Source organism: Pan troglodytes, chromosome 14, assembly GCF_028858775.2.
Source record: "Pan troglodytes isolate AG18354 chromosome 14, NHGRI_mPanTro3-v2.0_pri, whole genome shotgun sequence".
NCBI classification, from domain to species: domain Eukaryota; kingdom Metazoa; phylum Chordata; class Mammalia; order Primates; family Hominidae; genus Pan; species Pan troglodytes.
Window position 1 is genome coordinate 23610995 of NC_072412.2, and position 287135 is coordinate 23898129.

Genomic DNA, 287135 nt, shown 5'->3' on the forward strand with positions numbered 1-287135 from the left:
GACCAGCCTGGGCAACCTGGTGAAATCCCATCTCTACTAGAAATATAAAAAATTAGCAGGGCATGGTGGCAGGTGCCTATAATCCTAGCTACTCGGGAGGCTGAGGCAGGAGAATTGCTTGCACCAAGGAGGCAGAGGTTGCAGTGAGCTGAGATCACGTCATTGCACTCCAGTCTAGGCAACAAGAGCAAAACTTTGTCTCAAAAAATAAAAAAAAAAATACATAAAAAAACAACAAAAAAAATGAGACACAGAAAACTGAAATATTTTAAGTTTCATTTTATTATTGCTTGTTAGTTGATTAAAGTATTTCTTCTTCCACTTAATTTTTAAAGACAGTAATTGCTACACTGAATGAAACCTTAATGAAGTTTCATTATAAGTATCTATTATCATTTTATTATTTTCTACATAGAAGCATGCAAAAAGTTTAAAATTCAGTTTCATTTGACTTAGCCTTGACTGTAATGGAGGACTCTATGAAGAGGGGACACAGTGCTTATGGGCTGGAGTCCCAGCAACTGCTTGGTGGCAGAGTCCCAGTCTTTCCCCAGTTCAAGCCGTGGGCAGATAGATGGGTACTGTCCTTCAGTTCTTCTTACCCATTCACTTGCTTGCTTTATTGCCTCAAAAGCCCAGGGAATATTCCTAGATTAAAAAAAAAAGTTTCAGATTTCAGAATATAACATGTGAAATGTAATGTGGTACTAAACCCATCAAATTATATCAGACAAAATGATTCTGCCAAAAATTAAGATATTTAATAAAAGCAGTTTTCCTTGACATCTTATGGAAGTTCTTCTACCCGTCTGACCTTGAGCTTATGCACTGCATTGTCAAGTGTCCTGTGCCCACCACTTCCTGGCTTCCACGTGCCTCCAGGCATCCCTGCTGCCTATAGCACAGCTCAGGTTCCAGCCTCTCTACAGTTGTTTATGGTTGTCCCCTTTCCACGCTTCTCAGTCTAAATCCTATCCATTCTTCACGCACAAACTCAAGTACTATTTCACAAATGAGGCTTCTGTTTCTCTCTCCTTCCCACTGTACTGACTTGATTAGGTACCTTCAGAATATCTGAGAGTCCCCCATGAAACTGGCATACATTCAGTTGTGTCACGTAAACCAGGAACAACTTGGTAGAATAAGCATATCGAGTCAAGTCTGTGTCCACTAAATGGTGTCAAATATTTGAGACTGTTGAATATTCAAGTCTATTCAACACTCAGAAAAATTCTGAGGTTGTTCATTAATATTAATTAGCTACTTCCTCATTTGTTCTGTCATCTGCTAGAACTTGTTAGTGAACAAGTGGCAACATACACCAAAGTTCTTCAGAAAATTCTATGGGGAAACTTAATATTTTGAAAATTCTCTCCCTGTTCCTGAATTTTCCCTGTGGACTGGGAAAGGGCCGTCAGTATAGCGTGGTGGTTAAGAGCTGGGTTTGAGTCCTGACTCTGCAATCACATGATATTGGCCATGTGATACTGTGTGGCTTTCATTCAACACTGGGAATCTCAGTTTCCTCAATTATGAGAATAACGAGGTCCTATGGGTTTGTGGTGGAAATTAACAAAGCTTACAAATTTAACATGCTTACTAGTCCCTAGTGCACAGTAGGCACTCAATAAATGTTCGCTGAATGTCATGATACTAAATCATGATGAACATACTAAATAAGAAGCATGCCCAAAGTGGTTAAAAGACCAATGTTTCCTAGTAAATATTCATCTACTGATAGTTACTAACTGCTGAAAACAACAAAACTGGCTTTGAATATTTTTACTGATTGGCCTCTACACTTTTTGGTTCACATTCCGCTAGCAAGAAAATCTTGTGCCTACACCCCCATATAATGTGCTCTTGCATCAACGTTACGTACATCCTGAAATAGAAAATATAGAACAAAGTTTCAAATATGCAATAAACAGGAAATAAAAAATATTTAATTTTTTTTTTTTAGATGGAGTCTCACTGTGTCGCCAGGCTGGAGTGCAGGGGCACGATCTCGGTTCACTGCAACCTCTGACTCCTTGGTTCAAGCGATTCTCCTGCCTCAGCCTCCTGTGTAGCTGGGATTACAGACACGTGCCACCACACCCAGCTAGTTTTTGTATTTTTAGTAGAGACGGGGTTTCACCATATTGGCCAGGATGGTCTCAATCTCTTAACCTCGTGATCTGTCCGCCTCAACCTCCCAAAGTGCTGGGATTACAGCTGTGAGTCACCGTGTCTGGCCTAAAATTGTTTGTCTTATGTACTCAAGTGCCAACAAACCATTTTGCTAGCACAGTAGCAGTAATGGAGTAAGAGCAATATGCTGGAATATACTTGATCAATTTTGAAAATCTTTACTTTGTGATATTACAGTTCAAAAGCAGGTTCAAAGTTTATACTTGTTTTAACAGCTATAATATTAATAATTGGCAATGATCTAAATAGAATAAATGCTTCTTTGGATGTGCCTATTAAGTCAAATACTAATTTTTTAGTCCCACCTCCTAGCTGTTCAAAGTTTTTTTTCTTTGATATTTATTTAATTAATCCTCTTGGCAAATGGCACTGGTTTATTTTAAAATAAAATACAAAAAATAGGCTAGTGCAGTGGCTCACTCCTATAATCCCAGAACTTTGAGAGGCCAATGCAGGCAGATCACTTGAGGCCAGAGTTCGAGACCAGCCTGGCCAACATGGAGAAACCTCATCTCTACCACAAATATAAAAATTAGCTGGGCATGGTGGTGCACACCTCTAATTCCAGCTACTCAGGAGGCTGAGGCACGAGAATTGCTTGAAACTGGGAGGTGGAGGTTGCAGTGAGCCGAGATCGTGCCACTGCACGCCAGCCTGGGTGACAGAACGAGATCTGGCCTCAAAAAATAAATAAATAAATAAATAAATAAAAACAACAACAACAAAAAAGAAAACTCCCAAAACAGAAAAACAAATTCTCATCTTTCTTGGCAAACTAATGAGAAGGTATTGCTTTTTAAAAAATGGAAGTATAAATTACATATAGTAAATTATGATTTTCCTTTTTTTTCAGACAGGGTCTCGCTTTGTTGCCCAGGCTGGAGTGCAGTGGCACGATCACAACTCACTGCAGCCTCAACCTCCTGGGCTCAAGCAATCCCCCCAATCTCAGCTTCCTGAGTAGTCACACACTACCACACTCGGGTAATTTTAAATTTTTTTGTGGAGACAGGGTCTTGCTATGTGGTCAAGGCTGATCTTGAACTCCTGGATGCAATCCTCCTGCCTTGGCCTCCCAAAGTGCTGGGATTACAGGTGTGAGCCACCGTGCCCAGCAATGCCTGGGTAATTACAAAAAGTTTTTTGTAGAGATGGCAGTCTCATTGGTTATCTAGGCTGGTCTTAAACTTCTGGGCTTGATCTTGGTGGGCTCAAGTGACCCTCCCGTCTCAGCCTCCTAAAGTGCCTGGATTATAGGCATGAGCCAATTTGCCTAGCCCAGAACTTCCTGAACACCTGTTTTGTGTTTGAGAACTTTTTCTTAATCATGACACTTAAAAAATAGTTATCAATATTTCTTTAATATCATAAAATATCCAGGTAGTGTTTAATTTTTCCTATCTCATTTTTTTAAATGCAGTGGGTTTTGTTTGTATCAGGACCTAAACAAGGTCTACCCTTGCTTTTGGTTGATATGTCTCTAAAGGTTTATTTACAGGTTCTGCTCCTCAACCTTTTTTTTCTATTGCCATTTATTTTTCTCTTGCCATTTATTTCCCCACATTCCAGACTTTGCTGACTGCATTTCCATGGTGTCAAGTAACATGTTCCTCTATTCTCTGATCTAATTCAAGTTTAGAAATCAAGGGGTTTTGTTTAACTTCTTTGATTTTATACCTATTAGTTTCTAACAATATTAATATCTACCTTCCAAAATAACAAATCAAAAGTATTATTAACACCATGACTACTCCCAGTGAGATTTCTTTGTAATATTTTTTAATCCTTAGGTACTATCCCACTAGAGAGATATAGTCAAATTATGTACTTCTTTTTTTTTTTTTTTGAGACGGAGTCTCACTCTGTCACCCAGGCTGGAGTGCAGTGGCACGATCTCGACTCACTGCAAGCTCCGCCTCCCAGGTTCACGCCATTCTCCTGCCTCAGCCTCCCCAGTAGCTGGGACTACAGGCGCCCGCCATCACGCCCGGCTAATTTTTTTTTTTTTTTGTATTTTTTTTAGTAGAGACAGGGTTTCACCGTGTTAGCCAAGATGGTCTCGATCTCCCAACCTCGTGATCTGCCCGCCTCGGCCTCCCAAAGTGCTGGGATTACAGGCGTGAGCCACCGCGCCCGGCCAGTACTATGTTTTAAATTCACCTTAAATTAATTCCCAGGATGGGCACAGTGGTTCATGTCTGTAATCCCAGCACTTCAGGAGGCTGAGGCGGGAGGATTGCTTGAGGTCAGGAGTTCCAGACCAGCCTGGGTAACATGGCAAAGCCCCTTCTTTACAAAAATACAAAAATTAGCAGGGCGTGGTGGTGCACACCTGTAGTCCCAGTTACTCAGGAGGCTGAGGTGGGAGGATGGCTTGAGCCCAGGAGGCGGAGGTTGCAGTGAGCTGAGATTGCACCACTGCACTCCAGCCTGGGCGATAGAGCCAGACTTTGTCTCAATAAATAAATAAATAAGTATCAATCTTATGCATTATTATGTAAAATATTTACACAGTTCCAAAGTCAAAACTGCAAAACAAAGCACACTAGGAGAAACCTAGCTTCTATCTTTGTCCCCTCTATCAAATCCCCGTAGCAATAATATTATTAGTTTGATTAGTTTTCCCCTTATCTTGCCTTTAAAAGAACATAAGCCAATTACATGTGTATGTATATGTGTATATGTGTATGCATGTGTGCATATGTGTGTGTGTGTGTGTGTATATACATATATATATATCTCTCTCTCTCTCTCAGAGGGATCCTACTCTGGTCTTGACCCTCTTGCCATGGGGTGGGGGGTCTGTAGGGACAAGAGAATATGCCCACCCCGGAGCCCATATCTTCCTTTTTAGACCCTGCAACTCCAGCATCCCTGACCACACGGCCCTGAGTCCACTTCCAGGGTCTTCCCTGGTCTGTCATCCTGAGTTTGAACAGCGTTGCCATCTCACTGGTGCTACAAGGTGGCTGGTGTGAGGGGGCACTGGCATGGGGTCTGGATGGCATTTTGATGGGTGGGGTGGGGTATTCACGTGTGCAGGCAAACCCTCTTAGGGTGCTGGGGTCAACCAAGGGCTGAATTTGAACCTGGCCTTCCAGGTGGTTATGAAGTTGTATTTGCCAAGGGAGGAGATTAGAACACATTTAATCTAATAGTTTGCTAGTTTGATTTACAACTTTTAAACACTTGTTATAAACTATAAAGTTATAAACTTTAAATACTGGTATTGTATTCTTGTCCCAGGCCCTGCCATTGTTGGGAACAGGGCTGGGCCCAACAGTCACACTGTGGGTCTTCTGGAGGCACCCAGGATCAGCACACTGCAGTGAAGAGTACCACATCCAGAGCCAGAAGCGCCGGGCTCCAGCGGGAGCTGCACTGAAACTCTTTGAGCCCATTTCCTGTGCAGCCCAAGGCACAAATACCACATCAGCCCTGCCCGCCACAGGGGACTGTGGGCAAGCTGTCGCCTGCAAACAAATTCTCTTGCTACATACTTATAAAGTAGTGTACACATGTAAGATAATTCCCTATAGCTGTTTCTAAGGTTTATTAAATAAATAGTTGAAAATATAAATAAGTTGCATAATACTATAGTTAAAGCCACCTGGAAATAGAAGGGTCATCCATTTTCATCAGTGATTTGAACACTATTCCCTCTTTTTCCAACCTGGTGCGAATAAACTGTAGTACCAGCATTGTGGCAATTATGTCCAGGAGACGTTCTCTTCCTTTTACACCTAAAAGGAAAAAAACTCTGTTAAGTAAACTCTGCATCTCAAACTGTGCCTGTTTATAAAATTCTCATTAAAGAATTACAATACGCCATCTGGCTAACACGATGAAACTCCATCTCTGCTTAAAAAAAAAAATACAAAAAATTAGCTGGGGGTGGCGGGCACCTGTAGTCCCAGCTACTCGGGAGGCTGAGGCAGGAGAATGGCGTGAACCCGGGAGGCGGAGCTTGCAGTGAGCCGCGATCGCGCCACTGCACTCCCGCCTGGGCGACAGAGTGAGACTCTGTCTCAAAAAAAAAAAAAAAAAAAAAAAAAAAAAAAAGAATTATAATACGGTTAAATCACAGTACATGAGCAGATCGTGAAACTCTAATACTCTTCAAGGTCCTTAAATGGCTTGCTGTTTAAATAAAAAATGAGGACAGTTAGACCCGTGTGCCTATGATATTATCCTGATCATTGTCAGGAAACTGAACTGTATCCAGAGCGCCCCTCACTTGCCATCTTCAATAACCAAAGAGCCATGAAGTTCACTAAAAGAAATCCAGTTTTTAGGCTCCTGTTACAAATAGCTTAGAAGAGTAAACCTAAATATTCAACAGATAAACAACAGATATGACTAATTACACTGGTGTATCAAATTATTTCTAGTGGTTAGTTCCTATAGGTATCCAAGATATTTTACTATATTATGAAATATCAAAATTGAAAAATGAACGTTTACATGTGTTGAACTCAATTAACAACCCATTTTCATTTTAAAAATCCAAGCTTCTTTTTTTTTTTTTTTTGGAGAAGACAGGGGCTCACTCTGTCATGCTGGAGTGCAGTGGGTGTGATCAGAGCTCACTGTAGCCCCCAACTCCTGGACTCAAGTGATCCTCCTACTTTGGCTTCCCAAAGTGTTGAGATTATAGGCAAGAGCCACGACACATAGCCAAAAAATGGTTTTAGGGAAGAAAAGAAAAACCCAAATCTTTGTCTTATAATTAAGAATATACAATTACTTTTTTTGAGTAAAGACAAAAGGACTTGGCATAGTATGCACATATCTGCATATACACCATTAATTTTACATCGTTGAGGTAGCCAAAACTGCTCGTAAGTGGGCTTTTATTAAATAATATAATGTTCTTAATAGAGGAAAAAGGAATTGAATACATTTTTAAAAACAAAATAACAAAACCAATCCATTGTCCACAAAAGAAAATCAATGGAGACAAAAGCAGTTTAATTTGCTGGATTCTTTTGTGGCTTATTTTTTGAGTATTATTTACAAAATGTTAGATTAATTTTTAAGCAATATTAATAATAAGCAACATACAACTCCAAGAATAATATAATAAATAATAAACTGATGAAATACCTAATGTGTATCAGCATCATTTAAAAAACAAATTCAGAAGGAGAGGGGATGATAAAAGAGAAATGAAGAAGAGGATAAAAGACAAAGTTGGGTACAGAGATATAAAAACAAATCAGAGAAAAAAGACAGCTTGAGACTCTACGTAGACGAAGAAAGGCAGAAAAGCACATGCTTACAGAAAAATAATGCAGATAATAGGGAGCAATACAGTGAAACATAGGAAAAGCCCATGGATAAGGCACATCCGTGAAATCCCATCCCCTTGCATCTGTGACTCAATTTTCTCCAGTTTTCCTCTTGTTTCTCAGGCCGCTCCTTCTCAGCGTCTTTGCTGTTTCTTGTCCAGTCTGAACACTAAACCCTGCTGTGCAGCAGGCTGGTCCTAGCACCTGCTCTGCTCAGTCCACCTTCTTTCTTTGGGTGATCTCATCCAGAGCCAGGCTTTAAATACTACTAACGTTGAGAATTTTCCCAGTCTTTTCCAATTCTGACCTCTTCCATGAGCTCCAGCCTCACATGACAATATATTTATCTTGAATTTTTATCTCACTTTGTCACCTGGGCTGGAGTGCAGTGGCACAATCACTGCTCACTGCAGCCTCAACATCCCAGGGCTCAGGTGATCCTCCCACCTCAGCCTCCTAAGTAGCTGGGACCACAGGTACACGCCACCATGCCTGGCTAATTTTTGTAGAGATGGCGTTTCACCATGTTGGCCAGGCTGGTCTCGAAATCCTGAGCTCAAATGATCTGCCCCCTTTGGCCTCCCAAAGTGCAGGCATTACTGGTGTGAGCCACCATGCCTGGCTTATCTTTGGTTTTCAACAGTTTGACTCTGGCCTATCTAAATGTGGTCATTTTTGTATTTATAGTGCTTGGAGTTCTGCTGAGTTTGTTGGATCTGGAAGGTGCTGTCTTTGATCAATTTTACAAAAATGTTAAAATATTTTTCTGTCTACCCTTTCACCTTCTGAAACCCTAGTTACACAAATGTTAAACCTTTTGATATCATTCCACAGTCTTGGCTCCTCTGTTCTTTTTTCATTCTATTTTTTTCTTTCTATATTTCAGTTTAGGTAAGTTTATTGAGTGCATTGTCAATTGAATTAAATGATTTTTTTCCTGTTCTGTCCATTCTGTTGTTAAGCTCATTCAATGACCTTTTCATTGCAGATACTATATTTTCCAGTTCTAGGATTTTAATTTGGTTTTTCTTTATAGTTTCCATCTATTTGCTGAGATTCTGCCATTTATTCACCCATTCCATCCTTTTCTGGTAAGTCAATCCTTCACTATATTTTTAATAGCAGTTTTAAAGTCTGTGTCTGCTAATTCTGACATCTGGGTCATCTGTGGGTCAGCATTTATAGCCCATTTTCCCCTTGATCACGATCATATTGTCCTGCTTCTTCGTATGTTATTAAATTTTCATTCCATACTGAACATTAAAAATGACACCTTGTAGAGACTCTCAGCTATGCTATCTTACTCTAAAGAGTGTTCAGTTTTGTTCTGGTGGGTCCTGTGTAGGCTTTGTTTTAGGCTTTATTAGGATGGGTCTATTTTGGCTTATCCCTATGTCCTGGGGTATAGTCCTTGATCATGAGATATGATCCTTATGACCCTTTTATGGTTTCAATGGAAAGATATTCATAAAGTCTCTCTAATTTGGTGCCACTTGAACTCTAAACTCTGGCCAGTACTAGGCAGCAGCTGAAATCTCTGCTTAGCTCTGTAGCTTCCCAGCTGTTGCTTTTTTCTGGATTCCTTGAGGTTGCTCCTGTATATGTAGAGTTTAGGAGACAGCCAAGGATCCGAGGGGTATCTGGATGCAGATTTCAGAGTTCCCTGCTCTGTGGTTCCCTCCTTTATAGGATTTTAATCCTTAACTTCCAGCCACTTTGGCAACCTTAAACTCCAACCCCATGTCCTCATCCCGTTAAGACTTTCTGTTTTAGTTCAAACATCCCACTGTGTCTCATGAGCTGAGAAATGCCTTTACGTGACAAGCTGGATACGTGTGGAGCCCACCTAGTTGGCTTTCTTTCTTTCAAAGATTATGTTCACTCTAGTTTCTGCCTGTTTTTGATTATTCTCCTGGCCTTCAAAGAATGGTTTTAAATATTTTATTCAAAGTTAATAACTGTTATTGGCAGGAGAGTTAGTCAGATAGAGGCTCTTCTATTATTCCAGGAATAAGCACTCACTCCTCACGTAAATTGTCATCACCCCTTTTTGGCCTAGTGCAGGTCAAACAGGCTATGCATTTGCCCACCCACCCAGCCTGGAATATGAAAACTCTGGCATTTTAGAGGTGATGGTGGGGCAGTGAGACGCTGCTGCTCTATCTATCCATGAATATTGGCTAGTTGTTTAATAATGTGTATTTTATTTTAAAAAAAAATCTCCAGGCTGAGCATGGTGGCTCATGCCTGTAATCCCAACACTTTGGGAGGCCAAGGTGGGCAGATTGCTTGAGCTCACAAGTTCGAGACCACACTGGACAACATGGCAAAACCCCATCTCTACCAAAAAATACAAAAATTAGTCAGGCATGGTGGCAGGTGCCTGTAGTCCCAGCTACTCAGGAGGCTTAGGTGGGAGGATCCCTTGAGCCTGGGAGGTAGAAGTTGCAGTCAGCCGAGATAGTACCACTGCACTCCAGCCTGGGCAATGGAGCCAGACCTTGTCTCAAAACAAACAAACAAACAAACAACAGCTCCTGTCCTAGGGCTAGCATTTGACCTTCAAACCACTTGCTGGGTCAAGGATGCTCAGGACTTCCTCATCTATCCCCTTGTTGTCATGATAGGAAACAGGTCCAGAGGTTGAACAACTGCCTCTGGCAGAGGCTGGCTAGGAGCTCATCAGAGCTCTTTTCTCCTCCTGGACATGCAGCTTAACAGTACATTTCTCAGGCCTTCGTACATGGATGGGGCTATGTGACTAGTATTCTTCCTCTTGTCTAGCAGGGGGATGATGCCAGGGTAATCTTTGTTCTTCTCTCTTACCAGGATAATTTTAAAGACATATATTGAAGATGGTGGAGCCACAGTATGGAAGGAGTCAAGGTCTCTAAATGACCACATAAGTGGAACTTTCTTCCTGACCAATACTTGACTGTGATATGGACAAAAAAGTAATCTTTGATTACCATGTTAAGCTTCTGAGATTTTTTTTACAGCACTTGGTGCTATTTATGCTAATAAATTTGCTCAGATAATACCCTAATTAGTGGTAAAAATGACTAGAAACCCATCTCCCATTTCCTTTAATGGTTAAATATAACTCCATTTGAATATAACTTTCATAATTATTACATTAATACACTAGCTTACAAAACAGTTTATAACAATTAGGAGCATGCTTATTAATGAATGAAAATAATGACTTAATAAATGGAAACATAGTGCCTTACCTAGAGATTGAATGCCTTTTTGTTTAAGAAAGCTGTGCAAACCATTTGTATTAAGATTTAATATAAGTCCCAGTTCTGGTGTAAGTTTCCAGAAGCCATCCTACAAAATTAAGGAAACAAATATAAGTTATGTTATTCACATTTTATCACATAAGAAGTTACGTAGTGGGGGAAGGAGTGGGGCAAGGGTTGAAAAATGTATGTTCAGTACTTGGGCAACAAGACAATTAGAAGCCCAAACCTCAGCACCACACGGTATGCCCATGTAATAAACCTGTACATGTACCTCTGCATCTAAAATAAAACTTTAACAAATTAAATGAAAAAAGAAGTTATGTGATAAATGTTTCCATTTATTTCAGTTAATTAAGGCATTTCTAACATTTTTATTACTGTAAAATAAAGTTCTTCATACACTAGTGACATAGTATTGTTTGGAACCTCATAAATGCTATGAACACTACATATCTGGTGGCGCTTATAAAAAGTGTGGAAAGAGGCTCATGGGTAGAGATTTTTTAATTTTTATTTTAGTAGAGACGGGGTTTCACCGTGTCAGCCAGAATGGTCTCAATCTCCTGACCTCATGATCCACCCGCCTCGGCCTCCCAAAGTGCTGGGATTACAGGCGTGAGCCACCATACCTGGCCGAGATTTTTTTAAATGGTACTTTTTTCCTTCTAGCAATGCTTCATTTCATTTTTTATTGATACATAATACTTGTATGTGTTTTGACATACGCATGATATTTTGATACATGCATAGAATGTAAATAATCAGGTCGGGGTGTTTAGGATCTCCATCAGCTTGAACATTTATCATGTCTTTGTGTCAGCAACATTTCAAATATTTTCTTCTAGCTATTTTGACATATACAATGTATTGTTAACGATAGTCACCCTACTGGGTTGCCAACTAGCAATGAGCATTGAACCGGTATTTCTCAAGCTTTTAAAGTATATGTCACGCATGATTCCCTCTTTAAAAAAACCCCACTTTATTGAAATATGATTGACATACAAAAAGTCACCAATATTTAATGTATACAACTTGATGTGTTTGGAGTTAAATATACACCTGTGAAACCATCAAACCATCACTTATCAATGCCATGAACTTAGCCACCACTCCCAGAACTTTCCTTCCACCCCTTTTGCTTTGTTTTGTTCCCTTTTGTGGAAAGAGTACTTAACATAAGATAGACCTCTTAGCAAATGCTTCAGTATACCACATCGGATTGTCAATCATAGGCCCTGTATTGTACAGTAGATCTCCAGCATGATTCCTTTGGTTTAACATAAAAATGTACCCTGATGTAGGCTGAAACATGAAAATGAGTTTTTTCTAAGCATAAAATTGTTATATTAAACATGCACTTTAAAACTACCTTCCCTGCAACCCCCATCATCTGCCTGCCCCATCACATGCACAGGAGAATGTGCTAAGCCTGAGCTTGGGGATATTAACCTCAACGGAGACAGAATCAAGACCCTAGGGAAACCAACACAGGGAGCAGAAAGCAGGGTGTGGCCCTAGGCAGGTGCACAGGTTGAAGAATCTATGGCAATACCTTGAAAAATGACCGCAGTGATAATATGTACCAACCCATAGAGAACTGGTACCAGGTGCTGTTCTTTGATATGTTTAGCCACTTCCTGTGGAGTACTATTGTTGGGAAAAAGCTGAGTGTTGGGAGGGAAACTGAGGCAGGGCTTGCGTAATGTCCTCTGGAATGTGTCTAGACTTGCTGGCTCCTTGCTTCTAGCCTTCCTAGGCTCCTGTTCCCATTATCTCAAGTAGCAGAATATGTTCCATATAAATGCTAAACCATCACAGCTGTAAATCATGTACTTAATGCAACGTGTCCTTTTGACCTCCACATTCTCACCATCTGTTTCTTTGTTGGATTACCAATAAATACCGTGGGCTCCCAGAGCTCGGGGCCTTCGCAGCCTCCACCATAGTGATGGCACGCTGGTGTCCCACCTTTCTCTCTCAAACTGTCTTTTTCTCAATCCTTTGACTCCACTGGACTTTGTCACACCCATGACCTGGTGTTGGGTCTGATCACCCCAACAACTATTATCACACCCACACTGGAGATGAGAACATGGAGGCACAGAAAGGTAAAGCAATTTGTCTAAAGTCTCACAGCTAACAAGCAGCAGAGCCAGGAGTGGCCGTGGGATCCACACTCTTGACCATCTGCAGTATGCTCCTGGCAGGCTTTTGGGTGCACTGTCTCAAGTAGGGAAACTGGGCAGCTGTGATTATCCTGTTTAAACCTCAAACCCACTCTGTGAAGTAGACACTATCATTATCTCCACTATATGGATGAGGAAACTGAGGCTCAGACAGGTTACCTGACTTGCCCCAAATCACAAAGTGGGCTGGGACTCACACTTACTTTTATGCTACATCAAGCCCTTTCCGTTTCACTAAACTACTTTACAACAAAACAAGTAATCACAGATGCAGGACTGGGTCTTAGTACCAGCGATGGGGCCAAATCTACAGGGTGTTTATCAGCTTAACAAATGGAGTGATAAGCTCTAACACAATATACATGTTGAATAATATCTGTATTCCCATGACCTATGTGAAAATATTTAGAGTACAGGTACAAGTGCTTGTGCTCTACTTCACAGTGGGAAATTTATGTGGATTACAATCCATTAGTTCTAGAATCTAGGAAATTAAGATCTCACCCCATCATCTGTTCAGAGATGTTCATTTTCATGTGAGGAATAGTAACATTCACCAGCATGAGGTTCTGGTCTAATGTTTGTAGAGAAACACCAGCCAGCATCAAGCACACTGTTTTGTTCAGCTGTCTGTTTTGTTTTGTAGCAAGAGTTCCTCAATGAAGGAAGCAGTATGATTTATACCCCAGTGTACAACCCCTTCCTTCACTACAGACTGATGATAGACGGTTCCTTGACCAGCTGCTTTGAGGAGCCCCGTTCTAAACTATGAAGCCAGCCAACCACAGATTTAAGGAGAAATAAGACACATACCTCTGTCTGTAGACTGAGGAGTTCTGTCCAAGGCACAGCATCCTGCCAGTGTTGTGTGCACACTATTTCATCCTCTTCTTTTACTTCCAGAAAGCACAGGATACTGTCATCTTTTGTATCACATTTTATTTGTAAAAAGCAGCTGTCTTGAAGTACTTCTGATAGCTCATCACTTTCTGTGTCAGAACTTTGAAAAGCAAAGACAGGACATCGACTTCCTTCGAGACTGCCTACTGATTCTTCTAGAAGACAGAGATCTAGTGGGGTAGTCCGGGACTGACTGCAAAGAGCCTCAGGTAAGGCAGAGGCCATTGGCAGCCTAAGGTTGGCAGTCAAAGAGGCTGCGGAAGGTTGAAAATGAAAAGGAGAAGAAGCAGAGGGATGATAAGACCCAAAACCTCTAATGGGATCAGGGTCTGTAGGAACAGAGAAATGAAGCTGGGGAGAATCCAGCTCAGGGAAGGTGCCAGCAGAAGGCCTGGTCATATGGCCTCCAGCAGGTTGCGGTGGAGCAGACTGTGCAGAGCTTAATGAGCTCCCTGAAAAAACAATGCCACAATAGGGTGCAGAAGGTGGGTTCTGGGGAGGTCCTGTGGGACAAGACGCCGACTGTGGGATCCAGTCAGCACAACTGCCAGGCACAGGGCCTTGGCTGAATTGAGATGCATCAAACTGTCTGGGAGGAGCAGCTGAACCGAAACTAGCTACCTGACGATATGAGGCAAAAGACAAGGAAGCAGGACTGTGAGCGCGGGCAGTCGGGGGAAGATAGGAACCAACGGCCGGAGCCAAAATAGGAAAAAAGCTAGAAGTAGATGTTTCCCATGGACTGACTTTCTTAAATAGTGGTTCAGTTGCTGTTGGTTTACATGACTCTGTCCAACTTAAATCCAATAGCTTTTCCACACCTCCACGTTCCAAATTTGATGTGAAAGCTGGTAGTACACCTAAGGCATCCTCTTCAAAATCTTCAGAAACTTCTGGCTGAGATAATTCCATTTTTCTTTTGGAAAATGGAATTTTCCTACGTTTTCGTTTGGATAAACGTAATTCTGGCCACTCAGAGGATGCTAAAAGAGACTGCCCAGAAGACAGAATTATTAACGTAAGGGGAAAACACAGAATAAAAAGAACAATCAAGCAAACATTCTTCCTAGCACTTGACTTCCCACCCATCAGGCAGTTGCTCATCCAGAATCAGGATCATCAATGTGAGCTGGGATGTTGAAAATAACACCAGTGCTGCGTGCAGCGGCTCACGCCTGTCATCTCAGCACTTTGGGAGGCCGAGGAGGAAGGATCGCTCAAGGCTAGGAGTTTGAGAACAGCTTAGGTGACACAGCGAGGCTCCATCTTTACAAAAAATAAAAAAGTAGACAGGTGTAGTGGCTCATGACTGTAGTCCTAGCCACCTGGGAGGCTGAGGCAGGAGGAGTGCTTGAGCCTGAGAGGCTGAGGCAGCTATGAGAACAGATTTGCACTACTGCTCTCCAGCCTGCGTGAGAGGGCAATATTCTGTCTCAAAAAAAAAAAAAAAAAAAGAAAGAAAATAATGCCACCAGAGACATTCAAGATCATTTCAGTACAAGGCTGTCTATTTCTAGACATGGAAGCTGAGACCTGGAGAGAATATCAGCAATCAATATATTGAAAGACCTTCTCTCTTAGTTCTTAGTTCTTAGAATTGCGGAATTTTAAACACCCCTCATTTTACACATGAGGGAACTGAGGAGCACAGAAGTGACTTGCCCAAGATTTTACAACGAGCAGTATCACAGTGTGTACTTAGGCCTAAAATAAGACAGTCATTTGAAGTCAATTATTGCAGTTTTTATACTGCTTTACAGCAATATTAAGAAAATGAGATCAAAATGGAAAAACAGTCTCAAAAGCTTTATTTATTTTTACTTATTCATTTTTTGAGACAGGGTCTTGCTCTGTTGCCTGGGGCTGGAGTGCAATGGCACAATCACAACTCACTATAGCCTTGAACTCCTGGGCTCAAGCGATCCTCTTGCCTCAGACTCCCCAGTAGCTGGGACTATGAGCATGTGACACCATACCCAGCTAATTTTTAAATTATTCTTTTGTAGAGATGTGGTCTCATTATGTTGACCAGACTGGTTTTGAACTCTTGGGCTCAAGTGATCCTCTCAGCTTGGCCCCTCAAAGTGCTAGGATTACAAGTGTGAGACACTGTGTCCAGCCAAAAGCTTTCAAGTAATTAAATGAACATATAATTATACTAGAACATGAACAATATGTATGTAAAACAAATTTTGAGGGATGCTATATTACTATTATTGTTTCAATCTAAATGCAAAGAGTGTTCCTTAAAAAGTTGCATGTATAAAATCCAGTTTTATATGCATGTCAAGTCCTTGATATTTTCGAAATAATTAGCCTGTAATTTTACCTGTGAATATGAATGATTTAAAAAAGGAGTAGTCCTTTCCCAACTCAGTCAAATTTCAAGTTTATACCTGAATAATTAATATTATAGAACATATGAAAAGACGTATTTTAAAATAATGCTAACCAGAGGTTCAATTTTTAAAAATTAGAGAAGCAAACTGGAAAAAACCAATCAATAGTGATGGACTAGAACTATCAGATCTTAAAGTCTCTTATAAAATTACAATAATTATAGTAGACGAATCAATGGAACAGAGTAGGTAAGTCCAGCAATAGCTCCTAAATCTGAGAATTACTAGATTATGAAGGTGGCATTTCAAGTCAATAAGAGGAAAAAAGGAGGAGCCATCTGGAAAAGAATAAAGTTGGTTCCATATCTCTTATCCTATGCTAGGATAAATTTCAATCAGATGAAAAATTGAATGTAAACATGAAAACATAAAACTATTTAAAAAATAAAGGGAAAAATTTTAAAAGTATAATCTCTGACTAGGAAAGGTATTTCTAAGCATGATGAAAAGCAAAACAACACTAAACAAAAAGAAGAAACACAAAGATTAAAAATTTGACTGCATTAAAAAATCTGCATGACCAAAAGATAATAGGCAACATCAAAATAACACATGGAATACCGGGAAACAAATTTTCACAACTCATATCACAAAGGGCTAATTTCCCTAACATAAAAAGTTTACCTAAGATAAATTAAAAAATGACTAAAATCTCAATAAAAAAATAAAAGATGTGAACAGATAACACACAGGAAGTGATACATAGGGCTGTAAGAATATAAAACATGCTCCTCTTCATTCATAAAGAAACAAAAACTTAAATGTCACCAATACATTTTTCACCTGTAAGATTTGCAAAGATCAAAAAATTGATTAAGTCAGGTATTGTGGAGCATCCCAGCTACTCAGGAGGCTGAGGTGAGAGGATCGCTGGAGGCCAGGAGTTCAAAGCTGTAGTGCTCTGTGATAGAGCCTGTGAACAGTCACTGCACCCCAGCCTGGGTGACAGAGTGAGACTCCATCTCAAAAAAAAAAAAAAAAAAAAAAAAAAGAATCATACTGAGAAACATGGGTTATTTTTGTTTATCTTATAAAACTCCTTCTTGAATACTATTTTTGTATTTTTTAGTAGAGACAGGGTTTCACCATGTTGGCCAGGCTGGTCTTGAACTCCTGATCTCGGGTGATCCACCCACCTTGGCCTCCCAAAGTGTGGGGATTACAGGTATGAGCCACCGTGCCTGGCCTCATTATGATTCTTCTATTTGCCAAAATCACTCACTTGCTTCCTCTTTCCCTTCAAGTTCACAATTGCTTATTTTGCTTAACCACATACCCACATCTTGATCACCTAAGGTGTGGTCCCCAACCTTTATGGCAGCGGGGACTGGTTTCATGGAAGGCAATTTTTCCATGGACAGGGGTGGGGCAGATGGTTTTGGGATGAAAGTATTCCACATGTTCCATATGCACAGTTCACAACAGGTTCGGGGCTCCCATGAGAATCTACTGCCGCTGCTGACGTGACAGGAGGCGAGCTCAGGCGGTAATGCTCGCTCACTGCCCCTCACCTCCTGCTGTGCAGCCTGGTTCCTAACAGGCCAGGGACTGGGGGTTGGGGACCCCTGATTTAAGGAACAGCGTGGGCTCTGGACCCTCAGCTTCAGTGCCCTCAATTTCTTGCTAAGAGTTATAGCACTGAATTTTACAAATGATTTACTTTAAAAACTTGGATTAGGAGGTATGTTTTAAAAATCTCTGCCTCTCGCTTGTTCTCAATGTGCTTTCATGAGAGGGAGGGAACGAAGTGGATTTGGGGTTGGTGCAGAAGACACTGCGCCTAAGCCCAGGCGTGGCTGCGGGAGGACAAGAGCACACAGCACTGAGCGCTGTCCTTCCTGAGCGCGTCCCAGCAGAAAAGGTGTTGCGCTCCCTGGAGGGTCTCATTTCACAATGAAGATGTATCAAATAAGGAAATGCCCCAAGCTTCAGCGAGTCGGGAAGGACCAAACAGACCTGGATGTCCGGGCTCTATTGCGGCTGGCGTGTTACTGAATTCAGTGGAATGACTCCGTGTAGAATGAGGCAGGTGCCACATTTTGGTAAAACAGATATCGAGGAAGAGTAACAGAGGCTTGACATTTTTGCTAAATTACATGGTCTGTTCAAACAACTTATTGCAGCTAACATAAATATAAACTTTCAAGTCATCAAGCTAATGGATAATATTTTTCATCTGATATGTTTGGATCTGGAAGTATTAAGATCCAACGTATTTGCAAATTTAGTATGAAATAATTTATCATCACACTGTATTAAAACCTAAATTAATTTAGAACCAATTTTGAAAATAACTTCAAAAATTTCTATAAACAGGCCAGGCATGGTGGCTCACTCCTGTAATCCCAGCCACTTGGGAGTCTGAGGTAGGAGGATCTCTAGAGCCCAGGAGGTCGAGGCTGTGGTGAACTATGATGGTGCCACTGCACTCCAGCCTGGGCAACAGAGTAAGACCCTGTCTCAAAAAAAAAAAAAAAAAATCTAAAAACAACACATGTGCACTATGAGAAAATTAGAAAATACAAGTAGACACAAGTAGACAGACACAAAGAAGAAAATAAAAGCCATACAGAATGTCTTATCTGATCTATGGCATATATCCCTCCAGACCTTTTCTGTGAACAAAGTACTTACGTGTGTGGCAGAGTGTAGAGGTGTATCTCTTATTTTTGTTAATTTAATTTTTATTGTGGGAAAAATGTATATAACAATGTTTGCTATGTTAGTCATTTTTAGAGTTTAGTGGCACGAGGTACATTCACACTGTTGTGCAACCATGACCATCTCCATTTTCAGAGCTTCTTCTGGGTGTGCCCTTTTGAAGCACATATAAGATAAGTATATATTTTCCAGGGCCCATTTTAACAGTAAGTCTCAAGGACAAACAGTTGATTCTTAATTGTACATCAGAATTTTTTTTCCCCCAAAACAATGCACTCTAAGGGCCCCTGTGCAGTCAGAGAGAGGCCACAGGTCACAGCCCCTCAGCTTAGCCCCTCGCTTTCCTTCAAGCAGCCCTGAGTCCCATTCTTTGGCTGACCTGGAAGTCCGGACCAGCGTGGGAGCCCACGATGTTGCCAACATCTGCCCTGCCTGTGGGTGAGCCTACGGGGCCACCTGAGCCTGGCTGAATGCACCTCCTACTACTCCTGACTCCCCAAACTCTTTGTGTTTGCTTAAAGTATTATTTTTCTTTCATGGGCAATCCATGCCCATGGTTCAAAATTCAAAATATACAAAAGGGTGCACTGTAAGAAAGCAAGGCTGGGGACAGTGGCCCATGCCTGAAATCCCAGCACTTTGGGAGGCCGAGGCGGGTGAATCAGGAGTTCGAGACTAGCCTGGCCAACATGGTGAAACCCCATCTCTACTAAAAATACAAAAATTAGCTGAGTGTGGTGGCGCGTACCTGTAATCTCAGCAACTCAGGAGACTGAGGCACGAGAATTGCTTGAATCCAGGAGGTAGAGGTTGCAGTGAATTGAGATCATGCCACTGCACTCAACCCTGGGCGACAGAGCGAGACTCTATCTCAAAAAAAAAAAAAAATTAAAAAAAAAAAAAAAGAAATCAAGTATCCCTCCAAACCCAAGGCCACTTTTCAGCTTTCTGCCCCATCTGTTTGGGCAACAGTGCCTGTTTCAGACACCTTTGAGAATTAATAACTACACCTAATAATTATCAAATATCCAGGAGCTAGACGTGTTGGAATGGTCTTAGAACTCTTCACAACCACCTGAGGTGGATTTTACTGCTCTCCCCACTAGGGCATTAGGACTGGGGCACTGGGAAGGTCAAGTCCCAGAGAGTGAAGCGCGGGCTGGGGTTCAGACCTGAGCATTCGGCCACAGCACCTGTGATCTTAACCACTGTGTTTACTGACTTTCAATCATCTACCTTTTGTGATCTTTGCCAACCTGACAGAGTTAAAAAATAAAAAGGAATCTCATGGCAGTTTACATTTTAACTTCTTTTAGCAACAAGGTTGCACATCTTTCGTATATTATTTTCTTATTTATGATCAAATCCTCACTCTGTCACTCAGGCTGGAGTGTAGGGGTGCCATTTTGGCTCACTGCAACCTCTGCTTCCTGGGTGCAAGCATCCTCCTGCCACAGCCTCTTGAGTAGCTGGGACTACAGGCAAGCACCACCACGCCCAGCTAATTTTTGTATTTTTTTGTAGCGACAGGGTTTCACCATGTTGCCCAGGCTGGTCTTGAACTTGTGGGCTCAAGCCGTCTGCTGCCTCAGCCTCCCATAGTGCTGGAATTACAAGTATGAGCCACTGTGCCCGCCCTAAAAGACTTTTTGTAGAGATGAGGTCTCGCTTTGTTGCCCAGGCTGGTCTCAAACTCCTGGCTGAAGTGATTTTTCCCACCTCAGCTTCCCAAAGTGCTGGGATTACAGGCGTGAACCACGGTGCCGGATCAGATTTTAAATTTTTAAATTCTGGAAATTTTAGTTTTTTAACCTAGAGACCTAAGAGAGTTGTCAGCACTGTGTTGTTCCTTTGTTTTTGAATTTTTCTTCCAATTTTTATTTAAGCCACATTTTTCCATTTCTATTATGTTTCTGGTTATAAGGGCCATGGTATAAAGCACTATAAACTTTAAGAAATACTGGTGGTAAATTTAGATTATTAGATAGCACTTCTATTGATAATTTCATGACAAACCTATTATACTACCTAAATGACTTTAGCTTCCTGGATGACAATCTATTTGCCCACGATAGAAGCACAGCCAGAGGTGTTCTCTTTTTGTACTATACAGCTCCATTCATACATTGTGAAGTCTCTGTAATGCAACATGATGTAATTCAACATTTTATAAATGCATGAATATTTTCCGTCATCAGGGATACAACTTCTTCATGTACAGGTAAGAAGGGAGCTATTTTAGCAAAGGGTTCCCTTCATCTTCATGAAAAAACGAAAGCTCAATATCAACTTATTTGGTAATCAGCATTTACCTGGTTCCTGACGGCTTCTTGGGGCTCCCCCTGCCAGCTCATGTAGGGCAGGAAGTCTACATCTTCTTTGGCAATAAGTTCAGAAACTTTTGGAATATCAGGGAAAGGCGATTCATTCTCATCCTATATTGAATCACAAATAGATTAAATCAAACAGACGTTATCCAATTAAATGATGATTTTCTAAAGCCTGTGGGTGTTGGTTTGGGATACGCTGGTGTGTGGGACTGGAGCTTGTGCCATGGGCCACAAGCGTGAGGGAAGGTGGGGAGGTGGAGTGACTTTCCTCTTTACGGAGCACTGGCACGTGCTGGCCACTGTGCAGGGCACGTTACGTGAATTTTCCCCTTAAACTTATGAAGGGAAAAGGGGCTCTCAGGGAACCCAGGCCTTTTCTATTTTTTGAGGGTCTTGGATTAATAAAAGACAATAAATGCCAAAACTGTAACAAAATTATAGTATAACTGAAAAATACACATTAGCCAATTATTAATAATAACATTAAAAATGATAACATACTCAACTCATTTAGAAAGATCACCCTAAGTCCCAACACCGAAGCCCCCCATGAATGGGAGGCTGGGACTCGTGGGGCCTGCTGGCCTGTCTGCAACCCACACTTCACAGGCCCAGGGTGTGGGTGTTGTCATTAACCATCAAAGCAAGGGTGACTTTCTTAATGTGGAAATATAAATAAAATAATTTAACCTAAAATTAGCAATAATACATACCCTTTTCTCAACTGCCACAAAGCTTGTAAATTGTGTTATGAGAGAGTTTTCTTTACTGAGTTTAATAATCAGAGATTTCAAGGTTTGTTTTTTCATCTAGGATAGAATAAAACATAAATCATGTCCTGTTTTATTTCTATTTAGCTATGTCAGTAAATCATTTTAAGATTCGTATTTCAGACTAAATATTGAATTGCAGGTCCCATCTAAATCGGTGGCTCAATATTCCCTTTAAAATGAGATGAACTGACTTAGTCATAGAAAATGTCGCTCTTCATTATTCAGCTCCCTGTAGTTCACAGAGAGCTCCCCCGGGCAGTGGGCTTTCTCATTCTTTCACAGTCTGTGGCTCCCAATTTAAAGCTGAGGAATTGGAAAGATGGAATGACTTGTTCAGGATAAAAGGGCCTTAAACAAAACAGCACACAGAGGCTGCCAACCCAGCGGCATCTGAGGAGAATAGGGAGACCACCAGGTGACTATCTGTCTCTAGAACTGTCTGTGGGGGTCTCCAGGGCCTGCTGTCACCTTCTTGTGGGCATGGCATTGAGGACTAACGCTCGCAGCCTTGTTGAAGTTCTCATCCCTCAGAGAACAGCTGGGCAGTCCCGGTGGCCTGGCTGAGGGGCCCCTCTGCTGAGGCCGTGGTCTGCACAGCATGCGGGGAGTCAGGTGGGCTTTGGCAGGTCACTCAGCATTTCGCTCTCAGGCCTCTCATCAGTAAGATGGGAATACTAACGCTACCACACGAGAGATCTGAGGTGACGTCCACTACAGGCACTCAGCGAGTGTTCTCTGAGCCCTCCTCGGGCTTCTTCTGATAAGTAAAACATTACAGAATTTTCTGGAAACCACTGACATCCACTCTTTTGTTAATTCATTCAACAAACATTTACCACACACCCCACATCCCAGGCACAGTGTCACAGATACAGTGATGAATGCCCTGACACCACAGTCTCCTTCTCCACGCAGCTGACCTCACTTTCCATTTCCACAGATAAAATCAATGTAAGAATGCTCAAGAAGAATGTCTAATCATTTTTACAATGAAAAGAACAAACCTCATGACTGGTTTCATTTTCGTGAAGAATGCCATCTTCATAATCTCTGATTAGAGCTCGGGCTGCCAGCTTGTGGATCATCTGTGTTTAAGCAGCAAAGGAAAAAAAATATTCACATGGCTTCTAATACAAGACTTGCAAAGAACATCATTTTAAAAATGGAGGTATAATCTGCATACAGTAAAATGCACTCCTCTTAAATACAGTTTGATGAGTCTTAAGGGATGTATACAGTTGTGTGACCACTGTTGAAGTGAAGACACAGAACATTCTCTTTTCCCTGAAAAGTTCCTGTGTGCCCGTGTAGCTTCCTCAAGCTCTGGCAGCTCCTCATCTGCTTTCTGTCCCTAGAGTTTTGCTTTTTCTATAAAAGGCCATTTTGCTAATTCATTTTATTTAAAAAATTGAAAACTTCTTTTCTACCATGGGAAGAGCCACCTTGGCCCTGGGATGCCCGTCCGTGAACACGGTCTGCACCCTGAAGGGTGAAGACTGCACAATGTGCACCACCAGGTGCTTCCTCTCCAACAACTGAGAGATGGAACTCCCCTTCATTCCAACTCTTGTAATTTTGTCATTGATAAGGCTGCTTCTCACAGAGGAAGTACAACTTGCTGTGACTTTATGGAAAACGACCTCTTCCCAGGTAAAATTATTTTACCTTCTTTCCCCCTTAGATCTAATTTTTAAAAATATACTTTTAATTTATTCTCCCTTATCAGTACCCACAAAGATCTAATTTTTAAAGCAATATTGAGCTTAAGTTCTATACATAAGTCACTGGCAACTAGTAAGTCAATGATACCGGTTTAGTGCTGAAAAGTAAGCTGTGCACTTTTGAGAAAAAAACCCAGCAATGTCTGGGAAATGATTTATCTGGTTATACTGATACTCCTTTGAATAAAAAAACTACATAAATAGCATATATAGGCTAGGAACTTTCAAGGCTAAACTACAGTGGATTCAGTACCAGTGCAAATATTACAAACTTCTTGGTAATAATTTGTGATATTGTGATATGCAAAAAGCTAAAATAGGCCACCCCAAAAGAGACTTCTTTGGCATATTTTGAGATGCTATTCAGAGGGACAGCAGACATAGGAGTAGCTCTGAAAAGCAGTCCTTTTGCAGGGAATATTTGCATCTGCAGAGGAATCGTATGTCAGTGAAGGAAACAGCAGATGCAAACAGGCTTTCTCTGAGACCCCCTTATCTGCCTTATCCAGATTTAGGAAAGATGAACTCCCAGGAAGAGGAGGCTGAAGTCTGATACTTTAAAGGGATGATAGAGAAACCGTTACCAGAGGTGCTTCTATTCTCTCAGGGCTGCTGCCTGCCAGACTTCATCTGCATCACAAGAAAGCCTTTGCTCACCACGTGTTTCCTCCCCTCACCCTCCCACAACCTGTCCCCACCTCCCCCAGGAGCCCCACAATCCTACCCGCCTCTGTATGGTATGAAACTTCACTCATCTGGCCCTTCTTTGAGTCTCACGTGGCTCGTGCACACGTAACGACATCTGCATGTCTTTTCCCCTGTTAATCTATCGTTGGATTATTTTATAGACCAAACATGGAAACTTCAGAGGGAAAATCTGAACTTCCCTACAGACATAAGAAATCTATGTATTTGTTATTCCTAACAGGACCCTTCAACCACGCCTGAGTTTATGTTAATGAGGTGACTTTTAGAAAGTCCCTAGAATGAGGGCTGGTTGCTGGGGAACCAACCATATGATTAGAGGGCTGGGACTTCAACCCCACTCCCCAACCTCCAGGGAGGGGAGAGTTAATCACCAATGGCCAATGATTTAATCAACCAGGCCTTTGTAATGAAACCTGCATTAAAAACCCCACCTAAAGGGGTTCAGGGAGCTTCTGGGTCAGCACTCATGTGCCAGGAGGATGGTGCACCCCAACTGTATGTTAGACAGAAGCTCCTGTGCTTGGGACTATTCTGGGCCTTACCCTGTATACCTCTTCATCTGGCTGTTCATTCATATCCTTTATAATATTCTTTGCAATAAATCAGTAATACTAAGGTAAACTTTTCCTGAGTTCTGTGAGCTGTTACAGCAAATTACTGCAAGAAATTTGAGAAATTTCTGTGAGAAAGGGTTGTGGGAACACTGACTTGGAGCTGACCAGAAGTGTGGGTAACCTGGGGACCTGCTACTTGCTACCGGTGTCTGGAGTTGGAATCAGTCTTGTGGGACTGAGCCCTCAACTCTGTGAGGTCTGTGCCAACCCCAGGCGGCCAGTGTCAGAATTGAATTAAATTGTAGGACATGCAACTGGTGTCAGAGAATTGGTTGGGAAAAACACATATCTGGAAACCAGAAATGGTGTATTTGGGAAACAGGAATTTTTTCTTTCATAATTCATTTGCTTTTAATCAAAAAAGGAAATAAACCCACATCCTCAATATACGATATGATCTACTCTTAGTCCAGTATTATTATAACTAGTATTTCTAAATAGCATCAGTAGGCCAGTGGCATGTACCTTTATTGAGTTATGAACATCTTTGAGAACCTCTCTAGCAAAATTTCCATGCATAAATGCCATACTTAATTGCAGTTATTGCCACCCACTGATGCCCATATAGACATACCTAGACCAAACTACCCCAGATGAAGAAGTGTTGCATTAGAAACTGAAGGAAAGTATACTCATTTGTACATATAGTCCATCTCCATATTGTGTAATGAAATTTCAACACAGGAAAACAACAAAGTACAGACAGCAGGGGTATCCAATCTTTTGGCTTCCCTGGGCCACAGTGGAAGAGGAAGAACTGTTTTGTGTGACACATAAAATACACTAACACTAACGATAGCCGATGAGCTGAAAACAAAAACTTGAAAAAAATTTTCATAATGTTTTAAGAAAGTTTACGAATTTGTATTGGGCTGCATTCAAAGCTGCCCTGGGCCGTGGGTTGGACAAGCTTGACATAGAGCATTATATATGGAAACATAAAATCATAACTTTCAAACAATGGGTTGATAGTTTAGGTTTTGAATCTTACAGTTCCAGTTGTCTTCTGAAGCTCAGTAGTCGACACCATTGTACAAAATTCTTTCTCTTGAATTAGTGCACACAGAGTTGCCTGAAATGGGAAAAAAAATAAATTCCTCATTAGCCTTTCCACTCTGCAGTGTCTTGGTTTAACAGAAATTCTTTTGGTGATTTCCTCTCCCCTTTCAATAAAAACTAGAAGCCTCCCCAAAGCCCTGGCTAACCACCAGCTGTGTTCCCAGAAGAAGAAAATCTGCTGGTGAGAAGGGGAGGGAAGAAGACAGAAAAAAAATTAGCAAAATATATTGGTCTTCCCATAGAATAACAAACTCTGCGCCTTCTTACCTGTGTGCAGTGAGGAATGAATCCATAGACAAGGAGTCGATCATTGCGAAACAAGGACGGCACCTGGGCTGGGGCCTGCAGGGCCTCGGGCGCATCTGGATTGAGTTGCTGCCATTTGACGGAGACAGAGTGGCAACTCGGAGAACATAGCCTGGTCATTTGGTCTTCTATCTATTTATAAAAGAGGAATTATTTCTCTTTCAATGCTCCATCCAGAAAATAGTTACTTCACATTTAAAATAAAGTATACATTCTATCCTTTGGGAATTTTATAACTCTTCGGTATTTTCTCTCCTTCCTGCTACAGGGTACTTTCCCGAAAATAGTTTAAACAGAATTTTATTTTATTTTATTTATTTTATTTTGAGATGGAGTTTTGCTCTGTCGCCCAGGCGGGAGTGCAGTGGCACAATCTTGGCTCACTGCAACTTCCCCCTCCCAGGTTCAAGTGATTTTCCTGCCTCAGCCTCCCAAGTAGCTGGGACTACAGGCGTACACCACCACACCCAGCTAATTTTTGTATTTTTAGTAGAGATGGGGTTTCACCATGTTGCCCAGGCTGGTCTCGAACTCCTGACCTCAGGTGAGCCATCTGCCTCAGCCTCCCAAAGTGCTGGGGTTATAGGCATGAGCCACCACACCCAGCTAGAATTTTAAATAATAGCATGATCATATCCTTTTCATTTACAAAGCATCCTGAAATTATGCCTTTAGCTAATTACTAATATGCAGCCTTGGTATGAGTAGATTCCAGTACTTGAATAGATATTTCTCCAAAGAAGATACACAAAAGCCAGCAAGTGCATGCAAAGATGCTTGATGTCATTAGTCATTAGGGAAGTGCAAATCAGAACCACGGTGAGATCCCATTTCACACCCAGTGGGATGGCTGTTATTAAAAAACAAGTGGTGGCTAGGCAGAGTGGCTCATGCCTGTAATCCCAGCACTTTGGGAGGCCAAGGCAGGCAGATTGCTTGAGCTTGGGATTCGAGACCAGCCTGGGCCCATGGCGAAACACTGTCTCTACAAAAAATTAGCTGGGTGTGGTGGTGTGGGTGTGGTGGTGTGGGCCTGTTGTCCCACCTACTTGGGGGATGAGGGAGGAAGATGGCTTGAGACCAGGATGTCAGGGCTGCAGTGAGCCAAGCTTGCACCACTGAATTCCAGCCTGGGTGAAAAAGTGATACCCTGTCTCAAAAAACACCAACAACAAACCAAAACCAACCAAACAAACAAAAAACAATAAGAAAAAAAGTGGTGGCATACGCCTGTAGTCCCAGCTACTCTGGAGGCTGAGGTGGAAGGATTGCTTGGGTTCAGAAAGTTGAGGCTGTGGTGAGCTATGATTGCACCACTGCACTCCAGCCTAGATGACCGAGCAACACTGTGTCTCAAAAACCAAAACAAACCAAAGAAAAGCTGATTGATTTCAATCAATAAGGAAAAAAAAAAGAATGATGAGTGTTGGTGAGGATGTGGAAAAACTGGAATCCTGGTGCACTGGTGGTGGGAATGTAAAACGATGCAGCTGCTATGGAAGACAGCATGGCAATTCCCAAAAAAACTAAACATAGAATGAGCATATGATCCAGCAATCCCACGCTGCGCATATATCCAGAATTGAAAGCAGACTCAAACAGACACTTGTACACCAATGCTCATAGCAGCATTATTCACAATAGCCAAAGGACAGAAACAACCGAAGTGTCCACCAATAGATGAATGGATAAGCAAAATGTGGTCCATTCGTGCAATGGAATATTATTCAGCTTTAAAAAGAAGGAAAATTCTGACACATGCTTCAACATAGATGGACGTTAAAAACATCATGCTAAGTGAAATAAGCCAGACATAAAGGGACAATGTCCTATGACTCCACTTATATGAGATACTCAGAAAAGGCAAAGTCATAGAGACAGAAAGTAGAGTCATGGTTAGCAGGCGCTGGGTGTAGGAGGGAATGTGGAGTTACTGCTTAATGAGTATGTAGTTTCTGTTTGGGCTGATGAAACAGTTTGAAGATGGTGATGGTTGCACAGCATTGTGAATGTTAGCTAATACCACTAAATTGTACACCTAAAAATGGTTAAAATGGCCGAGCGTGGTGGCTCATGCCTGTAATCCCAGCACTTTGGGAGGCCAAGGTGGGCAGATCATGAGGTCAGGAGATCAAGACCATCCTGGCTAACACAGTGAAATCCCATCTCTACTAAAAATACAAACAATTAGCCAGGCATGGTGGCTGGCGCCTGTAGTCCCAGCTAGTTGGGAGGCTGAAGCAGAAGAATGGCGTGAACCTGGGAGGCAGAGCTTGCAGTGAGCCGAGATGGCGCCACTGCACTCCAGCCTGGGCGACAGAGCAAGACTCTGTCTCAAAAAAAAAAAATTAAAATGCTAAATTTTATCATAATAAGGAAAGAATTTCAGCAAAACATATTTAATAATTCACTTTAAAAACAATCAGTCCATGATTTTTAAGGCAGAAATCAAACCATAAGCTGGGAGAATGACCTGATGAAGAACTCCTGTGTTCCCGCTGGTGCAGTCCTGAGGCAGGGCTCACACCTGCGGCAGTGCTTGCCTCTTTACGGCTCCCCTCTCATTCAAGGAAACACAGATATTCCTATTTCTTAGTCTCGGAAGAATATGAGATTTCCAAACGTAAATATAAAACCAGATGTTTAAAAAACATACCTGTTTTCTCCAACTATGCTTGGATTTTGCATTAAAATATTCAAATACTCCGGCACCACACTGGGACAAAATCCTTAAGATGTGACGATTTGCTGTAGAACTGATCACATTTCACATGTTTTAATTTTGAAGACATTAGAAATATTTTTGAAGTACATGTTAACAGTGTTGAGAAAGCTCGCAACTCAATAGGAGAGACATGACGTGGGGAAGAATGTACTCGTGTGTCGCTAAGGTTAAACAGAGAAAGTGATAACAGAAGGAAACATCTGAAAGTTTGGCTAATTTAAGCTCCCATCTATCAGAGGACTGATTTTATCCTTCAAATAGAAAAAAGTTGAAATTCTCGACTTTCAATTCACTGAGGGAGGGAGTAGATGATTCTAAAAACAACCCTATAAGGTATCAGAATGCTGACAAAGATATCAACTTAATTTCCATAAATAACAATATTACCTGAATCTGATCCCAAAGGCCTAGAGCTGGCAAAGAGTGAATAAAGTCTACCTCTTGAACTCTGATACACATCAACATAGCAAAAGGCATAAAGAAGCAACTCTCACTCTAGCAAAGAGCATCTCTGACATTTAATGACAAGTGCCCTATTACTTTTCTCTCTACAATAATTCTTCAACTATCAAGACCTCCTTGCTTAGAGGAGTTCCTCCTGAAATATTAAAGAAAACATCAATTATTTTTCAGAAAAAGAGCTTATGAAAATAATTTCCAAGATGTTTTTCAACCTATGGATAAAGACTGGATTTGTCTTTACCCTCCATATTAATTGGTGATGATCATAACATTGACTAGAAGATCCCTAACATGGGTTATTGGTAGTTACAGCTTCTGTCTGTTAGCGAGGCAGGCTGGAGTCTTCCTGTGCTCCTTCAGGGCGGCTCTCAGAGGACCAGGACTCACGCCAAGGAGGAGGCCTGATGGTCTCTACCCCTGGGAAGCTCACTTTACTAGAGTTTGTAATTGCAAACACATGCTTGGAAGATGAGGGAGAAACACTTAGAAAGATCCCAAAAACTCGACAGAAAAGCAGAACGGATCCCAGCCCCTCCAGGCATGGGCGGTGCTAACTGGCACAGTCTCCTCTTGGAGCAGGCTCCCCCACTGCACACCCAGACTCCCCGTCACATGCCTTACATTTTTCAATTTTTTTTTTTATTTTTAAAGATGGGGTCTTGCTCAGTCACTCAAGCTGGAGTACAACTGCCTGACCATGGCTCACTACAGCCTTGACCTCCTGGGCTGAAGCAATCCTCCTGCTTTGGCCTCCCAAAGTGCTGGGACCACAGGAGTGAGCCTCTGAGCCTGACCTCATCACACTCCCTTGATTTCCTCCCTGGCACATGGGAAAATGCCATCTCCCAGCCCCAGAGTGGGGGCCCGATGTTTGTCCCAGAATAGGCCCTCACTGAGGAAGGCATGAATAGGTGCCAGTACCTCTGCCCTGTGGTGTCTGAGCCCTGACCTGGGAGCAGGGGGCAGGGAGGGGCTGCTGAGACCAGGAGACGGTGCACAGGCTGCCCTGAGTGCCGCTGTGAGCTCAGCAGGTGAAGTCCCATCAGGAACAACTCCTGGTGGAGCTGCTCAGGCTGGATATATTTCTTCATTGGCCTGTGATGCTGGGCTAGGCCTTAGATTACAGAGAACAGAGCCAGGAGCTGTGACTGTGGAGGACAAAGAGAAGAAAGCCCTCAAGGCAGGCAGAGCTGGCTTGAGTATAGCAGCTAGGGGTGTCGGAGGCCACAGAGGGGCACTGGGGGCCACGGAGGGGCATCGGGGCCACAGAGGGGCATTGGGGGTGCTGGCTCCTGGAGCTCAGGGCGAGTCCAGGTCAAGGCTCAGGGGCAAGGACAGCAAAGAGGCCCCCATTCTGCCCCATGAAGAAGCTGAGGATCTGCTCCATGCACTGCCTCAGAATAGAGATAGCTGGTGACCACTTGCTGAGGTGGTGGCCACAGGTAGGAGTCCAGGGGCCACAGAGGCAGGCAGGATGGGCAAGTCCTATGCAGACACCAAGTGGCCCCCTCTGTTCGATGTTTTCCTTACACATACACCACATACCTTAGTGCCATCCAAAAGAACTAACTTTTAATGGGGAAGGGGCAATTCCAACAATGTAGGGGTGTTAGCCTCCCATGGAAAGCTTCTATGCACACCACAGGGTTTGAAAATGCAAGTGCTCATAATGGCCAGAAAAGAGATGCGAAGGAGCAAAGCAGCCTGGTGGGGTCTGCCTGGAGGTCACATGCCCCCAGCACGAGTCCAGCACAGCCAGTGAGGAGGTTTACCCAGGCCCTTCAGGACAAGCGGAGATTTGGATTCTTATGCTAAATAATAACATCTAACTGATTTGGTGCTTTTGGTTCAGTTCTGTTCTGAGTGCTTTCTATGTATGAGCTCATTTATTCCTCAGCAATCCTAGGACGTAGGTATTTTCATTATCACCTTGGTTTTACAGATGAGAGGTTAAGGAACTTGCTCAAGGTCACGGCTAAGCTAATGAGTGGCCAACCCAGGTTCTGAGACTCAGGCAGTCTGGCTGGGAGCCCGGAGCCCCATCCCTCTATGCTGTAAGGCTTCTGTATTCTAGTGTCAACTTCCAAGCTTGCCAAAGTCCCCTGCAGGGCGACAAGACGACCTCCCCGTGGGTCTGGACTATGTGACCAGCTCTCTGAGACTCACCCGATACCGCAGGCGAATAACCTGGTGTGGGGGCGGCTCCTCTTCACGAGCTGTAATGTCAGGCTCTCATCCTGGAGGTGCCCATCAGACACCAGGAGGATGTTCCGTGACCCTCGAGCAGGGTACAATAAGCTAAGATATCGGAGTGTTTTCCAGAAGTCTGTGTTCCCCATGGTAGGTGTGGCAGACTGGAGGAAATGAAGTGAAAGATTATGTTCTCCTTGTTGGATGCAGTCACCATTTGCTGTCATCATTGACACAACTAAGGACAGTGTAGGGATACAGTGACACCGAAAATATTTTCTTTCCCTAATTATACATTTGTGAAACAACTAAACTTATGTCCTTTTAGTTTATTTCATGTCACACAGTAACTATAACATTATCACCTCACGCTTATTTGATTTTTTACAGTTTCCAGAGAACTATGACATCTACAGGAAGAAATGTCCCATCCAATCAGCCCTGGATTTGCCAGCCTGGCTGAGGCAGCTGGTCAGTCTCAGCTTGCTCAATTTTATTATTATTTTATTTTATTTCTTTTTTTTTTCTTTGAGATGGAGTCTCGCTCCATTGCCCAGGCTGGAGTGCAGTGGCACAATCTTGGCTCACTGCAATTTCTACCTCCTGGGTTCAAGCGATTCTCCTGCCTCAGCCTTCCGAGTGGCTGGGATTACAGGTGTCCGTCACTACGCCTGGCTAATTTTTTGTATTTTAAGTAGAGATGGGGTTTCACCATGTTGGCCAGGTTGGTCTCGAATTCCTGACCTCAGGTGATCCACCCGCCCTGGCCTCCCAAAGTGCTGAGATTACAGGTGTGAGACACCACACCCAGCATTTCTTTTTTCTTTCTTTCTTTTTTTTTTTTAAACCTCAACCCTTTTAGATAAAGCTGGCTGCATTTTAAGAGAAAAAAAACAAAGGACAGAAGAAAACTTCTCAAAGCTGTTAATGCTAGTTGCATTAGGGTGTTGGGACATGGGTGATTTTTTTCTTTCTATTCTTTTTAATTTCCAATTTTTCCTTAATGAGTTCATTATCATTTTAATTAATGAAATAAAGAGCCCACCAATATACAAAAACCACAGGAGTAGGGGTGCTCTGATGGTGGCTTGAGGGGCCTAAGCCCTGGAGGTCCCCTTAAAGCATGGTAGGAAAAGACCCAAGAGATACAGGAAGCCTCTTGCACTCACCATGATGAACTCTGCTGCCGCGGTATTGCTTGTCATATGCTTAGGATACGAAAATAGCTCCTTGTAACCTGTGTAATAAGATCAGCATGAGGTGCTGCTTCCACACGTTCACTTGCTTGAGCACTAACAAACAATAATGTTACTTCATACCATCACGGCTGTTGTAAAGGATGTTATATATTTATGTGTGTATCTTTCTTTTTAGAAAACTGTTTGATAATTTTAACATACAAAAGATTGACCACAGTCCAAGCACGGTGGCTCATGCCTGTAATCCCAGCACTTTGGGAGGCCGAGGTGGGTGTATCACCTGAGGTCAGGAGTTCAAGACCAGCTCTGGTCAACAGGGTGAAACCCTGTCTCTGCTAAAAATACAAAAATTAGCTGGGTGTGGTGGTGGGCACTGTAATCTCAGCCACTGGGGAGGCTAAGGCCGGGAGGCAGAGGTTGCAGTGAGCTGAGATCGCACAACCGCACTCCAGCCTGGGCAACAAAGCGAGACTCTGTCTCAAAAAAAAAAAAAAAAAAAATTCACCACACTATTTTTCTAAATGATACATCATAGAGCATTCAAACCGTGGTGCTTTACTATGCAAAATGTTGAGTCAAATTCCATGTGCACATGCAGATCACTTGTGCAAACGTGCAGGGCATTGCAATGGCCTGAGCAGCTTGGCCCCCGGAAGGCCAGTCTCTGCTCGTGCCCTTTGCACTCCCCATGCTTATCCGACCTCTGTCCCAGCAACAGCAGACTGTACCTCTGGGGAAAAGGGGCTGGGCCTTCTGCTGGGTGGCACAGAGGATGAGAATCAATAGGATAAGACTGTCCCCTCACTCCACTCTACGCACCTCTCATCCCTGAGGTGCTGCCTTCTGGTGGCTGAGACGTCCCTGGGCCCCATCTGGAGGGTGGTACTACCTCCCTTCTAGCAGTGCTGGCCGGATACTTCCTGAGACCATTCCTTATAGATTTTCTATGACTGCGCTGAGGGCAAATGTTTTGTCCTTAGACTTGGGACCTCCTACTCAACAGACCAAGGGTTTTGCATTTGGTTCAGCTGCTAATGACAACAGTAGCATTTATATCTCACTTACTGTGAACAGGCACGGTTTAAAAATCCTTTACATACATTAGCTCAATCCTCCTCACAGCAACACTGTGAGTTAGGGACAATTATCCTCAGATCGCAGATGAGGAAACGGAGGCACCAGAAGTTCAAGTAGTGCGCCCAAGGTGACACACAGAACCTGTGAGTGGTACAGCTGGAATCGGGACCTAGGGGGTCCAGCTCCAGAGCTCTTGTTCTTCAATTTCATACTAGGCTGCCCCTCACCGCACAGGCGGGGTCGGGTACCCACAGTTGTCAGCTCTACAGAATGTGATTCACATGTAGGGGAAGCACACGCAGGACCAGGGCCAAAGCGCACTCACCTGTGCCGAACTGGATAATATTTACTTTCTGCTTCTCACCCACCAAGGACAGCACATGCAAGGCGATTTGCTTGGCTTGCAAGAATGTCACACCCTCCATGGAACTGGAGCAGTCAAGACAAATAATCACTTCGCTCTCATTGGCCAGGTCAGGGAGGTCGACATTGAGATCGGGTTGAAAGACAAGCATGCAAGCCTGAAAGGAGAAAGAAGGTGCTGGACTGGAGCTTCTTGTCACTTCAACTGGAAAAGGTCTACTTAGAAAACTCCAAAACTTTCTAGTGAGGTAAACTAATGCTATAAAAACAGAAAGAATAAGATGTAATTAACAACAAGATGGCCTACTAGGAGTTCCAGTCAAAAGCAGAATGTTAGAACTGGGAGTTTCCAACTTCTGACATAAACTTCTGAGAGGTCAAGAATTAGTATCTGAAAAATCATATAGCATCAACATTATAGAACAAATATATATATATATATCACACACACTATTCTAAGAGGAATATACATGCCATTGTGATTACTAAAATACACACACATACCTTTTGTTCTATTAATTAACCAATATTTAACTACTATCATGTAAGTTTCCTTTTTTTTTTTTTTTTTTTTTTGAGACAGGGTCTCCCTCTGTTGTCCAGGCTGGTATGCAGTGGCACGATCACAGCTCAGTTCAACCTCAACCTCCTGGACTCAAGTGATCGCCCTGTCTTAGCCTCCTGAGAAGCTGAAACCACAGGTGTGTATGACCACACCTGGCTAATTTTTTTTCTTAATTTTTTACAGAGACGAGGTCTCACTATGTTTCCCAGGCTGGTTTCAAACTCCTGAGCTCAAGCAATCCACCTGCCTTGGCCTCTCAAAGTGCTGGGATTACAGGTGTGAGCCACCACACCCAGCCTAAGTTTCTATTTTTATTTTAACTTAAGAAGAGACTCTTTGTCACAGCCACACAAAATGATCTTATTACCAACCACAAATAACTGCTTGTTTTTCCAGTATCAGTATTTTAAAAGTATAACAAGTATAGAGAATACCCAATGTAATGTCTGATGGCACATGTTCTTTTGGTGGAGCTTAAGGTAAAAATGACAGTTTGTACAGGCAAATCATCCACATAAGGGTTTTGGATGAAACGTCAGTTTGGCATGCTTGATATCATAAATATTTTTAGTTGCAGAATCTTGAGATGTGAGAGTTCATTTTGTAATGCTATTTTTTCAGGACAATCAATAATTTGCAAGTTTAACCAGCTTATTCTGAAACATTTTTTCAATAGCGTCTCCTATGTCTAAGTAAAAAGGAGTATACCTCGCTTTCTTTTTCTGGATGTTTTTCAACCCACATTCTTGGGAGATAGGCAGCAGACAAACCGATGTGGAGAGAAAATCCACTGCTGTCTAAGGAGCTGCCTTCCATGGTGCTAATGACAGCTTTGCAGTCTGTGCGCTGCAAAACAAACACCGCGACAACAAGGTGAGTAATGGAGTAACACCATATTAGCAGTCTGCACTTACCTGTCATGGAGCAAACCCTTGCATAGCTTACGTAACTCTATTAAGAATCAACAAAGTAGTGGTAAATTCCAAAATAATGAAATGTAGGCCGGGTGCAGTGGCTCACACCTGTAATCTCGGCACTTTGAGACGCCGAGGTGGGTGGAGTTTGAGGCCAGCCTGGCCAACATGGTGAAACCCTGTCTCTACTAAAAATACAAAAAATTAGCTGGGCGTAATGGTGGGCACCTGTACTCCCAGCTAGTCAGGAGGCTGAGGCAGGAGAATCGCTTGAACCCAGGAGGTAAAGGTTGCAGTGAGCCAAGATCGCGCCACTGCACTCCAGCCTGGGTAACAACAGGGAAACTCTGTCTCAAAACAAAAACAAAACAAAACAAAACAAAACAAAAAAACCAAAATAACAAAATGTAGGTTTTAGAAGACCATGAGCGTATTAGTCACCCTTCTGCAATCCTAAGGTTGATTCACACGGTCAAATTTAGGTAAGTGTGAGACAGTCTCAAACCCTGGATCCAAAGATTATAGATCTACCCATTCAGTTAGACTTATCTGGGTATAGCAGACGGCACATCAGATAATTAAAACCAAGAAGACTAAAATAGAAAGTTCAACAGAAATCTTAGAATTATAACTTATTTGTACATTATATTTTCATGAATATAAAAAAGCTGTTGAAAATGTAAATAAGCTTTACAACAACAAAGGCAAAGGCATGTGCTACAGTGTCACATGACCACAAAGTCTCTCCACTCCTGTCTGCGTGCCCCTTTGCAATGTGACTTTTGAAGTTCCTCCTGCCTCGAGGCAGCAGCTATATTTCCACCCTTGAAACTGGAGTTGGCCATAGGACTTGCTGTGGCCAATGATATGTTGGCAGATGAGATACAAGCAGGGGCGTGAAAAGTGTCCATGCAACGGGCCTGGCACTCTCTTGTTGCTACTGAGGACTCCTCCACCACTATGTAGTGGCTCACACCTGTAATCCCAACACTTTGGGAGGCCAAGGCAGGCAGATCACCTGAGGTCAGGAGTTCGAGACCAGCCTGGCCAACATGGGAAACCCCGTCTCTACTAAAAATAGAAAATTTAGCTGGGCGTGGTGGCAGGCACCTGTAGTTCCAGCTACTCAGGAGGCTGAGGCATGAGAATCGTTTGAACCCAGGAGGTGGAGTTTGCAGTGGGCCATGATCCCACCACTGCACTCCAACCTGGGAAACAGAGGAAGACTCTGTCTCAAAAAAAAAAAAAAAAAACAAAAAGAAAAAAAGAAAGGCACTGCAGAAAGGTACAAGAGAGGAACTTTTTTTTAATACAATAAAATTTCTCAGAACTAAAGACCACCAGTTAAATACAATGAATGAAAATCATACTGTTATGAAATTTCAGAATACCAGAGATAAAGAGAAGGTCTGAAGTTCCTGCAGAATTCTAAAAAGGAAAATAGGCTGGGTGTGGTAGCTCACACCTGTCATTCTAGCACTTCGGGAAGCCAGAGCAAAAAGGATCCCTTGAACCCAGGAGTTTGAGAAAAGCCTGGGCAACATGGTGAGACCCTGTCTCTACAATTTTTTTTTTTGAGACGGAGTCTCGCCCTGTCACCCAGGCTGGAGTGCAGTGGCGCAATCTCAGCTCACTGCAAGCTCTGCCTCCTGGGTTCATGCCATTCTCCTGCCTCAGCCTCCCGAGTAGCTGGGACCACAGGTGCCCACGACCACACCCGGCTAATTTTTTGTATTTTTAGTAGAGACGAGTTTCACCATGTTAGCCAGGATGGTCTCGATCTCCTGACCTCGTGATCCACCCACCTCAGCCTCCCAAAGTGCTGGGATTACAGGCATGAGCCACCGCACCCAGCCAATTTTTTTTTTTTTTTTTGAAATTAGCCAGGTGTGCTGGCACAGGCCTGTAGCCCTAGCTACTCAGGAGCCTGAAGCAGGAGGATTGTTTGATCCAAGGAGGTCAAGGATGAAGTGAGCCATGACTGCACCACTGTACTCTAGTCTGGGTGACAGAGCAAGACCCTGTCTCAAAAAATAAAATAAAATAAACAAAAAAAACTCATCATAATATTATACATTTCTTGGCTCAGTGGTAAACACCATTTACATGATAATCACTGACTATTGTGAAACAGGTCTTTTGGAATGAAGGGGAGAGGAAAAGTAGCGAGTTAGGTGGGTGGAGGGGGCAAGAGCTACAAGTCCAACTTCCAAAACAGGAAGTCAAAAGATAATTTCTGAAACAGGCGAAATCAAGAAAAAGCATTAAAAATTAATATTTAAAAATTGGAGGCAAAATCAAAGAAACAGCTCAAATAGTCCAAATGATTCACTGTCTCTGGAAACTGGTCTGGGGAGAATCAGGGGCAGGAGTAGTGCTTCTTGTTAGAAGTTTTGTCAGCATCATTTCACTTTTCAACGACGTGCATACATTGCTTTGATAAGATAAAAGTAGTGTTAAAATAACAGCTCTTAAGAAATCAAAGATGCACTAACCTTTTGTTTCAGTTCATGTGTATCACTAAAAATGAATTCAATCACGTACGGCATCTCAATAGACATAGTCAAAGAAAAGCTAGCAAAAATGAAGAGAAAGTTGTCTTAGCCTGCGATCTTAAATTTCTATCTGAAATTATTTCAAACAATTCTAAATGGAAATTTAAACCAGAAAACCAATATCCACTGAATTGACAGGTTTTATATTTTAGGTACTAACCTTTGCTTTGTTCCTATTTCTTTTATACAAATCTTCTCTACTGTATCCTGTTAAAAGAAAAATACATTTGTATAACTAAGCATATATTAAGTTTCACAATGAGACTAAACTGAATGTAATCTTGGCAAGGCCACAACTGTCAGCAAGACAGCTGGTTTCACTTTCAAGCAGAGAAACACAGAAAGTTTGCTCATGGAATGACAGGAACTTCTAAAATACAACTCACCATTTTGACAGAGATTTTAAACTTACGTATGTCTGTGTATACACACACACACACACACACACACACACATTTTATACATGTGCTGTACATACAAAGTAGGAAGTTTGGAGGGATATACCAAAGTATTAACCATTAACTCTGGGCAATGGGATAAAGGATGGTTTTAATTTTCTTATTTTGGCATATTTGTATTCTCTATGCTTATCTAGTTGTTCATGATGAACATGCACTACAGATATAACATTTTTGAGTGATTAAGCAGAATAAAAATATGCTTATTGATCATATCTGTAACTTTTATTCTTTTCATTTTATACACATAATGTATCTAAACGCATGTCAGTAAAATTAACTTTATGCCTAAAAGATTATTTTACATGTTTTTCTCCCCAGGCATAAATTCCTCCACAGCCCTCCACCACTCCCTCTCCACTGCTGCCAAAATGCTTCTTCAAATCTTATGCATACAAACCTGAAGGTTTTCATTCAAAGCCTTGTCCTGTTGCCAGGGTGCTACGGTGGCGGGCATGAAAAAGACACCAACAGTGCCCAGGATGCTGAGTTCTGTGATGTAGGTAATTTTTATAAGAACCTTAGCCTTAGGGGGTAAGTTTCCAACACTTACAGTAAAAACGTCCTGAAACAGAAACATATGACTTAGCTTCCAACTTGAAAGCATACCCATTATATGCCAGCTAACTCCATGTACTTCTTAAGCAACTTGAATGACAACCTGCCAAATTCTTCCTCAGAAAACAGTACTAAAACCTAAAAGACACATTGGTGGGGCTAACGGAGAATCCTGGAGCCATTCACCAGTGGTGGGAACAGGGTGATGTCCGTGGCAGGCAGATGGAGAGGGGCCCCCTTGGCAGCGGAACTGGGAAGAGGCACTCATGGACTCTGCCCCAGGGGGCTCTCATGTGTGAGCTCTCTGCACAAGTGGGCTCTGCTGCACGAGTGGGCTCTGCTGCATGGGTGGGCTCTGCTGCATAGGTGGGCTCTGCTGCACAGATGGCCTCCACAAAGCCCTTTCTTGAAGACCCTCCCTGACCTCCATGGCACCCAACACCACTTTTGCCAGCAGCTGTAGAACCAGGGCAGTTTTTTCTAAGCTTGGCCCTTGCTTAATTATTTTACCCTATGGTAATTTCTCATGTTATTTTTATTTTTATTTATTCATTATTTAGAGATAGGATCTTGCTCCGTCATCCAGGCTGGAGGGCAGTGGTGCAGTCACAGCTTAATGTAGCCTTGAAACCCCAGGTCTAAGCCATCCTCTTAAGTAGATGGGACTACAGGCATGCACCACCATGCCTGGCTGATTTTTAAATATTTTTGTACAGATGGGGTTGCCCAGGCTGGTCTCAAACTCCAGGCCTCAAGTGACCCTTCCACCTTCTGCTCCCAAAGTGCTGGGATTACAGGTGTGAGCTACCACACCCAGCCTGTCATGTTATTTTTTCACTAAAAAGTCTTTAGCTTTCTTTTAAAGGGATGTTGATAATGGCTATATAAGGTGGCAACCCCGTGACTAGCTAGGGCAGAAAAAAGAGGCTAGATACATGTTTTTCTGATAACTATGCAGAGATCCTCTCAACATCCGCAACTATGTTCACCATTCTAGTTGACCACCCTATCATGAAAATTTTGTATATTTAGATTAGGATTAATTTAGGCTGAAAGGTTAAATTATTACTTTTGACATCAAAGACATCCATTTACAGGATGGAAACAGACAATAAAGAGATGATTATTAAATACTTAATAGTGCTAGCCCTTAAAAGAAATGTATGTATAAACACCTGGGGTTCATTTGAGACACTGCCACTTAATAGAGTGGGATTGCAGTTCTGTTTCTGGGTAGGATGTAGGTGGACGCAGAAAATGTCACTTCTGTTATAACACACCAGGCAATCTACAAAATCATAACTTGTTTTGAACTCATCAACCAAGCGAACTGAATTCCAAAGAGGGGACAGATGGGACACAGGATCTGTGTGAACTCCTCCCGGCTGAGAGTGGGTAAGCTTACTGGTTTAGAAGAATTGGGAGCTCCTGACCCAAGGGGAGTTTGCATTCTCTCGCAGGCGTTTCCCCATATCCCCACAGCCTTCCACTGGGCCCACTGGAAAGGCTGAGCAGGGCAGGAGACCAAGGGGAGCACCTCTCAGTGGAGCAGGTGTGTGGGAGGTGCTGGGGCCACTTCCCTGGATCCTTTCCCCACATGAAGCAAAAGCCTCCAGCTGCTGGGGGAAGGGCAGCAAACTCTCACTTCCAGAGCTGCGGGGAAGGGGCAGAAGTAAACCAGGGATCAGAAGCCTTCCTTTCTAGCCCTGTGCCCAGGTAAAGCTCCACTGCTTTAGAGAGAAACAGCCACCTCCCCATGGGGCAGGGGATGACACCCTCCTAGGCCCAGGATCCTGCACTAGTACAAAGCAGGGGTTGCTACAACTGGAGGAAAGGCAGGAAACCATCTCCCAAACAACTCTTAACAGACACAAGGCAGAATTTGGCTGCCACTAAGATAGGACAATGAACAGAAGTGCTAATTAGTTCCCATCCTAAGGTCCAGGACTGCAGGCCCTGCCTAAGACTGAGGCTGAACCAGAAGAATGCCCCTGCCCCACCAGGAGCCTAGTACAGCACATCAAGCAACAGCAGCCTAGCACTGCGGGGGGGGGGAAGAGTTGCTGTAATCACCTCTGTCGGACAGTGTGCAGAGTCTGCTGAAAGCTGGGGGCAGAGAATGAACCTCAGTGAGAATTGTTCCGGATCCAGAACCCAAGAGGCACAGGTAGTGGCAGTTCACCACTGGAGGAATTTGAGACTGAGAGTAATAATAACAACAGAGAGTAATGATAACAACAGCAGAACTCAAACTCAACTCTTCAACCCCTACACTAACCTGAAAGAACAGGAGTTGCCACTTCTGGGCATAAATGTCATTTATTTCAGTCTCTCTTCTTCTTTTACACACAATGTCCAACATTCAATCACAAATTCCAAAATATACACATTTTTAAAAAGCAAGGAAAAAATGACCCAATGTCAAGATAAAGCAATTAACAGGCAGATTCAGAGATGACCATGACACTGCAACAGACAGGACTATGATTAATATATGAAAAGACATACAGAAAAGGTGAGAAATACATATGAATAGATGGAACCTTTCATTAGAGAGACTGAATTATATTTTAAGTGTCAAAAATGCTAGAAACAAACACATTATCAAAGTTGAAGAATTTGACAAGCCTATCAGCTGACTGACAATAGCTGAGAGAAGAATGAATGAACTTGAAGCTAGGTCAATAGAAATTATCCAAAATAAAATGCAACAAGAAATGAAAGTGAAAACATAGAGCTCCAAAAGCTGTGGTGCAATATCAAATACGGTCTAACGTATATGTATTGAAGTCTCAGAAGGAGAAAGAGAGAGAATGAGGGAGAAGAAATATTTCAATAGATAAAGGTCAAGACTGTCCCAAAATGAATGTGAGACAATCCAAACTCAGAGAACTCCAAGCAAAATAAGCAATAAATTTAAAAAATAACATAAACACATCATAGTCAAACCACTGAAAACCAAAGATAAAGAGAATCTTGAAGATAGCTTGACAAAAAAAGACACCTTCACGTATAGATGAACAACACAAGAATTAGAGCTGACTTCTGCTCAGAAACCATATAAGCCAGAAGACAATGAAGTTAACATATTTAAAATGCTGAAAGGAAAACAAATAAACTGTCACCTAGAATCCCATACTCAGCAAAAAATATCTTTCAAAAATGAAGGTGAAAGACTTTGTTAGACAAAAGAGGAATGCACTCCTTGCTAGCACACTTGCGCTAGAAAAAGAAAATAAAGAAAACTCTTCAAGCAGAAGGAAGATTTCTTTGTATCTATAGAAAGAAATGAAAAGCACCAGAAATGGTAAAAATGTGAATAAATGTAGAGACATTTCCCCTTATTTTTAATTGCTTTAAAATATAGTTGATCATCACATAAACAGAACTAAAGACAAAAGCCACATGATTATCTCAATAGACACAGAAAAGGCCTTTGATACAATTCAACATCGCTTTATGTTAAAAACTCTCAGTAAACTAGTTATTGATGGAATATAATTCAAAATAATAAGAGCCATTAATGACAAACCCACATCCAATATCATACTGAATGGGCAAAAGCTGGAAGCATTCCCCTTGAAAACCAGCACAAGACAAGGATGCCTTCTCTCACCACTCCTATTCAATATAGTATTGGAAGTTCTGGCCAGGGCACTCAGGCAAGATAAAGAAATAAAGTTTATTCGAATAGGAAGAGAGGAAGTCAAACTACCTCTGTTTGCAGATGACAAGATCCTATATCTAGAAAACCCCATCGTCTCAGCCCAAAAGCCTCTTAAGCTGATAAGCAACTTCAGCAAAATCTCAGGATACAAAATCAATGTGCAGAAGTCACAAGCATTCCTATACACCAACAACAAACAAGCAGAGAGCCAAATCATGAATGAACTCCCATTCACAATTGCTACAAAGAGAATAAAATACATAGGAATACAGCTAACAAGGGAAGTGAAGGACCTCTTCAAGGAAAACTATAAACCACTGCTCAAGGAAATCAGAGAGGACATGAACAAATGGAAAAACATTCCATGCTCATGGATAGGAAGAATCAATATCGTGAAAATGCCCATACTGCCCAAAGTAATGTATAGCTTCAGTGCTACTCCTATTAAACTACCATTGACATTCTTCACAGAATTAGAAAAAACTAGGTTAAAATTCATATGGAACCAAAAAAGAGCCTGTATAACCAAGACAATCCTAAGCAAAAAGAACAAAGCTGGAGGCATCACACTACCAGACTTTACAGTATACTACAAGGCTACAGTAATCAAAACCGCATGGTACTGGTACAAAAATAGACACATAGACCAATGGAACAGAATAGAGATCTCAGAAGTAACACTACACATCTACAACTGTCTGATCTTCAACAAACCTGACAAAAACAAGCAATGGGGAAAAGATTCCCTATTTAATGAATGGTGCTGGGAAAACTGCCTAGCCATATGCAGAAAATTAAAACTGGACCCCTTCCTTAAACTTACACAAAAAATAACTCGATACGGACTAAAGACTTAAATATAAAACCAAAAATTATAAAAACTCTAGAAGAAAATCTAGGCAATACTTTCAGGACATAGGCACGGTCAAAGATTTTATGAGGAAAACATCAAAAATTGCAGCAAAAGCAAAAATTGACAAATGGGATCTAATTAAACTAAAGAGCTTCTGCACAGCAAAAGAAACTATCAGCAGAGCGACCAGACAACCTAGAGAATGAGAGAAAATTTTTGCAATCTATCCATCTGATGAAGGTCTAATATCCAGAATCTACAAGGAACTTAAACAAATTTACAAGAAAAAAAAACCCCATTAAAAAGTGGGCAAAGGACATGAACAGACACTTCTCAAAAGAAGACATTTATGTGGCAAAAAAATATGAAAAAAAGCTAAACATCACCGATCATTAGAGAAATGCAAATCAAAACCACAATGAGACACCATCTCATGCCAGTCAGAATGGCGATGGTTAAAAAATCAAGAAACAACAGATTCTGGCAAGGCTGTGGAGAAATAGGAATGCTTTTACTCTGGTGGTGGGAGTGTAAACTAGTTCAACCATTGTGGAAGACAGTGTGGGTCTTCCTCAAAGACCTAGAACCAGAAATACCATTTGACCCACCAATCCCATTACTGGGTATATACCCAAAGGAATATACATCATTCCATTATAAAGATACATGCATGTGTATGTTCGTTGCAGCACTATTCACAATAGCAAAGACATGGAATCAATCCAAATGCCCATCAATGATAGACTGGATAAAGAAAATGTGGTACATATGTACCATGGAATACCATGCAGCCATAAAAAGGAATGAGACCATGTCCTTTGCAGGGACATGAATGAAGCTGGAAGCCATTATCCTCACAAACTAACACAGGAACAGAAAACTAAACACAGGATGTTCTTACTTACACGTGGGAGCTGAACAATGAGAACACATGGACACAGGGAGGGAAACAACATACACTGGGGCCTGTAGCGGAGGCAGGGAGAGGGAGAGCATCAGGATAAATAGCTAATGCATGTGGGTCTTAATATCTGGGTGATGGGTTGATAGGTGCAGCACCATGGCACACATTTGCCTATGTAACAAACCTGCATGTCTTGCACATGTATCCCAGAACTTTAAAAAAAAAAAGATAGTTGAATATATAACAACACATTGTAGAATTTATAATATATGAAGAAATAAAACACACGACAACATTATCACAAAGGATATGGGAAAAAAGAAACGAACGTATACTGGTTGTAATGTAATGTATTCTGGTTGTAAGGTTCTTACATATGAAGTAGTATAATATTGTAGGCTGTATGTGGTAAGTTACAGATGTATATAGTAGTAAACCCTAAAGCAGTGCTGACCAATGTAACTTTCTATGATGATAAAAATGCTCTACATATGCACTAAGTAATAAGATAGCCACTGGCCACATAAAACATTTTATATTTAAATGTAAATATACACATGTAATTAGTGGCTACCATATTTAACACATATTTAACATGTGGCTTTAGAGCAACAATCAAAACTTAATTTTTTTATTTTTTGAGACAGGGTCTCGCTTTGTTGCCCAGGCTGTGCAGTGGCGCCATTATGGCTCATTGCAGCCTCCACCTCTCAGGCTCAAGAGATCCTCCCAACTCAGCCCCTCAAGTAGCTGGGACTACAGGCATGCATCACCACACCCAGCTAATTTTTGTATTTTTTGTAGATCTGGGGTTTCACCATGTTGCCCAAGGGGTCTTGAACTCCTGGGCTCAGGTGATCCATCTATCTCAGCCTCCCAAAGTGTTAGGATTACAGGCATGAGCTACCACAACTGGCCAACAATCAAAACTTTTTAAGAGAGAGAGAACTGGCTGGGCGCAGTGGCTCACGTCTGTAATCTCAGCACTTTGGGAGGCAGAGGCAGGAGAATCACTTGAGGTTAGGGGTTTGAGACCTGCCTGGCCAATATGGTGAAACCCCATCTCTACTAAAAATACAAAAATTAGCTGGGTGTGGTGGTATGTGCCTTTAGTCCCAGCTACTTGGGAGGCTGGGGCAGGAGAATCGCTCAAACTGGGAGGCAGAGGTTGCAGTGAGCCAAAATCACACCACTGCACTCCAGCCTGGGTGACAGTGAGACTCTGTCTCAAAAAAAAAAAAAAAAAAGAGAGAATTAATAAGCCAATAATGGAGATACAATGGAATCATTTAAAAAACAATATAAGAGAAAGCAGGAAAAGCAAGGGAAAGGAACAAAGAACAAATGGTACAAATAGAAAACAACTAGCAAGATGGTAGATATAAATCCGACCAGATCAGTAATTGTATTAAATAAAAATGACCTAAACAATACAAAGTGCAGAAACTCCCAGGTTGGATAAAGCAGCAAAATTCAACAGTATGCTATCTAAGTAGTATAGGGTTATAGTGACAAGTAAGTCAGTCTAGATGTTTTGAAAAGGAGAAAACCATCAAATGGTCACATAAATTGAAGTCTTGGAAACACTGCCATTTAATCTGGCAATAAGGAGGACATAAGTCATCCTAGGCTGGGCACTGTCTTCATCCTTGGTTTCGGCACCACAATTTTCTCTTTATTGTACCACTAACTATCCTTTTCTGTTACTTCCACACTTAAATATTGGGGATTACGAGCTAGACCTCTATCTTTACAAACAGTATATTAAGAGTTATAAGACAAATATGTCCAGGTTGCCATGGGAAAATGAAGCCATGGGTCTTTCCGGGAGAAGGCAGGAAAAGCTTAGATGGAGGGATTCCTAAGCTAAGACTTGTTTGTTTGTTTAGAGACAGGATCTTGCTCTGTTGCCCAGCTTGGTGTGTAGTGGTATTATCAGAGCTCACTGCAGCCTCGAACTCCTGGGCTCAAGTGATCCTCCCACCTTGGCCTCCAAAAGTGCTGGGATTACAGGTATGAGCCACTGCACCTGGCATATATGGTATTTATATAACAATGCATGAATACCATATACTATGATATGAGAACATTATAGTCACAAGATGTCAAATACATTCTGGGAGACCTGAAGGCTTGGGTTAGCAATAGTTCCGATCAGACTTTACCCATAGGTAATACCTTTTGTGAAGGCTGTTTTCTTGTGGACCATATTCCTAGGGAAATATGTAGGTATTTAGGAGGAAACATTTACCAACACACGTAGGAGGATAACCCGATAATATTAAGTGGCAGCCTCTCAAATGAACCCCAGGCTTCTATACATACAGTTTGGCCATACATAGAGCCAGCATTGTTAACTGTTCAATAATCACCTCTTCATTACTTATTCCCATCCTGCAAGTGGATATCTTAGATGTCAAGAGCAATAATTTACCCCTTAGATCTATACTAATCTTGAATGTGCCCCTAGCCCCAGCAAACATTAAATTTTCAAAACACCATGGCCATGTGTCACCCTCAGAGCCAATACTCAAACATATGGCCCCATCTGCAAAAATAGCTAAAATACCTGCACTAGAGTTAGACGCTGACTACACACAATCTAGCACCTGCCAGAGGCCTCGTGAAAACACCTGGTATTTAAGGAAAGTAGTCTAGTGGACCTGCCAGCTGTTCCCTCTTCCACGCTGTCCACGTCACGTCCCTGCTAAAGCTAACCACCTAAAAGCACAGGAGCTGGCCCAAGGAGGACCCAGCAGAAATGCCTCCCTGCTTTATGACTGGACCATCTGCTAGGTGAGCTTACTTCAGGAAAATTGTAAATATATCACACTCTTTTTTTTTTTTTTTTGAGATGGAGTTTCGCTCTTGTTGCCCAGGCTGCAGTGCAATGGCACAATTTTGGCTCACTGCAACCTCTGCCCCCCGGGTTCAAGCAATTCTCCTGCTGCAGCCTCTCCAGTAGCTGGGATTACAGGTGCCTGCCGCCATGCCCAGCTAATTTTTGTACTTTTAGTAAGCGGGGGTTTCACCATGTTGGCCAGGCTGGTCTCAAATTCCTGACCTCAGGTGATCTGCCCACCTCAGCCTCCCAAAGTGCTGGGATTACAGGCATGAGCCATTGCGCCCAGCCAGTATATCACACTCTTATCAGAAGATGAAAGTTATATACCTCAAATGTCATCTTTTTGTCTGTCATTCCTTCTGGGAAACTCAGTTCCCAATGACAGGCCTAGCTCTTCTTGTTTGTCTGGAACTACTGACGCTGTTTCCTCCTTTGTTAAGTCAAATGAGTCTGACTGGCGTGGCTTCCCCTTACTTAGAGCAAGTGGAACTCTGGGGCCTACAACAGTGCAAATTATCTTAGCCTCTAGCATGAAATTCGTATTTCATATCTTGTTCTAACTCTCTTTCCCTCTCCTGTATGCACGCGGCATGCACACCAAGCCATACCGGAGCATCCTGACTCATCAGGTAAGCGCCATGGCCCTGGGTCACGGCTTCTCGGTACTCTTGCTGGGCTTCTTCCTTCTCTTTAATCTGGAAAAGATGAGTTTTAAATCATTCCTTACATGAAGAGTGACTTTAGGCTTTAATGAAGAAAACAACATCAATGTTTATTAAAACCCAGGCAAAAACTAAAAACTGAGTGAGTCTAAGATGAATGGAAACTTAAATAAAGTGATCATCGAAATGTACTTATCTGATAAGAACTTGAACCAGAAAAGGCCAACTAAAGAGAAGTCTCTTTCAGTTGGGATCAAAATATTTCAGAATCAATAGTGAAAAAAATTTTTCTGGTTGGGAGTTTATGTGGAACAAAACATAATAATTACTTTAAATTTGGGAAATTGTAGTTTCTAATTGTAACTGTGGACTAATCCTTACAACAAACAAAGAATTAATCAACTGTTCTTTTCTTTTTTTTTTAGAAAGTTACAATAGCTTTCATTTCAGCTCGAACCCCTGACCTCAAGTGATCCACCTGCCTCAGCCTCCCGAAGTGCTGGGATTACAGGCATGAGCCACTGCACCCGGCCCTCTTAAACTTTTCATACTGAAATCACTCTTACGGTGCCAAGGCAAAGAATGTGCAAGACACTGAAGATGAAGACTGGACAGATGGGGGTAGAAACCCTTCATCACGGAGGGATGCTTGAGGGAGGCTCACTGTGCAAGAACTGATTCTTCAAAGAATATTCTCGTTTTATGATAAGGCTGCTACTCAACCTTGTAGCCATGGGAACTCCAAAAACAAAGGTTCTGGGAAATGGAAGCTGACTTTGAAAGCCGAGAGCGGGCACGATGCATCTTCTCGCCTTACCTCTCCAACTATGTGCTTCCCATTGATGAAGGCTTCGAAGCCACACACAGCGGCCTTGTCATCCAAAGGAAAGACATATTTTGCCTCAATGGGCATGTGACTTTTATTTGTGTATGTCTGAAAAACAATGACCTGAAGAAGAAAAAAAATCCATACAATTGATGAGACCACATGGACTACATTTGCAGTAACAAGGACGAACGAAAATGATTTTGCATATTTATTTGAATTTCCTTGAATCTGTAGCACGTCCCTCAAATTCCCAACCCTGGCTTCACTTCTGCAATGGAGAGCCCATGTCATGTGATAAAATGCACCAGTCCCACGGTTAGGTGGTTCATTCATGTCTGACTGGAATAGAAGCCACCTGAAGTCTGTCTTACCAACACTGACTTAGCAGACCCAATATAGCTCTTGTTAAGACAGCTGGAAAATTGCCCCTTTCGTTTTGTGGGCTTTGATGCCTCCTTCGTGCCATGTTGGCTGGAAACGATTCCAGAATAGTCCTTCTATCCTATCAGCTCTCAGGACTTGGCCTTTCCTCCTGGGGACCTCTCTGTGGCTTTCCCCCTCTGTACACAGCCCTCATCTAGCTCCTCATCTCTGTGTGCGTTGGTTCTTCCAGAATCAAGTCTTCTCCACTACTCTCTTTTGTCTCTATTATCTAATTAATCTTTCCAACAGACTGTTTTCATCACTCCCTCACTCAGGAAAAGGTGGGAGGCTTTAAATATTTGAAAATTAAGAAAAAACTCCTCAGACATACAATAAACAGTAAGATTTTAAACATGTGACAATAATAAGGCAAAAATATTTAATGATCTGTAATCAATAATCCAGGGAAGACACCAAAATGAAAAATTAAAAAAAAAAAATCTAACTTATTTGAAAACATTGTCCACACCTGGATTTGCTGCAAGCTTGGCTGCCCCTAGGGTGTGTAGGTGCCAGGCAAAATTTTTCAAGGAGTCCTTGTTAATATGAGCAATTTGAGTCTCCCCAAATCAGCAGGTCAGCACCATCCTGGAGACAGAATCTCTTGCCATCCTACAAATGAACACCTTGCTGGCCAGTGGGTAGGATTCCTGGAATCCCGGTCTGGCCAGCCACCCAAGAGGAGGCAAACGTGCGTCCTGGAGTTTCTCAGCGATCTGGGCTATGCTGCCTGCAATGAATGCTTAGAGTGTGCCTGGCTGGGAGACACCAGGACTGGGGCCCACCTAGCACTGACTGGGAGGACGTCAGACACTGTCCCCTTGACTGTGCATGGAACTCCTTCTCATCCTCTCTTGGATTTCCCCAGTTTTACCAAACCCTCAAAGGCATGTATGCTTGCCCTGAGTTTGATGATCAGGATCACCATCTAATTGTACTTGGTGTAGATTAATGTTTCTTCCTACTCAGTAGCCTTCCTGCCTGCTCTAGTTAGCAGGCCCGCCTTTGCGCAGGAGTCCCCAGACATCAGGCCTGTGGTAGCTGCTCTCTCTTTGTATATCACACTGTGTGGCTGGGCACTCACAAAGGTCAATAATTTTAGACTATAATAAAAGTATTTTTACCAGGCCTTAGAACAGAAACTAATATAATGTAACAAATGTTGACATCTTAATTTTCTTCCATTAGATAAAACCATGATGTAACTAAGCTTAACATCATCAATTTATTCCAAGAAGGGTCAAAATGTATCAGCCATGCACATATAAGAATCTACACCCCAGCCTCTGCTTGGATACTCAAGCTCAGTCTACAGTCTGGCTGTTTCATCATAAAATGAGTGAGAAATTCACTGCTAAATCGAAAGTTATTTTGGGGCAAACTTCCCCAGGGAACACGCCTCTTCGGGTTTGAAATATCAAATGGTACAAGTCATCTAATCCCAAGTAAGGCATGGAGGACACACGCCTCTCCCTGTAACCTCGTCATAATTTGTTTTGCACACAAAAACAATGCCCTAAGTCCTTTATATTTATTAGATTGAATAGCCACTACACTGATGGGCAGATATTATTATTTCCATTTTACACACGAGGAAAATGAGGCAAAAGAGTTAAGTAACTTTCCCAAACTCACAGCACTAGAAAGAATAAACAAGAATTCAAAGCTAAGCCTTACAAACTCCGGATCCTTTGCTTTGTATGATCTACCATGCTGCACTATGGTGTACTGGTTAAGAATCTGGACGCTGGAATCAGAATGATCTGAGTTCAAATTTGGGCTTTATCATATTGTTTGTCTCTGGGCCTCAGCTTCCTCATCCAAACACTGGGCATAATTATAGCACTTGGCTTATGGAGTCTGAGAGAATTAAGTACTGCATGTGGAAAACTCGGCTGAGGGCCTGACTATTAAAAAATGGTAACCATTATGTTTACAGATCCTAAGTGGTGCCAAAGGGATTGGTGGAAATGGAACATGTCCCATGAGCCCACAGCTGGGTCTTTTCCAAGTCTATGATGTTGCTCTGAGCTGCCTTGAGGATGTGTGTATGGGTCAGAGTGGGCCCAGGGGTGGAGGTCAGCTATATCCAAACTGCTCTTCTCACCCAACACCCCGTCTCCCCAGATTAAGGTGATCACTGAAATGGAACTAATTTCCCTCTACAGGGATCAGAACATCATGGCACTGTACTTGAACATTCTTAATCTCCTAAAAGGCCTTTATGGTTGTTCAATGCAATCTTCAGAGTCAGAAGCTGATGATGAGGCCAAATCTTAGCAAACCAATTCAATTTTAGAAAACCGAAAACTTTCCAAGCTCTACCACTGCATCTGGCCACTTGGCACCCCTGAAACGCTGCCTTCCATCCTGTGACTGTGGATGATGAACCTGCTGCGAGCTCCTGGCTGCGGCCCCAGCACCCGCATTAGATAACCCTCCTGTGATGCTTGTCTTTTGCTTTGACCAGTTCTTACTCACTTGGTATTTAATGCTCTTTCTGAGCTTCAGTGCAGATAATTTAATAAGGTGGGGTTTGCTCCTTCTCTTTCAACACCCTGGGTTTTTTTGTTTTTGTTTTTGTTTTGAGACAGGGTCTTGCTCTATCACCCAGGTTGGAGTGCAGTGGTGTGACCTTGGCTCATTGCAACCTCTGCCTCCTCCAACCTGCCCTCCTGTGACTTTGCCCATTCTAGTAATGGCAAGCCATCCTCCCATCTCAACCTCCCAAGTAGATGGGACTACAGGTGTACGCCACTGCGCTCAGCCAATTTTTGTAGAGATGGGGTTTCTCTATGTTCCCCAGGCTGGTCTGGAACTCCTGAGCTGAAGCAATCCTCCTGCCTCGGCCTCCCTCCCAACGTCCTGGGATTACAGGCATGAACCACCGCACCCGGCCACCAGCCTGGTATTTATGATAGCAAAATGTGTATATTTTAGTAGCTAACAAAGGTTTGGGAGAACAGTAGAATTCATCTCTCTCTGGGAAGAAAGTGCTTTGAGCACTGCCTGGCACAACATAAGGGCAATATACATGTTTGTTACAAAGAAATGTTAAATAAATAAGGGCATAATAAAGTTCTAAATTGAGTCTTTGGAGATATTTCGATAAACATAAAATTCAGAACGGTTTACCAGCAAAGTCTTTTCAACAATGTTTCCTATTTATGCAATAAAACATAGAGAAGGGTGTAGAGAAGGAAGTAGCTCCAGCAATTCCCCTCTCCCAGGTCACCAGGTTTCCCTCCTGCACTGACTCCCACACATGCTGTTGTTTCTTGCGTGTTAAAAGGAGAAAGAAAATACTCAACCCCACTTCTCTTCAGCTGCTGTCTCATCTTCTCTCCTCTGTCTCCCAATTCTTCCTCCCATTCCCTCTTGAACTCACTCTGATCAGCCTTTCACCCCCACCACACCATCAAAAGGCAAAGGTCACCAACAATCTCATTGCTAAATCCAATGGTCAGGGCTGGGTTGTTATTCATGAGACTCACCAGCAGCCTTTCCTCCCCTCCCTGTTCAGCTGTCCTCATGTGTCTCCACAGCCACTCCCTCCTGGTCTCCGTGGCTGACTCAGCCTCCTCCCCTACGTCTCCATGTTGGCCTCTGTGCTCTACTGATTCTCTGGGTGTTTAATCTGGGCTCATGACTTAAAACACTATGTGAATGCTGCTGACTCCTCACTTATAAGTCCAGCTTGGGTCTCCTCCCTGGTCCTATGTAGTCACAAGACCTACTTGGCCAAAGATAAACTCCTGATGCCCCCCAATCTGCCCTCCTGTGACTTTGCCCATTCTAGTAAATACAAACATGATCCTTCTAGTTATTCAGGGCAAACATCCCGCTGTCATACTGGGCCACTGTCTTTCTCTCGTGTCCCGTCCCCATCAGCAAATCTGATTGGCTCTGCCCTCAGGCCTTGGCAGACTCCATCACTTCCTACACCCCCACTGCAAACATTCTTCTCCACATCACCAGGTCCCTTAACTGAATTCTGTCAATCGTCTCCTCTATGTGATGTGACGTTGGGCCTGCTGTGTCACCTTCAGTACTGAGACTGCTAGGAGTGTCACCTGTGGGGCGCCTCCCCAGGAACCGTCCTCAGCCAAAGACAAACTGCCTTAGCCAAGGTTCTGACCCCTCCCTGGAGCAGCCCACATCCCAGGACTGGCCCCAGTGGGGCTACAAAGCCCGGCCCCCTTGCCTTGATTCAGACCTTCTCTCAAGGACCACTCTGGCCCAGAGCTTCCCCTAAGATCATCTGAGGACTCTGTTGTCTCCTCGGCCACGTCCTGCCTCCCTCACTCCCTCACAGGTGCGGCTCCCGCAGGCACAGTCCCACAGGCTTCCTGAAAACAAATTCCATCCAGAGTCTGCTTTCCAGGGAACTTGACCTAACATTTCTCCCACTGGGCCTCTTCCTACTGTTCCCAACATGGTGGCCAGAGTGAGCTGGTTAAAACAGGTCTGTTCATGTCATTCCTCTGTCAAACATCTAGAAGCTTCCATTTCACTCAGAGTCAAGGACAGCATGACCTGTGTGCTGATGTGAGAGCCCCTCGCCTCTCTGACTCAGTCTCCATGCACTCTCCCCTTTCCACCCCACTGCAGCCACAGTGCATCTCCTTGGCGCGCCTGGGCCAGATCAGCCTCCTTCCTACCTCTGAGCCTTGGCATGTGGTGATGTTCCCACTGCCTGGAATAAGCATCCTCCGATGTCCACACAGTTTAGCCCCCACTTCCTTCAGGTCTGTATGTAGATGTCACCTTCTCAGGGAGGCCTCCATGGCCATTCTGTTTACAGGTTCAAAGCCCCTGTCTTTCACAGCTCCTATCTGTGAAAGCAGCTCCTCCTGCTTTCCTTTTTCTCTTTAGCACCTGTCACCACCTAACAAGTTATGTGTTTCACTCTTTCATCATGTTTATTGCCTATTCCCCCACACAGTGTGTGCTCCACAAGGGCAGAGCTTTTGTATTGTGCACTGCTGGATGCTCAGAGCCTAGCTAGTCCCTGGCATGGAGTGCTCAGTGAATATCTCTTGAATAAATACATTTTAGAAATCTATCTATTCCCTTCAGTTCATGCAACTGCAATCAAATTCTCATGTATGGTTTGCATCCATGTAGTTTAAGTGTCATAAAGCCACAGACAACATACCTGGGCTACAGTGTCTATGATTCTCCCCTTGATGTGGACATCCTCCAGAGGAACCAAGTTCCCAGAGGCATCCTGGAGGCCGGCCTTGGTGCTGCTGGAAGTTTTGGCATCTGGTAACTGGTAATCTAAACGTTAAAAATGTTACCATTAGCTTTCAAAACCCTCCCTGTCTATTTTTGTTATCTTGATCTTTATTCCTTCTCCAAGCCTTCATGCATTTTATTTTAGGGAAAATGGACAAATAGCATTTTATGATTTTCAATAGCCAATTCTGAAAAGCAAGTGAACCCACATGAGAAAAATGAGAGGTGCCTTCTGCCTTTTTTTTTTTTTTTGAGATAGCATGTCACTCTGTCACCCAAGTGGGAGTGCAGCGGCACAATCTCTGCTCACAGTAGACTCCTCCTCTCTGGCTCAGGTGATCCTCCTGTCTCAGCCTCCCGAGTAGCTGGGACTATAGGCATGCACCACGATGCCCAGCTAATTTTTTGGTATTTTTTGTAGAGATGAGGTTTAGCCATGTTGCCCAGGCTGGTCTTGAACTCCTGGACTCAAGGGATCTACCTGCCTTGACCTCCCAAAGTGCTGGGGCTATGGGCGTGAGACACTACACCTGGCCTGCCTTTTTTTTTTTTGTTTTTTAAAGACCCTTCAGCTTAAATTTTTTTTTCTTCTTTCCTTTTTTTTTTCTTTGGTAGAGATGGGAGTTTCACTATGTTGCCCAGGCTGGTTTTGAACTCCTGTGCTCAAGTAATCCTCCTGCCTTAGCCTCTCGAGTAGCTGCGACTACAGACATGTGCTCTTCTGCCTTTTTAATGTAGAGACTGTGGGGTGTCCTCTTGAAAACACAGCATTACTTGACATACATTTAAACATACACACAAATACACAGAGGTCTTCAGACTGTCTGAAGTGTGGCTGAAGCCTGAATCCAGGTGTCTGCATTCCCTGGCTTATAGTGTGGAAGGGCTCGGTCACTATTATTTATGGTGCCACACAAGCATTTTGGGATGGCATCAAACAACGTAGATTTTCAATCCAAGGAAGACTGAATCAACTCCTATGGCAGCATATTGAAAAATGTACACATCCTATTCTAAGTGGCACAAACATACAGATAAGGTTAGGAAATATAAATACATATTGTCTTGCCAGATATTTCACTTAATGACTCCCAGAGAAAAAACTGGAGTCACCCCTGAACACACATGAACTCATGCGTTTCTGACAAAAAATAATTTGAGCATGGTCAAAAATGTTAATGTGTTCTTACAGTCCTACTAATTAATACTGTAATTGTTTGGCCTCATGATACTCTGAGAAGTGAATATCCTCTTGTATGCTCGCACTACTACGGCTAACACACGCACCACACATGGCAATTTACTCAGTGCCTTCAATTTCCCCTTCAGCCCTTACAGCAATTCTGTCATGCGGGTACTGCTCTCATTCCCATCGGAGAGAAGGTGGAGCGCAAAAGGTCATGCAGTTTCAAGACTGCAAGGTGGCAGGGCGACACTCAAACCCTGGGCCTCCTGACTCTACAGCGGCTCTGCTGTCTGTTCTCCCTACCCCATTACACTTTCTGCACCATGACATCTTAGCAAGGTTCCACAGGTTTTAGCCTTGGCTATTCCTGAAGCGAATAAGCTCAACTTCAGTGTGTTAATGAAGTCACATGGAATTTCTCAATCATCCTAGTTGTTATGTATGCAAGATAAAAAAGGAAATGAGGCTGGCCATGGTGGCTCATATCTGTAATCCCAGCATTTTGGGATACCAAGGCAGGAGGATCGCTTAATGCCAGGAATTTCAGGCCAGCCTAGGCAACATAGTGAGAACTTGTCTCTAAAAAAAAAAGTCACGGATGGTAGTCCTAGCTACTCAGGAGGCTGAGTCAGGAGGATCATTTGAACCCAGGAGTTTGAGGCTGCAGTGCACTTTGATCACACACTGTACTCCAGCCTGGGGGACAGAGTGAGACCCTGTCTCAAAAAAAAAAAAGAAATATATATATTTTAAAATTAAGTGCTCTATTTTGATACTAGGCAGACGGGTTTGACTGATGTTAACACTGAGAGAAATTTGTGGGAAACAATTTTGAGATTGAAAGGAAATGAAATACTTATGGATGAGGTCATAGATATAACAAATGCAAATATACATTCCATTGAAAATATAACATTTGAGGTCTATAAATATAATAACATAAAACAGCATTCAAGAAAATTGTCCTACCTTCAACCTTTGAAAAATTTGAAAACTCAGGTCTGTATTCCTCTAATTCAGTATGATCACTAGGATGAAAGTCCTTTATCTGATCTCCAGGCATGGAAAATTTAACAATATATTTCATTTTAACCTGATTGGTTTTATAGACAACAAATTCATCATCCTAGAGCAAATAGAAATCAGTAGGTGATTAACAACAATAGCAACAAAAAACCTGTATTGGCAGATGTTTTCATAAAAGCATGTTTGCTAATTTAGAAAATGTTGAATTCATGCAGTAAATATATAACAATTATTTAAACTTAAGCATATTTAATGAAAATAGGAGCAAAAAACTAAGGCCTTTCTTTGAGCATTCAAGACCCTCTTTGCTTGTTCCTTGAAATAAAAATACCTCAAAGTCTGTGGTGACAGAGGCTGTTTGTGAAACTCCATGCACACTGTCGTAGCCTGGTGGTGCTTCAGTTAAGGAAAAGTTCTTCTCGTGTAAGTCCATACACTTTCCGAGGGCTACGTCACAAATGAGCAGGAGTCTGGTGCCATCTGTCTCTCCCGGGTGTGAGTACTTGATACTTGTACTACATGCAAAAGGAAATAAACACATATTTATAGCTTAGAGTGACTTGTCAATAACATACTATTGAAAAGACTTTCCTGGTAAACTGTTCTAAATTTTCCTATTATTGAAATATCTCCAAAGACTCAATTTAGAACTTTATTATGCACTTATTTATTTAATATTTCTTCTTTTTTTTTAGACAGAATCTTGCTCTGTTACCCAGGCTGGAGTGCAGTGGCATGATCATAGCTCATTGCAGTCTCAAACTCCTGGGCTTAAGTGATCCTCCTGCCTCAGCCTCCTGAGTAGCTGGGACTACAGGTGTGCACCACACCTAGCTAACTTTTAAAATTTTCTGCAAAGATGGGGTCTCACTATGTTTCCCAGGCTGGTCTCGAACTCCTGGGCTCAAGTGATCCTCCCTCCTCAGCCTCCCAAAGTGCTGGGATTACAGGCATGAGCAACCATGCCTGGCCTATTTCGCATTTCTATGTGACAAATATGTATATTGCCCTTATGTTGTGCTAGGCAGTGCTCAAAGCACTTTGTTTCCAGAGAGAAATGAATTCTACTGTTCTCCTAAATCTTTGTTAGCTACTAAAATATACACATTTTACTATCATAAATACCAGGGTGGTAAAGAGAAGGAAAAATCACCACCTTATTAATTAGGAAAAAGTAGATTTAATTCTCTGCACTAAAGCTCGGAAAGGAATAAGAACCGTGGGTACCAAGTGAGTAAGAACTGGTCAAAGGGAAAGACAAGCTCTCACAAAGCCTCCTGAAAGGAAAAACAAACATTTCAAATTATATCCAAATGAGAAATGTTGTTTTATCTTTCTTTGGGAATCAGCAGCTTTAATAAGGCAACTCTTGCTATTAGGAGCACAGACTAGGACACACCTTTGGACACAACATTTTGGAGACGCATCTCTATTTTTTAAAGATTAAGTTCAAAATGCCGAAGTATGGCCAGACGACCCTTGTTTCACCTACTGAAAAAAAAAAATCAGTTCCCCCATTCCTTCTAAAACCCTCTCCCCTTTGGAGGGCTCTTTTCCTGCAACTTACAAGCATGCTTTCTTCCTTCTCATTAAACCCCACTCTGGACTTCTCCCTGGAGCTCTCTCTATTCCTTCCTATCTCACCACGTTCTGGCAAAGGGGGCCAGTGACCGTCTCTTCTGGCTCATTTACTTCTTAATCCACTGCTATTTGGCTCAATTCACATCTAAAAATTTTTACTTTGATACAGTGTGCATAGGAAAAAACATTTATGATATACATATTTAAAGAATAAGAAGATAAATATCCATATAGCTACCACTTAGGTTAAGAACTAGAACATCCCTAAAACTTCTATGCTGCCCCACAGCTCACCTTCTCTCCCACCCAGAGGTAATTTGATCATTGTCTTGATTTTTGTGTGTATTATTTTCTCTTTTTTTCCCATGTGGAATTTATTCCATAAGGAGCCACAGAGGGGACCCTGGGTAGGTTGGGAGAGGTTTTACTGTGTCCCCTTTTTTATAAGTTTTCTCTTTTGTGTTTTTTTTTTGTTTTTTTTTTTGAGACAGAGTCTCGCACTCTTTCATCCAAGCTGGAGTGCAGTGGTGCAATCATAGCTCTCTGCAGCCTCAACCTCCTGGCCTCAAGCAATCCGCCCACCTCAGTCTCCTGAGGCTGGGACTACAGGTGTGCACCACCGCGCCTGGCTAATTTTTAAAAACATTTTGTAGCTATGGGGTCTCACTATGTTGCCCAGACTGGTCTTGAACTCTTGGCCTCAAACAATTCTTCCACCTTGGCCTCCCAAAGGGTTAGAATTACTGGCTTGAGCCCTCAACAATGTAATGTATACTTTTGCTTGTTTTTGAACCTTGCACATACAGGCATACGTCATTTTAGTACACTGTAGAGATACCCTTTTTTTTTTTTTTTTTTTTTTTTTTTTTAACAAATTGAAGGTTTGCGGCAACTCCGTGTTGAGCAGGTCCAGGTCTACTGGTGCCATTTTTTTTTAACAGCATGTGCTTCCTTTGTGTCTCTGTGTCTCATTTTGGTAATTCTCACAATGTTTCAAACTTTTTCATTTTTATTATAGCTGTGATGGCGATGTGTGATCAATGATCTGTGATGTTACCGAGAGGTGACAGCGTGCTGGCAGTCCTCACAGCCCTCGCTCGCTCTCGGCGCCTCCTCTGCCTGGGCTCTCACTTTGGCGGCACTTGAGGAGCCCTTCAGCCCACCGCTGCACTGTGGGAGTCCCTTTCTGGGCTGGCCAAGGCCGGAGCCGGCTCCCTCAGCTTGCAGGGAGGTGTGGAGGGAGAGGTGCAAGCGGGAACCCGGGCAAGCGGGAACTTGCAGGCCAGCTGGAGTTCTGGGTGGGTGTGGGCTTGGTGGGCCCTGCACTCGGAGCGGCGGGCGGGCCCTGCTGGCCCCAGGCAATGAGGGGCTTAGCACCTGGGCCAGCGGCTGCGGAGGGTGTACTGGGTCCCCCAGCAGTGCCAGCCCACTGGCGCTGCACTCAATTTCTCTCTTGTGCTTAGCTGCCTTCCTGCGGGGTAGGGCTCAGGACCTGCAGCCCACCATGCCTGAGCTCCCACCCCATCCGTGGGCTCCTGTGTGGCCAGAGCCTCCCGATAAGCACCGCTCCCTGCTCCACGGCGCCCAGTCCCATCGACCACCCAAGGGCTGAGGAGTGCTGGCACACGGCGCGAGACTAGCAGGCAGCTCCACCTGCAGCCCCAGTGCGGGATCCACTGGGTGAAGCCAGCTGGGCTCCTGAGTCTGGTGGGGACGTGGAGAATCTTTATGTCTAGCTCAGGGATTGTAAATACACCAGTCGGCACTCTGTATCTAGCTCAAGGTTTGTAAACACACCAATCAGCATCCTGTGTCTAGCTCAGGGTTTGTGAGTGCACCAATCAACACTCTGTATCTAGCTACTCTGGTGGGGCCTTGGAGAACCTTTGTGTGGACACTCTGTGTCTAGCTAATCTGGTGGGGAGGTGGAGAACCTTTGTGTCTAGCTCACGGATTGTAAATGCACCAGTCAGCGCCCTGTCAAAACAGACCACCTGACTCTACCAATCAGCAGGATGTGGGTGGGGCCAGATAAGAGAATAAAAGCAGGCTGCCCCAGCCAGCAGTGGCAACCAGCTCTGGTCCCCTTCCGCACTGTGGAAGCTTTGTTCTTTCGCTCTTTGCAATAAATCTTGCTACTGCTCACTCTTTGGGTCCACACTGCCTTTATGAGCTGTAACACTCACCACGAAGGTCTGCAGCTTCACTCCTGAAGCCAGAGAGACCACGAACCCACCGGGAGGAATGAACAACTCCAGATGCACCGCCTAAAGAGCTGTAACACTCACCGCGAAGGTCTGCAGCTTCACTCCTGAGCCAGCGAGACCACGAACCCACCAGAAGGAAGAAACTCCGAACACATCTGAACATCAGAAGGAACAAACTCTGGACACGCCGCCTTTAGGAACTGTAACACTCACCGCGAGCGTCCGCGGCTTCATTCTTGAAGTCAGTGAGACCAAGAACCCACCAATTCTGGATGCATTACTATTGCAATTGTTTTGGGCTGCAACAATCTGTGCCCATACAAGGTGGTGAGCTTGGCAAATGTTTTATGTGTTCTGACTGCTCCACTGACCAGTGGTTCCCTCATCTCTCTCCTTCTTCTCTGGCCTCCCTATTCCCTGAGATACAACAATATTGAAATTAGGCCAATTAATAATAACCCTACAGTGGCCTCTAAGTGTTCAAGTGAAAGAAAGGGTTGTACATCTTTCACTTTAAATTAAAAGCTAGAAATGATTAGGCTTGGTGAGGAAGGCATGTTGAAAACCAAGACAGGCTGAAAGCTAGGCCTTTTGTGGCAGTTACCCAAGTGGTGAATGTAAATAAACAATTTTTGAAGGAAATTAAAAGTGCTGCTCCAGTGAACATAGGAATGATAACAAAGCAAAACAGCCTTATTGCTGATATGAAGAAAATGTTAATGGTCTGGATAGAAGATCAAACCAGCCACAGCATTCTCTTAAGCCAAAGCCTAATCCAGAGCAAGGCCCCAACTCTGTTCAATTCTATGAAGGCTCAGAGAGGTGAGGAAACTGCAGAAAGAAGGCTTGAAGCTAGCAGAGGTTGGCTGAGGTTTAAGGAAAGAAGCCATCTCTATAACATAACAATGGAAGATGAACCAGCCAGTGCTGATGTAGAAGCTGCAGCAAGTTCTCCAGAAGATCTAGCCAAGATCATTGATGCAGGTGGCTTCACTACACAACAGATTTTCCATGTAGACAAAACAGCCTTCTATTGGAAGAAAATGCCATCTAGGACTTCCACAGCTGGAGAGGAGTCAATGGCTGGCTTCAAAGCTTCAGATGACAGGCTGACTCTTGTTAGGGGTTAATGCAGCTGGTGACTATAAGCTGAAGCCAGTGCTCACTTACCATTCCAAAAATCCTAGGGCCCTTAAGAATTGTGCTAAATCTACTCTTTCTGTGCTCTACAAATGGAACGACAAAACCTGGATGACAGCACATCTGTTTACAGAATGGTTTACTGAATTTTAAGCCCAAGGTATAGATCTACTGCTCAACAAAAAAGGTTCTTTTCAAAATATGACTGCTCACTGGCAAAGTGCCTAGCCATCCAGGAGCTCTGATGGAGAGGTACAAGGAATTTGTTGTTTTCATGCCTGCTAACACAACTTACATTCTGCAGCCATGGATCAAGGAGTAATTTCAGCTTTCAAGTCTTATTATTTAAGAAATACATTTTGGGCTGGGCGTGGTGGCTCACGCCTATAATCCCAGCACTTTGGGAGGCCAAGACAGGCAGATCACCTGAGGTCAGGAGTTCGAGACCAGCCTGCCCAATATGATGAAACCCCATCTCTACTAAAAATACAAAAATTAGCCAGGCATGGTGGCATGCACCTGTAATCCCAGCTACTCAGGAGGCTGAGACAGAAGAATCGCTTGAACCCAGGAGGCGGAGGTTGCAGTGAGCCAAGATCACACCATTGCACTCCAGCCTGGGCAACAAGAGCAAACCCCATCTCAAAAAAGAAAAAAAGAAAGAAAGAAATACATTTTGGCCAGGTATGCCTGTAATCCCAGGAGTCTGAGGTGGGATGATCACTTGAGTTTAGCAGTTTGAGGTTCCAGGGAGCTATGGCTATGGTTGCATCTTACTGTACTCTCACCTGAGCAATAATGGAGCAAGACCCCAACTCTAAAATGAAAAAAATACATTTTGTAAGGCTATAGCTGCCATAGACAGTGATTCCTCTGATGGATCTTGACGAAGTAAATTGAAAACCTTCTGGAAAGGATTTGCTATTCTCCTTGCCCTTAAGAGCATTTGATGAATTATGGGAGGAGGTCAGCATATCAGTATTAACAGGGGTTTGGAAGAAGTTCACTCTAACTATCTTGGGTGACTTTGAGGGGTTCAAACTTCAGTGAAGAAAGTCACTGTAGATGTGGCAGAAGCAGCAGGAGAACTAGAATTAGAATTGGAGCCTGAAGATGGGACTGAATTGCTGCAATCTCATGATCAAACTTGAAAGAATGAGGCGTTGCTTCTTAGAGTGAAGAAAGTGGTTTCTTGAGATGGAATCCATTCCTGGTGAAGATGTGAACACTGTTGAACTGACAACAAAGGATTCTGAATATCACATAAACTTAGTGGACAAAGCGGCAGCAGTGTTTGAGATAATTGACTCCAATTTTCAAGGAAGTTCTACTGTAGGTAAATGCTATCAAATAGCATCTCATACTACAGATAACTCTTTCATGAAAGGAAGAGTCAATTGCTGAGGCAAACTTCATTGTTGTCTTATTTTAAGAAATTGCCACAGCCACCTCAACTTTCAGCAACCACCACCCTAATCAGTCAGCAGCCATAGACATTGACACGAGACCTTCCACCGGCAAAAAGACAATGGCTCACTGAAGGCTTAGATGATCGTTAGGATTTTTAGCAATAAAGTAAGTTAAAATTAAGGTTTTGTACTTTGTTTTTTTTTTAAACACAATGCTATTGCACACTTTAATAGACTAGAGTGTAAACCTCTTATACTCATTGGGAAACCAAAAATGTGTGTGACTCACTTTATTGCAGTATTTGCTATATTGCAGTAGTGTGGAACCAAACCCTCAATATCTCCAAGGTATGCCTGTATAAGGAATCATCTAATAACTTTTCATCCACTAAGGTCTTAAGGCTCATCCATTTGACATGTGTAGCCACAGTCCACTTGTTTAAACTGAAGGATAGGACTTCATGTAGGACTCCACCAAAATGTACGGATCCATTCCACTGTCGATGGACATCTGCATGATTTCCAGTGTTCTGTTACTACAGTGCTCTTTTTTTCTTCTTTTCTTTTTTTTTTTTTAAGAGATTGGGTCTCGCTTTGTCTCCCAAGCTGGATGTAGTGGTTCAGTCATACCTCACTGTGGCCTTGGACTGCTGGGCTCAAGCAATCCTCCTGCCTCAGCCTCCTGAGTAGCTTGGATTACAGGTGTGTGACACAATGCCTGGCTAATTTTAAAAAGTTTTTTTTAGAGATGGGGTCTTGTTGTGTTGCCTAGGCTAATCTCAACCTCCTGGACTCAAGCAATCTTTCTGCCTCAAACTCCTGAGTAGCTGGGACTACAGGTTTGCCACTGCACTCAGCTCATTCTTTGAGACAGAATCTTGCTCTTGTCACCCAGGCTGGAGTGCAGTGGCACCATCTCAGCTCACTGCAATCTCTGCCTCTTAGGTTCAAGCCAGTCTCCTGCCTCACCCTCTTGAGTAGCTGGGACTACAGGTGCACACCACCATGCCCAGCTAATTTTTGTATTTTTATTAGAGATGGGGTTTTGCCACATTGGCCAGGCTGGTCTCGAACTCCTGGCCTCAAGTGATCTACCTGCCTTGGCCTCCCAAAGTGCTGGGATTACAGGCATGAGCTACTGCGCCTGGCCCCAGCTCGTTTTCTTTGCTATTAGGTTTCTATTTAAGTCTTTTGCACATCTGCTTGTAGGGTTGTTTATCTTTTCCTTATTGATTTGTAGGAATTCTTTAAATATCTTGGATCATTATCCTTTGTCCTGGGCCTGAACTCAGTCTCCATCCTTTAATTAGCTCTGCAACCTTAGGCAAGTTCCCTGACCTCCCTGAGTCTGTTTCCTTGCATTAAATGATGTCACAATACCAATTATGAGGTTGGCAGATGATGTACATGGGGTTCTTCTCACTGTGTTGCCCACGCTGGACTGCAGTGACATAATCATAGCTCACTCCAGCCTTGAATTCCTGGACTCAAGTGATCCTCCTGCCTCAGCCTCCCCAGTAGCTAGAACTATAGGTTCTATTAGCGCCACCATGCACGGCTAATTTTTTAAATTTTTTTGTAGAGATAGGGTCTTGCTATGTTGCATAGGCTGGTCTTAAACTCCTGGGCTCAAGTGATCCTCCCACCCTGGCCTCCCAAAGAGCTGGGAGTACAGGCACGAGCCACCACGTCTGGCATAAGGGCAGATTTAAACATTATCAAGGATGCTGAAGATGAAATAGTATTCCAGCCACATTGAGGTCATATATAATAGATAAATCTGTGTTTTGGTTGAGAAACTCCCTCACCAAGGAAAGACAGAAGAAAACACATAGCAAGTATTCAGTAACGATTCTGTGATTAAGGATCGAACATACCTGAGTGAATCACTGAAATAAATCCCACTTCCAAGGTTTCCGACGTCTGTTCTTTGCACACCACGATCTTCCACTACTTTGGGTAAAAGCAACCCTCTGAAAAGAGAAGGGCAGGATAAGGTGTAAGCCCAACACTGACTGCATCTCTCCCTCGCTCAGAATTTTGGCAGGTTCCTACTGAACTTCTGGCATTCAGAGAACTCTGCAATCAGGGTGAAGCCATGGTTGTTTCTGGAAACACAAGGGAAATTTCTGCCTTTTATTATATAAACATCTATTGTTTGAATTTCACATTAGGAGATTGAATGAATTTTGTAAAATAGCTTTTGGGTTTTGGTCCTACTTAGAAAGCTCATCCCTACTTAAAGATTATTTTAAGAAGATTCTCCCATTTTTCATTTAGTATACTTTTATGGTTTGATTTTAAATATTTAAATATTTGCTCTGTCTGGAGTTAAAGTATGAGAAACGAGGTAAAGGTCCAACTTTATATTTTTTCCTTGTGGTTACCCATTTATCTCTATAAATAGTATCGAAGAACTTGTCTTTCTTCCACAGAGATAAGATCTACTTGTATCATATCCTAAATCTTCTGTGTTTTTGAGTTCATTTGTGTTTAATATTAATGTCACCCTCATTATGCTTCTTTTCCAGAATTATTCTGGTAATTTCAAAATATAAAAAAAAAATGTTGTAGAATCAGCTTTTCACTTCTTTAAAAAAATCTTATGGGTAATTTTATCATGATTGCACTAAATCTATAGACTAATCCAAGAAAAACTGGCATTCTTCTGATTCATGCAAGTTGTCTTTTGGGTCCCTCAGTAGCAGTTTAATGGTTTTTTTGTTTTTTCTTTCTTTTCCCCAGGTGGATCTTGTATGTTTCTTTTTAAGTTTCTTCTGAGTAATTAATGGATCTACATTTAACAATATTTTCTCCTGCTCCTGTGACTTCAGTTTCAGCCCTAATATTAAGTAGTAATTCAAAGCAAACAGAATCTTAGAGTTATGTTTCAAATAAACAACTCATGTTGTCTGGTGCACACTCTTAATTTCTGGACTCTTCGCCTTAAATATTGGGCTATCCCTAGATTAGATACACATGGAAGACTCATGAATATAGAATCACTTTTCTTCATACGATACAGTCTTCAAGAAGCAATTCATACCTATATACTACACTTTAAAAATAATAAATACATAATTTTTCAAAATAGAGATGAGGTCTTGCTAGGTTTTCCAGGCTGGTCTTGAACCCCTGGCCTCAAGTGATCCTTCTGCCTCAGCCTCCCAAAGTGCTAGGATTACAGGTGTGACCCACCATGCCTGGCCATAAATATGTAATTTAAATTACACACTTAATTATAAAGTGTGTAATTTTCTCCAGAATGCAGTAAGCTAGCTGATTTTAACTGAAAAGACTCATGTAATATAGAAAAAAGTAGGAAAAAAAGAAGTAAAACACTTCACATTTGTGAGCCTGAAATTTTTGAAAAATAAAGATGGCTACTCTTACCGACACAAGATTCCCACGATGTTTCGTACAGGAGAACCATGCAACAAGGGCCTCACATTACCAAGTTTGCTCAAAAACTCTGTGGTTTCATTCACTCTGCCAACTCTAAATATCTGCAAGACATCCACTGGGCTCTTACTGTAAGAATTAGAAGAAAAGCCTTTAGATTACATAATGGGAAACAAAACAAAAAGTCATTATAGCAGAAGAAATCCCAAAAGAGTCCAAATGTCCATTATCAGGAAACTGATTCAATGAGTCACAGCACAGCATATCTTGGAAGTATTATGTAGGTATTAAAATAACCATATTATTTAACAAAAATAAGGATATGTAGTAAAGTATACAGTAAAATATAAAATTTAAAAGATTACAAAACTTTATACATAGTATTATCCCAATTTTGTCAAATAAACAATAGTATATGGAATATATAATTCTTGCTCTGGGCAACAGAGCAAGACCATGTCTTTCAACAACAATAAAGAAGAATGCAACTTCTGGCTGGGCGCAATGGCTCAGGCCTGTAATCCCAGCACTTTGGGAGGCCAAGGCGGTTAGATCACTGGAGCCCAGAAGTTTGAGACCAGACTGGGCAACGTGGTGAAACCCCGTCTCTACTAAAAATACAAAAATTAGCAGGGCATGGTGGTGCACACCTGTAGTCTCAGCTACTCAGGAGGCTGAGGCAGGAGAATCACTTGAACCCGGGGCAGGGGGGTGGTGTAGAGGTTGCAATGAGCCGAGATCGCGCCACTGCACTCCAGCCTGGGCGACAGAACGAGACTCTGTCTCAAAGAAAAGAAAGTTATCGGCCGGGCATGGTGGCTCACCCCTGTAACCCCAGCACTTTGGGAGGCTGTGGTGGGCGGATCATGAGGTCAGGAGATCAAGACCATCCTAGCCAACATGGTGAAACCTCGTCCCTACTAAAAATACAAAAACTAGCAGGGCATGGTGGTGCACACCTGTAGTCCCAGCTACTCGGGAGGCTGAGGCAGGAGAATCGCTTGACGCCGGGAGGCAGAGGTTGCAGTGAGCCAAGATCACGCCATTGCACTCCAGCCTGGCGACAGAGCAAGACTCCATCAAAAAAAAAAAAAAAAAGTTATCAAATACCTTATTTTTAAGTGCTGTTTAGGAAACCAAGCAGGTTTGGAGAGAGGGTTGTCAAGAAAGTACTCTCTTGGGAGGTGACATTTATTGGAATGTGGCACCATAAAATGTGTATTTTAAGACCTCACTGGTTGTGATGGGTTGGATGGGGCAGGAGTAGAGGAGAGCATCTGGAAGGACACTGTAGACGGGATAACAGGATCTGGATTAAAGATGGCAGCAGAGTGAATGGAAGTAGCCAACAGATGAAGGACACTTTGAAGGCAGAATTGACAGAGAGAACATGGTTATGTGGGGATGAGGGACAGAGAGACCCCACACTGGCTCTGAGTGGGTAGCTAAGATGGGGCAGTTGTTGGGGGAGACAAGAGTATGGCTGAGGGCAGCTGTGGTGGGAGGAAGGGCACATCTTCCCAACCCCATGTCCAGTGGCCTCAGGTCAGTACCTTGACATTAGCTATGGTGGGAGTATTTGCTTCCCAGAACTCAGCAAATATTCCAGACCAGGACTTTTCCTTCACAGAGCTGGCTTACCAGCATACCCCCGGGGTGAACAGCATCGGGGTGATTCAGGCTGGATTATGTTCTATACCCAAATGTCAACAGTGGTTATATTATATCTGGGTTGTCTCTGGGTGGTGATATTTTGAGTGATTTTTAATTTTCTTCATATTTTTAGATATTTTCTAAGCTTTTAGCAAAGAACACCAGTTTTATAACTAGAAAAAAGTAATATAAAGAAATCATGATTAGTGAAATGAAGAAAATCTAACTTTTCACAGCAGCAGGATCTTTCCCTAGAAAGAAGCCCACTTTAGCTGTGTGACTGCTTTTGTACGCAGGAGGTGGGGTGGCTCGCCAAGGGCTTGCTCAGGTAGCCCTGGAGGGCTGAACTGCAGCTGCCACTCCCGGGGCTTGACGTGGCTCTTCCTGTCTTCCTGGAGAAAGCTTATTGCCCTCCCGATTCTACCTTCCATGTCACTGGACTCTTACTTAGTACAGATCTCAGCAGACACCTAGGGGAGGGTCAAAAGTCAAACCAAAAGAATTTGATTACATATAAAAACAAAATCTGGAGAAGGCCTGTGGGAATGAATGTTTTTGAGACAGAGTCCTGTTCTGTCTCCCAGGCTGGAGTGCAGTGGTGCAATCCTGGCTCACTGCAACCTCCACCTCCCGGGTTCAAGCGATTCTTGTGCCTCAGCCCCTGGAGTAACTGGGACCACAAATGTGTGCCACCATGCCCGGCTAATTTTTGTATTTTTTAGTCGAGACAGGGTTTCACCATGTTGCCCAGGCTGGTCTCAAACTCCTGACCTCAAGTGATCTGCCCACCTCGGCCTCCCAAAGTGCTGGAATTACAGGCATGAGCCACCATGCCCGGCCCGGACTTTTTAAAAATTAAAGTGAAATTCCAAAAAGATAAAATTAACCATTAAGTGTACAATTTGGTAGTATTTAGTACAGAACATTCAAAATGTCATGTAATCACCACCTCTAGTTCCAAAATTTTTATTTGCCCAAAAGAAAACCCCATACCTTTTGGCTGTCAGTCCCCAACCCTCCCTCTAATGGCACCACACAATTTGCTGTCTCCGTGGATTTATCTATTCTAGATATTTCATATAAACAGAATCGTACAATATGTGGCTTCTTTCACTCAGCATAATATTTTTGAGGTTCACCCATTTGTAGTATGTGTCAGTGCTTCATTACTTTTTCATGGCCGAATAATATTCTATTACATATATTTATCACGTTTTGTTTATCCACTTCCCTGTTGATGAACATTTGGGTTATTTAACCACCTTTTGGCTGTTGTGAATAGTGTTGCTATGAATATTCATGTACAAGTACCTATTTGAGTACTTGCTTTCAAGTCCTTTGAGTATAGAACTAGGAGTGGAATTGCTGGGTCTTATCGTAATCAAGTGGAATTTGTTGAGGAATCATCTAACGGAGGCTGCATCATTTTTCCCTCCCATCAGCAATGTGTGACGCTTTCAGTCTCTCTATATCCTCACCAACACTTATAATTTTCCATTAAAAAGAAATCATATGGCTGGGCGTGGTGGCTCATGCCTGTAATCCCAGCACTTTGGGAGGCCGAGGCTGGCAGATCACAAGGTCAGGAGATCAAGACCATACTGGCTAAAGCAGTGAAACCCCGTCTCTACTAAAAATACAAAAATTAGCCAGGCGTGGTGGCGTGCGTCTATAGTCCCAGCTGCGGGGGAGGCTGAGGCAGGAGAATGGCGTGAACCCGGGAGGCGGAGCTTGCAGTGAGCCGAAATTGCGTCACTGCACTCCAGCCTGGGTGACAGAGCGAGACTCCGTCTCAAAAAAATAAAAAATAAAATAAAAAAACAAAAGAAATCATAGCCATCTTAGTAGATGTGAAGTGGTTTTGGGAATGGATTTTGAGAATGATCAAGGAAAGTAGAACATAATTTTAGATGGGTCTGAGTCAGGCCATAAGGTAAGAGTGGCTGGGTGTGGTTTTAGTGGGGCTCTGGAAAACCAGCTGTCTAAACAACAGCAGCAACGCCCCCGCACAGCCCTGATTTGCAGCATTTGCTGATTTCCATGGTGCAAATCCTCCCCGTGTCCAATTTCAAGCTACCCATGGTTTAACAACCAGCTCACCAAATCTCTTAAATGTTGACAACTGGCTCTCATAAGCTGGTATGTACGGCTACAACTCACCACCATTCGTTCTAAGGGCTGTGCCAAGCTGATGAAGAGGAACTGCTGCAACGGAATGAACCACCAGGTCAAAAGAGTCAGTCCCATGCTCGAGAACAAGCATGCAATGGGGTTTCCAAACTGAGAAGCTGGGCACAGACTCAGCCACGGTGACCCTCAGGGGTGCTGACACCCAGCAAGGGCTCATCTGAGCAGGTGGTCCATCATGTTTGTTGTTACTGGAGAATGCCCCTCAGCGCAGGACCCTGGGTATGCACAGTGAATGAGGGCCCAAGTGTAACTGGTATTTAGGAACGTGTTTTCCAGGTTTTCAGGGGCAGTTTTTCATGCCACAGAGAGGCCACGTTAGAGACGCCATACCCATATTCCTGCACATTTAAATCAGTTTAAGTGGCTTTTTCTCTGTAATAACCTACAAAATACAAACTCAAACACGTTTTAAAATTTTTAAATTTAACCCTCAACAAGATTAGGTAACCTTGAAATCGGAGTGTAATATAGAGGGTGTTTTCAAGCACAGAATACTGCCCCAGGCACCGTTATGAACAGAGAAGAAAGTAATTTGTCATCACACCACCGCTACTGTGGCTTGTTGCTGAAGATTATCTAGGTAATTACTGTAATTAGCTCTTTAACGGAGTCTCAAAGAGCATTATATTATAACAGATCCTGAGATATTTCCTTTATGCTTACCTGTGATGATTCTGCAAAACCTCTTTTCTAACCCTGAGAAATTCTTCAGTATTCTGTTCAACATGCTCAATTTTGCATCTCAAAGCTCGGTATTTGGCCAGGGATGGTGGGTTGGGTTTGGACAAATTAGTTTCACAGACATTAACCATGTCTCTTATTAGCTGTAGGTGGAAATAATACAGAGATGTCAGAATCACCACATATCAAAATTAATATTTATATCACATTAACACTTTCTCAAAAAGATAGGAAAAGTCCATTTTCCCCCAAAGCTTGTTTTACTTTATTTATTTTTGAGATGGGTCTTGCTCTCACCCACGCTGGAGTGTAGTGGCATGACCATAGCTCATTGCAGCCTCAACCTCCTGAGTTCAAGAGATCCTCCTACCTTAGCCTCCAGAATTGTATTTGAATAGGCACTATACGTTCCCTCTTAGCAACACTGATGATTGACATTTTTTTTTTTTTTAGATGGAGTTTTGCTCTTGTTGACCAGGCTGGAGTGCAGTGGCGTGATCTTGACTCACTGCACTCTCTGCCTCCTGGGTTCAAGCGATTCTCCTGCCTCAGCCTCCTGAGTAACTGGGATTACAGGTGCATGCCACCATGCCCAGCTAATTTTTTGTATTTTTAATAGAGATGGGGTTTCACCATGTTAGCCAGGCTGGTCTCGAACTCCTGACTGGTGATCCATCTGCCTTGGCCTCCCAAAGTGCTGGGCTTACAGGCGTGAGCCACCACACCCGACTGACAGACTCTTTATGTTTGATGTTAGGTAAATCATAGAATTTTAAATTTGGAAGGGTCTTATATTTTCTCATTGACCAGTTCTTTCCTTATTTTGGATTACTGATTCCTCTGGGAATCTGTTGAAAGCGATTATTTCCCAAACATGCAAAATTTCACATCTATAAACTCCTCTGAAGTCTAGGACACGAATCTTTGATCTTGGCCAAATCCCTGCATGCACAGATGAGGGAACACGGACCAAGAGAGTGACTTCAGCCTAGTCTAAGGCAGGGTTGGCTGCTGTGGCTGCCTTCCTCTACTCACTAAGCCTGCTTCTCTCCTGGCAGCTCAGAGGAGATGGCCCATTTCTGAGCAGCCACAGTGGCTCCAATCTCCTCACCAGTGACTGGTTTGAGATTGTGCACATGACTTCATTCTGACCAGAGAAATATGAGTCTGCCAGGGGCTTCCTCTATGTGACACAAAAAGAACTATTACAGATGGGATGCCATGAACTACTGCAGCCATCTGCAGATTACGAGGAAGCCAGGCTAAGAGCAGAGCCGTCACTCTACAGGAAGTACAGAGGGACGGAAGGAGGCTGGGACCCTGATAACACTGACACACTGAGTCTCGGGGTGACCTGGGCCAGCAGGCAGCCCACAGCTGGACTTCTTATTGTCTGAGAACGTAAATGTCCTTATCGTTTAAGTCAGTTGCAGTTTCCCCTTTCTCCTGCAGAGGATCCGAACTCATTCCAGAGTCTGAAAAGTTATTTTACAAGATAGCAATTTTAAATCTATTTCTGCACTTATGTCACTGTGCCAACATATTCACATTTGAAAATATGGTTTAACTTTCATAAGGATCCAGGGCTTTCTAAAATGGTTCAACAATTTATTTTCTAGTACAACTCTGGAGACAATTTCATGATTCAGTGTTACCTCATTCATCAGATTTCTAAAGACCCCCACCCTCAACATATTTTATAATAAATAGAATTCTATATTTCAGAGGTTTACCTGGCAGAGGTCTGCTTTCTTAGCCAATAGTCCCAGGTTCACTTCTTCGGGCATTGTGCCTTTGTGAGGTATCAGTCTGTAAAACTCTGTCATCATCTTTTGCAATTGCTCTGCTGTTTCTCCATTTTTCAGTGCTGCCTTTACTAGAAGGAGAATCCCCTCTGCCTTGCTCACCTTTCAACAGATCATATATGCTTATTACAATGAAATCTCAATACAGAAATTAAGGAGCATGCACAAAACTATATAAATAATTGTTAGACATGTCAAGACTATCCATTTTCTACTGGAGAGCCATCACAAAGCAAATGCTGATCTTTATTGGAGACGTATCTCAGTTGTGGCAAAGATGCCATGAGGATTGTTGCAAAACTAGGCTCAGTTTTACTAGAAGAAAGAACCAGAGTCTTATATTTCTATACATATGTGGACACATCTACATACATATACACAGAGAGAGAAACACTAATGCAACTGTGATAGACTTGCTTTTCACATGAGAAATTTAGAAAGCTGTCAGAATCAGACCAGGGATAAAAACCTCCTGAATGTGTTTCTAATTACACAAGTACCTCATGGGCTTTATCCCAGTTAGCCATTTTCTCCTTGAGATAAATTAGTTTAATTCCAGAGGAAAACTGACCATATTATTTCAATACAACAATGCAGTTGCACAAGTTGTACCATTGGGGTATCTTCTTTTGTCTGCTCTTTTCATTGCAATTATGCTTAATCAAGAAGGGAAGAACATTTTCTGGTGGTCTGGAGGCATGCCTGCCTTTCCTAAGACAGAAGGTGCGAGACTGTGGAGTCACTAGGAAATGGACTGCGGTTAGGGGATCTGACTGGGGACCAAGACCACCCATAACCCTCCAGCTCCCTGCAAGCCTCTTGGCACAGAGGATCAGGCCTCCTAATTGGCCAGCACCAGAAGCCTGCCTTCGATCAGCTCTTGAGGCTGACATTTTATAGACAGGGATGTCTAGTTTTCTCAGAAGCTTTTCTCCTTAGTGCTGTTAGTGGTCTCTTTCTTCAGGGTACAAGGAAAGAACATTTAGGAATGAATTCCAGAGCAGTCAGGCCAGCATGCAAACACATGTGTTATTGCTGAAGCCAATCAACCAGGAGGCAGATTTTTCACATTCTGTTTCAGCGACACACCAACTTACATCGTTGAGGCTAATCCTGTTCACTGGCTTGAGAAGCATGTGTTCCAGGTGGCCCAGGGCCTCTGCCCAAATCATCTCTACTAAATCGCTCACCTCTTGGCTCAGAGTGCTTGAATTCATGACTTCCTCCAAAAGCAACTACAACAACAAAATAGAAATGCCACCAAAAAGTCATCATGTGTGAGTTTGTGTAAAACTTACATGGGCCAACGAACAGAGGTGTGAGGAGAAATAATTGATTAGAGCCCAGGAGAGTCATCCCCAGCCAGGTAACTAAATCCTTTCTCTACTGGATCCTCCCTCTGTCTTCCTCCATTCTCTCTTCTCTGATTCCCTCCTACCCCCTTTTCTTCCTGTTCTATTTTTTTCCTTCACCCTGTAAGCTCTAGGCCTGTCAGTAGTAGTCAACACACGAAGTCAGGATTAAGGACCCTTGCCTCATGGCCTAGGTTGTAAAGAGATCTCCCAAAAGCTGGGAGGGTCTGCTGCTGAAATAAGCAATACATCTCCTGGCTTGTTCTAAAACACATTCCCCACTCAACTTCCATGCCTTTTTATGAGTTCAGATTTCCTTTTCTGAACTCCTCCTCTTCCCTCCTGACATTTATTTATTTACTTGAGACAGGGTCTTGCTGTATTGCCCAGGTTGGGGTGCAGTGGCATGATCATAGCTCACTGTAACCTCGAACTGCTGGATTCAAGTGGTCCTCCTGCCTCAGCCTCATGAGTAGCTAAGACTACAGGTACACCACCATTCCTGGCTAATGTTTTTCAGTTTATGTAGAAATGGGTCTCTCTATGTTGCCAAGGCTGGTCTTGAACTCCTGGCCTCAAGTGATCCTCCTGCCTTGGCCTCTCAAACTGCTGGGATACAGGCATGAGCCACCAAGCCTGGCCCAGTCTTTTATTTGTAATAGAGAAAACATTTCTATTAAAAATATTCAATCAACAACAAAAAAATTATAAATCAATCTCACTGCTTGCAATTGTTCAGATGCTAATTGGGTTGCTTCAGGTGTGAAATGTTCTCTTAGTAGAAATCCTTGTTTCTTCAGTTCTTCAATGTAATTTTCGTAGTATTCACTTGCATCTTCAGAGGTTTTCTTTATAGCAAACTGTCTTCTAGTCTGTGAATTATGGTGTATAGCAAAAGTACAGTCATTATTTACATATCTAGCTTTATTGAACATAAATAAAGCATTAGGTCCTTGACATGAAGAAGCTTAGAAATTAGTTTTTTTCAAAGAATTACTTAAATTTTAAATTCTTTTTCTTTTCTTTTTTTTTTTTTTTGAGACAGGGTCTTGCTCTGTCGCCCAGACTGGAGTGCAGTAGCACAATCTCAACTCACTGCAACCTCCACCTCCTGGGTTCAAGCGATTCTTCTGCCTCAGCCTCCTGAGTAGCTGGGACCACAGGCATGCGCCACCACACCTGGCTAATTTTTTTTGTATTTTTTTGGTAGAGATGGGGTTTCAACCATGTTGGCTTGAATAACTCTTGACCTCAAGAAATCCACCCACCTCGGCCTCCCAAAGGGCTAGGATTACAGGCGTAAGCCACCATGCCTGGCCAGAATTACCAAAATTTTAAACTCTTAATAGCCTAAAACCTGGAGGTAGAGGGGAAAAAGCTTGAGAATGCACAGCAGACAGAAAAGATCATTTGTTTCACTGGAGAGTTACTCAAAGCTTCCTTCCAAGTCTACAGACTCCTTACAAACCAGTCTAATTAGCTTGGAAATCTGGTTTTCCAGCTTTTTGGAAATGAGAAAAAAAAAATCTGGAGGGGAAGGGGAAGAAAAGAAAAATACTTCAGAAAAGGAAGAACTGTTAGAGACGGGCACACAGCGAAAATGAAATCACAGCCAGTAGACAGGCAGGAAAGTTATTAGGTCATGCACGTGTTAAAGGCTCCAGCTCCTCCCTCATCCCAAACTGCCTGTGGAGGCGGCACTTTCTGCTCTTCTGGGCAACTCCTGCCCCTGTAGTAGGCAGTGATCCTAACATTAACCCCAGGAAAATCTGGGAGAACCTGCCCCAGCTCAAAGCCCTGGTGTCCTTGTAGGTGTTGGTTGAGCCCCTGGCTTGCGGGTGTGGACCCCTGGGAAGCCACACTACTCAGGATACCCATAAGCCGCCCTCCCAGATAGGGGGGCCGCAGGATGCCTCTGAAACTTGGAAAATAGGAGTGCCTGTTGAAGTCACTCCATTTAAGACAGTAGAGTTTAACATAATTTTGGAAGATTCCCATCAAAATGGTTTTATTAAGCAGAAGGGCAGGCTGGAAAATCCTCTTCAGCAGAACGGTGGACTAAGGCTCACTGCTATCAAGGTGGACAGGCTTCTCTGCTCAGCAAACCAGGCTCACCCAGGGGGTGCTATACACAGACTTGGGCTTGCTAACGGAGGAAGGCACCCTGAGGATGTCCTGGCCTAAACGATGCTATGGTTTTCTTTCTCAATGAAGAAAACAACGACACATTCTATCATGTTTTTCACCTTCGTTTTTACTTACTTCTTACCCAAACAACTATATCCTCCACAAAATCCAGTATGCATTTCAGGGTACAAGGGTAACAAAACCCCTTCTTCTTGGACATATTCGACCATGGATTCGCTTTCTAGCTCTTTTCCCATGGAAATCTGATAAAGATGGCATGTCAGCTGTAATAGTAGGCAAAATTGCTTATGTAATTGTGGCCTCTCATTGATAAATTGCATTGAGACTGGGGGCTCAATGGTGGGAAACCCAAGCTTTGGGCTTGTCAGAGAGCAGTGACTCATATAATTGGGTATGTCCCTTGAGGGCATCTGGAACCCGAGACAATGCTACAAGAGCTATGGGCTCTTGTGGGGTAGGGCTTCCAAGCCAAGTGGATCTCACATCCATCTGATGTGAGTCTCTTTCTCTTGTACCTGAGCTGACACTCAGAGTGGGAACAAAGGGAAAAGCTCCTGGAGCCTGGGTGGGCCTCTGTGAGGGCCACTCTCACAGAGAAGTGACTGTTTCCTGGCCCAAGATAGAGCTATAGGCAGGACGCAGTGGCTCATGCCTGTAATCCCAGCACTTTTGGAGGCCAAGGCAAGCAGATCATGAGGTCAGGAGTTCGAGACCAGCCTGGCCAACATGGTGAAACCCCGTCTCTACTAAAAATACAAAAATTAGCCAGGCGTGGCGGCGCATGCCTGTAATCCCAGCTACTCAGGAGGCTGAGGCACAAGAATCGCTTGAACCTGGGAGGCAGAGGTTGCAGTGAGCCGAGATCGCACCACTGCACTCCAGCATGGGCAACAGAGTGAGACTCTGTCTCGGGGAAAAAGAAGAAAAAAAAAGATAGATCTGTAACTCTGAATGTCTACTTGAGAAGGCATCCTGGTGGGTGCTGCAGCATTTTATTTGAACATCAGGCATTAATTCTACATTTATTTTTGTTTCATGATTGTTTTAGATTGGAACTGTGCTCTTGACCTGATACTGACCTAGGGCAAAGGTATGGCCTCTGCAAAGCCTCCTTTGTTGTTCCCAGGGCTCTGTGACCTTGAGCCCTCAATACCCCATATATATATTCAGGATTGGAAATGTCACAGTGGATTGTAATGATGAGTGTTATTTCTTTCTAGACAGTGATCTCTGGCGCCAGGGTGTGAAGCTATTTTTATCTTTGAGTGTCAGCCCTAGTCGACTGCTTGGTACACAGCAGGTGCTTAATGAAGTATATCAGTGGAATGCTTTCAGAGGTGTAAATATTAGGAAAATATCCCAAAAGTGATGTGGAACAAGGGCAGAAATGCTATACACCCTGCACCCAGTAAACATTCCCTTCTAGCGGGACCCTGTGCTGATCTACTCAGGGGGTGAGGTCCTCACCTCCCACACTCCAAAAGAGAACACATTTCCCCTTTGCAAAATTATTTACCAGGTGTTATGGCTGAACTGTACCCCTACAAAATGCATATGCTGAAGTCCTAACTCCCAGGACCTCAACAACAGGATTGTGTTTGGAGACAGAGCCTTTCAAGAGGTAATTGATTAATTAAGTGAGATCATAAGGGTGGGCCCTGATCCAATATGACTGCTATCCTCATGTGTAGAGATGAGGACACAGATGCCCACAGGTGGAAGACCATGTGAGGACACAGCAAGAAGGCAGCTGTCTGTAAGCCAAAGAGAGAGGCCTCACTTCAGAAGAAATCAACCCTGCTGTACTTTGACCTTGGACTTCCAGCTTTTTGCACTGTGAGAAATAAATGTCTGTTGTTTAAGCTCCCTAGCCTGTTACATTTATTAATAGCAGCCTGAGCTAAGACAACAGGTAAGAAGAAAAAGGTTGGGAGGTCGGCTGATTCATTGAAACGAGTTATGAACAGAGGTCAGTAAACACATAGGAATCAATATAAACAGCATTACCTCCATGCCATCATCCAGGAGGAAGTGTGAGGATATCAGGAAAGGACAGTCCCTGGAGTCCCGCGAACACTGAAGCTCCACCACCACAGCTTCCTGGCCTCCCTCCATTCCCACCTGGAAAACAGGATGTGCTTTCAGAAGCTGCACTCGGGAAACATCAAACTACATGTGCCATTTGAAAATGTTGATTATAATTATAAAATATGTTCATTTAGAGATATAATTTAGAAAATATAGAAAAGTATCAAGAAGAAAATTAAAATCTCCTAAAATCCTGAGAGCAATACGATCACTATTAATATTTTGGTATGTTTCCCTCCTGTATTTTTACCATCCCATAAATAGATCTGTATGTTTATACCATACCACTTTTCATGTTTTCCTTATCAAAAAGGGAAATGTTATTTTCAAGTTACATTTTATTAACTATCTCAAAATACAAATGGAACATCACTTTGAAGGCTAGTGTCGATTTATATCTATATATATTTTTTAGAGACAGGTCTTGCCACATTGCCCAGGGTGGCCTCAAACTCCTGGGCTCAAGAGATCCACCTGCCTTAGCCCCCTAAGTAGCTGGGACTATAGGCAAGTGATGCCACACCAGACACTAGTGTTGATTTTCATTTGTGGGGGGAAAAAAAAGGGTTTTGTTTTTCTTTCTAATGCAAAAGGAATGGAAATGCAACATAGTGTAAATACTTAGTGTCAAACCTTCCTTTTCCAAATACAAGAAACTATTAGTAACAGGGAAGAGCACTTTTATGTTTAATGCCATATTGATATTTTGTACTGTTTAAAATTTTTGCTATGAGCATGCATTACTTTTATAACATAAACACTAAAAATTTAAACTTTAAATTCTAAACATAAACATTTTCTTGACTGTTAAAAATCAGGTCTGGGTGCAGTGGCTCATGCTTGTAATCCTAGCACTTTGGTAGGCTAAGGAGGGAGGATGGCTTGAGCCCAGGAGTTCGAGACCAGCAAAATAGTGAGACTCTGTCTGTCTCCACAAAAATAAATATATAAATAAAATTAACTCATATTTTAAGGACTATATGATATTCAGGATATGCATAATTTTTCAAAACAATGAGAAAATGACCGAATAGGAAAAACACCCAGAAGACATTCAAACAGGTTTTTTTCTTTTTGCTAACTAGAAATCAGATTCTTACTTTCTCCAAGGTGTTATATTTTGCAACTTCAAAATCTTGAGGAAGATGAGGAATTTCAACATTCTGCATACCAAACCTGAAATTTGTAGTGTATAATTAAAATTTTAACATTAAATGGATTTTAGGCTAAACAGAATTTCATAAATTTTTTCTTGTACATCTTTACAAAATACATGATAGATTCCTTACAAAATACATGGTAAGTCCACATGGTAAGTCCCTAAGGCCTCCTTAGCTCTTCCAGAAATTGTTAAAAGATCATTTGAAATGAGCTGGATGCCTCCTCTGCATAATCTCCAGCTCAGATACTCAGTACTGTAGCTAGCGTCTGCACTAGAAGATGGTCTCCACGCGGCAGAGGCTGAGGCAGAAAGAAGTGGGCCGCACACTCTGGGGATGGGCTACTTGTGTTTGCTTTGGATCTGACTCTTAGAAGCTATGTCACTCCTCTCCAGACCACAGTCCATTCCTCTCTAAAATAAAGGAGTCAGACTTCTCATAATCTGTACTTTTCATTTTGGATTTTCCTCTCTTTAAACACTATTATTAACAAATACAACAAGATTGAATGTGATGCCTAATTAACCCGATGTTTTGGGTATGCTTTAAGAAACCATATAGAACTTTAGACTCCCATACTCCATTTGAGGAAGGCTGTTGTTATTTCCGTTTTTGAAAATATCAGGCAAAAGTAACAAACTGTCTTTATTCTAAAGGCTGCTCAGGAAAGTAATAGGATGAAAATAGGTGTTTTTTTTTTTTAAAGAATTAAAAAAACCCCACTGGTTTTCTTTTTAAAAATCAATTTAATAATTGCACCCAATCTCATTTAATACTGAGAATTTAAAATAATGATCACTATACCAGTTGAAGAAAAAGACTCAAATAAAAAATCACTTGAGTTAGATACGCAAAATAAATTAAAATAAGAAAAAGTCTACAAATAGAATTTTAATACTGTGCTTGAGGTTTACACAAGATTTTACAAACTCTGTAGAGTCCCAGGAATCAGAAAGAAGTAAATTACTCAGTGAGTTCCACAGTGTCTTCCTCCTCTGTGGCACTGTCCGGGCATAGACCTTCTGTTTTCACTTCTAGAATTAAAAGCAAACAGCACACTTGTTTACTGCCCAAAGACTTATTATAATTAGTTAACATAAGTGCTGGAATTGTTAAGAATCATAAATATATCCTTAAATTAGTTATAATTTTGGTGATCAAAGGAAAACCCAGTGGGAAAAGAGGAAGGTATAAGAGGAAGGTATAACCTTATAAGATAGGGAGAACATACTCTAATTCTATTTTAATAGGCATATCAGGAGAATTCTCATGTTATTATTTGAAACTCATTGATAGCCATACAATTTTCAATTGGCACTTTCTTCTTGAAGAGTACAAAATGCACAGGATCAGAATGAGTTCCTGAGAGTCGGCATATCACGAGCGAAGGATGTTCTAGCTTAGAGGAGGGAAAGTCAAGGGCTCTGCATGAGCTTTTGCTTCATACTTTCTGTACAGAGAAACAGTAACACTATCTAGAGCACTGTGATATATAGGAATAACTCAATGTGAGGACTTCTTTCCAGTTTTAATTATACTGTCAAGATTCCAAGGATCATCAGTGTATTTGTAGTAATTTGGAATCTGAATAAATTATGCTGGCTGTCATACAGTATATTTTCAATGTGAAATGAGTCTACTATTTTGTCTATTTCTGTTGTAACTATCATTTGCTGGGACATGTGCTGGGACTGCAGCAGCATTTCTGGACTATTGTCTAAGGAGGCTCCACCCTGCCAAGTCATTACGGTATCTAACACATACCATGTGCTTACTGTGAGTTAATATTTATCAGAACTGTGTGATTTTTGATATGACTCAGGAAGAGTGCATTTTTCATGTCCAAAGGCTTTCTTCTTGGCCAGTTTCCAAAATAAAATCTTGGCTTATAAAGAAAATATGTTTCTTTTGGGGAGACAATCTTTTGTTTGGAAAGAATTTCTTCAGCAAAATGCTGGTCATCAAATTTCCAGTCATTAGGTTGTAGTAATCACTGTTTAACACAAAGGCTTTCCCCTCCCCCTAGTTAAAAGCACAATCAGGTTTTCTGAGATGATCAGTGTTTTGTGGCCATTTTGAATCTGACCCTACTAGGCTAGATATCAAGAAATCTGTTTCTATCGCTAAAGTAGTCTTTTGTCCTTTGTTATTTTTCTGTCCATTTTCTGAGGTAGTAAGAAGTCTAATTTTTTTTTTAGTATTTCTGGACAATTCTCTGTCTATGATATCTTTGACAAACCCAAGTGTGTACTATGGCACCTATGATACATTAAATGCTTGCTATGAAATACCTACCAGGACTGCTCGCCTTCTGATCAGGAGGTGGTGTGATGTCCAGGGGCTTATAAGGATCATAATTCTTTACATCCAAGAGTCTCTTTTCTCTGATAGATTTCCATATAAAATCTGGGTTTGCAATATGAACGTGGTTCTTTTGGATAGAATTCAGTTGGTACTGACTCAGAACATCAGCATTATCTAAGATTATATGTGTGCACTAAGGAAAAAAAGAGTCAATCCATTATGCATCAGGAAAAACAACATTTAAATAAGTAATTTGTATCTGTAATTTTCACCCTTAAAAAGTATTAAGGTAGTTTGTGATAATCTTTCTCAAATTTCTAAAAACCTCTATAAATATCACAGTTTCTAGTTACATAAACATTTTAAAAATCAACTGTTTTTAAAGACTATGGATATGAATGCACCATAATTGATTAACCCTAGAGGTTGTTTCTAAATTTTCATTATTGTAAACAATGCTGTGATGACTATCCTCATGTACACATCCTTGTGCACTTGTTCAATTATTTTCTTAGTAGTGGAAAGGGAGGTTCAAAGGTTATTCATTATTTATTTTGATTTGTAATTTTAGAAAATCTTGTTTTTTTGTAGAGATAGGGTCTTGCTATGTTGACCAGGCTGGTCTTGAACTCTCAGCCTCAAGTGATTCTCCCATCTCAGCTGGGTTTACAGGCATGAGCCAACATGCCCGCTTATAATTTTATTTATTTTTTAATAAATAGTAAATTCACATTGTAGAATATCTAAAAAATAAAATAATGATGACGTGTTAACTTCATCCCCACTGTTGTCCCCAGTTCCTCTCTGCAGAGGCATGTGCTGTCACTTGCTCCTCGCGAATCCTGCTAGAGCTACACTATGCGTAGACACATGGCAGCGTGCTCCTCAGCCTCTTCCATGCTGGCTTTTCCACTGAAATTATCTTGGTGATTGTTCCTCATCATTACATATACAGCTGCCTCATTATCTACAGTAGCTGGGATGCACATTTCACATGTTTATGTACATTGACTTCCACAAAGTTGCACTCACAGTATGTGACTTTCTAAAAAGGAGAGACCATGTTGGCAGTTCACACAGAAGACAAACTAAGAAGGGAGAGCGGGCACGAATTACTCATCTGTCCAGAGATGGTGAGACAGCTCAGTGTGGGAAGCTGTATAAGGGAAGTATATACAATTCTACCTGAATTGGAAGTAAACAGGGACATTGCATTTCTGGTATTCAGCTGGAGTTGAACACGCTTCACAGAACAGATGAGGCTCACAATGGCCAAGCCCCAGGGCTGAGGTCCAGGGAGGGGCAGGCTGAGTCAGCTCATCAATTCGTCAACAGAGGGAACAGCAGAGGACAGGGGCAGGCCAGTCTGGCACCTAGAGCCTTTGGATTTCTATTTTTACTTCTTACAGTGAGGTGGTTTAAAAAAGAGGAGGTTAAACTGAATTATTTCTAAGATTTCATCCAGCTGTAAAATCCTATTATTCTGAACTGCCAGGCTTACAAGTTCAAGAGGCAGAAGGTAAATTCCTGCAGCCTTTAAATGAACAAAACAAACAGCACAAGCTACACTGCGAAGATGAGTCTGCACTGCATGTATTTCTTTCTGCCCCCAGGAACCTGGCTTACCAGTATATCACCCCAGCATTGACATACTGGTGAGTGACGACAGTGCGCTTTTTGCAAATCCTGTGCACTATGACTTTTCTCCTTCAAGAATAGATATGGCTGGTCTGAAATTCTATTTTCATATTTGGCTGTGCTCTAGTAATATCCTGCTTCACAGGACATGTAGGATTGTCCTGCAGTTCAGGGAACAGGGAGGGGACAGGGCTGGGCCACCTCTGCCTCTAGGAGCCCAGCCTCCCAATGGGCCATGTCAGTCTCTCCTGATGAACTTCGAGTAGCTCACTCACTCTCTCCTGCTGCTAATCTCTGCTTCCTCTTCTAACCATGGCCCTGTTCCCTGAATGCGCCATGTTTTATCACACTGTAGTTTATGACACTTGGAAATACCTGAGGATTTAACGAAAAGGAAAACTTTCCGCCATTTTCCTTAATGTCAGTTTGTAGCTTTTTCTTCTGCTGCTGAGGTAAGTACTTCACTTTCAAACAGAAGATACAATTTGCAAAGATTCCCATCACCATCCTGTAGGAAAAAAAGTTTTTAAGGACCCTCTCTTAAGTCAATATGACAGTGAATTTAGAATTATTATACAAGCAAACTGTGGGAAAATTGGGCATTATCTTAAGAAAGATATTGTAATCATGTTATCAATAGAACATTGCAAAAATTGAATAATATCCTAGCTTGCAATATGTGTGTTGGTTTAAGAATCGTTTCTAGCTTTTATGGTTGATATTACAACACCAAAAATCCCTTTGTACAGGCTCATAATATACATCTTAATAAAAACATGACAGATTTAAGTTACAGATCAAGTGTGTGACTCCAGAACATGGAACCATTTATTTCTAAATTAGAAATTAACATTATTTGATAGTGAAACCATGGGTTTCTTTAATATATAATTCTATGCATTCAAAAAGACTCTTTATGTGGACTTCTATTAGGCCATTCTGGGGAAAAACTGAACTGATAATAAAAATATACAACTATGTTTAAATGGAATATGTATGTGTGTGTATACACATACATATTCTGCATTTAGGTTTTTTTTTTTTTTTTTTTGGAGACGGAATCTCACTCTGTCACCCAAGCTGGAGTGCAGTGGTGCAATCTCAGCTCAATGCAACCTCCGCCTCCCTGGTTCAAGCGATTCCCCTGCCTCAGCCTCCTCCTGCCTCAGCCTCCCGAGTAGCTGGGACTACATGCGCGCACCACCACACGTGGCTAATTTTTATATTTTTAGTAGAGACAAGGTTTCACCATGTTGACCAGGCTGGGCTCAAACCCAGCCTCCCAAAGTGCTGTGATTACAGGTGTGAGCCACCACACCCAGCCTGGGTTAATTTAATTAATTTACTGTACAACGCATTCTCAATTTTGCATCGAAATGTGTATTTAACAATAAATTAATACATGGTGAAAAATTGTGTTTAATTTCCATTTTGTAAAATTTTTTTTTTGAGACAATCTTGCTCTGTCACCCACGCTGGAGTGCACTAGTGCAATTTTGGCTTACTGCAACCTCCACCTCCTGGATTCAATTGATTCTCCTGCCTCGGTCTCCCAAGTAGCTGAGATTACAGGCGCCCACCACGACACCTGGCTAACTTTTGTATTTTTAGTAGAGTCGGGGGTTTTACCATGTTGGCCAGGCTGGTCTTGAACTCCTGACCTCAAGTGATCTGCCCACCTTGGCCTCCCAAAATTGTGGGATTACAGGCATGAGCCACCGCACCTGGCACACCCCCGCTTTTTTTTTTTTTTTTTTTTGAGTCAGGGTCTCACTCTGTCGCCCAGGCTGGAGTGCAGTAGCAGATCTCAGCTCACTGTAATCTCTGCCCACTGCAATCTCTGCCTTCCGGGAAGGGAAGGTGAGGGTTAAAGACAGACACACACACACACACACACACACACACACACACACACACACACACACAGAGGAGAAAGAGAGAGGAGACAGAGCTAGAGAGAGCGCGAGCTTGACAGCAAATGCGGCTTTATGTGCAGCACAAAACCTACAGAAGTAGGGGACCAGCCTAATGCCACAGCCCACTGCTAAGTCTTACAGGCTAAGGGTACTTATAGGTATGGGCGGGAGGGGTCTGGGCAGTATGGCTTGTTGCCCTGCAAGATATCGATAAGATGTTCCCATGATTTGTATTGATTTGTAACCCCGAATAAGGGTTCTGGTCCTTATTCAGGTGGATGTCATCATGGTGTTCCTTGGACGTTTGCCCAAGAAGACATGAGAGGGAAGTTTCTTCAGATAAGCCTCTGTTGGCCTTGCGGTCAGGTGGTTAGGAAGGATGTTTCTCACCGCCTAAACCCCCCAGAAATGTTTCACTTTGCCCAAAGTCTGCAAAATAGCGGGCAGCTTACAAAATGTTGCAGTTTGTGCTAACGCTGGGTTCAAGCAATTCTCCTGCCTCAGCCTCCCAAGTAGCTGGGATTACAGGCCCGCGCCACCACGCCCGGCTAATTTTTTTCATTTTTAGTAAAGACAGGGTTTCGCTATGTTGCCCAGACTGGTATTTGTCAATTTTTAAAAACAAGGAGTCACGTCTAACAGGCTCCCCCCAAAGTAAGCTGCCATTTGGCGACAGCAGTTCCCAAGTCCTGTATTAGTTTGAGGATCGCGGTTCCAGGTCCTGTTAGTTTGGGCAGGCAGGTCAGGTTCTCTGCCGCGGCCCACGCGTCTTGGGACTAAGCTCAGTTGCTGAAAGCCCACCGCCCTGCACCGCGATTGGGCTCCGCCATTTCTCCTTTACTCTGCCTGCCCTTTTACCTCCCACTCCTACAGGCCAGAGGCCCCGCCCTACCTAGTGCTGTGTCTGTAATTTGTGGGTTCTTGGTCTCACTGACTTCAAAAACGAAGCCGCCTGGACCCTCGTGGTGAGTGCTACAGTTCTTAAAGTCGGCGCGTCCGGAGTTTGTTCCTTCCTTGGTCTCACTGACATCAAGAATGAAGCCGCAGACCCTCGCAGTGAGCGTTACAGTTCTTTAAGGCGGCGCATCCAGAGTTTGTCCGGAGTTGTTTACTCCTACCGGTGGGTTTGTGGTGTCGCTGGCTTCAGGAGTGAAGCTGCAGACCTCCGCGATTTAAAGGCAGTGCGGACCCAAACAGTGAGCAGCAACAAAATTTACTGCAAGGAGTGAAAAACAAAGCTTTCACAGCGTGGAAGAGGACCCGAACAGGTTTCCACTGCTAGCTCGGGCAGCCTGCTTTTATTCCCTTATGTGGCCCCACCCACATCCTGCTGATTGGTTCATTTTACAGAACGCTGATTGGACTGCTTTGACAGGGTGCTGATTGGTGTTCACAATCCCTGAGCTAGACACAAGTTCTCCAGGTCCCCACTAGATTAGCTAGACACAGAGCACTGATTGGTACATTTACAAACCTTGAGCTAGACACAGGGTGTTGATTGGTGTGTTTACAAACCTTGAGCTAGACACAAGTGCTGATTGGTGTATTGACAATCCCTTAGCTAGACATAAAGTTCTCCAAGTCCCCACTAGACTCAGGAGCCCAGCTGGCTTCACCCAGTGGATCCCATGCCAGGGCCGCAGGTGGAGCTGCCTGCCAGTCCCGTGCCTTGCACCTGCACTCCTCAGCCCTTGGGTGGTCGATGGGACCGGGCGCTGGCCGCGCTCCTGGGGGACGCTCGTGCTGCGCAGGAGCCAACTGCGGCGGGAGAGCTCAGACATGGCGGGCTGCAGGTCCCGAGCCCTGCCCCGCGGGGAGGCAGCTAAGGCTCCGCGAGAAATCTAGCACAGCGCTGGTGGGCCGGCACTGCTGGGGTACCCGGCACACCCTCCGCTGCTGCTGGCCCAGGCACTAAGCCCCTCACTGTCCGGGGCCGGTGGGGCCAGCGGGCTGCTCAGAGTGCGGGGACCGCCCAGCCCACGCCCAACCGGAACTTGCGCTGGCCCGCAAGCGCCGCGCACAGCCCCGGTTCCGTCCTGCACCTGCAAGCTGAAGGAGCCGGCTGCGGCCTCGCCAGCTCAGAAAGGGGCTCCCACAGTGCAGCGGCGGGCTGAAGGGCTCCTCAAGCGCAGCCAGAGTGGGCGCCGAGAGCCAGCGAGGGCTGCAAGGGCTGCCAGCACGCTGTCCCCTTTCAGTACCTTTGCCCTGTGTGTGTTGGATGGTGGTACCCATTCCCTGGGCTCTCAGTTGAGGACACAATGCCACTGCCTCCCTGACACCTCACCTCTGGGTCTCCTTGGCACCACAGAGGTGCGACGTCCCCAGCCTAGGCCTCCCTCTCCCTCTTGGCTGGAGACAACCACTGGGTGCTATTCTTGACTCCCTGCACCCCCATCTCCTTCTGCCAGCTGTATCTCTTCCATCACAGCCCCCGATATAGCCCCAATGTATAGAACTTATCCCTCCTGCTGCCACCCTGGCCCATGCCCTCGCATCCTGACTGGCTCCCACTCCTGTTGCGCCTGTGTTCAATCTCCTCTCCACACTGCAGCTTCAGGAAACTTGTTGTTTTTAAATTACATTTCAAATAAAATACAAATTGCTTATCATGGTTCAAGGCCAACATTCCCTCCTGGCCACACTGGCTTTTTCTAAAGGAGGAAGAAACCCACAGCTTGGTCCTCCAAGTCTTGACACATGCTGTTATATATTATAGTTCTTATCTCTGGGACCCCCAGCCCTTCCTCACCCCATGCTGTATCCCCCATCCAGGACACAATGAATGAACACATTAGGGATTCATATTTTTTAATCTTTCTTTTGAGGTCCGGTTAAACTGAAGTCTCTTGATGTAATTCTGCCTTTCCATAACATTAGCATGTAAAAGTTTCATTTGTTGACTGCCTCTCACATTCAATTAGCATCTGTGCATAGATAGGAGGGATGAAATGAGGGGTACCATAAAAGAGATTACACCACACTATTTAGGTTAATCTATGCTAGTCGTAATCTCTGACAATTAAAAACAACACACAAAAAAACACTAAAAGCCTTTAATGACTCTTTAATAATTTCCAGGACAGCCTCTATGTGATAATTGCACCCCCACTTATGCCGACCAAGGTTGGCTGACATGGAGTGGCTGCTCAAGTCCACCTTCAGATGGGTCCTGGATGTGTTAAATCCTCTGACCTGTTTAAAACGTGTTTCCTGGAAAAGTGACTCATGGTCACTGTTGAAAATTTGAAAAATACAGAATTGTATAACAGAAAAAAAAAGAACAAAACAAAAAAATCTCAAAACCTAGGGCTATGTTAGCATCTTGTTTTGCATTTTTCTTCTGGGCTTTTTTCTAGGTCTATTATAACACTTCGTTTTTTGAGACAGTCTCACTTTTGTCACTTAGGCGGAAGTGCAGTGGTGAGACCTCGGCTCACGGCACCCTCCGCCTCCCGGGTTCAAACGATTCTCCTGCATCAGCCTCCCGAGTAGCTGGGATTATAGGTGCCTGCCACCATGCCTGGCTACTTTTTGTATTTTTAGTAGAGATGGGGTTTCACCATGTTGGCCAGGCTGGTCTCGAACTCCCAACCTTAAGTGATCTGCACACCTTGGCCTCCCTAAGTGCTGGGATTACAGGCATGAGTCACCGCACCCAGCCACAGACTGTATTTTTTATCAAAATTGAAATCACACTACCTATCCCGCTGTTATCAGTCAGCATCTTTAGCATTTTGTCATTAAATATTATTCGAAAACATTTTTAATAGAGACTATCAGATATGGACCATAAATGAATTATTGTTGGAAAATTAAATCATTTCTGATTTTTGGTATCATAAAAAGCTATGATGAACATCCTTATGTGCAAATCCTTGTTTCCATCTCCAACAATCATCTTAGAAAATAATACTTAACTAGAATTACTGAATCAAAGTTTGAACAATTTTTTTGTGTTAAAAGTTAATCACTAAGAAGAAAAAATAAAAAGCACCTAAAATGATGGAAATGCTCAAAACTAGACTGCAGTGATGGTGCACAACTTGGTAAATTATTAAAAATTATTGAATTGGGCCAGGCAATGTGGCTCATGCCTGTAACCCTAGCACTTTGGGAGACCAAGTGGAGCAAATCGCTTGAGCCCAGGAGTTTGAGAGCAGCCTGGCCAACATGGCGAAACTTTATCTCTACAAAAAATACAAAACTTAGCTGGGCAAGGTGGTACATGCCTATGGTCCCAGCTACTCAGGAGACTTAGGTGGGAGGATCACTTGAGCCTGGGAGGTCAAGGCTGCAGTGAGCTGTGATCATGCCACTGCACTCCAGCCTGGGTGACAAGAGACCCTATCTCCAAAAAAAAAAAAAAAAAAAAAAAGAGAAAAATTATTAAATTGTACAATTAAAATGAATGAATTTAATGTATGTAAATTGTACCCCAATACATTTTTTAAATAGTATTTTTTGGATACATAATAGTTACATACATATTATGGGTCAATAATTTTTAAAAAAGCACCTGATCCCTCCATCCAGAAATAACCCCACTGTTGATTTTTATTTGTTTGTTTTTTGAGCCAGTCTCGCTCTGTCACCCAGACTGGAGTGCAGTGGCACGATCTCAGCTCACTGCAACCTTCTGCCTCCCAGGTTCAAGTAATTCTCGTGCCTCAGCCTCCAAGTAGCTGGGACTACAGGCACGCACCACCACGCCCAGCTAATTTTTGTATTTTTAGTAGAGACGGGGTTTCACCATGTTGGCCAGGCTGGTCTCGAATTCCTGAGCTCAAGTGATCTGCCCACCTCTGCCTCCCAAAGTGCTAGGATTACAGGCATAAGCCACCACACCTAGCCCCCACTGTTGATATTTGAATTATTTTGGTATTATTCTTTCTTGTATCATTGTATTTTCTAAATTATTAATATTCTGTATTTAATGTTATAGCCAGTTGCTCTTTACTTTTTAAATAGGACTTTCACTTTCACAGCTTATTTAGCTTTTAGTGATATCCTCCCCATGTCACTAAATATTCTTTGAAGGTGTTTTTAGTGGTTACATAAACTTTGCGTTTATTTCATCCTTCCCCAAGTCATCAGATACTTGGTTACTTAAAAGTGTTCACTATTAGAAATACACTTTAATTAAAATGCTCGTACATATATTTTTTTGCCACATCTCTGTCATAGTTTCCCTAGAGTTGATGGCCAGAAATGGAATTACTGAATCAAGGAGTATAAACATTTTTTAGCCTTTTAAACATTGTGGTAAAATATGCAGAAGATAAAATTTACCATCTTAACCATTTTAAGTGTACAGTTCAGTGGCATTAAGTACATACACACAGTTGTGAAATCAAAGTATAAACATTTTATTTTATTTGAGACAGGGTCTGGCTCTGTCTCCCAAGCTGGAGTGCAGTGGTGTGGTCACTGTCACAGCTCACTGCAACCTCGACCTCCCTCCCAGCAATCCTTTCACCCCGGCCTCCTTAGTAGCTGGGACCACAGGCCTGCACCACCATGCCCAGCTAATTTTGGTAGAGACAGGGTCTTACTATGTTGCCAAGGCTGGTCACAAACTCCTGGGCTCAAGCGATCCTCCTGCCTCAGCCTCCCAGAGTGCTGGGGTTACAGGTGTGAGCTGCCACGCCCGGCCCAGAGTAAAAACATTTTAAACATAAATCTGCGGTCTGTTCTTAGCACCTGCGGCTACGTGGGAGGTATGGAAAGGCGCACTTTGGGTTTCGTGAAATCTCAAGTCAGGTCTTGACTTCTCTCTTTCCAGATTCATCTCTAGTCTCTGTAAAATGCCAGCCCTCTTCTGGGTTAACAGCGCCTAACCGACATGCGCCACCAGTTCTTCCTTGTTTCAAAGTGTTCTCTAAACACAGAGTTAGTTCATGTTTTCATCAGCGCTGATTACGTACATATGAGATGTGGCGGACACTGGGCTAGGGGCTGGTTATTCTCTAAGGCAAATCTGCACAGTCACTCCAGCCTGTCCCCCTTCCCAGCTTCTTCCCCAAATAACATTCACAGAGTGTCTTCCACCCAAAGACAGGAGGGAACAGCCCCGATTCCTAAGAAACCCTCAGCGCGCCTCCTCACAAACTCTTGGCTGCTCCATAAACCATTGGTGTAGGTGGAATCAAGTGGCTTCCTGCTTCACAGGTCTTCGTCTTTACCACTGGCATTTCCTCCTCTCGGAAAACCCTGAGGAGTCCCTTTCTGGGCAGTCTTGATTCTACAGCCTCCGCCTTCCGAAGTGTGTGAGTCACCACACGCTAAGATCACTTTTGATATACAGTGGGCATTCAATAAAAGCTTGCTTACTAAAAACTCTCACGTATCCATTAAAGCCCAGGATTACAGAAAAGCCTTCTGACACTATTTGCATTTTGGACTCAAATGGCATCAGTAATGCACCTCTCTAATGGGTTTATTAAACCCTTAAACAACAAAGGTACTACTTTTATTTCACTCCTACATGATATACAGTAGCTCTACGCACACAAACAAGACCTAATGTTTACTTAATAAATGATAAAGTCAGATGTAATGAGTCTGCAACACGCACATCTCAGAGCGAACTTCCCCTTTATCATAGCACTATGCTTGGATATTGTCATATAATTGTCATTCAGCACTCCAGAATTGAAAGTGCTTGGGCTTGAATATTTAGCAGCGCCTTAGTTTTCTAGAACCTGTGATCTACCAACTCCATCCCTGGGTGAACCATTCGGCCCTCCTAGCAGGAATTACTTAACTGAGTTAGAGGTTTTCAACTTTGGACCTCAACAAACACATTGTTTCTATCACGGTGTTCCCAATGACTCACGAGGTCAGATAGTACTTCCTGATTACTCACCAAACCACCTTACTTTTTGCACAATTCGAAACCTAACTTTAGGAAAGAAGGCCGTTTGGCATACTGGAAACAAGAAACAACGCATTCTACTGCGAACCGCACCGCACGGGGTGCGGAGACTTGGTGTGACTGTCGGCTCCGGTGGGCGCCCCCCACCGCACCCGGTTTCTCGTCACCAGGGCTGCGCCGCGGGGCAGAGTGGAACGACCGCAATATCCCTCCCCGAGGGCGCTGGCTGCACTAGCTAGTCCACTCCCGAGCCTAGCAGCGCCGTCAGGCCCACAGCGCCAACGCCGCGCAGGGCAAGGGTGCAGCCACTGGCGGAAAAGTAGTACGCGGGCCACTTCCTGGCTAGGACTACAGGGACCTTTGGCAGCCCCCCACCCCGCAGCGCCCACGCACCTGCCTAGAGGATCCAGCTAGCTCCGGACGCTCCCCGATTCCGCGCTCCTCGCTCGCGGTACTTCCGTAATCTAGGCTCTCCCTGCCCCCGGGGCTGGGCGGGCGCCACTGCGCCGGAACCCCGCCCCGCACCAGGCGGGCGCAGCGTCCCAAGCAGGGACGATAGCCGGAACGCGCCCGGAATCGGGTCCGCCAGGTGGGGAGCGGTCCCCGGCCTCTGGCGGGGTTTCTCTTCCAAGATCAGCCGGAGGGTTCAGGGCTTTCAGTTTCATATTTCAGGAGGGATTTGGTCAATGAGGATTAATACAAAGCTCGGCTTTGAGAGAGGTGGGTGGATGGTGCTGTCCTTTAACTGAGAAATGGAAGGGATTCACAAGGCCGGGAAAGAAGAAAATTTCGGGGAAGTTCGTGGAAACAGGAGAGTGAGATAATACATTTACTTTAAGCCTTCCTGCGTTTGAAATTCGTGACAGTGTTTGTAACTAGTTGGAAATATATTTATCTGCCATTCAAGAGAGGCAGGGGGCTGGAGATACAGATCTGAGATTCACTGAAATGGGAATAAAGCAATGGGGAAGATTCAGATTTTTAGGATACTGAATAAAATGAGAATAGAAAGGATAGAGTAGAGAATACAGTGGAAAGGGTATGGGGTTGAATCCTGACTCCACAATTTATTACCAAGGGGGCTGGGGACAAGGTAATTTACCAAGTTTCATCATTACAACCTACTCTATACGGTTGTCTAAGAAACAACAAGAGATTCTGGGGGAGGAGAGAGACTGATTCCTAGAGTTACCACATCATAATGCTCAAAATGTCCAATCTTCAACAAAAAATTATGAGGCATGCAAAAAAAAAAAAAAAAGGCGAAAAAATGGCCAATTCAAAGGAAAAAAGAAATGAACAGAAATTGTCCCTGAGCTGAGGAAGCACAGACATAGGAATTATTAGACAAATACTTCAAATAAACTGTCTTAAACATGGACAAAAAGTGAAAGGAAACATAGAAAAATAACTGAAAGAAACAACCAGGAGAACAAAGTCTCAATAAATAAAGAATATGCAATAGAAGATGTGCAAATGGTCAACAAGCATGAAAAAAAGCCCAGCATAACTAATTATCAGAAAAGTGCAAATTAAAACTGCAATGAGATACCATCTTACACCGGTCAGAACGGTTATTATTAAAAAGTCAAGGAACAACAGATGCTGGCAAGGCTTTATTGAAAAGGAAATGCTTATACACTGTCAGTAGGAATGTAAATTAGTTGAACCACTGTGGAAAACAGTTTGAAGCTTTCTCAAAGTGCTGAAAACAGAACTGCTATTCAACCCAGCTATCCCATTACTGGGTACACATTCAAAACAAGAGAACTCATTCTACCAAAAAGACACATGCACTAGTATGTTCGTCACAGCACGCTTCACAATAGGAAAGACATGGAATGAACTTAGGTGCTCATCGACAATGGACTGGATAAAGAAAATGTGGTACATTTGCACCATGGAATACTACAAAGCCATAAAAAGAATGAATGGAATCATGTCCTTCACAGCAACGTGAATGCAACTGGAGGCCATTGTCCTAAGTGAATTAATGAAGGAACAGAAAACCAAATACCACATGTTCTAATTTGTAAGTGGGAGCTAAACACTGGGTACTCGTGGATATAAAGATGGCAACAATAGACACTGGGGACTACTAGACAGGGAGGGAGGGGGAGGGGCAAGGGTTGAAAAACTATTGGGTACTATGCTCAGTACCTGGGTGAGGGGCTCAATCATATCCCAAACCTCAGCACCACGAATTATATGTAGGTAACAAACCTGCACATGTACCCTCTGAATCTAAAATAAAAGTTGAAATTATTTAAAAAACAAATAAGGAATATTAATAAAGAGATAGAAATTATAAAAGGAACCAAACAAATTTTGGAACTGAAAAGAACCAAAAAGAAATTGTGTAGTTAAAAAGTACAATAGGACCAGGCATGGTGGTTCATGCCTGTAATCCTAGTGTCTTGGGAGGCAAAGGCGGGAGGATCGCTTGAGGCCAAGAGTTTGCCTTAGCAACATAGGGAGATCCCCTCTCTACAAAAAAATTACAAAATTAACCGGGCAAGGTGGTGCATGCCTGTGGCCCTAGCTACTCAGGAGGCTAAGGCAGGAGGATCACTTGAGCCAAGGAGTTCATGGCTGCAGTGAGCTAAGATCACACTCCTGCACTCCAGCCTGGGTGACAGAGCAATATCTTGTCTCAAAAAAAAAAAAAAAAAAAAAAAAAGAAGAAGAAGAAAAGAAAAGAAAAAGAAAAAAATACAATAAATTAAATGAAAAATTCACAAGTGATGCTCCAGAGTAGATTTGAGCAGGTAAGAGAAGGAATGAGGAAACTCGAAGATAAAACTATTGAAATTATTAAGTCTGAGGAGCAGAAAGTAGAAGAATGAAGATCAAAGTCCAAAAGATTTGTGGACACCATCAAGTGTATCAGCATATGCATAAAGGGGGTCCCAGAAAGAAAGATGAGGGTGAAGGTGGCAGGAAGAGTATCTGAAGAAACAGTGGCTCCAAAGTCCCCAATTTGTTAAAATACATAATGTAACACTTCAGAGAAGCTCCATGAACTTCAAGTATGATAAACTCAAAAAGTCCACAATGGAGTTATATTAATAATCAAACTGTTGAAAGCCAAAGACAGAGAGAAGCTTAAAAGCAGCTAGACAGAAATGATCACTACATACAAAGGAACTTGCATAAGATTAACAGCCAATCTATTACCATGGGAGCCAGAAGGCAGTGGGATGATATAAAGTGCTGAAAGAAAACAAACAAACCGGCAACCATGAATTCTATATCTGTCAAAACTCTCCTCCAAGAAATGATAGGCCGGGCACGGTGACTTATGCCTGTAATCCTGGCACTTTGGGAGGCTGCTTGAGCCCAGGAGTTCAAGACCAGCCTGGGCAACATGGTGAAAACCCATCTCTACAAAAAATGCAAAAATTAGCCAGGTATGGTGGCATGTGCCTGTCATCTCAGCTACCTAGGAGGCTGAGGCAGGAGGAACACTTGAGACCTGGAGGTTGAGGCTACAGTGAGTTGTAATTGTGCCACTGCCCTCCAGCCTGGGTGATAGAGTCATCCCATCTAAAAAAAATGTGTAATAAAAACCTATAGAATGCTTGAAGAACCATCCAACTACTATATAATTATTGCTATTTTTGAAGAAAGCAAAAATACAGGTGTGACAACTATTATGGTATTGTTCTGCTCTTATTACAATAAAGATTCAAGCTAGAAATCCTTTACTATTTATTCAACATCATTCATCATTGGTCAGGCATTCTAGAATGTAGTGGATGTGATAATCCCTTTGCTGTATAGACTCATTAGGTTTCCAGGATGTTTTGTTGTAAGTCCAATGCACCAGCAATAGATTTACCTATATCAAACTGCCAAGATTTAAAAAATGTCTCTCAGCACCCAAGGTTGTTGTTAGAAACTTCTTTACTGAAGTAATTCTGGAAATCTGAGGTTTCAGGCCTTGGTGAAGAACTCCTTCACTCTTCCTGCAGGTGAAGCAGGATGTGGGTTTTCTTGGGTTTGCCTAGAGGCCAGACACATGCATCTCTCAGTGCATCTTCCCAACCTGTTAGAATTCCCCTTTCTGGCCTGGAAGACATGGGCTTGGGGATCATCCCTTGGCCAGGCTAGCACTTATGTTCTCTCTTTTTTCTTTTTAAGAGTTGGGGGTTTCACTCTGTCACCCAGGCTGCAGTCTAGTGGTGTGATCATAACCTTAAACTCCTGGGCTCAAGTGATCCTCCTGCCTCAGCCTCCCAAGTAGCTAGGGCTACAGGTGCATGCCACCATGCCTGGCTAACATTCAAACTTCTGGGCGTGAATGATCCACATCAGTGTTTCAAAGTGCTGGGATTACAGGTGTGAGCCACTGCACCTGACATGTCCTCTCTGGATAGAGTGGACACTTGCTACCATCAGACCAATAATGAAAAGTTGTGAACTCTTGGCCGGGTGTGGTGGCTCATGCTTGTAATCCCAGCACTTTGGGAGGCTGAGGCGGTGGATCACTGGAGGTCAGGAGTTTGACACCAGCCTAGCCAACATGGTAAAACCCCATCTCTACTAAAAATACAAAAATTAGCTGGGCATGGTGGCGCACCTCTGTAGTCCCAGCTACTCAGGTGGCTGAGGCAGGAGAATCACTTGAACTGGGGAGGTGGTGGTTGCAGTGAGCTGAGATCATGCCAGAAGGAAAAGTCAGCCTGTATTCATTCCATCAACCAATGATACCAAAATTTTAAGGATAATCTAAAGGGCGGGTTTTGATAACTAGGGAACAGCTCAGATCACTCGCATCACTGTCTGTGTGGGTGCTCCAGGTCTAATGTGCTGATTGCAGGGCTGCAGAGTTGACTCCTGTATGTTCCCACACGTGGAATAGGAGTTAGGCAGCTGCAGTTCTGCTGTGCCCACACTGTCTGCACAGAAGCAGCATCTAAATATACTGTTACTTAAATCTATGTGAAGGTCACTTTGGAATTTAAAAAATTTCATGATTTTGGCCGGGCATGGTGGCTCATGCCTATAATCCTAACACTTCGGGAGGCCGAGGCGGGCAGATTGCCTGGGCTCAGGAGTTCGAGACCACCCTGGGCAACATGGTGAAACTGCATCTCTACTAAAAATACAAAAAATTACCCGGGCGTGGTGGTGCATGCCTTTAATCCCAGCTACTCAGGAGGCTGAGGCATGAGAATAGCTTGAACCCAAGAGGTGGAGGTTGCAGTGAGCTGAGATTGCACCACTGCACTCCAGCCTCGGCGACAGCAAGACTCTGTCTCAAAAAGATAAATAAATGATAAATAAAGAAATAAATAAATATTTCATGATTTTGTTAAACATCACTTCCTAATAAAGGGAAAAAATACTTTTGTCACTGTGGAGAAGCCTTTGTGGGGTGGAGTCACTACTGGGGATAAAAGAGAAAATGTTGAAGGAAGTCATCAGCTTTGTTGCTTTTCTTAATTGCAAGGTTTGAATTTACTGCCTGATGATCAGAGCCAGAAGCACAGATCTCCAGGAAATGCCACCACTGGATAGAGAGCCACACGCTGCTTCCTATCATACGTCTACCTGGACCTAACTCAGGAAGAAACATACACTTCCTACATTTTATCCCATAAGCAAAGCAACTTCTGTAGAACTGCCCATGGAGATTTTGTCTTAACTTCAAAAAGTGCTTCTCCTAATTTATTTTCTGTTGCACGGTATCAAGAAGCACCTGTGGAAAAAAAGGATTCAAAAGAAGAAAACCATAACCATCTTACAAGTGAGTTAATTGTGTTCCTCTCTTCTGTACTTAACTCACAGTGTTACTAAGTTGTTCTAAGATAAGAGAAGGCCTTTCTATGTTTTTTGTTTAAAATTCTTTTTTCAGAGATGGAGTCTTGCTGTGTTGCTCAGGCTGGACTCAAACTCCTGGGCATAAGCAGTCCTCCCCCCTCAGCCTCCCAAGTAGCTGGACTATAGGCATGTGCTGCCCTGCCAGCTCTCGCTCTCATGCTCTCTCTCTCTCTCTCTGTGTGTGTGTGTGTGTGTGTGTGTGTGTGTTTGTCCCCTGTGGCTTTGTTTTTTTTTTTTTTTTTTTGGAGACAGAGTTTTGCTCTTTGGCCCAGCCTGGAGTGAAGACGCATGATTTCAGATCACTGCAACCTCTGCCTCCAGGGTTCAGGTGATTTCTTGTGTCTCAGCCTCCCATGTAGCTGGGATTACAGGTGTGCGCCATTATGCCCAGATAATTTTTTGTATTTTTAGTAGAGATGGGGTTTTATCATGTTGGCCAGGCTGGTCTTGAACTCCTGGCCTCAAGTGATCTGCCACCTTGGCCTCCCAAAGTGCTGGGATTACAGATCTGAGCTACTGCACCCAGCCATAATTTGTCATTGATCACTTTTCAAAAACACGTTTTATCATGCTATTTTCTGTAACTGAACTCAACATGTTTCTACATTGGTCACTTTTTAAAGACACATTTTCTTTTTTCTTACTTTTCTATTACACTTTAAGTTCTAGGGTACATGTGCACAACGTGCAGGTTTGATACATAGGTATACATGTGCCATGTTTGTTTGCTGCGCCCATCAACTCATTATTTGTTGGGGTGATCAGGCCCAATCCCAGACTGTGGGGGCTACGAAGTCCGGCGGAGTCAAATGAATAAGACAAGATAAGGGTGCATAAAGTGGGTCCAGGGCGCTGACACTAGTATGGAGGCTGTGAAGGCCCCGAGCTCTGGGAGCCCACACTATTTATTGGTGATCAAACAAAGAAGCAGGCGGTGAGGACATGGGGGTCGAAAGGAAGTGGTGCATCAAGTGTTTGATCTATAGCTGTGTCAGTTTAGCATTTTCTTTGAAGCATATGGAACGAGTTCAGTTACAGAAAATAGCACATCATCTAATTTTTTAGCAAAAAGCTAGCATTTACTTTTTAGGGCAAGGTATTTGCATTTTCTGTGTGGGCCTAATATGCTCAAAACTGAGTTTTTTGATATTTGACAGGACGTGTTTTTTTAAACTGCTCTTAGTTAATACATACTAAATTCAGTGAAAGAAAACAGCACATATATTATCTGTGTGCTATATCTTGCTTTTAGCATTTAGGGATGTATATGCATATCTTCCTGAAAGTACAAAGTGGGCTCAGAAATGCTTTTTTTAAAGTTGTCTGAAACATTGTTTTAAAAAAGGATCAATATCTAAACATGTTCTGTTCAGTGAAAGAAAGCAGCACATCATCTAGATTTTTGGCACACAGCTTTCATTTACTTTTCAGAGCTAGATATTTGCATTTTCTCCTCCTGGTTGGAGGCTGCGGCTGACGCGATTTGCTTCCTCATATAGGGTTCCGGAGGCGGCGGAAAGTCCAGCGGGTCTCCGAAGCCGGTAGACGGAGCCATGAAGAAGGCGTCGGGCTTCAGGAGGGGGAAGGGCGAGCTGCCCTGGGGCTCGGTCAGCAGCCCCGGGAAGGTGGGCGCGGGCGCCGGGAGTGAGAGTGCGGACCACGCCTCCTCCCAGCCTAGGCGCCACGACCCGGACAAGGGGTTCGACAGGCTCCGCAGAGCTGCCGGCGGACACCGGACAGAGACAATGCGGCGGATCCTTTCTCTCCCGAAGAGTGGCGTGGATGACAGAGACGAGAAGAACAGGTAATAGGAACTGGAGCCCGGCAGGGGAGGGAGGAGGGCGGGTCGGGGTGAGGCCCCCTTTCCTGCTCCCGGCTCACCCCTGTCCCCGAGAGCGCTGGGCTTTGTTCCCTCTGCAGCCCGCAGCACCCGGTGTGGCAACCTCAAGGTCATCATTATGAGCAGCGCGATGAAAACAAAATTTTAGCTGGTCCGATCCTCTCATAATTCCCGTTACTTTACTGAAAGTTTTAGTGCTTTAACTAAAAAAAATTAAACATACCTAGCTTTTTTTTAATTGTACACATTTTAAACAATGTTATGTATGCTGTGGAAACAAGCATCATGAAAAAAATAATTTCTATATTATATTAACTTCTGGGCTAAAAATTCTTTGGATAAAAATCTAATATCCCTTTTGTATCCACCTACACCTGTGTAATAAGTTATTTCATGAATGACCTCAGAAGGACCCTTTGAAGTGAGAGCGTGGTTCCCCGTTCTTGAATAGGAAGACTAATCTTTCCTTCCTTCTTTCTTTCTTTCTTTCCTTCTTTCTTTCTTTCTTTCTTTCTTTCTTTCTTTCTTTCTTTCTTTCTTTCTTTCCTTCCTTCCTTCCTTCTTTCTTTTCTTTCTTTCCTTCCTTCCTTCCTTCTTTTTTTTAAATTATACCTGAAGTTCTGGGTTACATGTGCAGGACGTGCAGTTTTGTTACATAGCTATACACGTGCCATGGTGGTTTGCTGCACCCCTCAACCCGTCACCTACATTAGGTATTTCTCCTCCCCTAGCACCCCACCGCCCCCGACAGGCCCTGGTGTGTGATGTTCCCCTCCCTGTGTCCATGTGTTCTCATTATTCAACTCCCACTTATGAGTGAGAACATACGGTGTTTGCTTTTCTGATCTCGTGATAGTTTGCTGAGAATGATGGTTTCCAGCTTCATCCACGTCCCTGCAAAGGACATGAACTCATCCTTTTTTATGGCTGCATGGTATTCCATGTGGTGTATAGATGGTGCCACATTTTCTTAATCCAATCTATCATTGATGGACATTTGGGTTGGTTCCAAGTCTTTGCTATTGTGAATAGTGCCGCAGCATACATATGTGTGCATGTGGGAAGACTCATTTTTCTCAAGATGTGAACTCTTCATTTTAGATAAACCAAATAAAAACATCAAGGTTTTAAGATTTTTGGGTTACATATGCTACCTTTTACTGTTATGATGACATTAAGAAAATTTTTGTAACAGAGCGAAGACTTGCCCTTTTATATATCAAAGTGTGATATTAAGTTCCATTTGCTAAAAGATGAGAAGACAGATAAATGTGTGGAACAGAATAAAAAATGCACAAACGCTGAACTATACGTAAAATTTTAGAACCTGATCCTGATGACATTTCATATGTGTATGGAAAGATGAGTTATTTGTAAATGAAATGTCTGTTAACCGGAGAAAACTAGCTAGATTTGTACATTACAAAAACAAGTTATTGATAGAATATGCATAAAAACTTATACAAAATTAGAAAATGCCAGAATAAAACACGAATGCCTATTTATACAGATACATTTTTATGTTGACAAAGACCTTCCTATGAATGCATTCTGCAGGTTGATTTAGAAAACAAAAATTAAAACTCCCCTTACATCAGAAAAAAATTAACAAAAGACAACATACTTGCAAAATATTCACATTATATACATAAATATAGACATATATTATTTGCAATGAAAAATGTATTTTCTTTTTACAGAGAATTTTTTTAAAGAAATAGGAACTATAATTTAAAATTGGTCAAAGTACTTTTTCCAGATCTACTAGTGATCTGGAAAATCAGTAGTACTTATACCAGTGCTTAAAGTTTAAGTTACTGTTAACTTTTTAAATAAACAATTTGGTGGCAAACATCACTCTGAAAAAGGTATGTATTCTTTACTCATGAATTCCATTATACTAAAATATTTTCAGGAAATAATTAGAGATGCATACAATTCATTTTTCTCAGCACTGCTTCCAATAGCAATGTATTAAGGAGAGGGCAAATAAAGGATTTTATAAATAAATTTCAGTGCATCCATAGGATGAAGTTATATGTAACTACTGAATGTAGCAATAGACACGGATGTATGTTGACATGGGAAGATGTACTTTGGTATATGAGGTGAGAAAAAATCGATTTGTTTATACAAACACACAAACAGAATGGTCTTGTGGTAGCCGAAAGTATACACAAAATGTGATAAAATTTTGTTATTTTGGGACATTTGTATTATAGGTGATGTATTTTCCTTTTTCTTATTGTGATATCCACAATGAGCATGTATAACAGGTTTAGTGAAAGTTTATTATTACTGAAATAATCCTAGGTAAGAACAGGAATATGAAACTTGAACAGATAAAAATAAGTTCTTGCTTTCTATTAATTTTTTTTTGTGGATTGGTATCTTCTGCCAAGGTTTAGCCTCTTCAGAAATAGAGGGAATCTTTTAATCTGTGCTGGTAGATTGTATTGTGTATACTCTTTATCATATACATGTCTTTTATTATGGATAGATTTATTACATACATGCAAACAATTATAATTTAATAATTTTATTTTAGTGGTGTCCTTATGAAAATAAAAAATAGCAAATATAAATCATTTCTATTGCACAAATGTTACTTATCTTTACGTGTTTTCTGTAAAAATATTGAACTCCTCAAATATATTTACGTAGTCTTTTAATCCATTTATTCACCAAATGTGACCTGAATACCCACTATGTATTCTACTCTCTCTCAGGACCTTTCCAAGCTTAAAAAATTTATGTTTACCTACCCAGTTTGAGCAAGTTGAGAGAATTAAAATTGGACTATTAGGACTTAATCTAAGTTGAAGCTTTTCCTCCCTCCTTTCAAACAAAAGCATTTCTGAAGGTAGAAAGTTGTAAAAGATAACCTTGAAACTATCCTTTTGAAAATTTATAACAGTGTTTCTCTTTTCTTAATTTCAACTTTTATTTGAGATACAGAGGGCACATAAGCAGATATCATACATGGGAACATTGAGTGATGGTGAAGTTTGGAGGACAGATCGCATCACTCTCGCCATGAGCATAGTACCTGATAGTAGTAATTTAACCCACTCCCTTATAACAGTCTTAAAGACTAATATTAATCATTGATAATATCTGATTTACATATATCATATAAATCAAAATATTGAATAAAATGAGCCATGCTTATTCATTTCAATTTTGATGTTTCTTTGGCCTAAAGTTTTCTGAAATCCAAGTAAGAATAGTTTTTTAGTAAAAATGTGTCATTATTATCTCAGCCGTTTTTTTTTTTCGCTGTTCTTTTTTGGGTTGTCTTCCAATTTTTTATTTCTATGGGTACATAGCAAGTGTACATAATATATTTATGGGTACATGAGGTATTTTGATACAGGTATACAATGCATAATTATCATATCAGGGTAAATGGGTATATCTGTCCCCTCAAGCAGTTACTGTTCTTTGTGTTACAACATTCCAAGTATACTTTTTGGCTATTTTAACATGTACAATAAATTATTATTATTATTATTATTATTATTATTATTATTTTTGAGATGGAGTCTCGCTCTGTCGCCCAGGCTGGAATGCAGTGGCGCCATGTCGGCTCACTGCAAGCTCCGCCTCCCAGGTTCACGCCATTCTCCTGCCTCAGCCTCCCGATTAACTGGGACTACAGGCGCCTGCCACAATGCCCGGCTAATTTTTTGTATTTTTTAGTAGAGACGGGGTTTCACCCTATTAGCCAGGATGGTCTCTATCTCCTGACCTCGTGATCCGCCCACCTTGGCCTCCCAAAGTGCTGGGATTACAGGCCTGAGCCACCACGCCCGGCCAATAAATTATTGTTGACTATAGTTTCCCTGTTGTGCCATCCAGCGCTAAATCATATTAATCCTATCTAAATATTTTTGTACCAGTTAACCATCCCCACTTCCACCCTCCCCCAATCTCAATACCTTTCCCAGCCCCTCCTAAGTATTGTTCTACTGTCTATCTCCCTTAGTTCAATTGTTTCAATTTGTAGCTTCCACAAATGAGTGAGAACATGCAAACTTTGTTCTTCTGTGGCTGGCTTATTTTACTTAACATAATGTCCTTCATTTCCATCCATGTTGTTGTAAATGTCAAGATCTCATTTTTTTATGCCTGAATAGTACTCCATTGTGTCTATGTAACACCTTTTTTTACCCTTTCTTCTATGGATGAACAGTTATTTCCCAAATCTTGGCTATTGGGAATAATGCTTCAATAAATATGAATATGCTCATAGTTCTTCAATATACTGATTGCCTTCCCTTGGGGTTTATACCTAGCAGTGGGATTGCTAGATCATATGGTAATTCTATTCTTAGTCTTTTCAGGAACTTCAAAACTATTCTCCAAGGTGGTTGTACTAATTCACTTGGGTGGTTGGGAATGTGTCTGTACTGGGGACAGATGACTGAGACTACACGTAGCTTGTTTACCAGAAGGAGGGAAATAGCTCCTACTCTTGATCATTTGAACCCATTTTTTGGAATGGGTGCTTTTATACATGGAAGACTTCAATGTTGGAGACTATCATTGAGTCCCAGAGAGATCTGTAAGTAGGAGCCCATAGGAAAGAAGATCTTGAGATAGCAATTGGGAAAAACAGAGATACAGCTTTCAGGACTCTATTTTTCCAGCAGTCTCTCTCCTTGGGTATCAGAGCATCTGTGAAGATTCTCAAGGGCTTGCTAGTTGATGTGGACCTGAACTAGGCAGGACCTACGCAGGGAACATAATTGAAGTTTATCTTTGTTAAGGTTTTGATCTTTCTGCAAAGCATATTTCCAATAATGACATAGACACTTGTTCCTTTAACTTTCGTACATTGAGCTGTCAAGCATTTCAGACATTTCAGTGAACTGCCTACGCTGTTTTAGGGTAAAGGGCAGCAATAGGGCCTACTTAAGTGGTTTCCATGCTGAAGAACCAAGACTGCCATTTTTGAGTGGCACAGATTAGCCTTTGAACCAGAGACAGGTAATGGAGAAGACACAGTGTCTCTTTCTGCCTTGTTTTAAGTGATCAATTGGTTCCAATTCAGGTAACAAAGGTTATGTCACTCATTAATTGGATATTGAATTCAGCCTTCAGGACAGACACTTCTGAAGACAAATTATTCTCAGGCTCTGCCAATATATTGCCGGTCACTATTTGTTAAGGAACTAAGGGTGAGTCTTCATTGAACATTTCATAGGTAGTGAAAGGTGGAGGCAGAAATAGGTAACTAAAATCTTTTTGAAAAAGAGGCCGATTTTAATTATATTAAGAAATATTATCTATTGTATAGATAGCTGACCTTTCCCCAGATTTTGTTTTTGTTTTTGTTTTTTTTGGTGGGGGGTGATACCCAGACACAAAACAAATAATTTTTTTTTTTTTTTAAGAGAAGTGAACTCACTCATTTTTCTTGTATGTTTTTCTCTTTAGGCTGTCCAACGAACAGAGTTCTGGTGACTCATGGCTTTCAATAGATGATGAACTCTTTGATTCTGGTACCAAGGTAAAGTGCTCTTTTGTGAAATAAATTTTCTTGCTCTGAATCTAGTTTTGCACAGTATTTACTCTTCAACTGTGGCAGCGGTCTACCTATAATTGTTTTACGGTCTTGGGGAATAGTTGGTCAGAAAAAAAACATATTATAGAAATATGACTATTTGAATTTCCTTTACTTTTTTCTTTGGAAAATGGGAAAGGGTGCTAAATACTTTGAGGAACTGGGGGCTGAAAAATGGCATGAACTGGGAAATACATAGTGACAGGAAAACTGTATGTGGAAAAGCTTTCCCACAGTAGAGGAAACTTGAAATTTGGTCAGGGTTTATTTGGTGAGTATTCTCGCAGGAACTTTTCAGTCATACTATTGTGATCTTTATAATCCTTGTGCCTGAATACCTTTTAATGGGTTCAATTACTCATTATAGTAACCATAGAATGTCCCCGGTGTCTTTCAGTTCCAAAACTGTAAAGCACATATCATATGGTTTCCTTTTACTTTCTTGGATACTTACTGTGGGATGACACAGTTTTTAGTAGGAAACTTTTTCTCTCTTTGGTCCTTGGTTCTGTAATTAGACTCCAATAACATTGTGGAAATGTAGCTGGGCATGCTGGCACATGCCTGTAGTCCCAGGTCCTTGGAAGGCTGAGGCAGTAGGATCACTTGAGTCCAGGAGTTCCAGACCAGCCTGGGCAACATAAGAAGACCTCACCTCTAGTTTTTTTCTTTTTTTTAAAATTATACTTTAACTTTTAGGGTACATGTGCACAACGTGCAGGTTAGTTACATATGTATACATGTGCCATGTTGGTGTGCTGCACCCAGTAACTCGTCATTTAACATTAGGTATATCTCCAAATGCTATCCCTCCCCCCTCCCCGCACCCACAACAGGCCCCAGGATGTGATGTTCCCCTTCCTGTGTCCAAGTGTTCTCATTGTTCAATTCCAACCTATGAGTGAGAACATGTGGTGTCTGGTTTTTTGTCCTTGTGATAGTTTGCTGAGAATGATGGTTTCCAGCTTCATCCATGTCCCTACAAAGGACATGAACTCATCACGTTTTATGGCTGCATAGTATTCCATGGTGTATATGTGCCACATTTTCTCAATCCAGTCTATCACTGTTGGACATTTGGATTGGTTCCAAGTCTTTGCTATTGTGAATAGTGCCTCAATAAACATACGTGTGCATGTGTCTTTATAGCAGCATGATTTATAATCCTTTGGGTATATACCCAGTAATGGGATTGCTGGGTCAAATGGTATTTCTAGTTCTAGATCCCTAAGGAATCGCCACACTGACTTCCACAATGGTTGAACTAGTTTACACTCCCACCAACAGTGTAAAAGTGTTCCTGTTTCTCCACATCCTCTCCAGCACCTGTTGTTTCCTGACTTTCTAATGATCGCCATTCTAACTGGTGTGAGATGGTATCTCATTGTTGTTTTGATGTGCCTTTCTCTGATGGCCAGTGATGATGAGCATTTTTTCATGTGTCTTTTGGCTGCATAAATGTCTTCTTTTGAGAAGTGTCTGTTCATATCCTTTGCCCACTTTTTGATGGGGTTGTTTTTTTCTTGTAAATTTGTTTGAGTTCATTGTAGATTCTGGATATTAGCCCTTTGTCAGATGAGTAGATGCAAAAATTTTCTCCCATTCTGTAGGTTGCCTGTTCACTCTGATGGTAGTTTCTTTTGCTGTGCAGAAGCTCTTTAGTTTAATTAGATTCCATTTGTCAATTTTGGCTTTTGTTGCCATTGCTTTTGGTGTTTTAGACATGAAGTCCTTGCCCATGCCTATGTCCTGAATGGTATTGCCTAGGTTTTCTTCTAGGGTTTTTATGGTTTTAGGTCTAACATTTAAGTCTTTAATCTATCTTGAATTAATTTTTGTATAAGGTGTAAGGAAGGGATCCAGTTTCAGCTTTCTACATATGGCTAGCCAGTTTTCCCAGCACCATTTATTAAAGAGGGAATCCTTTCCCCATTTCTTGTTTTTCTCAGGTTTGTCAAAGATCAGTTGGTTGTAGATATGTGGCATTATTTCTGAGGGCTCTGTTCTGTTCCATTGGTCTATATCTCTGTTTTGGTACCAGTACCATGCTGTTTTGGTTACCACAGCCTTGTAGTATAGTTTGAAGTCAGGTAGTGTGATGCCTCCAGCTTTGTTCTTTTGGCTTAGGATTGTCTTGGCAATGCGGGCTCTTTTTTGGTTCCATATGAACCTTAAAGTAGTTTTTTCCAATTCTGTGAAGAAAGTCATTGGTAGCTTGATGGGGATGGCATTGAATCTATAAATTACCTTGGCAGTATGGCCATTTTCACGATATTGATTCTTCCTACCCATGAGCATGGAACATTCTTCCATTTGTTTGTATCCTCTTTTATTTCATTGAGCAGTGGTTTGTAGTTCTCCTTGAAGAGGTCCTTCACATCCTTTGTTAGTTGGATTCCTAGGTATTTTATTCTCTTTGAAGCAGTTGTGAATGGGAGTTCACTCATGATTTGGCTCTCTGTTTGTCTGTTGTTGGTGTATAAGAATGCTTGTGATTTTGCACATTGGTTTTGTATCCTGAGACTTTGCTGAGGTTGCCTATCAGCTTAAGGAGATTTTGGGCTGAGACAATGGGGTTTTCTAGATACACAATCATGTCATATGCAAACAGTGACAATTTGACTTCCTCTTTTCCTAATCGAATACCCTTTATTTCCTTCTCCTGCCTGATTGCCCTGGCCAGAACATCCAACACTATGTTGAATAGGAGTGATGAGAGAGGGCATCCCTGTCTTGTGCCAGTTTTCAAAGGGAATGCTTCCAGTTTTTGCCCATTCAGTATGATATTGGCTGTGGGTTTGTCATAGATAGCTCTTATTATTTTGAGATATGTCCCATCAATACCTAATTTATTGAGAGTTTTTAGCATGAAGTGTTGTTGAATTTTGTCAAAGGCCTTTTCTGCATCAATTGAGATAACCATATGGTTTTTGTCGTTGGTTCTGTTTATATGCTGGATTACGTTTATTGATTTGGGTAGGTTGAACCAGCCTTGCATCCCAGAGATGAAGCCCACTTGATCATGGTGGATAAGCTTTTTGATGTGCTGCTGGATTAGGTTTGCCAGGATTTTACTGAGGATTTTTGCATTGATGTTCATCGGGGATATTGGTCTAAAATTCTCTTTTTTTGTTGTGTCTCTGCCAGGCTTTGGTATGAGGATGATGCTGGCCTCATAAAATGAGTTAGGGAGGATTCCCTCTTTTTCTATTGATTGGAATAGTTTCAGAAGGAATGGTACCAGCTCCTCCTTGTACCTCTGGTAGAATTCGGCTGTGAATCCATCTGGTCCTGGACTTTTTTTGGTTGGTAAGCTATTAATTATTGCCTCAATTTCAGAGCCTGCTATTGATCTATTCAGAGATTCAACTTCTTCCTGGTTTAGCCTTGGGAGGGTGTATGTGTCGAATTTATCCATTTCTTCTAGATTTTCTAGTTTGTTTGAGCAGAGGTGTTTATAGCATTCTCTGATGGTAGTTTGTATTTCTGTGGGATCGGTGGTGATATCCCCTTTATCATTTTTTATTGCGTCTGTTTGATTCTTCTCTCTATTCTTCTTTATTAGTCTTGCTAGCGGTCTATCAATTTTGTTGATCGTTTCAAAAAACCAGCTCCTGGATTTATTGATTTTTTGAAGGATTTTTTGTGTCTCTATTTCCTTCAGTTCTGCTCTGATCTTAGTTATTTCTTGCCTTCTGCTAGCTTTTGAATGTGTTTGCTCTTGCTTCTCTAGTTCTTTTAATTGTGATGTTAGGGTGTCAATTTTAGATCTTTCCTGCTTTCTCTTATGGGCATTTAGTGCTATAAATTTCCCTCTACACACTGCTTTGAATGTGTCCCAGAGATTCTGGTATGTTGTGTCTTTGTTCTCCTTGGTTTTAAAGAACATCTTTATCTCTGCCTTCATTTCATTACGTGCCCAGTAGTCATTCAGGAGCAGGTTGTTCAGTTTCCACATAATTGAGCAGTTTTGAGTGAGTTTCTTAATCCTGAGTTCTAGTTTGATTGCACTGTGGTCTGAGAGACAGTTCGTTATAATTTCTGAGGAGTGCATTACTTCCAACTATGTGGTCAATTTTGGAATAAGTGCAGTGTGGTGCTGAGAAGAATGTATATTCTGTTGATTTGGGGTGGAGAGTTCTGTAGATGTCAGATGTCTATTAGGTCTGCTTGGTGCAGAGCTGAGTTCAATTCCTGGATATCCTTGTTAACTTTCTGTCTCGTTGATCTGTCTAATGTTGACAGTGGGGTGTTAAAGTCTCCCATTATTATTGTGTGGGAATCTAAGTCTCTTTGTAGGTCTTTAAGGCTTGCTTTATGAATCTGGGTGCTCCTGTATTGGCTGCATATATATTTAGGATAGTTAGCTCTTCTTGTTGAATTGATCCCTTTACCATCATGTAATGGCCTTCTTTGTCTCTTTGGATCTTTGTTGGTTTAAAGTCTGTTTTATCAGAGACTAGGATGGCAACCCCTGCCTTTTTTTGTTTTCCATTTGCTTGGTAGATCTTCCTCCATCCCTTTATTTTGAGCCTATGTGTGTCTCTGCATGTGAGATGGGTTTCCTGAACACAGCACACTGATGGGTCTTGACTCTTTATCCAATTTGCCAGTCTGTGTCTTTTAATTGGAGCATTTAGCCCATTTACATTAAAGGTTAATATTGTTATGTGTGAATTTGATCCTGTTGTTATGATGTTAGCTGGTTATTTTGCTCATTAGTTGATGCAGTTTCTTCCTAGCCTCGATGGTCTTTACAATTTGGCATGTTTTTGCAGTGGCTGGTACCGGTTGTTCCTTTCCATGTTTAGTGCTTCCTTCAGGAGCTCTTTTAGGGCAGGCCTGGTGGTGACAAAATCTCTCAGCATTTGCTTGTCTGTAAAGTATTTTATTTCTCCTTCACTTCTGAAGCTTAGTTTGGCTGGATATGAAATTCTGGGTTGAATATTCTTTTCTTTCAGAATGTTGAATATTGGCCCCCACTCTCTTCTGGCTTGTAGAGTTTCTGCCTAGAGATCAACTGTTAGTCTGAGGGGCTTCCCTTTGTGGGTAACCCGACCTTTCTCTCTGGCTGCCCTTAACATTTTTTCCTTCATTTCAACTTTGTTGAATCTGACAATTATGTGTCTTGGAGTTGCTCTTCTCGAGGAGCATCTTTGTGGCGTTCTCTGTATTTCCTGAATTTGAATTTTGGCCTGCCTTGCAAGATTGGGGAAGTTCTCCTGGATAATATCCTGCAGAGTGTTTTCCAACTTGGTTTCATTCTCCCCGTCACTTTCAGGTACACCAATTAGATGTAGATTTGGTCTTTTCACATAGTCCCATATTTCATGGAGGCTTTGTTCGTTTCTTTTTATTCTTTTTTCTCTAAACTTCTCTTCTTGCTTCATTTCATTCATTTCATCTTCCATCACTGATACCCTTTCTTCCAGTTGATCGAATCGGCTGCTGAGGCCTGTGCATTCGTCACGTAGTTCTCATGTCTTGGTTTTCAGCTCCATCAGGTCCTTTAAGGACTTCTCTGCATTGGTTATTCTAGTTAGCCATTCGTCTAATTTTTTTTCAACGTTTTTACCTTATTTGCCGTGGATTCGAACTTCCTCCTTTAGCTTGGAGTAGTTTGATCGTCTGAAGCCTTCTTCTCTCAACTCGTCAAAGTCATTCTCCGTCCAGCTTTGTTCCATTGCTGGTGAGGAGCTGTGTTCCTTTGGAGGAGGAGAGGCACTCTGATTTTTAGAGTTTCCAGTTTTTCTGCTCTGTTTTTTCCTCATCTTTGTGGTTTTATCTACCTTTGGTCTTTGATGATGGTGACGTACAGATGGGGTTTTGGTGTGGATGTCCTTTCTGTTTGTTAGTTTTCCTTCTAAGAGTCAGGACCCTCAGCTGCAGGTCTGTTGAAGTTTGCTGGAGGTCCACTCCAGAACCTGTTTGCCTGAGTATCAGCAGCAGAGGCTGCAGAACAGCAGATATTGGTGAACAGCAAATGTTACTGCCTGATCATTCCTCTGGAAGTTTTGTCTCAGAGGAGTACCCGGCTGTGTGAGGTGTCAGTCTGCCCCTACTGGGGGGTGCCTCCCAGTTAGGCTACTCGGGGGTCAGGGACCCACTTGAGGAGGCAGTCTGTCCGTTCTCAGATCTCCAGCTGCATGCTGGGGGAACCACTACTCTCTTCAAAGCTGTCAGAAAGGGACATTTAAGTCTGCAGAGGATTCTGCTGCCTTTTGTTTGGCTATGCCCTGCCCCCAGAGGTGGAGTCTACAGACGCAGGCAGGGAGGCAGGCCTCCCTGAGCTGCAGTGGGTTCCACCCAGTTCGAGCTTCCTGGCTGCTTTGTTTACCTACTCAAGCCTTGGCAGTGGCGGGCACCTCTCCCCCAGCCTCGCTGCCGCCTTGCAGTTTGGTCTCAGACTGCTGTGCTAGCAGTGAGCGAGGCTCCATGGGCATAGGACCCTCCGAGCCAGGTGAAGGATATGATCTCCTGGTGTGCTGTTTGCTAAGACCGTTGGAAAAGTGCAGTATTAGGGTGGGAGTGACACGATTTTCCAGGTGCCGTCTGTTACTCCTTTCTTTGACTAGGAAAGGGAATTCCCTGACCTCTTGTGCTTCCCGGGTGAGGCAATGCCTTGCCCTGCTTTGGCTCACACTTGGTGCGCTGCACCCACTGTCCTGCACCCACTTTCCAACACTCCCCAGTAAGATGAACCCAGTACCTCAGTTGGAAATGCAGAAATCACCCATCTTCTGCATCACTCATGCTGAGAGCTGTAGACTGGAGCTGTTCCTATTTGGCCATCTTGGCTCTGTAGGGTCCAGCCCCACAGAGTCAGTGGGTTTCTCCCCGTGTGTGGAGATGAGAGAGTGTAGAAATAAAGACACAAGACAAAGAGATAAAAGAAAAGACAGCTGGGCCTGGGGGACCACTAACACCAAGACGCAGAGACCGGTAGTGGCCCCGAATGCCAGGCTACATTGATATTTATTGGATACAAGACAAAGGGGCAGTGTAAGGAATGTGAGCCATCTCCAATGATAGGTAAGGCCACATGGGTCACATGTCCACTGGACGGGGGCCCTTCCCTGCCTGGCAGCCAAGGCAGAGAGAGAAAGAATGAGAGAAACAGCTTACATTATTATTTCTGCTTATCAGAGACTTTTAGTACTTTCACTAATTTGCTACTGCTAACTAAATGGCAGAGCCAGGTGTACAAGATGGAACATGAAGGCAGACTAGGAGTGTGACCACTGAAGCACAGCATCACAGGGAGATGGTTAGGCCTCCAGATAACTGTGGGTGGGCCTGACTAATGTTAGGCCCTCCACAAGAGGTGGAGGAGTAGAGTCTTCTGTAAACTCGCCCGGGGAAAGGGAGACTCCCTTTCCCGGTCTGCTAAGTAGCGGGTGTTTTTCCTTGACACTAATGCTACCGCTAGACCACGGTCCACTTGGCAACGGGCGTCTTCCCAGATGCTGGCATCACCGCTAGACCAAGGAGCCCTCTGGTGGCCCTGTCTGGGCATAACAGAAGGCTCGCACTCTTGTCTTCTGGTCACTTCTCACTATGTCTCCTCATCTCCTATCTCTGTATGGCCTGGCTTTTCCTAGGTTATGATTATAGAGCAAGGATTATTATAATATTGGAATAAAGAGTAACTGCTACCAACTAATGATTAATGATATTCATATATAATCATATCTAAGATCTATATCTGGTATAGCTCTTCTTGTTTTATATTTTATTATACTGGAACAGCTCGTGTCCTTGGTCTTTTGCCTCAGCACCTGGGTGGCTTGTCGCCCACAGGCTCCACCCCCCTAGTTTTTCTTTTAACATGGAAATTCAGAAATTTAAAATTTCTGTCTCAAAATCTGTATTACAAAGAGATTCCCATGTGTTTCCTAAGCCATTCTATGAAGAATATATTTAAAACTCTTCATCTAATTGAGCATACATGTTTTTCCACAAGTAACAACCAGCTCCAGAAGCAGAGACTGTTAATAACCATGTGGTAAGACTTTAATTTCAAACACTTTTTGCCCTGTAGTTGTAAAAAATATTCACAGAGCATCTTTGTATCGTAGTTTAAAGTTTCAAATTTCAGAAGTTTTTGTATTTCATTGTTTACATAATCATTTTAAAGATCCTGCACTACTGTGAGCTACTGAATGTTACGAAACATATTCTTGTGTATCCTAACGTACCTAAGGCCTTGCATGTAAGAAGTGTTTTAATCCTTTTTGAACATGAAGAAATGAGCAGACAAGTAAATTTCTATATAATAGAATGTTATAGGTAGTATAACATGCACAAGATATCTAATAATAAGATCTATTGCATTTCCAAAATGTGGCTTAAATTAATGTTTAGGATATAAGTTCACATGAATTATGCAAATATGTTATAAATAAGAAGGAAATAAATTAGAAATATGTCATCAGTAGGAAAGCAGATTACAGTATATTTTCTAATATCCTCTAACTGTAAGCTCAGATTTGGATTTTAGATGAAAATTTCTTAAGCTTTCTTTTAGCCCCAACCTACGCTCTATTAAATATATCTTTTCAGGTTGTATGTTACTCTTTATAATTTTGATTTCCTATGCTTTCTCCTGGTGGAATATTGATGAAACATTTCTTTTCTCTTTTATCTCTCTGTAGTAATAATGTTCCAGCTTTCACATAGTGGTAGATGACCATGTTTACCTGAATGAATGTCTTATTTTGTAGAAAGAAAATTGAAGTCTTTATTACAGAAATACTTACAAAAAATTGTAAATTCTAGTCAGTATTTTTAGGGCTATCCTGTGACCAAAAGTCTCCATATAGATCTGCACTTCTCCATGTAGCTTACTGTAGTTAACATCATAAGAATGACACTCATAAATATTATCTCCTAAGTATGTCTAATGAAAAAATTTGGGAAGAAATGTGAAATCCTTTTGTAAACTGTGAAGTGTGTATACAAGCGTAGGACAAAATGATCACGGTGGGATTCAGCGATTTAGTAAATATTGAAGATTCTTTTTGTAAACCTGAACAATGAAATGGCAGTAGTGTCGAAAAAAAATAGCAATTTAGAACAGGCATGTCGATTTCTACTTTGGTTTATGTTTCAGCAGACTATGACTGGGAATATCCTAAGGGAATCTAGTGATTTGGCACTTGAGACCTTTCCTATGAGATTGTAAGTGTTTTTGACCTTGGAGGAATTTCTGTTCTTGACTCCTGACTGTGTGCTAGGCAGTGAGACACTGAATGTACAAGATGAGGCTTATGATAGAGTAGTAAGAGCAGAAAATCAAGTAAAGAACAAACACTTCTAAGTCACTATAAATGCTTCCTATAAAGAAAACAGAGAATGTTAGGTTAGGGCACATTGAAGAAGTGCGTAGTTAGGATGGGGGCCGGAATGGGAGTAGAACTGTGTTCTCAGAGAAGATCTTTCTGAGTGTGACATTTAAGCTGCCAACTAGAGGACAAGAAGCAGCGAGCCATGTGAAAGTCTAGAAGGAGGATATTCTGGACAGAGAGAACAATGGGTCACATCTGTTTTTCATTTTGTTCTCAACATCCAAAAAGCAGGAAGTATGGTAAACATCCTCGTCCTCATGTGTATTATTAGAATGTGTAGAAAAGAGAATGTGTAAATAAGGACCTGGGACTGTTTAGATGCTTCATAATAAATGTTCTTCTCCTTCCCTTTTTACTAACTCTTGCTATACTGTCTTGAAGTTATTTCTTAATTGGGAAAGAATGGCATACTATATCTAATATTTGCTTGCTTTTATTTAAACAAGGCATAAAGAAAAGGCGTCTTACTATTTTGCTATTTTTCCTGTCAGTAAAAATTTTACCAAAAATATTTTGATTTTTCCAAGCCCTTCCTTACCTAAATAAAGCAGCTTTGACAATGTTCTGCTTACACTCAACGTAACATACCCTGAAGTTACCTATCATGCCGAGTATCTTATTTTAACACTAAGATCATTTATGTAATTAGAAATATTTTAAATATGAATGTTGTAAGTATTATACCAATTGTGTGTTTTTTTTAAATGCCCTCTTATTGTTGGTAGTGAACGCAAAGTTGAGTTAGGTATTTGAAGTTAGTTCCTCGCTGAAATATACACAAGAGCTAATATTGTATCTGTGACTATGTTTCCTTTGGCTTTCTATGTTCAGTTTACAGAGTCAGTAGCCATATGGAGCTAAAATATTTGCTTGATCTGGAGAGCATATATGAGTTTCTCTGTTGAAATATTTTGGTTTTCAATACATGCTTTCCTTACTTCTAGGTCTCATTGCTTTTAAATCAGGAAATTCAGAACATGTTTAGGAAATATTGAGAAATTCATTGTTTTTTCACTGAAACTCATTATTCATTATAATTTCAACAGACTACCTTTGAGAATGTTCCACAGAAATATGATAGTCGCTTAACTGGAGCTGATGGTCAAAGAGGAAAAATTACAATAAAGAACAAGAAGGTAAGAACTGTATTTTATTTAAAAATTTGACAGAATGTTTAAAAAAATGAGCTCTGTTATGTTCTAGTAGCCAAGGAAAATAAGGTATTAAGTGCATAGTCAAAAAAAGAGAAGTGAAATAGTGATATGTTGTATATTTTGTAAGGCATTAGCAACCAATTTAATTGAGAGTGCCACTAAAGGAGCTGAATCATTAGCTCCAATTCAAGATACTCTAAGACCTGAGGAAAGTCAGAAAATAAGGAAGAAGAAAAGAGTAAATGAAGGAATGAAGAGTGAAAAGGCGGAGAGTACAGGAGTAAATGAGGGAAAAAGAAACAGATATATGCAATGAAGGCCGATAGAGTAAGATAATTATTTGAGGAGAATATAAAGTGAGCTTCCAGTACCGAAACTTGTCAGAGAATTCAAGCAAAATGTTGCCACTCTTGCTGTTTTCCTTACTTTTGGGAATGCATTAAGGATGGAGGTACCTGACCACGCAGAGCTATGTTTCATCTGCAATAGAGGAATGTAATGTATGGTCAGCCATGCATAAATTACATGTCTATAATTTAATGTGCTATAAAATCTTGTTACTTCATGGGACAGTATCTTAGGGGCCAAAAGAAGAGCATTGGAAAGAAGAGGGTAGGATTAGTTATGGAAAGATCAAGGAAGCTATAGCCTGATAAAAAGTTCATTAGTAACTTTACGACTTGTAATGCAGCTTAGATTTGGAGGACGTGATAGGGTGGAGCTTGAGGCTGGATTCCAAAAGGGCAGGTTGAGGTTAACTGTGGAAGCACACTCAGTATAGACCAGAGCTTCCCAAATTTTAACAAATCAGCTGAGGACCTTGTTAGTGCAGATTCTGATTCCACAAGTCTGCGATTCTGCATTTCTAATAAGATCTCAGGTGATGCCAACCCTTCTTGTCCTAGGACCACACTCTGACTAGCAAGGGTATAGCTGTGCCTTTAGAGGAATCTGGAAGAAGAGCCCTTGGATCACCACTCAAGACATAACAGGATCGAGAGAAAGCATGATTTTCCTTTTATTTCTGAGCGTGTTTCTAGCCACAGGGGAAGGAGAAAGAGATGAAGAAATAGAAATCATCGCTGGAAGATCCCACTGCTAAATGAAGAGAAGAGAAGTCATGGGAATAGTCCATCAAAAGAAGGCAGAAGGGTCAGAACCAGGACAACAGATGTAGAGATTACTTTTGCAAAGGAAGAGGGATTGTGAGTGGAGGAGGAGGGAGGAAAGAAAGAAGTTGGCTACTTAATTTTGGAGTTGATAATAGGGAAACTTGAGAGCTGTCACTTCTGGTGACTGCAGTATAGTGGCACTCAAACAGAAGATTAGGTGATTGCTGTTCCAGGAATTACTGGAAGGAGGGAGTGCTAGAATGGGGGTAAACCACAGGAACTAATTTCTTCTCTCTGTAACTGTCAGACATCAAAGATGCATGTTTTATTGATATTGTGTCCGGAATTGGTGGGTTCTTGGTCTCACTGACTTCAAGAATGAAGCTGCGGACCCTCGCGGTGAGTGCTACAGCTCTTAAGGTGGCGCATCTGGAGTTTGTTCCTTCTGATGTTCGGATGTGTTCGGCGTTTCTTCCTTCTGGTGGGTTCGTGGTTTCGCTGGCTCAGGAGTGAAGCTGCAGACCTTCGCGGTGAGTGTTACAGCTCTTAAAGCAGCACGTCTGGAGTTGTTCGTTACTCCCGGTGGGCTCGTGGTCTCGCTGGTTTCAGGAGTGAAGCTGCAGATCTTCGCGGTGAGTGTTACAGCTCATAAAAGCAACGTGGACCCAAAGAGTGAGCAGTAGCAAGATTTATTGCAAAGAGTGAAAGAACAAAGCTTCCAGTGTGGAAGCTGACCTGAGCAGGTTGCCACTGTTGGCTGGGGCAGCCTTTTATTCTCTTATCTGGCCCCACCCACACCCTGCTGATTGGTAGAGCCGAGTGGCCTGTTTTGACAGGGCGCTGATTGGTGCCTTTACAATCCCTGAGCTAGATACAAAGGTTCTCCACCTCCCCATCAGATTAGTTAGATGCAGAGTTTCAACACACAGGTTCTCCAAGGCCCCACCAGAGCAGCTAGATACAGAGTGCCGATTGGTGTATTCACAAACCTTGAGCTAAACACAGGGTGCTGATTGGTGTGTTTAGAAACCTTGAGCTAGATACAGAGTGCTGACTGGTGTATTTACAGTCCCTGAGCTAGACATAAAGGTTCTCCAAGGCCCCACCAGAGCAGCTAGATACAGAGTGTCGATTGGTGCACTCACAAACCCTGAGCTAGACACAGGGTGCTGATTGGTGTGTTTACAATCCCTGAGCTAGACATGAAGACTCTCCACGTCCCCACCAGACTCAGGAGCCCAGCTGGCTTCAACCAGTGGATACCGCACCGGGGCTGCAGGTGGAGCTGCCTGCCAGTCCCGCGCCATGCGCTGGCACTCCTCAGCCCTTGGGCGGTGGATGGGACTGGGCGCCCTGGAGCAGGGGGCGGCATTCGTCCGGGATGCTGGGGCTGCACAGGAACCCACGGAGGCGGCGGGAGGCTCAGGCATGGCGGGCTGCAGTCCCGAGCCCTGCCCCATGGGAAGGCAGCTAAGGCCCGGCGAGGAATCGAGCGCAGCGCCGGTGGGCCGGCACTGCTGGGGGACCCAGTACACCCTCCGCAGCCGCTGGCCCAGGTGCTAAGCCCCTCACTGCCCGGGGCCGGTAGGGCCCGCCGGCCGCTCCGAGTGCGGGCCCGCCAAGCCCACGCCCACCCAGAACTCCAGCTGGCCCGCAAGCGCCGCGCGCAGCCCCGGTTCCCGCTCGCGCCTCTCCCTCCACACCTCCCTGCAAGCTGAGGGAGCCGGCTCTGGCCTTGGCCAGCCCAGAAAGGAGCTCCCACAGTGCAGCGGCGGGCCGAAGGGCCCCTCAAGTGCTTCCAAAGTGGGAACCCAGGCAGAGGAGGCGCCGAGAGCAAGCGAGAGCTATGAGGACTGCCAGCATGCTGTCACCTCTCAATATGAGTTAATCAACTGAGCTAAAGTTAAATGCAGGAGCTTTGGCTGCTTTTTCTTTAAGGTAGCCGGTTTTTTAAATAGGATGCCTGTTTTGTAAAAGTTTATCATGGATGACATGATATGCCAACACAAACTAAGTTTGGAAACAAAAAAAATTACAAAGTTTATTCCTCAAATACAAAAGGCATTACTTTACATAAATATTACACCCATTTTGGTATATAAAAGCTCAGTAGTAACTAATAATTGTGTAGCAATGCATTTTTTATTAACATTTCAATGTTGAAAGCTTCTTATACATTATTTTTAGACATGTTTTATATAGCTTCTTGCATGAGTGGATCAAAAAATTTAAGATGGCTAAACTACGGGATATAAGAAATGTAGGCCTATCAGTAAGCCCAAGTAGGTATGAAAAAAATGAAGATTTTTATGAACTATTTTGTGTAAGTGTGGATCCAAAGCAATCCACACTTGTGAAAGTGTGGATCCGAACACTTTCTCTGATGAGAAATGAATTAAACATTCAAATGAACTGTCATGACAACTGTGCGCTTCCTACATTCTAGGACCAATTGAAGGACATAGTAGGTACTTGTAGTAGAATGGTGTAAATGATTCTGATGTGTCACATTAAAGACACACTATAGCATTCTACCATCAGCTTTGACATTTATCTGCCCAGGGTCATGACTTGCTCCTCTGGTTAAAGATTATTTTTCTCCTTCTCAGCATGTACACATGGTTGCGTGCATACTTTTCTCTCAGTTACAGATATTCGAATCAGAATCTTGCCTTTGAAATGTTAACTGCATGTTTTATTCAACCTATCTTCTTAGTTTTCTTCAGGATATTTCTGTCATGTTGTTGTCCTGACAAAAGAAATGCACCCCTAAATCTAAACTCATTATTTTTAAAGCAAAGCACTAAGATTCAGCTTGATACTAACTCTGAGTGTATGGTTAGATTTATCATATTTATATATAATTGATTTTATGTCCCTTTTGCCTTCCAGATTCTCTTCAGCAATATCATCACTTGAAGGTAATAACTTTTCTATATTTATCTTTAATTATTAACCACATAGTATATGAAATATATATTACTTATTAATCATTTTGTCTCAAAACCCTTTCAGCCTAAGGTTGAAATGAAAAAGTGTGTTTCGAACCAGGCAGTCGGAATGAAAGATGTACAAGCATGCACATCAGGTAAAAATTTTTGCAATACAAATTTAACTCTGGAAAGAAGCACATTAAAATATTTTAAATGCTAGCAGTCTTCATATTCCTGTCTTTTTTTTTTCAAATTTGATGGATAGATTTGATATATATAATGCAGATATTAGCATTGGTATCTATGTTTGAAAAACATTATATTTAGAAGCATAAGATAGATTTTTAAAACGTAAGCTCTAACTTAGATGTATCTTGTATTACGTATTGCTACGCTGAAGTTCTCAGTTGGGAATACCTATACTCATTTGGGTTTCACAGAAGTGAATTATGAGACTACAATTTTTTCCCGTGTTTGAAATGCTTGTTGGAATTCTGATCTTTACCTAGAGGAAAGCTTTCCTTGCTAACATGTCAATTTTGTATGAAGTTTAATTACTTCATCCTAGTGTTAGACTGATTATCTGAAGCAAATTGGATGTTTTGATTAGTGTGTGTGTGTGTGTGTGTGTGTGTGTGCAGGGAATATCTTGGAGTACAAAAATGAGGAAAGTAATCTTTTTTTCATGGCTATTTGGCAGACACACTCATTTCAAAGAGTGATTCTGAAACTTTATAGGCTTAGGGTTTTTTGTGCAATTAATAATTATTGCATAGAAGTAACCAACACCCTGAATTAGGTGTTTGTCATTGTCATGCACTTTTCATACATTTTACCATATATGTGTATGGCCATAAATCATATGTAGAATTGGTGTTTCTGTCCTAAAATTTCAATCATATAACTGATTGTACATTATAAACATATTATTCAGCAGCTTTCTTTTGCTTACTCAGCGTTATAGTTTTGAGATCAGTCGATATGTTTTGTTCACACCCATTGATTTGTCCAAAGAGATCCATTGCTATTTTCAGAAGTAGTTCTAGTTGAGTTTACATCTCCTATAGTATTTCATGCTATGACAGTACCACATTTAATTCAACTCTCTTTTGTGGTGAGAAAAAGATAAAAACGTTAAAAAATGATGGCATATCCCAAAGAGCTTTTGTTTAAGTGGATTGTATCTATTGATATTTACTATATCAGAAACTGAAGCTGAATAATTTAAAATATAAGCATGCACCGCCATGCATTCCAATAGTCATTGTAACTCTGGCCCATTAAGCACCCATGATCTTATGACACATCACGTGTCTAATGGTTAAACATAAGTCTTGTTATTAAAAGAAAGTTGATATTAATGAAGAATCTTTATTATTAATAAACAAAGCTCTCATGGAAAACAAAATATATAATATTGCTGAGTGAATCAAAGAAGTAACACTAAAAAATAAAAATGTCAAAGATGATCGTCAATAAAACCTATGTGAGTGAATGGCAAGTACAGGACATGTAGAATACAATAAGCCATGCAGGAGTGGTGTGTTTCTGGGGGAGTGGAGGACATGGGACTGCTTCTGTTTTAGAAGGAATTTCTCCACGTCAGTCAAATTGTATTATGATTTACATTCTAATAATGAAAACTTTACTTTCAGCTTTTTCAGCTTTGGATTTTAATAGTTTGACCTTCAGTAATGAGCTTCATGAAAGATCTGAGAATTTGAAAGTTGGTGATCTATGTCCATTTGTGTCTCCACCAATGACCAACACTGTGTTGGGATCCACAGACTTGGGGAAGATGAACTTAATAGATCAAGAAAAGATGACCACTGCAGCTGCATTTCTATTTTGGAATCACACTCTCCGTGACCTGTGTGAGTCACAGCTACCAGAAAACAAAGACAGCAAAAAAGGTAATAAAGAAGCATAGAGAATTCAATCCCAGTGTAGCTGTACTTGGCTTCATAATACCATAGTTGTAACTTTTAAAGAATCATTTTGTGGCAAAGTGTGTATTGTGTTTACACCCCCTTTATACAAGCTACAACCAAACAGAGAACCTATCAGCAGGGCATTTATGTTCTTTCTTTAACCAAAGCAACATCAAAATAAGAAAGAGAATGAGAAGGACGAGTAATTTTGTTTAGGCTAGTATTTAACATAAACTTGAATGTGAGTCCAAGGATTACATGCAGAACTTTGGGACTTGGGGGGAGATGTTTGATTGCCTGCTCAAACACAATGTGGTTTCTTTGCTTTATTTCCATAGCTCTGAATTTGTATCAGTTGTAACTATATAAAATGTTGCCCCTAAAGCACCTTCCAAACCCCAAAATTAAGTTATTTTTAATAACTTCTGTGACTTTATGTAGTATAGAATTGTCTTTCCCAGTATGAATGGGTATCCTTGAGAATTTGCTAGATGGTGTCTTTTCGGCTGTGTTCACACAGTTTATCACCTTGTTTTAATGAATAACAATTTACTAGGAATACTAGTTTGAAGGAAGGTGGTGTCATTAAAAATAACATGAAAATACATTTTAATTTTACTAGGACACATAATCTGTTGAATAACTGCATCTAATATGTGTTCTACTTTATGTCCCAGTTAAATTCATTGTCTTTAATAAGGTATACGATCAGATCTATATAGTAATAAATCATAAAATATTTTTGCACCCCAATAGTTTCATTTCCTTTTTTACACGGCAAAACCCAGTCTCTGGAAAAAATACAAAATTAGTTGAGCATGGCAGCACGTGCTTGTGGTCCCAGATACTCAGAGGCTGAGGTGGGAGAATCTCTAGAGTCTGGGAGGCAGAGATTGTAGTTAGCTGAGATCGCACCACTGTGCTCCAGCCTGGGCTACTGAGCAAGACCTTGTCTCAAAAAAATGACACAAAAGAAAAGATGATTTGAAAGATTGTCCCATACAGTTTAGGACAAAGGGGATAATAGACATGCATAGAAAGAATGTACATTTCAGGTGGTAAATATACACTAGGAAAATCAATGCAGCACTAAGGCAGCCCCAAGGAAAGAGATGCCTGTTTTTCTGAGGAAAGATAGCAAGAATCAAGGAATACTTCACACAGCAATGTGAGTGATGAAAAAGAAATGGTTAGAATAGTAGAGGAAAACATTTCTGATATCGAGAACAGGATGTACACTGGTAAAGTATAAACAGTTACAGTAATTCTGGAAATCATTGATTATAGGCATAATGTGTTGTTAAGAATGGCACTACTGGACCGGGAGCGGTGGCTCATGCCTGTAATCCCAGCATTTTGGGATGCTGAGGCAGGCAGATCACCTGAGGTCAGGAGTTCAAGATCAGCCTGGTTAACATGGTGAAACTCCATCTCTACTAAAAATACAAAATTTAGCGGCTTGAGCCACCTCACCCGGCTGAAAATTTTTTTAAGACAGGCTCTCACTGTCACCCACACTGGATTTTGAGTGAATGCAATCTTAATGGCCACAATCAATATTCTTTTTTAGGTCACAGTCAAAATTCTTTATTGATAAAGACCTCTCATGTTTATCTCAAAAGAAGCTTTAAGGATTGTCTAGGAATCACCACATGCTATTTAGGTTCTATGTCTCAAAAAAAGAAAATGCTAAAATAATGTAGAACATTTAAATTCACTATTACTAATTACACAGTTTTCTGTGATTGGAAATGCTCATCAAGCCAAAGGGAAAATTGCAATTTTCATGTTATCTTGAGTAATTTCACTTAGAGATTTCATTGAAGTTAATTCTTCGTCACTATTGTTGGTAAATTAAGAGTTTTTAGGAAGCAGTTTCTGTAATGAAATTTCAGATGTTTTGAATATTTCTGTTTTATAGTTAACTGTGTAATACTTTTATTGAGGTTTTCAAATACAGTTACTGTGCAGTTAAAGAAAGCAATGTTATGTCCAGCTTTCAGTAATTGCTTGTATGGGCTATCTATAGTCCCTGGATGAAATAATGCTTGAGTAGTTGAATAAAAATACATGAATGAATTATAATATTTAGACAATGAAGATTGCCTATAACCTTATTTTTAGCATAATTCCCTAAAGCTATTTGTGTTATGTGTTTGCATGCATTTCAATATGAACTTGGTAACAGTCATTTCTATTTTAAGACTTCAGTGACCTGGGAGGAGAAAATAATTGGGCCCGGTGGTTATTATTACTAGATTTTCCTTTGCTTGAATCTAGGCATGTGTCTTTCATCTATTGGAATAAAAGCATTAAAAATAATCTGTGGTATATTTTATATAATCTGATTCATTGGTAATCTAATCTTGCAATATAAACTGGGTGCATTAAGCACTTGTAGTATATTAAGCCTGGGAGACTGAAGTTTCTTTTCAGCATTCCTATTAAGTATATGATGATGGAAAATTTTCAAAATTTTTAATGGAAAATGATGTCCCAATTCACTCTTTTCTTTTTGATTTTAGATGGGAAATGTAAAGTCATAAGATCAATAGGTTGACTGTGACAACTATATTTACTTACAGAGAGAACAGGAAATGAGAATGGGTGATATGGGTCCCCATGAAGCAATAAACATAGGAGGTAGGGATTTGAAGCAAAAGGCTTTTGTAATTTATCATTTTTGGGGGGACTGTTTATGCTGTTTGTGGTATCTACATATCAGTAAGAAACTAAAATACGGAACCAACATTTCTAAAGGTGAAATCTCTTACATCCATTAAACTGGAATGCAATACTATTATATTAAAAAATATGCCTGGGAAGAAAATTCTCATTTTGCTTTTGTTTGAAGGCTAAAAGATTTGTTATACATTCATAAGCTTAATGAAAGAAACATATAAACCAGGTTGTAACACAGCCTGAAAGGAGTGTAGTCATTGCATGGTGTAATACAGCTCTGTTTTTGCAGTTTTAAAATCAAATTTATGCCTTCTAATTGGCTTTTTTTGTTGTTGTTGTTGGCAGGACCTCACTCTGTTGTGCATGCTGGAGTACAGTGGTGCAATCTCTGCTCCCTGAAACCTCGACTTCCAGGGCTCAAGAGATCCTTCCATCTTACCAAGTAGCTGGGAATACAGGCACGCGCCACCATACCTGGCTTATTTTTTGTATTTTTAGTAGAGACAGGATTTCACTATGTTGCCCAGGCTGGTCTTGAGCTCCTGGGCTCAAGCAGTTTGCTGGCGTTAGCTTCCCAAAGTGCTGATATTACAGGTGTGAGCCACCTTGCCTGTCCTAATTGAACACTGGAAATTGATAGTTTCCAAGTTGGAAATTGATAGTTTCTGAGTTGTGTTTTTAGGATTTTAGAGAGCATTTTATACATTTCTATCTTAAACTAGCTTTTTGTGTAACTTTGAAGCTGTTTTCCTTCACTTTAATGAATATTGAACTTTTTTCCTTTAACCTGCAGTATTGTGCACAGAAGTGCACTGAGTTTTGTAGACTATGACTCGTCAAGGGAATTACATGTGTGTTGCCAATGCATGTTTTAGAGTTAACTAAGCTTTTAAGAAAGTATATTAGCAACTTTAGTTTGGATTTGCTCGTATAGCCAAGTTGCAAGGGAAATAATGCCAAGTAAATAACCTGAAGGAAAAACAAGTGTGGCATATCGTAGGCCTTACTAAATTTGAAATTTGAAATGTCATACATTTAAAAGTTGGATACGGAATTAAATTTTATTAAATTAATTGTCCCACAAAAGCTGTCCCACATTAAATTGTCCTACGAAAGGTGTTATGAAGCTAAAAATCTTTATATAACTTAAATGTACATATTATTTTAAAGATTACACTACCATGGCAAACAATATTCTTAACATGCACACCCATTTACAAAATCAAGTATGTTCTTAGCATGTATAGTCTATCAAATGAAACTTAAAAGAAGTCATGTGTGGAATGAACATTTTCCATGATCAGCTTTTTTTCTTAAACTTCTGTTGCCAGTTTTTCAATACTACTAATCAGATGATGTAGAGTCATATATTGCTGTTTACTTGATCACTTTTTACCAAGTAGTTAGTGAATACTTCTGGTATATGCAGGAAGCAAGAAACATGGCCCTTGCCCATAAAGAACTTAATTGTGAAATTACTACAGTGGATACGTGAAATAATTAATGAACCAAGAGTGTCTACATTCCAAACTATGAAGCATAATTGAGTATAATGATGTCCAAGTGGTCCAATATTTATGTCTTTTTTAGAGTAAATTTTGGGATGGTATTTAATATAATCCATGTAATTTTAAGGATTTTAGGAATAAGATTATTATAGATTATAGGCAGTTTAAAAGGCCATTATCATTATTAGAGTGACACTAACATCAAAACTAAACTTTAAAATAGTGTAAAACTTAAAACCGTTTCTGATGGTATAGAGATACTCTGCAATTTTATGAGAAGAAATATAAGAATATGCCTTTAGAGTCCTTATTTAGTTAGGAATTGAGGAGAATTAAAAATTTTTGTGACATTTTATTCACCAGAGGACGTATTTACATTTTAGCACTTACTCTCCTAAAGTCCAGTTTATCTAATTTTATCTTCAGTCTTCATTCAATGTGAGACTTCATCATACTTGTTTTGTAGAGCTATTAATCATTATCACGCAGTTGGGTTGTTGGGAAGTTAAAACTGTCATAACTAATCAAGTTACATTGATGGAAAGTGGCAGCAGATTTTCTGGTGTATCACTAGTGTGTATAACCAAGTGAAACCTACATTATAATGCTACCTTTCTAGTAGCCAGATAATGCTAACATTTCCTAGATCTTTAAATTTATTTATAGCTATGTGGTGAAAGATATGAGTACTAAAAGTAAAGCTCTAAGTTAACTGCTGTTAGTTGGAAATGTTATTTCTGATTTTTTTATACCCACAGATGTATAGTTATTTTCCAAACCCACCATTGTAAAATTACATTCTATTAAAGAGAAAGAGAAGAAAAAGAAACTTAATTTGTTTTTTGGGGGATAGTTGAGGTAAGACCCCTCTTAGATATTGTTCTTGTACTCTCTTCATTTCTAGATTGTAGAAATTATTAAAATAGCTATTTAGGGCTATACTGAGGGAGTGAAAATATTCTTGGATAAAGTATATTTATTGGCAAGAGCATTTGGGTTGAAGGAAACAATTCCTTCCCACGAAGTTGCTAGGTTCCTGGGGATTGGATTCGAAGAGCAGAAGTATGATACAGGGGCTGGTAGGGACTCAGCCATGTAGAGAGTATAATGTATAATTTCAGCTGCATTATAATGTATCTTTGAGAAATTGAGTTCTTATTGTCAGAAAATTGATCTATGTAATGAAATACTAGAAGAAAACCCTAAATTAGAATGGCTTTGTTACGAATTTTTAATGATAAACAAGTGCTACCACTTAAAAGGGAAAAAAATTTTCAAAGAAAATACCTAAAAATGTGTTGTATTTGAGATCATCATATATGTAGTATTAGAGCACAGACACTATTAAAATTAATACGAGGTAGGTGGATTTTTTTAATGAAAAAACTTGAAATATATCAGATTGTCCCCATTTATGGAATTTAAGCTTGTCAGAAAGATCCAGATAGCTATATATTTTATCTGCATTTGGTTGCGGTTGCTTTTAAAAATAAGTTTTGTTATAAGTCATTTCAATTTTTTGGTTTACATTCCATATTTCAATATAAAAAGTTAAAAGAGAGTACCTCCTGTAATTTAGCAAGGTATTCCATAAACTCAAGGAAGAAAAAAAACTAAGATGAGAGGCTAGTTATAATCATCTTTATGTATATATTGCAGGAAATTATTTCCTCTCTGGCAACTTAGCATAATTTACATGCTAATATTTTTAGCCACGGCTTAAAAAAATTAAGTGGTTTTGTAAGTGCTAATCCTTTGTTACTCATTTAAACTGGTAAAATGTAGTCCCCATTGTTAGGGATTATTTGGTTTAAAAGCCAACTATAACAAATAATAGTGATGTCCCAGCTTGCAAACTGTTACGGTCTTAAATGCCCTAAAATAACTGATAGTTTCCTCATTGATTTTATGTACTTTTGGCTTGGGGATGAAAATTCTAATTCGAGTGTAGGTAATGCCCTATTACAGATTAGATAATGCATATCACATTCTCAAGGAACGAAATAATTTTAATAACGGTCTTGGTATATAGATTGCATAAATATTGTTAAATTTTAAATGTTTACTAAACTAAGATAGGACAGCTCTAAGTATAGATTGTTCTACATAGATGTGTTTAACCCAGCACCTGCTGGTAACCAAGGTCCTCCTCCAATGATGGGTATGAATATGAACAACAGAGCAATTATACCTGGCCCACCAATGGGTCCTGGTCCTGCCATGGGACCAGAAGGAGCCGCAAATATGGGAACTCCCATGATGCCAGATAATGGAGCAGTGGTAATGTATCATAAACATTATTTTGATTATATTCAGTAATGTACACTTCTGCATCAAGGATAACTTCACACTTAATATAATTTGGTATCATTTGTTTTGGCAGCCAATGAAGAAGAAAATTTTGTGACATCATATGTTGATTTATTAGAGATAGTTTTTAAGTAGTCCAAGAATTAGGATTACTGTCCATGGCATGCTGTGGTACCTCAGTATTTAGCAAATACATATGCTAATTACATTATTTTTCTGTGCTTTTAATTTGTATCCATCGTTTACCAGCATTCTAATGTTCAAGAATTTTATGATGGTGTTCTTTTCCTGTGTGGACTCCTTATGTTTGATGGGGACAAAAGTCCAATATGTATGAACACTGAGTTTTCAGTAAATTTTTTTTTTTTTTTTTTTTGAGAGAGAGTCTCGCTCTGTCACCCAGGCTGGAGTGCAGTGGCGCGATCTCAGCTCACTGCAACCTCCGCCTCCCGGGTTCAAGCAATTCTCTGCCTCAGCCTCCTGAGTAGCTGGGATTACAGGCGCCCACCACCACGCCCAGCTAATTTTTTTGTATTTTTAGTAGAGATGGGGTTTCATCATTTGGCCAGACTGGTCTTGAACTCCTGACCTCATGATCCACCTTCCTCAGCCTCCCAAAGTGTCAGTAAATGTTTTTATTTTTTTATTATTATTTTTATTTATTTATTTATTTTGAGACGGTGTCTCTCTCTGTTGCCCAGGCTGGAGTGCAGTGGCACACTCTTGGCTCACTGCAAGCTCTGCTTCCCGGGTTCACACTATTCTCCTGCCCCAGCCTCCTGGGTAGCTGGGACTACAGCTATCTAGTCCCAGGACATAATTGCTGTGGAATCATAAAGATGTCAGTTCTCCCAAAATTAATCCATAAACTTGATGCAATTCCAATAAAAATTCAAGAGGATTTTTTACAATACTGAACAAGCTAATCTTACAATTCATGAGGAAGAGCATATGTTTAAAAACAAAGCATCGAAGTGGTAAACTTATTCTACCAGATTTAAATAATTATTAAAAAGTTAAGTTAAACAGTGTGGTATTGGTGCAGAGATAGATGTATAAGCTAATGAAATGAAAGAGAGCCTAGAAAGTGCACAAATAATATATGGAAATATAAATGACAGACATGGCATCAGAACTCAGTGGTAAAAGATGAGAGTATTCAATAAAGGGTGATGAAATTTTTGGCTATTAATATTATGATATAATAAAAAATAAATATTTGGTCCTTGTCCTTAGTTCCTGACACACAGTTCCTGAAGTCCTTGGAATCTCCAGAGTGATGACTGAATTAATCACCAATGGTGAATGGCAGTGATTATCAGTGAGAACCAAACCTAAGTCTGCAGGCTTAGGGCAGGGGCCCAGACAATTAGAGGGGCTCTTCTCTTTGAGACTTGTCATCTAGAACTCATTGTCACTGGAGGCCAAAGCATAAATGAGCCTATCGGTTGCCTTGGGTTACAAGAACAAGTTTTAATTAATTAATTAATTATTTTGAGACAGACTCTTGCTGTGTCGCCCAGGGGCTGGAGTACAGTGGCACGATCTCGGCTCACTGCAACCTCTGCCTCCCTGGTTCAAGCAATTCTCCTGCCTCAGCTTCCCGAGTAGCTGGGACTATACGCACATGCCACCACACCAGGCTAATTTTTTTTATTTTTAGTAGAGACGGGGTTTCGCCATGTTGGCCAGGCTGGTCTTGAATTCCTGACCTCAGGTGCTCCACCCACCTCGGCCTCCCAAAGTGCTGGGGTTACAGGCGTGAGCCACCATGCCCGGCCAAGTCTGAGTTTTTGTTGAGAAAGCCAAGTAGCAGTTCAGGGACTTGTGGCCACCAATTGTCTCTGAGATTCAAAGTCTGTTCTTTCTATTGGGGTCTGAGATGGACAGATAATCATGCAGACTTAAGGAGGAGCCATAGCAATGATTTGGCATGGGAGGAAGTCTGAGCTAGCAAGAACTGGAGGAATAATTTCCCTCTGTAGGAATTCCTGCTCTACCTACTTGCTATAGGAGTAAAGCGGTCATGATTTAAACAGTCTTGTCTGTACCTGTTATGTTATAAGGATGTGTTCATGGCCCTATCTGCTAAGAGTGAGTTGTTCTTATAAATAAAATAAAAATTAGTAAATTTATACACAATTTGTTATGCAAATCCTAAGAGTGATATTCCAAAAAGCCAAATTTTAGAAGTAAATAAGTACATAAATTGGCCTTTTTTGTTGAGACAGAGTTTTGCTCTTGTTGCCCAGGCTGGAATGCAGTGACACAATCTCGCCACACTGCAACCTCCACCTCCTGGGTTCAAGCGATTCTCTTGCCTCAGCCTCCCCAGTAGCTGGGATTACAGGTGTCCACCACCATGCCCAGCTAATTTTTTGTTTTTTTGTTTTTTTTTTTTTTAGTAGAGAAGGGGTTTCACCAAGCCTACTTGGTGAATTAGCTAGGCTAATTTCAAACTCCTGACCTCAGGTAATCCACCCGCCTTGACCTCCCAAAGTGCTGGGATTACAGGGATGAGCCACCGCACCTGGCCAAGAAAGACACTTTAGATGGTGCCAGAGTTGAGGATTTGGCCTGTGACTTACTGCAGTTTCCACACTGTGGCCTTAGAAGAGTCTTATCCAGCCCTGAAATCCCAGTGCCTTGGAAACATCAGGACTGGTCAGAAGGACAGTAAGTCCTCAAGGCACCAGCCCCTGCTTCTCCACACAGATTGAGAGGTAAGTATTCTAAGCTCTCTGCAGGACCCATATCCTGGATGTGGACACCCAGTCCTGCTAGGACCTGCTTCCAGAAGAGTTGATCCCAGCCATGAAACTGCCCTGATATCTTTATCCTGTATCAGCCTTGTGAGTAGTCAGTAACTGGGACCACAGGCGCGCGCCAACAAGCCTGCTTAATTTTTTTTGTAGAGACGGGTTTCGTCATGTTGCCCAGGCTGGTCTGGAACTCCTGAGCTCAAGTGATGCACCTGCCTCGGTTTCCCAAAGTGCTGGGATTACAGGCGTGAGCCACCACACGCAGCCCAATTTGTGATCTTTTATGCATTGTTTCTTTCATGTAGCATATTTTCAACGTTTATCCAACTTGCAGTGTATTAATGCTGAATAATATTTCATTGTGTAGACATACTGTATTTTTATTTTTTAAATTTTATTTTTCATTGGTACACAATAAATATTTGTACATATTTATGGGGAACAGACATGTTGTTACATGCATAGAATGTGTGATGATCAATCAGGGTGTTAAAGGTATCTGTCACTTTGAGTATTTGCCATTTCTATATGTTAGGAACATTTCAAGTCCTCTCTTATAGCTATTTTGAAATACACAATACATTGTTGTTAACTGTAGTCACCCTACTCTGCTATAGAACATTCAAACTTATTCCTTCTGTCTAACTGTATTAACCAACCACCACTTTTCCCTGCCAACCCTCACATGCTTCCCAGCCTCTGGTATCTATCTATCCACCATCAACTTTCTTAGCTCCTACATATGTGATAACATGCAATATTTGTCTCTCTGTGCCTGGCTTACTTCACATAACAATGACTTCCAGTTCCATCCATGTTGCTGCACACGACATGATTTTATTCTTTTTTATGGCTGAATAGTACTTGAAAAAAATATATATATATCACATTTTCTTTCCTTCTTTCTTTCTTTCTTTCTTTCTTTCTTTCTTTCTTTCTTTCTTTCTTTCTTTCTTTCTTTCTTTCTTTCCTTTTTTTCTTTTTTGAGACAGAGTCTTGCCCTATTGGCCAGGCTGGAGTGCAGTGGTGCAATCTCAGCTCACTGCAACCTCCACCTCCCGGGTGCAAGCAATTCTCTGCCTCAGCCTCCTGAGTAATCCCGAGTAGCTGGGATTACAGGCACCCGCCACCAAGCCTGGCTAATTTTTGTATTTTTAGTAGAGACAGGGTTTCACCATCTTGGGCAGGCTGCTCTTGAACTCCTGACCTCGTGATCCACCTGCCTTGGCCTCCCAAAGTGCTGGGATTACAGGCCTGAGCCACCGTGCCCAGTCCACATTTTCTTTATTCATTTGTTTGTTGATGGACACTTAGGTTTATTCTATATTTTTGCTATTGTGAATGGTGCTGCAGTAAACATGGAAGTACAGGTATCATCTCTTTGATGTACTGGTTTTGTTTCGTTTGTATAAACACCCAGTAGTGGCATTGCTGGATTGTGTGGTAGTTCTATTTTCAGTTTCCTGAGAAATCTCCATACTGTTTTCCATAGTGATTATACTAATTTACATTCTTACTCAGCAGTGTAAAAGAGTTCCCCTTTCTCCACATCCTCACCCACATCCATTATTATTTTGTCTTTTTAATCATAGCCATTCTCACTGGATGAAAATGATAGCTCATTGTGGTTTTAATTTGCATTTCCTTTATGATTAGTGAGATTGAGCATTTTTTATATACCTGTATGTCTTCTTTGGAGAAATATCTGTTTATGTCCTTTGCCCACTATTTATGTATGATGTATGTATGTATGTATGTATGTTTTGGAGTCTGGGTTTTGCTCTGTTGCTCAGGCTGGAGTGTAGTGGCATGGTCTCGGCTCACTGCAACCTCCACCTCCTGGGTTCAAGTGATTTTCCTGCCTCAGCCTCCGGAGTAGCTGGGATTATAGGTACCTGCTACCACGCCCAGCTAATTGTTTGTATTTTTAGTAGAAATGGGGTTTCACCATATTAGCCAGACTGGTCTCAAGCTCCTGACCTTGTGATCTGCCCGCCACGGCCTCCCAAAGTGCGGAATTACAGGTGTGAGCCACTGTGCCCAGCCTCTTTTTACTGTTTTTGACTTAAAGTCTGTTTTATCTGATATAAGTATAGCTACTCCTGATCACTTTTGGTTTCCCTTTGCACAGAATATCTTTTTCCACTCCTTTCCTTTCAGTCTATATGTCTCCACAGGTGAGGTGAGTTTCTCGTAGGCAGCATATATTTGGGTCATTTTTATTTTTAAAATCCATTCAGCCTGTCTATATCTTTTCAGTGGAAAGTTTAATCCATTTACATTGAAGACTATTTTTGATATGTGAGGGTTATTCCTGTCATTTTATTAATTGATTTCTGTTGCTTTATTTGTCCTTTGTCTCTTTCTTTCTCTCATTGTTTATCACTGTGGATTGGTGGTTTTCTTTAGTGATAACCTTTGAATTGTTTTTCTTATTTGTGTGCTTGCTCTACCAGTGGGTTTTATACTTTCCTGTGTTTCCATGATGGTAGATACCATCCTTTTGCTTCTGGGTATAAGACTCCCTTACATATTTCTTATATAGCTGGTCTAGTGGTGATGAATTCCCTCAGCTTTTGCTTGTCTGGGCAAGACATTATTTCACCTTCATTTATGAAAGATAACTTTTCTGGATGTAGTTTCCTTGGCTGATGGTTTTTTTCTTTCTGAACTTAGAATATATCACGCCATTCTTTCTTGGCCTGTAAGGCTTATGCTGAGAAATCAACTGTTAGTCTGATAGGAGTTCCCTTATTTTCTCCTGCTGTTTTTAGAATTTTCTCTGTCTTCAATTTTTGACAATTTGATGATAATGGGCCATGGAGAAGATCTTTTTGAATTATATCTGTTTGGGGATCTGTGCGCTTTCTGTATCTGCATGTCTAAATCTCTTGCTATACTTGGAAAGTTTTGTTACTTTGTTAAATAGCTTTTCTATCCCCTTGGTTTGTTCTTTGCCTTCTGAGACACTGAAAATTCAAATGTTTGGTTGCTTTGTGGTGTCCCATGTGTCATGTAGGCTTTGTTCATTGCTTTTTTCTTTTTTTTTAATTTTTGTATGATGGGGTTATTTTAAAAGATCTGTCTTCAAGTTCTGAAATTTGTTATACTGCTTGACCTAGTCTGTTGTTGAATTTTTCTTTTTTTTTTTTTTTTTGAGACAGAGTCTGTCTCTGTTGCCCAGGCTGGAGTGCAGTGGTGCCATCTTGGCTCACTGCAACCTCTGCCTCCTGGGTTCAAGCAATTCTCATCCCTCAGCGTCCTGATTGGCTGGGATTATAGGCACACACTACCATACCCAGCTAATTTTTGTGTTTTTGTAGAGATGGGGTTTTGCCATGTTGGCCAGGCTAGTTTCGAACTCCTGACCTCAGACAATCCGCCTGCCTAAGCCTCCCAAAGTGCTGAGATTACAGGCATGAGACACCATGCCTGGCCTTTTTTTAATGTTTATTCCACATTGTGTCAGTCCTCACATGTCTCCTGGGATCCATCTGATATGTAATCTGTTGGTTTCCCAGCAGTGATAATTTCATGTAAAATCCCAAATCTGACCTGAAATATTTTCTCTTCTCATTATCTTTACATAAATATTAACCATTTTGACATACTGAGATATAATTCAGTTGGTTCATGACTATGCTAGTAGCTCCATTTTTATATACAAATAGACATGCCTAAATCCCATTTATTTTTTGTATACACATTTATTTAATTTTTAACTTTTATTTTAGGTTCAAGGGTACATGTGCAGGTTTGTTATATATGTAAATTTTGTGTCATGGGAGTTTGATGCACAGATTATTTTGTCACTCAGGTGATAAGCATAGTACCTGATAGGTAGCTTTTTGATATTCACCATCCTCCAGCCTCCAACCCTCAAGTAGGACCCAATGTCTGTTGTTCCCATATTTGTGTTCATGTGTACTCAATGTTTAACTCCCACTTATAAGTGAGAACATGTGGTATTTGGTATCCTGTTCCTGTGTTAGTTTGCTTAGAATAATTTTTAAGCTGGAGCTGGATGGCCTCCAGCTCCATTCATATTACTGCAAAGTGCATGATCTTGTTTTTATTTTATGGCTGCATGGTATTCCATGGTATATGTGTGCCACATTTTTTTTATTCAGTTCACCATTGATGGGCACCTAGGTCAATTCTGTGTCTTCGCTATTGTGAATAGTGCTGCGATGAACATATGCATGCATGTGTCTTCATGGTAGAATGATATTTATATTCCTGTGGGTATATACTCAGTAATAGGATTGCTGGGTTACAGGGTAATTCTCAAGTTCTTTGAGAAATCACCAAACTGCTTTCCATAATGGCTGAACTAATTTACATATCCACCAGTAGTGTATAAGCATTCCCTTTCCTCTGCAACTTTGCCAGCATCTATTTTTTGGCTTTTTAATAATAGCCATTCTGACTGGTATGAGATGGTATCACATTGTAGTTTTGATTTGCATTTCTCTAGGATCAGTGATGTTGAGCACTTTTTCATGTTTGTTAGCTGTGTGTATGTCTTCTTTTGAGAAGTGTCTGTTCATGTCCTTTGCCCTTTTTTTTAAATGACGTTGTTTTTTGCTTGTACATTTCTTTAAGTTCCTTATAGATTCTGGATATTAGACCTTTGTCAGACTCCACCTCCTGGGTTCAAGCAATTCTCCTGCCTCAGCCTCCCGAGTAGCTAGGATTACAGGCACCTGCCACCACACCTGGCTAATTTTTGTATTTTTAGTAGCAACGGGTTTTCACCATATTGGCCAGACTGGTCTCAAACTCCTGACCTCGTGATCCACCCACCCGCCTCAGCTTCCCAAAATGCTGGGAGTTCTTTAGGTTTCTATTAGGTCCAATTGGTCAAGTGTTGAATTTAAGTCCAGAATTTCTGTGTTAGTTTTCCATCTTTATGATCTGTGTAATGTTATCAGTGGGGTGTTGAAGTCCCCTGACTATTGTTGTGTGGCTAAGTCTTTTCATAGGTCTAGAAGTATCTGTTTTATTAACCTGGGTGAGCCAATGTTGGGTGCATATATATTTACGATAGTTAAGGCTTCTTGTTGAATTGAACTCCGTATCATTATGTAATGCTCTTCTTTGTCTTTTTTTACTATTGTTGGTTTAAAGCCTGTTTTATCTGTTTTAGGAATAGTGACCCCTGCTCTTTTTTGTGTTTTGTTTGTGTGATAGATCTTTCTCCAGCCCTTTACTTTGAACCTATTGGTGTTGTTACATGTGAGATGGGTCTCTTAAAGACAGCAGACAGATGGGTTTTGTTTTTTTAATCCAATTTCCACTCTGTGACCTTTCTTTCTTTCTTTTTCAGAATCTCTCTCTGTCATCAGGCTAGAGTGCAGTGGCATGATATTGGCTCACAGCAACCTCTGACTCCTGAGTTCAAGTGATTCTCCTGCCTCAGCCTCCTGAGTAGCTGGGATTATAGGCATGTGCCATCATGCTTGGCTAATTTTTATATTTTTAGTAGAGACAGGGTTTCTCTACATTGGCCAGGATGGTCTCGATCTCCTGACCTCGTGATCTGCCCACCTTGGCCTCCCAAAATGCTGGGATTACAGGAATAGCCACCGCACCCAGCCCACTCTGTGACTTTTAAGTGGTGTGTTTACGTTCAAGGTTACTATTGACATGTGAGCTTTTCACCCTATCATGAAATTGTTAGCTGGTTTTTTTGTAATTTCTATTGTGTGGTTGTTTTATAGGGTCTGTGAGCTATGTACTTAAGTGTGTTTTTATGATAGCAGGTATCATTCTTTCATTTCCATGTTTAGAACTCCCTTAGGCATCTCTTGTAAGACTGGTCTAGTGGTAATGAACTCTCTTGGCATTTGCTTCTCTAGAAAAATGTTTTTATTTCTCCTTCACTCATGAAGCTTAGTTCGGCAGGATATGAATCTTTTGATTATAATTTATTTTCTTCAAGAATTCTGAAAATAGATACCTCAATCTCTGCTGGCTTGTAAGGTTTCTGCTGAGAAGTCTGCTGTTATCCTGATGGGGCTACCTTTGTATGTGATCTGGCCTTTTTCTCCAGTGCCTTTAGGGCTTTTTCTTTGACAGTGACCTTGGACAGTCTGGTGAGTATATGCCTTGGTAATGTTCATTTTTTATAGTATCTCACAGGTGCTGTCTGGCTTTATTGTACTTAGATGTCTATCTAGCAAGATTCAAGAAATTTTCTTGAATTATTCCATCAAATATGTTTTCCAGGCTGTTTTCTTTTTCTGTTTCTCTCTAGGGCATGCCAGTAATTCATAGGTTTGATCACTTTACATAATCTCATATTTCTGACTTTCTTCACTTTTAAAAAATCTTTTTCTTTATTTTTGTCTGACTGGATTAGTTCAAAAGACCAGTCTTCAAGCTCTGAAATTATGTTTTCTACTTTGTCCAGTCTATTGATAAAGCTTTCAGTTGTATTTTGAAATTCCTTAAGTGAGTTTTTTTAGTTCCAGAAGTTCTGATTGATTTCTTATTAAGATGTTTATCTCTTCCTTCATTTCCCGGATTGATGTAGAAGTTTCTTTTTGTTGATTTCAACCTTGAATCTCATTGAGCTTCCTTGCAACCCAAGCTTTGAATTGTTTATTGTCATCTCTGAGTTTTCATTTTGGTAGGAAGCATTGCCAGAGAGCTAGTGTGATCCTTTGGTAGTGTCACTACATTCAGATTTCTCATGGTGCCACAGTTCTTGCGTGGGTCCCTCTCATCTGGAGATGCTAGCACTTCTAATTTGTGTAATTATTTTTGTTTGGGTAGGATTTTTCTTTTTCTTTCCTTTTCTATAATATTATTGTTATTTTTTTCTTCTTTCCCTTTCCCTCCTCCCTAGGGGTGTGGCTGTAGAGCATGCTGGGTAGGGTCTTTTGGCTTTGCTTCTGCAGCCCTATGCACTTCTGCCAGCAGGTTTTATATTGGGTGTGTGGTTTGACCTGCAAGCCAGTAGATGGCGCCATGGGTAAGAGCTGGCTGTTGCCAGTGCTGCTGGCTGTGTACTTGATCCTTGTTGATTGGGAGGAGCTCTCTGCTGCCCCAGGCAAAGGGCTGATTTCCTGAGTACACATTAATCTGAGCTCCCTCAGCCCTAGGGGTAGGGGGATTGGGGGCACAAGATGGGTGGAGCCAGATAGGGAAGATTCCCCCAGTGTTGTCCTGCTCCCAGTCCAGGTTTGGGACAATGCCGGCAGCGTTTCCCTGTGTCTTTCCCCCACAAAGTCTCCAAGTCTCTCCTCAAATGAGCTCCAAGGCTTGGGAGAAACAATCTCTTCCTCTGCCCGGGTTGCGTGGATCTCCAGTGGAAAGGTGAGACAGAGGGATGCTGTCTGCCTCTCTCACACCCTGAGGCTTCACTCACTTTTATCAGTCGAATGCTGTCCTGAGGGCTGCTTACCTGCATTGTCCTCCGCAGGATCTGGGATGTCCTTCATAATTCCGGGGAATTGCCATTTTCTTTCTTGAATTAAAGCTCACGGAGTTGGTCTTTATGTACTTGCTTGCTATTTCCAAATGACTGAGGCATGCTAAAAGCCTGTAATCTGCCATCTTGGAAAAAACATCCTTGCATCCTTAAGAGAAATGGCACTTGGTGTTGATACATGGTGTTTCTACATTGCTGAATTCACTTTGAAAATATATGTATATTTTAAAATCTACATTTATATGTGAGACTGGTATAAAAATATCTTTTATTCTACTGTATTTGTGCAATTTTGGAATCAGTTATATTAATGTACTAAATGAGTTGGCAATTTTTCTTTTTTACTATTATCCAAAAAAATTATAAAAGACATAATTGTTGCTTCCTTATAGATTTAGTAAAAACCTCATCGTGTCCTTTTGTGGAGAAATGGTGAGAGATATTTTTACTGTAAATGTAATTTGCGTATTTTTCACCTGTGAGGCAGAGGTTGCAATGAGCCAAGATTGTGCCACTGCACTCCAGCCTGCGTGACACAGCAAGACCCTGTCTCAAAAAAAAGAAAGAAAATCAACTTTTAAAATGCACTCCTTGAATATTTCTGAGTGTATTTTTATACCACGTATGTTCCTTGAACTAACTTCTTTTCTTCTCTAGGAAGAACCGGAACTATGATTTGTGCCTTCCTTATTGCCTCCGAAATATTTTTAACTGCAGAGGTATGAAAGATGTTCTACAAACTTTGTCTTATGATGATTGAGTTTGCTAGTTCTGAAACATCACTGGTAGGACGTTAAGGTGGTTATTTGAGTCATGGTGCTTAGTAAAATTGTAATTAGAGAAGCAGTTTTTAGAAAGTCTGTTTTTGATACTTTCTTGTTTAACGTGCACTAGTTAGTAGCTGACTTCAGAATCTCTTTGGGCCAGGACTAGAGTGAGGTCAATGAGGTGCAACATTTAAGGGAATGCTAAAAATTGTAATAATTAAAATAAATAATTTTAACACAATATTTTAATAAAAATTAATGTAAAAAAATCTATGATGTATACAATATCAACATTTTAAATAAAGACAAGACCTGATGGGGCAGGATTAAGGTGAGGGGTGTAAAGCCATGTTACACAGAAAAAAACATTCAGTAATCAACATGCTTCCCTCACTTCACCTGGCCCTGCTCTTACTCCTGCCAGTACCATGTCTTCTTCCTTCCTCGTGAGAATAGTATCAAGCTTAATTAGATAAATTCTCCAAAGAGCCTTGCCCATCCTCACAACTCTTAGGTAGATAAAAAGCAACATTTCACAACTGAAAACAAAGCCTCTCCTGAATGTAAGTATTTTTGCTTAGTCAATACATGTGGAGTCTGTGACCTCTAGAAATTTCTGATAAGACAAGGTGGGCTGTTTCCACTTAAAGCAGAGTTCTCAGTCATTTTTCTTTCTGCCATTTTCTTGCTGAGATGCTACCATTTCCAGCAGCTCTGCTCGAGTTGTTTGGCCTCAGTCTAGGGAAGAGGTGGTGGTTGTGCACAATGCCCAGCACTCCCATTCCACCACCTTTGCTTTCTCTGATTTGAGATACACAGATTTTGAAAATGGGTGTTCTAGGATGGTGTTTTTCAAGCTATGGATCATGATTTATCAGTGAGTTGTAAAATAAAGTTACTGGGTTGTAACTGACATCTTTTAAAAATAAAATGGAATAGAGCAGAATAGAAAATATCAAAAGGCTTAAATACTGGTGTGTGTGTGTGTGTGTCTCCTAGGTTTATTAATGTGGATTGCAGCTTAAAAAACAAAAGGTTTGAAAGTCATTGACAGCCATTGATCCGGAGCCCTAGACTGAGATCCAGGGACCTGTATTCCAGACCTGTGCTGCTTCTAACTGGCTGCAGCATCTCCTTGGCAGGTTGCTTGGTTTTCTTTTGGTTTCAGTGTTGTCATTTGTAATATGGAAAGGGTTGGACCAGATGCTTTCTAAGGTCTTTCCAGCTGTAAAATTTTATGAATGTATGAATCCTTGAATGAGAGAAGTCCTAATTTTGTTATTTTCGGTAGCTTCTGCCCAAAGATCACTCGGCCAGGCACGGGTGGCTCACGCCTGTAATCCCAGCACTTTGGGAGGCTGAGGCAGGTGGATCTCTTGAGATCAGGAGTTTGAGAGCAGCCTGGCCAACATGGTGAAACCCCTATCTCTACTAAAAATACAAAAAATTAGCTGGGCATGGTGGTACACACCTGTAGTCTCAGCTACTCAGAAGGCTGAGGCAGTAGAATCACTTGAACCCAGGAGGCAGAGGTTGCAGTGAGCTTAGATCCTGCCACTGTACTCCAGTCTGGGTTACAGAGCAAGACTCTACCAAAAAACAAACAAACAAAATCACTGACTTTAGGAAAGAAGGTGGGCGTAGAAACCCTAAGGGTACCTAATATAGGAAAGGAAAGAGTGCAGATGAACCATGGTTGGATTGTACCCTTTTTTGTAGGAAAGCCTGTATTATTTTGGAGAAAGGCAAACAGATAAAACCCACAGCAGTAAATTTCAGGGACTAGAAACTCCTTCTCAGGTAAGTTTTCTTTTTAAAAATGGGAGTTTTTTTAGGGGAGTGGGTTAAGATTGCCACCTGTTATTTGGTTTCATTTTAGACTCTTCTCCTTTGGTGATCAGGCAGCAGCAGTTGGGTGTCCTGCAACAGGCCTTGGTCCCTCCCTGAGTCTGAGGGTCACGCTTTAGGTGCTGCCCACATGCTGGGGACTCTGGCTTCTCCTCAGAGAATCCTGCTTTCTATTCTATACTGGTTATTGTTTACGGAGCTCAGGAGTTGATTATTTTCCCAAAGTAGGAAGGTCCAGTACCCAAGGCTCCAGGACCCTGAAGTGTGTCTAAAATCACCAGCATTTGATTTCAATGTAAAAAAGATCCAAGTCTTTCAGAAACCCTTACTAGGGCAATTCAACCCTTGCAGAACATCACAAAGACTGTTTTTGGATGACTCCTGGTGTGTGTGTGTGTGTGTGTGTGTGTGTGTATTTTCTGTGTGTTGTGGGGGAGGTGTATTTTAAAAGAGAAAATAAAAGGGGAAATAAACTTTTCAAAACCCCTTCTGTATACTAGACAGTATTGCACTTTTACATATCTCATTTAATACCCATAACACCTATATGAAATATACACTGTTACTCTGTTTTTTCTTTTAGAAACATTTTGTTATGGAAAATTTTAATCATATACAAAAGTCCAGAGAATCATACAATATATCCACATATAGTCATCACATTGCTGCAACAGTCATTTCAGCCGGCGCCAGCCACGTTTCATCCATTCTTTCCCACTCCACTCACACCCTCCAACCCCACTCTCCACTCTTGCTTTCCCTAAATCTGAGTTATTTTAAAGGAAATTTCAGTCATCAGATCATTTTATCCCACAGCATTTTAGTAGGACATTTAAGTACTCTTAAAACAACAACAAAAAACCTTAACACTTTTTATCATATCTAAAAATATTGTACCTTAAAAATCCTTCATATCGAATTTGTTCTCCATGTTTGTTTCCAAAATTGTCTTAAAATCTTTGAAAATTTAGTTTGTTTAATCAGAATTCAAACAAAGTCCACACATTTCATTTGGTTGCTGTGTCTCCTAAGTCTCTTTTAAGAATCTGAGTTTATAGATTTCTCACCATTTTTTATTACTTGTAATTTGTTTATTGCAGAAACCAGGATGTTTATCCTATAGCATTTACAACATTCTAGACTTTGCTGAACTATTCTAAGAGTTCTATATTCACTATCTCATTTAATATTCTCAGTAACTCTATGAGTAGGCACTACTATGACTCTCATCTTATAAATTAGAAAATTGAGGTTCATAGAAAGTAACTTTTGAACCAAAGACTGAAATCTAGATGTCAGTCTCTGAAGCCCTTGTTGTGCACAGCTTCTCATTTATATTGCCTTTTCTATATTGCCCCTGAAACTGAAGTGAGAGCGGGTTGGGCATTCCGAAATGGATTTGGATGTGGCTGTAAATGAGTTTTTCTTTAAGTGGTGGGAGCTGAGTAAGTACTCTTGGCCCCGTTAGAAGAACACGCTAACTACTGGCCCTAAACCTTTAGTTTGGGCCAGAAGAACTCAGCCTTATCCACTGATACTTTTCTCCCACACCGAAGCCCAAAACAAAACAAAACAAAATAAAACAAAACAAAGATAGTCATAGACCCTAAGCTAAAAGTGATAGGTGAATTTACTGAAGTGCAGCCCTAATCATGCCATTTCCATGCTCAAAATCCATACTATGTCCCCACTGCCAATGGCAATAAACTAAACGTTTCAACCTGGCACTCAAGAGCCACAGTTTGACTTTTCCAACCTTCTGTTCCACTATGTGCATGCACACATCCCATACTCCAACACATTTAGACTGTGTGCTCTTTCCCAGCCTATGGACACTTGATACCCTCATGCCATTGCTCATGCCCCTTTTCCTAGAGTCCCTTTCCCTTCTCAGCCTGAAGTAGTCTCTTGCTTTTTCAATTCTTAGAGCCCTTTGTGTTTCTTTTAGGGACTACGTCACTTTGCATCATTCTCTAGTTATTTGAAGTGGTGACTTCTGTATCCCCTTTAAAGGCAAAGCCCATGGCTTACCCATCTTTCCATCCTTTTCTCATAATATCTTGTTGTTTGTAGTGAGTGCCTCCTATGTGTTGGTTGTATTAATTTCTACTACAAGTCCATGTTGTTTTAAGTTGTAGGAGAAGGAAGCGTGGGAGCACAAGCAGCTTGAGGGCCCTGGTGTTTTACAGCCCTTAGGGAAAGGTGGAGAATCTAGTGGCAGAAGCTAAGGGGATGCTAGGTGGAGCTCCTTCAACAACTCTCCCCACACATCTCCTCATCCCCATTTCTTCTGCAGTCATGCATAGTTTCCCTAACTTTAGTCTAGAACTAGCACACCAAAGCTGCAACTGAATCTCTTCTGATTCACTGAAAAAGCAACACAGGGACTCAGCTGCATGTTTGAGAGCTGTGTTGGCAAGACCTCAGGACAGAGTGCCCTCTGTATCTGGTGGTGACCATCACATTCTGATCCTGCATTGTGGGCCATTCTACTGACTACATCTACTCCTAAGTGGAGGACTTTCATGAGCCTATCTCATGACTGGCCCTTTCTAAAGGGAAGTATGGCAGTTAGTTACTTTAATGAGCATTTCCCAATGGGTAAGGAACAGTCTGTGAACCTATGAGTTTTGTTTTGTTTTGTTTTTAATTTTTGAGACAGAGTCCCGCTCTGTCGCCCAGACTAGAGTGCAGTGGTGCAATCTCAGCTCACTGCAACCTCGACCTCTTGGGTTCAAGCGATTCTCCTGCCTCAGCCTCCCAAGTGGCTGGGATTATAGGTGCCCATCACCGCGCATGGCCTATTTTTGTATTTTTAGTAGAGACAGGGTTTCACCCTGTTGGCAAGGCTGGTCTCAAACTCCTGACGCCCAGTGATCTGCCCACCTCGGCCTCCCAAAGTGCTGGGATTACAGGCGGGAGCCACCATGATGGCCAACTTTTGAATTCTGAACCAGTTGATTGAGTACCAGAGCTCTTCAATACCTTGAAGAAAGATTCAGGGGAGAGCCGTTGTGAACAGCTTGCCCCAGGGAAAGGACAAGGCTGAGAGAATTCCAGGGCTTCCTGGAGAAAACAGAATTGAGGAAATGCAAAGTGAAGAAATTCTAGCATCAGGAACAGGAGAAGAATGATGGGAAACCTGCTACTGAGATATGGAGGTATTCCTCTGGAGTTTTCACTTATACCATTCTCTCATGTCCAGGAAGCTGCTCTTCACCAAACCACAAGCCTTCCTCTAACTCAGTCACAACTAAGCTTCTATCTGGACACTGATGATGCTGTAACTGTTTTGTTGTGCTTCTGATTAGTTGCCCTCTCAACCATAAGCAGCCTATAAACAGGGCCTGGCTCCATCCTTGTTACTTCCCCCATTGCACTGAATTCAGTATTTTTCCCTCAAGGTAGATAGTTGTGGGGCAGCATCCCTAAAAATGTCCAGTTATATAATGGCATCCAGTAAATATTTTCTTAATTACTTACCTCCATTAACAAGCTTTATGCAAAAAAAAAAAAAAAAAAAAAAGGAATGCTGACTTTAGACTTCATCTCCACTTAAAGGAAGATTTCTGTTGCTTTTCACAATAGATATGTTGGATATTTTGCACAAGTGAAACATCTCTACAACTGGAATCTCCCTCTAAGATGGATACTCTTTATAAAAAGATTCATTATTTATTCGATTCGTGGTAAGTGCTTTATGTATAATTGAAGAATTGGGCAGGAGGGCCAGAGTCCCCACTCTGGGAGAGTTTTGCTCATAGTTATATATACAAGTGAGCCTAACTCATACCTGTCTTTTTACATATTGTCACACAGGAACTCCTCCTTTTGTATGCCCCTCCTCCTGCAATTGCCCATTGATTGCCAGCCCTTAGATGTTCTTCACTTTTTCTTTTCCATCACCAATTTGGGGGACTTCATCCCCTACCCATCTCTCCTGTTCTCATTGCTCCTCTGGTCTCAACCCAGGTGGACTTTTCCGGGCAGAGGGAGCCTCTGATGAGGGAGGAGGAGGACCCATGTGCCCTTAAGCCTGCTTATTTCTCAGAACCACCTCTAGTTCAGAGGTTGCCTTGGTGGAGGTGTCTCAGTATCATATCATTTTCTCACCTTCTTTTAGAGGCATATTTTTTTCTCATCACCCTGGGCTCTCCCTTTCCCCTCTGTCCTCCATCTGTAACCCTCTCACTCCCAGCTTACACTCAGGGGAGGTGGGAAAGCAGGATGTGTCTGTGTGGAAGGGATGGGGCCTCACCACTCCCACTGCCGGAGAGGTAGCAAGGAGGCGATGCTCGGAACCCCTAAAGCAAACCTCTTCTAGCAGCCAGCTTGTGGACCTGAGATGGTGCCAGTGCTGGGTGCTATAGGTGCCATGGGGCCAGGATGCTGGTGTCCACACAGACAGCCTAGTATTTTTAGCCTTCTGAGTTTAGTTCTACATTTCACTGATTTCTGGTAGACATCAATAGAAAGAAATTCTGCACCTGGAATGGGAAAGAGGGAACTGAGGCAAGAAACTGTGATTTCTAATGACAAATGAATATCATGGTGTTAGTGAAAACAAAATTAAATGAAAAGAAAACAAACAGCATATGAGATGAGCAATCAAAGATAATACACTTGTTTATAAAATATTTGTTTTAATTTTCTACCTTTAGTTTTGTACATATTTGAATTAAAATTAATGTAGAGTTGAGAGAAAAGCGATAAAAAAATTAATTGGCTGAGAAACCAAGTCTTTGAGGAAATGCTGAGGGAAGTGGGTCATTTGAATTGAAAAAAAGGAACAATAGAGCCTTTGTCTATAAATATATACTGAACACCACGGGAATTTTTGGATATAACTATCCTATATTTTTATCGAGATTGCATCAGGAACTGGCCTTAAAGTAGGGCCAAAGTAGTTAAACTACAGTATTTATTGTTAAGAATCATTATGATTAGAAGTCTGAAGACAGCAACATATTAGCAAGAAAGGTTGCAAGTCACCTTCCCAGAATTGTCTTTTTCTTTTTCTTTTTTTTTTTTTGGAGACAGAGTCTTGTTCTGTCACCCAGGCTGGAGTGCAGTAGTGTGATCTCGGCTCACTGCAACTTCCGCCTCCCGGGTTCAAGCAATTCTCCTGTCTCAGCCTCCTGAGTAGCTAGGATTACAGGCATGTGCCACCACGTCTGGCTGATTTTTGTATTTTTAGTAGAGATGTGGTTTCACCGTCTTGGCCAGGCTGGTTTAGAATTCCTGACCTCAAGTAATCCTCCACCCACCTCAGCCTCCCAAAGTGCTAGGCGTGAGCCACCATGCCCGGCCTACCTTCCCTAAATACTTTTTCTGGAAAGATAAAGTGATGGGATTCTAAGTCTTTGAAGCTGAACTATATATATATATGTTTTTTCTCTTCTCTAGTCTTATAAAATCTGCTTTAGGAGACAGAACTAGGCTCGAAGCCTTGTCTTTCAAAGACGAAATTCATGCAAGACCAAATAAGTAACTAGTGATATATTGTTAGCTTGGATAATTTTTTCTCTTTTTAATCCATGATGTTAATTGGTGAGACATATTGATGTTCACGCTAACCAACCTAACTTTTTAATTTCATTTAGGTGTTGGAACAGGCGATGTATGTGATCTAAAATTCCAAATAGTAATGGAGAAAAAGGTTGTCTTTTCCAGTACTTCATTAGGAAATTGTTCGGTAAGAGAAAACATGTGAATTGAAAAACTCTGATGTTTGTTTTAAGGCTGAATGTCGAACGAGCAATGTTCACCTCCCTAAACTATCACTGACCATAAAGAGATTCCGTAACGCTTTCTGGTTACCATACAACTTGGTGTCACTGGGTTTGGATGCAAACCAGAGATACATTAACCTGTTTGTTCAAAACAGTTTTTTCAGGGTGCTTTCCAGAATTTATTTCTGGTCAGTGTTGCTTTGCCTTTGACACTTCCACAAATGCTGAGCATGTTCCCAGGAATGTATTAAGGATTTTAATTTACATATCTGGTCATTTTTAACCATATTCTCTTCTTCTCAGTCATTTGATCTTTTATTATATAGCACTGATTCTAAAAGTTTAGTGTGCATGAAAACCACTGAGGAGCTTGTAAAGATTTACATTCCTAGGTTGTACCCCCAAAGTATGATTCGGGAAATCTGGAATGGGGCCCAGGAATCTATAGACTTAGCAATGTCCCAAGTGATTCTAAGTCAGACGTTCTGTGGGAAGACCCTGTGAGAAACAATGCAAGGGTGAATGAACTGGGGAGGAGCCTCTTTATCCAAAGCAAAGGGGACCTGGTAGTCAATGTTTTGCTACAATGAAGAAATGCCTAAAACTATATACCTTTTCTGAAACAGTAAGAAAGCATCCTTCATGGTCTAATAACCATAAACTTTTAGAATTCCTACCCAGGCCTTTGTCTCAAATTCTCCTGTTACTAACCCTATTCCCTGCCACCCCCTCCTCACTCCGCCCCCGGCTTTTTTGACCTCTCCCGACTGAGGGTATTCACCCAGGCCTGACCCTTGGCTTTCTGTTCTTAGCAAATGCTTTATTCTTAAAGGATGACCCATTCCCCTTACTTCAACAATTATTTGTTCATTTACTGAACAGCTGATGCAGGAGCTACAACATGAACAGTTTCCACTCCAACTCAAATGCATTCGCCAGTCTGAATTATCAAGGAGCTTTCTCTCTGCTTCTGCAAATGGCACCAGCATTCTTCCACTCATGCCTTGGGCTCTGATTCTCTTTGCCTCGGCCCTCTGAATCCAGTTAGTCATCCATCTCTGTTGATTATGCCTTTGACAGTTTTCTATGTTCTCCTTCCTTTCTGTTCTCACTGCCACTAATTGGCCAGAATCTCCTTTGCTCAGCATAGATTTCTGCAGTGGTCTCCTTACCCTTTCTTTCTCCTTCTATAATGCAATGTATAGAATCCTGAAATATGCATCCTGAAATATTCCTCTCATTGTGAAAAATTGTAGGTAGAGCAGAAGACACACTGTGTGCCCGTGGTCAGAGCCAGTTAACACCTTTGGCTCAACATCCTTATCTGTAAAATAAATATAACATCCAAGTGTAATGGGAATTCAATTAGATAATATATATAAAGTTTCTCTGTGAACTATAAATCACTAAATAAGTGTTATATGTGATAATTATCAGGCCTCTTTGTCACATAGGAAATGCCCCACCATATTTTTCAACAACTTCTCTCTTATTTCCTTGGCTCTTGAGGTCTGAAGATATAATAGCCCTAACAAAATACCTGAGCTTTTTTCCATCAGTAGCTTGACCAGCAGACTTCATTCCGAATAAACTGGGTCATCCCTTTTGGCTCTTGGAACACAATTCTAATTTAGTTATTTGGTTATAACTAACCAAATAACTTATTTCTTTCTTTCCTTCCTTTCTTCCTTTCCTTTTTTTTTTCTTGAGCCAGGGTCTTATTCTGTCACCCAGGCTGTAGCACAGTGGCATGATCATGGCTCACTGTAGCCTCAACCTCTTGAGCTCAAGCAATCCCCCAGTTTTTTTTTTTTTTATGTTTTGAAGAGGCTGGGACTTGCTGTGTTGCCCAGGCTGGTCTCAGACTCCTGGACTCAAGCAACCCATCCACCTCAGCCTCACAATGTGCTGGGACTATAAACATGAGCCACACTGCCTGACATTGTTTGTTGTTGTTTTTCCAATTTCTTTTCTTTTCTTTTTTTTTTTTTTTGAGACAGAGTTTTGCTCTTGTTGCCCAGGCTGGAGTGCATTGGCACAATCTCGGCTCACCACAACCTCTGCCTCCTGGGTTCAAGCGATTCTCCTGCCTTAGCCTCCCAAGTAGCTGGGATTACAGGCATGCACTACCACACCTGGCTAATTTTGTATTTTTAGTGGAGATGGGGTTTCTCCGTGTTGGTCAGGCTTGTGGGGAAAAGAAAGAGAGATCAGACTGTTACTGTGTCTACGTAGAAAGAAGTAGACATAAGAGATTCCATTTTGTTCTGTACTAAGAAAAATTTTTCTGCCTTGAGATGCTGTGCTGGCAGAAACATGTGCTGTGTTGACTCAAGGTTTAATGGATTTAGGGCTATGCAGGATGTGCTTTGTTAAACAAATGCTTGAAGGCAGCATGCTTGTTAAAAGTCGTCACCACTCCCTAATCTCAAGTACCCAGGGACACAAAACACTGAGGAAGGCTGCAGGAACCTCTGCCTAGGAAAGCCAGGTATTGTCCAAGGTTTCTCCCCAGGTGATACTCTGAAATATGGCCTCGTGGGAAGGGAAAGATCTGACCGTCCCCAGCCCGACACCCATAAACGGTCTGTGCTGAGGAGGATTAGTGAAAGAGGAAGGCCTCTTTGCAGTTGAGATAAGAGGAAGGCATCTGTCTCCTGCTCGTCCCTGGGCAATGGAATGTCTCCCTGTAAAACCCGATCGTATATTCCATCTACTGAGATAGGAGAAAACTGCCTTAGCGCTGGAGGTGAGACCTGCTGATGGCAATACTGCTCTTTAATGCACCGAGATGTTTATGTATGTGCACATCAAAGCACAACACCTTTTTCTTAACCTTGTTTATGATACAGAGACATTTGTTCACATGTTTTCCTGCTGACCCTCTCCCACTATTACCTTATTGTCCTGCCACATCCCCCTCTCTGAGATGGTAGAGATAATGATCAAATAAATACTGAGGGAACTCAGAAACTGGTGCCAGCGTGGGTCCTCCCTTTGCTGAGCGCTGGTCCCCTGGGCCCACTTTTCTTTCTCTATACTTTGTCTCTGTGTCTCTTTCTTTTCTCAGTCTCTCATCCCACTCAACGAGAAACACCCACAGGTGTGGAGGGGCAGGCCACCCCTTCAAGGCTGGTCTCAAACTCCCGACTTCAGGTGATCTGCCCACCTCAGCCTCCCAAAGTGCTAGGATTATAGGTGTGAGCCACCGTGCCTGGACCATTTTTCTAATTTCTACTTTGTGTTATTGCTGGTCTTTTTCCCTCCATTTGGACTAGAGTCTATTTTCAGAGCTCTTCTTCCTTTATCTAAATTGCTTCATGCCCAATTCAATTTCTACCTCCTTAATGAAATTTTTGCATTCTGTACCTTCTGTTAATTAGCCCCCAATAGTGCATAACAGCACACCCAGTCTTTATCATACAGATTGAGTTATGTACCATTCTACTATTGTTTCTTATGTGTACAGCTCCCAAAAGGGGCCAACTGAGTCTGCACCTCCTTTTGTGTTTTCCACAGGGCCTAGCATAGACCTTTCTTATTGTGAGTGCCTTTATTTATATGAGAGTGAGTCAAAGAAATAGTATAGCCTCAAAGTCATTCATACCATAACTTGAGCTATCTTTGGTCACTCCATCCAGCAGCCTGCATTGGTCAAGTTCAAAGATCCCATTGACAAACACAAGAGTTCTGATAAAACAGGATGAGCAGGGGGACCCCCACTCTCCCTCTCCCTTGGGAGGGGCATGCAGGCCTAACCCCCAAGTGTTGCAGACCCCCATTGTTATTTTTTAAATTTAGGAAATAAAAAACCATGATGAGTTACGCATTGCTTTTTGAATGTCAATGCTAGCTTTAAAATTGAGCTTCTTAATATATTCTCAAAAAAGGCCCTAACACATGAACATCAAATGACACACATTAAATGATAATATTTAATTGATTAAAGTCTAATAGAAAATTCAATACTTTTTAAAAGTGTGGCACTTTTGAAAAGTGCCTCATGGCCAGGCACGGTGGCTCATGCCTGTAATCCCAGCACTTTGGGAGGCCAGGGTGGGTGGATCACGAGGTCAAGAGATCGAGACCATCCTGGTCAACATGGTGAAACCCCGTCTCTACTAAAAATACAAAAATTAGTTGGGCGTGGTGGCACATGCCTGTAGTCCCAGCTACTTGGGAGGCTGAGGCTGGAGAATCAATTGAAGCCGGGAGGCGGAAGTTGTAGCGAGCCGAGATCATGCCACTGCACTCCAGCCTGGTGACAGAGTGAGACTCTGTCTCAAAAAAAAAAAAAAGAAAAATGGTTCATGATAACCCTCAAACATGTTGGCCTTTAAAAGACATAAGCAACAGGCTGGGTGCAGTGGCTCATGCCTGTAATCCAGCACTTTGGGAGGCCCAGGCAGGCAGATCACTTGAAGCCAGGAGTTTGAGACCAGCCTGGCTAATATAGTGAAACCCCATCTCTACTAAAAATTCAAAAATTAGCTGGGTATGATGGCATGTGCCTATAGTCCCAGCTACTCGGGAGGCTGAGGCACAAGAATCACTTGAACCTGGGAGGCAGAGGTTGCCGTGAGCCGAGATCACGCCACTGCACTCCAGCCTGGGGGACAGAGAGACTCTGTCTCAAAAAACAAAAAACAAACGAAAACACACACACACACAAACAACAGTATTGCAACTAGAAAAGATTATTAATAATTATTTATGCATGTAGTGATTGGTCTGTGAGACCAAATTACTTGATAAATATAGGAAGTCATGATAAGTGAAAAGGACTTTTTGTTATCGTTATCTAGGTTTATAGTTCTCAATTCCATGTGTTCATTCACAGATACTGCATGACATTGAAACAGCCAGCATATTAATTAATGTATATGACAGTCCATCTCTGTATGATGATGTGAAAGTGCAATTTTTCTCTTTGGTGAGTAATCACAAAATAGCCTCTGCCATTGTTCTTGTCTGGTCTAATGATTTTATTTAAGATTTGCTTTACTACAATTCCCAACAAGGAAGGGGGAGGGGGAGGAAAACAATAAATCTGATCTATAACAAATTTTTTAAAAGAAAATATGTAATTTGAATAATTTTTGTTCATTTGTTTTTTTCTAAATTGTAAATTTTCTAAACTTTTCTAAATTTACATGTATTCTCAAATACAAAAAAATACAAAATAAACACAAAAAAAGTAAAAGCCAAGATGCTAAAAAAAAAAAAAACCCAAAGGTACATTTTACTGCATAGCAATGATTACATTTTGTTTTGCATCTTTTTTAAAAAATTAAGAATTGAGACAGGGTCTCACTCTGTCACCCAGGCTGGAGTGCAGTGGCGTGATCATAGCTAACTGTAGCTTCAACCTCCTGGGCTCAAGCAATCCTCCCACCTCAGCCTCCTGAGTAGCTGGGAGCACTGACTGGAAAGAGAGTTAGGTTTGGGTGACTCAGTTGGGTGAAACACAGAGAAGGTAGCACAATACAACACATGAAATAACCAAAGCAGTTTTTTATTAATTCCAGAGAGAAGAGGGTAGCACACTTCGCAGGGCCAACTGGAAGGGGGAGCCATCCAGGAGACCTGTGCTTGACTGATGGGTGGGAGCAATAGCGAGAGAGAGGGAGGGACCTGAGAGTGGAAGGCTTTATTGGGATGTAAGGTGCTACCTGAGCAGGTTTCCTGTGGGGAGGTCTAATTTGGTTTAACACAAGCAGCCATGAGTCTCTGCTGTGACTGAGAGGTGGTCACTGATATATCCACGTGGTCCCTGCAGAGTATGGGGGTCTGTAGGGTGAGTCAAGTAGGTTATATCTAGCTGCCCCATAATGAAGTGGTCACCAGGAGAAGATTGTATAAGGCAGATATCGGGATCAGTCACATGGAGAAACTGGGAGGAGGTGAACTAGAAACTGCTGAGAGTGACTGAACCCCGCTTCTGATATCAGAAAGTCCAATTTATATTTAAAAGGGATGCTGAGGCAACAAAAAAATTATAAGAATTCACTACAATCTAGTTGGGTGTATATAGGCATAGGTCCTTAGTAGAGTCTGTTTGGCACTATCTAAACCAGATTCAAATAGCAGCATTTAAATTAAATACCTATCATGGAAAAAATACTATTCCTTGAAAATTTTGATAGAAACAGCAAGAGAATGCAATAGCATTTTCTTAAAGCCTCCTCCTTTGTGTCTTGAGTGTATTGTTATAGATTGCAGAGTGCTACCTATTTAATGGTTATAATTGTTTGATAAATATAAAAAGGAATAAAGGAAGGAACTTTAATTTCTTTGGAATGATTAGTTCTTGGTATCAGTTTTACTTTGAATTTTTTTTCTTTTTAGAATCTTCCTAAATACTATGACAATTGTTCATTTTTCTTCTGGTTCAACACATCTTTTATTCAAAATAACAGGTATGAATATAATATAAATGCATAGAAACAGCCTAATCTTCAATGTCTATATATAAGGCGTAATGGCAAGTCTTTCGCTGGTTGTCATAAACTTAATTTATAGAAAGCAAAAAATCCTTGAGCCACCATTGTTCATTGCCTTACTCCTCTTACTTTGGTTATTTTAAAAATACATTTGTTCTTGAGACCCACTGTTGCAGTATCCTCAAGGTCCATGCCATAGAACTGTGTTATGAGTTCAAAAGTATTATAATCGGATCTTAAGTGTGGTAGTAAATTCCTCCTGGAGAAGTTCAATATGAGTCTGCTCAGCACCTTCAGTATGTCAGGTCCCTGTCAGTAGGTGCTGATTTACCAACGACGAACCACCACCAAATTTTGTGCTAAAGTAAGGCAGGACCTAGGGAGGCTTCAGCTAGCTGAAAAGCTGACGGACACACTTAAATCTGGGAGAAGTTACAAGACACAGTATTAAAGAATACAGCTAAGAAATATCATTAAGTAATGATCTATTTAAATAGCCATTTAAATGTGGCTTTCTAATAACTGAATTGGGAAACCTTTCTGAAAAATTATTAATTGGGTTTGGAGATTACTGTTCCAAAAAAACCTTCTACCATATTTGGAACCACATTTCTCAGTCTAAGTAGCATTTGTTTTGTGATGGTGAAAAATTGGGATTTTTTTTTTGTATCAACCATACTCTTCAATACAAAAGGACAAAATATTTTTTAAATGATTTAGATCAGAGTTGAAGAAGTGGCTGTGATTATATGTGGCATGAATTGATAGTTATTGTTACATTCAGTCCTAGTCTTTTCTTCAAATGTGAACTGGATCGAATAACTCCTTAAGTCCAGCAAGGCAAAAGGAGATTAAACCTCTGGTCTACACACTTGCAATGCAAAACATTTAATGGATTTTGATAGAGTGAACTTTGGATTTGACAGAAATTTTTACAAGTTTTTTTTTTGGATGCATACAAACAATAAGCTTTTTCTTCTAACATGAGCAAAGTCCCTCAAAAAGTGAGACCTGGGTGTAGCTTCATTTGATGCTGCTCCTCAAAAGTGGTTCTTGCTAAAGGATACAGTCTTTTTCCTTTAAAACACTATGTTCATTTTGGAGAAGTGATAAGCTACATCACTTTTATTCTTACTTTTATATAAATTTCTAAAGATTTCTGTAACATTTAAATTTACATATTACTTGGTAAAGCTGTTTTTGTTAGTTATGAGATTGTTGTTTAGCCAAAAATGCTAACTTCCATCATTTAGAACACCAGGCATAAATGGGTTAACCAATTTATTGGAACGCTCAGCATGTGGGAGTTATGTCCTACTGCTCAAGGTCATTTCCAAGGTCTGATTGTAAAAATTCAAAAAATTGCAACCTCACACGTAAATTAAAAGAGATATAGTATTTTATTCCTGGGTTTTCATTCATGTCTATCCTGACTGATTTCTGTCACAGAGAGAAATTTAGATATTTTATTAAACTTGGATGTCATTAATTCCATATAAAGCAATGCTAAGACAGTCAGCATGTGTTACTGATGTGTTGCTGAAGATTAAAGTATTTTTAAGTCTCACCAAAAAGGTGGAAGGAGCCAACTGAGACACAAAAAAGGGGCTGAGGTTCTATTCACGGTGAGGTTCTTTTTTTGTTTCTTCCAGCTCTAACGTGGGTACCCAACTGCGTGGCTTTTCGTTGAGCCCCAATATAAAATGTAATAATTTTTTTTCTATTCTCAGGCTTTATCTACCAAGAAATGAATTGGATAATCCACATCAACAAAAAGCATGGAAAATTTATCCACCAGAATTTGCCGTGGAGATACTTTTTGGCGAGAAATGACTTCCAATGACGTTGTAGCTGGATCCGATTAAGTATAGTTTCCCCTTCCCCTTCTGGGAAAGAATTATGTTCTTTCCAACCCCTGCCATGTACATGTTCATATGTCCTAAGTCTTCCTTGGTGATGTATCTATATTTATATATGCTTATATATGTTCTTCATAAATCTATTAAATATATATGGATAAAATGTCAGTGTTTTTCTTGTTTTTTGAAGGCACATACTTCACAGTTTTCATCTTGTATTTACATAAATTTGGAACACAGTATGCAGGAACATCAGGCATCATTTTGAAGAACTTTGAAATAGAACTTTCATAGCAAAAACTTGAGATATTTAAAAATTGTGATTCCCCAACCCCCACTTACATATTTTTGGTCAAGTATTTATTCCCTGCTTTGGTTCACATTTGTAATTTCAGATTTATTAGAAAGCTAATTTATATTTTTTCTTCCACTTCATTTACAAACTGTCTGTTAACAGACAGGCAACAAAGACTAAGTTTTAAATCCAGAAGAGAGAAGTGTTTCACACAAGCAGTCCGCCAACTCCCAACACACAGTCTCTCATTCCGAGCACTAAATAGGTAGCTTACTTGACAAGCTTCCTTTAATCACACACAGACATGGGGGTTGGCGTAAGAAGATTGTGGTAAATATGAAGATAAGTAATCTTTGGTAACTTCTGCTTTTGTTTAAAATTGTAAGTGAAGTCAAAAGAAATATTTGTCCTTAGAGTAATCTAGGTGTATTATTTTGAAATTCACTACTCCTGCTCACAATTCACCTAAGCTTGGGGGGACTCTGAAGGGAGGTTATCTTTGCGTTATAAACACTGGTTAGCCTTACGTCTTCAGGAAATCATTATTATTTCCTCTTTGGTGCTGGGTGCTACTTTTTTTTTTAACAAATTTTTTATTTGTATTTTTTATTTCTTGAGACAGCATCTCACTCTGGTTGTCGAGACTGGAGTGCAGTGGTGTGATCTTGGTTCACTGCAGCCTCAACCTCCCAGGCTCAGGTGATTCTCCCACCTCAGCCTACCGAGTAGCTGGGACTATAGGCGCATGCCAGCACACCCGGCTAATTTTTTGTATTTTTAGTAGACACGAGGTTTCGCCGTTGTTGCCCAGGCTGAGCTCAAATTCCTGAACTCAAGCAATCTGCCTGCCTCAGTCTCCCAAATTGCTGGTATTGAGGCATGAGCCACCACGCCCAGTCTGTGGGTGTTACTTTATTCAAAACACCTTTATTGCCGCTGTATCTTCAGGCCATGATTGTCCTTGAAAACGTTCTATCTTGGCCTTATTGAAATTACTCTTATTTGAATGATTTTCCTTTTATTGGCAAGGCCCTCAACAATCTAGACCAAGATGAGTTAATCAGGAAATGAAAGGTAGCAACTAATAAGACAAGTGTCACTGCTAAAACACGGTATACTCATACCTGAAAAACCTGGCACTCTACAGAAAGGACTAAAAAAAGAAGCAGTCCATGAAAATACAGAGTTTGAGAGTCCAGGGCAATCCTGTCCGGCATAGCAACTTTCTAACCAACACACTAACGGCTCGGGCCACCCACATCAGCAGCTCAATGTCGGGAGTTTGCCATAGAGCTTTTTAATTTTTGAGTGGAAATAGAAAAATACTTGCTATAAGGGCTGTGGGTACCAGAGCGGCACAGATGAGAGTAGAGCCCTGAGCCATGGTGGGCACGGAAGGCAGCAACCTATCAGGAGCCAAGAGCCCCACTAGGCTGGTGAGCCACCTCACTGCAGGTGACTTTTTCTCCTCTAAATATTCCAAAAAACGTTCCAACTGCCCATGCAGCAGCCCAGCTAAGGCCTTTTTCCTTTACTCCGCCTGACCTGGCTCCCCCTTTGAGGAAAAGATCATAGAACGTGCTTTCAAATTCCTTTCATGTTAATATTACGCCCTGCCATTCATATGACAGAAACGTGTAGGCACAACATAGGTTACACTGTTTCCTTTAAAATTCACACAGCAATAATCTACAGAGGGCAGATTGTGTCCTGGGTTTAGGTGAATAGGGAGGAAAATACTTAGCTGGCTTAGTGAAGATTAAGATCTGTCTTTTTCAGTACTAGAAATACAGGAAGGAAGGAAACCCCCTTTTTTATTTTAAGAATGTCCCTTTTTGAAATAAGGAGATTACCATGAAGGGTTCTCTTCCCCAGACCTCCAAGACCCACCAAAATTTCTGGAAATTATGAGTTGTCACACTATTCTGCTTTCGCTTATTCAAAGAAAACTCATTTACGGCCTCTTTGGGTGTTGCTTTCTTAGAATGCAAAATGAATGATTCTTTGAACAACTCAAGAAACTTAGATCAGAGTGATACTCATGTCTTAAAATTTTAACTTTAATTTTAAATATAGGGGGAATGTGTGCAAGTTTGTTACATCAGTATATTGCACCCCGGTAGAGAGCATAGTACCCAATAGGTAGTTTTTCAACCCGCACCCCTCTCCCTCCATCCCCCTCTAGTAGTCCACAGTGTCTATTGTTCCCAACCTTATGTCCAAGGGTACCTGTTGTTTAGCTGTCATAAGTGAGAATATGTGGTATTTGGTTTTCTGTTCCTGCATTAATTTTGTTAGGGTAATGGCCTCCAGCTCCATCTATGTTGCTGCAAAAGACATGATTTCATTCATTTTTATGGCTGTGTAGAATTCCATCGTGTATATGTACCACATTTTCTTTATCCAATCCACCACTGATGGGCACCTAGGTTGATTCCATATCTTTACTATTGTGAATAGCACAGCAATGAACATATCAGTGTGTGTGTCTTTTGGTAGAATGGTCTTCTTTCCATTGGGTATATATCCAATAATGGGGTTGCTGGGTCAAATGGTAGCTCGTTTTAAGTTCTTTGAGAAATCTCCAGACTGCTTTCCACAGTGGCTGAACTAATTTACACTCCCACCAACAATGTATAAACGTTCCCTTTTCTCTGCAGCCTTGCCAGCATCTGTTGTTTTTGACTTTTTATTAATCTCCATTCTGACTAGTGTGAGAGGGTATCTCACTGTGGTTTTGATTTGCACTTCTCTGACAATTGGTGATGTGAAGCATTTTTTCAGATGCTCATTGGTCACTTGTATGTCTTCTTTTGAGAAGTATGTGTCATGTTCTTTCCACATTTTTAATGGGGTTATTTGGTTTCTGCGTGTGGATTTGTGTAAGTTCCTTATAGATTCTGGATATTAGACCTTTGTTGGATGCATAGTTTGCAAATGTTTCCTCCTGTTCTGTGGGTTATCTGTTTGCTCTGTCGATCATTTCTCTTGCTGTGCCAAAGCACTTTAGTTTTATTAGGTCCGACTTGTCAATCTTTGTTGTTATTGCAATTGCTTTTGGGGACTTAGTTAAAAATTCTTTCCCAACCAGGCGCAGTGACTCACACTTGTAATCCCAGCACTTTGGGAGGCTGACGCGGGTGGATCATGAGGTCAGGAGATCGAGACCATCCTGGCTAACAGGGCGAAACCCTGTCTCTACTAAAAATACAAAAAATTAGCTGGGCGTGGTGGCGGCACCTGTAGTCCCAGCTACTCAGGAGGCTGAGGCAGGAGAATGGTGTGAATCCAGGAGGTGGAGCTTGCAGTGAGCTGAGATCACCCCAGTACACTCCAGCCTGGGAGACAGAGCGAGACTCCATCTCAAAAAAAAAAAAAAAAAATCTTTCCCAAGGCCAATGTTAAGAAGGGCATTTCTGAGGTTTTCTTCTAGGATTTTTATCACTTGAGGTCTTACATTTAAATCTTTAATCTATCTCCAGTTAATTTTTATATATGATGAAAGGTATGGGTCCAGTATCATTATTCTGCATATTGCTAGCCAGTTACCCCAACACCATTTATTGAATAGGGAGTCCTTCCCCTATTGCTTGTTTTTGTCAGCCTTGCAATATCAGGTGGTTATAAGTGTAAGGCTTTATTCTGGGTTTTCTATTCTGTTCCATTGGTCTATATGTCTGCCTTTGTACCAGTACCATGCTGTTTTGGGTACTATAGCCTTAGAGTTTGAAGCCTCTAGCTTTGCCCATTTGCTTAGATTTGTTTGGCTATTGAGGCTTTTGGTTTCATATGAATTTTAGAATACTTTTTTTCTAATTCTGTGAAGAATGACATTGGTAGTTTGATAGAAATAGCACTGAACCTGTCAATTGCTTTGGGCAGTATGGTCATTTGAATGATACTGATTCTTCCAATCCATGAGCATGGAAAGTTTTTCCATTTAATTGTGTTATCTCTGATTTCTTTCCGCAGTGTTTTATAGTTCTTGTAGAGATCTTTCACATCCTTTGTTAGCTGTATTCCTAGGTATTTCATTTTCTTTGTGGCTACTGTAAATGAGATTCTGTTCTTGATTTAACTCTCAGCCTGGACATTATTGGTGTATAGAAATGATGTTGATTTTTATACAGTGATTTTTTTATCCTGAAACTTTGCTAAAGTTGTTTATCAGTTCTAGTAGCCTTTTGGCAGAGTCTTTGGTTTTCTGGGTATAGAATCATATCATCAGCAAAGAGAGATAGTTTGACTTCTTTTCCTATTTGGATGCCTATTCTGTCTTTCTCCTGCCTGAGTTCTCTAGGTAGGACTTCCAGTGCTATGTTGAATAGGAGTGGTGAGAGTGGGCATCATTGTCTTCCTCCATTTCTCAGGGGATTGGTTCCAGCTTTTGCCCATTCAGTAGGTTGGTGGCTGTGAATTTGTCATAGATGGCTCTTATTATTTTGAGGTATGTTCCCTTGATGCCTATTCTGTTGAGGTTTTTAATGTGAAGGGATGTTGGATTTTATCAAAATCTGTTTCTGCATCTATTGAGATGATGATATGGTTTTTGCTTTCAGTTCTGTTTATGTGGTGAATCACATTTATTGATTTGTGTATGTTGAACCAGCCTTGCATCCCTGGACTGAAGCCTTCTTGATTGTGGTGTATTAACTTACTGATGCACTGCTGGATTCTGTTTCCTAGTATTTGGTTAAGAATTTTTGTGTCTATGTTGATCAGAGTAATTGGCCTGAAGTTTTCTTTTTGTGTGTTTCTCTGCCAGATTTTGGTATTAGGCTGATGCTGGCTTCATAGACTGAGTTAGGGAGGAGCCCCTCATCCTCAGTTCTTTGGAATAGTTTCAACAGAACTAGTACCAGTTCTTTGTACATCTGGTAGAATTCAGCTGTTGCTTCATCTGGTCCAGGGCTTTTCCTTGTTGGTAGATTTTATATTAATGATTTGATTTTGGAACTCAGTATTTGTCTATTTAAGGTTTCAATCTCTTTCTAATTCAATCTTGGGAGATTATATGTTTCCAAGAATTTATCCATTTCCTCTAGATTATCTAATTTGTGTGCATAGAGTTGTTTATAGTATTCTCTGAGGATCTTTTGTATTTCTGTGGGATTGGTTGTAATGTCATCTTTGTCATTTATGATTGTACTTATTTGGCTCTTCTCTTTTTTTCTTTGTTTAGCTATCACACTATCCATCTGGCATATTTTTTGAAAAACTAATTATTGGTTTCATTGATCTTTTGTGTGGATTTTTGCATCTAGTCTCAAAAAAAAACAGCACTTCAAAAAGCACTTCATTTAGTGCTTTTCTAATTTTAGTTATTTCTCTTCTGCCAGCTTTGGGGTCAGTTTATTCTTTTTTTCTAGTTCCCTTAAGTGCAAAGTAGGAATGTTAATTTGAGATATTTCTAACTTCTTGATGAAGGCATTTAGTGCTATAAACTTTCCTCTTAACACTGCTTTAGCTGCACCCCAGAGATTCTGGTATGTTGTGTCCCTATTTTCATTAATTGCAAAGATTTTTTTAATTTCCGCCTTAATTAAGATTTTCACCCAGGAGTTATTCAGGAGCAAATTATATAATTTCCATGTATTTATGTAGTTCTGAGAGATCTTCTTGATACTGATTTCTATTTTTGTCTCACTGTGGTCAGAGTGTGTGCTTAGTATGATTTCAAACTTTTTGAATTTATTGAGGTTTGCTTTGTGGCCAACCATGTGGCTGATCTTAGAATATGTTCTCTGTGCACATGAGAATGTATCTTCTGTGTTTGTTGGGCAAAGCGTTCTGTAGATGTCTATCAGGTCCAATTGGTCAACTGTCAAGTGCAAGTACGGAGTTTGTTAGTTTTCTGCCTCAATGATCTGTCTATTGCTGTCAGTGGGTTGTTGAAGTCTCCTGCTGTTATTGTGTGTCTAAATCTTTTTGTAGGCCAAGAAAAACTTGTTTTATGAATTTGGGTGCTCCAATGTTGGGTGTGTACATATTTAGGCCAAGTCTTCTGGTTGGATTGTGCCCTTTATCATTCTATAATGATTGCCCTTCTTTGTCCTTAATTTTTATTGGTGAAAAATATGTTTTATTTGTCCAGGAGTGGTGGCTCACACCTCTACTGCCAGCACTTTAGTAGGCTGAGGTGGGCAGATCACGAGGTCAGGAGATCGAGACCATCCTGGCTAACATGGTGAAACCCCGTCTCTACTAAAAATACAAAAAAATTAGCTGGGCATGGTGGTGGGCACCTGTAGTCCCAGCTACTCAGGAGGCTGAGGCAGGAGAATGGCATGAACCCAGGAGGCAGAGCTTGCAGTAAGCCAAGATCGCACCACTGAACTCCAGCCTGGGTGACAGAGCGAGACTCCATCTCAAAAAAAATTAATTAATTAATTTTTTAAAAAAAATATATATATAAAGTTATGTTTTATTTAACATAAGAATAGCAACTCCTTGTCTTTTTTGTTTTCTATTTGCATGACAGATCTTTCTTTATCCCTTTACTTTCAGCCTGTGGATGTCATTAGGAGTCAGATGGGTTTCTTGAAGACAGCAGATGGTTGAGTCTTGTCTTTTGATCCAGGCTGTCATTTTTTGCATTTTAAGTGGGGTGTTTAGCCCATTTACATTCAGGGTTAGTATTGATATGTGAGATTTTCATCCTGTCATCATGTTGTTAGCTGGTTGTTGTATAGACTTGTTTGTGTGGTTGCTCTGTTTTGCCTATGGGCTATGTGTTTAAATGTGTTTTTGTGGTAGCAGATTCTTTCAATTCCATGTTTAACACTTTTTAAAGGATCTCTTATAAGGCTGGTTTAGTTGAAATGAATTCCCTCAGTATTTGTTTCTCTGAGGATTTTATTTCTCCATCACTTATGAAGCTTTTTGGTGAGATATAAAATTCTTAATTGGAATTCATTTTCTTTAAGGACACTGAAAACAGATCCCCAATCTCTTCTGGCTTGTAAGGTTTCTGCTGAAAGTTCTGCTGCTAGCCTGATGGGCTTCCCCATGTACATAACCTGGCCCTTCTCTTCTTTTTCCTTCAAGATTTTTTCCTTTTGCATTGAGCTTGGTGAATCTGCTGACTATGTGCCTTGAGGATGATCATCTTATATAGTATCTAGCCTGGGTTCTCTTTATTTCTTGGATTTGCATGTCAACCTTTCTAGCAAAATTAAGGAAAGTTACGTGAATAGTATTCTCAAATATATTTTCCAAATTGTTTATTCTCTCTCTTTTTCTCTCAGGAATGCCAATGAGTCATAGCCTTGGTCTCTTTACATAATCCCATATTTCCAGCAAGTTTTGCTCATTTTTAAAAATTCTTTATTTTTGTCTGTGTTGGTTAGAAAAGCTCTGAGATTCTTTCCTCAGCTTGGCCTGTTCTGTAGTTAATACTTTCAATTTTATTATAAAATTCTTATAGTGAATTTTTCAGCTATAGAAGTTCAGTTTGGTTCTTTCTTAAAATGGCTATTTCATCTTTCCGCTCTTGGATCCCTTTATCTTTATCTAGGACCACTAATCTTTGAATTAGTTTTCAACTTTCTTCCGAATCTTGATGAGCTCCCTTGCCACCCAGATTCTGTATTCTACATCTGTCATTTCAGTCATTTCCAACTGGTTAAGAACCATTGCTAGGGAGCTAGTGGACTCATTTGGAGGTAAGGGGACACTGGCTCTTTGAACTGCCAGAGTTATTGTGCGGATTCTTTCTCATCTGAGAGAGTTGGTATTCCTTTAACTGTGACGTAAGTTGAGTATAGTCAGTTGGCTACATTTTTCTGAGGGCCAAGGTTCTGTGCACGGTCTTTATTTGTGGCTGAATTCTCACCTTGGTTTTATAGGAAAGTATATTAGCAAACTATTTTTGTAGTTTAGGCTGAGTTCCAGTAGATGGCACTTAAGAGTAATGGTTGGTAGATAGAGCTTAGCCACAAAGCTTCTTTGTATTTCCCGGTGTTTCCGGCTGTGCTCTGCAGTACAGTGGGAAGAGAGGTGACCACCTCATCAGGTCCGCTCCTGGGCATGGGGGAAGCCCCTTCCAACCAATGGCAGTGTGCCCGTGTTTCTTTTGGCAGGTGCACTCTCTCACACAGAGGCTGTGGTAGGGAGATAGGCCACCCCTTTCCCAGTCACCTGGCCCTGCAGAGGGAGACATGCCCACTGCTGTGGTAGCCCACAGGTTCATGTAACTCAGCCCTCTCAGTACTCTGAGAGTGTGGGCTCCTCTCCTTCTCTTATGCCTGCTACAGATCTCGCCTTGGCGCTCCCAGGCTTCAACACTGCAGCCCCAGGGAAAGCTCAGGCTTTTTGTTCCCTCCTCAGCTTAGAGACAGCAGGGATAGGGACCCCGGCAGTGGTAATGACAAAGGGCCTATCAGTTGCCTCTGGGGACTCTACCCCAGACAAATGCAAAACCACAGCCAATTGGAGTGATCAGCCAGGGTTGGAACAGCTGTGCTGCTGGGCCCAAGCTGGGGGCCCTGCCTGAAGAGCAGGGAGGTCAGGCAACCCAACCCTGAAGATAGCCTGGCCTCCTCTCTGTAGGATGCTGTGAGAAAGTAATCAGGCTCTTTGTTCCCTCGCTAGCCTGGGGGAAGCAAGGGCGGGTACTGTGGTGGCAGCAATGGCAGAGGCCTGTCAGTTGTCTCTGGGAGCTCCATCCCAGAGAAATACAGAGCCATCACCAACTGAAGTGATCAGGCAGGAGCTGTGCTGGGGGCCCAAGCCAGGAGGCACCCTGCACAGTGAGGAGCAGCAGGGCCAAGGACCCGTGTGGAAAACTGTCTGGCTGCCTTTCCATATGGCAGCTGTGGCATGCTGGAGGCCCATGACAGCTGTGGGGGCTTTTTACTCCCTCTCCAGCCTGAGGGCAGTAGGGGCACAGGCTGCAGCAGTGCAGAGGGCCTGTTGGTTACCTCTGGGAGCTCCATCCCAGAGAAATGAGGGCTGTGACCAGCCGGAGTGCTCAGGTGGGGGGTGGATGGCTGCGATGGGCCCAGGCCAGTGGGCCTTGCCTGGCAAGGTGCAGTGGAGGCGAGGCCTGCAGTCTGTCTGCTCCCCAGCATCATGGATATGGCCCCTATCCTAGGGGCACATGAGAGAGCCTGGCCTACCTTGTTGGCCGGGCTGTGGCAGCTGGTGCTGGGGTGCTCAGAGATCCACATTGGCTTGAGCAGTGGCTCTGCCCAGACTCCAAGCAGCTCTTCATGTCAGTCTAGAGCCCCAGGGTGTGTGTGTGGGGCGGGTGGAGTCATGGAGGATCTCCTGTGCCTGGGAATTGCAAAGGTCCATGGCAGAAGTATGGGTCCCCAGGAGCTTTCACTCAATCATCCTTTCCCTGCTGTAGGGAGCTTCCTCTTGCTCTGCACCCAGGTGGGCAACTGTCCTGCTTTACTCCCCTCTGCTCTCAGTTAGTCACCACTGCTTCCTTGATGAATCCCAACACAGCCTGCTGGACGATCAACCTGAAGAGCTCATGTTCACTCACCACTCTCATCTCCTCTTGTGAGAGCTGCACACACTAGCTGCTTCTAGTCAGCCATCTTGGCGCTTCAGATACTAGTTTTCTTAAGTAGAATTTACTAACTTGGAATAGAATCATCCAAAACTTAAGAGCAGACAGTTTAACTATTTTTAAAAACAGAAGGATAGAAAGAGATGGAGGGAGAAAGTAATTCTAGTGGGCCGAGTTCCATAACTGCAGTGCCTAGAAATGTTTTTGTCACCAGGCGCGGTGGCTCACGCCTGTGATCACAGCACTTTGGGAGGCTGAGGTGGGCAGATCATGAGGTCAGGAGATCGAGACCATCCTGGCCAACACGGTGAAACCCCGTCTCTACTAAAAATACAAAAAAAATAGCCGGGCATGGTGGCAGGCGCTTGTAGTCCCAGCTACTTGGGAGGCTGAGGCAGGAGAATGGCGTGAGTGAACCCAGGAGGTGGAACTTGCAGTGAGCCGAGATCGTGCCACTGCACTCCAGCCTGGGCGACAAAGCGAGACACCATCTCAAAAAAAAAAAAAAAAAATATTTTTGTCACCTTACCTACAGTGAAATTATTTTACATCACTTGTCTTGCTGATGGAAAACAATGCTTGTTGCAATAAAACCACTGCCTTGAAACACTACTATACATAACTCTTTAACATTCCTGACAGTTGCTTCCCAGCATGGATGTAAAGAACTTCAACAAAATTCATCAGACTCAAATATTACCATGTTAGTCAGGCTGGTCTCAAACTCCTGACCTCAAATGATCTGCCTGCCTTGGCCTCCCAAAGTGCTGAGATTACCGGTGTGAGCCCACCTTGGCTGGCCAGTGGTTGAATTTTTTAAAAAGTATTAATGGGGTGCTTGAAAACTAGAATATCTATCTAGATTTGTAAGACAGTATACCTGCATACTGGTGTGGCTTCCACACTTGAGTAAAAGCTTCAGAGTAGGCCTCCTAGATTTCCCCAAGATACTCTACTCTTCTTTTTCTTTTTCTTTTTTTTTTTTTTTGAGATGGAGTCTCGCTCTGTTGCCCAGGCTGGAGTGCAGTGGTACAATCTCAGCTCAGTGCAACCTCCACCTCCCGGGTTCCAGCAATTATCCTTCCTCAGCCTCCTGAGTAACCGGGATTACAGGCACGCACTACCACACCTGGCTAATTTTTGTATTTTTAGTAGAGACGGGGTTTCACCACGTTGGTCAGGCTGGCCTCGAACTCCTGACCTCATGATCTGCCGGCCTTGGCCTCCCAAAGTGCTGGGATTACAGGTGCGAGCCACCATGCCCAGCCGATGCCCTACTCTTAAAATAGTGCCATTCATTTTCTAGGTAGGATCATATTCCACACTGACCGTATTGCTAGGGGTGGCCTAGAGGGTCAGGCCTTTGGGAAATGGCACAGCCTTTACCAGCTTCCCTTCTCTCCCGAAGAACTTCCCCTCTTGGACTTTAGATTGAGGAAGGGGGCAGAGTAGTAGGCGGTGCCGCCGTGCTTTCATGAAGGCCCATGTGGCTGGCAACAGCTCTTACCTTTTGTCTCTGGGTCCTGGCGTGGGTGGAATTCCTGGGTGTTCTGTTGGCTCATCTGGGGCCATCAGTCCACTTTGAACTACTCACTGTCTCCTCTGCCTCCACCAATTAGAAACCCTTCCAAGGGACAGTGAGAGCCAAAGCCAAGAAAAGCCTTGTTCCCTATTTGGTGATTGAGTGACAGTGGGTGAAATCCTCTCTCAGAAAGAACTAGAAAGAACTCAGTGCTTGTACTCCACAGTGAGTAATGTCAGGGCTGACCCATCCTGACACCGATCTTGCCATGCTTTTACCGTGTTGGAGGCTTCTACATTTGGTACTGGCAGTCAGTAAGTCTTAATGATGACTGTATATGGAATGTGAGTTTATAAAGCAATGGAACGTAATTGTACTTAACTATGCCATAAGTACGTATTCACTGATCAAAACTTCACTGACCAACCAAACAAACCCCACACTTCATCCGATCCCCCATAGACTTGGGGATGGGCAGGTATTCTTTGGCCATATGGTATAAGAGGGTCATTCTTGTCACTACTAAAGTTAGCCTCATCATTTTGTGCTGCCCCGAGACCAACAGGGCCTCTCCTGTAAACTGAGTGCAAGCAGGCTGACAATTTTAATAATAGTCCATACCATGTATGTGCTTCTGTCAGCAGAATGTATATGTTATGCAAAACCTCCAGGCTCCTTAAGCTTTTTGCTGTCCATGAATCCTCTGTGGCAACTGTAGTCACAGAGCCAGAAGCCAGAGGGTCAGGGATATGAGAGGCTGACAAATAGCTGGGGACATCTGGGGAGGAGATCCCTGTCATGTCTCTTGTGCCACAGAGCTATTATGGCTGGTCTTCCATTTGCTATTTCTTTCTTTAAGAGAAAACCATTTTTCTACTTCGCTTTTCTCTCCATACTTAAATGGTCAGTAGCTACTGAGTGGTGCTTTATCTGAACAGGCCTGGGTTGAAGCAAAATAGAAACGGGACTGGCTTTCCACAGGAAGTAAACTGCTCCAGAGCCCACAGTCCCCTGCTCAGTGCCCGGAAACTAGTCAGTCATCCCTGTTGGCAGTAAGTGTTCCCATAGCCGTTCCATTAGAGGTTTAACTAGATATCTTCAATAGAAGTCTGAGACAAGTGGGAGTGAGAAATGGAGGACTAGATTGGGAGAATTTTTTTTTTTCATTCTGTTTGCTTAATTCATGGTACAGTTTGTGCTATTTCATATTTGTACTCCAGGAAAAAATATAACTTGAAAATACCGTGTCTAAAGAAATTTCAGTGCTCTATCATCATTAAATTATTTACTTACATGCTTATATGACAGTCATGCTCAGATGTCACTGTCGCTGGTTTCTTGGGTGTATTTTCAATGTGTCTGCTGCTGACTCTCACATCACTGGCTTTCCTTGCAGGTTTTGTATTTCAGCTCTGAGCTTGGCTTCAGTGGGATTGTTCTCTGTGCAGACCTCCCTGTCTTGCCACGGTGTTTGTCTCTACTCACACTCCGTGGGGTTGGCTGTCCCATAGCACAGTCCTGTTTGTAGGTCCTGGCCTCCCGTGGTGTGCTGCCAAGTGCTACCAGTTCCTCACACTGATACTGTTCCAACCACAGCCTTGAGAAAGAAGCCTACTCAGCTACAGAGCCATGTCCACAGGCTGGATGGAGGCTTTTCATCCGAGTTCAGAGAGGCAGCCACTTCCTGGGTCTGGGTTTTTCTCAGGCAGCCTGAGTTCAGTTCCCCCATATAAAGGTTGCTCATGGCCTCAACACCTGCCCAGGGTGGGAATTCACAACTCAGCCTCTGAGGGAGGAAGACCCACATGCCTTCACCTCCTCCTCCACCCAGCTCATCTCTTCAGCTGTGGCATCAGGTGAGTTCTCCTTCAAACATGGCTGTGTGTTTGTATTTTTGTTTTCTCTGCCATTTCATATTTGGAGCAAGAAGTGGGCTTTTCATGGCGGCTGACCTCACTGTGCAATCATTAGCTTATGGGAGGCTCCACAGATAGCCAAAAGTTAACATATTCAAAAGAAAAGCCATCAGCACCCACGGTCCTTCTTTCTGTTTCACAAACCCTGGCACACACCTTCTTCCATCTTTACAGTCACTTGTTACAAGACAGCTGCTTGAAAGGCAGGAAGGTAAACTGGGAACTTAATCAGGTTCCCTTTTTAAAGAGGTTTTCCAGAATTCACCTCCTCAACAATATTCTTTTATGTCTGATCTACCTTTCTTGACAGACTGTAAACTCCATGGAAGTTGGAGTCTCAGAAATGATCACTGGCTTGACACCTGCTGGGTGCCTAATAAGTCTTTCTTTAATTATGGATGGATGGGTGAAGAGATGGGTGGACAGTTGGGTATATGGATGGATGGATGGACAGGTGAATGAATGGATGGATAGACAGATAGATGAATGAACGTTCCCTATGCTCTCATATCTCTGTTTTCCCACAGGATGTTCCTTTTGCCTGGAACATGCTTCTTCCATTCACCACTCAGCTGAATCCTGGGCATCCTTCAAGATTCAGCTGAGATGTGCCCTCTTCCAGAAAGCTCTCCCTGATGACTGTATGTGGGCAAGGTGTCCTAGGTGTCCTGCTGTTTGCTGATGTTGTGCCGGGTGTCTCTCTCCACAATAAGTTTTCCTGTTTTCCTGGGCGGGACTATCTGGCTCAATTTGCCTGCGGGCTCTGAGGCCCCTGAGAGCAGCCCCCAGCTTTGACTCTGTGTATCTAGCACTGGCCCCACTGCCTGTCATGGAGTGGGAGCACAAGAAATGTTTCATGAAATTTGAATAAAAGTAAAAGTAATGAAGACCATCTGTGCCTCATTTACAGAGAAAGACATGGCAGATAGAAGACACTGTGGATGAGCTGAGTGAGGAGTTCTCATCGACTGCTCAGGCCCTGGAGCTCCAGAAAGAGAAAGACAAGACAGACCCACAGGCCCCTGATGAAGGCTGCACATTTGCTGTAAGCCCAGCAAATGTGCTTAGGTCTCAGCTCCTAAGGTGTTCACAGAGGTGGGGCCCACAGGGTCACAGCCCCTTCCACAGCGAGGGGGTTGGGATCAGAACAGCCAGCTCAGAACAGACTATCGACCCAAGTCAGGTTCTGCACGTTTGGTTTGGCAAGTGGAAGACTACACCAGGAAGCCTTAGACCTGGGGCTGGACATAGGGAAGCCCACACCATCAGCTTGGGGCTGCAGCTCTCTAAGTAAATCCACAGCCTGGAAAGATTGAGGAAGGGCATGGAAAGGGAATAATGAAAATAGCTGTTAGTGATGTAGCTTGATGGACAGGGCATGCCTCTGGAAGCAGGAGCTTTTCATGAGCTGCATCTCCAGCCCACTGCCCTCCATCCTAGCTCCAGTCCCCAGCTGTGCAGATACAGAGGAGGCTGGAAGGGAGAAAGACAAGAGATAGAGGTGATCACACAGCTGTGTCTCCACTGAGCTCAAGACACCTTTATTTACTAAAGCTTGCAGCTGGCCTGTGGGCCTTAGGTTGCCAGTGTGATTAACATGGCATAAAATACAATTTGTCTTGACTTGAAGTTCCCCTCACATCACGTTTTCTCCAGAGTGTCTGGTTTCCACTTTGGTCATCGTGTCATGTTTAACCTTCCCTTCTAGTCTGTAAGTCCCCCTGGACTTTTGCACGCAAGTCCAGGGCCTCCCTCGCCCCATCCTAGTTCCTGAGTTGCTAAAAATGGGTGACACCCTGGGTGGTGGAAGGGTGTGGGTCAACACTAGCCTTCTCAGAGTAGGTATCTGGACTGGGATACCCTGAGACTCCATGGAATCCTTTGTGTCCAGCCCGAGCAGACCCCCTGCCACAATGACCAAAAGAGCAGGCCAAGGAGGGTCAACAGGGTGTGTCCTTCTCATTGTACACACATCAGGGAGAGCCAGGATATGCCCTGAATATGAAGGATTCCATGAGAACATCGCATTGGCTTGGGCCTTGATGTCGGGAGGTCTGGAATATCAAGTTTTCTTCATCAGACTGGACTCTCTTTTGAGACAAAAGTGACAAGAAAGGGCACTGTGGTCTCAAACAGTTAAGGGAAAACATAGCCTCTGAGCCAGCAAGGCAGTGTGGGGCCCCAGTATTGCCCATAAAATGCACAGATGCCTTCCCAGCAGGGATGCCAGAAGCACACATTCCATGGCCCTACAGGGGCCCCCAGAGGTGGACTCTCCAAAGGCAGATGCCAGCCTCCCGCCATGTTCTCAACGCACTCATCATTCTCACCCTGAGCTTTGTACAGACTCCTTCCAAAGAGTTCGTGCTCAGCTATGGGGCCAGTTCCTCTCTTATCCCTGGTACTAAGGAAGGAAGGAAAAAACAGGATGAGGTGAAGGTCTATAACATGTGGTGAAGTTTGATTATTCAATAATGGTTCCAATTATTAAACATGACTATTGCATAGTGACATAATTGGCTATGGATGTGCTTTTGTGTGGCCACATAAACTCCAGGAAACTGTGTCTTCATTAGTTTCATTAGTCTTCATGAGGTCAGGCCTGGGGGCAGCTCATTTGACTCTTCCCAAGTGTGGGGTGGGTGTTGATGCCTCGAGAGTGCCAGAGTGACACAGGTCATGACCCACGCCAGGGTGAAGTGAGAACTCTCAGGGGTCACCTCTCCTTGTTCCACATCTGTCCTTTTCAGGTGGCTCCCAGTGTCTTCCCTTGTGAGTAGCAGGAAGACAGACCTAACCCACGGGAGGCAGGCGACCCAGCCAGAGAGAAATGGGAACCTGGGTCCTGAAGAGACCCCACACACTGGAGCTGGTGGTGACGAGAGTCCACCTGGCCCAGAGGATCAAGGACCTGGAATGGGAGCTGTCCCTGGCTGAAGGCAGCCTGAGTGTGGGAGGGAGCAGGCCCAGCAGACATGCCAGCTCAGGGGCCACTGAGTCACACCGGATGCTGCTGTGGTGGCCACCTGCTGGAGGTGCCTTCTCCACGAAGAACATGGCCAGGTTCCCCTGGTAGGAAGGAGTGGGTGTCTGAGGCCTGGGGTGTGTGCTGGGTTTATGATGTGCTCCTTTTACAGGGGAACAAACACCTGGATTTCTTTCAGAGCCTGGACCTTGACTTATGCTGAATTTTGCCTTGGTTCTTTGGAGTGGGAGAAAATAGAGCTACAGGCATTGAGAAAATCAATGTGCTCTCCCATCACTGAGTCTGTCCTTCAGTACCTCACTCAGGCATGGACTCTCAGTGCCCCCAAAAGCTTTACTTGGGGCCGCTGGTTTGAGTGGTGAGAAGTGCTTGGAGTGAGGGCCATAAGAATGTCAGTGCAGCCGCAGCACTTTCATGTCCCATCTTCCATCACGCCCCATCTTCCATCACACCTCTCAGCCGAGTCTCCAAGGCCCCGACGTGGCTCCACCTGACCTCCTGGACAGAGAGAGGCAGGTGGTGTCTGTGGGCCAGGCCTCCGAGCCACATTGAGGACCCCCAACACCTGAGAGGACTCCCTGAGCATAGCCAGAACCAGCCCCCAGTCAAATTGGAGCTCTCCACACCCGCCCCCCCGACACACACCTGCACTCCCTCCTCGGAAGGGAAGGGACCTCTCTCAATCCTCCTTCTTTCTGCTGAGGCCCCAAGTGGAACTCACTTCACTTCTCAGACCCACTCCAGAGGCCACTCACTCCTCGAAGGTCTTTCCCAGCCCTTCTCTGTTGTCTTCCTCCTTTGCCTCCCATCTTAGTCATTTGTGCCACGGTTTACCCTCCCTTCTAGACTGAGCTCCTCAGAGCAGGATGTGTGGGTCATTAACCTCGATGTGTCTCACACACACAGATGCACACGCTTTGCATTTACAGGTATTAGATGCACACGTTTTGCTTCACACACACACACCCAAGCACACCGCTTTGCAGACACAGGTATTAGATGACCCATAAATGCTTTGTGCATGTAATTGACTATAGAGACATGGCCTCTAACCCAGAGATCACACAGGCATGTGGGGAGGCCACATTGGCACACGGGAAGCTGCACAGAAGACAGTGCAGAACCGAGTGCCAAACACTCTGGACAAACTAGAACAGAGGGAGGACCCCCAGGCCAGTGAGATGGTGCTCAGGCCAGAGCCCTTAGGGATACCTTCAAGGCGGGGCTGGGACTGACCTAGCCCTTGGGGTGTGGAATGTGGATGAGGGAGAGAGGCAGGAAGAGGGAGTTTTTCAGGTGTTTAGAATGAGAGCAAGGCCAGAGAACAACATGCAAAGTATTGGCCACGCGAGCAAGGCCAGAGACACAACATGCAAAGTATTGGCCACGCGGAATTTGAGAGGCATCAGTTTAGGAAGAAGAACCCATGGGTGGAAGTGGAGTGGAGAGGGTGTCCTGGGCATTACCTGCTGCTCCAGGGGTTTGTCTGAGAGACAAAAACACCGCAGGAGTCCCAGCAGCTCTGCTAACCTCAAGTGGCTTCTGCTCTTCAGCCTGCTAAAACCTTTTCAGAAATGTTCCTCACTAGACAGAGGTCAGTGACCCAGTCCCTTTTAGTAGCAGCAAGTCTCTGGGCCAAGATAGAAGGAAGTCACATCCTACTTAAAAAAAAAAAAAAAAAAAAGCCTGAGCATGCAGTTCCTGCTGCCTGGGGCCTCCAGGCAGCAATCTATGCATTCACACTGCTGCTTTGTGGCCTCTGGGTTGACGCTGCTGACCCTGAGTGTCTAGAAGTCCCATCCCCACCACCAACAGATGCCAAAACACAGCCCAATATGTATCCATCTGTCCTCACTCACTGATGGACACACAGTGCAGGGTGGGCCAAGGCCCAGAAGGGAGGTGTGAGGGGAGGAGGCCCTGGTTCCTGGAGCAGCTTCTCATGCAGGGCTGGGGGTGAGAGGCCTTGGGGCCCCCGGGACCCCTGGTAGTCATGCCTTTACTGGGGGCCTAGGCCTGTAGGTCTGTGGGGTCATTCTGGAAAGGGCCAACATGGGGCTTACTCGCTGGAGTAGGAGACACGCCCACCCAGGCCTGAGCCCAGGGCTGTCTCTCATGGTTCCCAAATCCACCATCTGCCCAGTCACACCTGGCAAACCCAGAGACCACTGTGCATGTCCCAGAAAGGGACCAAGCATGGGAAGCAGCTGGTCCAGGCTCCATAACCACTCACTGCCAAGCCCCCACTGGACCCCACGCCTCCTGGCTCATGGCTGGTGACATGACAGCAAGGCTTCCAGGTGCAAAGGCTCCCAGGGGAAGCTTGAGGGCTCCAAGACTGAGGCCCTTGCCCCAGGGGTACAGTGACCCTGAGAAGTTTAGAGCTGGAAGAGGGTTGTCGAGTCTCAAACTCCTTGTGCAGAACAGCCAGCATCTTGTTCAAATGCAGCCTTGATCCTGGGGGCCTGAGCATCTGCTCCACCAAGCCCAGGGGGTGCTCAGACTGTGGACCTCACTTTGATGCCCAGGTCATAGGCCTTGGTAAGAAAGGTGGATTTCATTTTAAGGTTAATGAATAGTGATTGGAGGGTTTCACCAGGAGAATAATTTGGTCTGGGGGTACACCAGTTTGGGGGAGCCGGGGGAAGATCACAGATTCTGTTTGTTCCTGAGCTTGAGCCTCCTACTAGACACCCAAATCTGGTGAAAGGTGGGCAGCTGTATCAATGAACCCAGAGCTCAGGGTGATGTAGGAGGTAGATAGGAGAGAGCCTACAGGGAGCCCTTCATTTCCGAATCTACCCAGTGCCAGCCTCGGGCACAGTGTCAGTCCACACAGCTGCCAGTTGCTCCCACTCCTTCTTAGTACAGATGGTCCTGGACTTACTTTCTTTTGGTTTTACAGTGGGCTTATTGTGATATTAAATGCATTTTTGAGCCTGTAATCCCAGCATTTTGGGAGACCGAGGCGGGCAGATCACCTGAGGTCAGGAGTTCAAGACCAGCCTGGCCAACAGGGTGAAACCACATCTCTACCAAAAATACAAAAATTAGCCAGGCGTGGTGGCGGGCACCTGTAATCCCAGCTACTTGGGAGGCTGAGGCAGGAGAATTCCTGGAACTCGCGAGGTGGAACTTGCAGTGAATCGAAATCGCACCACCGTACTCCAGCCTGGGCAACAGAGTGAGACTTCATCTCAAAAAAAAAAAAAAAAGAAAAGAAAGAAAGAAAAAAGAAAGAAAAGAAAACACATTTGAAGACATAGCAGCAGCCAACATATAAATACACTGGAGATGACTGAAAATTTAACTTCGGTTGTTAAGTTAATGTGTTCTTACTTAGACTTAAAAATAAATCTGTCCTGGTTAAGTTTAAAATATCCCGAGGCAGGAAATCAAGACATTTTTTAATTTCTGGCATTTTTAAATTTCTGGCAGTTGATCTACAGGAATCTGGATTTTTGTCAATCTCGTACTGCCAAGTAACAAAGCGCCTCAGGATGCAGATGCACCTGCGTCTGGGAGGCTGCCTGGCTTCCATTTCACATGTTAGTATTTCCCAGAGGAGCCTGCTGCTCCCACTGACTCCTACATTATAGGTTAAAAGGTGGCTTATTGCCTGTTTCACACACTTCTAAAAGGATCATGCTGGCACTAATATTTCCCTACTGACAAGAACCTCTGGGAGCCTCTGTGCCTGAAGAGTAGGGGGCAGGGCCCTGCCTGCTCCTCACAGGGAAGCCCTGGCCTCCACATATCTGTGGGCCTATGACCCACCTTGTGTGGGCAGCGGCTCTGGGACAAATGCCTCAGCATTTCCGTGTTTGGGGCCCTCCCTACCCTGATCCTTCCTATTCTTCCCCAGCATGGAAGAATAGGCAGACAGCGGAATTCAGTAGAGCCTCGGGCCATTGCCCCGCCGACATTCCTTCCTTCCAGTCTCTTGACATACACCGCATTGTAGTTCCCTGACAGTCAACCAGGACAGCAGCACCCACTTGCCAAGAACAGTGCAACCTCTGTGAACACCCTCCCCTATCACACACTGACAACTAAGGACGGCCCAGTCTCCACAAGGAAACCCTCCACCACCACACACCCAACACCAAGGATGGCCCAGCCCCCACAGGACACCCTTCACCACCACACACCCACCACCCAAGCCCCTAGAACTTCCCAAGCACATATGATGCAGGAGGAAGGTGAGACAATAGACGCAAAGATGTCTCCACCATGGTTTTGATGATTGCTGGGCCTTCTCACCTAGGAAAGAGTCATACACTCATGTCACTCCTGCAGAGGGCTTCAACCTGCCATAGAAAGGGACGTAATGGGACTGTGCTTTGAAGGACACTTATGCCCCAACCCGGACAGTGGTGAAATACACGAGGTGTTTCCATTACACACACAGGGAAGGCCAGGGCCTAATGAAAACTCCCCGCCAAGGAGAAGCTCTGTGGGGTCCCGGCTGCCTCTTTCATGACAAAGACAGCCTGAGAAGCACAGAGGGCTCACCACTGGCTCTGCCACTTCCTGGCTGAGGGGCCCTGACCAAGTCTTTGAAGTCTCTGCACCTCAGTTTCTGTGTTAGTACAAGCAGCGTGATTCATGCACGTGCTTGGAGGCCTGCAGTTAGAATAAGAAATCCCACACAGGAAGCTCTGCTGTGTGGCTGGGATCCCGGAAGTAACAGGCTTGTTAGTTGATTATTTGCATTTTGAGGTAGTTCTCAGGTCACAGGCAGTGAGGGATCCCACCCTTAATATGAAAGGTGTGGACAATACAGCCAGCAGCAGCAGCTGCAGAACGCCGCTGAGGTGACACCTGAGTCCTCTGTGAAGTCCCCTTTTCTCCCCAGGCGTGCGCAGAGGCCTGGGGGTGTCTGTTGTTGATCTGGGGCCTGAGGAAGCCTCATCCAGACACAGGCCTGGCCCCACACCCCAGCTCCACACACGTGAGCTGTCCCGCCAGAGAGCAGGAGGACTAGAACAAGGCCACCTCCGTTCTCCTGGGAGCTAAAAATGAAAAGAGGCACTGGGCAAAACCACTTGTTTTTGTCGATAGCAACACTTGTGCACGATTTTGAATCAATAACAAACATGTTCACAGCCAAAAACGTGCCAGAATGCATCAACCCTTCATTATCTATGTGTGGATTGCCTATTTTGTTAAGTAGCATGTGTTTTTAACTTTAAAATTATGTTCAAATTTTACTGTATAGTATTCTCTACCTAAACTTCTTTACATAGCATTAAAGTTTCATAACTTCAAAATGCCCACCATTCATATCTTAGTATGTTCTTTCGTTTCTCTTTAGCGACCAAAGGTAAATACTAAATCCTGTGGTCAGCATGAGCATATCTTGTGTTCTGATGTTCTGTTCTTCTTTTTTTTTTTTTTTCTTTACTTTTTGAGACAAAGTCTCACTCCGTTGCTCAGGCTGGAGTGAAGTTGCACAATCATAGCTTACTACAGCCTCTATCTCCTGCACTCAAGCAATCCTTCTGCCTCAGCTTCAGGAGTAACTGAGACTACAGGCAGGTGCCACCACACCTAGCTAATTGTTTTCTTTTTCTTCCTTTTTTTTTTTTTTTTGAGAACGAGTTCTCGCAATGTTGCCTAGTTCTCGAGCTCCTGGCCTCCAGAAATCCCCCTGCCTTGGTCTCCCTAAGTTCTGGGATTACAGGCGTGAACCACCATACCCGGCCTGTTCTGTTTTGTTTTGTTTTTACATTTTTTCCTTATAATAACTTTCCCCATATCTAAACAGGAGAATATTAGTTTTTACTTGGACTTTTTAACTATATATTATTGGATTACAGGGAAATGTTTTTTCTTGTCAGTTATTTCATTGTAATTTTTTTTTATAGGTGTGTTATTATGTTATAGGGTTTGAGTGAATTGTGGGTTTTGGTTATATTTTCAGGTTGCTTTCCAAAATTATCATGCCAGATGTGTCTAACCCTGGAGCCTAGATTGGGTTCCCCACCCCAAGGCCACACACAGCTGAGAGGGCCTCAGCCTCCCAAGTAGCTGGGACTACAGGCACCCACCACCATGCCTGGTAAATTTTTTATATTTTTTAGTAGAGATGGGGTTTTACCGTGTTAGCCAGAATGGTCTCCATCTCCTGAACGCATGATCCGCCCGCCTCAACCTCCCAAAGTGCTGGGATTACAGGCGTGGGCAACCGTGCCCAGCCTATTTATCTATATTCTTATACCCATTTACCAACCTCTCTTCATCTCCCTACTTTGCTACCCTTTCCCAGGCTCTAGTAACCACCAATCTACTCTCACCCTCTATGAGATGAACTTTTTAGTTCCCACAAATGAGTGAGAATGTGTGATATTTGTCTTTCTGTGCCTGGCTTGTTTCACCTGAGATAATGACCTCCAGTTCCATCCATGTGGCTGCAAATGACAGGATCTCTTTCTTTCTTCTGGCTGAATAGTTATTGCATTGCATATATGTACCAAATTCTCTTTATTAATTCATCCATTGATGAACACCGAGGTTGATTCCATGTCTTGCCTATTGTGAATAGTGCTGCATTGAACATGGGGGTGCAGATATCTCAGGGAGAGAATTTTGATCATTCCAGGAAGCAGGCAGGAGGCAAATAATTGAAGGAATTTGGATCATAATCCAAAAGACACAAAAATCCCAAATGCCATAATCCAGAATTTTAAAATCTGGAAGGACCAAAATTCCTAAAGATCAAAATCCTTAACTTCTAAGTCCCTAAAGTCTAAAATCCCTAACATCTAAAATTCTAATCATGGGATAGCCGCACCACAGTACCTTGTGCAGGCTGTGCAGGAGGCGTGTATGAGCGCCAAATTGACAAGGGGCGACCATTTTAGGCATCAATGTGACTGAATTAAGGAATATCTAGAAACCCGGTAAAGCATTATTTTGGGTGCATCTGTGACAGTGTTTCCAGAGGGGATTAGGGTGTGAGCATGAGTGGACTAGGTAGGAAAGATCCACTCTCAATGTTGGCGGGCACTATCCCGTCAGTTGGGGCCCAGAGAGAACAAATTCGGAAGGAGAATTGGTCTCACCCTGAGAGCTGGGAAAGGATTTTCTTCTATTGCCTGGGACACTGGAACTCCAGGCTTGCCAGCCTTTGGACTTCAAGACTCAAACACTAGCCACCCCTTGGGTCCTGAGGCTTTCAGCCTGAGCCAGGCTACCAGCACCCCAGGTTGACTCTGTATTGCATATGTACACAAAAACTTTGAAACTTCCTCAATAAATGAAGAGATTTTGTTTTTGTACATCTGCATTTGGGAAAAGGTGAAATTTCTCAAGATCTCAGCTCTTTGGGGGACTGCAGTGGTGACCTATTATATTTTTAATTGATTTCATCATAAAATTTCTCAAGATTTCAACTCTGCGCAGGACTGTGGCAATGACCTATTGTGGTTCTTGATTAAACTCATCAAGGCTTAGATTGTCCGTCACAGTTGTTTGTTTGTTGTTTTTTGAGACAGAGTTGCGCTCTTGTCGCACAGGCTGGAGTGCAATGGTGTGATCTCGGCTCACTGCAACCTTCACCTTCTGGGTTCAAGCAATTCTCCTGCCTCAGCCTCCCGAGTTGCTGGGATTATGGGTGCCCACCACCAGACCCGGCTGGTTTTTTGTATTTTTAGTAGAGATGGGGTTTCATCATGTTGGCCAGGCTGGTCAACTCCTGACCTCAGGTGATCTACCCGCCTCGGCCTCCAAAAGTGCTGGGACAGGCATGAGCCACCGTTCCTGGCCTGTCACAGTATTTCACTTACAAACCTGGGTGCACACAGTTAGCAACCATAGTGATAAATGTTTGTAAATTTCCCTTTTTGACTTTTTTTTTTTTTTTTTTTTTTGAGATGCAGTCTCGCTCTGTCCCCCAGGCTGGAGTGCAGTGGCACGATCTTGGCTCACTGGAAGCTCCGCCTCCTGGGTTCACGCCATTCTCCTGCCTCAGCCTCCCGAGTAGCTGGGACTACAGGGGCCCACCACGACGCCCAGCCAATTTTTTGTATTTTTTAGTAGAGACGGGGTTTCACCGTGTTAGCCAGGATGGACTCGGATCTTCTGACCTCGTGATCCACCTGCCTCGGCCTCCCAAAGTGCAGGGATTACAGGCGTGAGCCACTGCGCCCGGCCTGACCTATTTCTTTATGAACACAGTTCATCTGTTAACAACTGTTACACCTGTAAGACTGTCATTACTATGCCTGATACTTGCAAAAATATGCATATTATTGTCTATTTTATTGTGTAAAGTGGCCTATGACATGTTCTGTCATGTCTTTATATGATTCTCAGATAAATTCCCTTTTAAAAAATGTAAATAAGCTGGGTGAAGTGGCATGTGCTTGTGGTCCTGTGTCTGGAATTGGTGGGTTCTTGGTCTCACTGACTTTAAGAATTAAGCCGCAGACCCTCACAGTGAGTGTTAGAGTTCTTAAAGGCAGTGCATCTGAAGTTGTTCATTCCTTCCAGTGGGTTCGTGTTCTCGCTGGCCACAGGAGTGAATCTGCAGACCTTCGAGGTGAATGTTACAGCTCATAAAGGTGGCCCACCTGGAGTTGTTCGTTCCTCCCATCCGGAGTTGTTCTCATCCCTCCCAGTGGGTTTGTGGTCTCACTGGCCTCAGGAGTGAAACAGCAGACCTTCACAGGGAGTGTTACAGCTCATAAAGGTGGCGCCAACCCAAAGAATGAGCAGCAGCAAGATTTATTGTGAAAGAACAAAGCTTCCACAGTGTGGAAGGGGACCCCACTGGGTTGCCACTGCTGCCTCAGGCAGCCTGCTTTTATTCCCTTATCTGATTCCACCCACATCCTGCTGATTGGTCCATTTTACAGAGAGCTGATTGGCCCGTTTTACAGAGAGATGAATGGTCCATTTACAATCCTTTAGCTAGATACAAAACTTGTCCAAGTCCCCACTAGATTAGCTAGACACAGAGCACTGATTGGTGTGTTTACAAACCTTGAGCTGGACACAGGGTGCTGATTGGTGTGTTTACAAACCTTGAGCTAGACACAGAGTGCTGATTGGTGCATTTACAATCCTCCAGCTAGACATAAAAGTTCTCCAAGTCCCCACCCGACTCAGGAGCCCAGCTGGTTTTGCCTAGTGGATCCGTAGCCAGGGCCGCAGCATGCTCTGGCCTTGGAGTCTGCTCTGGCCATGCTTGAGGAGCCCTTCAACTCACTGCTGCACTGTGGGATCCCCTCTCTGGCCTGGCCTAGGCTGGAGCTGGCTCCCTCTGCTTGCAGGGAGATGCGGAGGGAGAGGCGCGGGCGGGAACCGGGGCTGCATGTGGCACTCTGGGGCCATTGTGAGTACCGGGTGGGCATGGGCTCAGCACACCCACACTCAGAGCGGCCTGCTGGCGCAGCCAACGCCAGGCAGTGAGGGGCTTAGCACCCGGGCCAGCAGCTGTGGAGGGGGCACCTGGTCCCCCAGCACTGCTGGCCCCCCTGTGTCATGCTCAAATTCTTGCTGGGCTTCAGCTGCCTCCCCATGGGGCAGGGCTCAGTACCTGCAGCCCACCATGCCTGAGGCCCCCACACCCCCTCCCCCGTGGTGGGCTCCTGCGCAGCATGGGATGGCCCCAGCACAGGATCCATTAGGCGAAGCCAGCTGGGCTCCTGAGTCAGGTAGGGACTTGCAGAACTTTTATGTCTAGCTGGAGGATTGTATATGCACCAATCAGCACTCTGTGTCTAGCTCCGGGTTCGTGGATGCACCAATCAGCACTCTGTATCTAGCTAATCTGGTGGGGACTTGGAGAACTTTTATGTCTAGCTAAAGGATTGTAAATACACCAGTCAGCACTCTGCGTCTAGCTAAAGGTTTGTAAACGTACAAATCAGTGCTCTGTGTCTAGCTAATCTGGTGGGGACTTGGAGAACTTTTATGTCTAGCTAGAGGATTGTAAATGCACCAATCAGCATTCTGTGTCTAGCTCAAGGTTTGTAAATGCACCAATCAGCACCCTGTCAAAATGGACCAATCAGCTCTCTGTAAAATGGACCAATCAGCAGGATGTAGGTGGGGTCAGATAAGGGAATAAAAGCAGGCTGCCTGAGCCAGCAGTGGCAACCCACTCGGGTCCCCTTCCACAGTGTGGAAGGTTTGTTATTTTGCTCTTTGCAATAAATGTTGCTGCTGCTCACTCTTTGCATCTGCACTGCCTTTATGAGCTGTAAACACTCACTGCGAAAATCTGCAGCTTCACTCCTGAGGCCAGCAAGACCATGAACCCACCGGGAAGAATGAACAACTCCAGATGCGCTGCCTTAAGAGCTATAACACTTACCGTGAAAGTCTGTGGCTTCACTCCTGAGCCAGCGAGACCACGAACCCACCAGAATGGAAGGAACTCCGAACACGTCCGAACATTAGAAGGAACAAACTCTGGTCACACCGTCTTTAAGAACTATAACACTCACCGCGAGGGTCCGCGGCTTCATTCTTGAAGTCAGTGAGACCAAGAACCCACCAATTCCGGACACACAGTGGCCTCTGGGGGGATTCCACCAGCGTTCAGGCCCTGGACTGGGGCTGGATGAATAGATCCCATCAGGTCCCACCCTGGGGGCCAGCATCCGGAGAGAGAGAATCATTAACCAACCACACCAAGGAGGGTGAATTTGCCACTGTGATCAGGGCTGTGAAAGAAAAAGGAACATGGGGTCTGAAATCGGGGCAGTGGGGCAGTGGGGAGGGCTGGCTGCCATCTCCCAAGGAAGGGCGTTGAGCCGAGCTCCCACAGCTGAGCAGCTGAACGGGTGGAGGGAAGCCCTGCGTTGGGGGCAGAGCACCAGGCCTGGCCCAGCCAGGGAGTGGCAAGTAAGTCCTTGGGGAAGGAGTGGGGTCCAGGTTGGACCAGGTCAGGTCAGTGAGCGGGACCTCAGGGGGCCTGAGAGTGAGGAAGGCTGGAGAGGCTGAGGAGCCTGGAAGCTGTTCAGCCCAGGAGGGGTGACGGGGGTGGGGAGGCTCTCCAGAGCCACAGGAAGCGGGGAAGAGAGCTTGTGTTTGGTGGGGAGAACAGACAGGATCAGATCCAAGCTTCTGAAAAGATCCCTCTGGCTTCATATAAACAAAGATTGCACAGGCTTTCCACATCTCACTTGGTTCTTTCCTTCTTAAATGAACCAGCTTGTGTGAGAGAAGATGACAGCATATTTAATTTCCTAGCACTTACCACCAACAGCCAAATAATTTATTTTCTATCTTCTTCCTCTAGAAAATAAGTTCCAAGATTTATGTAAGCTTTGTTCACTGTTATATCTCCAGCACCTAGGACAAAGTCTGAGATTTGTTAAATGAACTTATAGGAAGCCATTGCTTTGGGCTGAGCTCCTGCAATAGACCCAACAGAGCAAACCAAAATGGAGTTACTCCTGCCAAACTTTCATGACACCAAACTGAAACTAAGTTGTTTATTTGACCTTCCAAGAGATCAGGAGAGAGAGATAATAGCTAAATCCCCAAACAGGCCGGTTTTAACAAGCAGGAAGAAGTCCCCTCTTCTTTAACCTTTATGAGAAAAGCTACTTTCTAATAACCAACCCGCCTTCTGCTTCCTGTTTCTGTTTTCCTCAGCCTTTTTCTGTTTAAAAAGTCAACCCCCTCTGCTGGCCTTATCAAAACACTCCTATTTTATGGAATGGAGTGTTGCTCAATTCTAGAATCACAAATAAAGGCCAATTAGGATCTTCAAACTGCATTTGTTGTAATTTTTGTCTTTTCACAAATGTAATAAGCACTCAATAAACGTGAAAAGAGGGAGAGCAAGAGATAGAGAAAGAGAGAGGGAGCGAGGAAGAGAGAGGCCTCATGGAGGAAGGAGGGTGACTTCTCTGCACCTTCAGAGGCAGGCGCCCCCACAGTGCCAGTGCAAGCACTGAGCAGATTTTGTGGGGTACGTGTTGGTGTAGCAAGAAAGACAAGGCCTGTATCCAAAGAGCTGGGTTTGAGAATGAGTGTTGCCACTTACTAGAATGAAACCTTTGTCAAGTTACTGAACATCTGAACTTCCAACTCCTCAAATGTAAAATGGGTGTGACAACACCCACCTCACCGGGTTATTGCAGAGGCTGAATGTGTAGCTGTGATTAAGAAGGGCTGTGTACACTGCAGAGAACTATGCAAATACTGGTAGTCTCTACTTTGTGGGCCCTCCCAGGAGTCAGAAAAAGACAGGACCAGGTGGCTTTTTGGGTGTCCATTGCAACATCAGGGAGAGGAGTGAAGCCACAAGGATGACATAGTCTATGGCACGTCCGGCTGCTACTGCTGCTGCCCATGACACACTCCTGGAGCCCAGGCAGAGTCTGTGTTTGTCATCTGAATTTCCCAGCTAGTTTAGAGTTTATGACATCAGGAAAGACAGCAAAATCCCAGAAAAAACTTGGGTCAAGTGCACTACAGACAAATGGATTTCAAATTTGGTTTCTCCTTGCCCTTAGAATACATTTATTTAAAAAAACCTTTCTAGCAAAAGATATTACTACAGAGGAGAGAAACCTTTCTTCCACAGCACCCTTGCATATTTGATCTGGTTTGCCCAGTGCGGGGTGGGGACAGGAAACTGACACCCTAGAAGGTTAATGGCTTCCAGGAAGTCCATTACAGATTCTGAATTTAAACCTGGATCTACTAATGATTGTTCTCCAATCACTTAGCTGCCACTTGTGAGTTTCCACTATGGAAACCAGTGATTTTTCACAGAAAATTAGTGAAGCAAATGGAATGATTTTTAAAAGCATAGGGTTTGAAGTCGGAAGGCTGGAGTCCAGAGCCCTGGTTCTGACACCTACTGGCCTGTCATTTTCACCTCCTAACGTCTGAGGAGCCCAGGTTCTCCTTAGCAAAGTGGGGATGATAATTCCTAGGGCACCGGGCTGTTGAAGGTTTAACTGGGATAATGGAAACTCACAGGCCATAAAACGCCCAGCCAGTGATGAGTACTCACTACACTTTGGCCGCAGCTGGTTTTGATTTTAAATAAGTAACCTGCAAGTCTGTATCCATCGCTAGGCACTCCGGGGAAAAGGGGTGCGTACAAAGGAGGGATGGACCCCCAGCTGTGGCTGCAATGGAGCCAGCATCCCATCAGAAAAGGGGAGCCCTGACCTTCCTCCCCTTCCCCTGGGACTGTTCTCAGGCAACGTGGGCTCCAGCCTGCAGGTGCCCGGCTCCACCGCCAGACGGCGCCATGGCAAGGGACACCGCACAGGGCGCTGGGCTCCTGGAAGAGGGGAGGAGGCTGGCAGAGGTTTCAGAGGCAAAGTTGTCGATTACAGGCCAGCCGCGGGAGCAGGGCGCGGAGCAGGGAATAAGCAGGAGCACTCTGTGTCAGCCTGGTTCTCTAAAGAGCGGGTAGTGCAAGGAAAGACACCGAATCAGGCATCCAACAACTGGGGAGCAGGACGGCGCCAGCCAAAAGAAGTTCTAGTTGGCCCAAGCCCGGGAGGCCTCACCCTTGCAGGTGGAGCTGGACCGGCTTCAAAAATGTGAGGTCCAGAGGTTGGGTAGATCATGGTGGTGCAGACACCCCACTAGGGCAGGATCGATTCCCTGTGGGGGAGCAAAGGGACATGAGAGATAAGCTCGGCCCAGGAGTAGGGGCCACATTACCCTTGGTATTAAGCAAAAGGCAAAAGAGGGTGTCGGTGGTGCAGCAAGGAGTCCCCAGGAGTTCCCAGCAAGGCAGGGACTGATGAAAACAGCGTTTGAGAAAAACAGGCCGAAGCCTGAACCAATAGCCTTTAGGCTGCCAGACTGGTTTAGGGGAGAGACGCAAAACAGATTTCCTTTTAGCAAAGCGCACGTCCTCACTGGCTACACTGTTAGCTCTCTGGGAGCTGATGCCATGCGCATAGTAGGTGTGTGGCAGAGACAGCTAGACATAGCCACCAAAGAGCCTGCTCGCCCGTAGAATGCAGGGCTATTGCAGGAAAGCATCTGCCCGGAGGCTCTGCTTCCCCATTTCCTCACACATTGAGCTAGCCAGAACCATGTGAGTGAGTCTGCACCAGCAACAGCAGGCACCATGACTGCCCCGTGGCTCTCTCCTAAAAGATAGGTCCCACTCTCTCTCCCTCCTCCTTCCCCAGGCTGGGTGTTGACACACAGGGCGAGGCCACATGGCAGAGCCTCCCCTGGGCCCCATTCCGGAACAGCTGTGAGGAAACCCCTCCTCTCCCACTCTACTGCGCCTCCCCTGGACCTCACATGAGAAAGCAACTTCCATTGTGTTGAGCCACTGACATTAAGGACATTAGCAAATATAGTAACCAGTTTTACCTGCCATAATGCAAGTTTTGCTATACATCTGTTGAATTGATGTGAATTTAACTGAACTCCTTAGGCCTGGGAGTTTTATACGATTTTAGGTTTAGCTGGAGGAAGAGGCTGGAGGGCCAGTCCTGCGTGTCAGGCCTCCGGGCCCAAGTTAAGCCATCATATCCCCTGTGACCTGCACGTATACATCCAGATGGCTTGAAGCAACTGAAGATCCACAAAAGAAGTGAAAATAGCCTTAACTGATGACGTTCCACCATTGTGATTTGTTTCTGCCCCACCCTAACAATCAATGTACTTTGTAATCTCCCCCACCCTTAAGAAGGTTCTTTGTAGTTCTCCTCACCCTTGAGAATGTACTTTGTGAGATCCACCTGCTGCCCACAAAACATTGCTCCTAACTCCACTGCCTATCCCAAAACCTATAAGAACTAATGATAATCCCACCACCCTTGGCTGACTCTCTTTTCGGACTCAGCCTGCGTACACCCAGGTGAAATACAGCCTTGTTGCTCACACAAAGCCTGTTTGGTGGTCTCTTCACACGGACATGCATGACACTAAGAGCTCTTCAGTCTCTGCATTTCCATAAAGTGTGAACTTGGAAGGTTCCAGGGTCCCCACTGCTGCCATGGGGATTGCCAAGACTGGGTGGTTTGGGCCTCTTCAAACAATTTCTTGTAATTTTCTTTTTTTTCTTTTCTTTTTTTTTTGAGACTGAGTTTAGCTCTTGCTGCCCAGGCTGGAGTGCAATGGCACGATCTCTGCTAACTGCAACCTCTGCCCCCTGGGTTCAAACGATTCTCCTGCCTCAGCCTCCCAAGTAGCTGGGATTACAGGTGCCTGCCACCACACCTGGCTAATTTTTTCTATTTTTAGTAGAGACAGGGTTTCACCATGTTGGCTAGTCTGGTCTCGAACTCCTGACCTTAGGTGATCCACCTTCCTAGGCCTCCCAAAGTGCTGGAATTACAGGAGTGAGCCACCGTGCCCGGCCCCATAATTTTCTTAAAGTCTTGTATCTAAGACTTCAAAACAAGATTTAAGCCAGTAAAATCAAGTGGGCAAGGTTTTGAATTGCCAGTGGTGCTTTAAAGCATTTACAGGCCAAGGGCATCCTTCTGGACCTGACATTCTTCTAGAGACAATGAGTCATCCATAGAGCTCTGACCCTGAATTAAGCATTAAAAGTGATTGTTGAGCAGGACAGTCCTGCACAGCCAAAAGTTTCCTGTAAAGTCACAGAAAGTAGCAGGAAAGATGTTTTTATCCTGTCCAGAAAAAAGAGTTAAGGTTTCACAGCGCTGGAGGTCCCCAGAATGGTCCAAATTAATAAACAGTCAGAAACAATCTCCAAACCTTTTGAGAGAAAATCATCCAAGGTCATTCTTTTTAAGCTGACCTTCCTACCCTGCCTTCTTCTCTGCAGCTTCTTAACAAAAACTCAGCACAGTAGGGCATTCCTATGGGGGCCACTGAAGGTAAGTCATTCTTACTCGAGTTCTCCGGGGGGAAAGAAAAGCATTCTAGACATAAGGAGTGGACAGATAGTAATCCTAGAATAAAGAAGGGTTTATAAATACCAAGAATTCAAAGCAAATTAGTATCAGGCCTAATGAAGATCAGGAACTCTGATGAACAGCTCCCAGCTGGGGCAAATTAGGTTTTAATAAATATAAGGTCCCTATGTCATCTTTCCATCTGCTCCTTTTCCTGAGACTTTCAGGAGGGGCATGTGAGGTGATGAGACATGGAAGATGGGCCCTCAGAGATCTGTATTCCCTTAAGTCCCGGAGCATCATAGAAGCTTGGGTCTCAAAGCAAATCTGATTAACTCCCCCAGCTTAATAGAAGAAGAAGCCAAGCCCCAAGGGAGGAACTGACTTCCTGAGCCCCTACAGTTTGTTAGTGAGAGATGGAAGAGAGCCTGGAGCACAGATCTCCTGAGTGGGCTCTGCCTGAGCAGCACGCTGTGAATAGGAACCCACACGCAGGAGATGATGGACAGAGCTTCACACCAATCACCCCCATGTGTCGATGTCTCCTCCTCCTCCTTGGGCAAACCCCTTAGTTTCTCCAACCTCAGCTTTCCATTTATAAAAATGGGCACAGTAGTGCCTCTGGTGCAGAGAAGCTGGGGGTAAGAGGGGGCTTTCAGCACAGCGCAGGTGCACAGGGCTGTTAGAAGTAGAGAGGAAATGCTGAATGGGTGGCTGATGGACAAAGCAAGAGAAACTGACCGACCAAAAGACCTTGCCCACTGTTTATACGCCTTCGATCAATGTCCAAGTGAGTTTGTCCTGGCTTTATGTGAACAGTTTTGTCCACTGTCCAAGTGAAACTTGAGCCACTTGAGGAGGAAGAACTGCTTTACCTCTCATTATACTGTATTTTCCCCTCCTATTGAAATGGAAATGTCAAGTTCAAAATTCTTATGCAAGGTAGGAAGAGAATCAAGTCAGTTCTTTCAAGAGCTCCACACCCTTCACCCGAAACACAGCCCAGGAGTCTTTCCCCTATCAGCCCAGCAGTGACTCAGCTTGCCTCTGAACCTTTCCACCCACCTCTGGGCGGTCCTTGAGTCAGGAATTCAGCATCAGTGACAGGTCCTTTGTCCAGGGCCTGCTTTGCACACTTTGGAAATACAAAGAAGTTGAAGACAATGTCCCTATTCTGAGACACACAAACACACAGCAAAACCATGACCACTAAAACGTAAACACTCAAGTTCTCACTTCCTGTTGCCACACTGTTAGAGGCGTGTGAACCAGAGCAACTCCATCTTGAATAGGAGATGGGTAAAATGAGGCCAAGACCTACTGGGCTGCATTCCCAAATGGTTAAAGCATTCTAAGACACAGAATGGGATAGGAGTTCAGCGCAAGATACAGGCCATAAAAACCTTGCTGATAAAACAAGCTGCAGTCAAGAATCCGGCCCAAACCCACCAAAACCAAGATGGCCACAAGAGTGATCTCTGGTCATCGTCACTGCTACACTCCCACCAGTGCCATAAGAGTTTACAAATGCTATAGTAACGTCAGGAAGTTACCCTATATGGTCTAAAAAGGGGAAGCAGCCAGGGGCAATGGCTCACGCCTGTAATCCCAGCACTTTGGAAGGCTGAGACAGGCAGATCACAAGGTTAGAAATTCAAGACCAGCCTGACCAACATGGTGAAACCCCGTCTCTACTAAAAATACAAAAATTAGCCAGGCATGGTGGCACGTGCCTGTAATTGCAACTACTTGGGAGGCTGAGGCAGGAGAATCACTTGAACCTGGGAGGTGGAGGTTGCAGTGAGCCAAGATGGCGCCACTGCACTGCAGCCTGGGCAACAAAGCAAGACTCCATCTCAAAAAAAAAAAAAAAAAAATGGTGGTGGGGAGGCGTTCCCTTGTTTAGCATATCATCAAGAAATAACCATAAAAATCGGCACCAGCAGCCCTTGGGGCTGCTCTGTCTATGGAGTAGCCATCCTTTATTCCTTTACTTTCCTAATAAACTTGCTTTCACTTTACTCTATGGATGCACCCTGAATTCTTTCTTGCACGAAATCCAAGGACCCTCCCTTCGGGTCTGGATCAGGGCCTCTTTCCTGTAACAACATGGAGTCATGTCCTTCAGGCTGGGCCACTGTTACCTACCCTACTATATTCAAGTCTCATTCCTCCTTCGTCTACATCTGGGCTTTCGTCCCAGCTCTGTAACTAATCTAGTGGTGAGATCATAGGCCAATTATTCTATGAACCTCAGTCCTCCCAGATATAAAGTTGGGACAGTAATACCTGCTTTGCCTGATCAGAGTAAGGATTAAATGAGATATTTCATATACAGTGTTTAGTGTATATACAGTCCCTGGCACAGAGTAACAGCTGCCAGTAAACAGTCACTGTTCCACGGGCATTTCATTTGTTCCACAAGCCTTTGCTGAGCAGGCACCGCGAGTGCCTGAAGGATGCACAGGCCCTGCTTGCAGAGGGCTCCCTGTCCTTCTGTGCTTTGATTCAGACTTCCTGAAAATCAAGTGGTTGCTGTGTGCCACGCTTTCATTTATCCTTCACAATTGCCCCATGGGTAGGGGGTATCCCACCTCACAGCAGAGGAAAATGAGTCTCAGAGAGGCTGTCACGTGCCCACAGCCAGCAGGACACAGCTGATCTGGACCCAGGGCTCTGCACCAAAAACCTGGGCCACCTCATCCTCCCCCATGACTCACACCACAGGGAGCAAGAGGAGAGTCAGGAAGTTGGGTTCTAGAACAAAGGAGTTGGGTTGCTGAGCTTAGAAATGCTTCCTCGCTCTTCTTAGTCTCAAGGGAGGTGATGGAATAATGACAGAAACACTTGCCATTTATTGGAAGCTGTTACTCAGTGCCAGGCACTGTATATACACTAAGCACTTTATATGCAGTATCTCATTTAATTCTCACTCTAATCAATCAAGGCAGGCATTATTGTCTCAACTTTGTATCTGGGAATTCCAAAGTTCATAAAATAACTGGCCCATGATCTCACTACTAGTCAGTGACAGAACTGGGACAGAAGTCCAGATGCAGATGAGGCCAAAGCTCGGGCTCTGAATGGCTAGAATATACTGTTACCTTCTATGGGAACAGCAGAGGCTGAAGGGAGGTCACCCTCACACTTCCAAAGAGCTTGCTATGGATTGGCATCTAGACCTGACTACACGGTGCACATATACAGTCTATATAGCATAGAGTGCTGCAAAACGTGTTGTTAAAACACCAGCAGCCTCTGCTTGTTATTCAGTCAACACTGATAAGCAGAAACAACCAAAGAAGGACCATAGTCAGTTTATCCTCTTTTATTAGTGATGATTTCTCTTTCTGGCAATATGGCTGATTAGCATGGCCTGAAGTCCCTAGAATTGTTAAAATAGAATATCTTTTTTATGCAAGGCTGATCTTTAAAGAGAAGGGAGGACGGGAGCAGTAATTCTCAGGTGTCAAAAACTAGGAGGGAGGTGAAAATGGTGCCATATGTGTGTGAGCTGATGCTGTGGCTGCCCTCGTCCCCTGGGAGCTTGCACAGAAGATAAGATGAAGCTTCATGGGGAGGACAATTGGAACTGAAAACACACTTAGTTCCAAAACCCCTCCTCATGTGAGAGAATGTACTAGGAAGAACTTCCCCACTGGAACAAGCTGCTGAAAGGAAGTTTACCTGCTCTAGGCACTGGGTGACAATTCAGAACCCCAGGCCTGCTCTTCAAGCAGGGATGGAGGTTGAATTTCCATTACCCAACTATCCCCAAGCCAAAAAAATTTTTAAAAAAAAATTTTTGTTTTTGTAGAGACAGGGTCTTGCTATGTTTCTCAGCTTGGTCTCAATCTCCTAAACTCAAGCAATCCTCCCACTTCAGCCTCCCAGAAGGCTGGGATTATAGACGTGAGCCACCATGCCCAGCCCCCAAGCCAACAAATCATAAAATTGACTGCAAAACTGATGTGAAAGGACTTTCACAAGGAAGCCACAAGAGATCCTTGAGGAGGAAGCAAGCCCAACTAAACACGAGCTCATAATAAAAAATGACAAAACCTAAAGGAGACTGTCAACAATGAGTGGAAGTCAGCAAACACAGTCAACAGCAAAATTACAGCCTCAAACATTTGCGATAATAGAGGTATGTTAAATCAGTTAAAATATGCAAGAGAAGTTAGACACACAAACTAGAATAAGAAAGTCTCTCACACTAAGAGATGTTTCTGAAAGAGATGGGTGAGGGACAATAGTCAAAGAGTTACTGCCTAAGAATTTTCAAAAACCTTCAGATTCAAGATGTTTAAGTTCCAAACAGTATAAACAAATAGAAATCTAAGTTTTTTTGTTTTGTTTTGTTTTTTGTTTTTTGAGACTAGAGTCTCGCTCTGTCGCCCAGGCTGGAGTGCAGTGGTGCGATCTTGATTCACTGCAAGCTCTGCCTCCCAGGTTCACGCCATTCTCCTGCCTCACCCTCCTGAGTAGCTGGGACTACAGGCGCCCACCACCATGCCTGACTAATTTTTTTTTTTTTTTTTTTTTTTGTATTTTAGTAGAGACAGGGTTTCACCGTGTTAGCCAGGATGGCCTCGATCTCCTGACCTTGTGATCTGCCGGCCTTGGCCTCCCAAAGTGCTGGGATTACAGGCGTGAGCCACCACGCCCGGCCCAGATTTTTTAAAAGACTGAAAAGTGAAGAAAAGTGGAGGGGACATCTTAAATTGCAGTCAATTTTATTGTTGCAAAGATGTGTCTCTGTTTCCATGCACTAGGGATGAATTCCCTTTTCGTCATCAGCAGCACACAATTAAGAAATAGTGAGACTCTTAAAAAGGCGGTGGCTCACAGCTGTAATCCCAGCACTTTGGGAGGCCGAATCAGGTGGATCACTTGAGGTCAGGAGTTTGAGGGCAGCCTGGCCAACATGGCGAAACCCTATCTCTACTAAAAATACCAAAATTAACCAGGTATGGTGTCAGGCACCTGTAATCCCAGCTACTTGAGAGGCTGAGTAAGGGGAACCACTTGAACCTGAGAGGCGGAAGTTGCAGTGAGCCAAGATTGTGCCATTGCACTCCAGCCTGAGACAGACTCTGTCTAAAAAAAAAAAAAAAAAAAAAAAAAAAGAAGGAAAAAATAGTAGTGGAACTGAGCAGAGTTCAGTGGCTCAAGCCTGTAATCCCAGCACTTTGGGTGACCAGGGTAGGAGGATTGCTTGAGGCCAGGAGTATGAGACCAGCCTGGGCAACATAAAGAGACCTTGTCTCTAGAAAAAATAAAATAGTGAATATGGCAAGGAGTACAGAATGTAAAGGGAAGCTTTGTAAAGGCAGATGGGGATAGAAAAAGAGGGAGAGAAAAGAAGGTGGGAAAAGGGAGGCCTTACTGAGGGGAAGGAATTAGAAGAAGTGCGAGGCTTTATGAACAGAAGGAGCGGCTTTCTCTGAATTTGCTGCTGAAACTGGGTGCAAGGGGAGGATACGGCAAAGTAGCATAGTTTAACTGGGGGCAAAAAAATTGCATGTTGCATTAGCATTTACCAAATCTTTATTACTAGGAAGGTGACTTTCCTCTTTGACAATACTTCCTGCATCCCTGTTATGATCACTAAAGGCCTTTAATGCCTACGTGTCTGCAGGGAGAGGCTGGAAACATTGCCCCATCCACCCTTTACACCACCATTTCATATAGAAGAAAGTGTGTTTTCTTCACTCAAGCTTTAGCAAAATTCACAAGTACAATTTCCCACAGAATGGGTATATGGGCACAACTATTTGTCATCATTCTGCCACTACTCCTGTTTGGGCTATGAACACAGGGCAGTTCTCACATTCAAAATTATCCTCACATTCCCTCGCAAAATTTTTTTTGATCTTTTCAATACAATGAATCAAAGAAATATTTTTCTCACTGACTTCATGTGTTCTATTGATTTTTGCTTACTTAAAAGTAATAAGCATATATTTCTTTTTTGTTTGTTTGTTTTGAGACAGGGTCTCTCTCTGCCGCCCAGACTGGAGTGCAGTGGCAAAATTACTGCCCCCTGCAAACTCAGCCTCCCAGGCTCAAGCAATCTTCCTGCCTCAGCTTCCCAAGTAGCTAGGACTACAGACACATGCCACCACACCCAGCAAATGTTTGTACTTTTTGTAGAGATGGGGTTTCAGTATGCCACCCAGGCTGGTCTCAAACTCCTGGGCACAAGAGATCCACCTGCCTTGGCCTCCCAAAATGCTAGGATTACAGGCATGTGCCATTAAGCCCGGCCTAAGCATATATTTTAAACACATCTAGCTTTTGTCTTGCTATTTTTAAAAAGGGTGTAAATATATAATCACCCTCGTCCCGAAAATGGCCTGAATAGATTTTGTTGTTTTTTTTTAGATGAGGGCTCACTATGTCGTCCAGGCTGTTCTCCAACTCCTGGGCTCAAGCGATCCTCCCACCTTGGCCTACCAAAGTGCTGGGATTACAGGCATCCGCCACACTGGGTTCTAGAATTCTTAAATTATTTTTCAATGACTACACATAAATGTTTTCCATTTATACACAGGGTTTCAGTAAGAGAAAGCATTTCTTTCTGAAATCAGTTCATAAACTGACATCACTTTCTTATATAAAGTAATTGCTACCCTCTTGACACACCCCTTTGGAGATGTACATATTTTCATCAATGCCTCTCCTGCAGCATATATTAAGGTATGTTCAATAGAGGCATCTATTCCATAAACGACATAAGAATAGCTACATTGCCTGAGTGTTCAGTGTCTCCCAGCCCCCGTGTTGAGAGCTTCCTCCCAGGTGAATCTGTTGTCCCCCACCCTCCAGGTGAAGAAATTAAGGCTGTGAAAGGGCTGGGAACCCTCACTCCATGCTGCCTCTTCATGGAGCTGAGCCAATAGCGGTCCAATTTCTGCATCTGAATCATTTGGGGCCAGAAAGAATTTTTATAGGATAAAATGCACAGAATCCAGAAGAGTACTGAAGACTCTTCCCCACCTCACCGCAGCTGGAGGATTTGACTGAGATGAGGGTCACATGCATACGGTAAGTCAAGGTCTGGAGAGCTGAGCTGAAGGGGCACCCTGGAGCCTGGCAGAGCGCCTGCATGGCAGCTGAGGGAAGAGGATGCTGAATGGGAGGTCTATGTTGCTCCAGCAAAGCTCCAGACAAATGAGGAGGAAGTCACTGAGGCACCGTGGGAAAGCCCACCCTGGAGTCTTTTCACCCACGGAAACTCATTACGCAGTCCCCAACCCACTAGAAGGCCCAGTAGCCCAGGTCAGGGTTTCCACATCCTCCCCTCCCCTGCAGGGGTATTGCATGACAATCGGGGCCAACTCTGATATCCCGAGGCTGAACCACACATTAGCCTTCTATGCACTGACCATTCGTAGGGTCAAAGTTATTTTTGTAAAAGCTGAGATTAGGCCGGGCGCTGTGGCTCACGCCTGTAATCCCAGCACTTTGGGAGGCCGAGGCGGGCGGATCACGAGGTCAGGAGATCGAGACCATCCTGGCTAACACGGGGAAAACCCGTCTCTACTAAAAATACAAAAAATTAGGCGGGCGCCTGTAGTCCCAGCTACTCGGGAGGCTGAGGCAGGAGAATGGCGTGAACCCCGGGGGGCGGAGTCTGCAGTGAGCGGAGATCGCGCCACTGCACTCCAACCTGGGCGACATCGAGACTCCGTCTCAAAAAAACAAAACAAACAAACAACAAAAACAAACAAACAAACAAAAACACTGAGAGTAGAGCAATGCACAAGAGTATTTAATTCTGTGAATTTAACGGATGAGAACTGGGGAGGAAAACCGGTGTCGGTAAATAGTCCTTCTTGACCACTACGCAAATATTTCATCTCCCAAGCCGGGAAGTGGGGTAGAGCGCGGGAAGCACCGTGTGTCAGCTGAGGTGAGGGCTGAGGGACGAGGGGGAAACCACAAAGACCCCTGCAGCTTAGGTTCGCGCGTGCCTGGGGCTGGCAGGTGTGCCAGACACTGGCTCTGGAGGCGCAGCTCCACCGTGTCTGTGGAGTGGACTCTCTCTAAACCAGTGAGTTCCTGTAAAAGCGGCTTTTATTAACTTAACAGGTAGATCCAGCAGGCTCCAGTCCTCTTTGCAATCGTTCGCCTCTGGCCCCCGGCGGGAGGAAAGAGGAGGGTGAAAGGAGAAGCCCCCGGGCTGTCCCCAAGGGAGTGCTCCCTGGCAGAGTGCGCTGGGCCCTGCCCTCCTGACGAGGGAGCGCCCCTACACTAGTGCATATTTTCCATATAGACACTGGATAGGATCCACCGTCCAGAGAGGGGAGGGTGGCCCCCAGCTTCATCCCCAACTGACAGGAGACCCCGGCTTAGCGAGCGCTGTCCCCAGCCCGCCAGCCTCGCCTTTCTCTCTGCACAGTGCAGCCCTGACCACCTGGCGTGAGCCTCCTTCCCGAGCGCCATCTGCCTGCGCCCCTGGAAAGCCATTGGGCCTGCGACAGCCAGGGAGCCCCTCAGCTCGCTGGTATCCTTCGGGGGCGCAGGGGGCACACAGAGCGGACTTCCCTCAGCCACACGCCCAGGGCTGCACGCACCCAGGACAGCTGCGGACACCCCCTCCCCACCCTCCCCAGACCATCAGGACGCACAAGGTGCCTGCTTTTCAAAAACTCCCATGTGTCCTTCAGTGTTCCCCCAACTCTGCGGAGGGGACAGGGGCTGATTCTGATGCAACTTTCCCAAACAATTGTCAATGAAAAGGGACAAACTCTGTAAAATATTTGAAGAGATTTATTCTGAGCCAAATGTGAGTGACTGTGGCCGGTGACACAGCCCTCAGGAGATCCTGAGACATGTGCCCAAGGTGGTCCGGGTGCAGCTTGTTTTTATACATTTTAGGGAGGCATGAGCCATCAATCAAATACAGTTGAGAAATACATTGGTTTGGTCCAGAAATGAGGAATTTAGGCACGATAAAAAAAAAAAAAAAAAAAAAAATCAGAGCTTAGTCCTCATTCCCCTCTCTTGGCCAAAAGCATTCCATAGAATGTATGTGCAGCAGCAGGTCCCACTGAGCTAAAAAGGCTCATTCCTAGAACTGTCTGACTTGATGGTAATAGTTTTAAATATTAGCGATTTGGATCATGGCGGGAGGACATGGTCTGGCCTGATATAATAGCCAATAGTTTAAGAAGTGAGACGGAGTCAGGCCTAGAGTTTAGTCTTTAAAAAATCCCAGGTCAGGTCTATTTTGCGAGCTGTCATGGTCCAGGTCTTCAGTTGTGCCTTTTTCCTTTGCTGTGTCTGGCATAACATTTACAAGTGATGTAGTAAAAAACATCAAAAAGACAGTAAAGATTAAGCATCCAAGAAGGTTATAGGCAGAATCAGAGGGCAGTAAACTCAACCAGCAAAAAAGAAAAAAAAAAACAAAACCCTGCATGCATCATCATACTTTTTTAGTAGACTTACAGTGCATTTACCCTTCTTATCAAGGGTTATTTGAACTTTATGATAAACCTTATTTGAGGAATGTAAGACTGACATTAAATCAAAGTCCCATAAATTTAATCCCTCTTCTGGCTAATTTATCTCCATAATGTTTTAGGCCTTTCTCCTTAGGGTTCTTGTCACACAACCAGGAAAGATTAGGGTTGCAGACACATAGAAGGATGAGAAAAATGGAATTTATTGGGTAAAAAGGGAAAAAATCAAACAAGGACTCTCAGCAAAGGGAGAGTCCTGCTAGCAGGGTTCCCACCTCACAGATTGAATCCCAGGACACCACCCAGGAACAGAAGAGGCCAGGGTCCTCCCCACTGCAAACTTGCAAACTTCCCGAGGCTCCAACCCCGTGCGCCCTCCTCCCAGTGTGTAGGCCATTTAGAGGTTCTCCAGGGAGCCCTTTTTACTTGGCTGTCTCAATAGGTATGACATCCTGAGGAGGGTATAAATCAAATGCAAGAAACGCCTGGGCCTCTGTGTCTAAATTGTCATAGAACATAGGACCTGTTGGCTGGGCGCAGTGGCTCACGCCTGTAATCCCAACACTTTGGGAGGCTGAGGCAGGTGGATCACGAAGTCAGGAGATCGAGACCATCCTGGCTAACACGGTGAAACCCTGTCTCTACTAAAAATACAAAAAAAAAATTAGCTGGGCGTGGTGGTGGGTGCCTGTAGTCCCAGCTACTCGGGAGGCTGAGGTAGGAGAATGGCGCGAACCCAGGAGGCGGAGCTTGCAGTGAGCCGAGATCACACCACTGCACTCCAGCCTGGGCGACAGAGCGAGACTCCGTCTCAAAAAAAAGAGGAAAAAAAAAAAAAGAACATAGGACCTGTTAACAGTAGGCAAATCTATTTTTCCCACCGCTTTTGTATTGCACCATCTACTGATGGTATTTGGGAAAGAAAAGGAAATTTTGTCACAGAAGTCATATAATTCTATGGTGTCATTTTCTTGTCCCTCAGCGGGACTCTCTGTGACTGAGGGCCTAAGAGGCAAAAGACTTATAGCCAATTAATTGTTCTAGGCCAGATAGGAGTGGATGTGGACAGGCATTCATTACGTCTAAAAATTATTATTTTAAGTTAAAAAAAAAAGCTGACAAACAAAACCAAAAGGCAAAGTTACAAGACTGACTTATTTTTAACTTCTATGTGTTGAGTTACTGTAAGCTTGGTTTTTGTTACAGACTTATAGCAATCAGCTATACAAAACCTAAGCCTTGTTCTGAAAAATAATTGAAAATATGTATATATATAGATATAGATATATTTATCTTTACAACTCATAATTTGAAGTATTATACCCAGTAGGCTTTGTTCCGAGGTATTTTTATCCTGCTAGTAAATATTTTTCTTTAATTCTATCGTAAGCAGAAAATTTTTATGGTAGGGGTGGATGCAAAAGTAGCACATCATACTTTGGGAGGCAACTAAACTTGTTTTACCAGCTGTTTAGGCATTTTTGTACCCCTTCTTGGTTTGGAGGGTTTGACCTTGACCTAATTTTATCCCTCAAAACCAGCCCTTACAGTCTAATGCACCCATCTCCTCCACGATAGTACCTGGGCCTAAAAAGGGAGGCTGCTTGTCTATAGTCTTAGCAGCAGAGTATCAGCAGTGAAACAGATTCCGGCCCAGGGGGGTGCCACATGAGGGAGATTCATATCTCTGGTCTTCAGAATACCATGATTTTGGTCTCTGCGGAAGTAAAACAAGGAGAGATAAATAACACTTCTAGTTTGACAATTATAAGAGTGATTTGTGGCCGGATGCAGTGGCTCACGCCTGTAATCCCAACACTTTGGGAGGCTGAGGCGGGTGGATCACCTGAGGTCGGAGTTCAAGACCAGCTTGGCCAACATGGTGAAATTCCATCTCTACAAAAATACAAAAATTAGGTGAGCATGATGGCGAGTGACTGTAGTCCCAGCTACTCAGAAGGCTGAGGTAGGAGACTCGCTTGAACCCAGGAGGCAAATGTTGTGGTGAGCTGAGATCACACCATTGCACTTCAGCCTGGGTGACAGAGCGAGACTCCATCTTAAAAAACAACAACAACAAAAAGTATTTGTATGTCAGAAGAGAAAAAAGAAACCTCTTCTATTAGGGTACCAACTAAAGATATGAAGAAAAATTATAATCTGGTACTCTCTATAGGATTATTGTGGCCAAGAAATGACTTAATCTGCATTCAAAAAAAGTTAGGGCTGAAATCTAGTATTAAGTGTTACACTTTTCCCTTGAAACAAGCTTCTCTAGCTGCTTTTTTTTTTTAATTAAAGAGAAATTATAGCAACACCAATTTGTGTGCCAGGCAAGTTTTAGGTTTATTATGCTTACATGGTTATTTGCATAAAATGCAGCAAGAATTCATTGGCCATATATACTCCTTTTAAACTGGCTTTGTTGGAACTATACCTAACAATAGGCTATTTTAGTTTAAGTCTTGGAAAAATAACCGGTGCCTCCAATTTTTTTTTTTTAAACTCTTATTGAACTTATGCGGACAACTATATCGTCACAAAATTACAATCTGAATTTTGGTGAACCCAAAAGGTAAATTTGCTTACAAAAACACAATTTACTCCTTCCCCAAAAAAGACAAAATAAAAAATAAACATACTTTAGCCAAATAGCTTAAAACAAAAAGACTTTCTTAACCAGAGCAGCAGCTTTAAAACCAGATGCTTGTTTACCTTGGAAATGCCAATTACAAACAAAACAGCTCACGAGAGCTGTCTATCAGGCACTGTAGCATTTAGTAGCTCCTCACAATTAATTCTAGGAAAGAGGCTCTCTTCTTATTAGGTAGCAAGATTTTATGTAAACCATTTTTATTTTATCACAGAACTCTGTGGGGAAATATTATTTCTATTAGCATAGGGGTAGCTTCAGTTAATATTTCATGGCAAGGCAATAAATGCCCCAACAAGTGGAAACTCTCTAATTCAGTCATTGTCATTGAAAAGTACTCATGATCTTTGTCATTGGCCCCGATAAATGTTCCACTCAAAGGGCTACGCAGTGGAGGATTTGTCCCGATTAGCACTCCAGCTCCTACCCTATACTTTGTGGGCTTAGACGATTTTACTAGTTCCTATTTAGTGTGTTCAAATAACATTTCCTAGAAGAGCAGATTTACATGCCCTCAGTTTTATAGTACTAGGAAAAGGAAAACGTCCCCCAGTTAGACATAGTACCCATTTTCATAAGACATTTAGGTAAAAGGGGTTACAACTACCTTACATAAAGCTTGTTTAAACATCATAAATTGTATAATTCTATTAAACTCTATGTTTTTATGTTCGGGTCCCAGGAACCCTTTTACACCCCCAGTCTATTTTACCTTTTCTGGTGAAAAGCGTTTGGGTTCCCAGCAGGGAGTTGTGTCTGTAAGACCTATGAGGGACAGCAAATTGGATAAGCCTTCTTAAACAGTCCTATGATTCTGTGCAAGGGGCACTCATGTAAAAGGCGGCCCCTTAACCCCCAAATTTACCATGACCTTGAGTAGTAGGCATATTTGGTGGGAAGATACCTCAGTTATCATAAAGCCAGTCCAACATGGCTTGCATATGAAGCATGTTAATGCTTCACCTGGGGTGCTTCACTTGGTATTTTATAGAGAGAGTTGGGCAGTCCCCTTCTCAGGGCAAACAGACCTTACTGGATTTATCCAGTCCACTAGGCTGATTCTTTTCTCAGGAATAACCTTCTGTTCATTTGGATCACATATACTCATCAGTGATTGTTCAGTAGTGAGCTGTGGTTCCTGTATTAATCCAAACACGCTCTTAAATTCTGTAGCATTTAAAATGAAGAATTTTGTCCTTAAAAGTGGTGGCTTTTACAATCCACTAAAGATTTTTTAAAGAAGCCAAATGATACCAGTCTACAAAATGGAACAATTTACATTATGCCCTCTGGTTTTTAATGATTAGTTGGCTTTACCACAGGGTTCAGAGTTAACTTTTGTTGCCCTGGCTTGCTTTCTTTTTTAATCCATTTAGTTTTATCTGTATAATTCTCTTTCATTATAAAGCTACTCTTAGTTTTTTAACCAAAAAACTTACATTTTTTTGAAAATTGACATCCTTGTGTTTTATAAAATTTTGCCAAAAGCATATTTTACGCTCCAACTATTTTAAATTTTAGTAACCCAAATTTCCAGTGGGGGGAAAAAACAGGTTTTTAACATGCTTTAAAATTTTAAATTACTGGGGAGAGTTTTAAGATTAAATTTACCAAGTTTATTTTACCGAAGATTACCAAGTCATGTGAATTAAAAGGCATCTGAGCTGGCTTCTACCAATCTGTTAAGCACTTAACATTTTTTAAGTTACTTGATTAGAGCTCTTTCATGTAATTTGGTAGTAAAATATCACTTCCCCATGACACAAATAAAGATAGAGATATAAAAAGCATGCAGAATAAAAAGGCAGTTTCAAAAGATATTTTATTTGCCTATTTTCAAGAAAATTATCTCACTTATTTTAGACAATTAATAAAAGTAACAGGAGACAACAAAAGGTAAAGAAGAAAGCTACCATTCAAGGCCTTGCCTTTTCACAAGAGAAAGAGTTGAACTTCTGAGCTATCAATCTGAAGAATGTTAAAGACAGATGATAGAATGTTAAAGTTTAACAACTTCATGCATTAAAAGTCAAATATTTGTAATAAAATCTTGATTTGACTATTTAGTTTTGTATTAGTGTACTTTTAAGTATCAAAGACACATCTCTGCAAAGACTATTATAATTTCCTCTTCATTATAACCAACTGAATTACACAACTGTCAGAGGCATGTGAACCAGAGCAACTCTATCTTGAATAAGGGCTGGGTAAAATGAGGCCAAGACCTACTTGGCTGGGTTCCCAGACAGTTAAGGCATTCTAAGTCACAGGATGAAATAGGAGATCAGTATAAGATACAGGTTATAAAGACCCTGCTGATAAAACAGTTTGCAGTAAAGAAGCCAGCTAAAACCCATCAAAACCAAGATGGCCATGAGAGTGACCTCTGGCCATCCTCACTGCTACACTCCCCCCAGCGCCATGACAGTTTACAAATGCCATGGCAATGTCAGGAAGTTACCCCATATGGTCTAAAAGGGGAAGGCATGAATAATCTACCCCTTATTTAGCATATAACCAAGAAATAACTGTAAAAATGGGTAACCAGCAGCCCTTGGGGCTGCTCTGCCTTATGGAGTAGCCATTCTTTATTCCTTTACTTTTCCAATAAATTGCTTTCGCTTTACTCTATGGGCTCGCTCTGAATTCTTTCTTGCATGAGATTCAAGAACCCTTTCTGGAGTATAGTGCTGCAAACACAGCTCACTGTAGCCTCAACCTCCCAGGCTTAAGCAATCCTCCTGCCTCAGCCTCCCGAGTGGCTGGGACTACAGGTGCATGCCACCATGCCCAGCTAAGCTAATTTTTTCTATTTTTTGTAGAGACAAGGTGTCACTATGTTGCGCAGGCTGGTCTCAAACTCCTGGACTCAAACAATCCTCCTGACTTGGACTCCCAAAGTGTTGGGATTTCAGGCATGAGCCACCACACTGAGCCAGGTGAGTTTTGACAAATATATACACCCATATGGCCCAGCACCTCAGTCACAATACAGAATGTCTCCATCACCGCACATGGTTCCCAACTCGACCTCAAACCCAAGTGCTATGGAGTCACTGATTCTGATTTTAATATGCTGTATTATTTGCTATAATACAGCATATACATTTCATGTACATTTTTGTGACAAATGATATGTTTTTATTTTCATTTTTATTGGTACAAAATACTTTCTAATTTCTCTTGTGATGTCTTCTTTTACCCATGGTTATATAAGAAATGTGTTACTTAATTTTAAAACATTTGGGGATTTTCCAAATATCTTTTATTGTTGAATTTGTAAAGGATCTATCCAACAAACTGTTGAGCTCACTTAATAGTAGTTACAGTTCATAATGAGATTCTCTTGGATTTTCCTTATAGATATTTCATCTGACGGTATAAATTTTACATCGGCCAGAATCCCCAGTGTAATGTTAAACTGTGGAGGTGATAACAGGGATGTTTGTGTCTGATTTTAATGAGCCTCTTTTAAGATTTCACTATTCAGTGTGAAGTTTGCTATAGGTTTTGAGGCAATACACTTTTAATAAATTAAAGATTATTTATCATAAGCAGAGTTGGGATATTTGAATGAATTTTCTAAATCTACTGATATAACAATATGATTTTTTCTTTTAATTTGCCAGTGTGATGGATTACATTGAATAATTTTTTTGCACTCCTCAGATACATTCTATTGCTCTTTTTATTTTGAATAAAATTCTGGATTTATTTTGCTTGCTATGTTGTATTTTGATAGTGATTTTAACATATCTGAAATATGTTTGAGCAGAAGTGAGGTGAGAATCAAAATATAGCTTATTCTACAGCTATTTTTTCTTATACCATTTATTGAATGATTCATGTTTCCCATACAGTATGTTCTAAATAATTTTTGATCTTTCTTTTATTATTGTTATTTAATTTTTATTTTTTGAGACAAAGTCTCATTCTGTCACCCAGACTGGAGTGCAGTGGCATGATCTTGGCTCACTGAAACCTCTGCCTCCTGGGCTCAAGTGATCCTCCCACCTCAGCCTCCTGAGTAGCTGGGACTCAGGTCCAGCTCAGTAACTGGGACAGGCATGCACCACCATGCCCAGCTAATTTTTTTTTTTTGTAGGGATGGGGTTTTTCCATGTTGCCCAGGCTGGTCTTGAACTCCTGGGCTCAAGCCATCCTCCCATCTCAGCCTTCCAAAGTGCTGGGATTACAGGCATGAACCACTGCGCCCAGCATGGTCTTTTTTTTTTTTTTCAATATTTTCATTGTCCTGTTGTAGGGAGACCCCCTGAAACTATTGCTACGGAATAAAAGATGAAATGCCCCTGATTATCGTAAATACAAAATTGCCTGCAGGACTGTGTAAAGACAATGCCAGTTTGGGCTGCCAGAACGAGCCAACAGCGCGATGTGCTTCCCCTGTAGAGAGCCTATGAATGGACGTGCAGTCAGGGAGGTTTCACATCACCAAGATTCCTATCCCAGAAAAGCAGATGTTCATAGCTCTGGGAATGGAATGCAACCCTTGTGGAGAGCCTATAAACAGACACATGAGGGGCGCCGGTTCATATGGATAAGATAGGGCTATAAATGCCCTCATCTTGCCACAGCTCTTCCAGGTCTCTTTAGGGTTAAGGCATACTCCCTTCTGAGAATTTTTGGTCTAACTGGTTGTCTAGCTTCACGTCCTGTTTCTATGGATTGTTTGCAACCAGCTTTTGCTGCAACTGTTACTGCTGATTAATATTGGCTAATCATAGGTTATGGATAGACTGTGTTTCTATGGATTGTTTGCAACCAGCTTTTGCTGCAACTGTTACTGCTGATTAATATGGGCTAATCATAGGTTATGGATAGACTGTGTTTCTGTTTTAAGGCTCTGTTAGAAATTGCTGACGCACACACTATATTGTAAATTCTCATCTCTGTATACTGTACTTCTGCATACCAATGTTATGTTAAAGAATTGCTTCATCCCCATGTGACCATTTCACCTCATAATCAAATGACCCTAAATCCCTCACTAACTGACCCCCACCCTCACTTAACTTAGTAATAAATGCTGGTATATCCAGTGCATTGGCGGCATTGCAGGACCAGAAGGCGGTGACCCCCCCTGGACCCAGCTTTCACTATCTTGTGTGTGTCTTTTATTTCTCAACCTGCCGATCCGCCTGGGAACAAAGAAAAAGCCCCGTTGCACTGTGGGCTGCTGGCCAGATCCTGCAATATCCTGTAGTTTTAATAAATGTATTTTAATGTTACTGGCCACTTCAGATTTTTCTTGATTGCTTAATCCAATGAAGCTTTCAAAGATTTTCTCATACGGGGAAATGTTAAAATATCTCTCTCAAAAGGATATCTATGTCTTGGCTGGAAATATTACTCAGTGAGAAATAATTTTAGGCCATAGGGAGATCTCTTTATCTTTGCAAGGGCATTTACTGCCTTAAATGCATTTTAATTGATAGGGAAGAGAGAAAGTCCAATGTAGGTCCACCTACTTGATAACTAAGGCTGAAATCCAGTTCAAGCTGGGCCTGGGGACAGCAGCAGGCTCAGGTGACCAGGGAGGAACCTGGTTCAGCTTCATTCCCTTCAGAATTCTCCAAGGACAAGGCTCCCACCCTTCCGAGCAGGCAGGACTGTGGTCAAGCGCATGCCTTTGCCCACACATTAACAACTGTCATGAGTTTATGTGTTTTATTTTCGAAGGAGGATGCATTCAGACACATCTGTGTGTGTTTCTACAGACGTACATTCAGGAATATGGAGCATCGCAGCTGGGAGTGTGCACCTGCTCCTCACAGTGATGTGACCTATCCTGATGTGTTTTCCCTTGACAATGTCTTGGAGAGCTTTCCATGTGAGTGCATGTAGATCCAACTTGGTCTTCATAACTGTTGCATGGTGTGTCATGGTATGCAAGCACCACAACATATTTAGCCAGTCCCTGACTGATGGGCATCTAGGTTGTTGCCACTTATCCACTATTCCATTGACATAGGAATCTTGCAAGATAAAGTTGAAAGGTAATTCAGTGGCATTTGAGGCTCTCTGTAGTGTTCTGAAGTCTTACCTTCAGGTAACATGCCTTTTCCCAAAGAGTACACTCCAGTCAAACTAGTCTAACACGATTTTCTAGCTCAAAATCTGCACAGGTCAATCCTTCCACCCAGAAGGCCCACTTCTCTTCTTTTCCTCTTTCTAAATTTGGCCTGTCTTAGAAGGCTGTCTCCTATTCCCACTCTTCTGTGAAAACTTTCCTCTTCTCTGGGCTCCCAGCCTATGGTAGTCTTTCTTTCACCAAATGTCTATTGTATTCTGTATGGCTCACTCAATATTTGTACATTTTTTTGTATTTTAATATTTCATTATATTAACAATCCTCATGTCTTCACCTAGAAGCTAATTTATTGAAGTAAGATAAATTTTCTTGCCTTTTAGCTAAAGTCTCAGCTCTATTTTCTTTCTTCTCTCTAGGCATCCCTTGCCCCAAAGCTGAATAAGTCTGTCCACATTATTTCTCTGCTCACAAACCAATATGATGATGATGATGATGATGATGATGTCATCCTCAACAGCTCCCTCATGAGTGGCATCACCAGCCTTCCTCAGGTTAAGTATCACAACAAGGAGAGCATCTTCAAAGGTGACTCCTGCCTTAGGCCTACAAAAGCCCTCTCTTTTCCATTCCTCCACTCCAGTCAGGGCCCCTCCCCATTCCATGAGCCTGTTAGTTGGGAGAAGCTAGACTACATGGTCACAGGTAAATCCCAAAGTGTTAGAAGTGCAACCCAGGCCGGGCGCAGTGGCTCACACCTGTCATCCCAGCACTTTGGGAGGCCAAGGCGGGTGGAACATTTGAGGTCAGGAGTTTGAGACCAGCCTGGCCAACATGGTGAAACCCTGTCTCTACTAGAAAAAATACAAGAAGTAGCCGGGCATGGTGGTACACGCCTGTAATCTCATCAGGAGGCTGAGGCAGGAGAATTGCTTGAACCCGGGAGGCAGAGGTCGCAGTGAGCCGAGATCGTGCCTCTGCACTCCAGCCCAGGTGACAGAGCGAGACTCCATCTCTAAAAAAAAAAGAAGAAGAAGAGCAACCCAAATTCGGGTCTTCCTCACTCACCTCACACCTGGCCGTGGGTCAGAACGGCCTCCTTGGCAGCTCCTGCTCCTCCAGCAGCCCTGCCAGCCCCAATCTTCACTTGTAGCCGCACAGCTGGAAGGAAGCTTGTGCCCAGGACTCACACTTCCTCCTGACAGCCTCCAGCCAGGCGAGCACCGCACTTCCGCTCACCGCCTACAGCCTCTACTTGTCCCACGGCTTCGCATAACTGGAAGAGAGACTGGGAAGCGCAGGGCACACGGAACACCTGAAGAGCACTCCTGTCTGTGCCCCGGAGCTGCTGGGATCAACTGGGGGCTCTAAGAAATGGAGGCAGCAGGAAGCTAGGAAAGGCAGGGAGTGCCTGGAGGTATTGATCCAGGTATGGGGCCTCAACCAAAAACATCTGCCCCAGTACCCTCTGAGAATGCCGACTCGGTCACCCTGCCTCCAGTTCTACCAATGACAGAGGCATCTGGCTTACTAATTTTTCTTTTTGAAAATCGCAGGTCTTCTGAGAAGTCTAAGTGGCCTCCTCTCTCTCTCTCTGAATAATTTAAAGAGGGTTTTCCCCACAACCCCTAGGTGAGGTCAGTGAAAGAAGAGGCACTTTGTTTGGAGAAAATAAGCAGGAGTCTTGGAGGATGGAAAACTGTAGAAAGTGGGCATGCCTGGGCAAGGTACAGCCACTCTGAGGGCACTTCAGGTGACATAAAGTGGACAGCAGCAACTTGGGAGGAGCAGGAAGCCCCTCTGCATAGGGCATCCTCAGCCAGCCCTGGAGAGGAGTAAACCCTTCTCCCCTCCTCCCCCCTTCTCCCTCCTCCTCTCTTCCCCCTCCTCCCCTCCACCCTTCCTCCCCACTTCCTCCCTTCTCCCTCACCTCCTTGCCCCTGCCTCATCGCCCTGCTGCTGGAGCACAGGTTTCAGGTTGGCTTCATATTTAGCTGTAAATCCCAAGAGAAACATGGCAGAGTTAAAAATTAATTCGATTGGCACATTTCAACTACTTTGTGGATTATATAGGCTTTTCTAACTCTGCCTGGGGATTCAAACAGCAACTTCAACTCTTTCTATGGAAAAAAATAATAATGTTCTAAGTTCCAAAGTCCAGGATTATGTTTTTTTAAATAAAGCCTATTTTCTTTTTTCCGATTATAAAAATAATACATGTAATAATGGACTTTGAAAAATACGGGTAAATATACAGAAACCAATATAAATCATCCATAGTTTCACTTTAGAACCACAACTCATTCCTTAACTGGGACAGGGCACACTGCCAGTTACCAGACGAAATTCATGTTTTCAGCTCCCTGGGTCCACAGCTGGAACTGATTTCCAGCATCTATTGCCATCAGATCCAGCTAAGGACTACCTCCTAGCCAGTGAATTTGAATAGTGGTTGTACAGGCCCCTTCTAGGCCTGGCCTGAGGAGAGCCTCCATGCCTGCCCTTCACAGGCCCTTCTCCTCCAGCCAGCTGGGTGGAAGGTGCTCTCTGAGGCAACCTTGGAAGCCAGATATTGAAGATGGAAGTGCCCTTCAGCCTGGGTCCTGCCATAGGTCTGTGGAGGAGGCCCCGTGCTGAGCCTCATCCACCCTTAGTGCGGAGTAAGACAATGCTCTTCTGGCTGGGCATGGTGGCTCATGCCTGTAATCCCAGCACTTTGGGAGGCCGAAGCAGGTGGATCACTTGAGGCCAGGAGTTCAAGACCAGCCTGACCAACATGGTGAAACCCCACCTCTACTAAAAATAAATAAATAAAATAACTGGCCGTGGTGGTGTGCGTCTGTAGTCCCAGCTACTCAGGAGGGTGAAGCAGGGGAATCACTTGAACCAGAGAGGTGGAGGCTGCAGTGAGTGGAGATCGTGCCACTGTACTCCAGCCTGGTGACAGAGCGAGGCTCCATCTCAAAAAAAAAAAAAAAGAAAAAAAAAGAAAAGCAAAGAAAAGTGCTCTTCTCCCGCATGACAGTTGTCCTGCATTTGGGGTCTGCTCCTTTCTACATTACTCTGTCCTGCCAACATGGCTAAGGACTGCCTCAATTTCTCTCCTAAACTGCACACTGTCTACTGCAGGCCTAGCATGCACAGCAAGCCCTCAGCAAACTCAGTTTTTCACAGTGAAATGATTCCTGTGGGATCCTTTCCCTTTGACAGCTGCAGAAGCGTCAGTGCTAGAGCAGAGGCCTTGCTGTCCAAGAGCCCTAATGCCAGCCTCACTGGGAAGCCTTTGGTGGCTTCTGGAGTTTTCCCTTTCCTCCTTTCCTCCGCTAAGAACAAGACCATAAACGTTTCAAAAACACAGTGAGGTCTAACAGAAAAGGAGTTTAATACTTCTTTCACAATTCCAGAGCCTCTGGGGAAATGTCCCATCAGCATATCTAAATCCTAACCAGTATCTTCTAGCAGAAGTTTCGGTGCCACAAGCAGACATTGATGGGTTGATTGAGACACAACATCCCTGTCTACAGCACACACTAGTTCCAAGCATGCGGACAGGGGGCTTGGAACATGCGCAAAAGCAAATGCTCCACAAGAAAAAGAACAGCAGGAAAGTGAACCTAGAGGATTGAGAATGAAGAGTGAGACAATACAAGAAAGAAAATGTTTCCACCATTAGGAAAAAAAAAAAAAAAAAAAACAGAAACATTGACTTTGATCTCCATTGTTAGAAAGAAAAAAAAAATCAGAAACAAATATATATTAAGGCAACAGTAAAAAGATGAGACCAAAAACATGAAAGGAAAGCTGAAGATCCAGGTAGAAACTCAAAGGTTTTGCAGCCTTCCCATCGCCACTGGCTGGGAGGGCCGGGCAAGGCTGGATTCTCCACAGTTGCTGGAGGTAATGAGCCCCTGGGACCTTTCACCCACTTTCTCATCAGTGAACATACCTGGGCCTGGGATTATGCTAACTATTCTGGAATTGCCTCTTCAAACCAGTCTAACAGCTTGCTCAAGGCACAGTGATGCAGGACCAAGATGAAAGGAAACGGAAGCATGTTAGGATCATTGCTAGGGTCAAATACACCCTGAAACTGCAACTTCCGCCACCAAATAGACCAACAGATCGAGGGTTGCCTGCCAAGGGGACTTACGGCCTGAGGCCCCAGCCCTCCCGCTGCAAGTCAGACCCTGACAAGGGCGGTGTGAGGCCAGGTGGGATCCCATCAACCATATTAATATGAGAGGCAGGAGCTGGTTTGGGACAGGTCCTAAGCCCTCACCACTGCACACCAGTTTCCTAGAACCACAGGGCTCTGTCAATGTCAAAGCAAACAGTAGGACCAGACAGGGCTGTGAGAAGGGTCTAGAATCAAGCCCATCACCCTGCACATCTTGTAGGAGAGCTACTGTTCACTGTAGAAGACACCCCTCCTTGGGCATGATCAGCGTCTACTTGGGCAATGCTGTGCTGTCCCAGAGTCTTGCCCTGCAAAGCACACTTCAGGGCAGGGCAGGGCCCCTTCCTGGTAAGTCTCATGCCTGCCAGGCCACCAAGAATCTGCCAGCCCCCATCGGGCTGGCTCCTGCACTTACTCCCCCGGCTATGTGTCTCAGAACTGCTTTGTGTTGACACAGTGGGAAGTACCTTACATGATGTAAAATAACACCAGGACCAGCCTTCAACAAAACTGTGAGGTAGGCACAGTTTACCTCGCCCACTCTCCCACTTCTGTGTCTCCATCATCCAGCCTTCCATTCCCATCATGGCCCTGCCTTCGGCCACTGGCATCCCTCTAAAATGACCAGCTGCTGCAGGCTGAGGATGTGTATGTCCTAAATGAGTCCCTTAGAAATCAAAAATCTATAAGGAGGAAACAAGAATAATAGGATTTTAGGCCTTTGAAAGATATTGAAGACATACAGACAGGTACCTGCTAGATCCTTCCCAAACTAAGTTGTATGAACAACTTAGTACATGTTTTAGACTTTTTGTGCCCAAGGACATGAGTCTTCAAAGCTGACACACTTTCCTGGGTCTGGAAAGTCTTGACAGTCCAGCTGTGGAAGTAGTTGTGGTGCATCACCCTGGAAGTGCAAACCGTTAACTCTATCTGCTCCTGCAGCCCGCATCGGTCCAAGCCTGACAGCTGACCTGGACACTCCATGCAAAAAGCTGCTAATGCAACCATAAAGAAACCAAATTTGAAGAAAACCCAGGTGATTTTCAACAATTTTTTTTGTAGACAAGATCTTGCTATGATCTCCAGGCTGGTCTTGAACTCCTGGCTTCAAGCGATCCGCCTGCCTCAGCCTCCCAAAGTGCTGGAATTACAGGTATGAGCCACCGAGCCCGGACAAACCAAGTGATTTTTATGAAAGGCTTCCACTTCCTTCTTCGCCTGCTTAGCCCATTCCCAGCATTATGCCAGCCTAGCAAAGCCAACAGATCTGTGTTGCCCTCCACCTTCTGGCCCCTTCCACATTCTGCAGGAGACCCTATCAAAAGAAACAGCAGGAATCAAGGAGGAAAACCAGGAGGGAAACAAGGGCTGGATGGTCTGTGTGCTGGCAGGTCAGCCCTAATGACCAGGAAGCCACCACAGGCAAACCCCTGGATGGAGCGCCTCTCCCCACAGCCTGCCCACCAACCAGGCGAGGGGGCCTGACTCCATGAGGAAACCAGGCGGGATTCACAGCTGCCATTTGGCAGCTTTCCGGTTCTTTATCCAGAGTTCTTTTCCCTATGCTGGACCACCCCTTGGGCAAGCATGCCTGATTCCAGGCAACTATTTTCCTGACTGAGCAGTATAAAGATGCCTACTGAGAGAGAGAGAGAGATATTCCTCAGTCCCCTTTCAACCACTGACACCAAGGCCATTGGAGGAAGTCACCATCCTACATTGTCCTTCTCATTGCCTATTTCTTGGGTGAAATGGGTCTCCATGAGCACGGATCCCAGGAGTCTGGGTCTCAGACGATACAGGATGAGGTGCACCACCAAAATAAGAAGTTGGACAAAACACAGATCATTATAAATGGACTAAATCCACCTATTAAAACACTGAAACACCTGTAATCCCAGTGCTTTGGGAGGCCGAGGAGAGAGGATCATTTGAAGCCAAGAGTTTGAGACAAGCCTAGGCAGCATAGCAAGACCCCATCTCAAAAAAAAAAAAAAAAATTAGCTGCGGGTGGTGGCACACTCCTGTAGTCCCAGTTACTTGGAAGGATGGCTTGAGCCCAGGAGTTGGAGGCTGCAATGAGCTATGATCACACTACTGCAATCTAGCCTGGATGACAGAGACTCTCACAAAACAGCAGCAACAACAAAAACCCTTCGGTTTGTGTTGTTTTTCAAATCCACCTGTAAATTACTTACAAAAGGCAAGCCTTAAAAGAAACCACCATGGAAAGATTGAAAATAAATTAATGGAAAGCTGTCTATCACATACGAATCAAAAGAAAGTATGTGTCACTATACCAATACCAGAAAAATAGAAGATAGGACAAAAAAAATTATTAAGAGAGTTAGAGGGACACTACCTAATAATAACAGAAGAAACTCATCAGGGTTACCTAATGACATAATATATCAAATTATAGATCCTCGAAATCATAAAGCAAAAGCTAACATAAATTACAAGAAGAAATTCACAAATCCTCAACTATAACGGGAGATTTTAAGACGCCCTAAATGAGAAACTAAAAGATCAAATGTATAATTAATTAAATTATAGAATGATGGAACAATGGCATTCAGAGCCAATCCGAAGGTTCCCAGACTCCACACTGAGGCACCCCAGAGTGCCGAGCTGGAGTCATGGGAAGCTGCCGGAGACTTCAGCTGCAGAAGACTTTAAGTTTCCAGGGAAAGAGCTGCACAAAACATCTGGTCAGGAACCACACAAGCTTTGAGTTTGAGAGCTCATAGGTTCAACATCAGATCACACTACATTCTTTACATAATTTCATATTTTTGTGAAGCTGGGTTTTCAGCCATTGCTGTGATAAACAGTAAGTAGCCTGGGAAAATCACGATGGAACAAGAAACGAGCGTGGCAGGAGCCTCCAATCTGCTTCCAAGAGTTGAGAAGTGGTACAGTACCCAACACACACATACATCTCATGAAGAGGCAATTGTAGTTATGTAAGAAGCTGAAAATATTTTTTCTTTCAATTACTGTACATGTATTATTTTTTCAAACAGCTACAAGTTGTTAGGATGCAAATACTAATGAAGTCACTTGGATCTAACTACTTAATAAACAAAACTATTAGGTATTTCTTTTGGTCTAGGGGTACCACACAAATAATTAATGAGTCACTAAGGGTGATGTGAGCAGAGAAAGTCTGGGAATATCTGGCCTAATCGAATAATGTATATAGAAACATATACTCCAAAACTGAAAATACCTAGCACTTTGGGAGGCCAAGAGCAGGGGATTGCTTCAGCCCAGGAGTTTGAGAACAGCCTGAGCAACATAGCAAGACCTTGCCTCTACCAAGAATTAAAAAAAAAAAAAAAAAAAAAACACACACACACACAGAAAAAAACGGGGCAGACATGATGGTGCACCTATAGACCCAGCTACTTGGGAAGGATGGGGCTGAAGTGGGAGGATTGCTTGAGCCCAGGAGGTCGAGGCTGCAGTGAGCCATGACCACGCCACTGCACTCCAGCCTGGGTGACAGAGTTAGAACCTGGCTCAAAAAAAAAAAAAAAAAAAAAAAAAAAAATGGAAATATACATTATTTTCAAGCATACAGGAAACTTTTTAGAAAATTTTAGAAAAGGCCGGGCGTGGTGGCTCACGCCTGTAATCCCAGCACTTTGGGAGGCCGAGGCAGGTGGATCACGAGGTCAGGAGATCGAGACCATCTTGGCTAACACAGTGAAACCCCATCTCTACTAAAAATACAAAAAATTAGCTGGGTGTGGTGGTGGGCACCTGTAGTCCCAGCTACTCAGGAGGCTGAGGCAGGAGAATGGCGTGAACCCGGGAGGCAGAGCTTGCAGTGAGCCGAGATCGCGCCACTGCACTCCAGCGTGGGCAACAGAGCCAGACTCCATCTCAGAAAAAAAAAAAAAAAAGAAAAAGAAAATTTTAGAATATTTGATGCCTAATAAGGTCACAAAGTCCTCACCTAGTTCAAAAAAAAATACAAACCATGACATCTGATCATATTTTAAAATTAGAAATCAATAATAAAGATCTGTTTTTGAAACACATGTCTAGAAACGTAAACTCATACTGCTAAATATTATTGACTCAACAGAGACACACAATGAAAGCTTTGAAATATTTCTAACTTAACAACAAAAACTGCATCTTTTTTCTTTTTCAGCTTTTAGAATCAAGGGTTTGTTACAAAGGTGCATTGTGTGATGCTGAGGCTTGGCTTATGCTTGATCATCATCCCCGAAATAAGCATGGTACCCAGTAGTAGTTTTCAGCCCTTGCCCTCCTTCCTCTCTCTCCCCTCTAGTAGTCCCTAGTGTCTGTGGTTCCCATCTTTATGGCCAACAGTACCCAAAGTTTAGCTACCACTTGTAAATGAAAACATGCAGTATTTGGTTTTCTGTTTCTGCATTAGTTCACTTAGGATAATGGCCTCCAACTGCATCCGTGTTGCTCCAAAGGACATAGTTCCATTCTTTTATGGCTGCATAGTATTCCATGGTGTATATGTACCACATTTTCCTTATCCAGTGTGGTAAAGGATGGTGGGTTTGATAAAGAAAATGTGGTACACTTACACCATGGAATGGGCTGAGTTCATGAAAAACTGCATTTTTTAAAACCTGTGGAAAACACTAATGGGATATAGAGGGAATTTATACTTTATGGAATTTATGTAAAAATATGAAAGAGTACAAGTAAACCCTATAAATTAGGGAGAGGACAACACAACAGAACAAACCCCAAAGAAAGTAGGAGGAATAAAATTAGACAGATTAGAGCAAACAGTAATGAATAAACAAACAACAGAGACAATCAACCAAACCAAAGCTAGTTCTTCACAGGAACTATTAAAATAGGCTAATCAGGCTGGCTGTAGTGGCTCATGCCTGTAATCTCAGCACTGTGGGAAGCTGAGGCAGGCAGATCACCTGAGGTCAGGAGTTCCAGGGTAGCATGGCCAACATGGCGAAACCCTGTCTCTACCAAAAATTAAAAAATTAGCCAGGAGTGGTGGCGGGCACCTGTAGTCCTAGCTACTCTGGAGGCTGAGGCAGGAGAATCGCTTGAACCCAGGAGACTGAGGTTGCAGTGAGCTGAGATCACACCACTGCACTCCAGCCTGGGCGACAGGGTAAGATTCTGTCATAAATAAATAAATAAACAATAAAATAAAATAGACTAACCCCACCCCACCCTCCTGCAAGATTGAGCAGCAAAAGAGAAAAACAAGTTACAAATAAGCAAACAAGCAAATTTAGAATGAGAAGGAGGCATGTTTACATACTCAGTAGAGATTTTTAGATTGGTAAGGGAATGCTACAAACAAGTTTTATGTCAATAAATTTGGAATCTTTAATGAAATAGAAAAATTCCTAGTAAAATATAACTTGCCAAATTTGGTCAACGAATGAATAGAAAGAGTAGAAGAATAGAAAGAAATGGATTCCGCACTCACAAATATCCCACCTTAAAAAAAAATCAGGGAATAACAAATAAATTAGGAAAATACATGAATCTCCCATGCAAAAATTCCAGATAATTTATGTAGGCACTTTGCCCTCAGGAAAATGAAGCATAACGTCCCACTCCATAGATGTGGCTTTTTTTCAAAGAGTGCAGTACAGATTAGGGTGTGAGGAGGAGAGCCACCTCACAGTGGAGAAACCGACAAACACTACCGCAGCCAGATGCTCAAGGCCAGTATTGATGGTGATAAGTCATATGGATACTACCTGCCCTGATATAGTGTGATGAGAACAGCACCTCACCTCTGTGGCCTTCTTCCCCCAAACCCATAAACCTAGTCTAATAATGAGGGAAGAAAATACCAATCCCAATTGAGGGGCGTTCTACAAAATACCTGATCAGTACTCCTCACAACTGCAGAGGTCATCAAAAACAAAGTCGGACAAGCTGTCACAGCCAAGAGGAGCCAAAGGGGACGTGACAATTAAAGGTGATGTGGCATTTTGTAGAACACTCTGGGACAGAAAAAGGGCATTAGGGAAAAACAAAGTAAATTCAATAAAGTATGGACTTTAGTGAATAATAATGTCTCAATACTCATTCATTAATTGTAACAAATGTACCCATGCTAATATAAAGTGTTAATAATAGGGGAAAGTGTATGTTGGGGGGGAGAAGAAGATGGAAATGCTCTGTATTCTCTATCTGCTCACTTTCTCTGTAAATCTAAAACTTCTAAAAAATATTCTAGTAATTAAAAAGCCGTGATTGCTTCATACAGATGCAAAAACTAATTAAAATCCAGCAATTGTTCATTATTTGTAAAATAGTAGGTTCTATTGATTGACTTTATTATTGAATAAATACATTAATTATTTTAAAAAAGCTCTTGGCAGGCCAAGCACAGTGGCTCATGCCTGTAATCCCAGCACTTTGGAAGGCCAAGGCAGAAGGGTTGCTTGAGCCCAGGAGTTCAAGACCAGCCTGGGCAAGAGAGTAAAACCCCACCTCTACAAAAAAATACAAAAATTGGCCAGGTGTGGTGGTGCGTGACTGTAGTTGCAGCTGCTGTGTAGGCTGAGGCCGGAGGATCACTGGAGCCCAGGAGGTCAAGGCTGCAGTGAGCTGAGATCACACCACTGCACCCCAGCCTGGGTGACAGAGTGAGACCCTGTCTTAAAAAATAAATAAATAGGCCGGGCGCGGTGGCTCATGCCTGTAATCCCAGCACTTTGGGAGGCTGAGGCAGGGGCATCATGAGGTCAGGAGATTGAGACCATCCTGGCTAACACGGTGAAACCCCGTCTCAACTAAAAAATACAAAAAATTAGCTGGGTGTGGTGGTGAGCGCCTGTAGTCCCAGCTACTTGGGAGGCTGAGGCAGGAGAATGGCATGAACCCAGGAGGCAGAGCTTGCAGTGAGCCGAGATTGCACCACTGCACTCCAGCCTCGGCGACAGAGCGAGACTCCAACTCAAAAAAAACAAATAAAAATAAAAATAAATAAATAAATAAATAAATAAATAAAATAAAATAAATAATAAAAGCTCTTAGCAAATGTGGAATTAAAAAGAATTGCCCTAACCTGATAAAGGATATCTACCAAAACCATCAAACTTAATTGTGAAACATTAGAAGTATTCCATTTAAAGTCAGCAGCAAGACACGGGTGCCTGCTCTCATCACCTGATTCAACATTATACTGAAGGTTAACTCAGTGCAATAAGATAAAGAAGCAAAATATGTTAGGATTGGAGACAAGTGGGGAAAAGTCATTATTTACAAATGACACGCTTGTTTACCAACTAAATCAAAGCAAACCCACAGAGTAGCTATGGACTGCAACTCCACTGCCTGCCTCTGGCCTCAAAAGAACAGAGGCTGTGGCTCAGGTCCTTCTTTACAGTTTCTCAAGCCATCTCCTTCTACTGCTTTTCCTTCTTTCTACTAAGGGGATCCTCCGTTTGCCTCTCCACTGTAGAGGAGAAGGGAAGTGGAGAATTCGGCAGGTCCTTCTGCATGTTCCTTAGGATGCACTGGCTCTGCAGTTTGGAGAAAAGAACTAAAAGGTTTGTGTCATTCAGAACCCAAACCAAACTTCATGACATACAGTACCAAACAATCCAGCTGTGCAATTGTGCCCGTCAGCTCTGCATTCCCCAAACACCTCCCCCAAACCCCCAATGCCCCATGTCCTATAGTTAGGGCTTCCTTCCCCCACATCACACCCACAGCAGCTTTGTCCCTCTAGGGGACAGAAAATTCTGGAAACAGGTCTCTCCCAAGACACCTTGAACCCCATAACTCCCTCTGTACCACCCAGTCCCAATACTAGGGAAAGCTGGGGTGACACCCAATATACCAACCAATACTGACTTTCTACCATCTGGCAAATGGATTTTGAAACAGAAATTAAACATAGTTATTCAGAAAATAAAGAAAGTTCTACTTCTCACACACCCAAGCTTGTGGTCTGAGTCTCATCCTTGCTACTTGAACACTATAAACATTCAGGATTCATGACCCTTAACTTAAGCCCCGGGCTCCACAGCCTGGACGATCTCCATAAGTGATAACCCTCCCCAGCAAGCTGACGGTTTCTCAGAACAAGGATGGTGGGAGGGGAGGTAGAAACTTTCATGTTTACATTATACAGTACTAGATTGCTTTTGTAATTTAAATTTTTATTAAAAAAAAAAAACTCTTATCATCCCTGGCTTTTGCCCCCAGATGAAAAGATTACATAAGGAAACCAAATCTTGTGTGCAACACACACACTTTACACATCTGGCCTTGAAGATGTAAAAATTTACAACCTATATTAGAATCCATATTTATGCAGACTTTATGAGAAGACAAATAAAAATCTATTTTAAGGATATGGTAAACTCATAAAGAAAATACAAAGTTCAAATCTCAGTGGATATATTTCTGAGAAACTTTCTCTTCCTCCTTATACCCAGGAGTTTTATCTGGTTTGGGAGGAGCCATGCCTCTGACCTAGAAAGGTTTTTTAAATTGATACAGAATACTCATACATACTTATGGGATGTATGTGATATTTTGATACGTGCATACAATGTGTAATGATCAAATCAAAGTAATTAGGGTCTCCCTATCACCACAAACTTTTATTTCTTTGTGTTAGAAATATTTCAAATCTTCTCTTGTAGCTATTTAAAAATATACAATAAACTGTGGATAACTATAGTCACCCTACTATGCTACCAAACACTAGAACTTATTCTTTCTGTCCGTTTGTTTGTACCAATTAATCAACCTCTCTCCATCCCCTACACCCTTCCCAGCCCCTAGTTACCGCTAATCTACTCTCTACCTCCATGAGGTGAAATTTTTTAGCTTCCACATATGAGTCAGAATATGTGAGATTTGTCTTTCTGTGCCTGGCTTATTTTACTTAACATACTGTCCTCTAAGCTCATCCACATTGCCACAAATGACAGGATTTCATTCTTTTTTATGGCTGAGTAATATTCCTTTGTGTATATATATATTATATATATATAAAAAACACACATATATATATACACACACACATATATATAACACACATATATACACACACACACATATATATACATATATATATATATATCATATTTTCTTTTATTTTTTTTGAGACGGAGTCTTGCTCTGTCGCCCAGGCTGGAGTGCAGTGGCCCGATCTCGGCTCACTGCAAGCTCCGCCTCCCGAGTTCACGCCATTCTCCTGCCTCAGCCTCCGGAGTAGCTGGGACTACAGGCGCCCGCCACCACACCCGGCTAATTTTTTGAATTTTTTTAGTAGAGACGGGGTTTCACCATGTTAGCCAGAATGCTCTCGATCTCCTGACCTCGTGATCCGCCCACCTTGGCCTCCCAAACTGCTGGGATTACAGGCGTGAGCCACCGCGCCCGGCCATATATCACATTTTCTTTATCCATTCATCCCTTGATGGGCACTTAGGTTGATTCCATACCTTGGCTATTGTGAATAGTGCTGGGATAAACATGGAAGTGCAGAGACTTCCTCAATATACTAGCTTCCTTTCTTTTGGATACATACTCAGTCATGCGATTGCTGGGTCATATGGTAGTTCTATTTTTCGTTTTTTGAGAAATATTCCTAGTGTTTTCCATAATGGCTGTACTACTTTGTATTCCCACCAACAGTGTATGAGAGTTCCTTTTTCTCTGCAATCTTGCCAGCATATGTTACTTTTTGTCTTTTTGAAAGCAGCCTGGGGTGAGATATCTCATTGTGGTTCTGATTTGCATTTCCCCGATGATGATTGATGTTGAGCATTTTTTCATACACCTGTTGGCCATTTGTATGTCTTCTTTTGAGAAATATCTATTCAGATCATTTGCCATTTTTAACTCAGATTATTTAGGTTCATTTGCTGTTGAGTTGTTTGAGTTCTGGTTATTAACTGTTTGTTGGATGAATCGTTTATGAATGATTTCTTCTGTTCTGTAGGTTGTCTCTCACTCTGCCGACTGTTTCCTCTGCTGTGCAGAAACTTTTTAGCTTGATGTGATCCCATTTGTCTATTTTTTAGAATGATGAATTTTGTACTTCATTACTTACTAACTCATTTTTCCTGGAAGGAGCTTTCCAGGACCTTCTAATTCATCTCCCTATCTCCAGAGTTGATTAACTGAGTTTTCCAGGCTTCCAAGAAAAGCATGTTGCATATCACCTGTCTGAAAGTGTTCTACCATCCACCTTCACTTTGTCTGCTTTGTTATCTCCAGCCCAGTCATACACTTGGACTGTGGGACTGAAATTTCCCCCTAACTAGGAGATGGGAATTACGTTCACTCAGCTATAATTGCCACTTCCTGGGAAACCCTTTCTCTCTCCTGTTCTTGGGGCACTGCCAGCCAAGTTTCCCATCCCTGAGCCCTCAGTGGGGCTACTTGCCATCTATCTTCAGCTCCAGGTCACCAACACCAGCACTTTATCTGTGAGCAGCAATAAAATGAATTCATCTCCTATAATGATTTTAAAGGGCCTGTGCTATTCTTGGAGTGTGGAGAAGGGAGAGGCTGGGCAAATAGTTCTTTAGGATCTCAAACAAAGGCTTCTTGCTTCTATTAGTTCTCATAAAATTTTTCATGGAACTTTATAAAGAATATTGAACAAATCCTCCCTTCCCTTTTGCCCAGAGTCAGGCTATGGAGCAGACTGAACTCCAGGTTGCAGGCCTGGAATTGGTCCTTGTGTTGTCACTCACTTGCTCTGAGATATTGTGAAAGCCACTCCACCCCACTGAATTTCCATTTTCCCATCTGTAGAGCACTTAGAGCCAATTGTATCTGTCAGAGTGCAACCAGAGAAACAGAACCAAGGGAGGTATACAGTTAGGGACTGACTGCAAGGAACTGGCTGATACAGTTATAGGGGCTGCTACGGGCAGGCTGGAGCTCAGGGCATGAGCCCAGGCTGCCATAACAGTGGCAGTTGTGCCATCTTCTTCAGGAAGCCTCAGCTCTGCTCTTACAGGTTTTCACCTGTTTGGATCAGGCCCACCCACGTCAGCCAGGACAATCTCCTTTGACTAAGGTCAACTGATTATGGACATTAGTCACATTTTCAAAATACCTCACAGCAACCTCTATGACTGTTTGGTTGAATAACCTGGGACTGTAGCCTCACCAGGTGGATGCATCAAGGTGACCCTCACAGCAATGTTTGTTCCTGCCAACCCCGAATAATGGGAAGTAATACTTAGGAGGTTTTAAACTTGCTCTTTTAGAAGCTTCAGAAATTGATGAAAAGAACCTAAGAATATTAATTTCTAAACTGTGAACATTCAATGCTCCCATATTAGTTAGCATACATACATATAATTCCACATAGTTGTAATCAGTGTACATAGCAACATAACTTTCTGCTCTTTTCCTCTAACTTTATTTGGTGTAAGCATGTCCTGGCATTGATATTTTCTACATATTGAGGTCACTTTTCCCAATTATTTTATAGCATTTATTCATGTTAATGTACTATAGTTTTAAGCACTAGCCCCTCTTTTGGCCATTTGAACAGTTCTAAATGTCTGCAATTTAAAAAGCACTATTGTGAACATATTTACACAAATCAGTGTTTAACTTTTGAGTCATTTCACTAAAGTATAATTGGTTCCAAATGTAGAATTACTGGGCCAAAAGATGTAAAGAAGCTTGTAGCCACCATTATGTACAGCTGGATTGCTTTACAGAAGGACAGGACTGATTCATAATGCATCTAAAAATGTATAAGAACATTTGTTATCCTAAAGCTCTGCTATCATTTCAATGGCTCTTTTCCTAAAATTTATTTAATTTCAAAAAGCACATGTTGATCTTAAAAGATGCAGCCCCTTAACCATCAGAAAGCATCTTTTCCCAAATACAGTCATATGCCACATAATGTTTCAGTCAATGACGGTGGTCCCATGAGATTTTAATGGAGCTGAAAAATTCCTATCATCTAGTGAGGTCGCTCTCATAACACCACAGCATTAAAACACATCGCTCGTGTCGGGCGCGGTGGCTCACGCTGTAATCCCAGCACTTTGGGAGGCCAAGGCAGGCGATCACAAGGTCAGGAGATCGAGACCATCCTGGCTAACATGGTGAAACCCCGTCTCTACTAAAAATACAAAAAATTAGCCAGGCGCAGTGGCGGGCGCCTGTAGTCCCAGCTACTCAGGAGGCTAAGGCAGGAGAATGGCGTGAACCTGGGAGGTGAAGCTTGCAGTGAGCAGAGATTGCGCCACTGCACTCCAGCCTGGGCGACAGAGCGAGACTCCATCTCAAAAAAAAAAAAAAATCACTCGTATGTTTGTGGTGATGCTATTGTGAATAAACCTACTTTGCTGCCAGTCATTTAAAAAGCAAAATAAATAAAATTTTAAAATAAGAAAAATCTTATAGATTATGGATATAAAGAAAGAAAATATTTTTGTACTGCTGTACAGTGTGTGTTTTAAGTGTTATTGCAAAAGAATCAAAAAGTTTTAAAAAGAGCCTGGCATGGTGGGCTTATGACTGTAATTCCAGCTACTGGGGAGGCTGAGGCTGGGGGATTGCTTGAGATGAGGAATTCAAGACCAGCCCAGGCAACATATGGAGACTTTATCTCTTAAAAAATATAGCTAAGGTTAATTTATTGAAGAAAGAAAAATATTTTGTATCAATTTAGTGTAGCCGAAGTGTACAGCTTTATTGTGTCTACAGGAGTGTATAGTAATGTCCTAGGCCTTCACATCCACCCACCACTTACTCACTGACTCACCCAAAGCAACTTCCAGTCCTGCAAACTGCATTCATAGTAAGTGTGCTATGCAGGCATGCCACTTTTTATCTTTTACCCTCTATTTTTACTCTACCTTTTCTACCTTTAGATATGTTTAGATACAGAAATACTTATCATTGTGTAGTGATTACCTACAATATTTAGTACAGTAACATGTGGTACAGGTTTGTAGCCTAGGAGCAACAGGCTATACAATACAGCCTGGTATGTAGTAGGCTATAGCACCTGGGTTTGTGTGAGTACATGCTATGGTATTCGCAGGATGACAAAATTGCCCAACGATGCATTTCTCAGACTGTATCCCCGCCCTTAAGCAAGGCATGACTGCAGTGATGTTCTGTCCTGGTTTCCTCCTGTGTAAACCCCCACAGCATGTCCCGCACTCACTATACGCTGCCTCCTAACTAGCATCTCTTCAGCTACATCAGAAGCTACTTGAGAATAAAAGCCATTCTTACCACTCCTTCAGAGCCTCCAAAGTATCAAGGCCTTTGCAGGCACTGCAATTACAGTGGACCCTTGAAGAACACAGGGATCAGGGTGCCGATCCCCTGCACAGTTAAAAACCTATGTATAACTTTTGACTCTTCTAAAACTTAACTGCTAATAGCCTACGGTTGACTGGAAGCCTTAATGATAACATAAACAGTCCATTCACATATATTGTGTATGTTATACGTATTATCTGCTGTATTCTCTTACAATATAGCAAGCTAGAGAAAAGAAAATGTTATTAAGAAAAATTATAAGGAAGAGAAAATACATTTATAGTACTATACTGTATTTATCAATATTGTGAATTTGCATGGTCTGTTTACAAGATGAGTTGTCTGAAATGATGGCAACTGCAGCTGCAGACCTCAGTCTATGGTACATAGCAAGCAATTCAACTGTTTCTTGTAATGTCATTATTTTTCTCTGCTTTTCAGGAGTACTTCCAGCATCACTAGTCACACTTTGTATGGGTCCCATGGTGTTAATCAAGGTATTGCACTCAACACGATGAAAAATACACAGGAATCCTGAGAGATCACCTTTTACCAATGGAAATTTGCAATTTACTAGAGAGATGAACTGCTCATGTGGAGACGATGAGCGTCACACAGCGTTTTTTTTTTTTTTTGAGATGGAGTCTCGCTCTGTCGACTAGGCTGGAGTAGTGCAGTGGCGTGATCTCAGTTCACTGCAAGCTCCGCCTCCCAGGTTCACACCATTCTCCTGCCTCAGCCTCCCCAGCAGCTGGGACTACAGGCGCCCGCCACCACGCCCGGCTAATTTTTTGTATTTTTAGTAGAGACGGGGTTTCACCGTGTTAGCCAGGATGGTCTCGATCTCCTGACCTAGTGATCTGCCCGCCTCGGCCTCCCAAAGTGCTGGGATTACAGGCGTGAGCCACCGCGACTGGCCCCACACAGCGTTTTAAGCAGATACACACTTGAGCTCACACTTGAGCTCACCGCTAGCAATGAAATGATTACAGCATTACAGTAAGCACTGCAGCTGATTTTATGCAGTTATGATTTAACTGCATCTTTATGTTTGTTTACATTCTCCTGACTGCAAATGGTCCCATATATTCTAAGTTTTGATAAATTTTAACTTCTTATTATAGATTTCTATATATTGTATGGGAGTAAAAGATAAAATAAACTAGTATCTACATATATTTTATGCATCAATGACATATCTAACTTTTTCTTAATTTTTTTGATATTTCTAGGCTATGCAATTCATTAGTGAGCTTTTTCTAATTGTCACAAATCTCAAAAAAATTTTCCAATATATTTATTGGAAAAAAATTCTGTATAAATGGACCCAGGCAGTTCAAACTGATGTTGTTCAAGGGCCAACTGCATACCTGCCTGAGGGGCATGTGGCAAGGGTGAGATGAAGGTCCTCCGCGGCTTCCTGGCGTGTGTGTAATACTGGGTCTCCACCGAGTTCCCAAAGCAGGCCATCTATGAAAGAACCTTCAGGCTTGAAAAGACAGAAAACGTTTTCATAATTTATTGGTTAGATTCTGTACATGCTAATGATATACTTACTGTTATTAATTATAGCTGGACTAATCAACATCTTCTTTCAGATTTAACATGAACTTACCAAAGCCAAGCTTGATTTTCCAAATCAAAAACAAAGTGGTCTTCTAGAGTGGGCACTTCTGTTTGAGAAAATGCTCTTTTGAGGGAGAGTAGGGGGCCCTAGAAGGGCTAACAATAGCAGGCAACTCTCCAAGTAGGAGGAGAAGACCATCATATACAACTTTGTGGAATGTTTCTGTCTTTATGACAACGTTGCAGGACTAAGAATTCATGGCACACAGTTGCAGAATCATTGACAAGGTAAGCTGAAACCTCAAGAAATCACCTTTTTGTGTTTCTCCCTTCTTATACATTAATAGTCCTAGTCAAATAATCTGATTCCATGTGGCTGAGACCAAAGAGGCCAAGAAAACAAGGGTGTTTAGACCTTCCCTGTTCCCCAACCTCCAAATCTAGGTGATCCCATCAGCTGCAGATGTCTTGTCTTTGCTGATCACATCCAGTAAAGAATTGCTGAATATCCTACTTCCTTTTATTTTACAGAAGGAGTTTACATGCTGCATTTTCAAACAGAGTTCATAACCAATGTGAAATTTAGCGGAAGTAACTTGACCTCATGGAGTTTGTGGGAAAACTCAGAATTCAAATCACTTCCTTGCAGCCTCTCAAGTGAGTCGAAAGCAGAGCCCCTACTCCATGCTTCTCTCGCCTGGAACTCACTGTCACTGTCTGCTGGTCCACTGCTCCCAGTCACTCCAACGTGAGGAAGCCGGCTTCAGAGCAAACCACAAGGAAATCTGGTTTATGAAAATGGAGCAGTCTCCTGATAACATCTGGCCGTTCATCACTAGCTTCTTCAGGTAAACCCCACTCTAAAAAGAAATGGATCCTACAGGTCTCCTACTGGATGCACACAAATGGCTGAAAACTGCCATTTGATTTGATTTATTCTCTATACACTAGAAGTTCTCTATGTGGTTTGTTGGGCTAATGAGCCTAAGGAGATTGTATTAGGGTTCTCCAGAGACAAAACAAATAGGATGTTGAGAGAGAGAGAGAAAAAAGAGAGAAAGATTTGAAGGAATTGGCTCACATGATTGTGAGACTGGCAAATCCAGTCTGCAGGAGAGGCTGGAGACCCAGGCACAGTTGATGTAGCTAAAGGCCAAGGGCAGTCTGAAGGCAGAATTCCCTCCTCCTTGGGGGACCCAAATGTTTTAACTTCTTTAACTGATTGGGTAAAGCCCACCCCCGTTATGGAGCAGACTCTGCTTTACTCACATCTACTGATCCAACTGCTAATCACATCTGAAAAACACCTTCACAGAGACTTCCAGATTGGTGTTTGGACAACTGGGTACCGTGAATTAGCCACATTGACACGTAAAATAAATCTTCCCAGAGATTCATGTAGAATTCCCAGAGAAGGGAAAGGTTGCATCAAAAGTGAGTGGAGTGGCTGAGCCGAGACAAGTGTGTTCACTTCTGCAGGGCATGCCTTTTTCACTGCTTGCTGAGGCTGAGGGGATGATGCTCTCGGCAGAGGAGCCGGTATCCAGTCCCTCGGAAGGGGAAGGCTCAGGGCATAGCCCCCAGCCTGACTCCTCCTGACTAGCCTAAACCCTACCCACACTAGTCTTTCCTAGGTATGGAGGCAGGTAAAGGAGAAGAAAGATGCTCCTATGTTGCCACTCAGGTGCTGGTAAGCTTCACAGGCATTTTGTGAGAAAATGTGTGTGATCTTGGAGATCTGAGCAACTGCGATTGTCTAGACTGGGACCAACGCTGGCCCTGCAGCTGAGCAGAGCAGCCCTCCCACATGTTGATGACAGCCTCAGGCCAAACAACCTGCCACAGAGGGTAGAGAGCAATGGACAAAGCCCAGGATTCAGTGAACTGAACTGGAAAATCTTTCATAGAGATGACAGGTGCCCAGACCCGAGATGGGGGTCTATGGAATTGGAAACTGACAAAGTGGATGTAAACTGTGTCCTGCTGGCCTCATTGTCCTCTGCTAATTCAGAATCCTGATGCCTACAAGGCCCCCAGCAGCCTCCAGACACCAGGAGAGGTGGAGTCTTTCTCTTTCCTCTCCTGGGATCCAGCCCTGGCCACACCCCACAGCTCACTCCACATCACCAGACACAAGGGTTTGCGGCCACTCCCTGCAGGTTCCTGCTGAACAGCTCACTCTTCCAGGCACCACCCAGAGCTTGCAGGTGCCAAAACCTCAGCACTGACAGAGGTCTGTGAAACAGGCATTGAAGCTTTCCTGTCAGCATCCCCGGGCCAGGGACATGTTCATGAGCTAGGCTGTGAGACCATACACATTACAACACACTCTCCTGTCCTCCCAGGGACTAAGGATTTGGCCTGGACCAACCTTTGTGTGCCTGGCACCTTCTTCTCTGTGAGGGGGCACCTCCACCGGCTGCTTTCCTTTTGGTTCACTCTGGTAGTTAACCAGACATGCCTGGACAGCGCTTAATCCCGGTGCTGGACACAGTTAGGCTCAAGCTGGAAACAGTGCCATGCTGATAATGTGTTCCTCTGCCCTTGTGTAAAACACACACATGCTAGTTACATTTAAGAATGTAGAAATGGCCAGGCATGGTGGCTCACACCTGTAATCCCAGCACTCCGGGAGGCCGAGGTGGGCGGATTATGAGGTCAGGAGTTCGAGACCAGCCTGGCCAATGTGGTGAAACCCTGTCTCTACTAAAAATACAAAAATTAGCCGGGTGTGGTGGCGCGAGCCTGCAGTCCCAGCTACTAGGGAGGCTGAGGCAGAAGAATTGCTTGAATCCGGGAGGTGGAGGTTGCAGTGAGCCAAGATGGTGTCACTGCATTCTAGCCTGGGTGACAGGGCAAGACTCCTTCTCAAAAAAAAAAAAAAAAAAAAAAAGTAGAAATAATTGGAACTGTGATGACTGTGGGGTCATCCTAATTCGATATATTGCTTATAGAATGAAATCTACATCTTTATTTATGAAAAGTTTTCTGTGGATGCCAACAATACACAAGAACCAGAAGCCAGCACTTGCTAGGATGCTTCAACTTGCCCTTGGTGAGCCGTGCACCTCATCTCGGGCTGCCGCTGCTGGTGTAACTGGCTGTGCAGGCTCACCCACACTCCCACACCCCCCTTTTTCTTTAACAAGTGAAATCCTTTCTCAGGGGGTGGCTATGAGATGTTTGCCCCTTAGTCCACAGGTAGGAGCTATAAGAGCACAGCACCCCATTTTAATTAAATGCAATAAAACTACCACATAAGTACATAAAGGCAAGGCAAAGTGACAGTGTCCAGACCAGCAAGTGCTAGAGTCAACAGAGATCTTAAACGGCATCTAATCCAGGGCCCTTGACCTTAGAACACACCTCCAGGGAGCGGCCTCAGCTCCCTCTAACCACTGCAGTTAGATTCTCGGGGCTGCCCCAGCCTCCATACAGGCAGGCTGAGGACCAGTGACGTGATGTGGTCCGGGGGTTCTCAAGCCCACTGGTTCATAAGAAGCACCTGGGGAGCTTTATGAAGAAAAACCTCGAGGGCTTGTCTCAGAATTACTTGGACGTGGGGTCTGGAAATCTGTATTTTTAAAGCTCCCCAGGAGATTGTTTCAGGTTTGGGACCCATTGATCTTCTCAGCTCCAACACTGTCTGAGGCCACAGAAAGGCGAAATGTTCATTCCGTTCCCAGCAAATTCAGTGAGCAAACAAGAAAGCAGGACTAGAATTCAGGTCTACAGAACTCGCAGTTCAGCATCATTTATGAAAAATTATTATATCTCTCTCTCAAGCTAGGAAGAAACATATGCTAGTGGTCACAAAAAACTAAAACTTGTTGTTTCTACTTCATCAAGGAACACCCCCTCATCTAGAAATAAACTCCAGCCCCAAATTGAGTGTTTTCAGTTGCTTATAAGGAAGACCTTCCTAACTGCAAAAGTCAATTACTGGAATCAAGGGTGACGTGGGAGGGCTCCTTGTAAAATGATATTTGTAAAACATTCTTTCACTTCTCCAAGAGAATTGAGATGCAGAAGCCACTTTGACACGCCTGTCACTGTGGCGGTGCCTTTGAAAGACCTGAAGGAAGTACAAGACGTGGCCTCCAGGGGCACACCTCCTTCCCAGGAAGACAAACAAATGATATGGAGCCCCCAGAGGGTGGCAGGGCAAACACGATGATGCCTCAGCCCTTGGGAGAGTGGGCAGAGCGTTGCTCAGACAATGCTCCTTTAGCAAAACAAGCCTGAAAGGCAGAATACGGCTCCAAGCCCCATCCAACCCTAGAAGAAGGGAAACAGTCACCGTTTGATTTTTCTTTTAGATTTTCTAGTTCCTCGTTCCTTGGTGCTGTCGTTGGAGTGTTTTGTTGTTTCTTTTAATTTTTGTTAGTTTGCTTGGGGTTGTCTTTCACCCAAGCAATCCTTTGCTCAGTCAGAAATGAAGTATTTGACACATGGTTGCGAAGCCTGGGGCTGTTCTATAAATTCCTGGTGCTTGAGTGATTCCAGGTGTCCTGCATGAATGAGAATCTCATCCCTGTGTCTGGAGCCCCAAGCGTTGTAGAATGTGCTCCCTCTGCTGGTTCCCTCTAAACATGAAAACTTGGTTTTGAAACGGACTTGAATTACCACAGTGCTCTCTCCTCAGATCCAAGGATCTGACCTCTGCAGAGTGATTAGAATTTTCTGGCTAAAGTGATTTTTTGTTTAAAACAACAACAACCTGACTCCTAGACTCATTCAGGTTGACCACCTTAGACAAATCCGGCTCACATGGGCCCTTGGAAGAGAATGCTATGGTGAAAAGAGAAAATCAGAATATGTTTATTTTCATAGTTGGCCCAGCAACGAGCAGAGCAGGGCAGCTTGTGCAATGTCCTCAGATGTGCCCACGGACAAGCTGTAAAGGACTCACACCTAAGGTATCTAGGAGGACGAGGGCCACCGGAGTCAGCAAATAAAAACACCAGAGGGCCAGTTAAATATGCATTTCAGTGTAGTCCTGGTTACTCATGAGGATGAGGCGGGAGGATCGCTTGAGCCCACGAATTTGATGATTGCACCACCACACTCCAGCCTGGGCTGCAGAGCAAGACTGTCTCAAAAAAAAAAAAAAAAAAAAAAAGTGCATTTCAGTTAAACAACAAACAGTGTGTAAAGTATAAGTATGTCCCATTTAATACTTGAGACATAGTAATAAATCTCACAAGGCTCCCTGTGTTTCATCAGGCAACCCTAAAGGTGAGGAAAGAGGAACTAGGAGGAGGAGAAAGCTCAGTCTAGAGGCTTAAAAGGCTTTTGGATGCCAACTGCTCAAATGTGCTGGTGCCTGGAAGCTGGTGACAGCTGAGCCACTAGACCAGAGATGATAGACTGCCCCACGGAGACCCCGGCATAAGTCTTCTGTGTGGGGTGCTATTGCAAGAGCTCAGACTGGGAAGAATCTGTTCTCTGCCATCTCTGCAGGGCTGATTTAAATCTCACCATCTTGTCTTTTTTACACAACCTATTTATTATGAGACACTTTAAAGAACCTTAGTAAAATACTTTGGTCTTATCATCTTCAAAGCCTTGGTTTCAATCCCAGTGTTATGGAGCTCTTCCCTGCAGTTTTACCTCCTCCAGCCAGGCCCTGCTCCTCCATTTATCAACTGATTAATCAAATGCCGCTGGTCCTGCTTGTCTGACTTCGCCTGTTTCCCAGGCTATACTCATGCTGGTTGCATATTAACACATACTGTGCTTCAGCAGCCAGTGGCTTTATTTCCTAAGGAGACATTTCACAGGCACAAAAAGATCACCCATAAATTTACCTTTTTTCCCCTCACATGAACCAGGAGAGGGTGTCCTGAGTTTAAGCTGGGCCTTTCCCACTTCCATCTCCCTGCACCCAAGTCCACTTTAGGAGCTGGCCTGGCACCACCCAACCTACGTGAGTGGTGGATGAGACCTCAGGGCCTCAGCCACCGCCACCTCTCAGGCAGACTTTCCAAGAGAACCTGCAGCCAAGCAGCTACCAGTTTTCTCCTGGTCATCCCATGACAGCACAGTTGTTTTTTCATTCTCTTTACTTGTTTTTTTCTTGCCTAAAATCCCCAGGTGTGTTTTTAAACCCTTCACTGGCAGTGGACAGCCCACTCTGTGTGCCTTTCTGGGTTAGCAAGGACTAAGTCAGGGCCTGGCGTGTGTGAGACTGGGATGTGGGCTGTGCTCCTTCTCTTTTTTTCCCACTTCTCCCAAGAGTAAATGTCCTGTCTTTGTGAAGAGCTGATCCCAAGATCGATGTGTTCACAGAGCTAGACCAGCTTGTTTCATGCTGACTTAGATGTTGGGTTACCATAGACAGTTATTTAAAGCACCTCAGAGAGAAAGAAAGGCAGCCAAGATAATGAAGTAATCATTATCATCTGCGCCTGCCCTGGAGGGACATTGGCCCCAAAAGGACAAGGTCATTCTAATGCACCCCAAAACCCAGCCTGGCATCTCACAAGGGACAGATCTGGCATGAAAATGTGGGGGGATGAACACAGCTCTATTAACTAGAAAAAGAACCATGCCGGGCGCAGCAGCTTACACCTGTAATCCCAGGACTTTGGGAGGCCAAGGCGGGTGGATCACCTGAAGTCACGAGTTCGAGACCAGCCTGACCAACATGGGGTGAAACCCCATCTCTACTAAATACCAAAAATTAGCCGGGCGTAGTGGCAGGTGCTTGTAATCCCAGCTACTTGGGAGGCTGAGGTAGGAGAATCACTTGAACCAGGGAGGTGGAGGTTGCAGTGAGCTGAGATTGCACCACTGAACTCCAGCCTGGGCAACAAGAGCGAAAAAACTCCGTCTCAAAAAAAAAAAAAAAAAAAAAAGCGATGATCTCAAATCCTACTTTTTAAAAAATTAATTTAGATCATCGTTTAAGAATGACAGCCCCATCATTATTAGATTGAAGCTAATCTTTATGACCAAGGCAGCCAGGTCCTTTGTGACATTCTCTCATTCCCCAGCTCCCGCTTCCCTACGCAACTCTTAGAGCAGCTTGGTTCACCCTGGAAACATGGATAAATATCCATGTATCAGGGGCATGGAGAGGGGAGGAGACATAGAAATTTCTCTAACTTAGATTGGGTGACTGGCATTTGCCCTTTTCCTGGTTTCATCTCAAAGACTCTTGATAGGGCAAATAAATAGTGTCTGAAATGGTCTCAGGGAAATTGGCAGGGTGGGGGGCTCAACTGCATCTGCCAGAAGCAGTAGCCTGCTGGTACAGATCTGCTCCTGGCGGGAGCCAGCACAGGGGAACCCAGGCCGGAGTCTCAGGCTGGAACAGTTGCAGGCCAAGCAACTTCACAAAGTCAGGAGGGCTCTTGTTTTTTGTGACAGAACCTCTCATCTTCTCCTAAATGTTGTTTCCATCATGCTGCTTTCATTCTCAAGGGCCTCAAAGCACAAGGATAAAGCCCAGTGTCTGCAAAGCCCACCTGGCTTGACAGCCAGACTCCTGCTGTGCTCTGATGGGACTGTCTGCTGGGCCACCATGCACCTACCCTGGACTCTGCAGGAGCCAGTCTCCTCCTGCTTCCTTTTCTCCCACATTACACACTGCCCTCCTCCTCAGCTTACCCAGCCTTCAGAATCCACTTGAACTTGAGCCCCTTCCAGAATCGCTCCTCTTTCCTTGCCTAGAGCTCATCCCTTCCTTGCTGCTCTGAACAAAAGGTCTGACCTGTTGAGCCAGCACTGCCCTTGGGCTGGCTTCGGACTCCTCTTACGTCAATATTCTCATCTAAGGGTGATGTCTTATCTCCCCAGACAGGTTGAAAGCTCTTTCAGGGGATGGGCCTGGTATGATGCTGCACACATGTCACAAACCTCCAATCAATAGTTCAGGAATAAATAAATGTTTGTGTGTCTGTGTTTGTCCCCCCAGCTCTGGAAAGCGTGGGAGCCAATGACCAAGAGGGCAGCCTCTCACTTATCAAAGAGCCACATTCCTCCCGAGTTAACGAGCATATTTGTGTGAATAATGTTTTTTTTGTTATATACAGTTTACATACATATATGTGTTGTGTATATGTTATATGTGTTATAACTTTTTTTTTTTTTTTTTTTGAGATGGAGTTTCGCTCTGTCCCCATGCTGGAGTGCAGTGGCACGATCTTGGCTCACTGCAACCTCTGCCTCCTGGGTTCAAGTGATTCTCCTGCCTCAGCCTCCTGAATAGCTGGGACTACAGGTGTCCGCCACCATGCCCGGCTAATTTTTGTATTTTTAGTAGAGACGGGGTTTCACAATGTTGGCCAGGATGGTCTCCATCTCTTGTCCTCATGATCCACCTGCCTCGGCCTCCCAAAGTGCTGGGATTACAAGCGTGAGCCACCTCGCCCGGGCTTATATGTGTTACAACTTTCTATGATAAAAGTGGAGATGATTCACATGGGGTGAACCTGTTTTCATTCTAAGATTGAAAAACAAAAATCAAAAAACTCAGAATGAAGTTTGTTTTTCAATCACCTATTAAATGGAAAATGGTAATTTTCTGAAAAAGCATCTCATTATGGGGGACTTGGGGGAATGGAGAGATGTAGGGCAAAGGACCCAAAGCCGCAGATATGCGGGGTGAGAAGTCTAGAGATCCGAGGCCCAGCATGAGCCCTATAGTGACAACATTGTATTAGATCCAGGAAATGTGCACAGAGTAGATTTTCCATGCTCCTATCACACAGGCCCTCTCCCCGCCACCCCACACACAGAGGGTAACTGTCGGAGGGGATGGATATGTGAATTTGCTTGATAATCATAACTATCTCACTGTGCATAAGTATATCAAAATATCATGTTGTACACTTTAAATATAATAAAAAGCATCTTATTACACAACATAAGTCACAGGGAATGAAAACTGTGGGAACCTAAAGTACCCCAGCCATTGTGACATTTCGGGGGAGCTGTACCCACAGAAGGAGAAGGTGTGCCTGTCTGAGCCACTCACAGGCCCGCACCTGCTTCTGGAAACGCCACTGCTGATTCCCATCAGTCATGGTGTTTACAGCTCCAGGCAGGATCATCACTGGAGCTGACTTGCTAATTTCTGAAAAGCCAGTATTTCTTTTCTGGAGGATGTTCATATGCCAATCTCAGGATTTCCTGTGCATGAAGAAATGAGGACACAGTGTGGAAGCGTGCTTGCCTGAAGCTTTGTTTTGTTTTTTCATCCTGGCTCCAACCCCAGGCAGCCCTGCTCTCGTCGGGAGAGGAACACTGGCCGAGTCACAGCCAGGCATGCTGACTGGATACAGGTGCGTAGGGAGGGCTCCAGGTGGGGACTGTCCCATGTGTAGGAGAGGAATCCAGGGACAGGGAGAGGCCGAGTGGGCAGCAGAGGGACAGGCCAGTCGGACGCAAAGCAGGAAGTGAAGCTTCCTCTTCCCATTGTCATCTGGATCCTCCCGCTCCGTGTGGGGATCCTCACAGTCACACCTCTTTGAGCCAGCTGGTGGCCAGCCTGCGCACAGGAGGGACCTCCTGGGGCCCCCAAGGGAAGCCACACACACAAGGCCCCAACTCAGCTGCTCTCCCAGACTCTCTCCCCACTTTCTTGGCGGGTGCAAAGGGATGGAAAAAAATCTGAATAACTAATCCTAAGTAGTACAAGTTATGCCATTTCCCCCAGAGAAACCTCTTTCCTCTAAACTCTGAAGGCACTTAGAGCCCATACCAGTTAGTGCTAAATTATTTTCCCTTTTGGCCCGTTTACTATTGGTTCTTCACTAATTTGGTCTCTCCAACTCAAGTCCAACTTCCTAGAGGGCAGAGGATGGCATGATTTTAGTACCATATCTCCCCACCACCCCTATACCTAGTACAGCTTAAATACATGAAGTATATAATTTAATTAAAACAGGCTGAAAATACATATATCATGACATCCTATCCCAAATATATAATGTTCGTCAATATGAGCAGGTATAATAGAGAACCTTGGCGTGGATAGGCTTGTTTTGAAAAGCAGCAAAACCTCAAGCAGAAGCTGCTACTAGCACATGTGGGCTGAGGAAGTCTCCCGGCTGCAGCCTGGCCTCTATGGCCAACCCTCTAGGAGTCATTTGCACTGGGTGGGATCAGGGTACATTGCTCAGAACATTGTGGGTGATGGCCCTGGGACCGAACGTGTCTCAGGAGAAATCCAATTCCTGATTCTACAGGTAAGTGCCTCCAGATGCCTGCATCACAGTTACCCAGGGCCTACCCACCTCAAGGCAGAGTCGGGTATCCATATGACTAGAGGCAGCAAAGGACACGATTCTGGAGTTAGGGTTGGGGAACGGCCCCATTTTCCTTCTTTGGTAGAAGTCAACACTCCAGGACACCTGAATGGCACCAGAGGCTGCCACAAGGGCCATAGCAGTGACAGCTGAGACTAGTCCCTGGCAGAAGCCAAGAACTCTGCAGGATCAGAGAGGTGCCAGAGAACCTGACCATGGAAATGTTTTTGTCCTGCTTGTAGTAATAAACCCTCTTCCACCCTTGATACCAAAAGGAATAAGCAGCAATCTTGGGCTCAATGGCTCACACCTGTAATCCCAGTATTTCTGGGGCAGAGGTGAGCGGATCGCTTGAGCCCAGGAGTTGGAGGCCCGCCTGGGCAACATGGTGAAATCCCTTCTGTACCAAAAAAAACCCACAAAAATTAGCTGTGCCTGTAGTCCCAGCTACTCAGGAGGCTGAGGTGGGAGAATGGCTTGAGCCCAGGAGGTGGAAGTTGCAGTGAGCTGTAATCACACTGCACTCCATCCTGGGCAACAGAGCAAGACCGTCTTAAGAAAAAAATAAAGCGGCAATCTTCTCCAAGGATCAAGGGAGGGTGCCATCAGTTAGTACTTTCTAAAGCTGTGTCATCATCTCTTTTTAGCCCACTTCCCCTCCCCGCTCCCCATCCCTCAGTCAAGTCCCTAGGATCTGAGTTTGCTTTTGGAGCTTGAACTGGCCTTGAGCTCAGAGACATCTCTCTGCGGACCCTGCTTCTCTATTCTACATCTGTCCCAATAGTTGGAGCAGGGGCTGGAACAGCTTAAGGTGAGCAGCAGCCACCTGTTCCCAAAAAACCCTTAGCTTGGATTATCAGCAGACAGTGGAACATCAGTTTCGTACACATTTTGTATTTCTCACCCCATCTGCAAACCTTTCCTTTGAAGAGTATTCCAAAAATGGAACCCAGAGCTCCCCAGAAGCACACTGTTGCTTGGGTTTGGACTAGAATTTAATGTTCCCTCCAACTCTAGAGAATCCATGATGTGTATCTTTACACCAGATGCCACTAGGAGTCTTCCTGTCCCTTATCATTTTAGTTAAGAAGTGACTCATTGCTGTCATCCTTGCTTCACAGAGGGAGGAACCCAGGCTTCAGATTCTGCCCTTTTGGAACGGAAGAAGGAGGGAGAGTGGGGAAAGACCTGTGTGTGCAGCACTATGGAGACAGTTCACTATGTCGAGTACAACACATTCCCTTAGTCTCATTTGAAAGCCATGATGAACAGAGAGGTGTGGAAAATCTAAGATCACAAATATGCCATGAGAAAGTATCTTTGTTTCTACTGCTACTTTACAAAACCACGTCTCTAACTGCTAACACTTCAAATTCCCTCAAAATAAGCTTCTTTTCCCAATTGTCCCTCACCACCAACTATAGTCATGCTCTGAAATTATTATGGAAATTTAGCATCTGAAAGAAACAGGAAGTTATAATTAATTCCTAATTAGAATTGGGCACAAGCTTTTTTTTTTTTTTTTTGTGACGGAGTCTCGCTCTGTCGCCCAGGCTGGAGTGCAGTGGCGAGATCTCCGCTCACTGCAAGCTCCACCGTCTCCCGGGTTCACGCCATTCTCCTGCCTCAGCCTCCGGAACAGCTGGGACTACAGGCGCCCACCACCAGGCCCGGCTAATTTTTTTTGTATATTTAGTAGAGACGGGGTTTCACCGTGTTAGCCAGGATGGTCTCAATCTCCTGACTTCGTGATCCGCCCGCCTCGGCCTCCCAAAGCGTTGGGATTACAGGCGTGAGCCACCGCGCCCGGCCGGGCACAAGCTTATTGTTTTTCTTCTACCTTTTCTAAATGTACCCAATGCTCTTCATGTTTTCTGCCAGATGTTCTAGTCACTGCATGATGGGATTGTTACTTTTGCTGCTTCTCTGGACTCCTCACTCTTAGTCATTTTAAATATGGTCAAAATGACAATCTTTCTTACCATATTTGATATATAACTTTCAAAAAGAATAAAACTTAGCACCCTCCTATTAGTCCTTATCTAAATGGAAACTTACTAGCAGAGCATCAAGGGCCCAATAAAGTGCCCCCTCTTTTGAAACTTATCTCTACTCCCTTTCATATATTTCAATCATGTCAATTTCTTATTGTTCTTCTAAATAGGTGCTGATTACTAAACTCTATTCGTGGGTTTTATTTTTTATGTTCCTCTCCATTAATTAATATTCTTCACTGACTTTAAGACTTCACGATTCATTCTTTTAAAAGAACGTGTTTGATTTCCTCCACTGTTAACTGCTAAATATCTTTCTGATAATATTGTTTTCAGGCTATCTTTCTCATCTGGAGTAATTATGTTTCAAGTGTCAGGGGGAAATTACCTTTTCTATCCTGTGCAAAAACTCATGCTGGGCACTAAGAGCATGGAGCATGTCCCAGTTATCTATTGCTGCATAACAAACCAACCCAAACTTGGCAGTATAAAACAACCACTGCTTTAGTATGCACATCAACTTTCAGGGTCAGAAATTCTTTTCTCCTTCATGTATAGAGTCTCAGCTGGGAGTGACATAAATAGGTGGAGACAGACCTCTCCAGCCCAGTCCAGCCAACAGCCTCCGCTCCTGCGCACCCGCAGCCTGGGGCCCCAGGTTCCTGTGGTCTCACCGGCCCTAATCCTCTCATCTCTCCTCCCCACTCCCTCTCCAAATTGTTTCAGAATTCCGAATCCTTATCTGGATCCGGCAAATTAATTCAGCTACTCTTCAGAGTCTCTCAGTTATTCCCAAATTCTCTCGGAAGCTTGAATTTACCTATCTAAATCCATTCTCAAAAACACATTGGCCTTTTCTAGCCGGGACATCTCCAACAGTAGTTGCTGTTAGAAACTGCAATTTCCCCTTCTCTGCATACACATTTTTATAAATTGATTTATTGGTAGGCAAATTACATTTTTAAAAAAAGGCATGTGTGGGTTTTCAGGGAAGCCTGGACAGGACGTGGGCGCGCCGGGAGCTCGCCGGAGCAGCTGGTCCGGCTCTGGGCGCCCAGCGGGCACCAGGGCTGCACTCACCTGGATGCCGGACCCGCCCCCTAGAGACCCCGCCCCCTGGCGTTCGGCTACTAAAGGGAAGGGGATTCCCAGGGGGTCCCCAATCCCGGACTCTCCCGACCCCTAGCTGTCGGTCCCCCTCCCTGCGCGCGCGCCGGCGGGTTTCCTACCCTCCGAGGCGTCCGCTGGCCTGCGCCCTGGCGGGGACGTGGGCGGGGCGGGCGGCATTTAAGGCTGGTGCCACCTCCCCGGTGCAGCGGCTGGCGATCGGCCGCGGAGGTGCGTGCAGGGCCCGCGCCGCCGCCGGTATCTCCACCGCCAACACCTCAGCCACTGCCACTGCCACAGCCACACGAGGTCCCCCACCGTGCGCTCCGCCGCTGCAGTCCCGGATCCGCGCTCCACGCCCGCAGCCCGCGGAGCCACCAGCCCAGCATGCACCAGGTGCGTGCAGCCCCCGCGCCGGCCGAGGATGCGAGACGCTGGGCCAAGGCCCCGGGGACCGGAGCAGGCTGACGGGAAGCGAGGAAAAGGCGAAGAGGAGAAACGCCCCGTCCCGGGGCAAGGGGAGGCCGCCTTTCCTCTGAGCGTCCCCCGGCCTGGGCACCGCTTCTCTGACTCCCCGCCACGGCTCCGTGCGGCCGCCGGGGCTGGCTGGGGAAAGAAGCCAGTCCAGAGGAGCGAGAAGGGGCCAAGGGGTCCTAGGCCAGCTCCATGGCACCTGCGGGCTCCGACTCGGAGGATGGGGTGACATGGATTCGTTGCGGTCTGAAAAGACTTCCGGTTAGGGCCCCCTGATCAGGACTGAGGGTCGTAAGCTTAGTGGGTGCCTCCTCCCCAAGAAACAGGACGCGCAGCTGTTGTGTCCCCTGGGAAGGACACCTCAGAGGAAACCTCGAGGTGCCTAAGGAACCTCGAGGTTCTAAGGAAACCTCACAGCTCCTTGGAGGCATCAGTCAGGAGTTGGGGGGGTAACTTCCCACCTGCTCCACCCAGAGAAGGGTCACCCTGAGGAGCTGCTGGCTGGCCTGTGCCCACCCCGCCTCCCCTCTACACGGACGGAGAGGAAGCCAAGGTCGGCGGGAGGTGGGGGAGAGACTCCACTGTCCGACTCCCTCCGGCCTCCCCAGAGGAGGGAAGGAAAGGGAGAAGGGGCTCCTGACTCCTGCAGGTCCTGACCCCGCAGAGGGGCGCTCAGCACCTCTTCGGAAACCCCATTTGGGGCCAATATTGCACCTGGGCTTCTCTTTCAGAAAACCCCAGAAATTTACTCCGTGGAGCTCAGCGGAACTAAGGACATCGTGAAAACAGACAAGGGGGATGGCAAGGAGAAGTACAGGGGTCTGAAGAACAACTGCCTGGAACTCAAAAAGAAAAATCACAAAGAGGAGTTTCAGAAAGAACTCCATCTGGTCAGTAGCCTTAAGCCACGGGGTCCTGCCGGCTATGGCCCTTCCCCGCAAGAGCTTGCCCCTAGAACCCACCTCTTACCACAGACATTTAGTCTGAGGGATTTGAAATCCCCTTGAGATTGGTCTCCTTGTGTGTGGTGTGTGGTGTCTGCGTGGTGTGTCTGTGTGGTGTGTGTGTGGTGTATGTGTGGTGTGTATGTGTGGTGTGTGGTGTATGGTGTGTGGTGTGTGTGTATGGTGTGTGGTGTGTGTATATGGTGTGTGTAGTGTGTGGTGTGTGTATGTGTGTGGTGTGTGTGTATGGTGTGTGTGTGTGGTGTGTGTGTGATGTGTGTGTGTGGTGTGTGTATGTGTGTGGTGTGTGTGTATGGTGTGTGTGTGTGGTGTGTATATGTGTGTGGTGTGTGTGTATGTGTGTGGTGTGTGTATGTGTGTGGTATATATGTGTGTGGTGTGTGTGTCTGGTGTGTGTATGTGCATGGTATGTGTGGTGTGTGTATAGCGTGTGGTGTGTGTGTAGTGTGTGGTGTGTATGTGTGGTGTGTGGTGTGTGGTGTGTGTGGTGTGTGGTGTGTGTGTTGTGTGTGTGTGTTGTGTGGTGTATGTATGTGTGTGGTGTGTGTGTGCGCGCACGTGTGTGTGTGTGTGTGTGTGTGTGTGTTTTGAATGGTGTGATAGTATCCACCCAGAGGTCAGGGCCTCTGCAGGATTCCTGCATTCTGGTTGGAGGCAGTCCCTGTAGAACTCAGAAGGAAGAGCCTCTGATTCCAAGCCCCACAGGCATGGCCAGACCTCTCTCCCTCCAGCTGCTTCAGTGAGAGTTAAGTAACCACTTGCCAGTTTTCAACTGATTAGTAAAACTATTTGAGCTGGAACTTCTGAGGAGGAAAACCAAAGCCCCTAGGCCATGTTAGATTGCAGGTGTGAAACCGCATGGAAAAGCAGTTTCAGTGTTAAAAATGTGGAGCTTGGATTGGGAGGACCTCAGGCCCCATCAGAGTCCCACTTCTCCACTGAGCTGAAACTGGCAACAAATGACTGACCCTCACTGAAGGTCCATTTCCTTTATGTAAAATGGGAAATAAATAATTTGCTGGGGTCTATGAGGGGAAAAAATGAGACGAGGATTTTGTAATTCATGTGCTTTAGGGGATTACAATATTATTACTATTAACGAAGAGCTCTGGAGTTATTAAAACTAGTCTTTTTTTTTTTTTTTTTTTTTTGGAGACAGAGTTTCGCTCTTGTTGCCCAGGCTGGAGTGCAATGGCGCTATCTCGGCTCACTGCAACCTCCACCTCCTGGGTTCAAGCGATTCTCTTGCCTCGGCCTCCCGAGTCACTGGGATTACAGGCGCCAGCCATCACACCCAGCTAATTTTTGTTGTTTTTAGTAGAGACGGGGATTCCCCATGTTGGCCAGGCTGCTCTCGAACTCCTGACCTCTGATGATCCACCCGCCTCAGCTTCCCAAAGTGCTGGGATTACAGGCGTGAGCCACTGTGTCCGGCCCAAACTGGCCACTTTAATAATAAAACTGCCTTGGGTCTGAAATGTGACAGATTTTATCTTGGGAACACCGAAGGGGAAACTTCTACACGGAGCTTGAGATGGGCTGGATTGTCCCCACCGTCCTTGGCAGATCTTAAAGCTCTGTGACTCCTGAGGGGAGTCTCTTTTGTGCTAGAGAGCCATTTGTTAAGTATTCAGAAACTTGGCAGGCTGACTGACATCCGGTTAGCAGCTTCAAACTTGGTTCTAGTGAGAAATCAGCAAACTCTACAAATCCGAGCTTCGTATTTATCGTTCCTGGAGAGTTTGTTAAACATTGAACAGCACACCACTGGGCATTTGTCCGTATGTATCATGAGAGACATTTAAGAACACGTCCCTGAAACTGGACTGACCTCAATTCAAATCCCAGTGTAACTGAAGTTCAGTTTCCTATTTTGAAAAATATAAGGTTTTTTTTCTACCTCTTAGGGTTACTAGGAAGATTAAATGAGATAAAACAGGGAAAAGACAGCACAGCACCAGACGATAGATAGTTCTTATTATTTCCCATTATCTCTAGCATTTAAGATTGAAGACATATCTGTTTTTCCCTTGACATTACAAGGGTCCTGTGATTTTCAGCAGCATATTGAATGCTTTTGCCTCCCAACCTTTCTTGGCAAATTAGTGCCTAATGACAACTGAAGTATCCCGGCCTTTGAATGAAAGGGCCAGGCAATGACCCGAGGGGTGGGTGGGGTGCTGCCCTGTGCTAGTCCAGTGCTGGCCAGCAGAGGGCACCCCAGATAACCACCACCACCTCGCCCCACCCCTCCCCCATGCTCTCATCCCCAAGCCCAGGGTGAAGGGACCTTAAAGTCTGAGGTCCATGCATGCAAACAATGGCTCAGATCATCCACTACTTGTATCTGCCCAAAACTTAGTGGGTTGTGCTGTGCTCTGTGCAGAACACAGCCTTAATCTTCTGAATCCCCAGCAATATCATATTCAATCAGTATTAGTAGAAGGGATGAAGGAGCAAAACAGAATCTGGCTGAGAAGAGGGCTAGAAGCAAGATAATAATGATAATAATGACTTCTGCTTTATTGGAAGGCCTAGTCTCTTACTGCAACATGGAACTATTTTTTGCATATACTTAAGAAAAGAGATGATGTGAGCGCCAGTCAACAGTATCAATCTTTGTTTCAGACAATCAGGGTTTAAAAAATCCTGAGTGCTGGACTTCCTAGGGGGAGTGAGGAAGACTTACCCTAGGTTTTCTGCTACAGGAAGAGACTTCTTGTCCTTTAGCCCAGTGGTTCTCAAAGGGAGAGGAGAAGAGGATCCCCCCACCCCTCTCCCAGGGGAAAAATGGAAACATTTTTGGTTACCACAACTGAGGGGAGGATGTTAGTGGGTGGAGCCCACAACAAAGAATTATTCGCCCAAAATGGCAGCAGGGCCACGGGTGAGAAACCCTGCTGTAGTCTAATGATTCTGTAGCAGAATTCACAAGTGGCAGCCACAATGGTGTGGGTTTATGCAGCAGAACTTTTACCTGCAGGGTTTCTCTGCCCAGTGAGCTCCCTGAGCGTCACAGCTTGAGTGAGGGAAGCTGCTTTTCCCTGCCAGAGCCCACACAGCGAAGGAGGAGGAGTTGTGCCAGCCCAGGAAGCGGTTCTAGTGTGGTTTTGCCATCAGCCCCAGCCAATCCCAGGGTTCAGGCCTGAGGGAAGCCTCCAGCTCACTGGCAGCTGGAAGACGAGGGTGCCAGAACCTGTATGCCCTGGAGTTCAGATTGAAGCGAGGTGCATGGCTTTGTTCAGAAAAGCTGCAGGCAACTTCTGGGTAGTAACAGCAAGTGCAGGATTGTGCCAACTCAGGGACAGTCACTCCTGAGGCAGTGCCATCCTTCGCTGGGCAGCTGCCTGGCACAGGGGTTCTTTCTCTCCTGTCCCCCACACTCCTCGATCCCCTCCCATCCTCAGGGCTGCTACTCCCAGCTTCCATGGCTGGTCAAAGCTTGGGGCTTGAGTCTTTTGGAATTATCTAATTCACTCTGTTCTTCCTTTCATGGACTCAGGATGACCACAAACTCAGCCATAGGGAATTGGAAGAGAAATATGGCACAGACATCATTATGGTGAGTCGTGGGAACCAGGGATTTGGAAGAGAAGCCTCCCAACTCTACAGAGGGAAGGCTGTGTGTGGCGGGGGGTGTGTGGAAGAGTAGCGGCACCTTTAGGAGGAGGGGCCCCTGCAGCGCCTTTGAGACTGCAGTTATTTGCATCTGGACACAGTTCAAGTCAACAGAAAAACCTACTGTGGGGCTCACACTGGCCTGGCAGTGAGGGGGACCAAGAGGGACAGATGACCCCTGGCCTCAAGGAGAAAGTGGCCGGGTAGGGGAGGCAAATGTGTATGGAAGTGTCCTGAGATTCACTCTATCCCCCTGGGATGGCTACAAGAAGTAGAAACGCTATGGTGGGAGAAAGGTGGATTCTGACGGAAGGGGCCAGAGCCAGCTCTCGGGCTGCTGCCATGTTTGCGCTGGGACTCAAAATGCTTCGGATTTAAGCTGGTGGGGGACCCCAGGGCCAGTAAGCACAGAGCCTGCTTGGAGAGAATCTGGGCTTGCCGGAAGCTAGTATGTGTGGAGAGGGGACAGGTGCAGCAGGAATGAAGCCAGGAAGGTCATCTGGGTGAAGCTGTCAAAGTATTCACATTAAACTAATGAGTAGGAGCTGTCTTAGAGGCAGAAGGGACATGGTTTCCACACATGGAGGTGCTTTCATTGGTTTTCAAAAGGCAGTTCTCATAGAAGATTCTTTTTTTAAAGTGAGAAATGGAAGGGTCTAGAAGAATGGAACAACAGCCCAGGACTGTGAAATGAGGATCTGAAATAATGTCGAAAGACATTATAGGGGCCAGACGTGGTGGCTCAGGCCTGTAATCCCAGCACTTTGGGAGACTGAGGTGGGCAGATCACCTGAGGTCGGGAGTTTGAGACCAGCCTGACCTACATAGTGAAACCCCGTTTCTACTAAAAATACAAACAATTGGCAGGGTGTGGTGGCACATGCCTGTAATCTCAGCTACTCAGGAGGCTGAGGCAGGAGAATCTCTGAAACCCAGGAGGCAGAGGTTGCGGTGAGCCGAGATCATGCCCTTGCACTCCAGCCTGGGCAACAAGAGCAAAACTCCATTTCAAAAAAAAAAAAAAAAAAAAGGGGCCGGGCGTGGTGGCTCACGCCTGTAATCCCAGCACTTTGGGAGACTGAGGTGGGCAGATCACCTGAGGTCGGGAGTTTGAGACCAGCCTGACCAACATAGTGAAACCCCATTTCTACTAAAAATACAAACAATTGGCAGGGTGTGGTGGCACATGCCTGTAATCTCAGCTACTCAGGAGGCTGAGGCAGGAGAATCTCTGAAACCCAGGAGGCAGAGGTTGCGGTGAGCCGAGATCATGCCCTTGCACTCCAGCCTGGGCAACAAGAGCAAAACTCCATTTCAAAAAAAAAGGGGCCGGGCGTGGTGGCTCACGCCTGTAATCCCAGCACTTTGGGAGGCCGAGACGGGCGGATCACGAGGTCAGGAGATCGAGACCATCCTGGCTAACACGGTGAAACCCTGTCTCTACTAAAAATACAAAAATTAGTCGGGCGCGGTGGTGGGCGCCTGTAGTCCCAGCTACTCGGGAGGCTGAGGCAGGAGAATGGTGTGAACCTGGGAGGCGGAGCTTGCAGTGAGCGGAGATCGAGCCACTGCACTCCAGCCTGGGCGACAGAGCGAGACTCTGTCGAAAGAAAAGAAAGAAAGAAAGAAGGGAGGAAGGAAGGAAGGAAAGAAAGAAAGAAATTGCAGAGAGACACAACCAGCAGGACTTGCGGGGATTTTTATTAAGCCCCTCATCTCGCTAGTCATGTCACAGCAGCAGGAGGAGGAGAGCCGTTGGGTGATGGGCTGGGGTGGGGGCAGGGAGGTGAGAGCCAGGAAGGCAGGAGGGTGGAGACAATGATGAACTTATTGTGAGTTATACCAGGAGAAGTCTCTCCGGAACACCCCGGCGGAAATGTTCCACAGTTATTCAGAAAGATGAGTCTGGGGTTCTGGAAAAGGAATTGGAGTGGAGGGAGATGGGATCGAGGTGGTGAGCCTGAATCTAGCCATTCAACAGATATTTGAATCACTACCACAGAAAAAGCATGAGACCCAGGAGAGAACACAAAAACGACCAAGACTGGCCTGTCATGGTGGCTCAGGCCTATAATCATAGCACTTTGGGAGGCCAAGGTGGGCAGATCACTTGAGGTCAGGAGTTTGAAACCAGCCTGGCCAACGTGGTGAAACCCTGTCTCTACTAAAAATATTTTAAAAATTAGCCAAGTGTGGTGGCCGCTGCCTGTAATCCCAGCTATTTGGGAGGCTGAGGCAGGAGAATTGCTTGAACCCAGGAGGCAGAGGTTGCAGTGAGCCGAGATCCTACCAGTGCACTCCAGCTTGGGCAACAGAGCGAGACTCTGTCTCAAAAAAAAAAAAAAGACCAAGACAGAGTCCTGCCCTTTAAGTAGCTTATAACATAATTAGGGAGAAGAGGTATCTACAGACTTGTCCACCAAAGATCGTTTGTGGGGGAAATTCCTGCGAACATGTAGGGTTTCAAAGGTGAGGGTGCCTCATGGATGGCAGGCCCCCCAGGGCAGGGGCTGCTCACATGGGCTCAGGGCTTGGGTAGGATTTATGCCTGTCAAGATGAATGAGAACTCAGGCTGGATGTGTAGAAAGGTAGAAAAGGAGCAGGCGTAAGGATGGAAACTAAAGCCACGTGCTCTCTATGCAGGATTCCAGAAGCTTCCCTATTTCCTGGGGAGTTACTGCATTGCCCTTAGCCCTGGTGAGCAGCTTCTTCATTCCAAGTCCTCCTTTATCAAATTAGTCCTCTCGCCGGATAAACCTCTAAGAAACTAAAACCCCTTAGCAGAGCAGAGTGCAGTGGCTCTGGACCCAGTCACCACGTTGAACCTGGTCGCTACCATTGACAGGCCAGGTCCCTTCGACAGGTTACGTAATTTCTCTGTGCCTCAAATTCCACCTCTGCGAATGACGAGAGGGAGGAATAATGGCCCCTGCCTCAAGGGTTATTTTAAAGACTAAATGAGTGAATATACAGAGCACAGTGCCTGGCTGGTATTAAGCATTACATAGTCTTTCAAAAAAGCTGGGCAGCTGGAGAAGTGAAGCACGGTCTGCTTTTCTCGGGACCTTCTTTGGGCACGTTAATGCCTCACCCCAAGCTGCAAAAATATGCAGCCCAACCCCTGAGGGAGGAGGAATGTCTAATTCGTATTTGTTTTGGTTGTGCATGTGCTTTGTTTGGCTTTTCCAGGGTCTCTCCAGCACCAGAGCTGCCGAGCTCCTGGCCCGGGATGGGCCCAACTCCCTCACCCCTCCCAAGCAGACGCCTGAGATCGTCAAGTTCCTCAAGCAGATGGTGGGGGGGTTCTCTATCCTCCTGTGGGTGGGCGCCTTTCTCTGTTGGATTGCGTATGGGATTCAGTACTCCAGCGACAAGTCTGCATCCCTGAACAACGTAAGGCTCTGGGGTGTCCCCTCCTGGTTTTGCTGGCAGAGCCATCCAGTGAGGCCTTGGGGGCACAGCTGGGGGCTGAATGCCACTGCCTAGGTGTGGGAAAGTCAGGCATTTTCCCAGCTGTAAAACAGAAATTCTGTCTGGCTTTCTGATCTTCTAGAGGCAGTGTGGGCATGAAGAGGGATACACAAAACACCTTGAATTTTTAAGGGGGAGAAAATCTGCATCCATGTGAAGTAGTTTGGGGTTCTGTCTCCCCCAAGCTAACCTCTTCCTTTAACACGGAGAGCAGCTGTGCCTGCCGAGACATGAGTACCAAATCCACAAAACTGAATTGGCCAACGTGATGCCAAGAGACAGAAGCCAGAGGCAACAAGCTACATGTCATAGGATTGGATTGACATGAAATGTGCAGAACAGGCACATCCTTGGAAGCAGGAACCAGATCGGTGATGCCAGGGCACGGGACAGGAGCAGGGAGTGACGGCAGAGAGGCCGGGGGGGATCTCCAGGCAGGATGGAGATGCTCTGAGGCTGCGGTGGAGGGTGGTTTCATGGCTCTGTAAACTTAAAAAAAAAAATCAATAAGTTGCGCACTTAACATGGGCGAATTCCATGGTCTGTAAATTATACTAGGGCATAACTGCCAGCATTGCATCCTCCCGTGGAGAGCTCTAGCCCCAGGGCCTGGCTGCTTCCCACTGCTGGTTTCTCTGACTGACACCCTCCTTCTCACCCAGGTGTACTTGGGCTGTGTGCTTGGTCTGGTGGTCATTTTAACGGGGATCTTTGCTTATTACCAAGAGGCAAAAAGCACCAACATCATGTCCAGCTTCAATAAGATGATCCCTCAGGTGAGTGGCAGCCACCTATCCTCTGGCCTCTGGTGACTCCCGGGTGAGGAAGCCTCAGCTGGGAGGGGCACAGGGCCCTGAGGGCTACGGGTTTCCACTTCCTTCCCTGTCGGAGCAATAGTGGGCGAATTAACCCATTTGTCAGAACCCCAGTTCCTCACAGGATTTTGATGGTCAAATGAGGCACCACCCAGGGCAGTGCTGGTTAGCACAAGGCATCTTCTGTTCCTGCTCCTCAGTGTTTGTGGATAGTCCTTCTGGGTTCTGGAAGGGACCTGTGGAAGGTCAGGGAGTGTTCTTTCACTGGCAGCCAAGGAGACCAGCCTGCAATTGTTTATCTGTGACCATTTTTGCTCCTGAGCCCCAGAATGCATTTGGCAGGGAAGCCCAGTGCTCCCTTCTTCCCCAAAAACCCTTGTCAGGTGTCCACACTGTCTCTGGCCCAGAGAACTGTGGGCTGGAGGAGAGATTCTGGGTGGAAAAGACACCTCCTGCCAAGCTTGAAGCAGGAGATCACCTTGTTAAAGTTTCCCTGACACTCGCAAGATTATCAGCCTCCCCAGCCCCACCTTCAGTGTTCTGCCCAGACGCCCAGCCAGGATTGCTCACCCTTAGTGGTCTCCTTTTCTAGGAGGCCCAGGGCTCTGGCTTGGCCAGATCTGGCCAACAGCGACTCTTCTGTTCCAAGAACTCTCCATAAGCTCAAGAAAAAGTAGTTCTTAGAGTCTTCAGGCCTCAGGTGAAGCAGTCTTCTGTTTCATTCTTGCTATTCTGATAGCCTCACGCTCCAGCAGCAATGCTGTGTCCACAGGGCCAGGTGCCGGCTGCATAACAGCATGGACTCAACAGTGAGAGTGACCAGGAAGTTCCAAGGCCTCTGTCCTGGGGTTCGGTGCGGCACAGACTTGGGAGGAGGGCCGGTGTCCTTCCAGGGTCTGAGGCATCTGTCATGGTTTTTTTCTGCAGCAAGCTCTCGTCATCCGAGATTCCGAGAAGAAGACCATCCCTTCAGAGCAGCTGGTGGTGGGGGACATTGTGGAGGTCAAAGGAGGAGACCAGATCCCTGCAGACATCAGGGTGCTGTCTTCTCAGGGGTGTCGGGTAAGCGGCAGGGGGCATCCACCCCAAGGACCATGTTCCAAACCTGCTGGCTCTGTGGTCTTTCCCAGCATCAGTATAAGAGGCGGGGAATGAGGTACCCAGCTGTGAACTGTTTTCAACACTTCTTCTAGGTGGATAACTCATCTCTCACGGGGGAGTCTGAGCCCCAGCCCCGCTCCTCTGAGTTTACCCATGAAAACCCACTGGAAACAAAGAACATCTGCTTCTATTCCACAACGTGTCTGGAAGGTAAAAGGCCTCTGGCTCTCAGCCCACATGTCCACCTGTGTCCTTTCTCCCTCCTGGGCTCTCAGGTCTGTCCTTTGCCACACCCTGTTACAAAGCTCATCCCAGAGGAAGCATGGAACTGAAGGGCCTAGAGGACGATGCTTGGCCTCTGGAATGTGGTGTGCCTATTGATTGTGCCAGCCCCCAGAGAGGGCTGCAAGCTGGCTGCACACCCCTCCTGGCTGAGGACCCCTGGAATAAAGCATCTACTTCCCCTGTAGGCACTGTCACCGGCATGGTCATCAACACGGGTGACCGCACCATCATTGGCCATATTGCCTCCTTGGCCTCAGGAGTTGGAAATGAGAAGACGCCCATTGCCATTGAGATCGAGCACTTTGTTCACATTGTGGCAGGAGTGGCTGTCTCCATCGGCATCCTTTTCTTCATCATCGCTGTGTCCCTGAAGTATAAAGTCCTGGACTCCATCATCTTCCTCATTGGCATCATTGTGGCCAATGTGCCCGAGGGCCTCCTGGCCACTGTCACTGTGAGTCCATGCTGTTAGACAGCCTGCACCTGGCCCTGTGGACACAGCACTGGTGCTGGGGAGGTGCCCACACAAACTGCAATCTCCCCCAAGTCCAGAGCACCACGCCCTCCCCGCCAGCGACAACCATGGAACATTCTGCATAGACTGTTCCTTACAGAGACAAAAAATTTGTCATATTTTTAATGTTTGACTGCGTTTTCCTTGAAAACGTTATGCTTTCAATCTGCAATTCACACAGCTTACTCTGCCCCATAAGATCTAGATAAGACAGACTCCACCATTCACAGGTTTTCTAGAAGCCCGATGCCTTCCGCACATTTCTTTGGCAGTTTCTACAACTTAGGCATTTAGGCACATTGCCACACTCCACTTACCTCTCTTAGGAAAAAAAAAAAATTCCTCCCATTTTTCCTGCCGAGGACTCCAGCCCTTTCCTGGCCAACCCTAGACCCAGCTGTTTGTACGGGCCCATGTCATTCAGTCCCTAGAGAAGAGCTCCCTCCTCCTCAGTCTCTCCTGTGGGGGTCTCAAGGGGTAGGAGAGGAGGGGGTTTATGTTTCCAGTTTTGTGACTACATGATCATTGGCCTGCTATTGTCCTGACCAAAGAAAAGAGAAGAAGTTTTTGAAGTCCAGGTCTCCTCTGACTCCAGGAGATAGTAATTTGGGGAAATTGGAGCCAAAAGAACCCTTTGAGATCTGGGGGTTTAAAAGAATCTTTAAAATATGGAGCTTTTAAAATGAAACAACATAAAGGCTGCTGAATTCCCCAAAGCAACAAATGTGTCCTTTGGGACAACTCTTTGGCATGCACTGGTCAGTCTCTCTTACACACTCCTGCTTAGGGATCACAGGAGGTGTCGTGATTGTACGTGAACACCAGCCACAGCAGCGTGTCCATGTTTGCTGCCCGTGGGTACCTTGTTTTCTTCAAGTCATGAAGGAACAAGAAAAGTGTCTCATATTTAATCTTTAAAAAAGGATTGTGGCATAGAGGGCTCTTGGTGGCATATAAGCCACCAGGTCAGCTTAGCTGCGCTGACAACCACACCTCTCCCCTAAAACTAGTCCAGCTGTCTCCTAAAATTCAATCACAGCTCACATTGGCTATTTCTGTATTATTGGACCTGAGTTCAAATGAGGATTTTTCCCAAAGCGTCCTTCCCTCTCCTGCTAGGTGACCCTGTCGCTGACAGCAAAACGGATGGCCAAGAAGAACTGCCTGGTGAAGAACCTGGAGGCTGTGGAGACCCTCGGCTCCACCTCCATCATCTGCTCGGACAAGACTGGGACACTGACCCAGAACAGGATGACAGTGGCCCATCTGTGGTTCGACAATCAGATCTTTGTGGCTGACACCAGTGAAGACCATTCAAGTAAGTCTTATGGAGAGCTCGGTCTGGCCAAAGCTGTGGACTCCATCCTGGGGCTGAGCTGAGCACACAGCAGGGTCTGCAGCCGGAGGATTGCTGGACAGTGACTCATGGATGGCCAGCCCAACCCACAGCAGCCACTGTTCTTTCTCTGTCTTCCAGACCAAGTCTTTGACCAAAGCTCTAGGACTTGGGCCTCCTTATCCAAGATAATAACATTGTGTAACCGAGCAGAGTTCAAGCCAGGACAGGAAAATGTCCCCATCATGAAGGTAATGCTTCTGCAGCACTCGGTCTTAAATCACAGCCAGTTTGTAGTCACTTGCTGAGGTCTGATTGGGTGCTTGATTTCATCTCTCCAGTTGCTTAACGTTTGTTCAGTGCTTGCAAGAGCAAGTCGGACTCACAAGACATCCAGAAATTTTTCTTTATGCACACTAGCTTCGAGAATACAAAGATGCTTAAAAGGTTTCAGAATATTGCTTTAGCGTCTTTAGAAAATTCTGGAAATGAATGCACTTCTAAGTTACTTTCCTGACTTTTCTGCCAGCTAAGTGGATATAATCAAAGTTCCTTTTAATATACATGCCATTCATGGAAATTTAAAGTGTGATTGGATAAAAATAAAAGGACACCTGTTAACTAGAATATGGCTGCAGACAAAGCTCTAAGGGGTCCTGGAATATCGGAACATACAATAAACTCTCCCCCTCCCTCCCTCTCCTCCTTCCCTTCCTCCCTTTTCCTCTCCATCTCAATGAGTCACTGAATCTCTGTTCTCCTGGCTTTTCTATTTGCCATCTGTTTCCTTCCCTGACTCTCTTTCTTTCTTATTTTTTTGTTTGTTTGTTTGCTTTTCTCTCCATCAGACAGCTCATGAATGCTCTTTTTGGCCAATTGCTTCTTTGTCAATATCTTCCAAATCTTTATGTCCAGTTCTAATTTCTTACCTCAACTCCAACCTGAATCTCCGGCTGGCTGTGTGCTTCCACTAGGAAGTTGCACAAATCATGCTTGTTAACTTCCACCCGTACCCAGCCTGGCTGCACATCAGTGCCTTGCACCAATTTTCTAATTTTCTACGATATAACCATTCTATTTGTTATTGGAACAGAATATTTGGAAGTCATCTTTGACTTTATCCTTTCCTTATATCCAGTAAGTCACCAAGTTCTATCATTCTTGCTTCAAAATATACATAACTTTAGTATTTATCAGCAGTACCTTGCGTCTAAATAGCCGATTACCGGTTGATTGGAATTAAACCTCTTTGATTCCAGTTTATCCCTCCTGGAGTCTTTCTCGAATGCCACTAATTTCCCTTAATGGTGCTTTTATAGTCACTTAACTTGGCTCAAAATCTTTCTGTACTTCCCTGTTTTCTGCTTCTCAAGTCTAGACCTCAGGCTACCTTTCAGGGCCCTCCAGGTCTTGCCACACCCTCCACGTCCGCTTGTACCTTGAACGCTCACGGACGAGCCTGCCCCTCATGCCCCTGCACCCGCATCCTGGTTTCTGGAAGGCTTTCTTCTCTGTGTATTGGTAACCCACCTATCTATCAAGATCTAGTTCGTAGCTGCTTTTTTCCACGAAATCTTCAGTCCTCACAGAGGTCCAGCTTCTCCAAACATCCCTAATGCCAGTAGGTGGCACTATTATTTACACGCTTACTACGGTCTTGCGGCCCTCCTTGATCACGTGATAATGTCTCTCCAGCTAGGTGTTAATGGGATAAGGAGGTGTGTTTTGGGTCCTATGCTGAGGGCATGTTGGTTCATTAAATATGTGCTGCAAATATTTTTCTTCTTTGATTCCCAGAAAGCTGTGATTGGAGATGCCTCAGAAACTGCTCTTTTAAAATTCTCAGAGGTCATTTTGGGTGATGTGATGGAAATTAGAAAAAGAAACCGCAAAGTAGCTGAAATCCCTTTTAACTCTACTAATAAATTTCAGGTGAGTTTTTCCTCACAACCGGTAATCTCTGTCATCGGCAGCATGACCTTTCTACTTGCATGCATCCTTTGCTTACCTCATATTTTGAAGGATACCTGACTTCAAAGACAGTCGTCAGGGATACAGCACCCGGGCATCTGGTCCCCTAGGTCAAGCTCCCTTGCTGGCCTCCTTCCTAGCCCTGAAGCAGGGCAGAGAAAGAAAGAAAGGCAAGGACCTCATCAGGGCCTGGCTGCTCCTATGAATGAGCCATCTCTGTCACAGGCACACACTCTCTCTCACACACACACACACACACACTCACACCACCACTATCAGGTACCTTCTGCCGTGAGGAGCAGCAGCCATACTCCAAAGCATAAATGCCAGGTGGGCAGCAGGGAGGCCAAACACCTGCTCCTCTCACCTCTAGTGCATCAGGCCCTTGACCTACGTGGCCTCGTTCCATGTTCGCATCCGGCCTGTGAGGTAGGACTGACGAATCCTGACTCAGAGGAGGAAGCAGGCCCTTAGAAAGTGTTGAGAGACCAGAGTCACACAGCACCCAGTGTTCCCAAGCCTGACACCAGGTCCACGATTCTTCCACCATCACACAGAGGGAGTGCGGCACAGTCCAGGCCATGGGAGCAAGCCCTGCCGTTTGGGGAGACCGGTGAGCGGCCCCTGGGGTGACAGCCCCGTCGTTTTCTGGGGCCAGCCCCTGTGCTGTGGGTGGGGGTCTCCTTTCCATCCCCTGCTCAGGTAGAAGACGGCCCTCCTTGCCTGGTTATCTCAGCAAGCAGGGCTGGCTGACAGTCAGCCATCACAGCCTCCCCATGTTAAGACAAATGACAGTTGGGAGCCCCAGGTCCCCATGCAGATGGGATTTTCCACAGAGCCCACACTGGATCTGGACTTGGGCTTTGCACAACAGTAAAGTATAGAAATAGAATAACCACAACTGTACGTGTGATTTCTGGTGATTATCCACCCATCTTAGTTCAGATGGAATTTAGGGTTAGGGAAGAACTCTTTTTTTTTTTTTTTTTTTTTTTGAGAAGGAGTTTCACTCTTGTCACCCAGGCTGGAGTGCAGTGGCACGATCTCGGCTCACTGCAACCTCCGCCTCCCAGGTATAAGCAATTCTCTTGCCTCAGCCTCCTGAATAGCTGGGACTACAGGAATGCACCCCCTGCCCAGCTAATTTTTTTGTATTTTTAGTAGAGACAGGGTTTCACCTTGTTGGCCGGGCTGGCCTCGAACTCCTGACCTCCGGTGATCTATCCGCCTTGGCCTCCCAAAGTGCTGGGATTACAGGCGTGAGCCACCAAGCCCAGCCTAGAGAAGAACTCTTGTGTTGCAAATGTCTTCTTTGTGGAGCCAACAGAGAATCACAGTTAGCTAAATAGACAACTAACCAGAAACATATGATGTAAAATACTCAAGCCAAGAAATCACATCTCTTACGTAAAACCAAAGTGAAAATAGAGTGCGCAACAGTCCTAAAAGACTGTTTTAGGATGAGTATTATTATACTAATAATACTAGTGATAATAGGAGCTATTCTGTGCTAATTTCCACAAGTATTAAATTATTCATTCGCACGACAACGCTGTGGGGTGGCTAGAGGATGAGGAGGTTGAGGTGCCGCGCATCAGTGCACAGTGTGAAGTTGGGGTTAGATGATGCCTCCATCAGCAGCAGGACTTGGAGCCCTGCTGAAGCTCCATCTCCCATGGTAAAGGCATGCCCTGTTGCAAAAGGGAGAAAAAGCAGGTTCCATGAGGCCTCATGTACAAGTTGGAGGAGAAAGTGGCTACACCGAGTGGGACTAGAAAGGGGAGAGGGGCCTGTGTGAGTTCCTGCTGAAGAGGTCGGAGGTGCTGTCTGGATGCTGTTAGGGTCATTTTATATCTACACATGAGCGGTGTTCAGCCTCACCAGGGCTTTAGATGTCATGGCCTTGGAAGGAGACGTCTCTGCGGGAAGGAAATAAAATGGAAAGCCTGTGTCTTATTGATTAGAATGGTGATGCCCCAAACACACTGGTCTGTTAAGACATTTGAAACAGTTTACGGCAAATTGGAAAATGTTTTATAAAGTTTTATATAAAGATGAATGTATTTAATTTGAAAGATTATCCTTTGTAGCCACCATGATTAAGGGCAGGGACTCTGGAGCCTGCTAGCCTGGGCTCAAATCCCAACTCAGCCACCAGATAGCCACCTATTGCTCAGTGACCCTGAGTGAAGCATTGAACCTCTGTGCCTCAGTTTCCTCCTTTGTAAAAGGGAATAATAATAGTACCCATGGCCTTAAAGTTGTTTTGAGAATAAATAAGTCGATGTGGACAGCACTTAGAACAGTGCCTGGCACGTGGTACACACCATAAAAGTGTTTCATATTATCCCTATGTTTTAAATGTAAAAAGCCTTATCTTGGCCAGGTACAGTGGCTCACACCTGTAATCACAGCACTTTGGGAGACCGAAGAAGGCAGATTGCTTGAGCCCAGGAGTTCAAGACCAGCCTGGGCAATATACCAAGACCTTATCTCTACAAAAAAAAACAAAAAACGAAATTAGCTGGGCATGGTGGCACATACCTGTAGTCCCAGCTACTTGGGAGGCTGAGGTGGGAGGATTGCTTGAGCCTGGGAGGTCGAGGCTGCAGTGAGCTGTGATCGTGCCACTGCACTCCAGCCTGGGGCACAGAGTGGGACCCCGTCTCAAAAAAAAAAAAAAAAAAAAGTTAAGAGAGAAAGAGAGAAAGAAAAAGAAAAGGCCTATGTTTTAGAAAGTGATAGTGATAATTAGCTGGGAGGCTTTTTGTTTGGTTTGATTTTTGTTGGTTGGTTGGTTTTCTCAATGTCTTTACTTGATCATTAAAAAAAAGCAGCAGCAGCAGCTGGTAACCCTATTTGCCCTATACTTCTTTTTGTACTCATCTTTGATACCCAGAAGTCTAAGAAATACTGATTTGTAAAGAACTGTTATACCCAAAATTGTAGCACTTTTCTTTGCAACTTATTTTCTCCCAAACACTCCAGCTTCCTGAGATTCCTCTTGAGTGCTTAGAAGAGTACCTGGCTTATCAGAAGGGCTAGATAAGAGTTAGTCCTTTTATTCTTGTATATCGATTTTTTTTGCATATCTTATTAGGATGGATCTAGAAGTAGAATTGCTGGGTCAAGAGCATTCCTATTAAAATGGAGACTCCTGTGACTCGGCTGTCTTCCTGAAACATTATACGTGGAAGTGTCCACTTCCTCACACCCCGCCATTTTCTATGACATCCAAGCAGGAAAACTGAGTGGACAATGAGGTGAGGAGGTGCAGAAATTCCTGTCGCCTCCTCCCCTCCTGAGCTCAGAATAGTTTGGGTCTGAAAGACGGCTGCTCCCCACACGGAGGTAGAGGAGGTGAGATGCAGAGGCTCGCAGCCCCCTAACTCTCACGGGCACCCTGGGAGATCTTGTTCAAGGCACAAGATTTCACACGCTGACGGCCACATCTAGCCTGCCTAAAGCAGCCAGTTTTGCTTGAAAGATGAGCTCCACTTATCCAGAGTGGGTGCCCCACTCTGGGCTGGGGCCAAGTCTAGAGCTCTTCGTCTTACTTGGCCACAGAAAGAAAAAGGGCGGAACATGCTGAGGATGCCATTGTGCCTCTTCCTCCTTTATATTTAATGGACCAGTAGAGAAGAAGGAATGCGTTTCACCTTTCTGTAAGTAACACGCTCGGTTCATTCCTTCCCAGCTCTCCATCCACGAGATGGATGACCCCCACGGCAAGCGCTTCCTCATGGTGATGAAGGGGGCCCCTGAGCGCATCCTAGAGAAATGCAGCACCATCATGATCAACGGCGAGGAGCACCCACTGGACAAGAGCACCGCCAAGACCTTCCACACAGCCTACATGGAGCTGGGCGGGTTGGGCGAGCGTGTGCTGGGTGAGTGCGGCGGCAGGGCCCTGCCCATCACCTGGTGGGCACAGAGATGAGGCAGGCGCCTTGAGGACCTGTGACCTAGCCCAGTGGCCATGGCATCCACGTGAAGCATGTAAAGGAGAACATGATAAGCAGGATGGGAACAAGGAGAGGACGCTGTGTGACAGCACCAAGCAGGGTGGGATGGCCTCCAGAGAGGCAAGCTCAGGGAAGACTTTATGGAAGGAGTTAAATTTCAAACTGGGCCTTAAGTGACTGCATTTGAGGGGAGATAGGGGAAAGTATCCAGGGCCCAGGGAACAGCACAGGCCAATCACAGAGGCAGAACAGCGTGGGACACATTGGGTGCTGCCAGCAGGTGAGATGGCACCATCACAGAAACAGGGTTCAAGGGCTGGACTGGAGTCATGAGATGGAGGTCTTGAACATCTGGGTGAGGAGCCAGGTTTCATCCTGCAGTCAGTAGAGAGCACTGAGGGCTGTGCCACTAGAGTGAGCTGGGCAGTCGCAGGGCTGGGGAAGACTTTATGGAAGGAGTTAAATTTCTTTAACTTCTTTAAATTTCTTTGGTGGCAGCAGGGAGAGGAGAGATGCACATCTCCATAGGAAGCAGCTGCCCTTGCTCAGGCAAAAGGGATGGGAATTTTTTCAGGGTGATGGGAATGGGAAGGAGAGATCAGGGCAAGAGACTTCATAGAGGTAGAGTTGGTAAGATTTAGAACCTATCAGAGGAGGATAGTCAGTTTAAAAATGATTAAGCTTCCCATTTAACGACTAGGAAGAGAGTGATGCCAGTGATGCAGACGAAGTGTCAGGAAGGAAGGAACCTTAGAAATGCAACAGGAGGAGGACCCAATGGGGGTGCCTGCGGTGTTGTCAAAGGGGACAATGTGTCCTGTTGTCAGCACCAGGGCTGGCGGAATGGTGCCCCATCAGGACCACAGAATGACAAATTCAAGGAAACAGAAGTGTATGGTTGACGATCCGGCTCATTAAACACCATGGAAGTCCTCACCAATACAGATGCAGTCTGTGGAATGTGTGTTTCTAAAGACTACTGGAGTTGGCAAAGCAGATAAAGCATATAAATGAGATGGTGATGCTTTAGGCATCCAATAACGCACAGTACCGGGTATTCTACACGGGATCGATGCCCACTTGCGTTTGATTTCTCAAAGCCTGCTCCACTGACATTTGCAAAGCAGTGGGCCAGGCTGAAAATAAGTTGGATGTGAAAGCTGATGACACAATCTTGGAGGTCCCACCAGACACAAGAGTCTCTTCCACCTCAGCCTATGAGAGGCTGATGCCTTCTGAGAAAAGGATGGCTCGTCCCCATTCCTGCTGGCCTTTCTCTTGGGCTTGTCTTGATCTAACACTGAACTTTGTGCCCCTCCACTCAACCCCCTTGTTCCTTCACACGCTGTTTTCTCTGCTGAAAATGGCCTTCCCACCTCCACCCTCCCTTTTTTCCCTAGAAATCATCTTTGCCTCTCTCAAGCTTCACCTCACATGTGACCTCCTTGGGGAAGTCTCTCCTGATCCTCCAGGCAGCTGAAGTGTGTCTCTGCCCTGAGATGTACCCTGTGCTTGATCCCTTTAAATCTGTGCCCCGCTAAGCTTCAGAAGTCGAGACTGTGTATTGCCCTAGAACTTGGCAATATAGCAAGATATATTTCTAGAACACAGAGCCTAATGAGCACACAGTGAATTATATTTGGATGAAATATGTCTTTCCTAAAAAAATGCATTATGGAGTTGAAGAAATTAAACAATTCTGGCTTATTCTGATGTATTGGTAAAACAGCAGAGGACCAAGGTGTATCAGCATGTTCTCCTCTTATTTTTTTTTGTTTCCTATTCTAGTTTCACTGACTCACTAATTCATCTGTATTACAGGTTTCTGTCATCTCTACCTGCCAGCAGACGAGTTTCCAGAAACCTACTCATTTGACATAGACGCTATGAACTTTCCGACCTCCAACCTCTGTTTTGTGGGACTCTTGTCAATGATCGATCCCCCTCGGTCCACCGTGCCAGATGCAGTCACCAAATGCCGGAGTGCAGGGATCAAGGTGGGAGTTATTTTCCTGACTCAAGAAGTTCTCTCTTTATGTCGTGTTCCTTTCTAATAATGGTTTTCATAGCAGATGGTCAGTATTTAGGTGTCTTCAAGTAAATATCATAATTCCTATTTTATTTCTAGTTTCACTGTGCTAAGGTTACTGAAACTGTCCCACAAAAAGAAAATGATTGTGTCTATGTGGAATGAACCACATAAACAGTAAATGCAATGAGAAGAATCTCCTAGTGCCTTGAAGTGACCATATCTCGCCCTAGTCCATGGTAGATACTAAAAGGCTTTATTGGCTGGGCACAGTGGCTCATGCCTGAAATCCCAGCACTTTGGGAAGCTGAGGCAGGTGGATCATCTGAGGTCAGGAGTTCCAGACCAGCCATGGCCAACATGGTGAAACCCCATTTCTACTAAAAATACAAAAAAATTAGCCAGATGTGGTGGCACACACCTGTAATCCCAGCTACTCGGGAGGCTGAGGCAGGAGAATCTCTTGAATCCAGGAGGCGGAGGTTGCAGTGAGCCGAGATCACACCATTGCACTCCAGCTTGGGCAACAAGAGTGAAACTCTGTCTCAAAAAAAAAAAAAAGGAAAGAAAGAAAGAAAAGAAAAGAAGAAAAGAAAGAAAAAAGGCTTTATTACTCAGTCTTGAGGCTCAGCCCCCATAATCCATGTTCATCATTACTAGGTCAATATTAAGACTGTTGAAGTAACATGGGGCTACCCCCAAGTAGACACTCACCAGCCCTTTCACAAATAAAGTGGCATCAAAGGGGAAGGGCTTCCTTTCATGTCAGAGGAGGAAGCGTATGAAGCTTAGGAGCAAGGGTAGACCCAATGGGATTAGTGTTTCCTCCAAAGACAGTTGTCTCGTAGATCCAGAGCTGCCACTGTAATCACCAACCACGTTCTCCCAGGGCACTACAGAGTAGGTAATACTGAACCATCCCCACTTTGGCCAACCGAGTTCTTCATTACCCATGGGCCTTCTCGTTTTCTGTGCTCTAGGTTATTATGGTTACTGGTGATCATCCCATCACAGCCAAAGCTATCGCCAAGAGTGTGGGGATCATTTCAGCCAACAGTGAAACAGTGGAAGACATTGCACATCGCCTCAACATTGCTGTGGAGCAAGTTAACAAACGGTAAGCACAGGAGCAGCATCGCAAAAATTCCAGTTCATACCCATGGGGCCCCACTGGCTCTAAAGAGCTGCACTACTTGGAACGAATCAGCTTTTTGCTCTCAGAGTGATGCTAGGCTGGTTTGAGCTATTATTTGCATATCCATGTATTCACTCTAATTTCACTGAGCAGCTAATATGTGCCAGGCACAGTACTGATACCATGAAATGACCCTTTATGTGTTCCTTGTTTGAAATTTCAAAATCCAGTGTGCCCTGGGAACAAAACCTATGTGCCCAATTTAGAATAAGAAAAACTGAAACAAAGGGTTTATGTGAAATTACTTGCCATAGATGCAGTTGCATAATTTGGAATCATAAGAACCCTGTGGGTTGTTTCATGCACCCTCCTTGGTAAGCATCTTGGGTATTTATCCACCCGGTTTCATAACGTGTAGCTATGTAAACACACCCTTCTTTTTTATTTGGTGATAGATAGAATGGAAGTTTCCTAAGGAAAGTTTTTTTCCTTGTTTCTCCTAATTCTTTTAATCATGTTTATCCTTATTCTTTTAATCATGTTCATCCAACTGTACATTCACTCATGTATTTGTTCTTTCAACAAGTATTTACTGCATGCCAACTATATACCAGGCAAGACCTGGAACTACAGTAGCAAACTGAACAATACTATCCACACCGTTGGGGATCTTTCCATCGAGCCAAGGAGACACAAACAAAGCTAACAATGCTGTGGTCAGTGTAATGAGGGAGCCACACAAGGCTAGGGAGCTGGGCATGCAGGAGAGTGGCCTGGACTGTGCCTGGTCTCCATGAGTCAAAGACTCCGAATTCTCAGGTTGAGAAGTAATGTTCATTAGCTGGGTTATGCTTTCACGCATGCGGGAGATGAGGGAAAGACCAATGCGCCTCTTCAGTTTCCCCAAGCACTTAGGTCTTTTAGGGACACACAGCTGTCAGGTCATAACAAATTACCAAGTTAGACAACCAACCAGGGTTCCCGCCTCTGGGCACAGCAGCAGTACCTGAAGTCTAAGTGTCTTGCAGTGCCCTTTAGTATACATAACATCCCTCTATGAAAACAACTTTGGGGCTTGTTTATTTGTTTGGTTTTGTAAGATAATCGGATTATACTTTTTTTCATTTTAGAATTTTAAACAAATTTTGTTTGTTTGTTTGTTTGTTTTTTTAGACAGAGTCTCTCTCTGTCACCCAGGCTGGAGTGCAGTGGTGTGATCTCAGCTCACTGCAATCTCCACCTCCTGGGTTCAAGCGATTCTCCTGCCTCAGCCTCCTGAATAGCTGGGATTACAGGCGCCCACCACCATGCCTGGCTAATTTTGTATTTTTAGTAGAGACGGGGCTTTGCCATGTTGGCCAGGCTGGTCTCAAACTCCTGACCTCAAGTGATCCACCCACCTTAGTCTCCCAAAGTGCTGGGCTTACAGGCATGAGCCACCACACCTGGCCTAAAAGAAATTTTTTTAAGAGTAGTCAAGTGCAGTAGTGAGAAGAGGGGAAAGAGTAGAAGTTTGATCTGTAACTGACTGTGAACAATCAGTTGAGCTAATTCACTACTACCTTCAGACCAGCCAGATCACCCAGGCTGGAGTGCAATGGTGTGATCATAGCTCACTGCAGCCTCAACCTCCTGGGTTCAAGGGATCCTCCCCTCTCAGCCTCCCAAGTAGCTGGGACTACAGGCTTGTGTCACTGCACCCAGCTTCATTTTAGCAGATTTTTTTTTTTTTTTTTGAGATGGAGTCTTTCTCTGTTGCCTAGGCTGGAGTGTGGAGTGCAGTGGTGAAATCTCATTGCAGCCTCAACCTCCTGGGTTCAAGGGATCCTCCCCTCTCAGCCTCCCAAGTAGCTGGGACTTTAATTTAAAATTTTAGCTTTTTTTTTTGAGATGGAGTCTTTCTCTGTTGCCTAGGCTGGAGTGTGGAGTGCAGTGGTGAAATCTCATTGCAGCCTCCACCTCCTGGGTTCAAGCAATTCTCCTGCCTCAGCCTCCTGAGTAGCTGGGATTACAGGCATGTGCCACCACACCCGGCTAGTTTTTGTACTTTTAGTAGAGACGGGGTTTCACGATGTTGGCCAGGCTGGTCTTTAACTCCTGACTGCAAGGGTTCTGCTCGCCTTGGCTTCCCAGAGTGTAGGGATTACAGGCGTAAGCCACTGCGCCTGGCCCATTTTAGCAATTTTTAATGAAAGTTGTATATAAGATACCTTAATCCTGCATCTTCTCAATTGCTTCTTTTTTATATTTGCCCTTCCTTCCCTACTTAGGAAGATTTGTTTGGCCTTCCATTCAAGGATCTTTTGTGGTCTTTGTCTAGTTTTAGCCTGGTGATGGCCATGTGCTGGGTGATGTGCACACGACGGTCCTGCCCTTAGCCTCCTCCTGTGCTCCTGTTCAGTATAGGTAGCACATTTCTTCCTATAAACCTGGACTGCTTTGCCAATTTGCTGGCCCATATAGTGTCTTTGTGCAACCTCAACTTCCTCATCCTTTCGGATGGGCATGGATGGAACTGTGCTTGTAGCAGACTCCAGAATGTGCTTCTGTCTCAGCTCTGTGGAACGAGAGAAAGACATAATCTTCCTACGAATGTGGGAAGGTGCATTGAAATGACTTTTATGATTCTTGCCTCAGTCAAAAGTCACAAAGGGACTGAACTTCCTCTTGGTCACTGCCAGTCTGCTCATGGCCACAAAAGGGAAGAGTGGATTACACATTTGTATACAAATCACCACACTGAGTGAAGTGGATGCTTTTGTGAATGTTTTCAGTTATTCACTTCATCAGCTCTGGTTTCATGACCATATAAAAATTGCATCTTAGCAGGTGTAAGGGGAAAGGAAACACCCCTTCTTTCTTCTCTTACTTTCTTTTGTTTTGTTTTGTTTTGTTTTTTTGCCGGCAGTTAAGGAGACCTGTAGTTTGAGTCAAGTGCTAGAATTCCAATATTTAGCACCAAGAGGTAAAACAGACCTAGAAAGCTCAAAACTTGCAAATTGTAAAGAAAAAGACCTGCAGCAGTTTGTACCTACATTGTTTAAGCTGAGATTTGAAGGCTGAAATGTAGTGTTAGCCACGAGAAGCTGAGGTGAGAGATGCCCATTCCTGGTCAGGGAGCGAGACCCGTGAAGGCCTTAGGGTACGGGGGATGGAGGATGTCAGAACTGAGAGCATCCAGCGGGCAGGAGGGAGAGCCCAAGGTGAGGCGAAGCTTGACAACGCAGGCCCCACCTGGGCTCGCTGGCTAAAGTTAGGGATTCCGGGGTCTGCTCCAAGCACGGTGGAAAGCCCCTGAAGAGTTTTAGCAGGGGACTGGCTCAGGCAGCTCTGCATAATCAATAGGCCCTAGAACCTTACTTTTATAGTCAGCAGGCAATAGCGCTGCTCAAAGACTTCAGTAAATTTCTGCCTACGTAGCACATTGCACAAAGATGACACTCTAAATCTGAAATACCCAACAGCAAGTAATTATTACCTTGTTTGGGCATAAAAGAATTCTAGGACCCAAAACATATGAACAGGCAGTTTGGGGGTTTTATTTTTATTTTTGTTTTTGAGACAGAGTCTCACTTTGTCACCCAGGCTTGAGTGTAGTGGCATGATCATGGCTCACTGCAGCCTCAACCCCCCAGGCTCAAGCAATCCTCCTGCCTCAGCCTGCTGAGTAGCTGGGACCACAGGCACATGCCACCATACCTGGCTAATTTTTAAAAATTTTTTGTAGAGACAGGGGCTCTCACTATGTTGCCCAGGCTGGTCTTGAACTCTTGGCCTCAAGTGATCCTCCTACTCAGCCTCCCACAGTGCTGGGATTACAGGCATGAGCCACTGCGTTTGGCCATGAATGGGCAGTTTTTTTAACTTCCTTTTACTTCTGAAGTAAAGCGTTGCTCTAGGAAGTACCACTCTCACCTGTTCTAGTAGGGATAAGGCTACCTGGTTTTTTATTCCTATTGTTATATGGTACCAAGAAATGGTGTTATATTTTAGCCTCAGTTTGCCCTCTTGAAATGGAGACTAAAGTGTTCCCAGGACTCCTGTTACCTCACTAGAGCATTAGGTATCAAGGACACTGGGTTCCAGGTCAAGTCAGAGAGGCTTCAGCCAGCATCCTGCCTGGAACAGTGTTTCAACCTAAGATCTGCCCTTGGGCCTCACCCAGTTTCTTCTGACCCTTCTAGGGATGCCAAGGCCGCTGTGGTGACTGGCATGGAGCTGAAGGACATGAGCTCAGAACAGCTGGATGAGATCTTAGCCAACTACCAAGAGATTGTCTTTGCCCGGACATCCCCGCAGCAGAAGCTGATCATTGTGGAGGGCTGTCAGAGGCAGGTGGGTGGACAGCAGTGTCCAGAGGACTGACAGGCCCATCACTGCCCATGGGCAAGTGCAGAGGTCTGGATCTCACTTCAGGCTGTGGTGCCTTTGAAACTTCAAGAGAGAGTTCTTGGCTCATCCCCATCACCTGACCTCTCCACCCTCTCAGGTGGGCTGGCCCCTGTCCTCCTTTGAGACCCCCACCACATGTTCCCCGAAAGGCTCACCCCAGCTCTCTGCATTTTGTCATGAGAGCCCGGTGAAGCATTTGCCACTGTGGTAGTTGTGAGTAAAGAGAGATTTAAAATGCAAAGACTTAAAACAAAAAATGTGAAGACATAAGATACAAAACACCTGCGCATTAGGTTTTCCTCATTTGCACATATCTTGTTTGGAGACCCTTGTTCCTGCTTCTAAGATTTCTCATCTTTATCTTTTCCCCTAAATGGGCCTTTCCGTTCAACCATAATCATCCTCGCAACCTCAAGAGAAAGGGAGGTCTCGTTGCTCTTGCCAGGTGTGCAACCCATTGGGCCTGCTCACTCCCACTTTCTCCCTGGGTCCCCCGCCATAGGATGCTGTTGTTGCTGTGACCGGGGATGGAGTTAATGACTCTCCGGCTCTAAAGAAGGCAGACATTGGGATTGCCATGGGGATAGCAGGTTCTGATGCAGCCAAAAATGCAGCCGACATGGTCTTGCTGGACGACAACTTCGCATCCATCGTCACAGGGGTGGAGGAAGGTGAGTGAGTCTCAGGGGGTCTTCCCAAGGGCCAGGGTGGTCTGGGGGACTAGAAGTAAGTTCTGAAGGAGAAACCTCTCTGCCTAGGTCGCCTGATCTTTGACAACCTCAAGAAGACGATTGCTTATACCCTGACCAAGAACATTGCCGAGCTGTGCCCCTTTCTGATCTACATCATTGTCGGGCTCCCCCTGCCCATTGGCACCATCACCATTCTGTTCATTGACTTGGGGACAGACATTGTAAGTGACACTGAAGGGAACAGGCTGTGATGCCTGCCCCAGGGGAGGTCAAGTTCAGGGTCGCTACCTTCAAGGGCCGGGGATGGACTAACTCAAGGCTTCTCAGCTTCCATGTGATGGGGCCTGTAGCTCTGCATTTCTCACAGGTTCTCAGGTGGTGCCCATTCTACCAGTCCACATGCCACACCTCAAAGCAAGGGACCAGAGGCATCTGCCAAATGTTTGGAAATTAAAAACACTCTATAGTGAGCTTTTTTTTCTTGAGACAGAGTTTCACTCTCATCACCTAGGCTAGAGTGCAGTGGTGCTATCTTGCCTCACTGCAACCTCCGCCTCCCAGGCTCAAGTGATTCTTCCACCTCAGCCTCCCAAGTAGTTGGGACTACAGGCTTGTGCCACCACACCTGGTTAATTTTTGTATTTTTAGTAGAGATGGGGTTTCCTGGCCTCAAGTGATCCACCTGCCTCGGCCTCCCAAAGTGCTGGGATTACAGGCATGAGTCACTGCACCTGAGCTATAGCAAGCTTTTCAAGACATGAGTCTTCATCCTCAAAAAAAAAGAAATGCCATTGGTCAGTTTCAGCCTATGGGCTTCCCTTTTCTTTTGGGAAGATGAAGCTGTCACTCAAATTAATCATCCAAATAACCACTGGGGGCCCAGTGACTAAAGTGATAATCTCACAGCCACCTCTTGTTAAGTAAGAGAGTCTGACAAGGAAGACCTTAACCTAAACACAGTAAGAAGTAGCAGTTATGAAGACTTTATAAAGCCTTGCCCTACAGTAATGTCACCTAAACCTTCCCCTTTTCCAGTATCCATTTAAAGAAAGCCCCGTCTAAGCTGCCCATGTGGCTGTGGCTTACGTGGGCAAGCAGGGAAAGCAACAGACAGCAAGCTGAATTCTTAGCAGGAAACTGGCCCTTCGAAGTGCCCCCTTCCCCTTCAAATTGCCCCCTTCCCCTCTCTTGTTTCTACAACACCCAGGTAATCCCTAATTCCTAGAGAGACTGGAGATGTCTTTCCCTTTGAGGGGTATTGAGGTCCCCAAAGTTGATGGATCATTTTCCAAGCCCTTCACATTTGCCTGCTTTGCTCTGCTGCAGTGCTTCTCCAGGCCTGGTGCGGGCATCACCTGGGAACTTGTTAGACATGCACAATCTGGGCACTGGTGGACACCTGTAGCCTAGCTACTCAGGAGGCCAATGCAGGAGGATTGCTTCAGCTCAGGAGTTTGAGTCCAGCCTGGTCAACACAGAGAGACCTAGTCTCTTAAAAAATAAAAATTAAGAACAAATAAAATAAAAATGGTATTCCAGATAACTGGGCTAGGAATGGAAATAGGTTGTACACCCATTGTCTTTTAAAAAAGAGAAAGAAAGAAAGAAAGAGAAAGAGAGAGAGAGAAAGAGAGAAAGAGAGAGAAAGAGAAAGAAAGAAAGAGAAACAGAGAGAAAGAGAGAGAAAGAGAAAGAAAGAAAGAGAAAGAAAGAAAGAAAGAAAGAAAGAAAGAAGAAAGAAAGAAAAGAAAGAAAGAGAAATGAATGCAAATTCTCTGGCCCCAGCCCAGTCCTCCTGAATTGGGAAGTCTGGAGGTGGGGCGCAATGATCTGTCTCTTAGCAGGTCCTCCCACCTGGAGGGAGAGGACGGCACAAGAAATTCTCCCTGTAGGGAAGAGTGTTTTATAACCAGCATCCTTCAGAACTGCCAGCACAGGGTGATAAAAAGCAGCTGATTTCTAAAGGCACTATTCTTAAATTCCCATACAGACAACACGCCCTCCTACTGCCTATAGCCTGGATGGGCCAGCTCCATGCCCCCCACCCCATCCAGCCAGTGCCCCACCCACCCCAGCCCCCGTCCCCTACTCTGGGTAGAGCAGAACATCCTGGGGTTAGACCTCACCAGCCTCTTCACCTCTAGATCCCCTCCATTGCCTTGGCATACGAGAAAGCTGAAAGTGACATCATGAACAGGAAGCCTCGCCACAAGAATAAGGACAGGCTGGTGAACCAGCCGCTCGCTGTGTACTCATACCTGCACATTGGTACGATGAGGGCGCGTCTTCCCCATCACACCAGGGCCTGCCCCGAGAATTGAATTCACTGGAGTCGGGGGCACAGCCAGAAAGTGTGGTTTTCCTGTGGGGCCTGGGTTGGGGAGGGAGGGGGAACCGAGAGTAGACAGGATGAGGCAGTTTCCTGAGGCCATCATAGAACCTATGTCCTATCTCTCTTGTTCTTTCAGGCCTCATGCAAGCCCTGGGAGCTTTCCTTGTGTATTTCACCGTCTATGCACAAGAGGGCTTTCTGCCCCGCACTCTCATTAACCTGCGGGTAGAATGGGAGAAGGACTACGTGAATGACTTGGAAGACAGCTATGGGCAGGAATGGGTGAGTGGCGGGAGCCCTGCTGCAGAGTCCACCTGATTCTCTCCATGCTCATTGCCCTGCGCAGACTTACATAGAACCTCCATGTCCCTGAACAGCCTGGGAAAGCTTCAATTAATAGGGCTCAGGGCCCCCTTGCTGACACGTGTTTGGCCTTTGCCAGGTCTCATGGCACAGCCTCCTGTCTTGGGCTAGATGCCAAGAGGTCCCTTTTTTTACTTTAGCTTTGCCATTGGTATAGAAGAGTGACCAGCCCAGCCACACCCACAGTGGGGCCAAATAAATTTACATCTTTCAGGCCGGGTGCAGTGGCTAATGCCTGTAATCCCAGCACTTTGGGAGGCTGAGGAGGGAGAATCACTTGAGCCCAGGAGTTTGAGACCAGCCTGGCCAACACAGTGAGACCTTGCCTGTGTTAGAAATAATAGTAATGATAATTTTTTTAAAAATTAACATTTTTCTCTACTCAGCTGGTTCAAGAAAGAAAAATGTTTCTTTCCAAACACTAGAAGGTGATCCATTCTCAGTCCGGGTGAGGTGTGGAAAGAACATGAAGCTTTAGAGAACTGCATTGGAATTTCCTAGAAGTTTTCCTTTAGGCCTCAAGGTCTCTTCCTTCTCTGCCCATTAACAGACAAGGTACCAGAGGGAATACCTAGAATGGACGGGCTACACGGCTTTCTTTGTTGGCATCCTAGTCCAGCAAATAGCAGATCTGATCATCAGGAAAACCCGGAGGAATTCCATCTTCCAGCAGGGTCTCTTCAGGTACTGCCTGTGCCCGGCCTCCTGGGGCAGCCCTGGGCCTGCCGTGCAAGGATGATGATGATTTGTTTTTCACAAGACTGAGTTCTGGCCACACTTGTAACCCCAGAGGCATTGACTTTTCTGGTGGCATGGTCTGCTGGGTGTATGATCATGAAGCCACAAGAATCCCAAGTCTGTCTGCTTTTGTGTGTCTTGCAGAAATAAAGTCATCTGGGTGGGGATCACCTCACAGATCCTCATTGGTCTGATCCTCTCCTATGGCCTCGGAAGTGTCACAGCCTTGAGTTTCACCATGCTTAGGTGAGTTCACCCTCAACAGCACGGAGGAAAGAGCCAGCCTCTGCTTTGAGCTGTCGCAGCCTAAATAAACCTGAGGATTCCCAGGGTTCTTCCCCAAGTCTTTCAAAAGACGTCAAACTGATCCCATGCTCTATGAGCCCAAAGCGTTGATCTGCATTTTCCAGAAGTGGAAATGGGTTTTCTAGACCTCACCAACCCGCCTTCATCCTCATCCAACAGGTTGCTTCAAAGGCAGACATTGCTTCTAGCAGTCACAGTGCAGGTTAAACAAGGAGCTTTCCACCTTTATTTTGTGGGACCTCGTGGATTTGTCGTTCTTTGCAGTAAAGCAAGACAAATGAACGAGAAGCCCCATTCCCATTGGGCAGGGTTGGGCTATCCCTGTGGATGAGTCAGGGTTCACTTTCCATCCCTTTGCTTCCAGGGCTCAGTACTGGTTTGTGGCTGTGCCGCACGCCATCCTGATCTGGGTGTATGATGAGGTGCGGAAGCTCTTCATCAGGCTCTACCCTGGAAGTGAGTAGCCTATGATTTTAGAGGCTCTGTTTACCCACTTCAACAGACTCTCCATTTCTGATGTACTTTTTTCTACCTCTACAGGCTGGTGGGATAAGAACATGTATTATTAAGACCACCTCACTTCCTATGTCTCTCAGCAGCACGTTGGGGCACACTTGTTCATCTTCTGACCGTTTGCTGGGCTATTCCCCTGCAGTGCAGACATCGTCAAAATTCATACAAGAGGAAATTTTCATGCAGAAAGCTGTATGCAGGATGCTCACTGATGTTTTGCACTTTAAAACTGAAATTCAACTCTTTAAATAGGATTTTCTTTTCTATCTCCATCTCCTCATTAAAAAAATACGTACATTTCGAGGTAATGGTATAGGGAAGAATGTGTTTATATGTATTTGAAACTCCTTGATGTTAATAGTCTTGTGTAACCCAGGCATCTACTGGGGCCTGCCTTAAGCTCTAGCTAGGATTGCTCAGAACTCCTTTCCACACCCTATTAAAGGCCCCATGACCTCCCTAAGATTTCTGCAGATCCCCTGAGAAGGTATGTTTTCATGGTCTCCTTGCTCGAAAAAGGCCAACTCACCCGAGGGTCTGCAGGAGATGGAAGTGGCGGCAGGTTTACATCACAGCAGCACGCATGACCTCAGCTTTGACTTGTTTAACTCTGAGACGTCCTTCTTGAAGGCCCTTGCCACAGTTTCCCTGGCCACGCCACCCCATCCCACCTCTGGTCATCTCCCCAGCCCTTTATGCCCCGTCGCCCTCCACCCCTACATCAGCTCCTCCAAAACTGAGCTCCCAGTTCATTTTGCATATCCTAACTCAAAATGCTCAGCTAATCCAAGGGGGCTTTCTTTACCAGGATTCAACCCTAGTAGAGAGCTGTTATGGTTTCAATAGTCATATTTATTTCTTGTAAAACAGTTGCCAGGTGCTCTCCAGCAATAACGTTTTGTCAGTCATGTTTCATGTTTTAACTTAGGTGTATTCATGTGTGACACTTCCATGTTGACAGGCCCGGAAAGGCCTCATTTTTAACTAAAAGATGTTTTATAAACCCAGGTTTAATTGTGGTGTTCTAATTGGTTCACATTTTTCTAGAATGAAGAGCATGGGACAAAAAAATAAGATATGATTTCCTATTTTCTTTTCGTTGCTCCTTCTGGTCATTTTACTTATCTGTGGAAGATCTGGAAATGTAGGATTTTTCTTTCAAACTCTTCCTCATGACCCCAGGGCTCCAGCCGGGGCCTCTGATGTGCCCTCGATTCTTGGTCGGACGCCTGTGGGAGGGCCCGCTCCAGCCGGGGCCTCTGATGTGCCCTCGATTCTTGGTCGGACGCCTGTGGGAGGGCCCGTCTTTCTGCAGCAGCACTCGAGAGAAGGGTTCTACAGCCTTTCCATCAACTGCACACCTCGCACTAACTCATTTGACAGAACCTGAGAATTATGTTTGGTTAAGCTTTCCTCATCTAGTGGCCTGCCCCGTCACCTCTCTCCATTACAGTCTCACTCGGGGGCATCTGGGGCTGATGGCTCTAGGTTGGCATCTCCTGGACAGGAAAAGGCAGCCTTAGAGTCACCATGCTCTTGGGGTCACATGTAGGAGCAGGAAAGAGGGAAGGAGACTATCCTTGTAACTCTATGTATATAGATTCCAGTGCATATTGTGTGCAGCCATTGTAAGCTAAAATAATGTTGCTGTCCTCAGGAGATTTGTAATCTATGTTCGGCCACAATTATCATTGGACTAATCTATCAGTAGTTCCAGTGAACTGCAAACACTTCCCAGAGTGGTTTGGGCAGTGTGGTCATGGCTTTCTCGTTCCAGTCTCGACAAGGCAGCTAATGCTTTCTAGACTTCAGCTAAGAATAACTTGACCTTACTTACTCTTTCCTGACAGGCTGCCTGAGTGCTCATGGCTGCAATGCTTGGCAGCTCTTGGTCCTGCCAATGCCAGCAGAACAAGGCCATCAATTTAGCACAAAGCTGCAAGGTTTAACTTGGGGTTGGATTAGGGTTGAAAGAAGTTAACTTGGAATTAGAAGCCTCTTCATAGCAGGAACTATGTATGAAATAACGTTCCTATTTGTGCTTATTTACTCTTGCAAAAAGTTGACACTCAAATATTTATAAAATTAACAAATAACTAACTTAAGAAATCCCAGAAAAGACACTAGCATTATTGAGTAGCTTTATTAAGTTGTAGACAGAAAAAGGCAATAAAATCCATTTCAGAGGGTGTTTTTGGAAGGACTATTTAATTGACCCTCTGAAGCCTAGATGTCTTTTATTATAGGAAAAAAAATGTCAATTTAAATCTAATTGATTGTGGTAGAGTATCTCAGAGACATAAACATGAGGCTGAATTCCTAGAGTCTTTGCTTTTTAAAACAATCTAATTTATTCTGATTATAAAATTGCAGCTCTAAATGAGCTATTTTCTTAAATAGAAAATTTAGAATAAATGAGATTAAAAAGTAAATTAAAATCACCCTGAATCTCACTATGTAGTCATATACCTAAATGAAAGAGTAATCATTTCTTTGGAGTTTTTCCACACATATATTTATTTTTAGGTAAAATTAAATAAAGTTTTCAATTCTGCCTTTTTTATTTAACATCAAAAACATGGTGTTAATGACTGCACAGTATTGTAGATTGAGAGTGCTTTCGCTAACTATATCTGCACGGTGAGATAGCTCATTAATTTCCTACTAGGCATCTTTCTCAAAAAGGCTGCATCTTATCCTCAATATTGTACCACACATCTCCATTTTATAGAAGATTCCTCAAATTGGAATCAAGGCATTCAGAGCATTCCTAAGGCTCTGGCCACACATTGCCTAATTTATCTTTAGATAAGCTGTATCAGTTTACACCCCCACCAGCAATAGAAAAAGAATATTTATCTTGCCTATCATTAAGATGTGAATGCTCAGTCAACCAAAGAGCTTTCCATAATTCGACAAAGATGTAGGAAGTGCTCCTGCATGGCTTGAGAACACAGCCCAGAACAAGATAGAGCATGGAGCCAGTACACCAGTAGAGGGGTGAAAGGAAAATACAAATTGTGATAAGGTCTTGAAAAGGCATAATGGGGCTTAGATAATCAGGTGGCAGGATCGAGGGCGGTCAGCTAAGTCCTTTTAAATAGGGTAGTCAGAAAAGTCCTTTTTGTTGTTGTTGTTGAGAGGAAGTCTCACACTCTCGCCCAGGCTGGAGTGCAGTGGCACAATCTCGGCTCACTGCAACCTCCGCCTTCTGGATTCAAGTGATTCTTCAGCCTCGGCCTCCCCAGTAGCTGGGACTACAGGCACCCACCACCACACTGGGCTAATTTTTGTATTTTTAGTAGAGATGGGGTTTCACCATGTTAGCCAGGCTGCTCTTGAACTCCTGACCTCAGGTGATCCATCTACCTCGGCCTCTCAAAGTGCTGAGATTATAGGCGTGAGCCACCATGCCCGGCCTAGCAAAGTCCTTTTTGAGGAGATGAATGCAAAGAAGCAGACAGAATGACAGGAAGATGGAACAGCATGAGCAAAAGCTCTGAGAGGTCAGAGGGGCCTAGCAGGAACACACAGCCAGGGAAGACCTTGAACAGGGAACTGGAGGGACAGGCAAGAATCTCACCCTAGAGGGGTTCAGAGACCAAATGAAGGAGGTTGCATTTAATTTCAAAACAAGCTATTAGGCCCAGTGCAGTGGCTCACACCTTTAATCTCAGCACTTTGGGAGGCTGAGGCAGGAGAATCACTTGAGACCAGGAGTTTGAGACCAGCCTGGGCAACGTAGGGAGACCCCATCTCTACAAAAACGAATAAACAAGCTATTGAAGACAATTAATAAAAGAGGTGACCTGATCCAGTTGACATGTTCAGATCACTTTGGCTTCTGTGTAGAGGATGGGAGGCAGACCAGGCTGTGGTAACTGGTGTGAGTGTATCTTCAACGGAATACACAGACTCAATGGAGGAGTTTCTTAAGGGGGGTTGCCTCTAGGTGACTCGAGACATAAATGTTCAACTCAGGCTCCTAGAAAGGCTCACAACTGCCCTGACTGCCCACCTCACAATCAAGATAGAGACAGGAGATGCTCAAGCAGGTGTCATCTCGCCAGGAGTCTAGAACAAGATACATGTCTCAAAGTACATGGCTGCACTCCTTAAGAGCCTGGACAGGTGCATCTGACTCTACAAAGATCATGAGTTCTCCACATTTGTTCATTCTGCTATCATCATTCCACTGGTGGCATCTAATGTCTCTTAAAAAGACAGTGGCTGGCTGGGCGTTGTGACTCATGCCTGTAATCCCAACACTGGGAGGCCGAGGTGGTCGGATCACAAGGTCAGGAGATAGAGACCATCCCAGCTAACACAATGATACCCTATAACTACTAAAAATACAAAAAATTAGCCGGGCGCGGTGGCGGACACCTGTAGTCCCAGCTACTCAGGAGGCTGAGGCAGGAGAATGGCATGAACCCAGGAGGCGGAGGTTGCAGTGAGCCGAGATCGCGCCACTGCACTCCAGCCTGGGTGAAAGAGCAAGACTCCATCTCAAAAAAAAAAAAAAAAAAAAGACAGTGGCAATCACTGATATTTGTTAAGTATGTATTATGTTCTGGGTTCCTAACAGCATGATCTTATTAACGCTCACAACGGCCCTGTCAGCTGTGGCATCAGCTGTGCTTTACACTCAGGAAGTTAAGCCTAGAGGCCCAGTGACTTCTTGGCACTGTAACCTCTCCTGACCACTAAGAGGCTCCACTGTAGAATCTGGAAAGTGGTTTAGGGAGAGTTTGCCCTTCGATGGAATATAGATGCCTCTAGAGCATAGCCTGCAGGTGTTGAGTTCTGTCTTACAGCTCTGCAGGTTACTGATAACTGAGAGCAACACAAAGTATTTCTATAGATATGCAAATGAATCCTACTCAGTGGGTGAAGATCTTTCCTCCTTGGAAAAGCCAGTTTTGCTCCCTTTGCACAATCAGCCAACATTCCTGATTCCAGATAAAAGTGTGCCTCTTTGCTCCTCTCAGTAGATTTTAACAACTGCCTAGTTTCCTATTTAAGTGGCGAGCTTTAAAAAAAAATCTTTAATATGTGTTCACTGTTATATCTGTATGAAAAAATTATCCTTACACCATGAACAGAGGAAGAAGAACACAATTCCCTCCTCATTTAGGGTCCTTCTCAGCCCCTCCGTGGAGCCAGGCACCCAGCCAGTCGGAGATCCTGAACCCCGCACGCTCCAGGGCCATTCTGCTATTGGGCAGGGATGCCGTTTTTTTCTGCTTCAGACCAGTTCTCTCAGCAAGCTCCTTCTTCCCCGTCCCCATTCCTACTTTCCCACCCTCCCCTCTGACATACCAGAACCAAGCTTGGGGGATTTCATCTTCTTGGTCCAGAGGTTCTAAGATAAAGTTAACTGGAAATTTAAGGTAAAAACCTGATTAATTTTCAAGGGATAGAAGCTGCCCTCCTCAGACTTGCTGTGCAGGTAGATAGAGATTCGTTGGAGTGAAGCATTTCAATGCAAGAGTTTATTTGCGGTTTGGGGGATTTCTTTTTTTCTAATTTTTTTTTTTTTTTTTACATTTTCTATTTACACAAAGGGATTTCTTCCACTCCACCCGCCCCCGCCGCCTCTGCTTTCAATCTTTTTTCTTTTCTTTTTTTTTTTTTTTGAGACAGGTTCTCACTCAGTCACCCAGGCTGCGGTGCTAGAGTGAGTGCAATGGTGTGATCTCAGCTGCAACCTCTGCCTCCCGGGCTCAACCCTCAGCCTCTTGAGTAGCTGGGACTACAGGTGCACTCCATCACGCCCAGCTAATTTTTGTATTTTTTGTAAAAAAGGGGGTTTGGCTATAGGGCCCAAGCTGGTCTTGAACTCCTGGGCTCAAGTGATCCACCCACCTTGGCCTCCCAAAGTGCTGGGACTACAGGTGTGAACCACCACACCCAACCACTTTTGTTGTTTCAAATTAAGCACCTGCTAGGTACACAGCACAGTGCAGAACAATGCTGTGCTGGTCTGAGAGGACAAAATGACGCAATAGGGAAGACCAGGCATGTTTGCAAATGAACTGTCAATCGGGGCAGGATTTGGCCGAGGCCTTGAGAGGTATACAGTGCTGTGGGTGTCCAGGGAGACCATCTTTGGTGGGCAACAGTGGAGGGTGCCAGGAGGCAAGGCTTCCAACTCAGCCTTGAGGAGTAGGGTTCCAATTGCAGAGGTGAAGCAGAGGAAGGGGCAGGGGCCAAAGATGTGCCCAGGTGGGTCACAGCCATGTCCGTGTGAGCCAGCTCCCTCCAGGACAAAGTCAATGTGGGGCAGAGACCCCATGACCTGGGTCTAGCATTCCACTTGGTATTCCTAGGGGGGCTGCAGTATCCATTGACCAAATCCCTATAGACAGAAATAAGATTGCCTGTGGGAGGAGAACTCTAATCAGCCCAGCAAGGGCTACATTAGAGATCTGCAGAAAGCCACCTTACACAGGAGCCAGGATGCTAAAGGCTGTCCATCAGAAAGGGGCTTATGTAGCCATAGAAAAAGATGTCCTTCCCAGCAACACGGATGCAGCTGAAACTATCACCTTAAGCAAATTAATGCAAAAACAGAAAATCAAATACCGCACGCTCTCACAAGTAGCAGCTAAACACTGGGTACCCACGAACACAAAGATGAGAGCAACAGACACTGGAGACTCCAAAAGGGGGGTGGAGGGAGGGAGGAAGGGAGGCAGGTATTGAACAACTACCTACTGAGCAGTATGTTTACCCCTTGGGGGACAGGATCATTAGAAACCCAAACTTCAGCACCACGAAATAGATCCAAGTAACAAACCTGCACATCTGAACCTAAAATAAAAATAAAAAATAAATTTAAAAAAAGAAGAAAAAGGCCCATCTGTAGCAGAGACCAAGAAAAGGGTCAGGCCCTGAGGCCCGTTGGTGTGTCCCCAAACCCTTGGCACGGGAGGGGCCTGGTCATGCTGAGGCATGAGGATGGCATCCCAGGCAGGCCTCGGCTTAATTTGGGAACCGGGTGTCAGGACGCAAAGCCACATCTGCTGACTCTTAACTCCGCACTGGCCTGCCAACCTTCTGACTTGTGACCCAACCCGGGGAAGAGGCCGGCTGGGGGATGTGAAGACCCCTAGCCCTGGGCAATGTCACCGAGACTGTATGAATGCACCTAGTCGTGGTGGAATCAGCCTCTGTGAGCCATCAACGCCCCGGAGGCCACGGCCCCGGCAGACCCCGGCATGGGAAGGCAGGGCTGGTGCGGGCCTGCAGCGCGGCTGTGAGGACACGAGGGCGCAGGGGGTGAGTCAGGACCACGTTCCCGGGCAGCGGAGGACACAGAGCGCCAGCTCCTGGGGGCTTGTGAGGATTGAACAAGCGTGAACGCGTTGAGTGCCTTGGAAGAGTCCCGGGGCCCCCCAAGAGGCTCGGAAGGTGTTCGCAGCGTCCTCACATTGGCGCTCCCCGCCGCATCGCGCGCCTCTGACCCTGCACGCGGGCTTGGAGCCTGCCCCTAGGACCTCAGCAGCCTCTGCAACGGCCTCCGCATGCTGCTTGCTTGCTGGGAATGCTTCTGCCAACGTCCTCAGCTCTTCCCCCACCTTCCCAGACCTGCCCACCCTACTAACACCCTGGTACCCTCCCCCCACACTCCCTGCCCCCTCCACCTTCGCTTTTCAGCACAATTTTCTCAGCCTCTGACACCCCATATTTTCACGGCTTTCTTATTGCCACCTCCCGACCTACAAGCCCTGGACGCTAGCTCCAGGAGGATGGGACCTCACCTCCTGGAGTCCCCACTGGAGCCACAGGAGTGCCTGGCACTCAGGATCGCTCAGTGAATGTTTGATGAAGGATCCTGGGGGAGTGGAACATATTGTCAACAAGGGAACGAGTCAAGAAAAGAGGCTTAGAACCGTGGAAAGACCTGCACTCAGAAGGCAGGAGGAGCCCTGGGGTGATGGCCCATGCCTATAATTCCAGCAATTTGGGAGGCCAAGGCGGGAGGATTGCATGAGCTCAGGAGTTTGAGATGGACTCTGGCAACATCGCGAGATTCCATCTCTACAAAAAATTTAAAAATTAGCTGAGTGTGGTGGCCCACACCTGTACTCCCAGCTACCTGGGAGACTGAGGCAGAGGGATTGCTTGAGCCCAGGAGTTCAAGGAGGCAGTGAGCTATGATTGTGCCACTGTACTCCAGCCTGAGTGACAGAGCAAGACCCTGTCTACAAAATAAGAAAAGAGGAAGAAGAAGAAGGAGGAGGAGGAGGAGGAGGAGGAAAAGAAAAAGAAAGAAAAAAGAAAGAAAGAGAAAGAAAGAAAGAAGAAAGAAAGAAAAAACAGATTTATTCAACTGCTAGACTAGGGATAGTGTCCTCTAGTTCTTTTATATTCTTCATGGAACTGAGTCTAGTTTTAGACAAATAAAAAGCTCTCAATACTCATCCAAAAAACAAATTAGCAAGCAAGCTGAGCTTAGGCTGGGGGCAGGTTATGTCCAACGGGTACATTAGTAAAAGGTCGCTAATGGCCATTATAGTTTGTAGTTTGAGCTCAGAGAGAAGTGATCTCTGTCCCCTGCATTCTCAAACTTCATTGGCAAAGTAGGGTCCCCAGCTGCACCTGCTCCCCTGTCCTTGGGATCTGACTTCTTTCTTCACTGTGGCTACTCTCACTAGGTCCAGCGGCCCTTCTTCAGTCCTCGTGGTGCTTGGCCTCTCAGCAGCATTTTACACCATGTCCTAGAAATTCCTCTCTCTATGGTTTCCCAGGTTCTGCACCCTCACTGGGTAGGCAGAGAGTGGGCCATGTTGATATGACATTGCCAAACACCTGTGACACTTCACTGGAAGTCAGAGTAGCATCAGGAAAAGCTAGCCCTGGAGTGAGACCACTTGGGTTTTGTCAGAGTCACCAACCAAGACTACCGGGAACACACCTGTGGTCAGAGTTAGGTTTAATTAACTTGTGCTTCAACGGAGAGAGTGCACCAAGAAAACCATGGGGTTCTGGGTAAGATGGCATTGTGAGGGACGTACGATAGGATTGGTTTGTGCTGCGAGATCCTGAGGAGGGTCTCAGCAAGCAAGAGCCAGGGATGGATTGGGTGCCATCAGGAAGTGAGGGCAAACTGGGGGTCGGGCGAAGGAGGACAGAGCTGTCATGTTTTCTCAGGGGAAACTTGCCTCCTCTAACCACCACCCATTGAACCTGCTTCTACAAAGGCAGGTCTAGCAAATTGCTTTAATCTTCAGACACTAAAACCCAATGCTCGGGCTATCTTAAGGATGGCTGCATCCCAGTATGTGTCCCGTTTGTCTCTAAAAAGCTGTATTTTACCACCAAAAATGGAAGATTTAGGGCAACAGGACAAATTTGTGTCATCTTTCCCTTGTGATTAGACTAGAGTCTCCAGAAGCTAGCAGCCATTCCATTTATATTATACATTAGTTCATCTAGCTCCTTCATAAGCAGTAATTGGCCTTTTCACATATTGCATTATTAGAGAGAAACCATTGTAGCCACTCTGTAGAAACAGAATAGACTCCACCCAAAATTTGGTTCAGATGCCAAGACTGTTGATGCCACACACACACACCAAGAAGGTGTTAAAAGGTTTATTACTCACATAATGAAACTTTCTCCCAAGGTGGTTCCCAAGCAACTCCAAAAATGGCTTGGCCAAGCGCGGTGGCTCACGCCTGTAATCCCAGCACTTTGGGAGGCCAAGGCGGGTGGATCACGAGGTCAGGAGATTGAGACCATCCTGGCTAACACAGTGAAACCCTGTCTCTACTAAAAAAATACAAAAAAATTAGCCAGGTGTGGTGGTGGGTGCCTGTAGTCCCAGCTACCTGGGAGGCTGAGGCAGGAGAATGGTGTGAACCCGGGAGGTGGAGCTTGCAGTGAGCCAAGATCTTGCCACTGCACTCCAGCCTGGGTGACAGAGCAAGACTCCATCTAAAAAAATGGCTTGAGAGAGCAGGGAGAGAAGACTGGCATGCAGTTTTTAAAGAGGTGTCTGAAAGAGAGAACATCCAGGCTTTCTGATCAGCTTGCCAAGATGTGGGGCAATTCACAGGTGAGGAGAATGAATCTCAGAAAGGGAAAGGAAGGAGTGATGCTTAAAAGCTATTAGCAGCAGACATCAAAAAAATGGAGTCAGGCTGGGCATGGTGGCTCTCACCTGTAATCCTAGCACTTTGGGAGGCTGAGGCAGGTAGATCACTGGAGGCCAGGAGTTCGAGACCAGCCTGGACAACATAGTGAAACCCCATCTCTAATAAAAATAGCAAAAAATTAGCCTGGCCTGGTGGCATGCGTGTGTAATCCCAGCTACTCAGGTGGCTAAGGCACAAGAATTGCTTGAACTTGAGAGGCGGAAGTTGCAGTAAGCTGAGATCACGCCACTGCACTCCAGCCTAGGCAATGGAGTCAGACTCTGTCTAAAAAAAGAAAAAAAAAAAATTGGGTCAGAATCTATTACATAGGGCATGTCTGAGTTCAGTCTGCTCAGTGGGAGAAGAGAACAAGTGTAAAGAAACTACGGTACAGGTTATAGAGCCCCTGTGGCATGCCCAGAATCATGCTAGGCACCCACTGCAGGGCCTTCCATGGTGCTTATTATTTGCCAGACACTCTTCAAAGCACTTTGATACAGGTTAACTCATTGAATTCTCATAATAACCTTAAGAGGTGGGTACTATACAGTCAGCCCTCCGAATCCATGGATTAAACCAACTGGGGATTGAAAGTATTTGGAAAAAAATATGGATGGCCGGTGGCAGTGGCTCATGCCTGTAATCCCAGCACTTTGGGAGGCCCAGACGGGCCTTGAGGTCAGGAGTTTGAGACCAGCCTGGCCAACATGGTGAAACCCTGTCTCTATTAAAACTCAAAAATTAGCTGGGCATGCTGGCAGGCACCTATAATGCCAGCTACTTGGGAAGCCGAGGCAGGAGAATCACTTGAACTCAGGAGGCGGAGACTGCGGTGAGCCGAGATAATGCCACTGCACTCCAGCCTGCGACAGAGTGAGACTCCATCTCAGGAAAAAAAAAATGGATGGTTTGCTTCTGTACTGAATATATATAGACTATTTTTCCTTGTCATTATTCCTTAAACAATACAGTACAACAACAATTTACATAGCATTTACATTGTATGAGTTATGAGTAATCTAGAGGTTATTTAACATATATGGGAGGATGTGTGTAGGTTATATACAAATACACCATTTTACATCAGGGACTTAAGCATCAGTGGATTTTGGTATCCAAGGGGAATACTAGAACCAATTCCCCACGAATACTGAGGGACAACTATATTATCAACCCATCTTGAAGATTAGAAAACTGCAACACAGAGAGGCTAAGTTGCCCAGGCATGCAAAATTAGCTTTAAGCAGCAAAGTCAGGAATCAAGCCTGATCAGCCTGACTCCAAAGTCTGTGCTTTTAGCCATTGTGTGACACCATTTCTCATAAACAGGGGCTTAACTAATGCTTGGGAAATCCAAAAATATTTAGTTGAGTCTCTTCTACTTGAAGAGCTCGCATTCCCCAAGAATACTTTCCATAGTGAAAGTATTGCATTATTATATTGTATTATATTAATACAGCTATATATTAACATAAAAAATAAAACCTCAAAAGCGTTTGAATGGTCTTATACAATTTTCAAAATTTCATTTAGTTTTACAGCATCATTGGAAATTAAATGAGGTGGCAGGTTTATGACTACAACTCCATTTGTAAAATGCAGGAAAACCAAGGCTCCAAGCAGTCAGCCCTGGATCCCTCCACGGCCCCTCTTTGCTTCATCTGCAAGCTCTGGCGGGAAGTAGTGGTTCTACCCAAGAGCAGAGCTGGTGAAATTGTGGCTTGATGGCAGCTCGCTTCCCGCGGCTCCCTGTCCACTGTGGACGCTGCTGCAGCCTGGCACATGCTTCAGGACGCAGAGTCCAGGGAGCAGGCTGCCACTGTCACCGTGGCTCTGGTCATCATTGCCAGTGTGTGCCACCTGCCACGGCCCCAGACTCTGTCCACACATTAGTAGCTCTGGGAACATGGGAGGTCAAATGTCAATTAAGAACAACACGAATACCTCACACTCGTTCGCAACAGACGTTTGCAAAGCCCTTTCAAGTTGATACTCATAACCAACCTTAGAAATGATCTGGGAAGTTCACAGGGGAAGAGAATGAGTTCCTGAGAGAACAATTTGCCTAAAGTCGCTCAGATAGTCAGTGACTGACTCGCGCCTACCTGCCTCCCTTCATGACTCCAGTGCACACCTCACTCAAAGTCTTTAAAGGTGGAGAGACTAAACCAGAGGCTGAGCAAGCTGGGAATCAGGAGCTCCTGTTCTTGTTCCTGTGTTCACCGGATCCCTCCGTGGGGCAGGTGCTGGTGGGCACCATTATCATCCCCATCCTGGGCAGGTTGTCCAGGTGGGCACCATTATCATCCCCATTTTGCAGATGAGGAAACAGAGGCTCAGAGAGGACACAACTTGCCCCAAGGTCACATAGCTCATAGGTGTCCATACAGTCGAGTTTGCTGGACCTGAGCCTTCCTACTACACTGCCCTGCCCTGTGGTGGAGGCCCATTTCCCTTCTTCTCCTCCTCCTGAAAAAGATCCTGGGTAGGAGAGTCTCCCAGCTATAATAGCTCCTTGTCAAAAGACAGAATTCAAATGAATTTGAAGATCTTAATTGGCTTTGTGATTCTAGAATCAGGCAACACTCCATTCCGTAAAATAGAATAAGTGTTCCAATGAACTGAGCAGAAGGAGTTGGTTTTATAGACAAAAAAGGGTAGAAGAAAGCAGAAACAAACAAGAAAAAGAGTATTGATCATTTCAAAGTTACTTTCCTTGTAAGGTGGAAACAGGAAAACAGAACAATAGAAAGGTAACTGATTAGTTAACATCAAGTTATTTCAGGTTACTTTTTTTTTTTTTTATTGAGACAGAGTCTTGCTCTGTTGCCCAGGCTGGAGTGCAGTGGCACAATCTCGGCTTCACAGCAGCCTCCACCTCCTGGGTTCAAGCAATTCTCCTGCCTCAGCCTCCCGAGTGGCTGGGACTACAGATGCCCGCCGCCATGCCGGCTAATTTTTGTATTTTTAGCAGAGACAGGGTTTCACCATGTTGGCCAGGCTGGTCTTGAACTCCTGACCTCAGGTGATCCACCCACCTCAGCCTCCCAAAAGGCTGGGATTACAGGCATGAGCCACTATGCCTGGCCTATTTCAGGTTACTTTTTGTTGTGCAGATTAAAGGCAGAGGGAACTTTATTATCATGTTGACTGAAACTGGCCTATTTGGGGATATTATCTCTATCTCCTGATTTCTCCAAGAGTCAGATGATTTGGTTTGGTGACATGGAACTTTAGTATGAGTGACTCCATCTTGGCTTCTGGTCTGGTGAGCTGGAGCCCAGTGCAGGATCTTAGTCCAAAATAATGACCTCATAATTTTTATAACATCCTTATCCTGGAGGTAAAAAAACAAAACTGCAGCTCTTGTATTCATTGCTACCAACTGCTTCTTATAGCATGAAAGAGAGAAAAAGCAGTTGGATTACATCATTCCCCTGAGTGATAAACGACAATGTTTCATCACACCTGCCACGCTCTGCCAGGCCTGCCTTTGCCCACCTCCCCAGCATCACTGGGTATCACTCTCTTCCTTATCCACCAGCTTCCAGACCCACCACCAACTGGAAGAGGGTCAATATTACATTAAAGGGGAGCATATACGGTGACATCAGATGGTGGCCGTCTTTAGGAACATGCAATTAGCCTCAAAAACAAGACTAACCCAGGTGAAACAGTTAAAGACCAGTAAAAGAGCACACATAATTGTGTGCCAGGATGGAGGGTGCTGATAAGGACAGGGATCTGAAGAGCAGGTGGTGCTGGTGAGTGGGGAAGTCTGAAGGAGGCACTGGGGATTTGGAAGCAGCTTAAGGTGTCAGTACAGTGGTGAACTTCGACATTTAAGATACTGTTTCACTAAAACAGGTAGGCTCATGTATGTGGAATAAGTATTTTCAGAAATACTTGTCAATTCAGATGGGAGTTTTACTTGCCTGTATGATGAAAGAAGAGGGAGTGGGGAGAAATAAGAAGAGAAGCTCTGAGAGGGGAAAGAAGGCTCAGACTTGCATTCCCCTTGTGAGTGTGCTGTGTCTCAGGGTGCCCACTCCACTGGGCTGCCATTCTTTTTTTCTTTTTCCTTTTCTTTTTTTTGAGATGGAGTCTCTGTTGCCAGGCTGAAGTACAGTGGCACGATCTCGGCTCACTGAAACCTCCGCCTCCTGGGTTGAAGCGATTCTCCTGCCTCAGCCTCCCCAGTAGCTGGGATTACAGGCACCTGCCACCACACTCGGCTAATTTTAAAAATATTTTTAGTAGAGACGGGGTTTCACCATGTCGGCCAGGATGATCTCGATCTCTTGACATCATGATCTGGCTGCCATTCTTCCACAGTCTCAAATTCCCCTCACCCCATTAGGTTTCAACAGGCCCTCATTTGTTTCTTCATCTTCTCTCTGAAGCCATTGTTGAAATGGATCCATCCGCATTGGAATCGTAACCAGGGTTGGTGGACTGCATGGAATGCACATCCAACTAGAGAATGAGAGAGTAGGAAGGCATGCAGGACAGACAGTGGTAGCCAAAAACTGCTGTGATGAGCCCATGAGAGCTGAGACGGGACTTTGCTTCGGGATCTATTCAACTTCTTATTCTATTATGACGCTGGAAGGAGGGATGGAGAGTCTTCCCACCACAGAGGAGGCCAGATCAGAGTTTGGCCACGCAGGAGGAGCAGCTGCAGGTGTGTGGACCCCCACAACTCCACCCCAGCCAGGTGCCTGTGGTAGCTCCCAGGAAACGCCCTGGGGCCGGCACCCAGCAGCCAGTGGCGGGCACCATCAGTGACTAACATGGATCCATTCTGTGGCCATCTAAAACAACAGGCTGCATTTTGCTCTTAAAAGTCAGCCCCTCCCAGCTACTGGGGAGGCTGAAGCAGGAGGATCACTTGAACCCAGGAGCTGGAGGCCAGCCTGGGCAACATAGGGAGATTCAGACTCAAAAAAAAAAAGAAAAAAGAAAGAAAAGTCAATCCCAAACTTGCTTCCCTTGGCCAGCCTCACAATAGAGTAGACACAGGGCATGGGCTAGGACTGGTGCCCTTCTGAGGTTTCCTAAGCATAATAACTTGCCTCAGTGCAAACAAACGCAATCCCTGGAAACATAGATATTGTTTCACAGTGTCTACAGCTTCATGTTTTTGGAAGGAGAAACCCTGATGCACGCAGCAGTGAATGTATGCCAGGGAATGGAAGGAACTAGAGAAATGCACGTGAAACAACGAGGAGTCAGAAGATGCAGCCTCAACTCTGTAAGGCAAGGCAAGCTCTCTCTCAATGCAGGATGCAGTCCAGGCACATCCAGCACCAGGACAGCTGTAAAAGGACACTGGCCTGGGCTCCATCTCCAACCTCCTGAATCAGAACCTCCAGGGCTGGGACATCTGCAGCCTCTCCAAGAAAGGGATTTTTAAGCTGGAGGTGTCTGATCTCTCTACCTGTCGCCCACACCCTGCTTGGTCAGGAGAGCAGTCCTCCACCCTGACAGACAGATGGAGAAGTCCTCTGATGAATGGATGGAGGAAGGGTCAGTGAGGGCTAGTGTTGGAGTCCTGAAGGAGTGAGGGAGAGGACAGTGGGTGGGCCCTAATGCTCTGCCCGCCTTTAGGGAGGCTCACAGGGCACATGTCCTCAGGCTCTGCAGGTCACCTACCCAACTTTTAGTTATAATGCCCCAGAGCTCAATATGGGGCTATTTCTCAAGAAAAAATAGTAGCCCCCGTCTTGTCCCCTAACTCCTCATAGCAGCAAGTTTGAAGTTTGCTGATTGCTACAAAAGGTCCTCAAATCTGGCCTGAAGCAGCAATAGTATCTCTCCATTTATCCAAAAATTCATGTTTGTGTAGTCCTTCTCTGTTGTAATTCCCAAAGCAAGAGTTTTTAAGTGCAGGAGCATGTCTGAAAATCAGGACCCCCAGGGCTCTTGCTCAATCCCAAGAAGGTTAGAGTGGTTCTTAGCTTCAGCTGTCCCATCCTAAACGAGGAGGTGGGATTTTGGAATTTCTAAAAGTCATTCCTACTCCACTGCCCTATAATTTCTAAGAAAAAAGCCAGCCACTTTGTCATAGAGTTGGGTATTCCACCTCCTCTGAAACATGTATGGAGAACAGCTTGAACGTTTTCACTGCTCACCTCTGCTTTTAGTGACTAAGGATAGAAAGGTCAGAGGCAAAGTGGCAAAGGACTTGAAAACTACCTTCAAAAACTAACTGCAAAAACCAAACTACTAATATCGTTTGGTGGCTGGGCGCGGTGGCTCACGCCTGCAATCCCACCACTGTGGGAGGCCGAGGCGGGCGAATTGCCTGAGCTCAGGAGTTTGAAACCAGCCTGTGCAACACGGTGAAACCTCGTCTCTAATAAAATACAAAAAATTAGCTGGGCTTGGCAGAGTGCACCTGTAGTCCCGGATACTCAGGAGGCTGAGGCAGGAGAACTGCTTGAACCTGGGAGGTGGAGTTTGCAGTGAGCCAAGATCGCGCCACTGCACTCCAGCCTGGCAACAGAGACTTTGTCTCAAAAAAAAAAAAAAATGGTTTGGTGTGGGTCTGGCGCCCTCTGATGTGTTTTGAGACTGTGTCATGCTGGCTGGTGCTAAGTTCTCCCTGCTGCCATCTGTGGTCTGACATGTGAGCACATGCTGTATATGCTGAGAGTGCTGTATTATAAATTATTATTATTATTATTGTTATTATTTTGAGACGGAGTTTCGTTCTTGTTGCCCAGGCTGGAGTGCAATGGCATGATCTTGGCTCACTGCAACCTCCACCTCCCGGGTTCAAGCGATTATCCCTTCTCAGCCTCCGGAGTGGCTGGGATTACAGGTGCCCGCCACCACACCCGACTAATTTTTTGTATTTTTTTTTTTTAGTATAGATGGTGTTTCACCATGTTGGCCAGGTTTGTCTCAAACTCTAGACCTCAGGTGATCCACTCGCCTCGGCCTCCCAAATGCTGTGATCACAGGCATGAGCCACCACACCCAGACTATAAATTATTTTAATTACCACCTGATACTTTCAGTAAATCTAGAAGAAAAATGGTAAATGCAAGGTTTTATTAAAACAAAAACAGGCTCAAAGTTAAAATATACTTGAGCCTTTATTAAAAACCACAATAAAATGGCCAGGCGCGGTGGCTCACGCCTATAATCCCAGCACTTTGGGAGGCCGAGGTGGACGGATCACAAGATCAGGAGATCGAGACCATCCTGGCTAACATGGTGAAACCCCGTCTCTATTAAAAATACAAAAAAATTAGCCAGGCATGGTGGCGGGCACCTGTAGTCCCAGCTACTCTGGAGGCTGAGGCAGGAGAATGGCGTGAACCTGGGAGGCAGAGGTGGCAGTGAGCCGAGATTGCGCCACTGCACTCCAGCCTGGGTGACAGAGCGAGACTCCATCTCAAAAAAAAAAAAAAAAAAACAACCCAATAAAATGCCATCATAGAATATCTATGCTTGTCTGTCTGTCTGTCTCTCTCTCTCCCTCCATGTTTTGAGATGGCACTACAGCAATGTGTAAAAGGCAAATCAAGGTTCATGACCCTGTCTGTATCAATTAGTGGGCTCTTGAGTTTTCTATTGCACCCAACAGCACCCCACTCCTGCAAAAATACTAACAACAACAAAGCTGAATTTTAAACAGGAAAAGAAGGCAATGAAGCTTATGGAAGAGA

The 287135-nt window shown here is 43.9% G+C and overlaps 4 protein-coding genes across 31 annotated transcripts; 3 read left to right on the forward strand and 1 right to left on the reverse strand.

Annotated features, from left to right (window-relative positions):
- Positions 1–264: 264 nt before the first annotated feature.
- On the reverse strand, positions 265–93277 carry PARP4 (poly(ADP-ribose) polymerase family member 4). Of its 10 annotated transcripts, XR_010150385.1 has the most exons (36): positions 93036–93168; positions 86661–86984; positions 84228–84360; positions 82206–82407; positions 80878–80944; positions 79851–79926; positions 78670–78783; positions 75237–75386; positions 74260–74397; positions 73091–73264; positions 71340–71500; positions 66825–66962; positions 65309–65404; positions 57426–57609; positions 57038–57194; positions 54800–54924; positions 49207–49338; positions 48336–48422; positions 39301–39465; positions 38603–38649; positions 38383–38461; positions 35682–35819; positions 34371–34566; positions 32939–33006; positions 31746–31933; positions 29049–29148; positions 26354–26524; positions 26019–26099; positions 22989–23069; positions 21925–22020; positions 21194–21316; positions 20910–21018; positions 13735–14814; positions 10718–10817; positions 5804–5936; positions 265–648 (listed from the first exon to the last, which is right to left on the reverse strand). XR_010150385.1 is itself a non-coding variant. In XM_016925052.4 (35 exons), exons 3-35 carry the CDS (start codon positions 84357–84359, stop codon positions 453–455), a joined length of 5175 nt encoding a protein of 1724 aa, XP_016780541.4. In that variant the 5' UTR covers position 84360; positions 86661–86984; positions 93036–93254; the 3' UTR covers positions 265–452. The 10 variants fall into 10 exon arrangements, 7 of the variants coding, with proteins under 7 accessions (XP_016780541.4, XP_001153521.6, XP_063648018.1 ...); XR_010150384.1 differs by lacking the exon at positions 86661–86984 and having other exon boundaries at positions 93036–93220; XM_016925052.4 differs by lacking the exon at positions 20910–21018 and having other exon boundaries at positions 93036–93254.
- Positions 93278–98097: 4820 nt separating this feature from the next.
- LOC104001782 (putative coiled-coil domain-containing protein 144B) lies at positions 98098–128788 on the forward strand. 18 transcript variants are annotated; one of them, XM_063791959.1, is made up of 12 exons: positions 98098–98394; positions 99968–100272; positions 105751–105823; positions 116271–116360; positions 117284–119428; positions 120383–120411; positions 120506–120578; positions 122079–122336; positions 124940–124997; positions 125382–125494; positions 127303–127402; positions 128655–128788. In XM_063791959.1, the coding sequence occupies exons 2-5, from the start codon at positions 100022–100024 to the stop codon at positions 117365–117367; spliced, it is 498 nt and encodes a 165-aa protein (XP_063648029.1). In that variant the 5' UTR covers positions 98098–98394; positions 99968–100021; the 3' UTR covers positions 117368–119428; positions 120383–120411; positions 120506–120578; positions 122079–122336; positions 124940–124997; positions 125382–125494; positions 127303–127402; positions 128655–128788. The 18 variants fall into 18 exon arrangements, with proteins under 18 accessions (XP_063648029.1, XP_063648031.1, XP_063648038.1 ...); XM_063791960.1 differs by lacking the exon at positions 98098–98394 and having other exon boundaries at positions 99956–100272; XM_063791961.1 differs by lacking the exon at positions 124940–124997 and having other exon boundaries at positions 117284–120411.
- Positions 128789–138675: 9887 nt separating this feature from the next.
- Positions 138676–155866, forward strand: LOC134806954 (phosphatidylinositol 3,4,5-trisphosphate 3-phosphatase TPTE2-like). 2 transcript variants are annotated; one of them, XM_063791952.1, is made up of 6 exons: positions 138676–138939; positions 139712–139773; positions 147273–147364; positions 152242–152334; positions 153750–153820; positions 155575–155866. In XM_063791952.1, exons 1-6 carry the CDS (start codon positions 138815–138817, stop codon positions 155675–155677), a joined length of 546 nt encoding a protein of 181 aa, XP_063648022.1. In that variant the 5' UTR covers positions 138676–138814; the 3' UTR covers positions 155678–155866. The 2 variants fall into 2 exon arrangements, with proteins under 2 accessions (XP_063648022.1, XP_063648023.1); XM_063791953.1 differs by lacking the exon at positions 152242–152334.
- Positions 155867–223146: 67280 nt separating this feature from the next.
- ATP12A (ATPase H+/K+ transporting non-gastric alpha2 subunit) lies at positions 223147–270834 on the forward strand. The gene is made up of 28 exons (XM_063792169.1): positions 223147–223181; positions 223814–223869; positions 225588–225786; positions 227126–227241; positions 232860–232948; positions 238178–238800; positions 239434–239659; positions 243237–243296; positions 246543–246746; positions 247487–247600; positions 248567–248701; positions 248833–248950; positions 249193–249479; positions 250659–250857; positions 251017–251126; positions 252673–252807; positions 256544–256736; positions 258633–258808; positions 259821–259957; positions 264160–264310; positions 264870–265038; positions 265126–265280; positions 267204–267327; positions 267528–267673; positions 268305–268438; positions 268637–268738; positions 269163–269254; positions 270494–270834. The coding sequence occupies exons 1-28, from the start codon at positions 223147–223149 to the stop codon at positions 270832–270834; spliced, it is 4626 nt and encodes a 1541-aa protein (XP_063648239.1).
- Positions 270835–287135: the final 16301 nt, after the last annotated feature.

Excerpts from the sequence above, each read along its gene's own strand:
- PARP4 (XM_001153521.7), bottom strand. The coding sequence starts at position 84,359 with ATGGTGATGGGAATCTTTGCAAATTGTATCTTCTGTTTGAAAGTGAAG. Across the intron at positions 49,339-54,799 it reads TCATAGACACTGTAGCCCAG|GTCATTGTTTTTCAGACATA; the intron begins GTATGTTGTCTG and ends TTTCTTCTTCAG. Across the intron at positions 5,937-10,717 it reads AAAAGGCATTCAATCTCTAG|GTGTAAAAGGAAGAGAACGT; the intron begins GTAAGGCACTAT and ends TTTTCCTTTTAG.
- LOC104001782 (XM_063791954.1), top strand. The coding sequence starts at position 117,939 with ATGTTCGGATGTGTTCGGCGTTTCTTCCTTCTGGTGGGTTCGTGGTTT. Across the intron at positions 120,412-120,505 it reads AGCAATATCATCACTTGAAG|CCTAAGGTTGAAATGAAAAA; the intron begins GTAATAACTTTT and ends AAACCCTTTCAG. Across the intron at positions 122,337-125,381 it reads AAACAAAGACAGCAAAAAAG|GACCTCACTCTGTTGTGCAT; the intron begins GTAATAAAGAAG and ends TGTTGTTGGCAG.
- LOC134806954 (XM_063791952.1), top strand. The coding sequence starts at position 138,815 with ATGCCGGCAGCGTTTCCCTGTGTCTTTCCCCCACAAAGTCTCCAAGTC. Across the intron at positions 138,940-139,711 it reads CGTGGATCTCCAGTGGAAAG|GAAGAACCGGAACTATGATT; the intron begins GTGAGACAGAGG and ends TTTCTTCTCTAG. Across the intron at positions 139,774-147,272 it reads AAATATTTTTAACTGCAGAG|GTGTTGGAACAGGCGATGTA; the intron begins GTATGAAAGATG and ends AATTTCATTTAG.
- ATP12A (XM_063792169.1), top strand. The coding sequence starts at position 223,147 with ATGACAAAATTGCCCAACGATGCATTTCTCAGACT. Across the intron at positions 238,801-239,433 it reads GCGAAGAGGAGAAACGCCCC|AGGGGCGCTCAGCACCTCTT; the intron begins GTCCCGGGGCAA and ends CTGACCCCGCAG. Across the intron at positions 248,702-248,832 it reads TGTCTTCTCAGGGGTGTCGG|GTGGATAACTCATCTCTCAC; the intron begins GTAAGCGGCAGG and ends CACTTCTTCTAG.